The 266,878-nt window shown below is 34.1% G+C and overlaps 14 protein-coding genes across 18 annotated transcripts; 5 read left to right on the top strand and 9 right to left on the bottom strand.

Moving 5' to 3' along the window:
• The first annotated feature begins 28,819 nt into the window (after window positions 1-28,819).
• LOC126773030 (putative carbonic anhydrase 5) lies at window positions 28,820-37,415 on the top strand. The gene is made up of 8 exons (XM_050493651.1): window positions 28,820-29,048; window positions 33,335-33,367; window positions 33,857-34,024; window positions 34,567-34,690; window positions 34,953-35,055; window positions 35,372-35,481; window positions 35,698-35,821; window positions 36,509-37,415. Exons 1-8 carry the CDS (start codon window positions 29,012-29,014, stop codon window positions 36,761-36,763), a joined length of 954 nt encoding a protein of 317 aa, XP_050349608.1. The 5' UTR covers window positions 28,820-29,011; the 3' UTR covers window positions 36,764-37,415.
• A 6,656-nt stretch (window positions 37,416-44,071) lies between these two features.
• On the top strand, window positions 44,072-52,634 carry LOC126772980 (putative carbonic anhydrase 3). Its single transcript, XM_050493581.1, has 8 exons — window positions 44,072-44,177; window positions 45,670-45,717; window positions 48,036-48,212; window positions 48,800-48,926; window positions 49,399-49,501; window positions 50,153-50,265; window positions 51,151-51,274; window positions 52,440-52,634. The coding sequence occupies exons 1-8, from the start codon at window positions 44,135-44,137 to the stop codon at window positions 52,632-52,634; spliced, it is 930 nt and encodes a 309-aa protein (XP_050349538.1). The 5' UTR covers window positions 44,072-44,134.
• Window positions 52,635-52,913: 279 nt separating this feature from the next.
• Window positions 52,914-64,289, bottom strand: LOC126773006 (FAST kinase domain-containing protein 4). Of its 2 annotated transcripts, none has more exons than XM_050493619.1 (11): window positions 64,186-64,289; window positions 63,808-63,976; window positions 63,200-63,387; window positions 62,743-62,970; window positions 62,081-62,253; window positions 61,542-61,767; window positions 60,431-60,581; window positions 59,249-59,479; window positions 57,598-57,664; window positions 57,218-57,323; window positions 52,914-56,626 (listed from the first exon to the last, which is right to left on the bottom strand). In XM_050493619.1, the coding sequence occupies exons 2-11, from the start codon at window positions 63,974-63,976 to the stop codon at window positions 56,507-56,509; spliced, it is 1,659 nt and encodes a 552-aa protein (XP_050349576.1). In that variant the 5' UTR covers window positions 64,186-64,289; the 3' UTR covers window positions 52,914-56,506. The 2 variants fall into 2 exon arrangements, with proteins under 2 accessions (XP_050349576.1, XP_050349577.1); XM_050493620.1 differs by lacking the exon at window positions 64,186-64,289 and adding an exon at window positions 64,065-64,180.
• A 246-nt stretch (window positions 64,290-64,535) lies between these two features.
• LOC126772990 (adenomatous polyposis coli protein-like) lies at window positions 64,536-126,003 on the top strand. 3 transcript variants are annotated; one of them, XM_050493592.1, is made up of 15 exons: window positions 64,536-64,640; window positions 68,802-68,869; window positions 69,046-69,121; window positions 111,832-113,241; window positions 113,333-115,292; window positions 115,424-115,616; window positions 116,404-116,525; window positions 117,308-117,429; window positions 117,680-117,780; window positions 118,110-118,159; window positions 118,331-118,404; window positions 119,198-119,269; window positions 119,809-119,888; window positions 119,974-120,071; window positions 120,287-126,003. In XM_050493592.1, the coding sequence occupies exons 4-15, from the start codon at window positions 111,847-111,849 to the stop codon at window positions 124,519-124,521; spliced, it is 8,502 nt and encodes a 2,833-aa protein (XP_050349549.1). In that variant the 5' UTR covers window positions 64,536-64,640; window positions 68,802-68,869; window positions 69,046-69,121; window positions 111,832-111,846; the 3' UTR covers window positions 124,522-126,003. The 3 variants fall into 3 exon arrangements, with proteins under 3 accessions (XP_050349549.1, XP_050349548.1, XP_050349547.1); XM_050493591.1 differs by lacking the exons at window positions 64,536-64,640; window positions 68,802-68,869; window positions 69,046-69,121 and adding exons at window positions 88,592-88,854; window positions 110,207-110,580 and having other exon boundaries at window positions 119,977-120,071; XM_050493590.1 differs by lacking the exons at window positions 64,536-64,640; window positions 68,802-68,869; window positions 69,046-69,121 and adding exons at window positions 88,592-88,854; window positions 110,207-110,580.
• Window positions 126,004-127,233: 1,230 nt separating this feature from the next.
• Window positions 127,234-140,089, bottom strand: LOC126773028 (mitochondrial protein C2orf69 homolog). The gene is made up of 10 exons (XM_050493649.1): window positions 139,921-140,089; window positions 137,647-137,797; window positions 137,131-137,258; window positions 136,065-136,169; window positions 135,454-135,562; window positions 133,485-133,522; window positions 131,655-131,810; window positions 130,720-130,826; window positions 129,873-129,985; window positions 127,234-129,399 (listed from the first exon to the last, which is right to left on the bottom strand). The coding sequence occupies exons 2-10, from the start codon at window positions 137,770-137,772 to the stop codon at window positions 129,265-129,267; spliced, it is 1,017 nt and encodes a 338-aa protein (XP_050349606.1). The 5' UTR covers window positions 137,773-137,797; window positions 139,921-140,089; the 3' UTR covers window positions 127,234-129,264.
• Window positions 138,396-139,869, bottom strand: LOC126773027 (TWiK family of potassium channels protein 7). The gene has a single exon (XM_050493647.1). The coding sequence runs from the start codon at window positions 139,651-139,653 to the stop codon at window positions 138,580-138,582; it is 1,074 nt and encodes a 357-aa protein (XP_050349604.1). The 5' UTR covers window positions 139,654-139,869; the 3' UTR covers window positions 138,396-138,579.
• A 566-nt stretch (window positions 140,090-140,655) lies between the features above and the next one.
• Window positions 140,656-148,373, top strand: LOC126772998 (zinc finger protein 808-like). The gene is made up of 6 exons (XM_050493604.1): window positions 140,656-140,803; window positions 141,362-141,789; window positions 142,105-142,200; window positions 142,279-142,752; window positions 142,863-143,072; window positions 143,203-148,373. The coding sequence occupies exons 2-6, from the start codon at window positions 141,515-141,517 to the stop codon at window positions 144,266-144,268; spliced, it is 2,121 nt and encodes a 706-aa protein (XP_050349561.1). The 5' UTR covers window positions 140,656-140,803; window positions 141,362-141,514; the 3' UTR covers window positions 144,269-148,373.
• Window positions 148,374-150,921: 2,548 nt separating this feature from the next.
• Window positions 150,922-160,810, bottom strand: LOC126773022 (FK506-binding protein 59). Its single transcript, XM_050493641.1, has 7 exons — window positions 160,413-160,810; window positions 157,228-157,370; window positions 156,721-156,841; window positions 154,421-154,813; window positions 153,809-154,080; window positions 153,050-153,160; window positions 150,922-152,214 (listed from the first exon to the last, which is right to left on the bottom strand). Exons 1-7 carry the CDS (start codon window positions 160,612-160,614, stop codon window positions 152,038-152,040), a joined length of 1,419 nt encoding a protein of 472 aa, XP_050349598.1. The 5' UTR covers window positions 160,615-160,810; the 3' UTR covers window positions 150,922-152,037.
• A 1,931-nt stretch (window positions 160,811-162,741) lies between these two features.
• Window positions 162,742-163,498, bottom strand: LOC126773036 (uncharacterized). The gene has a single exon (XM_050493659.1). The coding sequence runs from the start codon at window positions 163,386-163,388 to the stop codon at window positions 162,819-162,821; it is 570 nt and encodes a 189-aa protein (XP_050349616.1). The 5' UTR covers window positions 163,389-163,498; the 3' UTR covers window positions 162,742-162,818.
• Window positions 163,499-163,806: 308 nt separating this feature from the next.
• Window positions 163,807-180,328, top strand: LOC126773011 (BTB/POZ domain-containing protein 17). Its single transcript, XM_050493625.1, has 13 exons — window positions 163,807-164,047; window positions 165,777-165,917; window positions 166,047-166,226; window positions 173,553-173,672; window positions 173,985-174,118; window positions 174,403-174,519; window positions 174,975-175,087; window positions 175,410-175,684; window positions 175,870-175,986; window positions 176,963-177,051; window positions 178,390-178,470; window positions 178,871-178,949; window positions 179,256-180,328. Exons 1-13 carry the CDS (start codon window positions 163,967-163,969, stop codon window positions 179,319-179,321), a joined length of 1,593 nt encoding a protein of 530 aa, XP_050349582.1. The 5' UTR covers window positions 163,807-163,966; the 3' UTR covers window positions 179,322-180,328.
• A 643-nt stretch (window positions 180,329-180,971) lies between these two features.
• LOC126773024 (uncharacterized) lies at window positions 180,972-192,913 on the bottom strand. Its single transcript, XM_050493643.1, has 7 exons — window positions 192,817-192,913; window positions 192,469-192,642; window positions 188,641-188,846; window positions 186,041-186,194; window positions 185,128-185,396; window positions 184,726-184,938; window positions 180,972-183,972 (listed from the first exon to the last, which is right to left on the bottom strand). Exons 1-7 carry the CDS (start codon window positions 192,866-192,868, stop codon window positions 183,919-183,921), a joined length of 1,122 nt encoding a protein of 373 aa, XP_050349600.1. The 5' UTR covers window positions 192,869-192,913; the 3' UTR covers window positions 180,972-183,918.
• Window positions 192,914-198,790: 5,877 nt separating this feature from the next.
• On the bottom strand, window positions 198,791-205,382 carry LOC126773014 (uncharacterized). The gene is made up of 10 exons (XM_050493629.1): window positions 205,206-205,382; window positions 204,544-204,705; window positions 203,566-203,728; window positions 203,027-203,148; window positions 202,266-202,510; window positions 201,187-201,341; window positions 200,035-200,155; window positions 199,536-199,825; window positions 199,027-199,154; window positions 198,791-198,947 (listed from the first exon to the last, which is right to left on the bottom strand). Exons 1-10 carry the CDS (start codon window positions 205,273-205,275, stop codon window positions 198,835-198,837), a joined length of 1,569 nt encoding a protein of 522 aa, XP_050349586.1. The 5' UTR covers window positions 205,276-205,382; the 3' UTR covers window positions 198,791-198,834.
• An 11,889-nt stretch (window positions 205,383-217,271) lies between these two features.
• On the bottom strand, window positions 217,272-225,163 carry LOC126773010 (putative transporter svop-1). The gene is made up of 10 exons (XM_050493624.1): window positions 225,055-225,163; window positions 223,649-223,810; window positions 222,730-222,892; window positions 221,227-221,348; window positions 220,065-220,309; window positions 219,705-219,859; window positions 219,417-219,546; window positions 218,525-218,823; window positions 218,137-218,264; window positions 217,272-217,849 (listed from the first exon to the last, which is right to left on the bottom strand). The coding sequence occupies exons 1-10, from the start codon at window positions 225,113-225,115 to the stop codon at window positions 217,713-217,715; spliced, it is 1,602 nt and encodes a 533-aa protein (XP_050349581.1). The 5' UTR covers window positions 225,116-225,163; the 3' UTR covers window positions 217,272-217,712.
• Window positions 225,164-237,271: 12,108 nt separating this feature from the next.
• LOC126773008 (synaptic vesicle glycoprotein 2A-like) lies at window positions 237,272-264,906 on the bottom strand. Of its 2 annotated transcripts, none has more exons than XM_050493623.1 (11): window positions 264,775-264,906; window positions 258,290-258,380; window positions 246,078-246,239; window positions 244,501-244,663; window positions 244,083-244,204; window positions 243,024-243,271; window positions 242,016-242,179; window positions 241,244-241,370; window positions 239,753-240,036; window positions 239,221-239,348; window positions 237,272-238,337 (listed from the first exon to the last, which is right to left on the bottom strand). In XM_050493623.1, the coding sequence occupies exons 2-11, from the start codon at window positions 258,369-258,371 to the stop codon at window positions 238,234-238,236; spliced, it is 1,584 nt and encodes a 527-aa protein (XP_050349580.1). In that variant the 5' UTR covers window positions 258,372-258,380; window positions 264,775-264,906; the 3' UTR covers window positions 237,272-238,233. The 2 variants fall into 2 exon arrangements, with proteins under 2 accessions (XP_050349580.1, XP_050349579.1); XM_050493622.1 differs by lacking the exon at window positions 264,775-264,906 and adding an exon at window positions 258,690-258,793.
• Between the last annotated feature and the right edge of the window lie 1,972 nt (window positions 264,907-266,878).

The raw sequence follows: 266,878 nt of genomic DNA, 5'->3' as shown, positions 1-266,878 counted from the left end.
TGAGAAATTATTAAATCATACTCATGGGTAGTTAACCGAGCCGGTTAGCGTGGTTGGTAGATACTTGCCTTTCACACCGAAGGTTGTGGGTTCGACTCCCACCAAGGACAGACATTGTGTGCATTAACATGTCTGTTTGTCCTGAGTCTGGGTGTAATTATCTATATAAGTATGTATTTACAAAATAAAAGTAGTGTATGTAGTATATCAGTTTTCTGGTTTACATAGTACAAGTTTTGCTTAATCAGATGGCCGTGTGTATAATGTCCCAGGATATTGTTATTATTATTAAACACAAATATACTAACTAGAAATAAACATATTTATCAATATGATAACTTTTACTACTTTAAGAAATAGAGAATCAATCAATCAAAATTATTAATATAAATTATTTCTTAATTTTTATGAAATCTAAATAATGAAGTACAAATGATTGCAAACTAATAAATTTATGAGAAAATATAAAATGAAAGGTCTAATAAATCTACGACAAAATTATTATTTATATTAGTAAAGTTTTATTTTAATATAAGAGGTGAATGATAGAGATTTTAATATTAATTTATTTTTTGTTTCACATCAATATTATATATTCTCCTTTGATGGAACGGAAAAAATTATACCGTAACAGCCTGTGAATGTCCCACTGCTGGGCTAAAGGCCTCCTCTCCTCTTTTTGAGGAGAAGGTTTGGAGCTTATTCCACCATGCTGCTCCAATGCGGGTTGGTGGAAAAAATTAAACAATTGGTTATATTTTTGTACAAATTATACAAAAGCAGGCATAACATCTCAAGGCATTCTGCAATAAAAATCATATGGAATGTTTTAAGTATTATATAAAAGGAGGTCCTGGGTTCAATTCCTAGGTCGGACAAATAAAAAGTTATTGGGGTTTTCTCTTAGAAAACTCGCAGCAGCAACCCGGCGTCTGGAAGTTGGTAGTACACTCCCGTGCCTCGGAGAGCACGTAAAGCCGTTGATCCTGCGCCTGAACTCTTTCCGTTCGTGTCGGATTGCCGTCCCATCGGATCATGAGAGCTAGGTAAAAAAAAGTGCACCTGTATTTGCGTACACACTTGTGCACTATAATATCACCTGCGAAAGCGGTCTGGAGGTCATTATTATAATATATATATATATATTCTTTATATATATATATATATATATATAAAGAAACCGATCACCTCGTTGGTACTAAATTTTAGCCGAATCCGACCAACTTATCGTCGTCATTCATTATTTACACTTTACACAATTACAGCCAATTAAAGACAATTAAAGCCAGTTACATTTTATAATTGTAGACATGAGTTGTTGAAGTCACAAATTTGTAATCTCATAAAAATGAGCATCAAAGTTTCAAGTTTATTTTACGAATATTTCAAGTTGTGTGTGATCTTGAGATACAAATACAACATTATTTGAAAGATAGTGTTAAAGTTTTTTTTATATTATCTGTGAAAAAATGTATAAACTTACTTACAAAAATGATTTATTGATAAAGAACAGGAACATAACTTATTCCGTAAATATAATCATTAAATGTACGAATAGAACATTACTTACACTAATACAGTCGTAAGCAAAGACGTATTTTGCCTATATGTTTGTTACTGGTGGTAGAGTTTTGTGCAAGCTCGTCTGGGTAGGTACCACCCACTCATCAGATATTCTACCGTAAAACAGCAGTACTTGGTATTGTTGTGTTCCGGTTTGAAGGGTGAGTGAGCCAGTGTAATTACAGGCACAAGGGACACAACTTCTTAGTTCCCAAGGTTGGTAGCGCATTGGTGATGTAAGCGATGGTTAACATTCCTTACAATGCCTATGTCTAAGGGCGTTGGTGACCACTTACCATCAGGTGGCCATATGTTCATCCGCCTTCCTATTCTATAAAAAAAGTTGTTTGTGAAATAAAATCAAGTAAATACTCCGATATATATATGAACTATATTTAATAACAATCTAAATTTAAGAATACACGTATGTTCGAGGCGAATTTCAGAATTACAGAGACTCTTCAGCGCCTTAGCATGCAGGGAACATTATACAAACAAATCAAAAATGCTAACGTGCAATAAAAAATGTATATAGTATAGGTAGGCACAATATAACCTTCAATTATGACATTAAACATAATAAAAAAAAATATCACCGTTATCCACTCACCTTCAATTACAAACTAATTTCCGCCCGTATTAATTTCCCTATAGTTTTGTTTTAATTTCCATTAACCTACTTCCAAATAAAAATTTTGAATGTTATCTGAAAACACAAGCCGATTTTAGTAAAATAACACATTATCAACATGTAAATAATAATATTAAATAAGTAATTTTTCATCCTTTTGAATTTACGACGTTGTTATGATATAAGAAGACACATGCTGGTAGGGTTTTGTGCAAGCCCGTCTGGATAAGTACCACGCACTCATCAGATATTCTACCGCTAAATAACAATGCTTAGTATTGTTGTGATCCGGTTTGACAGCTGAGTGAGCCAATGTAACTACAGGCACAAGAGATAACATCTTAGTTCCCAATGTTGGTGGCGCATTGGCGATGTAAGGAATGACCAATTCTTCCGCCTGCCTACTTTATAAAAAAAAATTAACACACAAGACGGCACTATTAATAAATAAACTAAGAGTAGGTACTTGTGACGTAATTAGTACAGTAAATGAAAAATTAAGTAATAAGGATTTGAACCAGAGACGTGGAACAAAAGTGATTTAAACAGAGTAAATATTTAAAAAAGAATACTTGTTTTCACAATATCTTATTGCAATTACATTAGATATAACTTTATGTCATCGTAGTCAGGTATCCTATTATAAGATACGAATTAATACCTCTTTACATCTGGGGACACCTTTAAGGCCGGCAACGCAACTGAACGCTTTCCGGTGTTGATGTCCACGGGGTGTGGTAGTCACTTTCCAACAGATAAGCCTCCTACGAGTTTGGCCCCGTCTAACGTAAAAACAATACAGAAACAGTCAAAGTAGGATTGGAATTGAATCGGGAACGTATCGTAATCGTTGTACATTAGTAGAATGGTTCCCTGGCCCATGAGATGTTGCGGCTACGTCGCGTGAGTAGCCGCAGCCCATATAACTGTTTCAAATTAATTATTCATTATTAAATCTTCAAAACAAACGAACGAAATAGGCAAATGATAGTCAAACCAGCAGAACATATTATATTATTAATATATACATAGTAATTGAAGTTTGATTAATTAATAGGTAGACTTAGAAATCACGCGGTGGGATTTCCTACTATCGGTTTTAAACAATAAAATTGATAATAACTTGAACAGTCACGATTCGACGTATTGCATTATTGTTAACTATATTCTCTTTACATTGCATAAATATACAGCAGCTATGATTTGTTTATTATAAGACTAACTACAAATCGCGGAACAAACTTAATTTTATCTTTTTGAATATAAATACTGAACTATTAAATATGCAAATATTACGAGCACTGTGATGCACCTGATTAATTAATTCATTATTATGTTTTTCTAGCACCTGATCTATTTATTATCAAAACATAGATAGTAGAATTTGCTATTATAAAAAGTAAGGAGCATACATTTCATACATTAAAATAAGTGGCAATTAAAAAAAACTGTAATGCAGTTTCTCAAAGTTTATAATCAGTATAGCGTAAATATAAGTCAAATTTTAACAAAAACTAATTAAAAAAATGTTCTATCGGTCAATATAAAAGTCTTGAGGCGCAGATTATATCAAATGCTTGATTTGTTTGGATCATGAGTGGATTTATTCAAATCAAATCTATAAATCTTTATTCAAGTAGACTCATAAAATCACTTTGAAATCGCCACGTTACCGTATTGATTTAAATGGAAAGCTAACATTGGTTCAGAATGTAAATGCTGCCGAATAGAACAGCCAAAAAAAACAGTATTATCCTGCATGCAAACCAACAAATACGAATTATACATTGTTTTTTTTAGTTAAAGCACAAAATAATAAAATTTAAAACAACGTTTTAAAGAATAAACTTGCAACTGTAAAAATAGGAGTATGTTATGTTTTAAGAAATTAAATAGCAAAAACACATAAAAGATATATTGCAGGTGCGTTTTAAAAATATATTCGATATAAAATCCAAATTAATTAATGTTTTAACGCTGACGGCGTTTGATTTGGAAGTTTTTTGAAATACACTAATCTTTTACCATGGGCTGTAATTCTGGTTCGACTAACAAGGATCAAAATTGATTTAGCAATATACTTCCATTCCTACGAAAGCACGTACTTATTGTACGCCCCTCCCTGGTCGTGTCGGATTGCGGTCCCATCGAATTAAGAGAGTGCCAGGAAATGCACAGACCTATGCTACGCTAAATAGTGGTCCACAATAATAACTCCTACGCTACCCGAACTGCTTGGCTAGCCCTACCGAATCACAGCCGTTATCAACATTCTGCCTTAATACTTACCTTATTATTTTATAAGATACATTCTGCCTTATTATTTTATAAGATACCGTTTATAATTTTCGACACTTTGTGTCTTCTGTAGGCTTGACTAGTGACTGTCTAATGCTGATCCAATCGATAGAGCGTTTCGCACCCCTGGGGCTTTATTCTACTAATTTATAACGATTACGAAACGTTCCCGATCCTTGCCGATCCAACTTTTGATCATTTGTATTTATTCGAATTGAAACCGAACCGATATGATGTTAATATATACCGTTGAGTCAAAACCAAACTCAAGTCTTAACTCATATAATAGTCGATAATTAAATTAAATTATAGGAAAACGGAAAAACGGCAACGATCACGCTTCGATTTGATTGCGATAAAGTGACAATTTATCAATAGAATTGGCCCCTGGTCACGTCATTAAAAGTCTATTGGGTTTTCCTGTCGAGGCCTGACTATATTCAAAAAATAATACTAGCAATGCTCGTTTTAAGGGAATTACTAACATTCCTATTTACCGTTACAATTAAGCGTACAGCTTGAGTTAGGACGACAACAATCCAAGAGGTCAGGTTCACGAACCTGTGACTTTAAGATCGCTAGGCAGCTACTGACGCTTTATGTTTATACTCCTGTGTTTCGGAGATTACGTAATGCTGTTGGTCTTGCATCTGAACTCTTTCCGGTCGTGTCGAGAGTGAAGGGAAAGAGATATTTGTACAAATGTGTTTGTGCACGATTTTATTTACTGTAATTTATACCACTTAGAGTTAGCTAAGTTTGCCGCTCTTGCCGAATCTTTGCCGAATATATTTAGTTTTCACAATTTGGTATCAAGTATAATTTACCTTTTAATGATTTATTTATACAGTTTTGAGCCTATATAAGCTATTTTTTATCTGTACATGTATCCCTCGCTTTAGTTGGCATGTCTAAATGTCAATATTGGTTGTTATATAACACAAATAAAGACAGTACTGTCTAAACTAATCCTGTGATCGCAAACCGAATATAATTTATAGAAAGATAAGTTTATAATTTAGATCTTATCGAAATATAATTAATTTGACAAGAAATAAATATTCATTATTAAGATTCAAATAAAGATAGATAGATTGTTTTTTGATGTTCGTCTGTTTTATATTTTAATGCGTCATAATTAAACTATCTTGTTTTATTAAAATTTATATTAATACATAATATATAAGCTTGTTAAAGAATTTGTTTACTATTGTTTGAACGCGCAAATCATTTTTGCATTTTATAGCGCAATCCTTTAGTAAAGTTGTTGGCTTACCATCACGCTACAGTCAATGGATGCAGAGCTGACGCGGAACGTTTAACGCGAGTAACACCGCGTGGAAGCTGGTAGCTTATATTGTATTTCTATATCGTACTAATACAGGATATTCCCGTGCGCCCCACACGGGAAATATGATATTATATAAAAAGTCAGATTTTACAACAAAAAGAAGATGGAACGTTCGGAATACTAGTGCGGAGACCTAAGCAAATACAAAATCAAAAGTAGATATAAGTATAAGACGTTTATTTATACCGTCTTGTGTTCAAATATCCTAACAACTGTTCCTAAAAGATTAAAAATAATGAAAGATTACCTTTCGGTGAACGAAAGCCGGTATTGTCAGGTGACATTGAATTTTTTTCCTTTAAAGTAGGTTAATAGAAATTAGAACAAAACTATATGAAAATGAATACGGACGGAAATTAGTTTGTAATTATAAAAAATTAACATAGTGCATTTTAAAATGACGACAATACGTTAAGTCGGTCGGCTCCGGTTAAAACTTAGCTGTTGGTGTTCCTTATTTGAAATTCAATATTTGGTTACCGTTTTTTTATATACAAGTCAGATAGATTCGTTTTTAATGTAGCTTTATCAACTTTATCGCAATGAATGTAGCTTTATTATACGTGAAAATGTAAATTATAATAATTGCAAGCTTCTCTTCTGTTTTTGTATACAATATTTCACTCATTTATAAAGTTACGTTATTTGAGGCACTATACTGTCCGCCTTAACCATATCAAAGTAAAAAATGGGAAACTGTAAAATTAAATTAATAATTAAAACTGTTTATTATTTATCTTGATATACATTTGATGTAGTATTCCACGGAATTAATTAATCAGTCAGTCACACGCGATAATCAACAAAGCGATAAATTTTAATAAGTTATAATCAGACAAATATTTTAGTATTCAATTTAAAAAAAAAAAGAAATAATTGCCATATAATAAAAAACGGCACACACTAATATACGTCTTTCTCCAAAGCTGTCACGCACACATAGCTCAATATGGACCTCAATTTATTTTTTCTAAACGCTCGATTTGCCTTTGTTATAAAATAAAATATGAGTTTGTTTAATGTAAAATTTAATAATACTTTAGTGTATTGATAAAATATCTGTCTATTGATGAAAATCATAAGGTTTTCACCAATGAACGGAGTAATTCATGAAAAAGATTTAGATGTGTAATTCATTACGGTTTTGTGTAAATAGGCTGAAATATATCAATGGGACTGGAATCTTTACTGGCGTGGCATGTAAACTAAGGTTCACCGTCATCGCTGGTTTTACATATTTGCTTCAGTGGATATAATGATACTGGTCGTGTACTTTTTTTCTCACAGACAGATTGACAAATTTACGGTTTACGGTATGCTATAGTTAAGTCGACATTTGCTATAAATTCCCAGCCCAACTAATTTCTCTGAAACATTTACTTTTGTCTTTTTTGTTAAGGGTTTTTTTTATCCTTGCGGCATGTCAAACCCATCGTATCTTAAGCTATGTTACATATCAAATTTTATCTTATAGGTTTTATATATAATTACTTTACATATTGACAAACAGACATCATACTGCATATTGCTTTGGCCACTGTAAAACTGAGATTTGATAAAGCACCTTGCATAACTCCGACATTTAATCGACATAGCTGAAATCTATTTATCAATGCTTCCCTTGGGTCTCTATATTTATAACATTCTTATAAAATATGGTTTATATCATTTATCTTACCACAATCATTACAAATACGACAATCAGCCTTTTTCATTTCTCTGAAATATCTGATATTCATATATATGTCATACAAGACCCGTAAATGTACCACATCTAAGCCACGTAGTTTCGCCAGTATATGTTGGATACATATATAGTAGAATTTAATCAAACAAATGTGGATTCGTTTACGGTGCCATACAATACCGAGTACGATGAATAAAAATTGTGCACGACAGATCAGTAATCTCTCACGTGAACTATCTTGTATAGATATTATGAATTTATGAAATATAATAAACTAGTTTTCGCCCGTGGTTTCCACTGCGTGTTAGGTAGGGGAGGTATTAGGTATATTATATGTCCTTCCTTGGGGCTTAAATTTGAGTCGTAACCAGTTCAATATCTAAGCCGTTAAAGCGTGTTACGCTACCCTGAAATGCTACGACTTTCTAACTCGTCGCTCCTATTACGTCTGTACATAAGACATATGTATAAAACATTTTGTGTATATACCGACTAAAACATATAAGGCAATTATATATACCTGAGATACGACCCTTTTAAAACATTACCATCTATAAAAAAACTAATTTCAGTGCAGGGGTAGGCGTTTATATTATATGAGATTGGTTGATTAATTAAGACGTAAAAGCGTAATAAAAAAAACAAACAAACATTCGCATTTATAAGATTAATATTAATAAATAACAGAAATTCATACAAGCTAATAACCGCTATTTTTTCCTTTATTTCTAAATATCTTTCTTTTTTCGTACTGGCTACAGTTTCATCTCGGTGATGATAATATGTTGCCAAAGTTTATATTATTCGTTTTTATATATATATTGACATACATAGATTTTGTTTGTAATATGATAATGAATTGCTTAAATTATTTTGATAAAATTTATAAACTTAAGATATTATATCGTTTATCATAAAGTTTTATTGTATAATACTATTATGAATATTGACAATAATTTATGAAAATATGACCATGTATGTATTTTGCATTGTTATATAAGTTAATATTATATAAATTAATTGTCACGTCCACAACAATATACAAATGTATATATAACAGCTAAAAATAAGTCCATGCTAATATTGTAAATAATTCTATGTTTGTCTGATTATTTGACCCCTACATAATATTTATCTTTTGTCCGATAAAATATATTTTACGTGTAGTTATAATATATATACCTATGTACTTTACTAATGTTAACGGAGTATATACGTAATAAGGCGTTGTATATGGAATGTGAGTCGAAACAAAACATTATGTAAAAAGCTTAATAACAATTTGAGAAATTAGACACGATTTAATAAATTTTCAATAGAAGATATTCTGTATTTAATTGTGTTAATTTGACTAAAGCTTTAGCATAATACATTCAGGTGCTTCTATAGGTAACGTGGCTCCCGAACAATGCAATTTTAATTAACCCTATCTCCTTTGAAACTCGATAATGATACAGAAATATTTATTCTTTGAATTAATTACAATGCTTATTTTAACAAACGATTCCGAACTGACGTCAGAAGCGCATTTATTAAATGATTAAAATCAAAATTAATTACAATTCCGATAAGGATTACTTAATTATATTATGTCGAAGATCTAATATTTTATTTATTATCACAATTCGTTTGTATCCATTTACGATATCTTATTAATCTTGACAGCTACTGTCGGATAGAAAACGCAAAATCGATGGGTATGGGTGGGTCAAAGCAGGTTTGCAGACATGCTCCTCTGACATTCTCATTAAATGTGCGACGAAAAAGCTACATTTGCACGACAGCGTATACGCAGTGTTTGCAATAACGCGTCCCACAAAGCTCTGTGAATTCACCTAAACAGTGATGACGTGGCGAGGAAACTCGTGAATAGGGTACAGATTGCAACTACATAGTCATCCTGAACATCCTGAACTATAACCTAAGAATACCATAGCAAATCTCAAGCCATAATAATTGGCAGCCGGAAACAATTATCAAAAGTTGACTGGTCTTCCTTGCCATCAATAATGTTTGACAATATTGTCATCCCTTATTGCGATTGTGTTAAAAACTTGGGAGTTTTTCTTGATAATACTCTTAGCTGGACTCGCCATGAAAATGAGATCAGCAGGAAGGTGTTTGTTGCGCTGAGGTCTTTGCGTTGTCTTCGACATTTTCTTCCAATTCCTACTAAAATTATGCTCGCACAGACTCTACTCCTTCCTATCCTTGATTATGCTGACGCAAGCTTTGTTGACTTAACCGAAGACCAATTAACTAAGCTTGAGAGAATTCAAAATACATTTATTCTGTTTATATTTGGATTACGCAAATATGACCACATTTCACATTTTCGTTCTCGTCTTAATTGTTTACCCATTCGACTTCGCCGGAATATGCACATCCTGTCTATTCTGTACTGCGTATTGTTTCACCCTTATACTCCCCCTTAATTATATATAAAGGAGAAATTTTTATTTTTAAGAAACCCTGAAGAAGTAGTTTGTTCTGTGAAGAGATGTATTTTAAAGGTGCCCGAACATAAATCATCATTTTATAATAATTCTTTTACAATTCAGGCTATTAAACTCTGGAACCTTATAAATATTCGGGAGGCCAAATCAATAAATATTTTTAAAAAACTTGTGAAAGATCACTGTCTCAAATGCCTTATCACCAATAATTTCTTTTATTTCAGTATTTCTTGTATTATTCATTTGCTTTTCTTTTTTTTCTTTTTTGTTATGTTTGAGGACTTATCGTTTTATTCGTTGTTGCTGTATATAGTATGTATTTATAACATATACTTATAATTTTGTATGTACTGATAATATAATTTATTTATGGATATATGTATAGTATGTGTATTTTATATTATATATATAAATTGTTTTATATTATATATGTATGTATAATATGTGTATTTTATATTTACATTTAATAATTGGTTTTGTTTTAGTTAAATATTAATATTATTTTATTCGTACCACCACCTACCCCATATCCTATCTGTAATTACTTACACTCGGTTGCCTGGAAGAGATCGCTGTGTAGCGATAAGGTCGGCATAATTGTACATTTATTTAGGCAATATACATGTTTTGTATTTTTCTCTTTGTGGTGTGATGTACAATAAAGTATTAAAGTACCATAATAGAGACTACCCCATCACTGAGACTGGCCAGCCTAGGCCAGTAGAATCCAGAATGCCAAAATTTTTTTTATTGTGACGCTGTCTGGAAATAAAATATGCAGGGACGTAAAATATCAAACAATAAACCGATAGGAATACCAAAGGCTCGGACAAAAGTTTGGCGACCCCAAGAAAATAAATAAAGGAGAGTCTAGAGACTAAAACCAAAAAATTATAATGATATGGTTGACTTGATTATGGACATACTGATCAAATAACAAACAGATCGACTAAGGAATTCAGAATGCCATGAAGAAAAATAATACCCTTTCAAGGAAGATAACTGACACACTAAGAATACTATATTGTCGTCAACAGACTGCATCGTAATTTTAATTATAATAAAACTGTATTATTAAAATTATAGGTATATGTAATAAAAACATTAAAATAACGCTCAGCCAAATTATAGATAAGATACAACAAAGGCACGGACAACACGTGTATCTCCACGATACAATACAAAATAATAAATAATCCGACGAAATTAAGGTGAGAATCTTTGACTGAAAATCCCAATAATGTTTGATGGCCCGACCCGAATTTGAATCCAGAACGTCATGTTTTTTGTTATCGAGCCTTAACTTCTAGACCAATAAGTCAATATATCCTTTATACAGCGCAGATGAAAATTACAAAAGGTTTTTTTACTTGGTGACCCTTTAAATGGAGCGTGAAAGTTCGTCAAAGGAAAAAATAAGGAAATTGATCTTTAGGCTTGATTTATATAAAATTATTTATCAACAACCACAAGTGTATCAACGTTTTGGAAATGATCTTGAAAAGAGGGTTAAAATTTGACGAAAAATTATCCCTATATTGTTCTTGAATCCTGTCAATCGTCTAATGAGAACAACTATGAAATACATCCATAAAAAAATTGCAGCGTTTTCAGAGAAGAGGGTAGCTATCGAATATACTAGAACGTTCTACGATATTTTCATTCTATTCTATTTTTAAATAAAACTTACTTTAATGTCTTACAATTTAATACTGAAAGAGTTTATTTTCGTATAGTTGAATGTGTTAAAACTGCAACAAATTGATAAAAGAAGACGGACAGACACTTGTACGATACAAAATGGCTTTAAGACATTTATTATTCAAATAAAAATCTAGAATACATGTCAATCTAACTGTCAGAATGCATTAACTTTATAGGCTGCTTACATACGCAAAACGTCGCGTTCGTCTCCAAAATTAAAAAGGCCTAAATCGAGTAGGTTCTTATTTATAGTAATAATTTGAATGTAAACTATCGCCGGTTGAGTATGTAAATTCTACCGAGAAGAACTGTATAGAAACTCTGTAATCTATATGTAACATGTAAATTTAAAAAAATATTCTGTAGAAATGGATATAGTTCTTTTAACTTTAATATGATAGTTTATACAAGGCGTTGTTATTTTTTTCTAAGTATTTCTGTTGGCATTAGAATATATGATGAGTGGGTGGTATCTATCCAAACGGGATTGCACACCATCAAGTAAAGTCATCACAGATGCCGCGGAGAGATTTTCCCCTTCGCATGTTAACAGCCTTATTATTAAAGAATAGGAAGTTGTTGAAAGCAATTCGAACATACTAACGTTATCTATACATAAAATAAACGTACACATGGACAGTGCCATACATTAAAAAAACTTGGAAACATTTTCATTGCATACAAATGATTAGTTTTTCGGGAACATTCTTTTTGTTTTTTAAGCCTATAGCTATTTTAAATACTGCAATGCTTATATTTGCACTTTAAAAACTGTTATTGTTATTTACTAGTCAAGTTAATATTTTTATGAAATTGTAATCGGCGCAAGAACACTACGCATGCAGTGTTTGCTTTCAAATGGTTGTGCATAAAATGTTTCTAGATTTAGTACATGATATATTAAGATATAGTTAATGTAACATCCGCTAGCAAACCTTTAATAAATAAATTAAAACAAAACATATATTTAAAGTAGAGCAACAAGCTACTAACTACCTAAATTAGATTTATTTCTATATAAAATAAAAATATGTTGGAGGACTGGCAAGTTGGGCATCTGATGGTAAATGGTATCCACCGCCCATAGACATTGGCGCTGTAAGAAATATCAACTGTTGCTTACATTGCCAATGCGTCACCAACATTGGGAACTATGATGTTATGTCCTTATGTCAGTAGTTTCACTCATTCAATCACACTTCAAACCGCAACACAACGATATTATTTATTGCTGTTTTGCAGTAGAATTTGTGATGAGTTTGTGGTACCTAACCAAGTGGGCTTGCACAAAGCCCTACCACCGAGTAGGTGTAGGTGTAAACAGTTCTAATTTTACAGTTTTTATTGGAAGCTGTGTGTGTGTTCTTTCTATAAGGCCTCTCCCATTACCCTGGCATTTTCTCATGGGCAATTTGATTGCCGCGTCCTTAATCGTGGCCTAAACATGATATTTAATGGTACATAGTTAGGTTTCCTCCATGTTTTTTTAAACATTGAGTTCACGATGAATTTTAAACACAGATGAACATTAATAGTCAATGTTGCCTGGAATTGAACCTGTGATCTTCGATTATTATGACTGACGTGTTCCATTCACAGAACAATCTCGGCACAGTATGAATGTACATAGTAATATATATCAATAAAACGATAAAAGCGGATAAGAAACTAATATCCAGATCGATTAACATAGACCTAAGTCTATTTTTAGACTTGCCATAAAGATAAAATGTTTTGTTTGATTATATACTAATTTTGAGATAAAGTTTTTATCATTATTAAGAACTTTATCAATTAGTATATTTATATGTGGTAATAAATTATAGCTTATTTTATGAAGATCTGACCATCATGTGATGATGGTGGAGTGAAAGATAATGGCAGACATTGAGAGTCGCTACACTTTGTCTATATCTATAGTCTATAAATGAATTTGATACTATCCTCTGCTCAGTTACTGTATTCAAAAAACGACGTGTTTTGCTTACAAATAGTATAATTGCCTACGAGGCGTATCTACTGCAAACAAATCGATGTGATTGTCCTGGAAATCATGACGCTAGCCGTCTCTGCAGTCTGAGATATAGTAACAACAAACAATATGCATCGACTTTCTAAAAAATACAATTCGCGAATCATTTAGATTGTTGATAATTTCCAAAACGTTTTGCTTAGTCGGATTATAGTGATAATTTCGGAATAATTCTAAAAGCACAGATCATATATAGTTTATTTCGCGAGTTTGATAATTTCTCGTTCCATCATCACATTTTGAGCTGTTAAAATAGATACGTATTGCGCCCTAGTCGTCTTGATAATGAAAATACATACGTAAATACACGTACTATATAACTATCGGCGATTACGGCCTTATTGAGTTGCAGTTCTTAAACTCTTCACATTAACGTTAACATTATCATTTGACACTGTATTTATTTAAGGAACAACGCGGGCTATGTTTGTTTACGCCTGGAAACTGAGCTTACTTCAACTCTTACTATTGGTGTTTTTTTATAACAAAACCAAAATTACGGCGTAGATTAGAAGTCGTCTTTATAAATTAAATAAATTACACCATTTTTACGAATGATTATGAAAACTTGGAGTAATATCTATCACATTTCAATATAAATAAATGTAAAAAGTTTTTTTTGTTATTTCGATTTCGAAACATGGTACGTCTGCTTTCATGTAAAGATCTTTTTGAAGCAGTTCCACTCCTTGATGTTTCCAATATTCCCTTACTGAACAAACTAAGACGCGGAACTATTGGCAGTATATTCTGAAGAAGCCATCCTCACGAAATTTGTCCCAGTGAATCAGTCAGAGTTGTAGACCTTTGACTCGAATCTTGACTAAAGCTTTTACGCTACGCTTGGCCTCATAGTTCCAAGACAAAACTAATAATGAGTCATTTTTAGTTTACCTCAAAGTACAAGATTTTCAAAATTTTTACAAAATTTTCCTAGACCAGATTTAATTATGTTGTCAAGATTTAGTTGACGATGCGTGAGAACAAAGTTATCATATATATATATATATATATATATATATATATATATATATATATATATATATATATATATATATGATAGCTTTGTATTATAATACAAATACCGACAGCGAATTCAACAACTTCTCTGTCTGAATTATGAAATTGTTTGCAAGCACTTAGTACTGAATCCTGATCTTTTTTTATTAACATTAATATATATATTAAGACAACACAAACTAATTGGTGAATTTTAATAAACTTGTAAAATGTTGATTTACTTATAATTCAAAATTGAATTAAATATATTATGCATTTATTATACTGCCTCGTTAGTTCAGTGGCTTGATGTAAGGCCGCAGATCCGGAGGTCCTGGGTTCAATAAAAAGTTATTGGGTTTTTCTGTCAAAAAATTCTCAGCAGCAGCCCGAAGTCTGGAAGTTGGAAGTGTATACAGTCCAGTGCCTCAGAAAGTACGTAAAGCCGTTGGTTCTGAGCCTGAACTCTTTCCGGTCGGATTGCCGTCCCATCGGATTATGAGTACAGTAACAATTATTCTACAGTAAAAATATTTATTGAATTCCAGATTGAAGGGTGAGCCAGCGTAATTATAGGTAGAAGAAACATAAGATCTTTCTACATTCCGAAACGGTGGTAGATTTATGTTAAAATTAAAATTGTAAATGACGATAAAAGTGCTTGTAATAGATTATAATTAAAATATACTTTTGTTCGTTTATTATTCTTTAAATATTCACTTTTAAAGGGTTTATTGCTATGATTGGTAAATATTTTTTAAGGAATGCCAACAATTATCAGTGTATAATTTAAACTACAAATGGGTTCGACAGTAGCCGAAGCGGCCAGGATTGAAGATGCGATTTTTACATCGCTACCGGCCCGTAAGCCATTGCACTATTTTTTGTCGTTGGCATAGCTAGTTAAGCGTTTATCATCATTAATTGTAAGTTGCTGTCACAGCTGCTGTCAATAGGGACTGATTGCAAGCACATGATAGTTCTATCATCTCATTCGGTAAACGTGATTTTGTTTATATCCTCTAACATTATTCATTTCGATTATTAATTTTTTTTTCGCACTGAGATTTCGTAAGACACTGTATTATGTTGAGATATCCTATTATCGCGATTGATTGTAATTTTCAGTCATAATAAATATAAATAAACAAATATATTTCTAGTATGTATTAAATATTGGTTATGATTATTTACTGTAGGTAGAGCTTTGTGCAAGCTACCGCAAAACAGCAGTACTTGATGTTGTTTTGTTCCGATTTCAAGGGTGAGTAAGTAAGTAAGTCAGTGTAATTACAGGCACAAGGGACATAACATCTTAGTTCCCAAGGTTGGTGGCGCATTGGTGATGTAAGCGATGGTTAACATTCCTTACAATGCCAATGTCTATAGGCGTTGGTGACCACTTACCATCAGGTGGCCCATATGCTCGTCCGCCTTCCTATTCTATAAAAAAATATATATTAATGTTGTAACATGAAGTCTTAAAAGTAACTTATATGAGCCTGCTTATATAAAAACATTTTGATTGTTGTTTGTCTGTTATATTTCTATATATTTTTTACGTGTTCACATTTATTTTATCGCAGCACATATTGTTTGTAATGTGAGTTGATTCAAATCAACTTTTCTATTTATATGTGGAAATTATGTTACATAACCTTTTACTATAATGTTTATTAATGTGACAACAGTAAGCAAAAACTGTTATATATAAATAGGCACCCACGATACATGAATCTATGTATTCATATGTTACACACATCGGTTAAGTGTGAAACTTGTAAAATGGAGTATTTTGTAAATATTGTTTATTTTTTCTTTTTTTCATTTTTAAATATGTTTTTTAAATATTCATGATGTTTTTGTTACCTAAACCTACGTAATGATACCTAAGACATACAACGTACTTCTTATATTATATTCGATCCGAGTTGATTATGATAATATGGCACGAGAGGTATTACAAAAAGTCTGATAAACTATACGCATTTGATAAAATTTATGTAATTATGATTATCGATAATTATATTTTATTTTTAGCTGTTTTTTAAAACTGTTATCAAATTTTAAAGCAAAGTGACATGCTTACCATTTCTGAATAATTGATTATATTTCGACTACAAAGCCGAATCAGAACAATATGATATGATTCATATACACTGATGGAAGTGATCACCAACGCCCATAGACATTGTCATTGCAAGAAATGTTAACCATCGCTTACATTGCCAATGCGCTACCACCCTTGGGAACTAAGATATTATGTCCCTTGTGCCTGTAATTACACTGGCTCATTCACCCTTCAAACCAGAACACAACAATACAAAATACTGCTGTAGAATATCTGATGAGTGGGTGGTACCCACCCGTAATTAATATATATCTATATTAATATTATAAATGCGAACATAACTCTGCCTATCTGTACACAATCACGACTAAACTAGCTGATTATGACAAAACTCTGTATAAAGCAAGATTAAGCCTTAGGGAAATACATAGGCTACTTTTTTATACTTCCAAGGGGACGGCCCTTACTCGAGCGAAGCCGCAGGCAAAATTTAGTTATAAAATATGAATAAAAATAAAAATATGTATAAAAATGTGTAGAATAATAAAACTGGTATTAAAAACAATATCGGGGACGATTTAAAAACCCGACTTCATCCCGCCATACGTACAGTTAACAATAATGTCAAGAGAAAGTGAGTGATTTTAATGAAAACCTCGAATTGGTCTTTTTAATAATAGAACACCAAATCATACACATCGGTGAAAATTCCTCACTCAATACCCTTAAAAATCCTAATAAAACATTTGAATACATTCAACAAATCACAAGCCAATAATTAATTATTTTACCTTTTTGTCCACCAACAAAATGGCGGTTTTAAATTAACGCGAGTCCTTTTTTCAACAACAAATTGTATAGATCAAGGGATCTCCTAACTCTATATATATAAATACATATCTGTGTCTCATTGAAATTAATTTTAATTCTATTTTCAGCTTAAGGAAAACATGGCTCATATTTATGTAATGCATTTCCTACACATATTTATCAATGCACTTCCGATAAATGGATTTAATTGTTGTTTTTTGCAAGGATTATGTTAACGCAAAAGTATTATAATTCTTTTATTATCTTTATATTCAGCAAAACTAAATCCAACCTTTCCGCTGTCATGGTTTTTAAGACCTTATTAGAAGAAAATTCAGTCATACGTTTACCAAATAAAATTAATAATTAATAAATAATTAAAAAAGATATAATCTTGACAAAATTATATAAATGAAATAAACTGTTTTTTTTTTGTAATATAAGTAGGCGGACGGGAAGATGGGTCATCTGATGGTGGCGCCAACACAAATATATTCATAACCATTTCTTAGACCAATGCACCACTAACCCTGGAAACTGAGATGTTATGTCCCTAGCACACATGAATACAAAAATACTAACAATTGTTGTTTGGTAGTAGAGTATCTAATTAGTGGGTGGTACCTACTAATACGGGCTAGTACAAAGTGGTACCACCAAGTTAAAGCAAAATAAAATCTAAAATATTAACATTATGAAATGACTTTATATGTATATTTAAGTATAATATAAACTGAATAAAAAACGATTGTACAATAATATAACAACCACGTTATTTACATTAAATTCTTAAATAAATAAAAATAGTTACTGTACAAATCGTGACCGCGTAGTGGTGGCAAGAATGCTAGCAGCATTTCACCTTTGAATCGCAATTCGGATTCTCTGGGCGAAAATTGAATCAGCCCTCCACCACAGGCAATAAGATGGGGTGTAATATTTTTGAGGAAACATTTTTGCACCTTGGAGTAATACCAAGGTTCAAGCGTTTCATTTGTAAACGGAACAAAAATATAATTTGGAATACGAAACGAATATTTGTAATGTTTGTTCGCTTCAGCTTTTAATAATAATGTAACAATATATATATAATATATACAATCAATTTATTAATAATATAACATTCCCAATCAATCAATTTATGTAGAGTGCCCTTTTCTGTCAATCTACTGATAAACTATTATCATTTTGCAAGACCTTCGGAAACAGTAGTTAATAGGATAAAAGTCATTGACTGACGTCCGCACTGTAATATATAGGACAGAGAACAATAAACTACTAATACATTAATTAATATTATATATTAAGTTCTGCGTTAATTTTTTTAGTATTTCATAATGTTACTCTTATTCAAAGATATTCTATTTTTACATTGTTATTTATTTTTATGATCCATAGTATCCATATCCTATCGTCATATCCATACATATCCATGATCCAGACTAGCAAGTAAAAGTTTATCTTTTTACATAATGCATAAGCAGTTGCACATATGTATATAATACATAAACTCTATCACTATATATAATACATAAACTCTATCACTATATAACTCTTTCACTGGTGGTAGGGCTTTGTGCAAGCTCGTCTGGGTAGGTACCACCCACTCATCAGATATTCTACCGCAAAACAGCAATACTTGGTATTGTTGTGTTCCGGTTTGAAGGGTGAGTGAGCCAGTGTAATTACAGGCACAAGGGACATAAAATCTTAGTTCCCAAGGTTGGTGGCGCATTGGATATGTAAGCGATGGTTGACATTTCTTACAATGCTAATGTCTAAGAGCGTTGGTGACCACTTACCATCAGGTGGCCCATATGCTCGTCCGCCTTCCTATTCTATAAAAAAAAAAAAAAAAACTATACCTTAAATTATATTTGTTTGGCTACTTGCGACTTTACTCGCTTTACACGAATCAAATTAATCTAAAGCATGTGATTGATTGTATACAAACAAACGATGGTTGTAAATCGTATATGTAAAATGTCGTTTGTAAAATGTTTATAATTAACAATATGTTATTTAAAAAATATTTTTTATTTTTTTAGGGTTATCAAATTTATGCTTTTTTAATTCATATCCTTTAACATCGCTTATGATGGATTCTAACTTAGTATTTTTTTGGTAACGTATCTTGAAGTCGATGATGTATTCGTTATGGATTTAGAAATTAATAGCAGTTCATAATGAAAATAAGCAGTTAACAAGTTGACAGTATTCACTTCTCTTCCATGTATGTTGTAGATTTTTTTATTTCACTGGAAAAACACATGCATTTCACAAATGTGTTTTTTTTTTATATATTTGCCGGGAAAGCAAATGAATACTCCACCTGATGGTAAGTGGTAGTAGAGTACAAACGCGACGACGCCAAGTACAGTCGGAAAGAATGTTCTGCACTAGCCGGCCCCGACTTGCCGGCCCGCATGATGACTCTGCACGCCTCGTTTGAAGGTCTGTCAGTATGTGGGACTTACTGGCATCTAGTGCGCCGGAATAGCCACTAAAAAACCATTCCATCACTTCGTTGGTCGCACTAAATCCCTTGCGCATGGAACCGTGACGCTCCGACGGTTAAATATGTTGTAGTCTTCCCGAAGATATAAAAAGCCTTTCCAAGGCCAAGGAAAATTCTAATTGGGTAGTTTTTTTATATATTCCGAGGTTGCGACATTACCGAAAACCAGTTTTAAGAATATTTTCTCCCAATAAAAACACAGGTCAAAAATTATAGAAAATCAAATAAATTGCATCTTTTATAAGACATATTTTTCAATCAGATCAATAGCTCAAGGAATAACTACATTTTTACCGAAAATTTAGGCAAATAATTAATGACCGATTCTTTAATTTCTACTTACTGTTTTTTACTTATTTCAATTGGTATTGAACTTTATTGATACAATTTAATCTCATATAGTAAATATTTTAAATGTATTATACATGATTTATTTACACAGTGGCTAAGACCTTGTCTCCATTTGAAGATAAGGTTGTTAACCATATTCCACCACACTGCTCTAATGAGGGTTATTGGATACACAAGTGGCAGATTTTCATCCGACACATGCAGGTTTTCTCACTATATTTGCAGGTTACTCACGCCGAGCACAAGATGAATTATAAGAACAAATTAATCACATGAAAATTCATTGGTGGTGGAGAATGAAGGTGTATTATAACTGTACACTTCCTCGTCTCTTTATTATATTAAGTAATGTCGTAATATATCCATTAGCTGTCAGTAAGTAGAATTTTTGTATTTACCATATAATATATTAAATAGAGTTATTAGAAACAAATAAATTTTCGTGCATAAAAAGTATGTTTAACAAATTAAAAAAATATTTTTGTATATTAATTTTATTTAAAAGGTGATTTCATAATTCCCATAGCTTATGTATTGTGAAAAACAAAAAATATGAATCGGTAAAAATTTATCACAAATATGGTTATTTCACAATAGTTTTTCTTAGTAGTTGGTATGTGACACAAATATTGCAACAAAATTTTAATCAAATCGATCTGGGCTGAACTTTTTGTGCTGATGACAAAACAGATTAAATAAAATTAGAGAGAACGGATATAAATTTATGTCTAATATCATAGACAAATAAGCAGGGACAAAACAGTTCAATAACTTTTCTCCTCTGTTTATTAACAGACTTTCTGTTTTTTTTTTTTAGTAAGTATGAGGAGTTTCTCTTATCAAAAATAAAAAGTAGAAGAAATAGCTCAAACCATGCAAATTGATATATGTTTGCCTGAAATATTCAATAATGATTTTGTTCGATTTTATACCATTGGTTAAACACTAAAAGATAACTTCACAAAATCCATTGTTTTGATAAAAGTCGTTATTCAAATGTGCCGGTAAATATTTTTAGGCAAAACATTATTTACCAGTTGTTACTTTCGTCCTTAATGTGAAAAATATAGACCACTCACACACCGTCAATGCATCACCAACCACGATCTATTTTATATCACCGGTGGCAGTAATTGTGAAGGGTCACCCTTTTGAAACACAGGACCCAGAACAGCAACATTAAGTAGTAGTACTACTACACGTGTTACTAGTGGTATAAATTAAACATTAACGGGCTGACGTTGTCCAGAGGGTGGATCTACCAGTTATCTGTCCGATAGCTGGTTGGAATCACTACGGGTACGCGACCCCGGCCTGCTCTAGCTACTAGTGTCACATTCCTGTATCTTCCGTGATCACAGTATCCTCCCCCCTCTCCTTGATACGTTGTTTCCCAAAATTATCCCAGCGTCACGCCAAAGAAGAAGGAAAACTAATATTAAACCCGGAGCGGTGCCTCCGTTTAGGCGTAAGCCAGTCACCTGCGGCCAAACCAGCACCACACGTATTGACTTGTCATTCCTGCGGATCCTGCTGGGGAGGAGGAGAGGGTGGCATGGGTACTGGGCAAGCCCGTGTTGCCATAAAGTCGCCTGGCCCAGGCGTAGCAGCATCCACGGAGAGGACACTTCGCTCACTTTCAGTCATGAACGCAAGTGCCTTCGCGATGCCGCTTAAATCATCTGTCAAAGATGCAGAGGCCTATATAACGGGCTGACGGCATATGATTTTGGTGCCGGTAGATGGTACAAATTTACAAATTATAATTAGCCTAAGGCCTACCTAGGCTAGTAATGAGGTAAAAGTTTTTTTTTAATGATTTTAAGTGATTAATTTGTTATAGATTATGTGTGAACGACAGATCTTTTCTATTTCTAAATAACGTGCCGTAAATTAATTTCAATTGCATTCATTAGAAATATATTCATTCTCAGGACATCGATATATTAATTCTTTTGTTAAATAAAGTTAATACTGACACATTAACGTTTTTAAAGATATCCAAGATTTCTGGCAGATCTGGAGACTAGATAGTCAGTCACCGCTTTAAATTATGTTGATAATAAAAACGTCATCCATTCAGCCTCCACCGGAAGTAGCAAGGAACTATCGTGGGTCGGCATATATTGTATTAAGGTCAAGTTTGTTGACCGCTTCCTTATCTAGTTAAACTTCAACAGCTGGTCCGGATACTTACCTGTATAATTTCCTTTTATTTCTGACAATTTTCTATAATTATTCGAAAATAGTTCAGTATTTGTATTACATTTTATGTCTAAATCGCTGGACCAAATAAAATAAAATTTAGTACTGATATTGTTTAACACCTAGGCAAGCATATAAGTTCAAATGTTTCCTTTTAATGGAGATTAAATAACGATTACAGAAGATTATTTACGCGTAATTGTATACGTTGTAATTAATAATTATAATTAAAAAAATGTGAACGAAACAGCTGGTAAGATGGATACTCTGTACAATATATACATATACATCTCGTATATAAAAAAGTATATTTGTGTATCCCTTGAATTCACAGTGTGTGTGTGTGTGTGTCGTAACACTGTTTGACAAATCACCATAAAAGCTGACACATTTTTTTTCCATTTTTTTATATGTATATATTTTTGTCAAATATTTAACTTGAGAAAATAGCATAGCTTAGCTTATCGTTAATTTATATTCGAAACTCATTATGCTGCTAAAACCTTGGCCTACACACTGAACACTTCACTATAGTAGCTTTAATCAAAAGCCGTTATGTCACGGTCAATGTTATTCAAGCAATTCTATTGATTGAATATTTATAAATTCGTTCATTCATTCATAAATCAAATTACTGGTTTTTGAATTTGTATCAAGTCCTGCTGTATCAAGCTGCCTTTCCCGACTTTGTACGACTCAAAATTATCCCTCTCCCTTAAAGTTAAAGTATCCAAAAAATATTTCTTTCTCAGCTCACTTTATAAAAAAACAAAATCTTTCAAAATCTCAGCCTTCTAAACTAAGCATCTCTCACTTCATTAAACCAGGATTTTATAAGTATAAATTGACTTAGTTTAAAATACAAAATAACTTTATTTATCAATACACTACAATACAGATAAGGCAAAAATTAAAATTAAAAGAAGCCGAGATCCGATGATCGTGGGTTCAAACCCGGGCAAGCACCACTGTATTTTCATGTGCTTAATTTGTGATTATAATTCATCTCGTGCTTAACGGTGAAGGAAAACATCGTGAGGAAACCTGCATGTGTCTAATTTCATTGAAATTCTGCCACATGTGTATTCTACCAACCCGCATTGGAGCAGCGTGGTGGAATAAGCTCTACAACCTTCTCCTCAAAAGGGAGAGGAGGCCTTAGCCCAGCAGTGGGACATTAACAGGCTGTTACGTTTACTTTTTTACTTTTGAAAGAAATAATTAATAAATAAACAATAGTAAAATTAATATAAGGTCCAAACCGATTTCGGCCACGGCGGCCAATCTCAAGATAGATTAGACAACTGCGCAGGAGATATTATATGCACAACAGGACCAACGGCTTTACGTGCTTTCCGAGGCACGGGAGTGTGGGGCACAATTCCTGCCCCCGGGCTGCTACTAAAAATTTTCTGACAGAACAACCCAATAACCCTTTTATTGGCCCGACCTGGGGATTGAACCCATCACCTCCGGGTCAGCGGCCTTATAACCAGCCACTAAGCCAACGAGGTAGTCATTAAATTAATATAGATTAGTAGTGAAGTACCTACACTTGGCAAATGCAGTGAACCGTGAAAAATACACGGTTATGTTTTTGCGTCTTACGTCGACAGATAATAAAAAGGTTTCATGTAAATCGATATAGTTTTGTACATACAAGTTAAATACGTGCGAGGTGATTATTATTGTGTTAGGGAAAAACTAAATCCTTCGAAAGTGTAGGTGTGTGTCTATAGGAGTATGCAGACTTTACAACATAAATAAGTTATGATTTTTGCAATTTTAATTAATTAATTTAAGAAATTAAATTATTGAAGTCGACAATGTACATAATTGTTATGTATATAAATAAATATTGATAATCTTGCCCTCTATCGTACAGATATATTAATATATTTGCATTTCTATCTCAGGGGAATAGTGTATCAGGTCTGGAGATATTAGGAGTACCTCGTTGGTCCCCTAGCTTTCAGATCCCGAGTTCCCGAGTTCAAATCCCGGAAATTGGCAGTATGTACTTGTACACTCTCATCCTTCAGAGAGCGCATATTAAAGCCGTTGGTCTTGCGTCTGATCTCTTTCCGGTCGTATAGATGCCTTCCCATCGAATTAGAATAACAAAGGAACAGAGAGCGCAACCGTGTGCACACTGATACTTGTGCACTATATTTCCCGTGCAATTGGCTAAATCTCTGTTGAGAAAAGCCGCCTTGGCGCATCAGAAGACGATACACAGCAGTGAATTGATTGGCTAAAAATGAATTAATGAAATTAATAATTTATAAAAGATTATTTCTAATCGTTTTAAAAAAACCTACCTATGTAGATGATTATCATTCCAACAAATAATCCTTAAGGTTGTAGAAATTGGACAGTTGTCAATAAAATATTATTTAAGATCGACCAATATATTTCCAGCCTAATCTCTTGCACAGAATAAAAAGTTAGGATGATAAATCAAATTTGTCAATAACAAAATAACAGCTTTGACTGGAGACAATATCGTTTTCTGATTATTTAACACTAATATTTGTAAACAAACTTGTTTTGGAATGGGAATATAGGTTATCTAGAATTTAAGATGTTAAAAGATATGCCCTCACTCATTTCTGTAATCTAATAGGGTATTGATAACGCGTGTATCTTTCTCGATAACTATATGCAATCTGCATAAAAGTCGATGGTATTTTCCACAAAAAAAAAATCAAAAAAAAAATCAATTTTCTTTATGGTCAAGACATCTAAGAAGACGGTAACCCAACACTAGAAATATAAATCAAAAATATTTATATATAGTTTTTTTTGTTTAATTTGTATATAAAGACTGTATTGTATTATTTATTTTAGTTTGATTTGTATTGTATATTTTTTAAATTATGGAACTAAATTATCCGATATAGAAGTATTACACTTGCTTATTGATTGTCCAAAATCTATAACCAGTTCTCGCATCCGACCCGCACAAACCGAAAGAAACTCAGCAGACTTATTCCTAAGTACAGACTTACACTGGGTCACTCACCCTTTAAACCGGAACATAGTAACACTAAATATTGGGCTGGTGGGAATGTACGTGATGAGAGGGTACTTAGATATTATTGTTTTGCTTGATGTATATTATTGATAAAAATAGTGAGCGCGACTTGGCGCCAGGATACTGATAATGATAGTTATGAAAATGACCACGTCTAAATCTAGAACACATGCATTTTAGAATGACCAGATATCGTAAGATAAACACAAATAATGATATTTGTTATTAAGGCAAAACAAAAAATAAATTTGTGAATAAAAATGATAAGTATTTTCGCATTTTAATAAAAACTTTAAGCAGCTTATACATATAACTATAACTGAAATGGTACATCTGAAATACAAAATTTTATATAAGAAAAAAAAAGCACCGTACTAAACATGGGCAAGGCAAGTAATAATCTATTTATCGTGTCCACACGGTGTAACGATACACCGTAACATTTTCTATTGATATAAAAGTGGAGAGGAGGCCTTTAGCCCAGCAGTGGGACATTCACAGGCTGTTACGGATTACGGAAATCATATTTTCTCTTTTTAAAACATATATATATATTATTTTTCTTTTTCTGGCGTGTATCTACGCTAGTTGAGCGCAAAATATTCTGCCAATGTCACATATAAAAGAGATGACACATATGTTATTACTTGGTTTCAAATGAAGCGTTAAATATATGAATATCTTTGAAATATAAAATACTTTTACAAAATATAAACTTTCGTTACTATGGAAACAATACTACAAAGAAGTAATCAAATGTTAATGTCCACTATTTATATACATCTTAACATACGACCTTTACTTTAATATTATTTACAATCATCACCTAGAAGCCCGTAATAATAGCTGTATTTGTCATAAACAGCTTATGTACAACTGGGCGTGTTGCTTGTACGACAAAGCAGGATGTCTTATAGAATTATCCTAGATACCTTGAATACCCGGTCGTAACCTCGTACGACAATTAGAAAGTGGAAAAGCTCGGAGATCAGACACGATAAGACAATATATGTAGGTCACACTTTATAATCATAATTTATAATGACGCTAGCTATCGGTCCCGATTTCGCACGGCTAGAATAAGATTCTACATACACAGAAACAGCCTGTAAATGTCCCACTGCTGGGCTAAGGCCTCCTCTCCCTTTTGAGGAGAAGGTTTGGAGCTTATTCCACCTCGCTGCTCCAATGCGGGTTGGTGGAATACACATGTGGCAGAATTTCGATGAAATTAGACACATGCAGGTTTCCTCACGACGTTTTCCTTCACCGAAAAGCACGAGAAAAATCCATTCGGTAGCTTTTGAGTTTCTCGTTTATACAGACAGATGCGGTGAGGTACTTTGTTTCATAATATGTTGTGATTAGTTTTTAAATTCTAGTGATAATCATAGATTATTCATGATCTCAACCAATGACATCGCGACAATTCGATGTCAAACGTTGATTATTGGTCTTTACTACTCCAGCGTTTGGGATATTCTTTAAAAACACACTTGAAATTCATCGCAGTACACGGTCGTGACATGTCAGAAAGTAATAAGCGATATTGTCTAATAAAATTAATCATTAAAGCACTAAAGATACACGCATCAAAATAGCGAATCACCGTGAGTCAGTTTTCATTTCACGAGTACGTACAGCTTATGTAAATTCGGTATGTATTTAATACGGCTTGAACCTAGAATCGGGATCCGTAGCCTTAAGCTAACTACATAACGTTGTTGTCAAAAGACAAAAAGTATTCAATTGCAATAAAAATAGTGCAATGAAAACTAACTTATCAAGTTTCTGACCGAATGCTCATAAAATATATTTCATTTTATTTAACTAAATTTAAAAAAAAACGCACACTATCTAGTTTGAACCCATGTATTCGCTAAGTATGAAGGTAAAGAGAAGGCCGAGTTTACTAAAATAGATTAAATTTAACTAATCGTAAGACATTACAAGAATCGTCCACAATGGCAATGTTTCAAATAAGAAAAATTTGGTTTAAAAATAATAAATTATGTAAACATTTAACTTCAAAATCTCATATGTCATATAAAACGTACTTATTTATTTTAAATTTCTACAATATTTCAATATATATATTATGAATTTACGGTCTTGTTTTAATAATCAATAACTAAATTTATTTAAAATATTAAATTACAAATTATTATAATTGTTCGTAAAGAGCGATTCATGATTTTTATTAAAATTTGTATATAATATTTGAATATATTTCAAGTCGATCTATTTCAGTAAATAATGATAGAGCAATTTGTATAGATTGCGGTCTTCACCGGCACAGCTTCCACAGAGCGATTTTTATTAGTAAATTAGGTGACCTGCGCACAAACACTCACCGAAACTGACACACGGACGATTAGAGGAAGGAATAAATAAAATTAATATAAAGATTGTTGATAATAAACATAACATCTCTTGTAATATCGATAAATTATTTTAGTTGCCGTAAAAACAAGTACTGACTTATTTGCAGGTTCTTTATTTCGAATATATATTCCAATCCGTTGGTAAGCTTACGTTTTATTTATAATTTAAGGTATTTTTTTTTCAGTAAATAAACATTGTAAAGGTTTTACAAAACAAGTGTCATTTAAATATTTTTTACATTCTACCGTAAATTTTTACTCATTGCCTACATATATTTAAGTCAAAGTCAAAATCTTTATTTAATGTAGCAACGTTGCTCGTGCTTATTGACTGTCAAAAATCTGCCTCCGGTTCGGAAATACTTCAAGAACTTAATGTTATAGATTCTCAACCACAAACATAAATATACATATACAACAAATATGCTATATCTAAAATTATAGTACAACATTTAATTTATCGCCACGTAATTAATTTAAATTTTCTTTCAATCGAATGAACTTAAAAAATGTCTTTGATATTGTTTTATTATATTACAAAAAAAAAATTAAATATCATCTATATAAAATCATCATATCATCTATCATATATATAAAATCTTATATTTAATCAAGATTTACATATTCGATTGTAGATTATTTATTTTATCCTACATCGTTTAATACAGTGAGTCTCGGGGAGTTATCACCGAGCTAGACGAGACGAGGAGTGCAGTATCGGCTCAACCATACGTGGTGCTAATTCTAATAAAAAAAAATAACCAAAAATGTATAAAACCTATCTATCTTTTCACGAAACATCAGTTGTTTTCGATATTCGCAACAGTGCACATACTCGAATATATTAATTAAAATTAATAAATCGGATAATATTTATTAATATATTTCATTTATAATTAATCATTAAAAAAAAAATGTGGATTATTGCAGTGAATCTGTTGGCTGTTGCGGGTAAGTTCTTTATTTTTTAAATATAAATTACAGTTAATGTACTAAGTGACGGAAGAGTATTTTGATTAATTTCTATTTTTTTTTTTCAATAAATTAATCAACTTAAATATTGAGCATACATGTTAAAACAAGTTAAAGCATTTTATTGTTTGTTTATTAAAAAATAATGAATAAAGTGGCCATGGATACATGTGTATTTGAACTTGTAAACAAATCCAATAAAAACACTACACCAGTACACCCACCATACAAACACGAATGGGAGTGTGATTCAATCAGTTTTTTTTGCTTGCCCTATTACGTATATAATATTAAAAATATTTGTTTTAAAAAAAATGTTATTTTAATACCAAACAGTTTTAAATACAGTCATGAAGTAAACATTAAAATGAAATATAAAGAACAAATAAAAAAGACAACAGTAGTTAGTAACACCAATCTGTTTCCATTAGATAATCATGTAATTATTTATTTAAATATCTTCGTAAGTTTTTTTTGTAACCGACAGTTTCAGAAATAGATTATAATGACAATTTTAGTGCAATTTTCGTTTGTATTGTTATACAGGTTTATTTTTCTAGCTTCACAATGAGTGTTGTAAAAGTTATTAAAATTTAGTTCCTTTGTCGTAAAAAGGTTCTTTGTAAAAAGGTTCTGCACGTTTTTTTATTTGACAGATTATAAAACGTTTATGAGTACAAATACATCAATACACATCTAAATCAATATTAACACATTCGGGAAACACGTATATTACTTTCGTTACTCTTGATACGTTTTAATTTAAAAAAAAATCATATTTAAAATGTAAAAAATAATTTATTTTAACATTTTGGATTACCAATAAGGAAATAAATAATTTTTTTTTTTTTTTTTTATAGAATAGGTAGGCGGACGAGCATATGGGCCACCTGATGGTAAGTGGTCACCAACGCTCTTAGACATTAGCATTGTAAGAAATGTCAACCATCACTTACATATCCAATGCGCCACCAACCTTGGGAACTAAGATTTTATGTCCCTTGTGCCTGTAATTACACTGGCTCACTCACCCTTCAAACCGGAACACAACAATATCAAGTATTGCTGTTTTGCGGTAGAATATCTGATGAGTGGGTGGTACCTACCCAGACGAGCTTGCACAAAGCCCTACCACCAGTGAAATACTGACAACAGGATATTTAGGAACAAAAACAAAAATTAAAAAAAAGAAAGGATTTCTATATTTAAAACACAGTGATGTTTTTCTCGGATAATAATCTATTTCTATACTTATCGAATTTATATATATTTTTAAATCTTATACGACTGTATACTACTAATGACTGAATGCCATACCGTACACAATACGAAAACTATTTATGTATCCTGTACTATATGGTTTCTCAAATTAAATATGTACGTCATTCTATTACAAAATATATTGTATATTTCATACAATGAATGATCAACCGTCAACAAAGTATACAAATAAACGTTTCGGATTGATGTGAACTAAACACAGTTATAAAAATTGCAAGAATTCGATTATAATAAATAAAAAGTATATAAATATGGTTATCCTAATATTGGACTTGATATTATAGTTATACCTCATGTACTGTTGTTTCCCTAAAAGAAATAATTTAATAAATTAAATTAATTTGCACCATTACATATAGGATAGATCAAGACACAAGCCAATCTTTTACAATAATTATAATTACATTATCATCATAATAAATATATTTTTAGTTTCAATAAATAGTAAAACAAAGTGTTTTGTTAGTGAATCGGCGACTTAACGCTTAATTAGTTAAGCGTTAAGTCGCCGACGACGAATAATTTAACGCCTTTCAGCTACTGAAATATTAATTGTTTAATATTTCTCTTTCGAGATAAATATTGCGTACGACAGTCTCTCCTCGGTCTTCGGTTTTTCGCTGACATTATTCACAAGAAGACGGTATTATTATATATGTAAATTAATTAAAATAAACTATATATATTCAAGTAGGCTCTTATGAACCTATCAATAATTATTATTATTTACCCAAGTAGTCTCTTATCTTGTAAGCAATTTTAATTGTCAGCCGTACAGTTAAATAAATTTATATAAATCGGTGCTACCACTTTGTAACATAGATTCAACTCTGGAATAAGCTAAGTAATTCTTTTGTGATGAATGATCATCTTTATTTTTGTGACCACTGCTGGGCATAGGCGTTTTTCAATGTGTCACTATGTATTCTTGTATATAAGAGGAGTCTTATTTAGCTGTTAAAAGAATCGCCTTTCATTTCGATTGCCGTAATCTCCACTTAAGAAAGTCTCTGTTCCAACGACCGTCAATTCTTTAGTAGAAGAGCACCTCGTTGGTATAGTAGCTACATTTCACAGCAGATCCCAAGGTCATGAGCTCGAATCATGAATGACTAAAAGTTAATAAATTTTCAGCGGGGTTAGAGTGTAACGCGCTTAACTTGGCTCTTTCGTTAAGGAAGACACACTGATTTGAAGTTTATCGGCATTGTATTATGTAGGAATTCTTATATAATAATAATAATAATAATAATAATAATAATAATAATATCCTGGGACATTTTCACATACGGCCATCTGATCCCAAATTAAGCTTGTACAAAGCTTGTTCTATGGAAACCAGACAACTGATATACTACATATACTACTTTTTTTTGTAAATACATACTTATATAGATAATTACACCCAGACTAAGGACAAAGAGACATGTTCATGCACACAAATGTCTGTCCTGGGTGGAAATCGAACCCACAACCTTTGGCGTGAAAGGCAAGTGTTCTACCAACCACGCCAACCGGCTCGTCAAATTATACTGCTCCAAAATGTTTTCGCTAAGAATTCGTTTCAAAAAAGCATATTTCCGTAAAATTTCGATTGACCCGCGTTAAGCGATCCTATTAAATAGCCAAAATTTTTTATCAAATTCGACTCGTAATAACAGACAACTAAGCACATTCAAGCAAAAAAGAAAATAAATTCTTCAGCTTACTTATACTAACTAAAGACTTTAGATTTCATAAAAACAAACCAAATATGAAGAAGATTCTTGAAATATAGAATTTAAGTATCAATCATACTTGATTAATAATGAATATATATATGTATATATATAATAATGTATATTAAATTATAGACTTAATACACATGTAATGTGTCACTCACACAGGCTAAATGTTTTAAATGTTTATAACTTTATTTACTGGTGGTAGGGCTTTGTGCAAGCCCGTCTGGGTAGGTACCACCCACTCATCAGATATTCTACCGCAAAACAGCAATACTTGATATTGTTGTGTTCCGGTTTGAAGGGTGAGTGAGCCAGTGTAATTACAGGCACAAGGGACATAAAATCTTAGTTCCCAAGGTTGGTGGCGCATTGGCTATAAGCGATGGTTGACATTTCTTGCAATGCCAATGTCTAAGGGCGTTTGGTGACCACTTATCATCAGGTGGCCCATATGCTCGTCCACCTTCCTATTCTATAAAAAAAAAAAAAAAAAAAAAAAACAAACGTAAAACAAATGAAGGCTCGACAGATATAATCTCTCGACACATTTACACGGTTCTTTGAAAAATTCCATTAACACCTATTTGAACCTGAGCAATAAAAACGCGTTTGTTTTTGTTAATTGCAAAATTATATTTAAAAACGTAATTGCGAAGGAATGCGTTCGGAAACAGATACAGATATCGAGTACTGCGTTTATATAACCAATATATACGCGATTAATACAAATACAATTCATTATATACGCGAAAGTCTGCGTTTGTGTTTTTGTTACTCGATCACGCTAGGCCAAATGGATGCATTTCTGTCAAATATAGACATCGATAATATTGATCACGTAAAACTTTTAAAAAGGTCAACTGATCTGATCTGATGAACTGATCATCATGAATTTTTGCATTCATGTTGTCAGAGGTACAGACATGTTCATAGGGGACCTAACAGCTACATACCACGGGCGAAGCTGGGGGTGGAAACTAATTCTAATATAAATGAATAAATCCCGCATTCATTTCCCAGGAGAAGACGACCGAACATGTTGTTCATATTATATTCTGACTAACCCAAAGTACGGCGTGATAAACACATATAAAATCATGTATCATATGTAATTTATGATAATAGACGTCAGGTTATCCGATGAAAAAATTCATCGTCTTTTAACCAACATATATATATTTATACTTCTAGATTTATACTTTTCATTTACATCCATTTCTTTACAATTGTATAACAATAATTATAATATTATTGTTTCAGGTATCATCAATGGAGCCGATTGGTCATATGATTGTAAGTTATAACTTTCTATGTTGCTTACCCAAATTATTCTAAAAGTCTGAGCTTTTCTAATTCTGTCAAGTGTTGTTAAGTTAACAAGGCTTTTACTATGCTTACATTTATGTCAATTGGTTAACAAATATTTGACATTTTAGTAGTTTTTGTGCCCTTCTGGGTAGGTACCACCCACTCGTCAGATATTTTACCGCAAAACAGTAGTACTTGATATTGTTGTTTTCTGGTTTGAAGAGTGAATGAACCAGTGTAATTACAGACACAAGGGACATAAGATCTCAGTTCCCAAGATTGGTGGCACATTGGCGATGTAACTATAATGTCATATATAAATATAATGTAAGAACACAGCTCCAATATCCATGGGTTGTGGTGACAATACCAATACGAATTATATACAAATCTATTTATGGTATACATAAATAATTCATCTAAAAACAAAACACATTTATGAGTTCCATTTATAACATTTCTGCTTTACTCCAGTTGAAACGCAATGGCCAGGCGTTTGTACAACAGGGAGCCAGCAGTCTCCAATCAACATAATGTCCCGGGACGCGGTAGTGGACAGACAGGAGGCACATATCAAAGGCCCGCTGGCCTTCAGAGGGTACAGCAATGTGAATGCAACTGCTGAAAACAATGGACATACTGGTGAGCATAATACATGAAAATTCGAGTACCGATAGAAAACTTATTCAAAACTTATTATTATTTTACGTAGTTTAAAATGCACAGCCATCAACTGATTGTTATATGACAAGATATTTTGCCAATTATTCCTCTTATTGTTTATTAATTAATTATAATAATTAATCGATTTTTCATAATTGAGGTCCGCAATGTTTATATAGCATGGCTTTTCTTGAGCTTTTGTTTTTGTTTTCCTTTTTTTTTTTACTTGTATTTGTCTTGTTTTTTTTCCTTGTGAGTGTGCAATAAAGTTGTTTAATAATAATAATACATGATTATATAAAATGCTGATGAGATAAATAGATTTTGACATCCTTTAATCACTATTAAGTTAACACATAAATGTATTTTGTCATAAAAAATATTATATCTTCATTATTTTAACTCGCCACAAAATAGCGCTGCAGCAGATAAATCTCACTGATACATACACAAAGGCAGGACGAGCCGAGTTTTGCTAGTATTCTCCCAAAAAAAAACCATTAAGATCTTTTTTCTAACAGTGAAATGGACTATCGTGGAAGACGAACCAATGCCCGTACTATCTGGAGGTCCACTACGAGGAAACTACAGCTTCATACAGTTCCATATCCACTGGCTATCGGAACACGCTATTGATGGCATGAAGTTAGCATTTTTTAATTCTATAACAATATATATAAGTTTTATTTTAATCAATGTTACCGTGTACTTTTGGGACTTTCTAGAAAAAAGTTCAAACTCTTTTTTAGATAAGGATTATTTTTTCATTATAAAAAAAACGATTGATTTATAAACAAAGAAAAAAGATTTATAAGACAATACCCCGACTTTGTTATTGGAATAAGAATAGCTTAGATTAATACGACTTGTCCGTTGTGCTGTTTAATTTTTACGTATTTTTATATAGATACCCAATGGAAATACACTTCGTTCACGTTAAAACGGGTTTGACTGTCGAAGAAGCTCTAAAACGCCCAGACGGTCTCGCCGTTGTTGGGGTTATATGCCAGGTAAATATTGACTGAACATTATTAAAAAGAAAACCTACATGATCAGCTTTGATTAAAACATACGTAAAGTATATTGTATTTCTTAAATTTCACAATAGATTAAATTACAGCTGCGTTTAGTTAACGACCATTTTTCGCCTAAAGAAAAGCTTTAATGTTACTTTTGGGAAAACAAAGAAATATAACTCCATTTTCTTGTTTATCACGGTGATATATGTACATAGGCTCTTACAGCTCTTCCTTAATTTTGAAAAATTAATTCGACATTAAAATAATGTAATTTGTAAAAAAATGTTACGAGATGAATTGTGCGCAGGTTCATAGCGGAGAAGAGAATGAGTTCGCGTTGGGAGAATTGGCACCAGTGCTCCCTAGTCTTATAGACAAAGTATCGGGCCCCTTACCAGCTTCCGTCATTGATCTCACGTACGTATTTAAACTAATACCGTCTAGTGGAGAACTTAATAAATGACGAATCCCGGGGTCCTGGGCTTAAGCTCTCAGTGGGACTATTAAAAGTATATTGTATTTCTGTAGAGAAATTCTCAGTAGCAACCCAGAATTTGAAGGTTAGCAGTTTTATCTTTAAATATCGAAGATAATGCAAGCAACATAATTATAAAATTGATGTTTTCCTAACAGGCGTCTCTTGAGTCCAAACGTGCAGTCTTTTTACACGTACCACGGCTCTCTGACTACCCCGCAATGTCAAGAAGTAGTCACCTGGATCGTTATGGATACTCCTCTCATTATATCTGATACTCAGGTAAGCATTTAAGTAAGAAAAAATGGTTCTTCTAATTATTTTCTTTCCTAAGCCAGTAGTTTTTCATAGTCTACTAATAATTTATTAAGCTGACTTATGATAATGTAAAATAAATAAGTATGAATTTGAATAATATACATTTGTAAAATTTAGACGTGAACTGAAATTAGATAAGGTTGGATAGTTTAGTCTTTCAATTAGCTTTACAATTGGGCGTTACGCAAAATCCTGCTATAAGGGTAATATTTGTCAAACTTTTCAGTAAACAGAAAAAAAATAGTGACTATAATTATGATCAATATCGAGAATAAAATATTATCAAACTATAAGACACTAAAATAACGTGATCATCACGTGCGCAATAAAATACTAAATCATGTAATATTATCAAAACCATAAATTATTTTATTGATGCCTCAATTTTGAATAAGTTATTTATCGGTTAAACAACTTGGGATTAAACTAGTCTAATGATAGAAATATATTTCTATTGATGTCAGACAAACTCCTGTTGGTATCAGCTGATAAAACATAATTTTAGACATTTTCATTCGTGCAACTTTATAATTTTCAACTTGACTTGTGTATCTCAATAGAGTTTCATTGAGAAAATTTCAATGAGAAACATACAAATGAATTGTAGCATAACCTCTTTGAAACCACCTAAACTATCTTAACTATCCACAGTACAAACTCTTCAGCAAAATCGATGTTGGTGGCATAGACAACTACCGAAGCTTGCAGCCTGTCAACCGAGTCGTCTACCGAAGCCTTGCTTCCTGTGCTTCCTTGACCTTACCAAGCTCTCTTGGCATCCTGGCAGCTCTTCTTAATCTCTCATCTACCATGTCAAGTATCGTGGGCAAAGGAATCTGCACAATTGTTAATATGAAGAAAAAGTTCTGGGGCAATAAAACTCAAGAATGTATCAAAAGTGATTGAACAACGCGAACATTTAAATTATTGGTTTGAATTACATATCATTTTCGTAAATAGGACATTTAAGGAAAATCCATATGGATAATGGATGATTTTTGACATCAATATGAGCATAAAATTTAGATTTAAATGCATTTCTAAACTGCATCCAGAATAGCATTTAGTTATAAAAATACTGTTAATGTGTATGTTAGATATTTCCAAATATTGTGATAGGCTGTACTTTAGTGAATAGCTCTTGGGGTCAATAAAACAATTAACATTTTCCATGTGTAACACCTCGGCTCCAGATGTGCGGTATTTAGTGGAACTAATTACCGGAAATAGGCATAAATCCGCTATTCCATCCTGACTAATATTACAAATGCGAAAGCGATCCTTAACGTAATTTCGCGAAATTATCAGATCTAAAAACTTATCGGCGGATGTTATATTATTCGATTTAAGATTTGAAGTAAATTATCCTAGATAACGAATGCATTTATAATTATAATTGATCGCATTTTATCTTCGTGAAATATTGATAAATTAATTTAACTAGTTATAACGAGTTCTTATCAAGAGATCTGTCTGAATAAGCCGAACTGATAAAGCAAAAAAAACAAAAGAAAAAACAAAAGTTTCTTTTTATAAATATAAGCAATATATACATATATCGTGTACGTTTATATTATTCGAACATTTTTTAGAAAACAATAGTTATAAATGTTGAAAGTACAAAAATAATAATAGTGTTATCGTAATTACATTTATTATATATCTATTTGCTCTTATCAAAAATCAAAGCGTTTCATTTTTTAATCTGTAGTAATTATACAGTATATTTGTGAATGTATATTATATATATCTAAAGATTAAACTATAAGGTATATAGTATTATTATGAGAAAAGATAATACGTTTAAATTAGATATTAAATTATAAGATATTAGTACACTAAAATGGCATTTACAAAAGAAAAAAATAGATTGTTATCAAATATGTTCATGTACGTCATTTCTTCGTTCATCGTTTCGTTTACGCTCGTTTGTCTAAATATTAAGTAAAATACATATAAGTGAACATTACATATAACATTATATATTATAAATAATAATGTTTTCATATACGTATAATATATAGTATATATTTTATGTATATGAAAACATTTTTATAATTTACCACTAACTGACAAAACTAGTCTAATTTATATTTAAAGTTATTGATTAATTTTGATTACTGTTGGTAGAGCTTCGTGCAAGCTCGTCTGGGTAGGTACCACCCACTAATCAGATATTCTACCGCAAAACAGCAGTACTTGATATTGTTGTGTTCCGGATTGAAGGGTGAGTGAACCAGTGTAATTATAGGCACAAGGGACATAAAACCTTAGTTCCCAAGGTTGGTGGCGCATTGGCTATGAAAGCGATGGTTGACATTTCTTGCAATGCCAATGTCTAAGGGCGTTTGGTGACCACTTACCATCAGGTGGCCCATATGCTCGTCCGCCTTCCTATTCTATAAAAAAAAATTAAATCAATAGATTAAGATTATTGCCACATGATAAAAAAGATTTCATTTTGTTTATAATCGTTTATGCACCTGAAAAGTAATTGATTGTAAAATAAAGACAAAATAAAAATTAGAAATAGCACAAAATAAATGAATATACATACGTATTACTAAGTCGATCGCATTTAATAAATTATCAATACAGATAAAACAACATAGCTTACTTTTATTTATTGCACATAATAAATAATTTAAGCATATTATTATGTCATCAAAAGTTTTATTACGTATTATTATTTGTTTATATACCGTATCGTTACTTCATAAAAGCATATTTAAATCTGTCTATGACGTCAGACGGAATTTGATTGCTCTGTATAAATACTATAGAATAAATATACAGCAGAAATTTATTTGTCATAGTGATAATCCAATATAAATATTCTTATAATAAATAGTTTTATTCAAAATTCGATTTTCGATGTTATAAAGATCTCAAATATGATATTCTATAAAGGATACATCGTATTATGTATTAATATATTATATAGAATATTTATTTGAAAGTTGTAAAATAATGACTGTTTATTCGTTACGTTTATTGTACACTAAGCATATAGAATATGTATATACCTACTCCGTTTTAAAATCTTAAAGTTTAAAAAAATAACGAGTTATATAAACAAAAAATATATATAAATATACTCTATGTAAAGCTATCAGCAAAAAACTTTAATTTTTTTTTTACAGATATTATATATTTTATACTTATTTAATTCGTATCGATTATACGTTTATTGTCTGTGTGTAGAGAGACGCGTTGTTCTATTTTGTCTATAATTTATTGTGATCGTTCTTGTTATAATAATAATTATTCATTAGGCTGTGAAATCGAAAAGATATTAAAATTATATTCATTTTAAGTTCTGAAATATTTTTACAATGTTCAAATTTACCTATTGTAGTTAAATGTAATTTTAATCCTTTAAGTTATATTGTATTGTTCTGTTAAAGGTTGTGTTCTGTGTTCGATATATTTTAAGTCAATATAAAATTTATTTTAAAATATATATTTCATTTTATTCAAACACTGAGATACTTAAGGTTAGAAGGATGTGAATCTTTAACGACAATTGCAAGTTTCATAGACAAGTTTTTCTGACTTATATCTTAGAGATTTAATTATTTTTTTTTACCAATCCATTTGTTAACTTTGATATATAACAGAACTTAAATAAAAACCAAATTTATTAAACAATTAGGTAAGTGGTAAAATAACATAAAACAAAAACTTTTAATAAAAAATTACAAAACATTGTGCTTATAATTTACCTCGTACGCGGCGGTGAAGGAAAACATTAACGGCTAACCAAACCCCTTCAAAATGGAAAATCCTTTGCTCACTAATGCAATAATTAGAGGCTGTTATACTAAAAGTAAACTAAAAGTAACAATTATTATGAGAGATTTGCAACCACAGAGTATGCATAAAAACATGCTCATCATGCATTAAACATTTCAGGGTAAGATAAATCTGGTTCCTTCCACTTAAAAAAAAAAATAACAAAAATAACTATGTACTTCTTCATAGATATAAATGAAGCAAATTTAGAATATTATTTTAAATTCCAACAAAGAAATTAACTGAATTAATACATTTGCACGCGCTTTTTATTTCTTTCACAGAATGACAAAATGTTGTGACAGTTAACTTACGCTATTTGTAATACATATAAAAATAATTATTATTATTATAACTTTCACGCAAAAACAAGTCTGCAAAGAAACTAAATTCTTACTCCTTTATAGTGATTTCAATAGATTATTTAATATATAGATTTTGCTTCGTCAAAGTTTAACTACATAGACATGGAATAATTATCAATTAATTTGTTAATCGCAAGTAAAACAGAAGATGGGCCAGGAATAGCGAAAGAAGTGTTGTGTTGTTATAAACAATATTTATTAAATAGGCAGAGTAACTACCCTTTCATTTAATTAAAAACGCGTTACGCGTTTCCCCCACGGGAACAGTGGGGGGGTATGTGGAGCTCGCCGGTATCCAAGGCGCCGAGTGCGCCACGAACATCAGAATACCCACTAAAAAACCAGCGGTAACCTTTCCGTCTTAACGAGGAGCGCCACGGGGTGGCTTTCGCATGCTACCGTGACGCTCCGATAGAGTAACCACCCTGCTCAAGTTCAACAATTGTTATGATCGTTCATTGTAAATACATCGCTATTTATACAAAAGTTAAATCATTTTAAAGTTGGTAGTTGTAAAAATCATATCACGAAATTAAATAAAAATATTTAAGCAAAATTTATAATCAACTTAAAAAAATATTAGGCTATTCTAAATTATATATGCGTTGATTGTAGCTTTGAGTTTAACACAAGTTATTCAGGCAATAGCTGTAAAATAACAATATAAATAAATACTTAAGATAATAACAATTATTATTGTTATTACTAAAAATGTTCGAGATAAAAAACATAGATAATAATTTACTTGATAGTGTTATCTAGTTACAAAATTATGTAATAATATATTAAATGTTTTGGAATTTTCATATTATTATGGTAATGCATAAAACAATTTTTCAAACCTACTCAAAATTTCTTTATTGAGGTAGAAGCATTATACTTCAATCAACAATCAACAGCCAATCGTTGTCCACTGCTGAACATAGGCCTCTCCCAAGGTGCGCCAAAGCTCCCTGTCCTCCGCCTTCCGCATCCAGTTGGTGCCCACCACCTTCTTAAAGTCGTCGGTCCACCCGGCTGGAGGGCACCCTACGCTGCGCTTGCCGATTCGCGGTCTCCACTCTAGGACTCGTCTGCTCCAACGGCCATCGGTCCTACGACATACGTGACCTGCCCACTGCCACTTCAGCCTGCTAATTTTGCAAGCTATGTCGGTGACTCCGGTTCTTTTCCGGATAATCTCATTTCTGATCTTATCCTTCAAAGATACTCCGAGTATAGCTCGCTCCATAGCACGTTGAGCGACTTTGAATTTGTGGACTAGTCCCGCTGTTAGTGTCCACGTTTCGGCACCGTATGTCATGGCAGGTAAGACGCATTGGTTGAAGACTTTCGTCTTCAAACATTGCGGTATAGACGACTTGAGGACTTGACGAAGGTTGCCAAATCCCAAGCGAATTCTTCGATCGGCTTCCTTCTCGAAGTTGTTCCTACCGACTTGTATTATCTGTCCTAGGTAGGTATATTCACTAACAACTTCGAGAGGTTTCCCCTCGACGTATATCGGTCCCAGCACGATATGCCTATTGAACATGACCTTGGTCTTGTCCAAGTTTATACCGAGACCGACACACCGGGAAGATTCGCCTAGGCTACGCAGCATTTCGGTGAGTTGTTCCAGCGACTCTGCTATGATGACGATATCGTCGGCAAATCGAAGGTGTGAGATGTACTCGCCGTTTACATTGCCTTTTTTTGGGCGCATTTGCCATTAAGAAGGGTTTGCCCATACTCGCCGCGCTGGGCAGGCGTGTTGGCGAGCGCAGTAGGGGGGTAAGATGTTTATGGGGGGGGACGCTGCTGCCCATCCCCCCTTTTCCCCGTCCCTCAGTCGCCTCTTACTTACTTATTGACAATCAAAGCGAAACTACTGATGGTTCGGAAAATGCGATATCTTGTCTTGGGATGACCTGCTGAAATAAAATCATCGAGTTATTGTTTATGATTTTTAATATAATGAAGTGGGGAAAACGTTTTATCATATTATATACATTATAAGTGTTTTATTATCTATAAATTCAATAATTGTATAATAACGTATTCCATACAAATTTTATCAGTCAGTTTGAGTGTTTTTTTTCCTTTTTTAAAGCCGTGCCCCATAAAACAGTTACTGAGTCAAAGCAGCTTAGCAACAGAAATTGTACGTTGCAGCACTTGAAAATGCACAAATTAAGTGATTTGCTTTACTTCGTGATATCCCAGTTGTTAAAACATTTGAATGTTAACTGAAGCTGTAAGGTGTGTGGGTGATGTGGGTTCAAACTCAGGCAAGCACTATAGAAATTTCGTGCACTTTATTAATGTTTATAAAACGTTCATGTTTTAAATTTTGAAGGAACACATCGTGAGTAAATGTGTCGTGAGGAAACTCACATTGGAATAACTGGGAGGGTAGGCTTAGTGGTAGTGGGACATTTACATGGTCATTTACTTAAAAAATAATTATATTAAAGTAGGAATTCGTGACAGTCAAAATAGATTCAGATCTAATTGAAATAACATTGTTAAAAATCCAACCATCTTGACCTATTTTAATATGATAGCTCGAGCTAACCGGAGACTGGTCTCTCGTTATAAAATACCAAGCAGTTATTACCGCTTGCTGGTATCTAGATTTATCAACGCGTCCTGCGGTCTAGATTCTAAATATACCGACTTGGGGTTTCAGATAACGTTATTATCTCGTTACGACCAGGATACAGTAGATCTTATTAATATTGTAGACGTTTTACAATTTAAAATATGTGCATTATCATCGTTATCTGTGATGCGTGTTTCCCAACGTATGGTATCCCGTAAGGGTAAGGACAGTTAACGGCATCGAGTCGCTTGCATCATTATTGTGTTTCACAGCTTTATTTATATTTTTTTCTTCTATATATATATAAAAGTTCGCGTTGACTTTCAACGGAAACAATTGAAACCGCGTTTTCAATAAGGTTTTCTCTACTGAGTTATATGAACATTTACAGTACAAAAAATTAGTCTTTTTAAAAAACAATAAAAGTATATTTTAAGTACTTAATATAAATAATATATGAAGAGTTTAGTTTGTTTTTTCGGGGATTAACATAACTACTGATCCGGTTGATATTGAACATTTATATAACTTTAGTTTACAGTTTCCGGTCGGACATAGACTTTAGCCAAAGATATTTACAAAATTTTCATTGCCTGCCTTACATAAATTTATTAAATTAGAGAAAAATAAAAATTATTTAAAATGTTCTTTATTGAAATATCTCAAAGAAAAGGTCCGCAACACCTACATACAAATATGTAGGTATTGTATTTCGATTAACTCGCTACAATAAAACTAAATGTATAAAAATACAGGTAGTAAAATTTCTGTTACTTTGAATTTCTATACATAATAATGTAACCTTATACTCCTAAAGTTTTTTTTTACAATTATTTTTCAAACGCTTTAAATTGCCGAGCCCTTTGAGACAGTAATTAACTAATTAAAAACGGTCGAATTTTAATTACCTCTGACTAATTCAGATCAGATAATCTCAATAGTAGCCTGGAGTTTGGAAGTTGGCTGTATAAAACACTCGTGCCTGGTGTGCCTAGGAGAGCACAGGAAGCAGTTGCTCTACGATTCTGAACTCTTTTCCGTTGTGTCGGTTTTGTAATCCCATCGGATTAAGCGATCGACCTTTATTCCATCAGTGAACCTGTCCTATAAGTCCTGCCAAAAAAAACAACACGATGTAACATAAATTCGGAAGAACACATCTCATGCACACGTACCATGACATCGTCGATGTCCATCTGATCTGATTGATTTCAGCACCAGCGGCCCTTCTTACGGCAGACAAGGGAGCCATCAGCGCGGATATATTATAGCGCATATGTGTGACAGATACGTCCAATCTTTTATATCTCATGTTCCGCAGGTCGATAAATACTTAGTGCCCTGTGCAAGTTCGGCGCTAAACTGAACGACCTTGGTTGTTATGTTTACTCTCCCCAAAGAGTATTTACAATTGAAAATTTTAAAACAACGCAATGCACAATGATGTTTTCGTAAACAAGTATTTCTGTTAATAACAGTGAAAGAATTTTTATATCATTTGAAAGGTGATCATATTCATGTTCATATCGAGTTATGTTTGTGGAGAAAGTGTACATAATTGTAGTCATGTATATAGGTAAGTACATTACATTACCTTACATACCATAACCTTACATATATAAAAGATAAGATTCATACAATATTATTTATTCAAGAACTCATAAAAGCACTTTTATAGGCATTTATGAATATATTTTATATAATATTCTTTAGTTACTTATTTCAAAACTAAATTTTAATTTATTATCATTAATATAGGGAATATATAATTAAAGGAATTTAACAAATACTATTAAATATTTTGGTATGATCTACTATATTAAAAAAAACCTTATAAAGTTTTGAATGATTAATTTGATACACAAAACAATTAATCAAATTAAATACGGATAAAAAGTAAATTCATAAGTACATTTAATCATCAAAACGTTTGTCATTCAAACAATTTTTTATCTACAAAACTTTTGTTTGATCATCTTTCGATAGAGATATATTTATATTATAGAATAGGAAGGCGGACGAGCATATGGACCACCTGATGGTAAATGGTCACCAACGCCCTTAGACATTGGCATTGTAAGAAATGTCAACCATCGCTTACATATCCAAAGCGCCACCAACCTTGGGAACTAAGATTTTATGTCCCTTGTGCCTGTAATTACACTGGCCTCACTCACCCTTCAAACCGGAACACGACAATACCAAGTACTGCTGTTTTGCGGTAGAATATCTGATGAGTGGGTGGTACCTACCAAGACGAGCTTGCACAAAGCCCTACCACCAGTTGGACATTACCAAAATACTGCAAAATTACAAACACCAAGCTTAAGACCCAGGGCCTTATATCTGTAGCCTTTTAAACCCACAAGACCAACAAGGCACGAAAATACCGTTGACATATATTTCATCTTCATAACAGGGTTATAAGCAAAATTGTTGTATTTTTTTTTGAAACAACGTCATTTTCATAAACTTTCTTTGCCTGCAATTAAAAGAAGTGCTCTCTTTTAGAAAACTAGGTCGAGTATATGTTCGAGCTGAGTTTGTTATGTTAACTTTGATATGTTAGAGCTAAGCGTTCAGATTTCTACCGACTTCAAAAGAGGAAGGTTGTCTTTTCTCGTCGCATCTTTACGATTTTTACAAAAAAAACGCACGTAATTTTATGTTATCGTTTCAATGACATAATCTATACTCACTGGAAATTTCTAATATATAAAATAGGTACTTACTTTCATTGTGTAGATCTTACGCGTAGAATCTATGCTAAGAAGCACTATAATTAAATATTAAGCGTCTCTGAGTCTGGCAGTTAGACATCATCTAAAGGCTTTCGTCCAGCAGTGGACGTCGATAAGTTGAAAAAAAAGAGTTCATAGAAATACATAGAAATTGAAACAGATTGTAATTTCAGGAACTAAACAATTAATTTAAATATAACATATGAATAATAAATCAATTAAATATTAATAAAATATATTTTGTGAAATAAATATCTAATTATTTTATTTAAAAATAAATTTAACTATATATATTATATCTAAAATAATATTTACATTATTTTGCAGATTTATTTTTGTGTATTTCATTCTACGGACCGATTTGGAGTTATGACGGTACGTTTTCTTTAGTATGAAATTTGTTTATTGTTATAATATCAACAACATATTAAAATTAAATCATAATAGTTTGTACAATTATTACTATGATCGTTCATTTACATAGAGGGCTTGATTCAATTGATGAAACATCAATCAAAATTAACAAAAGCCATTTTACTAATTATGACTGCGTGGCAAGAATAATGGCAGCATTTGAATCGTTATTTAAAAACCAGCCTATCCATTACTAGAGGCAATTAAATGAGGTCTTATATATACATAGGAAATGTTCTTGCATTACTGCTCTAAGGTTCAAGTATTTCAACTTTAACCAACAAGAAATTGATGGAATTAAAGAGGAATCTTTGCACGGCTTATTCGCGTACATGTTAAAATGTATTCGGCATTAGTATCTATTATAAAACAAGCATCAACTTGTAACTTGTGTTGTTGTATGTGAAAACTGAGGTTGCAAACATTCCTATATGTTTAATTTTCGGTATATAGGGCGGGCTTGCCTGAACGGTCATTTAAAAAATAATATCGTGGTCTGATCTGTGTAATAATGATTTAAACTTTCTCTCTCTTCGGGAAGTGTGCCGGAGGCTTGGAGAAGAGCTAATGTGCAAGCGGTTCCCAAAAAAGGGGATCGGTCTGACCCGGCAAATTATCGGCCAATAGCTATCACCTCAGTACTTTGTAAGGTGATGGAACGGATTTTAAACAACCAACTGATCCATTACCTAGAAGATCACTGTCTAATTAATGATCGTCAGTACGGTTTTCGACCAAAACGGTCCACAGGTGATCTTCTAGCGTACGTAACACACCTCTGGGGTGAAGCTATCGACAAGCATGGAGAATCGTTGGCTGTCAGCCTCGATATCTCCAAGGCTTTCGACAGGGTCTGGCACAGAAGTCTTCTCTCCAAGCTACCGGCATATGGTCTGCCTGCTCAGCTATGCACCTGGATTGCCAGCTTCCTACACAAGCGTAGCCTTCGTGTTTTAGTAGATGGTTGTGCTTCACAATTCTATGTAGTGAATGCTGGGGTCCCCCAGGGATCTGTGCTATCTCCCACACTCTTTCTTTTGCATATCAATGATATGCTCTCCCTTGGGAACATACATTGCTATGCAGATGATAGTACAGTGCATGGTGGATACCACGGACGCGCAGTGGCTGGGCGGGCGGAAACTGAGGAGAGGCGGGAGAATCTTGTCATTGAACTCGATAGGACGTTAGATCTCATCGCCAAATGGGGCTCTGATAATCTTGTTGAGTTTAATGCCAAGAAAACACAGGTATGCGCTCTCACGGCGAAAAAGTCAACATTTTCCCCTCTTCCCTCCCTCTGTGGTACTCCGCTGGTGATGCAAAGCAAAATCGCCATGCTGGGGATTGACGTTCGCTGCGACCTTAGTCCAAGGGATTACATCGAGGCTGTTATAAAAACAGCTTCACGGAAACTCGGAGTTCTGAACAAGGTGCGGCGCTTTTTCACGCCACAACAACTGTGCCTGCTGTACAAAACACAGGTACGGTCTTGCGTGGAATATTGCTCGCACCTTTGGGATGGCTCCGCTAAGTACCTACTTGAGGCCTTGGACCGGTTGCAGCGACGTGCCGTACGCATTATTGGCGACGTAAAGGTCACAAACACCCTTGAACCTTTACAATTGCGTCGTGAGATAGCAGCACTGAGCGCTTTCTATCGACTGTATCACGGCGAGTGCTCTGAGGAATTATTCTCTCTAATTCCTGCTTCCCCCTTCCTTCTTAAGTCCACGCGGGCTGGTTCTCGATGTCACCGCCTAACTGTGACATCAATTCCATCGCGAACAAAGAAATTTGGCAACTCCTTTCTTTGTCGCACTTCCAAAAAATGGAATTCCTTACCAGCTCACGTATTCCCCTCCTCTTACAACCCGGGTTCCTTCAAACGAGGCGTGAAGAGGCATCTTGCGGGCCGGCAAGGCGAAGGCGGCTAGTGCAGAACGTTTTTCCCGTCTGTACTGGCCGTCGTCGCGTTTGGACTCTACTACCACTTACCATCAGGTGGAGTAGAGTCATTTGCCCTCCCGGCGATATAAAAAAAATAATAATAATAATTATATTTAACGACTTACGATGCAAGCAAGTTTTGTTATTGATTTATATTTTTTAATAAATTATCTTAAGTTCAAGAGATACGTCTAAAGATTTAGAAGATTAATTTCTGTAAGAAGCTTGCGTTTCTGCTTACCACCGATGCGCCAAATTTTACAAAACCATACAAATTCGTTCATTTATGGAAATCTAATATAATAAAATCTAATCAAAAATGTTACCAGATGAAAGTGCATGGCCAGGGGGATTTTGTAAAAAAGGGGGTAAAAGACAGTCTCCCATTAATATCCAAACGAACAATGTCATCAAAGACTTTGATAGGCAGTTCATCAAACATGGCAGTCTCAAGTTTATCGGTTATGAGAACGTCCTCTCATCAGGGCTCAATAATGGCCACACAAGTAAGTATGAAATTAGTACAACTAGACTATACTTTTTTTTTTTTTTTTTATAGAATAGGAAGGCGGACGAGCATATGGGCCACCTGATGGTAAGTGGTCACCAACGCTCTTAGACATTGGCATTGTAAGAAATGTCAACCATCGCTTACATATCCAATGCGCCACCAACCTTGGGAACTAAGATTTTATGTCCCTTGTGCCTGTAATTACACTGGCTCACTCACCCTTCAAACCGGAACACAACAATATCAAGTATTGCTGTTTTGCGGTAGAATATCTGATGAGTGGGTGGTACCTACCCAGTCGAGCTTGCACAAAGCTCTACCACCAGTAACTCTAACTAATAAGTACACTATACTATGTATATATATATAATAAGCTCCAAACCTTCTCCTCAAAAAGAGGAGAGGAGGCCTTTAGCCCAGCAGTGGGACATTCACAGGCTGTTACGGCGGATATATATAAGAAATTAAAATCATTATCATCTCGTGTTCTGCAGATATATAAGCTAGCTGGCCAATACGAAATCGTAACACAACAATAATAATAACAATAATCAATAATACGTAATTATCTATACGTTGTAGTTCAGTTTAGTACTGAAGGTTATACCGACATGCATCCAACGATAACTGGTGGCCCTTTGAAGTATACATACCGCCTCGAACAACTACACTTCCATTGGCTTTCAGAACACTCTATAGATGGAGTTAAGTAAGTTTATACAAAATTATTTTATAGATAATATTCTTATATAAAAAAGGCCAAATGGCACAGTGGTTAGAACGCGTGAATCTTAACCGATGATCGTGGATTCAAATCCGGGCAAGCACCACTGACGTTTCATGTGCTTAATTTGTATTTATAATTCATCTCGTGCTCGATGGTGAAGAAAAACAGCGTGAGGAAGCCTACATGTGTAATTTCACTGAAATTCTGCCACATATGTATTCCACCAACCCGCATTGGTGCACCGTGGTGGAATAAGCTCCAAACTTTCTCCTCAAGGCCTTAACCCAGCAGTGGGACATTCATAGGCTGTTACTAAGTTACTAAAAAAACTTACCAACCAAGTTTTGCTACCCCTTACATTTTGCCGATCTAGGCCCGGGCCAACTCGGCCCAGGGAACTACTGTCTTTTTGACGATATCTGTTGAGTTCACAACAATATTATGATGTTCACAGGTTTCCTATGGAAATTCATTTCGTTCACGTGCGGAAGGATCTCAATATTTCAGAGGCATTGAATAAAAGAGATGGACTGGCAATACTAGCCGTATTTTGTAATGTAAATAATATATTATTAAATTTAGATTTATATATAGCCCTGTGGCTATATATAAATTGTGAAAAATACGAGTTTTAATCATAGAAAGCACCAATAATGTTTGCATTTGTTGAATTAGGCCTACTGATTCGTTTCGTAATCGATGCTAAAGCAAGATATTGTGAAAAAAACTACATGTATTGAGCAGCGTGATGGAATAAACTCCAAACTGCCTCAAGATGAGGACAGGTCTTTGTTTGGTTTAATCATTTTAAATACGTTTATGGTTTTTGTGCCTTTTTGAAGTAATTATTTTGTATTGTTATATGAGGATGGCTTTATTACATTTGTACCTATTTTAAATTAATTTGTACATGTACATAATTACATAACAATCGAACCACCATCAGCAAGAAAATTATTATGACGATAATAGAAGTTTATCTATATTTTTTATTATATTACATAGATTTCAATTTTTTAAAATCAAGTATACAGTACTTGATTTTAAAAAATAAAGGCAATCATTTTGCAGCTCGGTAAACATGATTGTTTATAGTGTAAGCTAAATAAATAGAAACAGAGAATTAAGTAATTCTACTTAATTCGCTCGTTCTAATAAAATCTATTTCGATATAAGCGCATAATGCCTTATATTTTTTTCACTCCAAGGTCCAACCAGATCTTAACGAGAACCAGCGAGAGGCATCTGACGAGATCATGCAACACATACCGCTATTAATGAGGACTGGACGCAGATTCAGCGGAGCTATTTTAAACTTAAGGTAAAAAAAATAATGACTTGCTTTAGAATGTACATAATTCCATCGAAAGTTAAAAATGATAGGGGTGCGGTTGCAATGCGAAATGTTTTTTTTAATCCCAAAAACAACAAATACATATTTGACTTAATGTAACTTTTAAGAACAATGACACTGAACGGTTAATTCGATTTGAAGTTGAAGATAGCAGGGAAAACCGCTCCTTTAAAACCAAAATTAGGCAACGTTTCTTTTGTTAGAGGAGGCAAACGAGCCGGAGGCTCACCTGATGGAAAGTGACTACCACCGACCATGGACACCTGCAACACCCGAGGGCTTGCAGGTGCGTTGCCGGCCTTTTAGTTTAATGCCGTCTGTGTTTTACAGTTTAGGCTTTGGGCTAAGTCATTAAACACCTAGTTATTTATTATATGATATTGTTAAAATAAATAGTCTCAAATGTATCCAAATACGCCGCTTTATTAAATAATTGAAAATTGATCGACAATTTTGTTTCATTACCAATTTTATGCCGGAACTTATACAAGATCAAAGGCATATAAGCGCTTATTAAACTCAATAAGGCAACTCGTTACAATTATCATTAGTTGTATTTTTAGTTAAGTATTCACCTGTTTTAAAATAAATGTGATTATAAATTTAACTCTCATGAATATATTCAATAGTTAGCAACTTAAACAAAAACCAAAAGCATAATGTCCCATAAATCATATCGTTTGTGTGTGTGAAGTGACACAATCCGCCGAACCCAAGTAAATGGGCAAGCGACTAGCTTTAATCAATGAAGTTTATATTACCAAGAAATAGTGATAATAATTTTATTTTCTATAGCTTAATAATACCTACTTCAAGCTTATTAATTACATTATTTAAATAAATTTGTTTTAGAAAGCTTCTAAGTCCGAAGAAAAATTCCTACTTCTCTTATCTCGGATCTCTCACGTCACCAGAGTGCAACGAAGTGGTTGTCTGGATTATTTTTGACAATCCCATATACATTTCTGATGATCTTGTAAGTATTACCTAAATGTAAGCAATGTAAAAAAATAATCATATTTAAATACAATCGAGAATCAAAGTTAAAAGAATAATTAGCAGTGTCCTCAATTATAAATTTTCTGAGAGACGATAAATATAATAAAATGAACTACTTCTTCAATAGTTTAAACGTTAAAACTCACATTAGAGCAATACCGGAGTGTTGGTAGCCTTGACATATCTATAAATCAATAATTCGTCCTTTGATTACGAAACCACGCAGTTACAGACATTAAAGGTACACATACCTTAAATAAATGTGTCAAAACAATAAACTTTACTTAGTTTTTTTCTCACATTCCTGTGTTATCATAGCTTTAATAGTTCCAATACTTAGGAATATAAGAAATGCAGAAATATTTTATTTAGTCGTGTTTTAAATAGTAAAAAGTAAAAAAAAAACATCAAAATTACTACTCCAAATGTAAAAATTTAAATATTGTAACGTGAGACAATATCAACTTGTACGTTATATCCAATTGTTTTTTTTTAATTAATAATCTTTAACTCACTCTTCTTACATTTCTTTGGTAAGCAGGACACTCTTTGTCATTCGGTTGCCTCGATTGCTAAATAAACCAGCGAATGATGTTCCGAAATGAGCGGATTAGGTTATTTAATTCATCCCACTTGACAGTCGGATGTGACGTCACTAATGGTCGCAGACGGGCTTGGCAGACTTCGCTTTGGCATATCTCGGCACGTAGCGTAGCGTTACAATTAGAAAGAATATACTCTTAAATGGCGAAGCGTTAGACCTAGATATTAAAGAATTCTTTGTTATTCAAGAAACGTTAAATTACAATTTGGTTATAAGGGATATTGATAAGATAGCAGAATCCTGCCTGATCGCCTGATGTGAAAAAATTACATAAACTCACCGCAGGATACAGTCGTAAAATGTTAGAAATTGATATGCAACATTGCCTTCAATAATCATAACATTTCAAGAATAAATGCATCAAAACTATTTATCAACAGTAGTCATTTGTTAACATTTTACTTGTGAGCAATGAAGTGAGTTCTTACAGAAACGCATTGAACCGGTTTTCCGATAAGGAAACTACTACTTTATATGCAAGTTTACTTAATGAATAAAGGTTTTGTATCACTAATTGTTTTATTGCTCTTATGCTTAGTACCGCCTTTTCGGTAAGGTCGGCATCGGTCGTCACAACTTCAGGAGTCAACAGAAGATAAAGCATCACCAGGTATATCAGCCTCCAGATGCATTCATCACCACACCGAAAGCTGTGATCGTAGTCAAAGATGTTTACAAACATGTTACACAGTTTTTTCAGAACATTACCAGGCAAGTTCGATCAACGAGTTAATTGAAATTAAAAAACATCTATTTTTTTATTTCGCACATGGTAACAAAAATATAAATTATTATCAAAAATTTTAAGAACACTAAAACCAATTTAATTTTTAGTTATATTTTTCAGATTCATAGTAAGAGGATTTAAATCAAGAAATTAAACAATCAAAAATCATGGCCGTCATAACAATATATCAGCATTTTCATGTGGTACTTGTAGTATAATATATTAGGATAGCTATATTAAAAAAAAAAAATATTAAATTTATTCGTTAATGAAAATAAAACACTATTTCATTTAATCTATTTATTTTTCTATAATATTAACAACCACTATTTTACACGCCCTCGCATCTAAACAGGATAAACCAAACAAGGGAGTTTGATTTTTACATCAATGTTCTAGAGACTAAATTAGCGTGAATAAATTATAATTAAGTAGACACCATTCACACGTACAAATATATACCAAATTAAACAATACATTTAGGTAATTGAATTGTTTCTATATACAGGATATTAATCCAGAAATAAATGTACAAAAATAAGTTTCATAAATAAATATTACGTGTGTATGTTGCTTATGATAAAAATTCAATTAAATTCTTTGCTTAATTGCTTTTAATTGAGAGAAATATGTCATAAATGTGTGATGGAAAAAACACGAAATACAATTATCGGTACGGTCGAATTATTAAATTAGTTATCCGTAAGTAATTTGTCGTTGGTCGGTGTGAAAAAGCCGACGACCAATGAGCGTTCAGATTTTTGGTAGTGGAATACATTAGCCGTAATTTGATTTAATTATGTTACTTATTATGCCATTTATATTAATAGTTTTGTTTCACCCCACAAGTTTTATGATAAACGAATCAGACAAATAGCTGAAAGCTTTTGGTCGCTTATCGCGTCATAGGTTGCACCGTACCAATGACCAATGAATCAGATTAAAGTAAAATAAATCAATCTCACTTTGATTATCGTTGCAAAAAATTATATGTTAGAAATTTTTGCTACTAAGAGTTCGTACCAAAATTGTTTTCATTCAATCGCGGCAAAACACATAACATTTAAATATGTATTATGCATGTTATATGAAAGCCAGCAAATATCGCATTGCTGGACAATAACCTTCTCTATATACATGTGACAATGTCATGCATGACGTGAACGTCTCCTCACTACGTTATCACGTTCAACGCAAACACGTTAAAACTTAACGTTGAACACGTAAATATCGGTAAGATCCGCGTGTTCTCGTCTTGACTCATCGTAAGAGTGGGTTTGTGTTCAATGGCTGCGTTACTAGGGCATCCAACATTGAATCACTGAAAGCGACCTACAACAACAACTTCAAGTCCTGTAAAAAGGCCTACACAAGAGCGGATGCACAGCGCATTGTGCAGATTGGGCATGACCTTATTTCGCATCCGACGAGCTCCCGTAGCTTTCGGCGTCTGACCAAGTCTGTGCAAAACAATTTCTGCCAACATTCACTGCCACCGCTCAGGAATCCGGGCGGATCTCTAGCTCACACTCCGCAGGGGAAAGCCGATCTTCTGGCAAAACTCTTTGCGGATAACTCTGTGATTGATAATGATTGTGTGGCCACACAATGCCTGACATTAAAATCAGGCATCTAATAAAAAATATATACATATTTAAAACATGAGCCATATAATCATGTGTCGATGTAATTACAAAAAACGCAAAGAACGCGTAACTTGAGGATAAACTAGTAATTAATATATTGTATTAAATTATTAATTTACGCGATTTGGCGAGACACAGGAAGGAAGAGTCGCATAACCTCATTGAGATTTACATATTCTATCCTTCGTAACTCCAACACATAAACAAGGAACGAATACATATAAAATATATAAGTATTATACATATGTGTTGAATAGCGTATCATTTTAATAGAACATTGACATATTTTACAACGGATAAAAATGAGTATGTATGTATATATGCGTGTTTATGTGTGTGTGTGTATAAAAGGTAAATGTTTTAAATATACATATAAATATTTTTACATGTACTAGTTGTATGCTACTTTGATATCTTAACATTGCAATATATTAAGCATTGCTACGTTAACAAGTACGGTTTTTCAACACGAGAATAGATGGAAAACCCAGGATAATAATGTTAAGTGTTCATTTACAAGGGACATAAAATCTTAGTTCCCAAGGTTGGTGGCGCATTGGCTATGAAAGCGATGGTTGACATTTCTTACAATGCCAATATCTAAGGGCGTTTGGTGACCACTTACCATCAGGTGGCACATATGCTCGTCCGCCTTCCTATTCTATAAAAAAAAAAAAAAAAAATTCAAAGCGGACACTTGAATGGAGTTTTATTTTCAGACCGTCGGAAGTATTCGTAGGATACGTAAAACAAAATCTAGCAACTTGAATTTTTGCAACAATCCGACATCGTCTACTAGTGATATAATTTTCTGCTAAATGATATAAAATACAAACACACATTATATTATCTATAATCACCAATCGTTTATCGTGTCAACAAAACATTTGACTAACACTATAATTAACTTATAACAGTTCAATAATTGTACAGACAGAAAAAAAGGTAACTTGAATTTTACTTGAGAAATAATAGAACATGATTATATAAAATTATTAATCTCTTCATATGTTTAAGTATAACGTGATACATAAAAAAATAAAACGAATGTTAATTAATTATTTTTTTCCGTTTAATAGTTACGAGAAACATCATTGTTACATGTTTTGTCAACTGTATTATATGTGTAGTCTATGTGTATATGATCGTAACTTCTCTTTTGTCACATCATCACGCTATCATCGCTAGTGATGAATAACGAACTCCTTGATTCGTCAATTTAAGTCATCAATTTATGAATGGAGTGTAGTGGTAATATTTTTCTCATCAAAGAAAGTGTCTGTAAAATGGCGTAGAAAAAGCTCCAAATATAAAACAATGTTCATATTTATTACTCCATTAAAGACAGGTAGCGACATCTTGAGTCAAGAAGCATAACTAAATGCTAGGTCATACGTTTAGTCGGCCGCGATTGGTTAAGTTAAAAATATTGTTTTGAACCCCTCTCCTTGATTTCTGTACATTTTTCCTAAATTCCATTACATACAATTTTAATTGTGAGCCTAACGCATCTGTTTTTACACGTTCAAAATTCATCACCTGTCTGCTGTCACGCACTGTCGCTACAAAAAAAGAGCCTACAGCCATACAGTTTGCAAACGAAGTCGCGAATGTTACCGAGTACAATCCGCGCGATCAGAATGGGACCCGCCCTTGTGTCTGAGACACGGGCCGCAGGTTCGCGTCGATGCGAGACGAGACCTTATTACTTATTGGTTAGAGAATATTTTTGCTTGCGATTTGTTACTGCACCATATTATAGATTTATGATTGTTTTATTATTATAGTGCTTAGATTAATAAGTGGTTGTTTCCATTAAATAGATGCGATGTTATTACAGTCATACATACATACAAACACACCAACATACATATCTATATAAAACATAACCTGCTAAAATCATAACCGGCACATCGGCTTTGCCAGAGTCGGATAATTATTTATCATAACTTTTTTGCTAACGCTACTTCTCTTGTGAACTATATTTTTTGAATGTTCTATACCATTCTGATATCGCACAATTATATTTATAATATGTAATAAATATTTTTTATTATTATTGTAATTACTTTAGATGCAATGTTTCGACTGATATCCTGAGTCCACAAATAATACAATACAAAAAAAGGTCCGCGATTTTCTTACGGGGATTGGTATTCGCTATACAACGGGTCTTTAATATGTTCCATAGTCTGTATCCAAATTTTATGTCCCTAATTAGTATTTCTATACCTAACTCGTCTTGGTCGATGTAATAATTTCCTTCAGCCGATTTTCGATGTACTGAACCCTTATGACCAGCTTCTCTTTAGGATTGAACTCCGTGTATGGAATCTCTAAGACTTTGAATCCCTGTGTAAAGAAAAAAATATATTAATATTTCTTCATTTTAACTGCCTCGTTGGTTTAGTGGCTTGATGTAAGGCCGCAGACCCGGAGGTCCTGGGTTCAATTCCCAGTTCGGGCCAGTAAAAAGTTATTGGGTTTTTCTGTCAGAAAATTCTCAGTAGCAGCCCGGAGTCTGGAAGTTGCAAGTGTGTACACTCCCGTGCCTCGGAAAACACGTAAAGCCGTTGGTCCTACGCCTGAACTTTTTTCGGCCGTGTCGGATTGCCGTTCCATCAGATTATGAAAGTTAGGGAATAGAGAGTGCACCTGTGTTTGCGCACACACTTGTGCACTATAATATCTCCTGCGCAGTTGGCTAATTTCCCTTGATATTGGCTGCCGTGGCCAAAATCGGTTTGGAGGAGATTATTATTTCTTCATTTTAACAAAGAAAGAGACACAATGTTATTAATAATAGAATCCGTTAATTATTACTAGAAATATGTCACATAACATTATTATTAAAAAAAATTGAAACAATTACCTTGTCTTTATAATGTTATTGATTTTGTGGAGTTGAAAACTTGGTATTACAAATATAATAAAATAACTCACTTTAAGTTGCAATAGCCGGCTGTATAACTTGTTAACCCCGAGAGGAACAGGCTCCTTCCTCGTGAGGTCGTGATAATCCAAACCTAATACTGCTATCCTATGTACACTGAAAAGGACAAAATACATTATATATTTCTTTAACAAACATTATCAATATTATTATATTTGTATAATTTTCATCATATATATAATAATATTATAAATGCGAATTTGTTTTTTTCTCTCTCAGACTCAGTTTGAGCTTGAACATGATATGTGTATCTGCTGGAATGTCGAGCAAATAAAAAAAAAAAATTAAAAGCGGAATTAAAGCCTAATATGTAATACATATATATAAGAGATATTATGGATGGCGAAAGTCTAAAGTGCGCAATACTTACTCCTTTCTGTTAGCCGCTTTATCTAAAGATACCGGATGGCATTTTGAATCCACAACGAACTCTGCATCTGGAATGAAAAAATATTATTTTTAATAGAATATAGAACAGCCCTACTGAACATGACCGCGTAATGTCAGAAAGTGAGATGCGTTTTTTTTTTTTTTACTATTAATAGGCCAGCGTTTGACCGTTGACTTGCCTGATGTTAAGCATCGACACGGTCTAAGATGTAGTACGCTTGCCTATAAGAAACCTGTTCACTCCGGATTTGAAGACACCAACATTGTACCTATCGGGAAATACGGACTCAGGCAAAGCATTCCAAAGTTTCGCAGTGCGAATGATGAATGTAGACTCAAAGCGCTTCGTACGGCGGGGAATTTCCACTGTGTACTTATGGCGCTTTGGTCGCGTTTGCCTGGCCGTTCGATAGTAAAAAGGGGCTGGAGGAATCAGTTTGTGTAATTCCTGAGCACATTCTCCGAAATGTATCCGATAGAAGACCGAGAGTGATTTTTTTTTTTTATAGAATAGGAAGGCGGACGAGCATATGGGCCACCTGATGGGAAGTGATCACCAAACGCCCTTAGACATTGGCATTGTAAGAAATGTCAACCATCGCTTATACAGCCAATGCGCCACCAACCTTGGGAACTAAGATTTTATGTCCCTTGTGCCTGTAATTACACTGGCTCACTCACCCTTCAAACCGGAACACAACAGTAACAAGTACTGCTGTTTTGCGGTAGAATATCTGATGAGTGGGTGGTACCTACCCAGACGAGCTTGCACAAAGCTCTACCACCAGTTGCAACCGCACGTCGATGTTCAAGACTTTGGAGCCTAGACTCGACCAATGCGTCGTCTCCTATCAACCTTCTGGCACACCTCTCAATCAACTCTAGAGCCTGAAGGTGGTGGTTATTACATACGATATTGACGATAATAATTATAACATTACAGTAACAGCCTGTTAATGTCCCACTGCTGGGCTAAGGCCTCCTGTTCCTTTTGAGGAGAAGGTTTGCAGCTTATTCATCGTCAAGCACGAGATGAATTACAAACACGAATTAAGCACATGAAAGTTCAGTGCCCGTGTTTGAACCCACGATCATCGGTTAAGATTCACGCGTTCTAACCACTAGACCATCTCGACTATTACCATTTAATAGAATAAAAGCATAAAATAGATTCATTTCTAAAATGCAATTTATATGCACCAAAAAAGGGCAAAAGGCTCCTTCTTCTCTAAATAAGGTATTGAAGTACCCAATATTTTACACAAATAAACATTAATTTCTTTATACATTTGAATCGAAACAGTTCAGTGGCAAGAGCACGTGAATCTTAACCGAGCCTTGCCGGTTCAAACTCGGGTGAACACAACTAAATTTTCAAGTGCTTAATTTGTGTTTATAATGCATCTCGTACTCGGTGGAAAACAAATTCTTGAATGAAAATCTTTTACATATGTATCCAGCCTGCATAGAAGTAGCACGGTGAAGTACTAAGTTCTTTAGAAATAAAGCAGAAACCTTAGTGACCAGTTGGCACATTTAGAGGTGTTTTTACCTTTACATAAATATTTTCTAGAATGTTTCATTAATTGAATATTTTTTTTATTAATAACATTGTAAATATTTCATCTCACCATAAAGAAATCCCATTCCCGATTGACACTCCTTCCTTAAAAACGTTTCTGCTGAAACTAGACTCCTGAACGTGTCCATGATGTTCTGGACATAGAGCGCTTTTTCCTTTGTATAAACTATCGGGACACCGACTGCTATGTCTTCCGCTAGTCGTATAGATGTGGATGGGAATTTGAGACCTACGTACGCGTCTATCGCCATCAGCTTGCGTCGAGATGGGATGGGTATTTCTGAAATGTTAAAATAAAATCAATAATAAAAATTTAAACAAGTAGGCCCTTACAAGCACTTTTAAATCGTCATATCTTCTGGTGGTAGAGCTTTGTACAAGCTCGTCTGGGTAGGTACCACCCACTCATCAGATATTCTACCGAATCACAGCAGTATTTGGTAATGTTGTGTTCCGGTTTGAAGGGTGAGTGAGCCAGTGTAATTACAGGCGCAAGGGACATAACATCTTAGATACCAAGGTTGGTGGAGCATTGGCTATGTAAGCGATGGTTAACATTTCTTACAATGCCAATGTCTATGGGCGTTGGTGACCACTTACCATCAGGTGGCCCATATGCTCGTCCGCCTTCCTATTCTATATAAATATATAAATAAAATAATAAAAAATACCAGAAGTTCGGAGTATAAATTCTACTGCCAAGAATCTTAGCAGTTGCTTGTTGCCATCAATTAAATAACATTTATATATAAATTAAATATAATAAAACCCGTATATCTTCCACGAAATTATGGCACTCATTATAATAATAAATATAGATAATATTTATATCATCCTCGGTCGACTGGAATGGGCATCAAACGGCGGAGCACGACTAGCTTACATTATAAAGTTCTAGACCCACTTGCATGATTATTTTTGCCTAACATAGTTCGTCTTTTCAGTGCCAATAATAGAACGCTGCAACCCCGAGAAGGAAACAGTAAGTATTCAAATCTTCATCATCAAAATTAGCGTTAAACGTAGACAAAGTGATGTCATCATACGTTTAAGAAAAAATTTTAAATTTTTTAACAAATATTAATCATAATTCATTATTTTAATATCAATATTTGAATAATTATGTGTTTTCTTCTATAATGATTTCGATATTAATCTAGTTTACATATTGCAAAATAGTTAAATTGAAAATGAACACTATTTCAATTGTATAAAGTCTATTTTCACTCACCACCCGCAGAAAGTAGTTTATCAATAAATTCAGGCTTGAGTGTAGAGACGAGGTGATGTTCCTGCGCTTTGTCCAAGATTAGCAGAGAGAACACGAGGTCGAGCCACGACGAAGCTTTTGTCATTTCGTCCTCTTTTAGTGATAATGCTTCCTGATAACAAACATTGAATATTAAAAAGTAGACGTTATAGCCTATAAAAGAAAATTCGTTCTTTCCATATGTCTACTGTATACTAAAGGGGTAGGTTCTTTTTAAATTACATAGACTTAAATTCTACATATATAAAGGTTATATTAATGTTTATTTATACAATGTTTTTTTTATAGAATAGGAAGGCGGACCTGATGGTAAGTGGTCACTAACGCCCTTAGACATTGGCACTGTAAGAAAAGTTGGCCATTGCTTAAATTGCCAATGCGCCTCCAACCTTGGGACCTAAGATGTTATGTCCCTTGTGCCTGTAATTACACTGGCTCACTCACCCTTCTAACCGGAACACAACAGTAACAAGTACTGCTGTTTTGCGGTAGAATATCTGGTGATGGGTGGTACCTACCCAGACGAGCTTGCACAAAGCTCTACCACCAGTAAAATGTTTGGATAATTTCACTCAATCACGCAAAAACTTAAGAAGAATTTTTGGAAAAAATTTAGACGAATGATTCCCCATCACCCGCAGCGAAGCCACGCCCGGAAGCTAGTTGCATATAAAAATATTTATGGAATAATTGCAATGCATACCGGACATTAGCTAGTTTTGTATAAAAAAAAAATCATCAAGAGTTTTTTTTGCAAGCATTCATTTGAATTTATAAAGTACGAAAATGATACAACTGTAATGGAGTTACCATTTAACAAATACGAAATGGTTTTGATACAGTACATAAATCAGTTTTCAGCTTAATTTGATATAAATGGTTTAATCGCAATACAAAAATAAAATAAGGTGCAATATTGATCGATAAACTATCCTAAAGCTTTTATGCACAATTCCATAAACATATCCAAAATATATTTTAGTATTATATGATTTAATTTTAAAAATGAATTAAATTCATTTAGATTATAGAGATGTACTCATTACAAGCAAAGACAGAGCAATGTATTTACCTCTATCAGAGAATCCAGTTGAGCTGGCATGTAGTCAACAGTAGCCAGCGTGATGATTGCTGATGCTATGTCACCTGGTCTACAGATTTTTCTATATTTTTGTATCCACTTCGTTAAGGCTAGTAAGACTGTCTCATGACGATATTTGAGCAAACCGAGTGATACTAAAATGGAGTTTACAACAGCTGGTTTATCCGTGTTCTCTGGTAGAATGTCTATAACATCACTGAAAATTGAAAAATAAAAATGTTTATAATCATGATGCACAGTAATTTTACCATGCCTGGGGAAGGCTGTACAACTGTTGGTCTTGTGCATGAACTCTGCCCTGTCATAACAGATTGCTGTTCCATCTAATTATGAGTGAGGGTATAGAGAGTGCACTATTATATGTCCTGCGCACTTGGCTCATTTGTCTTGAGATTGGTCACTGTGACCCTAAATTGGTCAGGATAACATGATATCTAAGCCTATTGATTATACACACATTGATCTAGTATCATTTTCAACTATACACTAGAAATTGACTGACGATTTACCTGCATATTCTATCCATCAATACTGGATCAGGGAAATTCAGAGCAGCCATAGAGAAAAGAAGATCAGCTGATTTTTTCAAGTCAATTTTTTCTGGTTGTTTAGTTATGTTGTAAGATAAGGCGCGTAGAAGTGGTGTGCTTCGTCGACCTTTCACCTGAAGAGCTTTCATCACCTAAAAACACATAGCATTAAACACCATACAAAAAAATATTTCACAACTATACACACACCTAATTAAATACTACAGTATACCCAATAAGTTTATTAGAAACATAATGCATAATAAAATTGTACACTATAAATTAATTTAATGTGTCATTTAAAATTATAAATATATTTTGATTATATTTAGATTTACAAGGTATAGTACATACAGATAACAGATTATAATTTTTCATAATTTAAAGTCATTTCTAAAAAACAAAAGGTAAATATAATCAAATGTAAGCTATTCCTTAATCACATTTATTTTATAAGCACATTATGCTGTATACATATACATATTATGTAATAATAATATCCTGGGACATTATTCACACACAGCCATCTGATCCCAAATTAAGCAGAGGTTGTGCTATGGAAACCAGACAACTGATATATTACTTTTTTTTTTTTTAAATACATACTCGTAATATATATTAAAGTATGTAAATGGAATTACCTTGATCATTTGCGACAATGAAAGATTAGCTATAAGCCTAGCTGCTTCATCATCACCAGTGATACCAAGTACTGTGCTTAGATCTTCAGCCATTGTGAGCGAGCTCATAGCCTGGCTAGTAGGTGTCCTGGCTAAGATACGACATAACTTAAGGAAGCGTGGATCCTTTTCAAAGTCAGATAACTTAACCTTGTTATTACTGGACCATTCCGATAATACTGATACCATCTGCAATAACGTATGTTTAAATTATTTTCAAGCATAACATTTAAAGTAAAGTTCATCAACTTACTGTGAGTGCCTAAATTGTAATCAATTAAATTATAAGTTGTTCAATATAGGTTTCATAAGAGATAATAAATACTTTGTGTATGAGTTTAATGTTAGACTATAAATACAAAAACATTTAATTTATACTGCACTACTTTTAATGTAATAGTGTAAACCAATAATTTACCTTAAGTGCATGCCTCCTAGATATGACGGGGTTTTCAGCAGCTAATAGCAAGGAATCCACATCTGTTGCTCTAATGATTTGGCTGTCTAGTTGCTGGGTACGGCTTTGTTTCACAGATTTAACACTTGGCTTTTTATTATCATCCTGCTCTGAAGAATTGAGAGAAGCAAAAGCAGCTGCAACTAAACCTAAAAATATTATTAATAAATACATAATATATATAATAGTACGAAGATAATAAAACTGAGATGGGAACAGGGATTGAAAACATTAATAGTGGTTAGACATTACAATTATGCATACACAATTTATTAACCCAATCGGAATATTTATCATTGTAACTGTATATTAAAATGTAAGATGTGCATTTCATTTAAATAAATAAAAATAATAAAAAGTAATTTAAATTCTGACAATATTTCAATTAATAATAAAGGAATAATTCAATTAATAATATGGTCAAACAAAACCTGAATTTTAATGTTAAGAATACTTTTTTATATTATTTCAAATACATAATATTATATAACTGTCAATTTTTTATAACAACAAGTATGATCATTCTATGATTTAATGTAAATTTTGATTTGACCTATGTACTAACTTACTTGAACCGTCTTTTAATCCCAGAGAATTACCCTCGATATTTCTGTCAGTAACATTTGTTGACGAGTCTGTTTTATGTGCTTTGAACACTGTCGCACCTGAAGATGAATATTTTCTCAAAGAACTTCGAGAACCTAACCTCCAAATAACTAACCCGCTAAATTTCAACATCTATAACAAACATAAAAATATACTATTTATAAAACGTACATTTATACAAAAAACTAGCTTAAAATAATTGTTGCGGTCGAGATATAACCTTCAAATAGTAAATATTAGTGAATAATTGTCTTCTTACATCACGCCTGTATATGTTTTTATTTTAATATATAATAATAATTAGGGTATTGTGATACAAGGATAATTAAGTTATAATGTACCTTAATGTATAAATTATTAAATATTTTTCGAAGTAAATATTTTTCAAGACATTTACAATTTGTAAAAAAATTATAAATCTAATCAAAATCAACTTGACAGTTCCGTCATTGATTTGAAGTTGTAGCAAAAATAAAAGGAAAGCACAGTTAATTTACAATAATTTAATTAAAATAAATTATAAAACTATTTCATTTTCATTACAACAAATTCAACAATTTTATAATTAAATTTAAATGTAGAAATCATACTATATCCTGTTAAAAAAAGTATAAAGAGATTTTATATAGGGCAAGTATCTGTTATCCTTTTAGCCTCGATTTTATATATAATCTGTGATTTTGTGCTTTCCGAAGAAATTGCAAGCGGCCGTCGGTGGGAGATTTGTTGTGATTTTCGAATTATTTAATCAAGCTTTGAAAAAAAGGTGCAATCAATATATAAAAACGTTAAAATGGTGAGTATAATAAACCTTTTAAGTATGCAATAAATATTTAAGACTGATTGATAAACATTCTTGTATATGAATGATGGTTAATTTTAACGAAGTTTTTTTATGAACTTCTTGAATAATTACGATAAAAATCTTATATGAGTAATTTATACATAAAAAACATGTATAAAATATTACAAACGTCAATCGTTAAGATCATTTTTATGAGCGAATGCTGCTCTCCAAGCCTCTATACGTATAAATAACAATCTACCTGCATCTTATTGATAAACCATCTTTACTAGACTACGCGCTACTTTTATTTTTTTTCCATTCGCCTTGATATTAATGTACTCCTGTTTTCTCCTGTTGCAATTATGAAAAGCACTACTCTAATCTTTATACATCTTTATGTTGAACGTTTACAGACATTGTAGGAAAAATTTAGTTATAATATTTATACATTACCTCACATCAACTTGAGATATACTTATAGAGTTCAGATAAACATGTGTAGAAGAACAAAATCCAATAACACTCCATTTAATTGGTTTGATATGATATAAAATAAAAGTTACATCATAAGTACTACTATGAGAATAATTCATTCGTAAGTAAATTAAATTTATGTATTACAGTAAAAGCTGGTAAATGTCCCAGTGCTGGGCGTGAGCCACTCTTATTAACAATAAATTATATATATCTTAATATCGAGACAATGTTTCATAGATAGTTATTTAGTTTTATTGATTATAATTTTTCTCAATCTATAATAATCTGTGTAAGGTTATATGTTAATCTAATAGACACCATGTTATTGGATTAACATTTACAGTTTCTGTTCGAGTTAATACTGGTTTGTACTTGTTAACATTATTTGTTATCATTTCAACTTCATCATTTTTATCATTATTCAAAATGAAATACTAATATAAATAGTTATAAAAACTTATAGTTAAATGTTTTATCACTATTTAATTTTTTGTTTAATATACTTAATCATTTTTTTTTTAATTGAAAAAAGCAACTTTTGAAGTGTCGCTTTACAAGAATAAATCAAAATGAATATTTAGTTGACCACCATTTTGGAATGTAGATTCTACTTGGAATACTGGCAAGTTACTACTATATTTCAACAATTAAATTACATTGACATGATAATTAAACTATTATTAATCCTTCATGCAAATGAACAAATCTTACCTACTACTTTAATGTATATAATAAATTGTTTTTGTATAATAAGATTATTATTTAGTTTAACCGTAACTTCATCGGTCATTAGATGTTAGGCAAGATTTCGTCTTACACCTAAATTTCAATCAATTGGACTATGGTTATATATATATATATAGTAATTGGTAAATATATGTATATATAATTCTTGTTTTTTTTTAAACTATTACACAAAAATAGATGTGCCCCCATAAGTAGTTGACGTATCTAAGACACATACAAAACGATTTGCTTCCTCGTTTCTGATACGCACTGCTCAGGTCTGGAATACTCTCCCGACCTCTGTTTACCCCACCACCTACAATATGGGTACTTTCAAGTCGAGTGAATAGGCATCTTTTAAGCAAGCACGCTCCACTTTAGACTGTATCTTCACTTTCAATCAGGTATGATAACAGTCAAGCACTAGCCTATATACTTAAAAAAAAAGATGCTTAAAATGAGAATAAATACATTTTTTATATTATAAATACAAGGGATAAGAAAATGTAGGCCAGGATTAACAGAGATTGATGATGGAACACAAAGGCTTAAATTGTAGTCCTATTAAACCTAATTTTATAATTAGCTACTTTTAGTATTATAATTGGTATTGATAAACAAATATTAAATTTATACTGATATTATAATAAAGCTGAATATTTATGCTACTCTCTGAAACTGATGTAGGGCTTTGTGCAAGTCTGGGTAAGTACCACCCACTCATCAGTTATTCTACCGCTAAACAGCTTATAATACTTAGTATTGTTGCATTCCCGTTTGAAGCATGAGTGAGCCAGTGTAACTACAGGCACAAGGGATATAACATCTTCGTTCCCAAGGTTGGTTGACTATAGGCGATTAACCAATGGCTGTGGGTGGTAGTGACAACATAACATCATGGGCTACCTGCCCATATGCACGTCCGCCTACCTATAACATAAAAAAAAACTACCGGTTGGATGCGAAAAAATACGCCTCACGACTATAAATCTAATTTTTCGTCTTAATACCCATGAGTTACAATAGCCGAACACCACTTTGAATCTTGTACAAGAATTTAAAAATAACCAATTTTTTCAACCGCACCAGTAAAACTATGTTGTCATTAGTTATGGCTCATCATTCCTGAGGACGGAAATACGACGTTGCCTTGTTTTTCTCATGTTAATTTATTTATGGAACACCATGACGAACGACATGGCGAAACTGTTTCTTGGATAGGGTTACCAGGGCTTTGAAAATAAATATGTCTTACTATTAAATGTCCAATTCAGATATTAATTATCTATAGATTTTAATGAAATAATATCAAGAACTCAGTTGTAATAATATTTTAATAAACTATTTACTTGAATAACATTCCGATTAAAGGTATTTTATTTATGTAGCATAATTTTCTGCCCGTGACTTTGTCCGCGTATGAGGAGGGAGGCTGTTAGGTATCATGTGTCCATGCCATCCTCTTGACAACGTGTATGCAAATATGATTGAGTAGTTCAGACAGTCTAAGCGTAACAAACCAACAAATACCTTTACTTTCGCATTTATTATATTAGTAAGGAGTATAACAGCATATAAAGCCCATTTACGGATCTAAGGCGTTCTCTCCTTTTTAGTAGATAGCTTGGAGCATATTTTACCACAGATAAAGTACTCTTGTGGGAAAAAAAAGAGTATTACTCCACTCCAATTGACGCTGTTATGAGTTTTAAATTGGAAATGAGAATGTTTCAATAATAAGATATGTTTAAAACACTCGTCTCCAATAATCATATTGAAGAGTCAACCGTCTTTTTCAAGCTAAGTAGGTACGTTAATGACAAATGTCATTAAATTATTTTTAGTGAAATAAAATATGATGCCGCCTCTTAGTAATATATACTTAATTGAAGTAGAAAACAAAAAAAAAACCTAATTTTATCGTATTTATAATGCTTAAGTTAGTGGATTTCGGTTTGAAAAAAGCATTTCATGAATATATTCTGAAACAGAAGGTGAGCCAGGATAGCGAAAGAAGTGTTGTGTTGTTATAAACAATATTTATTAAACAGGCAGAGTAACCACCCTGCTCAAGTTCAACAATAATTATGATCGTTCATTGTAAATACATCGCTATTTATACAAAAGTCAAATAATTCATTCATTCAACAAGTCATTTTAATGTTGGTCGTTGTAAAAATCATATCACGAAATTGAATAAAAACATTTAAAAAAATTATAATCAAATTAACTTAAATAAATATTAGGTTATTCTAAATTATATACGCGTTGACCGTAGCGTTGAGTTTAACAATTCACATCATACATTTTTTTAAAGTCTCGAAATTTTATAAGATTAAATTAAAATGTAAAACTACACTAATTTCCTAATACAGATTCTATCAAGAAGAAAATAATTTATACAATAGAAGACGTGAATCCCAAATTCTTAACCGATGATTCCTAGTTCAAACCTGGGCAAGCATCGCTGGTTTCCATGTGCTTTACTTGTGTTATAATTCATGGATGAAAATTTGCCACACATGTTGAGGAGACTTTAGCCCAGCTGTGGGATAATTACAGGCTGCTACTTTAATAGAAAAGATAAGATTAAGTTATTAATCCCCCAACCGATTGTAGCCTGGACAACAGAGTTGCTCCAATGAATAGAAACACCGCCAGTCTTAACCTAAAATTGCATGTTCAAATGAGAACAAACACTTGCACTAAGTTATTCTGCACTTAATTCGTGTCGTATCATTCATCTCGTGCGCACTGAAGAAAAACACCACGAGAAAACTTGCATGCTCGGAAGATATAAGGTCACAAAGTCATCATGGTAGAATCAACTATAAGACTGTTAAAAGGACACTAGAAGTTGCCCAGCTGATATAATAACGGACTATTACTTTACTAATCCTTAGTTTATATAAATTAATTTTTTATAATTTATATGTAACGTGTGTTTAATTACGGTATATTTTACAGGCGGGGGCAAATGGCGTTGGTGCGACTCACTGAGCGCGCCCGCTCCGCGCCCCCTCCCGATTAAACAGGTAATGTATTTTCTAATGTCATACCAATTAAAACCGGAATATCAATGCATCTTCCGAAAAAAAAAAGAAACTACTAAATCAAACATAATTTTTTTTCCTAATCCGATTTTACTGAATTTATTTGATAAATACATTTCTGGCTACGTCACGTCCCTTAAAACTTATAAAATTTGCAGGTCGCAGGCATTTACGAAGAAGTAAATTTGAAGCTAACCGAGTTCTAATGGCTTACCTAACGACTTGTACCAAAAGGTATGTCAATTATATAAATTAGTATAAAATTTAATATATGTATATTATTTAGTATGAGTACAAATATAGGTAAATGCTCTCATTCCGAGGATTCGACAGTCTAAAACATTAATGGTAAAATAACATTAATGCTGATATGTTTGTCTTTTTATATTAAGTACTAAGTAATTGTACATTTGTATTTTGCCCACGAAAGGTCCGATGACTTCTTTAATCTCGTCCTAGGGCCAGTCTCGCAAAATTAATTCAAGTCTGTCATAATATGCCTTTACCGTTACGAACTATTGTGAAGTGAATAATTAATACATTATTTCTAATTGTATTACTTTAAAAGTTTCTTTTATTGTTTTTGCCTTTAAAAAATAAACTATTGTTTTTATTGAAATAATAATTGATAAATAATTATAACAATTAAATTTATAAATAGTATTATGGTTATTAATTGGTGGGCTGAGGCACTCAAATGAATTTCATGGGCTAGCGGACAATTTTCGACATCCTAAGAACAATGAAAATAGATTCATCAGTCCAATGAAATTCGATATATTTAATCTAAGTTTCCAGTATATACATATAATATATAAACTAAGCACATATACATATTTTCTATGAAATAAAAGTTTTTTACTAGTATATAAAAAATCAAAACAAAAAATATACTTTATTCATGTCTTTCGAGCACTTTTGAATCGTCTTTTTACAAAATTAAATTAAAAGCTACCACCGGTTCTGAATATAGATTCTACCTAGAACAACCGACAAGAAACTCTGTAGTTATTTTCGAAATTAAAGTTTAAGAAATAATTAAATTTAATTAAATAAATATTATAATATAATAAAGCCGAGATGGCCTAGTGGTAAGAACGCGTGAATCTTAACCGATGATCGTGGGTTCAAACCCGGGCAAGCACCACTGAATTTTCATGTGCTTAATTTGTGTTTATAATTCATCTCGTGCTTAACGGTGAAGGAAAACATCGTGAGGAAACCTGCATGTGTCCAATTTCATTGAAATTCTGCCACATGTGTATTCTACCAACCTGCATTGGAGCAGCGTGGTGGAATAAGCTCCAAACCTTCTCCTCAAAAGGGAGAGGAGGCCTTAGCCCAGCAGTGGGACATTAACAGGCTGTTACTATACTACTACTATTACTAAATAATTATTTATCCTAACAAATATTTTAATTGCGTAGTAAGGTTATAATTAGGGATACATTATTATGTGAAATTGCAAACATTGGGTTCAGTAGATTCTCGCATTACTCTCAATTAAAACTAACCGCACGGTGGTTTCACACAGTCAGATTGATAATTCAATTGATACCGTCCGCCATATTGAATTTCTAATGACGTCGAATGATGCTTATGCGTTTCCATAATCGTTTTTGTCTCTTTCGCGATTATTTTTACGGTTAATAAATGAGTATGAATAAATACATTTGATTATCTTAAAATAATGTAAATCGATGCGTTAACTTTTACCAAAAATTTAAATTAAAAAAATATATATAAACAAACTTTTATTTAGCTTTATCTGTGCGTGTATGTGTCAATCCTCAAATCTTGTATTGATAATAGAATTATAAAGCAGTTCCGACCGATTCTGATTATAGCAATTTTTCCATCCAAACGACGTGCCAAGCAATTTTTATTTACTAGTATAATTAAATGACAGGACTGGCGATACATTATTTTATTTTCATGGCTCGTTGCCGGGTCGCGACCCACCATGTGAGAGACACTTATGACACTCGATACACTCCCGTGATCATATTACTTCAGATTAGTGGTTTATGCTCTAGACGTTGTAATACAGGGAGTACTTGTGATATCCAACACTGCAACATGGAAGCTTTTCCCTATTTTACCTGTTAGATAGTTTATACAGCCTATTTTCTTCACCAATTTTACTGGTGGTAGAGCTTTGTGCAAGCTCGTCTGGATAGTTACCACCTACTCATCAGATATTCTACCGCAAAACAGCAGTAACTGGTAATGTTGTGACAGTGAGCTAGTGTAATTACAAGCACAAGAGACATAACATCTTAGTTCCCAAAGTTGGTGGCGCATTGGTGATGTAAGCGATGGATAACATTTTTTACAATGCCAATGTCTAAGGGCGTTTGGTGACTACTTACCATTAGGTGGCCCAAATGTTCATCCGCCTTCCTATTTTATTAAAAAAAACCAACTTAGCGTTAAGCTTGTGCCACAAATGAAAGACAATAGTGCAAGGGGTCATATACCGTTATGCTATTAAGGCTTAAGTAAATGACAAGAACATTTTAATAACAAATAAATGAACATTATATATCCTTAAGGTTTAAGATAGTTGGCTAAAAATATGTACACCGCTCTTGGGAATTTGTGCGCAATACGGGGGAAGGTAAATCTAATCTCCATGTCGTAATTGGTAATATCCCGGCTGCCCCATTTCGTGTTGAGGAATTTAGGGGTCGCATATTGGGGATGTTCAAGAAATCGATGCCATTTTAGATTTATGTGTTCGTCTTAAACTTGAATCCAAATATATACAACAAAACTTTATCAAATCCATCCATCAAAACATTATTTATTTATTAAGATTATAGAATTAAATTGGATTAAGAAGTCTGTTATTTTTATTAGTATACAATATGTATATGGTTTAATATAACCTAATAAATAATAGATTAAATATATAAATAAATCAAATGGAAAGTATCTTTCTTTGAGCTTTGTGCAAGCTCGTCTGGGTAGGTACCACCCACTCATCAGATATTCTACCGCAAAACAGCAGTACTTGGTATTGTTGTGTTCCGGTTTGAAGGGTGAGTGAACCAGTGTAATTACACGCACAAGGGACATAACATCTTAGTTCCCAAGGTTGGTGGCGCATTGGTGATGTAAGCGATGGTTAACATTTCTTACAATGCTAATGTCTATGAGTGTTGGTGATCACTTACCATCAGGTGGCTCATATGCTCGTCCGCCTTCCTATTCCTATAAAAAAAACACTGATTCGTGATATTAAATCTAGCTGCAAGAACTGGTAAGAAACTCAGTAGTAAATTCTTTTTCTACAAACACATAAATAGAATTAAATTTGTATATCCTGCCTTAAAATAAACATTAATTGCACTCATTTTTATCCTCTATATAATGTTATATTGAGTTGAACCTTAATTTATACAGGTTTTTATATGGTTTATATTTATTGGCATAGTTAAGATTATACATTAAAATATAGTAATTAATTTTATTATAAATATTTAACATTAATTTACATACTAATCTATGTCATAAAGATTAAGAGCCCTTAAATGGTCCACTTCTAGATTTTTGTATTTCATCAGATATTTTTGATAATTTTCATTTCTTTCCTATAGCGCGAAGCACGATTATTATATACATATAATAACCTAAATAATATATGAATTTATTAATTGTAAAAAATAAAATCGTGTACAGTTTACAAATTAAAGTCATCAAATATAATTATGATCGCTAAATTAGGGATATAGAATCTATTGTCAGTCTCCCCTTCGAAATGTGACTTCCAGGTCACGTGGCCAAGGGTTCCTGTGTCGAGCGAACACGGTGTCCGACTCACGTGCACAATATCGACTTACAATATTTATATTTGGATTATATATTATCAACATAATATATACACAGAACATTATCATTTGATTAATGAAACTATTTAATTAATTAATTAATAGTAACAACAATTTAAAAATTGCAAAGTTATATGTAGAGAAAGCTCATGTTAGCAACTCGATGTGGATATTTAAATTATAACACATCGATTTAAAGCGTTATTTGTTATAAATATGAACAAATGCGCCGTGGAACACTTTATGGTACGTAGTTACCACCGCGTGGCTTGTCCTACCTCCTTGTAATATTTCATGGAGCAACTTCATGTACAAGTATACGTACGCTCTAACTCGCTACTAGATGGCGCCGCAATACATCAACTTATATACTTTTCAATATATGCGATTTACATTTTGGCACGGATATTTTTGCGGGATCAGAATAGTTTTGCAAATAAATAAAATAATATATTTATTAAAATAGCTTTATTGCATTTATAATAATTAACATTTCACGAATAATTTAGACATATATATTTTATTTATTTATTTAATAAGGCAGACGAGCATGTCTGATAATAATTTAGCACTATTTTCACCAATAGCCATAACAATAATAATAAAAAACTCCTTAAAACATAAAAGATAAAAATGATACGACGTAATCATTAGCATAACAGTCATGAGTGATCCTAAAACTTTAATTGTGATTTTTTTATAGAGTAAGCACTACAAATGGTTATTTGATTAATATATCTTTATTTTTAATATAACACTATTCCATTTAATCACATATATTAACTTTAATTTAACTTTCAAAGTTCCGATAACAAATTCGCCGACATATAAAACAGCATTTTTTCATAAATGCAAAATTTAAGATCGCGTCCATTCAAGGTGAACATTGTTTAATTGTCTTCACGAGGAGTGAATGGAATAGGCTATATTATATAGGCTATATATATTTAGAGCTAGAGTGGATGGTTATCTTTCGTCTTAGACCTGTGAATAAATTTGTCAAAAAAAGAAAATACTTATGTTTTTCACGTTTATTCTATTTCTGTATCAGATGTTTACATTTTAAATAAAAGGATTTGCTATCAAAATTTTCATATGCACTTAGTTGTAAGAAGAACATAAAGTTCACGATTGTCACGTCAATAGTCTTAATCGAATGCAGGTCGAAACTGCAAAGTGCAGCTACTTATATAGCAATATTTTAAATGAACGCACTGAATCTTCTGGTGTGTGTTATGTATTGGGTTAGTAGTTTTTCAATTAAGCATTGCAAAAGACTTAATTTTTTTTGGTAAAAATATGCGTATATATTGTCATATTTAGCTTTTCTCCAAGCTTTTATCTAATAATAGATACCTGTCCTTTGTCGTGTGAAGGTAGCGATCGATGTGACCGTACCACGTCGCAGGACGCTGCACGCGTCACATAACGTGTAATATATACATTGTGCTCATCCAGCCGTGTTGTTATATAAACCCTATCTTCGATTACACTTGATTGTTTACGATATTGTTATGTTTTAATTGAAACTTAGCTGTATGTGACATGATTAGATTACCGTTTAATAAGCCATTGTATTTTTTTGTTCGAAAACCGAAACTTAACTGTGAAGTGTCGATTGACATTTGTTTTAGTTAAACTGAAATAAAACATTACCAAGACTGTTTTTAAAATTAATTATTATACTTAAAAAGACGAAAGCTCGAAGTTATTAGTTGATGACCTTCTTTAATGACCTTCTCAGTGACCGACAGTACATCCGTACTGTCGGTACTTCTGACGTTTATCACACACATCTAGAGTGAGTCCATCGAGGGGAGGCACTTGCTGTTTCCTTGGATATGGACTTGCTGAGAAATCGATCGTTACGAAATGTATTTGATGGCCACTCGTTGGACCAAATGGTTGAGCGCCTGAGCGTGACCCATAAGATAGTGTCCGATTGGGGCGATGCCAATTTGGTCATCTTCAATGCAACCAAGACGAAGACGTGTTTGTTTTCCGCCAAAAAGGGAGAATTCCAGCTATCTCCCTCTTTCCGAAACCGAAACCTTGAACTTCTTGGCGTTACTCTCACGTCAACTCTAAACTTTGGCTCTTTTATTGAATCCAAAGCCCAAATAGCCGGTCGAAAGCTTGGTATCGTCCCCAAGGTTACTTTACTCCAGAACAACTGCTCAGCTTATACAAAGCACAAGTGAGGTCATTTATGGAGTACTGCTCTAACCTTTAGGACCGCTCTGCTAAGTACCACCTTCAGGCTCTAGAGTTGATCAAGTTGCGCGCCCGGAGGCTGATAAGAGACGACACATTGGTCAAGTCAAGACTCCAAAGTTTTGAACATCGACGTATAGTTGCGTCACTTTCCGTTTTCTATCGAATACATTTCGGAGAACGTACTCAGAAATTACACGAGTTAATTGAGCTCGTTTTACTATCGAACGGCCAGGCAAACGCAACCAAAGTGCCAAAGGTACACAGTGGAAATTCCCCGCCTACGTACGAAGCACTTCGAATACACATTTATCATTCGCACTGAAAAACTGTGAAATACTTTGCCTGAGTCTGTATTTCCTGATACAACGTTGGTGTCTTTAAATCTAGAGTAAACATATTTCTTCTAGACAAGCATGCTACATCCTAGTACGTGTCGATGCTTAACATCAACGGTCAAGCACTGGCCTATTAATGATAAAAAAAATGCATAATTTCATGCGGCTGATGGTGTAGTTAAGACTTGAAAGCTTAACAATTAAACAAACAAACTCACTATCGCATTTATAATATTACTAAGGATATTATTTATTAAGAAAAGATATTTTTTCTGTTGTGGTAAAATCATTATAATCCTAAATATGTGTAGACAAAAAAAATATTCATTCATAATATAAAAATATATTCATACGAGTAAGTAAATTAAAGCTTTATGTATATGTAACAACTGTATGTACTTCGTTCATCTAAAAATGCATCACGTTAAATAAAGTTTTCTATTACTGAAGGTAACTCGCGGCATTAACTGAAACAAAAGAAAAAGTAATCAAGTTTTACGTGTTCTCGTGTTCTTTGAAGTCGCTTTAAATTATTAAAACTGTTTTATATTCACATAAAGTGAAATAATACAGGTACAAAAATATAGGTACACGATTTCTAGTTAATTTTTATCATATGTCCTATGTTCTCTCATGTAAAAAGACGTGTTCTACGGCAGACAGAAATACTTAGTACAGCTGTGTTTCGGTTTGAAGGCTGAGAAAGCCAGTGTTCATGGGAGTTCATGGGTCCAGAGTTCATGGGACTCAGTTCCCGAGGTTGGTCGCGTATTGGCGATGTAAGGGATGGTTAATATTTCTTACAGCGCCATGTCTTTAAGGAGTGTTGACAACTTACTATCATGTGGCACATTTGCCAAAAAAAGAAATGGGCCAGTGGCTACAACACGTAAATCATATCCGGAGATTGCAGTTTCAAACAATATTAATATAAACTTATATTAATAATTCATTATGGAGCTCATTACTGAAGGAAACCAACTTGAGAAAAACTGTATATCTCAGTGCAACGTATGTATCCACAAATCCGCATCAGAGCACCGTTGTGGTAAGAGCTCCAAAAGTCTTCAAGACTAATGGAGTCTTTTTAAATATGTCCAACACTTCAATCATATTCTTCCTTACTTTAAAATATAATAACAATTTTGTATTCTATTAACGCAGTTTCCTCTGATGTTACGTGCTGCGAATCTGTTCCGACTAATTTAGTAAGTGACTAATAATGTCGATACAAACTATTGACACGCCAATGGTTTTGTGTGTGCGATTTTTATATGTATTCTAAAATACAGATAAAAAAAATACAATCAGAGGTTAAATATAAACAGTTAAATTATTTTTATTTACGGTACTACTATAACTTGATAATTTTTTAATAACTAACAAGCATTTATTTATATTTAACCGTAAGTCAATTAGCGGTTTTGTTTTTTACAAGAATCGTTAAGTATTTTCCTAAAATTAAAAAATATAAATAAATAATTGTGCAACGGCCATTAGTTCAGCACTTTATTAAATTACAAATTAATTAAATTCGTAAAATGTTTTACGTCAAGCTTCGAAATGATCTAACTGAAGGTCGGCAGAAGAGTAACAGGGTAACAGCAGATGAGCCGAACACTGCATCGTATCGATTGAACCGCATACGATTCACCGACTCCGCCGCCCACGTGGCGTCTCGTCTGCAATGCTAGACCGTTGCGGGCTTACTCATTGCTTTTTTAGGTACAGTACGTTCACTTCCTATTAGCTATATTCATAATGTAAACTATTTTCCTTGCAAATAATTGTTTTGGAACGGTAAATGTTAATGGTAACAAGTAACTATAATATAGAGTATAAAAATGTCTCGCTTTGACGGTTTTCGTAAGAAATTATGTATAAAGAAAAGAGAAAGATAAATCGAGACTTATGAAGATCAAACAGCTGTACGAATTTCGTATATTGACGTTCAACAAAGTGCTTTTAAGAAGCGCCCGGTAACAGACCGCTATATCAAACAACGCCCTCTGTCGCTAAAACAACCATTCAACACACCGACCTCGCCTCATCCCTAAATTTCCACAATAACCTCGATCATACACAATAATAAACTTTAATACCTATGTATTAAGTTTGAGTGTAATAAGCAGCCGTGTGACATATACCTTTCTAGCATAAAGTAAAAATCGATTGACGGAATGTATTTTAACGATGGAAATAGTACCGTATATTGCAGGTATGAAGTAGGTTTTTGCTTGCGCGGCATGCGCAAATACGCAGCCTCCCCCAGGGTAGCGTTCGATCCTACCAGTCGCCTCGTCGGCATGGCCCGGACGCGTACCCGGAAAGAAAACCGAATTCAGGAAAAAAAGTATAAAACAAATCCACACTTGCCTTCTGAATGAAGGGAAGGAGCTGGAAGCGAGCTAAAAGATAATTTCACGTTATTAGCATTGTAGTTAACTGCGGTGAGAAGATTCTTTTTAAATTTTTTTCGAAAACAAAAATTCTTATCAGGCTTTGTGTGAAACAGTGAGAGTGAAGTGATATTTTGATAAGGAAATTTATCATATATATATTTTTAACGCAGTGATTTCGCGAAACATACGCATTACGATAAGCTTAGTCTTCCAAGCCTAGTTGTTTCAGAATATTTTGGACGTCGTTTCGAGGTATACGTTTGGTTATTATCATGTGTTGGGTATGGTCGTGTAGCTTGTAGTTAGGGCCGCAAAATCGAACCGCTTCCGTCTTTGTGAGACAAAAGGCTTGATGCAGCTGAGTTTTCTTGCAACATGCAGAACTGTGTGCGTTGATGATATAATACGATAAGTTAAGGAATGCACCGATTGGCTAAAGTTTGGTATTGTAGGGACGAGTATTATTTGTTAGTCTTTAGATTATTAGCGGTAGTCGCAGTATACGATTATGATTAGGCAACTTACTTTTATTTCCCTTTTATCAAGGATGTAAGTTATGTCATACGCGATAAATTTACAGAACACCGAAAATATGTTATATTCTTTTAATGTTACATTTTATAATGTTGCAAAACCGATACAAAATATGAAAGTACCAAATTAATTGAGACATTGCGTGATAATTTTGAGTTCACTGCACAAAACCGTAGCGAATTTGTTTTATCGATTAAATAATTAGTCCGTTTGATACTATCGTTACCGTTCTAATTGTGGTTTATAAAATCATTGTTTCTACTATAAATCACTAAATATTATTAATCAGAATCTCTGTTTGACTGACGCGATGCCTTTCAAACCGGAACACAACAATACTGAGTATTTCTGTTTGACACTAGAATATGCTGGTGGTGGTTACTGGTGGTAGAGCTTTGTGCAAGCTCGTCTGGGTAGGTACCACCAACTCATCAGATATTCTACCGCAAAACAGCAGTACTTGGTATTGTTGTGTTCCGGTTTGAAGGGTGAGTGAGCCAGTGTAATTACAGGCGCAAGGGACATAACATCTTAGATACCAAGGTTGGTGGCGCATTGGTGATCTAAGCGATGGTTAACATTTCTTACAATGCCAATGTCTAAGGGCGTTTGGTGACCACTTACCATCAGGTGGCCCATATGCTCGTCCGCCTTCCTATTCTATAAAAAAAAAATGCTTTGAGAGAGTCTACCCAAAAGGGCACTAAGCCCTATCAAGAAACTTGTAACTACTTGTAGTGTGTCTCTGTACTTTAGTTAATTTTTATAATATAAGGTTTTATTTACTACTAGCTGTTGGTGTGGTTCAAACCGCTTCTAACCGATCGAATGAGCTGGATTTATACACACACAATACGTATTACATTAGTTTAACTTAAATTTAACTTATTACGAATTAGACTTGATTAAGTTTTGAAGCAAAATGTTTTCATTGAATGTGATGATGTAAGTCCATTAGCGTTGTAATAAATAACTGCAATTCGTATGACATCACACGCTTCTTAGTCAACACTATGTAGACCAAGCTGATTGATATTAACAGTATGCACCCTTAACCCGTGTCTAATAATACTTCTTTAATAAATATGCTTGCAAATAGTCGTATTTCATGTACATATCAAACATCCACAACGAAATCACCAATGAATATCTCGAAAGTCTTAAGTTTTCGTGTATATTATGCCTTAACATACCTTTTTATAGGGTATTGGAATTAAAAAATTTATATATTATAATTTTTTATTACGCCACGTTTTCATAAATTATATTATAAAATAGCTTTATTTTTGTTAATTAATGCTTATCCTGTGACGTCATAATGTTAACGCTCTCTAAAATATTTAACTGTCACAGACTCAATATTGATATTGTGATGTCACATGCGCTCGGAAACCGTCAATGCGTCATCTGTAGATTATGTTTTTAAACGGATATAGGTTTCTTTATACTAGGGATGAAAAAAAAATCGCTACACAATTCAATAAAAATATAATATTAATAATTATATTATAAAACAAATATAAATTTAATTCTTTCAGACGCAGTGGTAATTTTTTGACAATAAATAAACTAGTATATATAATAACAGCCTGTTAATGTCCCACTGCTGGGTTAAGGCCTCCTCTCCCTTTTTGAGGAGAAGGTTTGGAGCTTATTCCGCCACGCTGCTCCAATGCGGGTTGGTAGAATACACATGTGGCAGAATTTCAATGAAATTAGACACATGCAGGTTTCCTCACGATGTTTACCTTCATCGTCAAGCACAATATGAATTATAAACACAAATTAAGAACATGAAAATTCAGTGGTGCTTGCACTGGTTTGAACACACGATCATCGGTTAAGATTCACGCGTTCTAACCACTAGGCCATCTCGGCTGCTAGTATATGTGTCTATGTTTATTAAAGATTTTAAAATGTCTTTGTCTCGGCTAGGTTACAGTTACATAAAAAGTCCTTGTGAATTCGATTCCCGTTACGATATACATCGTGAAATGTCCAAGTAATTAAGCCAACGGCTCTGTTGTCACGGAACGAACACATTCTCTATTAAAAACATTTAATATCGGACCTTCGGCTTCAATGCGTGCGTAATGCGTTATTTCATCAGGTCGAAGTTTTGAAAGCAATTTCCTTTCAATAACGCGTTTAAAATTTCCACTTCGTTTGATTCTCTTCATAAATCATTTATGCAACGATAGAGATTACTTTTTTAAACATTTCTTTTTTCTTTTGGAAAGCAATTTGAATATGGAATTTCCCAAATGTGCTTTATTGATTACTGACAAATGACCGGTTTGCGTTGCATGACTTTTTGTTTTTTTTTTATGTAACATCCAGTATCCTTTTGTACGTTGATGGTACTGTAACAGAAACGTACGTTCCAGTAACAATATCTGGACTAAGTTACAAGTCATTCCGATAAACACAAGAACGTATATGATACGAACTAAAACAAGCATTTAAATATATAAGATATATACATACATATACTTTACTGGTGGTAGGGCTTTGTGCAAGCTCGTCTGGGTAGGTACCACCCACTCATCAGATATTCTACCGCAAAACAGCAATACTTGATATTGTTGTGTTCCGGTTTGAAGGGTGAGTGAGCCAGTGTAATTACAGGCACAATGGACATAAAATCTTAGTTCCCAAGGTTGGTGGCGCATTGGCTATAAGCGATGGTTGACATTTCTTACAATGCCAATGTCTAAGGGCGTTTGGTGACCACTTACTATCAGGTGGCCCATATGCTCGTCCACCTTCCTATTCTATAAAAAAAAATATATCTTTTCTGTATTGAACATTTTTAATTTTATGTTTAAAATTATAAGGTAATGTATGGATATTTATATTCGACAGGTTAATTAACTACACACGTAAAATAATAAAAATATCGTCTGTACGCAGAGTTAAAAGGATAACACTCCAATGCAAATATATAGCGTGTTTTGAATTTGAGGGTTTGAGTTATTCATAAATTATATCGTAGCATTATTTCTATTTGAAATACCTAAATAAATTACAGTTAGTACAATACAGTTATAAAGTCTAAATAAATGGTTGGCTACTAAAAGAAACGTACGCAGTTCACGTCTCGTAATCAGAATGAGTATCGAAACACAGTCGTGAATATGATCGTTTGACAATTAGTCAACAATGTGTCTGGACCCTAGATAAATGTCGATTGATAAATTCGTTTGTTGAATTCATTTGTAGAGAAGATTAACGTAGTCACGTGATCGGAGATTGACGAAAGAAAGAGTAGGAAATACTTCAATGCTAATCATATGCATTTGTCTAAGATTGGTGCTCTAGGACCTTTTGTGACGTAGTAATTCTAGTCACGTGAAGTTTAAGAGGAGATAGGGTTCAATCCTGTTATTGTTCTTGTTTGTGATATTTGCTCGTACATTCAATAAACTGGAAACATTCTTCCAAACGAAAAAATCCAGCAACATTTAAAAGCTGCTAATATAATAAAGCTGACGAAATTGTTTGTTTAAAATGATCTTTGAAATAACCAATCGGATTTGATTTTTTTTTTACATTTAATAAATCAAGGAACACAATAGTGATTAAATATCATGTCTCTTAGTCAAACATAACATTAAATAGAACTTTAAAAAATATATACAAGCACTGACGTTTGCAGACATTTTGTCATATTTTACACGAAGTTCTGAGTCTTGTAACAATTAGTTCATCGACCTATTACGGGTGAGGCATATTTAATGAAACAAACATTTTACACGAAGGTTGTTTAATTAAATATCCATTGTTCGTAGTAACCATAGAGAAATTAACGTGGACCCTTACTTTTTACTAAATAAAAGTTTGTAATTATTTTACTGTTATTTTAATAGTTTATATTTATATAAGTAGGATGTTAAACTTTCGAGAAGTGTAATATATTTTTATATACCGTATATTATATCATATAACCTAAATTAGTTATTTATATAAGAATTATAATAAAAACTTATGTGACGGCGCAAGGAGATGGTATGCGAATTACTTGGCTTATATAGTTAATAGCAACTGTACCACGCGTAATGAAACACTGAATTTTAAAATGGTAGCTGGCCGGCTTAATATCGAAATTCAAAGGACGCGGGAAAATGACCTTCGAGATTGTCATTGATTCGCAAAAATACTAATAATATTTAGTAACATTTTTTTTTTCTTTAGTATATAATTTAAAAGTGGATTTTTTGTTATAATTTGTATTCACATCAAGAGACTTCGCTCGTGGCCTATAAATCCTGATTAATACGGAAGCTTCTGGCAAACAGCCTGATGCATATTTTTTTCGTATTACGTTGTTTATCCTATTAAGATATTGTTGGCACTTACGCGAAGGTTTCTGGCGTATAAACTTAAAATGTAGCGAGTAAGCAGTTCGTATCGGATATAAAAAAAATATAAACATTATATATAATATTATTTTTCAATATTTATTTTTTATAATCTTATAACACGGAATAACTATTTTCTGGAATGAAAATTTAAGCTGTATTTTGAAAACATTAGGTATAATAGGTATGTAATGTATAATATCTTTGTAAACATCGTGTAACTAGGTCTTGCATGCATTGTGTAATAATTAAGGTTAGGAATCACACAAATAGCAGCGCCATCTTTATAAGGCATCACGATTCGTTCTAACTTCCTGTTAACGGTATCTGTGCTAATGTGGTGTCATTTCGAATTGATGTATTAAGATATTAAGTTTACCACATATTTCAACTGTAGAGCTATATATCTACCTCGTTTGTATAGTTCGTTTCTCACGCTGAAAATGCAGAGGTCTAGGTTTCTAATCCCGATTCGGATAAATGGAGTTATTGAGTTTTGCATTCATTCTCAGTAACAACCAGGAATTACCAAGGAAGTGGACGATATGTAAGATCCCTATTCATTAAAATCGAATGAAAATGATGACCCTCTTCGGCACGAATTATGAAGGTTACGAGATTCTTATACGATTAGAACTCATTGATTAAAAAGTAGTAATTTCTCTTAGTCTCCGAAGTGACTAGTCTTTACCTCATCGTCTAATTAAATATTTAAAACACGTTAATGTAGCGCCGACTTTCTTTTCTTATGCTGATGACTATGTAACAATATGTACATGCATATAATAACGAGTTACATCTGTGCGAAAACAAGTATATGTTTGTAAGGAATAGTTGACTTTATTACATGAGTAACCAGCTGTTACCAGCGAGCGTTGCTATTCGATTCTAAAAAAAATACATTCCTGTTTAAATAAAAAATATTAGGTATTCATTTGTCCTATTCCCTAAAATTATCATCTTTTATACTAAATTTAATTAAAATCTGCCACAACATAGAAATTATGTAGGTACATATGTAGGTCTATTGCTAATGCAATATCAATAACTTTTTTTTATTAAAGACGATGACGGAAGGTTGTACGGACAAATGGGTCACCTGATGTTAAGTGATCACTACCGCCCATAAGCATTGGCGCTGTAAGAAATCCGTTCCTCACATCGTCAATGCGCCAGTAATCTTGGGAAATAAGATGCTAAGTTATTTGTGCCTGTAGTCACACTAGCTCACTCATCCTTCAAACCGAAACACAACCGCTGCTTGGCGGTAAAGTATCTGATAAGTGGGTGGCATCTACCCCGGCGGGCTTGCTTTGACAAACCCAAATGATTACGAAACTAATAACGAATGTATAACTTGTTATCTAAAGACCAGCTAAGACAGCTCAGCCATAAATAGTTCTTCAACAATGGAACTCAATGTTTTAATTCAGACCGATCATCACTGGCAATATATATGTACTTAAAATATACCGTAAGTGATATATGGATAATAGTACAATCGGTATCTAAGTCTATAACGAAATAATATGAACATATTGCTTGATATGTATTTGATATTATAAATGGAAGCAAATTTAATTTGAATTAAACAATACTCATGCGAAGATTTTTCTGACATTGAATTATAAGAATAGATAATTACGAAGGTGAATAATGTAAACATATGATGTGTAATATTTATTTGTTTGTAAGCATATAATATTTATCCACCGTGTGAAAGAGTTTGTCCGCGCTTGTATGTGTGTGACTGAGAAAATGCTAAAATACTTATAAAAATAAATAAATAAAAACATAATTTATCGCAAAAAATATTTTATGTGTTGCCAAGTTGACACTCACATTTTTCCCTCCGTAGTGCAATAATATTAGGGGAATAAGATTCTGGGCGAGGTGTCAGGTTTGTAATTTGTACATCGATACCAAAGGGGCTTAGACAGGCAATATCTGCATTTAAATTGTGTGTAATATACTTATAAATAATGAATGGAAATGTGCGTGTACTTGAAATTAATTTTTCCTACCCTTTGAAGATTATTGTGAACACTACGTTTTAAGTAACTCGTGCGTGCGTGTTTACGTGTGTGCTTGTTTGCCGGCGTGCGTTCGTATTTGCATGTGTGTGTATTCGTATGTCTTTCTTTTTATCAGCGCGCTTGATAATGCTTAAAAATAACTGATGGTTTTATGCAAATTGTATACGGGTAGAGTTTGTGTATAATATATATAACATCTTAAATTTTATAGGTCGCGCGAGGAGCGCATTTGAGGTAATATTTTGTACTTACAGTGCCAATACAAATGAACAACTTTGAGCTCATCGGCTTGACCATTTGTATTCCTACTTGCTAAGTTCTGTTTTGAATAATACAAGGCATACTAGTGAATTTAGTAGTTATCATTAACTAGGTATATTCTAGTTTCCTATCATGACTGCCTCGTCTGCCGGTCGGTCTAGGTGCTAACGTATAAAGGCCGTGGCTTAAGTCTGTCAGAAATATTTTTACTATTAAATTAAAAAGAATTAAGGTTTCGTTAAAACAAATATAGCGATCGTGTTATAAAAATTAATGTGACTTATTTAATTGCTTACTCAATTTTCATTACATATGTATGTATTAATTTAACAAGTGACTTTATTTTGTAATATAAATGGTGACATAATCTAGTATATTATGTTTCACAACAATATTTTATATATAATTATTTTGTACGTGCGTATTTTACTGAACTTCTTACGGCTGGATCGATTTTGATGAATAAGTTGTTTGCTAGATTGGGTGGATAGGTGGCGCTGCGATTGGGTTTCATGAATTTATTTTAACCAATTATTATTTATACCTATTTTATTCATACGAATTCGGGATGGACAACAAGTACATAAATAAAATATAATATTTTATCAACAAATTTACATTCACGGCCTCACTAAGAATATCTTTAGTAATTTGACATTCGAAAGAAGAAGACAGCATTATGCTACTGTCTCCACTAATATTATAATTGCGAAAGTAACTCTGTCTATCTGTTACGCTATCATGGCTAAACCACTGAGCCTATTTTAACGAAATAGTATTTTTATTAAGGATGATTATTATAAATGTGTGATGCGAGTGTGAGTGTAGCCTAGAAAATATAGTGAATTTTTATTTTCCAATATATATCTTTACAGACAGGCGAAGCCCGGTGGAACTAGTTTTAGAATAAATGTAATTATAGTTATGTAATTTATTTATTGTAACAAAACAAGTTTACAAATGTGATTGTTAACATCTAAGCTAGTCATAGACTGTGTCGCAGTACTGACAAATAATTGGGAGTATAAATAAACAGGACAACACAGGTCTCGTAGAAAGCATATTTACGGTACAGTAGTAAATAAATACGTGGTGGTGATGATAAATAATAATAATATCCTGGGATATTTTTCACACACGGCCATCTGATACCAAATTAAGCTTGAACAAAGCTTGTGCTATGGAAACCAGACAACTGATATACTACATATACTACTTTTCTTTTGTAAATACATACTTATTTATTTATTTATTTATTTATTAGGGAAACATACAGCATATCGTATATTACAACTTAATATAATAATCATATTTTAACACTTATGCCAGTTAAGTTTCCACTACTGTTTTAACAGGGAAGTGGACTAATTTTGATGTTACATAAAATATAACTATTTATGACAAAGTAAAATTTTAACGTAAATATGGTTATGGTTAATTACTAATAAGTATTTTTCACAAGATTATAAAATTTACTTAAACTATTTTTAAACAGATCAATGTGGTTGTATTTTCTATTATGACTATTACAAGATCTTAGAATAAAAGAATTTTTGAAATAATTAGTTTTATAAATGGGTATTGAAAAAGTATCCTGAGAGCGAGCGTTAAAACGAGGACACTTAAATAAAATCTCACTGAGCAGATATGGAGAATCAATTAAATTATTTAATATTTTGTAAAGAAACATTTGGTCTCTTTGTTCTCTACGTTCTTCAAGTGGCATAAAAACAGAGTCAGGAAAAGTAAATTTGTATCGCAACCTCCTGATAAATTTGTTTTGTATATTTTCAATTAAGTTGACATATTTTGCATATTGTGGATTCCAAACAGTTGACGCATACTCTAAATGTGATCTAACGAAAGCATTGTACAAAATTACAAAGGTATGAATATTTTTAAAGTCTGCCCCTTGCCGAAAGATAAATCCAAGCATTTTATACGACTTCATCACTATTTCCTCAATATGCTTATCGAATATAAGTTTGTTGTCTAGTTGTACCCCAAGGTCTCTCACCTCGGTTACCCTTTTTAATTTAGTATTAAATATGGAATAGTCAAAAATTATTTGTTCTTTTTTTCTCGAAAATGTAATTACACAGCACTTGTCAACATTAAGCTGCAAATTATTAGCAATGCAATATCGTCCTAATTTATTTAAATCCTCTTGTAAATGAAAACAGTCTTGATTATTTTTTATTATCTTAAAAATTTTAGTGTCATCAGCGTATAATAAAACTTGAGAATTTTTGAAACAATTAGTTACGTCATTAATAAAAATGTTAAAAAGTAAAGGGCATATATAGATAATTCGCCCAGACTCAGGACTAACAGACATGTTCATGCACTTAAATGTCTGTCCTGGGTGGGAATCGAACCCACAACCTTCGAAAGGCAAGTATCTACCAACCACGCTAACCGGCTCGTCAAATGATGATAAATAATCTAAATACCACAGTCGATGCCGCAAGATATAACTAGTTAATTTTACGATGGTTAATAATTGAATACACAAGTAACAAATGATCGCCCATCGATGCATAATGTATGTAAATAATAATTCCAACGAACTGACGTCGTATGCGCTTTCTTACGTGATTCCAGATTAAATGCTCTGTTAATGATAGACTATTGGCCTTTTGCTAATTGATGTATGAACGTTATACATGGTGGTCACATAGCATCGTTTAATTTTTTTATATCGCGAATAACTGGACCTTAGTTTCGTGATAAGTTTGAAAAAAAAAATTTAAAGAAATTTATTCTCAATCATATAATATAATGTTGAGGATTTGTATTGAGCCTGACACATCAGAGATTTTTTAATATACATTATATATAATAATACATAGTTCATGCCATTAGTTTATTTACTTACGAAGAAGAACTCACACCCACCCAACACTGGCTTATTTAGTTCGTTAAGGTCAGATATTGCGTTAGATGTATTTTGAATGTCTTATCTATGTTAATTATGTTTATAGTTTGACTAGCTTCACCGCGCGGTATCATTCGCTTTAAACGTTGCCGCTTCGCCCCCGTAAGACGTATAAGTAACGTTAAGCGGCAAAATATAGGACTGATGTTTATAAAATTATCAATTAACCGTTTCGCATTATCATGCGAATATTTAAAAAGTGGTATTATTTGTTTTATTTTGAAACGAGTAACTTTCGGCTCTTATTAAAATCCACTTAGATGCTACTTTCTATTTTTAATTCTTGACACACGAATCAACTATACAGAAACTTTGTCGTAGTGCTCTGTATTGATAATAATGAGCCTCACAGCAATATTTCTTTCAGCCCACGACACTTTGTGAGAGACAGCACGTAGCGCCGCTCGCGTGTACGATGTAACTGATAAAACGTTCAATTTAACTGGTTTACTTAAGATAATACGTTTAGTAAATCATAATTTATCGAATAGTTCGTAGTGTTGTTCTTTCCTCAACAAACAACAAGTTTTTAATTTAAATTAATAACATATGATAAATATATAACTATATAGATACACTAATGCAGTACTGTGTATTAACTGATTGTACTAAAACATATTGTTTATATACGCGGCGACGTACTCATTTACTCGAACATAGTACGTGAAACTACATCCCCCTGTTCGCGGTGCACGCACATCGCCGACCCAGTCAGTCGGTCTCGCGGCACGCGGCCACTGCGCGCGCATCGACCGCCTTCTCCGATACATTTTAATTTTACGAATGCGTTCCGTGTCTAATTGATTTTTTATTGTGAATTTGAAATTTCACTTTTTTTTTTTTTCTTTAATTTGAAGTGAATATCGCTCAGTGATAAAGTGTTGTGTGTTCGGGTCAATCGATGTGCGTTATCGGAATGCGTAGAAATCGTCACGCACGAACAGTTCCGAACAGCATGGAGAAGTAACCACCGGGTTGATAGTACTTGGACAATTTCAGGCACCGCTGCCTCCCGTAGCAGTTGCGTTGATTGCCGTACCGTTATGGCTGGTATTATTATTACACTTACATTAAATTGCACTAAAAGAAAGTGTTCTCGTCTCGAAATTTAAATAACGCTTCCCCAACAAGGTATTCTTTCCAACAAGAAAAGGCACTCTGTGAAATTAATACCACATAAGTTTAACTACCGGATGTTTTCATAGGAATGTGTTTAACGAATTTTCATACTTATTTCAACTAAATAGACTCCTCATTTCTTTGTTTAGAGGATTGTTCCATAGTTCTAAATTCGTAGTTTCGGGGTAGTCTCCGACCAGATTGTCGGTTCCTCGACTTAATCTTTATAGTTTGTTTAGGGCTAATGATCTTTGATGCGTGTGGTATGCTGAAGACAGATTAGGCGATGACATTTATACTATTCTTAATTATCGATCGCGGAGATACCCTCGATCACAGTCCATATCCTTCTTTATCTTTCAAGTCTAAGTTCAAACGAATAATATCTTCAGCGATTCACGAATATTTTTTTTTTTATACGTAAAAGTAATTGACTAGAACCATTGAATTATCGTTATAATCTTAACTATACATTTTATCATATGTTTCAAAGACATGTACAAATATAGTTATTTGAGTAATTTACAATACATGATACGCGATTGACATTTGATATTGTTTTCTGTGCTATGCAATACGAGTGACGAGTTAAAACCAGTTCTCAAAATATATTTACTAAATATTATACAATAAGTTAAAAAAATTTGTAAAAAGTGTAAAATAAATATATATAAAAATTACTTAATATTACTTAGTTAAGTTTCAACCAAAAGAGAAGCAAATACAAATAAACAACTGTGATATTCAATTGACGCGTTATAATTGGTCTACATCTTAAAATTATCTATGATATGAAAATATTTTATTACGGATTCGCGAAGACGTCTTGAATGTCTGAAAAACTGTTATAGATATATAAAAGTAGTTCTGTGGAACGGTGTTGTATTATAAATAAATATATATTATTCAAGAACTATTTTTAGTACATAAGATAGCAGAGCTATTAACAAATCGCATAGAATAAGTAAATCTATGGTTTGTTCTTCCTTCTTCGAATGGATTTTCTACATGGCGATAACATGGCGTCAATAAAATTATAGTATTTTTTTAATAATTAAGAATTATATTACATTCTTTTCTTTAACATAATCAACTTCTATAGTTAATTTCATTATAAGTAGAACGAGTGGACGGTTGTTCAAGCGTAATTGAATAAAAAACAAAGTATTGCATTTACGATATTAGTACAAATTGTAATAGTTTTATAGAGTGCAATTCAGAACGTAATTGCAGGAAACGGCGTAATAATTAATATTACGCTTCCGACCCTTTCACTTATGTATGTGTTACATAAATATCCATAAATACTGATCTTGACCTACGCCGACGAAAATACAGTAATTACCTAACATCGTCGGAGTAATGGCCGTGCCAATTTATTTAAATATACATGCTAAACTTGTTTAAAGAAATTTATCCGCAAAATGTAATCTGTTTTTTCGAGTCGAGATAGGCATATGTTTCTAACACATGAATTTTAACCACATATCGGCTGGTTCAAACCCGGAGAAGCTCCATAAAAATTGTTGAATTTATGTTTATAAGTCATTGAGAAAGCCTGCATGTGTTGGATAAAAAACTGCTACATGTGTATCTCTCCACCTGCATGGAGCTTTGTTTGGTTGGTGGTATGCGTTCTCATCATGAGTAGAACGTTTGGAGAGCTCAGCGGTGAGATATTTGTAGGCTTATTTGTGTTGTAGGTATTGAGATTTTTTGCAGACCCGTATAATTAAGGGATCATCCACTCGCCATTTATTCCACCGCCATCGTCAAAACAAAGTAAAGTTGTTGTAGCGTAAGTCAGCGTAATTATAGGCACAAGAGACATAAAATTTATGGTTAGCGGCGCAATGTCGCTGTGTAAATTGGTTTATACTTACAGTCCCAATGTCTATGGAGAAAGGAGAAACACATAAACAAATTTAGTGGTCCTGTTGCTCGTCTGTCTCCCTGAAATATATTCTTAAAAATAAATAATTTAAACTTGTTATACAAATAAAGCTTTTCTACGAGAACTTAAAAAACTTAATTATATAACATGCTAAAATCAATACATAAAAAATATCTCGACAATATTAATTTATGATTGTTTAAAAAATGCTTTGTCTTCTTCTTTCGAATGTCAAATCAATAATGACAAAAAGAGAGTAATCAATTTCTAACTTAACAGCTGCTAAGCAAGATTTATTAGCTTGCTAGCTATTTAATATAAAATGAGTTATACGAAAAAAAGAATGTTGAAATAATCTTATTTTTTATTTCTCATTGTATTTATTGATTTAATCGATAGTATTACTTATAAGCCTATATATATATATAACCTACTTTTTAAATAAATATATAATGTGACAGGTGTTTAACAATTGATCCGGTGACAGTACTGGGCGCGAGTGAGTCATACACCAGAATAGCGTGGCGCTTGAAATTAAACAGGTCACAGTTATAAGCAATCATAACTCTTAGCTTGGATGGTGTTGTGAAAAACACACTAACCACTCTAAATATGGAACGTGAATTATTGCTAATTAATCTGACTGTACAATAGGTACAGAATTTCCGAAGGAAATTTGTGGTGCAAGTAAACTTTTCATTTGAAGAAGGAAGTGAACTAAAGCAAAAAGTTTAGTTACTTCTTATTGTATGTACTTTTATGTTGAAATAAAAGGGGCAACAAAGAAGCGGCCGTGTTATGAACTGAGTTTTCTAGCTGCGTTTCAGAAACTAAGAATCGTACACTGAAAATGTTTTATTTTTTTATTTTATAAATAGTATAGGAAGGCGGACGAGCATATGGGCCACCTGATGGTAAGTGGTCATCAACGCCCATAGACATAGGCATTGTAAGAAATGTTAGCCCTCGTCCACATAGCCAATGCGCCACCAACCTAATAAGAACTATATTATACCTATACTTTGCTCAATATCGGTAACCTCCTTATAATATGAAGATAGTATACGCAAGTTGCATCTCTTGTATTTCTGCGATTTTTTGTACACAATGAAATATTGAAACATACTTATTCGAACTTTTCCTCTTAAATTGTTCCTATAATAATAGACGAAAGATAGTTTTTTAATAAAATTGTAAAGAATAATAGGTTGTGTAAGTTCGTAACATATCGTTGTAACGGACAGCATTATATTGCATGTCCTACGTGAATTTATAACGTATAAAATTCATCTGGAGAATGTTCTGGAAGAATCTAGGGCAAGTATGTCTTGGTTTATGTTTGTTTGCTCAAAAGTATTTCAACACTCGATATTATAACAGATGTTTAAGCGCTGTTCTATGATTTTATAGTCAACGTATCGTGGCCTCGTAGATTTTAGTGTTACGGAGTCCTCTATTCGTATCCATCTGGTACTATTGATAAGTGATTTTATTGTTATGTCATCGACTCCCGTTGTAACTCGTATTACTCCCGTCGTGAGATAATATACATTGTTTCAATTTATTGGTAAGCTTATAAAAAATTTCGACAAAGTCGGTCACATAATTTTTATTTCTATAACAATTGCTCTTTGCCCGCAGCTTTGCACGCGTCAAAATTCGGAATTGCGAAATACCAATTCTCATAGCTATTTCATCAAAACTGAAGGATTTTCATACAAAATTTCAAATATCATCACTATGTTAAGGTTTTTTATTTAAATCCTTTCTTATTGCTAACTTCTGTGTAAAAGGAAACCGTATGCAAATTTTTATGGTGCTCGTCCGAGTAGTATGGGCTGTGCGTTAATATGTCAGTCGGTCATTTATTCTTTTTTGTTAATCATAATACAATATAATGTGTATATAGCTTAGATATTCGCATATTTATAACATTATTATGTATTTGAAATTAGAATTGTATAAAAATTTCATGCTCAGTTCGAAAGTTTAAACTACATAGTAACGAACTGGTTTGAAATTATTCATACAATAATGATAAGGCTATAAGTGTACAGTTAAAATATTTAACATTCTTTACATTACCGACAGTTACTAGTCACCGGATATAAGTTATTTTCTTTTTTTTTTTTTGTAATTACAAAAGTGTACGCATAATTATTATAGCGTTGATAGCTTTTACAATTACACATATTTAGATACTGTTCTGTTAAATGAATTACAATTACAAACAACGCACACTTGCCTATCATTTTTCCTCATTTCGTGCGTAGTTATTTTGTTATAATATTTAATAAGTTAATAGATTTAATTTATATATAATACACAAGATAATTCTTAGCCGTACATTTTATCCGTAAACTTTATTTTAAATATTATATTGTTAAGTTTAAAAATGAGTAAATACAAAGTTTCTTACCGGTCTAGCTCCTTTACAATCTATTGCTATTAACGCTTGACGTTACAAAAATGGCCGAGATGGCCTAGTGGTTAGAACGCGTGAATCTTAACCGATGATCGTGGGTTCAAACCCGGGCAAGCACCACTGAATTTTCATGTGCTTAATTTGTGTTTATAATTCATCTCATGCTTGACGGTGAAGGAAAACATCGTGAGGAAACCTGCATGTGTCTAATTTCATTGAAATTATGCCACATGTGTATTCTACCAACCCGCATTGGAGCAGCGTGGTGGAATAAGCTCCAAACCTTCTCCTCAAAAAGGGAGAGGAGGCCTTAGCCCAGCAGTGGAACATTAACAGGCTGTTACTGTTACAAAAATACTCGGTAAATAATATATTAAATGTCTATTTGAATAAAAATATTTTGTCATGGTTTAATTAAATAAATCTATTTACAAATAGTTCGTGTAAAGTTAAGATAATTTCATTTTAAATGTTACCTAGTCTCAGCTCTTCTATAGTAAATTTACTTTTAACAACTTCGCTTCGACACTGTACGGCGAGGACAATTATTGAATATAAACTCGGTATGAAAAGTTATGCAACATATGCCAATGTTATTTCATCCCACAATTGATGAATAACGGCGTCAGTAAGGTTTCTGACAATATTTTATAACAATAACTCACGGGTTCAATGTTTTTGTTTTAGAATAACACAAACTCATGTTTGTATAAAAAAAAGTTTTTATAAAGGTATTAAAGATAAAACCGAAACTGATACTTTACAAAAAAAAAACTGAATGTTCCCATTCGTCGTTTATTCATCAACTAATATCATCATGCGCAGACGCACCGCTCACCTGTGTGACTCATGCGTTAGAGAGCTTAATTTATTTTAGTGTGAAGGTTACCTACCGCACGCAATTAATGACCAGATATATAATCATTAGTAATTCCTATGGGAAAGTATACTCTGCGAGCAAATGTTACGTTGCCTTTTTGGTTTCATATATAACTGAACTTAATTATCGGTCTGAAGTTAGACGCAATGTAATACTGATAATGACTGGTGGTAGAGCTTTGTGGAAGCTCGTCTGGGTAGGTACCACCCACTCATCAGATATTCTACCGCAAAACAGCAGTACTTGGTATTGTTGTGTTCCAGTTTGAAGGGTGAGTGAGGCAGTGTAATTACAGGCACAAAGGACATAACATCTCAGTTCCCAAGGTTGGTGGCGCATCGGTGATGTAAGCGATGCTTAGCATTTCTTACAATGCCCATGTCTATGGGCGTTGGCGACCACTTACCATCAGGTGGCCCATATGCTCGTCCGTCTAAATATTAAAAAAAAACCACATATTTAGCCTAAGTTATTGCCCGCATATCAAACATTTGTCTGTAAAAACTAAATCTGCGCAGCGACGTGAAACTAATTTCTGACCGGCCAACTTAACGTAATTAAAGTTTTATTTCTTACTGTACCTTTTTTATATTAAAGTGAAATTTCTTTGGGCGCTATCCGTGTTGAGAGAATGATTTCAAGGTCGAATTTACGTGTCGAATGGCCGTGTGAGTGATTTTTAAAATCCTAAAGACTCGATAATGTTATTTTTTATTATAGGAGATAATAAATTTTAAGATGTTTTGAATTGACAAAAAAATGTTACATGAAATATGCTTAAAACAAAGTGTACTAGAAATCTACTGCCGCTAAACTAAGCACATGTGATGCCTGTATTTCTGTAAGCTCCTCAGAGCCCTTAAGAAAATACGTTAAAAAATCAAAGCTTTAGTACATATTTCAAAATAAGTTCAATCAAATGCATAATAATGTCTTACATTCTATTATTATATATTTATTTAGAATAACACGATTAAGCTTCCAATCGTAGATAATTTATTGTTATTACCAAACTATAGGAAGCGTTTTACATTATAGTAAAAATTGTATTTGTTATGTCAGTATAAAGCACGGCTTCTTCAAGTAGATATACATGCAACAATGTTATTCTTTCACACAAACTTTTTGTCGCCACATATGTAATGAGTTACAGTTGTGGAAAAAGGTTAATACGGAACCTATTTCTATTAATAATCGCGCAATAACATAACCATAAGAAACAAATAAATTATAATGATTGATTATAAACTAAATGTACATTTTTCGTCTTACTAGCAGATTTAAATCGTCATTACAGCAGTGATATTCTACAAGAACACACTTTCTTACTCAACCGTTAAATGGTGACAACCGACTTATGGTGATATACTATTTTGATGAGTGTTCTTTGAAATGTTATAATTATCATGGTCAATTTCGCATATTACTTACTGACATTTCACGATGTGTATATACTTGTCCTTTTTCGTGTTTAGTAAGTATTAATTCGACTGACTATGAGCTTATACTTTGTACAGATGTTCATCATTCTTTTTTTTAACGCTGGAAAAATTCGTTACGAGTTTCCCCCACGGGAACAGTGTTTATGTGGGGCTCGCCTCTATCCAAGGCGCCGAGTGCGCCCCGAATATCGGAATACCCACTAAAACACCAGCGGTAGCCTTTCCGTCTTAACAAGGCGCACCACGGGATCGCTTTCGCATACTACCGTGACGGGATGTCCATCCATCTCGAGTGATGTATCTTGAATAGTAACGGTTTCTTCTAGACAAGCATGCTATATACTAGACCGTGTCGATGCTTAACATCAGGCAAGTCAACGTTTAAACGCTGGCCTATTAAAGGTAAAAAAAGTAATGCGATTTTACACTTAGTGGTGTGTATCATTTACAAGTTGCTAATATTTAAAAAAAGCAATGCATGTCGATTGTTAGCGATTTATCGGTATAACATACAATGAAGCAAATTGATTTAATTTTATAATTAAAACTTAACGAATTACATATGTATGTAAAGCTTAAATACTTGTCAGTTACATAACAGACGTCAAGTGACTCAGTGGCCGAATCGAACCGGTCGCAACAAAAACACACGAACTGCTCCTTATTTGTAAGTTGCACGTCGATTTGGTTAAATGTATTATTGAATGCGAGAAACGATTTACGAATGCAATCGAAACTTTTTATTGAATTTTATTTTCATTTCGTCTCGTCTATAATGGTACGATTAAATCTTAATTTCATTAGATAATTATGGCTTATCAATTATTTTATATAGCGAATACATTCATTTAAAATAATTTCTTTCCGTATTTAATTAAACTTTTGTATAAAGTTTTATAATTATACAATGTTTTAAGAAAACATAATTATATATAAATATAAAGAACCCTTATAAACATTTTAAGTGGAAATGTGCTTAGAGGTGACCCGATATATATTTACACTCGCCGTTCAAACGGGAACGTTTCAATACTTTTTTTGAAAGAATAGCGTAAAGTACCTACATAAGCTGGCATAGACAATTACCTAACATTCGGAGAAAATATATATATTCTATCTATTATGTTATATTGTGATAATGTTGTGGGATCTTCTGTGTTTATGCTTCTTGAACGTACCAAGGAGGTTACTGGCTTAGAATTTTTTTTTTGTATATTACTCCTTCAATGTAAGTGTTTTATATAAAACGTTATTTTATAGGTATGTTAGTTATTTATAAATCATATTCATGTTAAGAAAACTATTTAAAGATATCAAACATTTGAAATAAAATCGCATTACAGTACGCGTATCGAATCTACGTTTAATTTAAATAAATAAAAAAAATGAACTTTGTACAATTGAATTTAACACAAAAGAAATCAAGCGAAAGTATACCGGCTAAGCAGTACTTCAATTACAAAAGATATTACTCTAGGTAAATTATTTCCAAGGCAATTTTTATTTGCTTAACGAATACTTTATATTTTGTCTGTCCGTCAAAGATTGTATCTGTATCAAGTTCCAATCTTCATTCCTAATATAATACATCTAACTTTCACTCGATTTAACAGAATCGATTATAATTAATCTTGCACTTTTCGTTTAGATGAAAAATTCGTGATCATTATAAACATTAATGATTGTAAAGATAATATCAAATCACTTTCATTTTTTATATGAATTATGTAAATATTAGTTTGAATAATTGAACTATCACGGAATATAAATATCGATTTGTATCTAGATATTGTATAATTAAATAGCAACTGTTGTGAAATATTATTAAATTCCGGTTTGAAGGGTGAGTGAGCCAGTGTAACTACAGGTACAAGGGGCATAATATCTTATATACCAAGGTTGGTGCCGCATTGGCGATGTAAGCGATGGTTAATATTTCTTACAATGCCAATGTCTATGGGCGGCGGTGACCACTTACCACCAGGAGGCCCATTAGCTCGTTCACCTACCTTTTTTTAACGCTGGAAAAACGCATTATGCGTTTTTTCCGCAGAAACAGTGGGGGGTTATGTGGGGCTCGCCGGTGTCCAAGGCCCCGAGTACGCCCCGGACATCGGAATACCCACTGAAAAACCTGCATTACCGTTTCCGTCTTAACGAGGAGCGCCACGGGATCGCTTGTGCATGCCGCCGTGACGAGCTCGTCCGCCTACCTATTCTATATATAAAAAAAGGAAAATTTGTAATTAATAACCTACAAATCCATATTTGTTTATCCTAATCAATCGAACTGATAAAACTACTAAGCAACAAGCATTCGAGCATTCAAAACAATGTGATTCACAAGTGTGATACAAATATTGTGATCGTTATCGTAGCAAATGTTTATTTACCAGGTTATGACCTATTTCGCTTACATTTATCACACACTACAAACAAACTAAAGGTTACCTTCGTATGTCCAACCTGTCGCCTACAACGGCGACGTTGCGACGCTTGTCAGTAAATTATATACGTACAATAACGAACTACGATATCTTTATACGCCTGAAGGTTAAAAAGAAAGCGCTATATTTTTTATATAACCTGCAATATCTGTCCTTTTCTTTTATACGTTTGAAATGAACACATCGTGTGGTTCGTGTATTCTGTTAGCAATATCCTGATCTTCCTACGCTCCTCATTTATATGCACCATTCAAACCGTCAGGTCCGTATTCGGTGACTAAGTAACTATGTGAATTGTTATTTCAATAATAGAAGTCTTTGTATGCCTAATGCCTTCGATTTAATATGAATCTTTTGGACGTCTTTAAATATATATGAACTTGTACAAACGAAAGACACTTACATTACAATGCTCAACTCATAGCAATTCAAAAAGAGACTTACCTTTGATTTTCTATGTACATATTTTTTGCATATTTGCAGACATTTTGCAGACATATTTGTAATAAAACTGTAGTATGAAACGTATTTTCATATATCTTAATATATGTTATAAAATTAATAATAACATAAAATTAAATATAACTGACGCTTAAAATATATGTCAAACTGTACGTCAATACATGTAACAAAATTTACTAGTAAAATGAAATTAATATAACTATAAAATATTTGGCATACCAAATAATGAATGATGAAATATGATAAAATGCCAAAATATAAAAACAAAACGCCTTGTTATAATAATAAAATATTAAAAAACCGAATTACATATAAATTCAGTCTCGTTTATACGAAGAAGCCATCCAACTATGGCGGCAGGGTCGTCGAGTTTTCTTGCGTAACCTCTTTTGTTCTTTCACATCTTTAAATTGAATTTTAAACATGAGTAATCATTAAATTGATTATAAAAAACGCCTTATCTATAATATGTATAAAGCGTTTTTAGTAATTACGTAATTAATAATATAATTAGGATTTCATCAATGTAAATAGAATAAGTTACAACTATAACAAAATTGTAACAGGTGCTTTTTTACATTTGAAATTATTAGAAAATTTGAATCTTAACAGAAAATTGCGGGCTAAAAACATAGGCTGGTACCACTGAATTTTCGTGATTATTATTCGTCTACATATGTAGACGAATAAACCACCGATCAGCATAGGAGCAGTGTAGTGGAATAATCTTCAAAACCCTCATTATCTTTACATACTAATAAAAATTTACTTACGAAATATTAATCTGATAATATATATTTGATACTGAAATACCATAAACTTAATATTCCTTTGAAAAGATCACTCCCGGCGTCTCCATACCAAAAAGGAATCCTTTTAACTATTAAAAAAAAAATTATTCAATTAACGTTATTCCTATTTACAACATAAAATATATCGTTATTTCTTAAACATATTATTAAAAACTATTAAATTAATGTAAAACGTCTATCAATAGGCTGAAATTCAGGCCGTTACTTCCTCGGTACGTTCACGCTTCGTTATTTAAGATGTCGACACCATACTTGACCTCATCCGGTAGGAAATTACGAAGTTGTTCCGTTTTACGGGAACTAACCAACATAAAAACCTTTTAAGGTTGCCTTTGTACTCAATAGGATTATTTTTAGATATTTAGTACGGTTAAATGAGTAATAGTGTTCATTTCAAACAACAGTAACACTCTGTGAATATCCCACTGCTGGGCTAAGGCCGCCTCTCCCTTTTTGAGGAGAAGGTTTTGGAGCTTATTCCACCACGCTGCTCCAATGCGGGTTGGTTAAACACACAATCTATCTTATTTTCATCGTACGCTCTCGAGAGATAGCAGTCGTATATGTTAGCGTGATATACGAATATATACTTACATATGTACAATAGCTTTTCAGTTAATTGCCATCGGTTCTACCGGTTAATTGACATTGTCATTATACAATGAAAATAATTCTTCGTTATTAAAATTGGTTTTCATATTTTAATTATATTAAAACTGTTCATAGATTAATGCTACATATCATAACGCTTTAAAATTGCACTGTTACATTAAAAAAATATATATCTATACAAATATTATAAATGCGAATTTAAGTCTGTCAACCGTTGAATCGAATTTGATGAAATTTGGTATGAAGCAAGCTTGAACCCTAAGAAACGACATAGGTTGCTACTTTTTACAGGTACGGCTTTGTGCAAGTTCCTCTGGGTAGGTACCAGCCACTCATCAAATATTTTACCGCAAAACAGCAGTACTTGTTATTGTTGTGTTCCGGTTTGAAGGGTGAGCCAGTATGATTACAAGCACAAGGGACATAGCATCTTAATTCCCAAAGTTGGTGGCGCATTAGCGATGTAAGCGATGGTTAACATTTCTTACAATGCCAATGTCTATGGGCTTTGGTGATTACTTACCATAACAATAAAAAATAAGAATAAAAGCCTCCCCTCCAAACACGCGATGCCGCGGGCGGCAGCTAGTACTTAAGAAAGTAATACTTCAATACAAGTATTCCAATACAAGCACATTTTAATCATAATTTTACAGGACTCTATTAAATTTAAAACTATCTTTAAAACATAAACAAGAAAGTTTAAATTAAGCACAAAATTCACATGCTTAGATGTAACGTAAATTTTTGCTGTTTCACATTCAAGTGACTATAGAATTTCATTAAAAGTAAAAGTAACGCGTAATGTTGTATGATGGTGAAGAGAAACAGCTAATGTGCTTAGCAAACGCAATGTGAAAATAATTTCATAATGTGAATGAAAATAATACAATGATCGGAATCATTTCATATATCATGAGTGATATTAAATGTTAGCTCTGATAAGAGTAAAATGGCAACGTAACATAAGAAAGCAACGAATATATGTTAAATTTGTCTTATTTTTATCTACTTAGACTTTTTACTGCAGTCGTCCACTGCTGACTATAGACCTGTGCGCCGTAGCAATCCGTATCCAATCGGGTCACGCCACTTTCTTCCGGTCGTATTTATTACATATGTGTATTCTTATAACTCAATTTTTAATTATAATAGAAGATACACCCCGACGAACACAATTTATTAAACAAGCTGCATATTAACCGTGTTATAAGCAATCACTTTCGTTTCGACGCTACCTCGTCTATAATATAATTGATTTAAAGAACTTAATTTATTTCATACGTTTGACTAGAATCTGCATTTTTTTTCCTCATCATGTTTATTTGTATCTTTAATCATTACTCGATCTTATAATTATAATAACGTCGGTACGACGACCTCAATTTGTTTTATCTTTTTAGAGTTCACGCGGTAATTACCATAAGTTTCAGAAACGATGATCGTATTAAAATTAACTAATTTTACTTAAGTCTCATCTGTAACTGGTTGATGGCAAACGATGGCGTAATAGGCGTTCAACACTAATACTATACGGATAACCGAATCATCGTCAATTGTGTTTTTTAATTAATTTGCGTGACTCTGAAGGACGAAATCTAAATTATTGGTGTCAATTCACTTAGAGTTCTAATTTCAATTGCTTACATAACTCACAAAACTAAAACAAAAGATGAAACCGATGAAGGCGAGTTAAAAAAATTTGTTAATCTTTTCAAACGATGTATCATCAAGCACGAAAAGTATTACAAGCACAAATGAAGCATACGAAAGTTGGTGATCGGCCTAGCTCGTCAGCCTTCGATCTACGATTAAGATCCACGAGTTCTTACCACTGAGTCATCAAGAATCAAAAACATTATTTCAAAATATTTTACAATTTAATAACAGTTTATTAAAATTCAACATTGTCCTTCACTTTCTCATTACTTTCCAGAATTTGATCCTTATTAATGAAACTATCGAATATTGTAATAATAGTCTGTGTTTTTTTTTTTCAAAATGAACAGGTTTGATTTTTGGCTAGGAAATATAATTTTCATTAATCAAATTCGGACTCAAGTATCCTGTTTTTTCGCTATTCCTCATAGTTTAGATTTAACAATCCACGGCGCAATTGAAAAATTCATCCTATATACAAATTAACTTTAAGTATATATAGAATTGCTTTATAACGTGCCAGATACATATTTCCTGACCTATGTACATATTTCCTCGGCTTTTGCTTTCCATCCGTGTTACATGAGCTTATTGTTTTAATTATAACTTTTTATCATGTTTATTCTCACATATTATGTCGTAATGTTTATGTGAATTATTTATTACCTTACTTTATATAACTTCGAATTATTGTTTTCTTGGTGATTTTTTTACTTTTGTAGAGCTATTCTGTATGAACAAATTCGAAAGTCGCAGCAGAACACAATCGTGAATTATCAAAATGTGATATGCGACATTGGTTGTAATGATGCTATTAATATTGGCGAATTTTCCTCGATTTCCATGGTATAACCTTATCACATTCTTATCTTACCTTACCGGACTCGGTGAAAACGGGACCATCTTACAAAAATAATTTTGAAAATTGTTTCTATTGGCGGGGAATACAGTGATACATATGTGATAATATATACATAAACAAAATATGTACAAATTCGGACAGTTACAATAATCAGGTCATCTCTATCACGGATCGCCATTTTTAGATTGTAATTTGGAATCTCCTTAGTAGTCGCCATTTGTTCACCAGTGTTACCAACGCGTATTCCCTGTGGTCTTTATAAAAAAAAAAAAAAAACGAAGTTTATCGTCTGACGCGATATTGCAACCACATGGTATACGCTATCGTACAAGTGTCGCATTCTCGTACACTGTCCACGTCCCTGTCTCATGTATTGGCAATGGAGAAGGATCCAATACCCTCATATTGGATCCTTCTAAATTGCCGTACCCTTAGACCTATATGGATTATTTTTGCTAAGATATATTTCAGTTAAAACGTTACGCGTGCCAGTGTAATTACTTTTACCATAAAATAAATCATGTACATAGAATAACAATAATAGAAACGTTGTACTTTATTGCTTCTAATTAACATTTTTTATACGAGTGTTCTCCATCTATTGACACTTCTTACTAATATGTGCGATAATCGTAAATCACTTTCAAAGTTTCTCTTTTATTACCTTCCGATTTCAAAACGACTTAATTTTCTTCAGCACATATTGTGTAACATATATCTGGCTGATTGATTGAATTAACTTCTAAAATGTTACGAGTAAAACTTAAAGTAGTGTTATTGCTACACCACTGAGCTAAGGCCTCCTCTCCTTGTTAGTTGAAGGCGTAGATCTTATTCCACCACGCTGCGTTAGTTTTAAAATACTTGCAGCTGCAGTTAGTATACATAAAAATGCGTTTTATTATAAACTCTTGTTTCTAAAAATGAACCTGCTATACCGTAAGTAGCAGCTATTGTTCTCAGGCTCACAATGTATTCTCAAGATGCTAATCACGTGGTCCTCGCTGTAGTCATTTCGTTTCGTCGGTTAAGAATGTTAGATAATGTTACGTCTGTTAGTAATTAGCTCTAGAATCGATTGAATATATAATAAATAAACAATAATGTAGTTTTCTATCAAATAAAGAAATTAAATGTAGTAATCGTATAAATTTTTTTATTCAAAATATTTAGGCAAATGACTATTAGGTAGAGAAATCAGATTAAATAATAAATAAATATTCTGGGCCATTATTCACACACGGCCATCTGATCCCAAATTAAGCAGAGCTTGTACTATGGAAACCAGACAACTGGTATATAATATACTACTTATCTTTTGTAAATACATACTTATATAGATATATTATATAGGAATAAGCTCCAAACCTTCTCCTCAAAAAGGGAGAGGAGGCCTTAGTCCAGCAGTGGGACATTCACAGGCTGTTACTGTTACTGTACTTATATAGATAAATTAATATTAATTACATATTAATCGTTTTGATTGAAAGTCGAATAAACTATATATTATAAGTAATTATCTCATTAATAATTTAAATAAAAAGTTGTCAAACTACAACTATAAAATACTGATTCGTATATGCTACAATACAATAGTGATTATATTAATATTTATTACTTTACAAATTTTATTGCCACCGCTACAGACAAACACAAGCTGGTTAATTCTATTATGTTACTAATACTACTTTATATTCTTGTGAATTCCGGTTGATTCAGTTAGTTTAATTATGGCTGATATTATATTGAAAACTGTATAAGTAAATAATGTTTCTGAACGTTTCAATGTGCGGTATGTGCGGATGAGAACTTACCATTTGCTCGTTTGCTTTCGAACAATAAATAAAAAAAAAAAACAAATATTTCTTCATACATTTTATATTTTTTTTATTATATTAATAATCATTCATCATATCATAATCATCGTGATATATCTACATTTATTACTAGTTATTAATCTAGATATATCACGTAATACTATATGTTGATGCAATTACTTGTCAAACGTGAAAGAGCGAGATAAGTACAGCGGGTCATTGCATTTAGTGCACTGCAATGCGGCGACGCACTGTTTCCTTATTTCAAAATTATTGACATATGATTAAGAGTGTTATGTCTTGATCTCACCCTACACTTTCAGACTTCGTATAGTGTTTAGTAATTATAATAATAATAATATCCTGGTACATTAATTATTCACGACCATCTGATCTCAAACTAAGCAGAGCTTGTACTATGGAAACCAGACAATTGATATACTATATATACTTTTGTGCTTTTGTAAATACATGCTTATATTTTGCATTTAACTGAAATGATATTGTTCAATTATTAAACACTCATTTTAAATATAATCAGTTTTGATCTAGCCCACTATCCGCGTGTATTCTGCCTGTACTACACACATAAATCTTATCATACATGTACATATCAGTCATTTGCAATTTGAACAATATGAAATTGTAAACGACTTTCCGTACGAAAAAGGAATACAATTATGTATTATGTTAATATATACTATTATACCGTATGTCCATCCTGAGGATATCAATTCCATCGCGCACAAAGAAATTGGGCAACTCCTTTCTTTGTCGCACTTCCAAAAAATGGAATTCCTTACCAGCTCACGTGTTCCCCTCCTCCTTACGTTTCGTTCCCAACCCAACCCGGGTTCCTTCAAACGAAGCGTGAAGAGGCATCTTGCAGGTCGGCGGGGACGGCTAGTACAGAACATTCTTCCCGACTGTATTGGCCGACGTCGCGTTTGGACTCTACTACCACTTACCATACCAGGTGGAGTAGAGTCATTTGCCATCCCGGCGCATATAAAAAAATGCTATTCATAATAATGTAAAAATTCCATATATAGCAGATAAGTTTTTGGGTTACTCCGGACAAGTGAACAATCCGTCAAAACTTCCCTGTATATGATAATATTAGTATGTTTAATATTTTATTAATTAAAACAATTTGAGAACAAAATTTAACTATGTGTTAATAATTATAAAAACCTAAAGCATTTACATCATCTACAAGTTTATTTTAAATACGCAGGTGAAAAGAAATGCATTTCGAATGAATAGAGAATTACATGTGGATTGTGTTTATAGCATTTGTTTTTAAATGAATTAAAACTTAAACAATAAACGAGGTTGAAGGAAACAGAGCAAATAAACAAAGTTAACGTTATTCGTAACGACATGACATGATATATCGTGCGAAATGAACTTTTTCTTCGCCGTTTCGTCACTGTTCCCCAGCCGAGGTAACAGCGTATTGTTCGCGTTTCAATCGATCTTTCGATCGGATCCAATGATTGTCTTAATGTATTTTACTTTCACTTGCAGTCTTTACGTTTTTGTTTAACATTCTATGTGATATACGTAATATTTTTTCGCTATTGTTACTTATTATCAACCAGAGAGCATTATATTTTAAATTTAAACTGAAAATAATTTGAATTCAAATTGGATGAATTTCAAATTTTGATGCGACCAAACTGAAAACACGCTGTATATTTTTATATTGTTAATGTATGTTAAATAATACAACGATTGATACAGTTATATTTGCTTCTCGTAAGTCCCCACTTAACTTTGAAACCTTAGGGTTGAGCATGAACCCATATCACGCTTGCGCCATACCGTAGACGCGTTTCACTCCAATTACCATAATAGTTGGGTGGATCGCAAAATTCCATAACATCACTTTCACCGTTTTCTGTAAGTGGTCGGTTGCTTTCATGTATCTAATGGCTGGCTTTGTGTGATGAATGAATTACTTTTGTTCGCATTATATTCTTACTATCGACGATTTCGTTTTTACATTTATGTATATAAATAGATCGAGCTGAAATATTTCAACTATCAAAGACTGTCAGTCTCGAGCGTGTGACCTTCGTTTTGTATTCGCATGTCCGATACCGAAATCTTTGATTCATTGTTAATTATTTATTCTTGTTAACTTAGTAATACGCATTTACCAGTCCAATTCTTTGCGGACCAGAATACGATTAAATACGTTTAAGTCCGTCGACTACTGTTACTGTAAGTCTGTCGAATCCATTTTTGATTGATCTCATATTTTATTCTACTGCGAAATATCGATACTTTGGCATTGTTCCCAGTTGAAGGATGAGTGAGCCAGTGTAATTACAATCACAAGCAACACTGTATTTTAGTTACCTTTAGTGTGCGGTGCTTTTCCGCTCGGTGTAATGAATAAAAACATGACTCGCAAAAAACTTGTAGTGCCATCATCTATACTCGATGGTGACCAAAAATAAAACGAATGTATTTATAATGATAAAAGTAATGCTTCCATCTATATATTTATTATAAACATTATATATACATATTAACATATAAATTATTAAAATTAGGGCTAAGTATATACAAATATAAATTAAACACAATTGTACAATTATTCATAATATATATTCTGTATTGAATAAGGGACTTCGAATTTACCACAAGTAACCTATTTATTTGCCCGACTGTCCTCTAATAAACAGAAATGTTTTATTGTATGTTTGTGTTCATTTTAAATAATAAAACCTTTTTTTATACTTATCAGTAGGTATACCTAAATATATTCGTGTACTCGGTTTCAAATCTTCTAAATATAACTCTTTAACTTCCTACTTTGTGTATTTTTTTTCAACACTCCCGTTCATTCATTCGTGTGTGTTTTTGTTTGTTTTATTTCATTGTATTTTTGTTGAAAGTTAACCTAAAATGAATTTTATGTTAAAATTTAGAATAATGATTGATTTGCGTTCGAAAGCTTTTTAAAAAAAAAATTCAAACGTCTAATCTAAGTCCAACTGTGTGATGTGTTACAATTATTTGAACGGAACTGTCTATTACTTATTACTTTGCTAAGGTTTCTTTTTTATCACTAAACCAGTTAATAGTTATAAATTAGTACATAGTTACAAAATAAAACGTAAGTGTTCTTTATTCGCACGTTACGTAACGAAAGCGTATAATTTTAGTGAAATGAATAGCTTCTCCTTAGCTGACCTGCACTTAACTTAATTGAATGCGATCACTAGAATCAACGACCTTTAGTTTCACTGTCTATTATATAAGTAAGTTCGTTGACCTCGCTATGTGTGACAGAAGCTTTTACTATTATTATTACATCGGCAAGCTGCGGTTTTATTGATTTTAATTAAGTAATAAACATAATATATTCATAATCTAATAGGTGAATGAGTGGAATAGAAATATGTAATAGAAAGAGACAGCTCGTGTCAAAAAAGGATACTATTTATTATTTTCTTTATATTATCTTTCTAAACGGCGCCACTAATTTTCTTTTATAATATAAGAAAGGTAATTATTTAAAATGTCTAGTCCACGTGTATATTATGTAAGAATACATAAGAACAGAGATCTGAAGCCACTTAAAAATCTAAGAAAGTTTAAGGGCCATCGAATTATCGCAGAACGTCGGATTCAGGTCAAGGGATCTTGTAATAACTGAGTTCGCGGCGCTACGGAAATGTTACCCACCGGCCGTGAATAAAAGAATACATATTGGTATATATGTTGTGATGAAACGCAGTTACATACGATGAAAACTAAAAAATTATAAAGATTCGACTTGCTAATTACTTTTATAATCCCAGAGAACTGAAATACAGGTACCAATAAGAGCTTGGTTAAGGTTTTTCTTCTTTAATACACTTATTTTAAAGCACAATTTATGTACCATTTATTTACGTAAAATAAAAACGATTAAATTTAATTTTCTCCTGATATACATACATCAAAATATATTTTTCATATATTTACTGAAGTTTTATAATAATACACTTATACTTGGCGCTTGATGCTGAATTTAGATCATGGAAGATAAATTTTCCCGACAATAAATAATAGAACCTTGAACAACGTTCCATCGTAAACCGCCAACAGTGGATAGTTTTTCGGAGTTACGTCGAATTTTGATGTATTTTTGTCCATCTGTCCGCCTCGCCGTTAATGTGTGTAACATGTGGTCGGAACGATAGTATAATTATTATGTGAATGCATGCAGCTTTGAATGATTTTAAACAATCGGCGGATGCACTTCCTTGTATTGAACGATTCTGGTTATTAGAAAAAAATATACCCTTTGAGAAATCGTCGATTGTATGGCCTCCGCAAATATTCTGTCTTATATCGTTCGATACAGATTTTTTTTGTGAAGCTGAATTACTATTTCATTATTAAGATGATATGGTATATATAAATCATAAAATAAAAATTATCGTCGATAGAATTAAATATTTATCAGTTAATGCTTACATTCCAAACAATGTAATTCATGGCTAGGGGTGGAAACACGTTTTTTAATTTCATCGAAAAGATGCAGGTTTATTCACCTTATTCCCTGAACGCAAAACACTAAACCTGCAAATAAATTACGTTTCCGTTATATTAATCTTATCACCTAACGTCACTCAACTGTATAAACAATTTAGATGAGATCATAAGCTTGTAACGAGTGAAACTCATTCATAATATTTGATAAACACGAATTTTGTCCTCTCGTCAGGCCTATAACATAAAAATCTACATTGCTTATTCCTATATATTTTTTTTAATTTTAATCTATTTGCTATTAATTACTTTGTGCAAGCTCGCCTGGGTAGGTACCACCCACTCGTCAGATATTCTACCGCAAAACAGCAGTACTTTTACTTTTTACTGTTGTGTTCCGGTTTGAAGGGTGAGTAAGCCAGTGTAATTACAGGCACAAGGCACATAACATCTTAGTTCCTAAGGTTGGTGGCGCGTTGGCGATGTAAGCGATGGTTAACATTTCTTACAATGCTAATGCTTATGGGCGTTGGTGACCACTTACCATTAAGTGGCCCATATGCTCGTCTGCCTGCCTATTCCCTGCCTAAAATAATAATATTAATAATTTATTTGCTAGCTTTTTCTCATTGGTACAATATTTTCCTGAAAATCCCGTAATTATCTGCGTATAGATAACATCCAGATCCCAGGCACTTTTATCAACGCACAATTCTCCTTTACACAACAAATATACATACAGTTTACATAAACTTTCTCATTTATAATATTAATATTAGACCAAATAAAATGAGAAACTAACCTAGACATGATTGAATTATCTTTTGGAATGAAAATAAACCAAGCTGTTATAGATAGTGCTTTAAATAAATCTAGTGAAATTGGGGCGACTAAGTAACCTAAACGAAGTTTCACTTACAAAATATGATAAATATCTATGACCCTATTTCTAAACGAGTATAAACTATAGCAATCAGATGTTTATTATTGTTACGGAGGCAGAGAGTAATGATCTCTTTACAATATTAGCTCAAAGGCCTGTTCAAATATTAGAGTCATAGTGCTCTGGAGTATCTCAACTATTTTCGGATATCTTATTCAAATCAATACAATGCCATGCCAAATTGTTCTGCCAGTCCGCTTCGGGCCGATATATTGTTTTGTATATTTTAATGCTAAATTGTTTTAACTGGAACAGTTTTAATATCAAAAACTTATAAGGAACCGATAATCATGATGTTACGATACCAATTATAATAAAATGACCAAATGTAATAACATGATCAAGTAAAAAAAAAATTTTCGTCGTAGCCTGTGTGAAAGACGTTGTCATTATTTTGATATCAAACTAATTTTACATGCGTTTGATAACCGTGCCAAGTTTACTACGGCCGTACCCAATATATCATTCATGTTATACCGGTATTCGACGCAACTGCTTTAAAATTATTCGTAACTCGTTAAAAATATCGAACAGGCAATACAAATAATTAACAATGAAAAGCAGATTTAACGGAAAAGTAATTTAAAATTAGAAGAACTTTAAATAATAGTGAAACAATGAATCGTGATTACTATAAAGTGATGTTTACTAATAAGAACGCCAATCGTTCTAATGCTGTGGACAGTCAGGACATTTTAGACAACGACACTGAATTCAATGCTAACCAATACAAATTGTACGACGATTTCACGACAGACCTTCGTTTCAACTTCAATTCTCTGAGGAACTTTCATGACATTGTCAGAAATGAAGTTGTTAGACGCAGAGGTGATCCAAACGATTCTGGTGTGGATGTAGAAAATGGGAACCCATTGGATGACGCGACCACGTCTAATGATAGCGATTTGGTAAGTTTGTAGTTAGCGTCACGATTATCGTGTAAACATTCTCTAAACATTGGAATCATTTCCGTTCGATGATATCCTTTCTTACGAAACGTGTTTCATTTCTTAAATAATGTATTATAGTATTTTAAGTCAAAGGTTAATGTTATTATCTTTTTATATTAGTTTTATTATTACTTTTTAAATCATTTAAAGGAATTAATACATTATATATTTATGGGAGAATTAAATTAACAATTTAAGATTTCTTGTATTATTTCTGCAATGCGTTATATATAAATACAAAGGAAAAAGCACCTTATCCGAACCTGGATCCAATTAGTCAGTTTCCCGACACCATTCGTCGGCGCCGGGCCATTGTGTTGGAAACGGAACATTAGCATGCCTCGTTTATTGTCCATTCGTCCGCCACTGTCCATTGTCTCTTACAAAAGCATATAAGTAATATTATTATTAACTCACGTTATATAGAGATATAATAGTTTTCCTCATACTTAATAACCGCATGACACAAAAATAATATTTTATTTAATAAAGTCGAAATTAGAAATTGATTTCAAATATAGTAAATTCATTGTCTAGAAACATTCGTCTCTAATTCGTTGCGCGTACATGTGTTTTATTTTAATTAAAAATTACACTTAAAGCAATGCTTGCTTGCTAGCACACTCTACTTTCTCCATTAAAGACGTCAGCCTTAATGATTGTATGGACATTACAGTTTTCTTGTCTCTTCAGCAATAAAGCATTAGTCATCATTACTTCAATTTACTCTTGAGTGGCAATATTAACCCGTTAAGCTTAAAAGCAAACCGCTTTCAACGTATGTACTTTACGTTAGCATTTTGTCTTTCTATGGGCTTTAAAGAGAATGATTCACTTTCTTGTAAACACGATTCCGAATAAAAATGCAATATAATATGTTTATTGTATGAAAGTTGATGCCATTTAAAATATGATGCATCGCGACTGTTCGCTCTTGTAAAATAAATTAAATAACAGGTTTCTTATATTTTTTAATGCTTATAATAATTTTAATCGTTGATTTGATAGTTGTGTAAATGACAAAAAAATAATTTGTAAATCATATACTTGTATGTATGTATTTAAGTAAGTGCGTGAGTTTTCTGTGCCGCGGCCTTGCTGACCTTGACCGGTTAACAGTTATTTATTATTTCGGCTGCATTTTTCTTAAGCCGATTACCTTACAGGATTAAAATTTTACTTTAATTGACTGACGTATATTTGTTGCAGTTGGAGAACGAAGTTATGGTAGATCCTTGGAGCAGTATGGACTCTTCAAATTCGCCATTAACTGACTCTGGGCCATCCGCCAGTGAAGACTGCACCCCATCTACTTCTAGTGAACCTCGGAGACCTTTAAATGCTTCTTCTCCAATTTCACCGGATGCGCGCCGCTTACCGAACCCAAAAGATACCAAACCCAGATATTCTAAACACCTTACTCCGAAACCGATCGACAAAGTGCGCAACCGTGATCTTACTCTCGACCTAGATAATCTTGATACTGATTCTCTCTCACGCCGGCCGCATTTTCTTGACGATGATTATCACCTACCGTCAAAATCTAATATCGAATGTCGAATTCCTAAACCACACTTTCTGGATCATTCACCATCACCGGATGAATTCGACGAGCGAACTGATATTACCAACCCCAATTTCCTAGATGATGAGGTGGAGGGTGATGACAATCAAGCACAAAAGAAAGCTGGTGCTCTTCCAAAAAGAACAACAAAAGCCCAATCTTCCAACTATACTTCACAAGAAGATCGACCGCACAGAACAAATTACAGAAGTACTTTGCATTATGGCTTGGAAAATGCAGCTAGATCAAGTGAACGCGATAAAAGAGCCTCACAACTATATAGAGGGACGTGGCCTGGAGAACGGGATGTTTGGACAGGTCATGATTCATCAAGCGTACGAAGTTTCTCTAGTAATGGATCAGACGGTCAACGCTCTTCATCGAACTTAGAAAATAAAATGGAATGTGTATGCTCACTTATCTCCTTGCTAAGTTTATCGCCTGAAAATAACGCTGATTTAAGTGGACCTCTTCTAGACATGAGTAGATCTGTTGAAAGTTGTATTGCAATGAGACAAGCAGGTTGTATACCTTTATTGGTTCAGTTAATTCACTCAAAAGTAGCAAGAGAAACTAGAGATCGTGCTGCAAAAGCTCTCCGAAATATTATTCACACGCAAACTGATGATAAAGCTGGTAGAAGAGAAGCAAGAGTATGGAGATTGCTAGAACAAGTAAGAGAATATTGTTATGTACTAGAAGATTTGGTGGAAGCTAGAAAAGAAGGAAAGGAAGCCATTGAAGACGATGTAACTAAACATCCTAGCCAAAGTGTAGCTGCTTTAATGAAATTATCTTTTGACGAGGAACATCGTCATGTAGTTTGTCAATTAGGAGGACTGCAAGCTCTAGCAGCATTGGTGAGTGGAGATCAAGCAGCACATGGAAGCAGAACTGATGATAATACGTGCTTGACAATGAGAAAATACGCCGGTATGACGTTAACTAACTTGACTTTTGGAGACGGCAACAATAAATCTTTACTATGTTCCTTTAAAGACTTCATGTTAGCGCTGGTCGAACAGTTGGAGTCACCTAACGATGACATGCGACAGGTTAGTGTAAACCGTAAGAAAACTATTTATAAAGTATATATTACATCCCACGCTCGTTTAATACGTTTTCATATTAATTTTTACATTTCAGGTCACTGCAGCTGTACTCAGAAACCTTTCTTGGAGAGCAGACACAAACAGCAAACAAGTTTTACGAGAAGTAGGTGCTGTTAAAGGACTAACAAAAGCGGCTATGACATGCCAAAAAGAGGCAACACTAAAATCCGTTCTCTCTGCTCTTTGGAATCTTACAGCTCATTGCTCTATGAATAAAGTTGCCCTATGCTCAGTCGATGGAGCGTTGGGATTTCTTGTAGATATGCTAAGCTATAACTCCCCTACAAAAACTTTGGCAATCGTGGAGAATGCTGGTGGTATAATGCGAAACGTATCAAGTCACATCGCAGTGCGTGAAGATTACAGGCAAATTCTCCGTGAGAGAAATTGTTTAAGTGTCTTGCTCCAGCACCTTAAATCTCCAAGTCTAACAGTAGTAAGCAATTCGTGCGGTACTCTGTGGAATCTGTCAGCGAGGTGCCCACAAGATCAACAATTTTTGTGGGACCATGGAGCGGTACCGATGCTTCGAAGTTTAATTCATTCAAAACACAAAATGATTGCTATGGGATCGAGCGCTGCTCTCAAAAATTTATTGAATTCTAAACCCGGAAAGACACATATAATATCATTAGATACAACAGCAAGAAGTATGAATTTGCCTGCACTGCCGACTCTCGGTGCAAGAAAGCAAAAAGCTCTAGAACAAGAATTAGACCAAAACTTGGCTGAAACTTGTGATAACATTGAGCCCGCTACTTCGCCTACCACTAGCAACAGAGAAGAAAAAAATCTCTTTACAGCTACAGAAAGACAGATAGCAATGAACCTAGAAAGACATCGAATGACATCCAGTTCGCCACTTATGGGTTCTCTGACGTCACAGATATCGCTCAGTCATAGTGCACACCTGGCTAGTTATCTTAGCTGTAGTAACACTTTATTAAAAGGAGCGCTCGTATCGCGCTCATCTGAAGGAAGTTCCAACAATGTGAACAGATCAGAAAGCAAAGATTCTGTTACCAGCACACATTCTGATTCGGTTTTCGAAAGGGGCATTCGCACAGGTAAAGTTCCAGTACCAACACCAAGAAACAAAGATTTAATGAAAATGGACACCGGAAGCGATTCATTTAAAGGTTCCAAACCACCGGTAGCGAAAGATTCTAGTTACCTCCGATACACAGGACAACCACCAATTCCACCCCCAAGAAGCTCAACAGATATGAGAACAAATTACACAGAATCTGGTTACGACGTTGACCAAGATTCTTGTGACCAACCAATAGATTTTAGTAGAAAGTACTCAGAAACTAAGACAGAGTCTGAACCGGTCGAGAAACCTAAATCTGAAAGCAAAAAGTACTCTAAAAAAGAAAATCCAAATACGTTTGGAGACTACCAAGAAACTGATTTGGATCAACCGACCGACTACTCTTTGCGTTATGCGGAGCTTCAGTCGGAGAACGGTTCGGACGTATCCGAACCTCCAGTTCCGTCAGTCCACGAAGACACAATTAAACACTTCGCCACGGAAGGCACGCCTTACGAAACCCCCATAATATTTTCGACAGCGACTTCAATGTCAGATCTCCGTATAATTGGCAGAGACGGTAAACCTAAAACATCTAGCGTGAAAGAACATCCGGAAGTGATGACCCACTCGGATGAAAAGGACACTTGCTCTATTGAGGATCCCCCGCGGCATGACAACGATATTGCCATTTCTACGCCACCAACTGCATCGGTGTCCGAACCGGAGAAGCGAGGTGTTTTCGACACAAAGTTCAGTTCGGGAATGATCAGCCCCGAGAAACCCGTAAACTACTGCGACGAAGGAACGCCGGGTTATTTCTCTAGAGTTAGTTCTCTGAGTAGCTTAGGGGAGCCGACCGAAGAAGACAGCTTGGCTAAAAAGAATGCTCAAGCGTCGATAAACGTCGAACTAAGTCCACAGGAGCAAAGCACCAGCAGCTCCGGAAAGGACAAAGAAGGTATTCTTTTTATACATATAATTCTGTATTCCGTAATAATAATAACCCTCGATTTAAACAACACACTCATTTAAGAATGTTTAATTTATGATGAAGTAGAAGTTCTAAACAAATTGTGCTTTACATTGCAGGTTTGAAAGCCGTAACATTCGCTACGGATCCAGTGTCGATGCCGCAGGATGTGTCGGGTGCGGCGTCGGCGCGGACGTCCTCGCCGCGCTTCATAGAGGACACTCCGCTGATGTTCTCGCGGTCGAGCTCATTGGGCTCGTTGCCGGAGTGCTCGCAGCAAGATGACCAGGGTTCTGTAGTTTCGGAAGTCAGGTAAAGATATAATAACTTTTTTCATTCTTCGAATTATATTTCTGAATACCCAAATCCTCTGAATCGTGAAAATTTGAATGGTGATATCGTAATTGAGATAATATATTTAATTATATTATTGTCATAATTAAGTTAAAGTTATAATACTAAACCGTACCGTACCGTACGTCTGTAAATGTTCCACTGCTTGGCTAAAGGCCTCCTCTACCTTTTTTGAGGAGAAGGCTTGGAGCTTATTCCACCACGCTGCTATATGAATACTACACAGTAGTTTTATATTTAATATTGGTAGTTGTATGTTTATACAAACCTAAGTATAAATTTAAATTAAAATACTTATATTTGCCAATGACTCCCAAAAGTTTGTGATTATAATTATACATTAGTGATAGCGCAATCATATCAAACGGTCAGGTCCTGATGCTGTCTGAAATAGACGCTTAGGCACGCGCTATTCCTCACTGGCGTCCCTAGAGTATTCGCCTGGGGCTGTGCCATTTAAGTTTCGATCACGTACATCATTCCTACCTATCGTGGCCAAATTCTTAATGCGACGTTGCTATTCGGTTGAATGTGTCGAACCGACTTTTTAGAGCCCTTATATTATTTGGACGAAATCCTGCCCTACTGTATAGCCGTGTATCGTATTCGAAGTTTGAATCGGTCTCCGAGTGACACGCACAAGTAAAGTAACATCCTAGCTCGAGAGCCCTGGGTGGCTTGCGGCTCTACAAGTGTCGTGGGCTCCGGGGTAAATAAGCAATAAGAGGAGTTGTGTCGGTTGCAGCCGGCTGACGTCGGGCTGCATCTCCCCCAGCGAGATCCCCGACTCGCCCGGCCACAGCGCGCCGCCGTCCCCGCGCGCGCGCCACGCGCCGCCGTCGCCGCCCGCGCACTCGCCGCCCGCCGGTACTCCCCGACGTTCATTACAGTAGAAATTACTCACACGGTTTATTTTTTTTGTTCTATCTACCTGCAAATGAAAGATAAGATTTAAATCTCCAATGTTCATATACTCGTATATGAACATTAATTTTGAATTTAAAAATTTGTTAATTGTTTCTTGGTAAATAAAGGTTTTTATTTATTTATTGTTTATAACCGTGCAGTTTTATGAGCATAAATAAGTTGATGTTGAAAAGAAATCCTTTTCAAAATAAGTTGGTATTTAATTCATATATTCACTTACTAAAAGAATGCACACAGATTTTTTTCTGCTCAACGATTTGTTTACTTACCAAAATTAACCCAAAGCTTGTAAACAAAATTCGTACAATACAACAACGATAATATTTGGCTTTGGATATTGTTTTTTGTGTTCCTAGAATTTAATATAGTATTATATGGTGAATTCGATAGTAACACTTGTAATATTATAACATAAAACTAAACGACCAGAATACCTACTCATACTACTTCTATCAGCTAAGTCATTCGATTCGTGTTATACTAAGTAATCCAATTTAATACCCTACTTACAGAATCGTATCTTATAAAGGCGATCGTACACAGTTGCAACATTATCATTTATTCAAAGTAGAATAAATATTAACGACGACTCATATATTAACATTCAATTATAGCCTTTGTCATCGATTATGCGGTTTTTTTTAAAAAAAGCTTTTTTCTGTATGGTAAAATTTGTTTGCAATTTATTTATGATAAAATTGATGGTATGATGGCTATTCCAGTGGAGCCCCGCAACATATCTGTGTTCGAGGAGCGCACGTCGCAGTTCGTGGTGGAGCACACGCCGGCGCAGTTCTCCGCCAACACCAGCCTCTCCAGCCTCACCATCAACGACGAACCCAGGGTAACTGGAGACAACTCGATACCATTATAGTAACATTTCTGTGTAAAACTTTTCTGATGTGATTAAGTTTTACTTCGCTCATATGTATTGAGTTGGACGCTTTTTGAAAACAAATTCTTAATCTTGTATGTTTTGTTATTTCTCCTAAATAATTAATAAATATTTAATCAATTTTGATTGATATTTACGCTAATATAATATATGAATGTTTTTTTAAATGTTCATAATAACGTTATAATATATTTTCCAGCTGCCGCTGCTACTCGAAGACATAAATCAAGAATCAAACCCTGATCTCGACATTTCCCCGCCTGAAAATGAACCTTTATGTTCTGAAATGCTTGATGACGGGTATGTATTTCATTATTCTAGCAGAATTCATTCATTAGCGCACACAACAGTTTCATAAAACTATTCGTTCCGTCAAATCAATGGAATAGACGACGAAATAGTTGTTGACTATACCTTGCCGAGTTAAAAATCTTATAACGTAAATATGATTTTAATAACGACTTATATAAAAAGTATCTGTCATTCATAGAAGCTGAAACGTTACTTTTGGTACTAAAGCTAATTCCACTGACCATTGTACGCATGAATCGAATTTTATTATAACTTATTAAGTTAATGGGAATTAGTAATTAATGGGAAATGTAATTATTGTCATTCGTATTTTCCAGCTTACCGGCGGAAGAACCAGCGACGAACTCTAACGATGATATTAATCTAGGTAAGACAAAAATAAAGTGTTGAATAAAACAAAAGCAATTATAAAAACAGTAACTAGTAAAAAAAAAATTCCCTTCAAAATTTTAAATCACATATATTTTGGAGTACTTTTGAAATTAGTATTAATTCGTATGTGCGCGTGCGTAAGTGTGACGTAACGTTTGTGCCGCAGGTGCGCCGTCCACCGACAGCGACGCCAGCGACCAGGACCTGCTCAACGAGTGCATACAGAAGGGCATCGCGCAGGTACGCAGCAAGCTCAGCTATCGCGCGGGTGACGAGGGGACACCGCGCCGAGCGGGCCGGTAGGGCCTGTGTCCAGCAGTGGACGAACACGGGATGATCATGCTATATAGGATGTATTTGACGTGCGGTTCCTACTCAATGGAATTGAACCGACTCACCCCAACACATACGTGTATAAAAACCGACAAGGGAACATCTTTGTTAAGCTATCCCATCAATGGCATAAATGCTTCATCTACATTTGTAGTGATAGTGAAGCAAGGTGGCGTGAAACTTATTCTATATAAATAGCAATTCCAAAAAGGCAAGCGATGGATCAAATAAATTGTATAAGGTAAAGCGAATAATGATATGACAAGATTGGTCGAATTACTTGGTTTTGCAGAATCAACAAGTAAATGTACATACATATTAACTTATGGATTTTAAATGTTCATTAATTATATTTTTTTATGTGAGAAGTCGTTTATTCGCCTTACATACGTACTAGGTAATTATCCCGGGAGGCAAAATGTAGGGTAGGATTTGCCTAAAATCCGTTCTCAGTGAGCGTCTACTTTGAGGAAGCAGTAACTGTGACAAATTTCAAGTCACTCGGGCGGATTGCTTAGAAGCTTATCTTATAGCTTATCTCGATGAGTGGTATTTCACTTATATATAATGCCTAAATATTACTCGACTTATTGCAGTAAGTTGCAATTACTATTTTTATTATAAGATGATATACAATATGAGCACAAACATAGCAAGTGAAATTTTTAATATTAAAACAAATAAAATAATATATTTACAGGTCGTAAAGATCAAAGGACCACCATCTGATGTGTCTTCCGTTAACCACTACCCGCTGAGGGATGACGTTTATGTAAGTGCACAATATGATAAATACGATTTTTTTTTTACATAGAATAGCAAAGCGGACGAGCATATGGGCCACCTGATGAAATGTTAACCATCGCTTACATCGCCAAAGCGCCACCAACCTTGGGAACTAAGATGTTATATCCCTTGTGCCTATAATTACACTGGCTCACTCACACTTCAAACCGGAACACAACCAAGTACTGCTATTTTACGGTAGAATATCACGATATTTCTTATAGGATTTAATAAAGTACAAATAGGATTCCCTCTCTACATGGCGTAAGCAGGTTTATGTAAATTATAAAATTCACGTCATCTTTTCTTCTCGTGATCTTGAACAACCAGATATCTAAGTTCAGTTTAACAAACTACCTAAATTACACGTTTTACTTTAGTGGAAAACACTTTTATAAAACTTAAATGAAACGATTTCAAATTGCAACTCATTTAAAATATATTCCTGTTTGACAACAGCCAGTGCACATAAGAGGCTGAAAGATATTTTTAAATATATATTAATAAAATCTTACATCTTTTCAGCGTTCATTGCCGCCATACTTGCGATCGTCCACGGAGACTATCATGATGTCACACGATTTCGGGAGGAACATCCGCGATTGGTAAGATAAACTATGTATTTTTATCACGAAATTATTATTATTATAAATGACAAATGTACATAACATAATAATATTTATATTTTAGCAGTCCGCATCAGAGTCCACCGCCTTTACCTCCAAAAGTACGACACCCTGAAGCTCCACCTAGACCACCTCCTCTTGAAGATCATCAACTTATTGAAGGTAATGATACTTTTTTTTATTGGTGAGTCTTAATACAAAGGCCAAGTTAGTTTTGAAAATATTGTCTGCCTTTATACACACACAAAACACAAATAACTTTTAATGCTTTGTTTAAATAACAATTCTAAAGATGAACTTTAATATTCAGTAAATTAAAAATGTCCTTAAGGATAAGCCAAGCATTTTTCATGTGATCAAATAATTACTTTTTCCAGGTATTACAGGACGAATACATGAAAGTCGTCAGCTAGAGAAAACGCAACGGGACAAACCGAGACTAGCGGTCACTCAGACCTTGGCGCGAAACGATTCGCTTAGCTCTCTTAGCCTGGACTCCTTCGGTTCGACAGACAGAGAGATATTCGAGGAGACAGTTAAAGCGGGTCTCTCCAGCGTTAACCCTCGGGCTAAATTCGCTTTAGAAAGCGACATAGGTAAGGCACATTCCGTCGAAAGAAAACCCGAGGCCACTAAGCACAGCCGAAATCACAAATCACTAGACAGAAGCGATAAAATATCAAATCGAGGACACAAAGTACGAGATCCTGAATTTGAAAAGAATCTTGCATCTGGCGCCTATAACATCAAATCTTCGAGCAAAGTAAAGAAGTTAGAACAGGACTTCGCTAACTTGAACGTAACTAGGTCACCGTATTCATACCACGGGGAGACATCCGGCGCTCATCACTCGAGGTTCAGAGGCCACTCGCGATTTTACGACGACGGACCACCGAGTCTGCCGGCTAGGATCGACGACCCGAGACGGCTAGACAGGAGCAATTCTCTCAGCTCCCTGAGCAACGACTCCTTCGGGTCGACCGACAAGGAGGTGTTCGAGCGCTCCGTGCGAATGGGCATGTCGAAACCGCAACCCAAGAAACGGGACGAGGGCAAGTTGAGGGTACGGAGCGACGACCGACTGGAAGTCAGAGAGTCGCACCGACGCCGACGCAAGGAGACGAAGCCGCACCAGGGGGCGCTGGACAAGATGGTCGGCGACGAGTACTCCAAGGAGCGCGCCATCCTGGAGGAGGTGATCGCGCGCGGGGCGGGCGAGGGGCGCGGCGGGGGCGGCGGGGGCGGCTCGCAGCCAAAAAACGTGCCGGCGCCGTCTGCGGTACTCGCGGCCGCAGGCGCGCGCGCCGCCCCCGCGCGAGGCAGCACTGGCTCTGAGCACGACTCGGCGCTCGGGACCACGCTCGGCTCCACCGAGCTGCCCACCGTCGACTCCGCCGACACCACGCTGGACTCGGACTGCAACGACATGGAGCACTCCAACGAGTGCCTCGCGCCCGAGCCCGGCAACACCACCGTGGAGTCGGAGCGGGACGAGCTGAACCGCTCCAACGAGTCCTACGCCGACGTGCCGGACGGCTCGTGGAGCGACGACGAGGACGGGCCCAAATGTTACGACGCCGCCACTCTCACGAGGAAGAGTAAACACAAGCTGGAGTGGACCGATATCAAGTGTACCGATGGTCAAATTCCTTTCGACGACGTGTCCAAGAGGAGTAACGATACGTGGAACGAAAACACGTGTCCCGATGACGTCACTTTTCCCACTATAAGTGGTTCGGTCCATATGGTTTCATCTATGAGGAGTGAAATAGTAGATGCCGCTATGGCTTTACCTGATTTGTTGGAAAAAAGTGAAATGCCAATTTTATTCTCGAGACCAGATTTAATGGATAAACTCGACGGAAATATAGGAGACACCGACGAGGGTAAATTAGATGATAGAATTTTACTTGAAAATATACCTGAACCAAGTTTTACTTCGTTAGTCGACGATGGAGAGCCGAAATTTGATTCAATCGTATCTTCCGCTATCGAGCAAGAAGCCGCACGGTTGGCTGCTCAGTTGAAAATCTCCCAATACGTCATGGAAAATAGTATGACTTCCTTAACATCAATAGACTTAGACAATGTTAAACCACCTTCTAACTTGGGCAGCTTACTATCGCTTAGCGCTTCAGGCCATTTCGACGATTCATCTGCCCAAACGTCGAAAAAAAGTCAAAGAAGTCGTAAAAAGTCATTACCAGTTGCATTAATGGTTAAAAGAGCGCTCAGCAACTCCATTCATCAAGGAAGCTCGGAACATCTGGACAGTATACCACTCAGTTTCTTAGACAACGTAAAACCACCCTCGGAAATGGAACATCTTGATATGGACGGAAGCATGATATCCGTTTCGAGTATTGCATCCGAAGTAGCTGAAGTAAAAGATAATAAAACTCCAATCATATTTGATTTTAAACAGCCGATACAAGATTTTCCTCTTTGTACCACGTTCACTCATGTCTTCCATGATCTAGACAAAGTTAATCCTCCATCTCTATTTGACGAAATGGCAGAATCGACATTAGAAGTAGAACCTACAACGGCCCATGAAGTTTACGACGATTGCGTTTCCAATACTCTGAATGTAATAACTGATCTACCTTCTGGTTCTGAAAATTGCACACCTCTACCGTCAGACATAAGTAGTGTTGAATCTACTCCAAAAAGACAACGTGAAACTAAATATTTAACTCCGAAAGAGAAACGAAGCGCGGCAAAATATCGCTATCAAACATACACTATTACTGACACCGTATCAGAAAATGATATCGTATTAAAAGCCGAATCGGAAGAATTCGTCACTTGGACAAAATCTGAAAGTGACAGATCTGATGACTACGTCACAGCGACATCTGAACCTAAATCTAAACGAAGGGTAAGCGCAAAGCAGAGAAGACAAGAGGATCGTGCGAGATATCAAACTCAAACAGTCGACATTCATAACATTTTATCATCTTCTCAAGAAGCATCACAATCTAAGGATGAACCTAACCCGCATATAGAAAGCTTAAAACAGCGATTAGCTGCAAAAAAAACATTAAAACAGAGACGATTAGAAGACGCTGAAAGATTTAGAACTCGAACATTAAGCGAGGATATCCCTCCATCTCCAACTTTTGTCACTAAAGATGCAAATTTCGAGAACGTTGAGACTACCACTGGCTACGATAGCTTGTCTTCTAACGAACTGAACCATCAACAGCTACTCGACGATAGACAAAGCGACGACGTTTTCAGAGACGCCGACAGCGGACACAACGAAGATGACTTTGAATTAAATTCAACACAGTTAAAAACATATACACAAAGTTTTCGAAACTATTTACCAGTTATCGAAAGCCCTGCGTCAGTCGACATGTGCGTGGTGAATAACTTAAAAAACATCGAGATGACCGCGTCCTATAGACGTACATTACCAAATGACAAAAATCAAAATCCATGTACTAGTGATTTCGCCAGCTACGAAGGTGACAGTAATTCAGAAGATAAAGCGCATTCAGAATCGGACTCCGAAACGCCTTCGTCGAGACCTAAGCCGAAAATACTTAAACCTGATCGAAGAGACGAGAGTTTAGACTCGAACGACTCTGGTGACAAAGAACATGAAGCACCAAAAGCTGTGCGAGGTAGAAAAAAGGCAATGTACGTCTCACCGTACAGACGAAACGTGCCGAGTCCAAAGAAGACTGTAACGCCACCTGTTAAAAGTTCCCCTAAGGTAACCACCACAGCGAAGGTAGCGCCAAGCTCCGTCAAAGCTCAAACCAGTGCCAAAACGCCTAGCAGGGCGTCCAATGCATCTAAAACAGTAACGACTTCTCCCAAAAAAACTGTACCGAATAAATCACCGTCTAAGCTAGTTCAAAAACCTATTACTATTCCACCGACTCCGAGTAAACCCATACCATTGGTACGACAAGGCACATTTACAAAAGAAGAAAGTTCTGTGCCTGCTAAAGATCTTCCAGTTCCTGATAAAAAAGCGACCGGATCGCGTGCAGGAACCGCCAATTCTCCCACGAAACAACCAGCCAATACATCTCCATCACGACTACCTCAGTTTAACCGTTCTCGACCTTCCGTGGGCAAAACAACTAAGCAGTCGAAGCCAAGTACATCTGCAAAGCGTAATTCGGAGCCAGCAATGAAAAATTCACCCTCCAATCACAGCTTACAAAGTAACGATAGTGGAAGAACCATTGTGTTAGCTCGCGGTTCCAGGCAAGGGAGCACGTCTAGTGTTAATTCGGGGACATCGTCGAAAACGAAAGACGTGGAAAGCAAGATAGCTAATCTATGGAAGAAAGTCGAACAAACAAAGAAATTACCGGCAAAGAGTGATAAAAGAGTATGGATAGAGAGCGACAAGACTGAAACACCGAAGCTGATAAGAAGTTCAACCTTCGAAGGTCACCCGAAACAGAGTCAGGTCTCCACAGCGACCAAACAAAAGTCGGCGATCGGGATACGAGTGTCGCAGATTCCAAGCTTGAGACCAAAATCGACACCGAATAAGACTACGAGCCAAACCAACGTCAACAAGAAACCGGCGGCCACGAGACCATTCCTACGTAAAGGAGGTGGCCAAGTCGCATCGTGTTCGTGAACGGAACCTTAAATTATACTCGTAACCGTCCCAAATTTGCGTTTGGGTTATTTTTTAATTCGTGCTATTTATAATATTAAAACCTTTGGAAATACGACAAACATGATCACGCAACTTTATAAATTAACAATAAAACACTCGTCATTGATTAAACAGCAATAATCAACACAGAATATAATAAAGTTTTATAAATAATTTAATTTAATCGAATTGATTTACGTTGATTCGTATAATTCAATGAATATGATTTGTGAATGTTTTTGGGCAAATCTCGCACGTATCAATATTTGCCCTAGTATTGTGCACGGTTTTGTCCAAGTATTTATATTGTTTATGGGGATCTGTATTCGTTTTATTTTTTTGTTTTATTTTACTATTTACTCTGTATATCTGTTGCATTTATTTACCGTGGGGACGAAAATATTTAATAATAATAAAAAAAAAACAAAATCTTGTTGTAAGTATCACACGATGATTAAACGTCACAATTTTATAAATGAACAGGCATATTCATTTATTACAATATATTTAGATGAAATATTGTTTTAGAAGCAAAATTCGCTCCGTTTTCTCAATAACAAAATAATATCTACCAGAGAATTTATGGAACGAAAACATGAGCTTTTCTACTATACTATTTCTTATGGTATTTTATCATTGTAAATATTCCTCTATGACCTATTTAAGGTTACCATACGCATATTTGTATATTTTTCATAATATTATAGTTATAAAGGATCACATCGCTTCGGAGTAAAAATGATGGCATAGTGTGTTATGTCGTTACTTTTTATGTCTAGTCAGTTTTAATGTTATATAAGCAAAGTAGTGGATTCGGCTTGCGATATTTAGCATGGAAAGCTTCGCATTAAGCGTAATATTTTGCTCCGAAAAATAAACTGGCTTCTCAAATTTTTTAAGTAAATTTAGGCATTCTTAGCGTTATTTACATAAGTCATCATTAATTTCTAACAATTGTTCTAATGAACTTTTATTTTCCATTTCATAACCTGTTCCTTATTGAATAAACATGTCAATTGAACAATGTACATCAGACTGATAAAATATATATTTTCTCGCTTATATTTTTGGATCATCTTTGTCTAAAATATTGCCAAGAATTTAGTTAAGATATATTTGGAAGTAAAATTATCAATTGAACATTGAAAGAAGGAACAAGTTTGTTTCTGCTGAACGACATAATGCGCGCGCAGTACGTTTGAGTTGATAGGGGATTTGTTTAATCTTGTAGTTCTAATTAATAATAAAACAACTCGATAGAAAATACCATTAGCTTCGATAAAACTGTTTATTCCATTGATTTAGCGTCAAGTTATCCTAGTGTTAAAACAAATAGATAAATATTCGGTTGTATTAACCCCTTAGTACTAGTTCTGACAAGCCAGTTTTAGCTAAATGATTATTATGATTAGTTTTTAAGTGCGTAATTCGATGGTAATAAATGGAACTTACCTTACCGCATTGAATGTTTTATTTCTAAATGTCCTAAACCAAGATAAATAAATGACTTGTTTCGTGTAAGAGGGGAGGCAGGTGTTATCAAAAATGTCCTATGTCCTAGCCCAGCGGTACTCTACCTTTTCTTTATAAGGGCCACAAACACGTGTTAGTCATGGTGTCGCGGGCCGCAAACAAAAATATTTAGGTAATGATTTCTTAGGTTTCAGGATTGGTACAAATTTAATAAAACGACTAAACACTTAACTCATAATAATGTCCTCCAGATCGATTTCGGCCACGGCGGCCAATCTCAAGAGAGGTTAGCCAACTGCGCAGGAGTTATTATAGTGCACAAGTGTGTGCGTAAACACAAATGCACTCTCTATTCCCACACTCATAATCCGATGGGACGGCAATCCGACACGACCGGAAAGAGTTCAGGCGCAGGACCAACGGCTTTACGTGCTTTCCGAGGCACGGGAGAGTGTACACACTTGCAACTTCTAGACTCCGGGCTGCTACTAAGAATTTTCCGATAGAAAAACCCAATAACTTTTTACTGGCCCGACATGGGAATCGAACCCAGGACCTCCGGGTCTGCGGCTTTACATCATGCCACAAGACCAAAAAGGCAGTCATTAACATTTTAAAATATACGCGATAAATCCGTTTAGTTGTGTTTTTCATTACGTGACGTTTCAAACACTTGCAGTGTCCGTGGCAACAAACTGTTGTTTAATTCAAATTATTTAGGTGTTAATAAAAACCTTTGAAATTTAAAATAGTTCAAAACAAAGTAACATCAAGCGGGCCAACCACAAAAGCCCGGCGGGACGCAGTTTGAGTACAGCTTGTAGCCCATGGCCTTCCTTGGGGTTTAAGCTTACTTCGTACTAGATATAATAAAAACGGTATGGTTTAGCCGTGAAAACATAACAGACATTTCCTTTGGCATTTATAATATTAGAATAAATAAATATGGAAGGGTAATACAAATATATATCCTGGTACACGTAATTATTGCTACTTTTTGTGAACTTTATAGTGATAATAAGTTACATATTAACGCCACACAAGCGTTTGCAAATATAAAAACCAACTGACCGACTCGCAAGATACGACTACTCAAGCCAAGTCAAACGCTCGAATGACATAAAACGAATTGGAATCTGCGCTGATCGAGACATAAGCAACATAAACGATAGATAACGAAGCACTGATTAGGGTTATAGAAATATTAAAACTACAATATTACATTGAAAATAGGATTTAATTTTCGAATATTTAGTTTGTTTAAATAGAATATTTGTTTCTTATTACATACAGACTATAAATACTGATACACTGAAATTTTGTACACGATCATCGAAACTTTATGTAGACTTATTTACATAAATATGATGCCGGTATACATCAAATATTTTATTATAAAGCCCTCTATTAAAAATAAAATTTAAGCCGTTTACTGCTGGCCAGCAAATCTAATATATATTTTTTTTATATTTGCCGGGAGGGCAAATGCCTCTACTCCACCTGATGGTAAGTGGTAGTAGAGTCCAAACGCGACGACGGCCAGTACAGTCGGGAAGAATGTTCTGCACTAGACGAGGCCTAGGGCCTCGCCGGCCCTACCTTATTACCTCTGCCTCACAATACAACTACTTGTACTTATGTATATACATTACTACACATATCAATTTGTCCATTGTTTGAATCTAATTAATGATCATTATATAGGGTAATGTCATTAGTCCATCTCGTTAGAAGTTGTACAAAATCTAAATAAAACCAATTCAAAGGTGTGGCTTAAAGAATAAAATGAGTACTTCATACAATATTATATTCCTTTTATATATATACAACAATTAATAGTTTCTTAGTAAAACTAGAATCATCAGATATTATATTTTTTTTAAAGGCTTTTCATATTCGTGTAGATTTATTAACGTTTTGTACAAGTTAAAATAAAATGGAATGTACACGAATAAGTTAAAATATGTCATTTCAAAAATATTATTTACTAAAAAGTTACTCTTGTTACACGAATCTTTCGATAAATATATATATATATAGTAAGTTTCGAGTGATTTTATTTTTGTGATTAAAAAGATATATCATAATAACTTTATTAATTAAAAATAACCATGTTAAGTATTTATTACAGTAAAATATAAATTATTTAGTTAAGACTAAGATCACACAAATACAACCATCAATAAAAGTAGTTAGTAGTTTCATGTAGAGTAAACTAGAAAATATTAATATTAGAACATTTGAGAGTAATTAAAATTTGTACAATTTACGAATCGGCAAATTAGAAAAACATTATCTATATGGCATTTTTTAAATGATAAATACATAATAAATCTGTCGAAAGTCATAAAATTTTCAAGTAAAAATATTTTTTAAAAATTCCCATACTTTATTATCTCCTTTTCGTCTCAAGAGTTTTTAACATCAAAAACTATGTATTGAGCTTTTTTAAAACATTATACAATTGTAAAAATAAAAATCATGGCTAATCCATCGTAGATTTCAATATACATCTATATACTAACTAAAACTTTTAATAATACTTAGTCATTAGAAATTTTGTTAAATCTCACTGGCTACAATATAATTTGTCTTTGTATCTAAACACAATTTTTTTAACTAATTAATATATCTCTGATATATATTTATAAGATAATCTGATTGAATATTAATTCTAAAGCCACATCTGTTGATTAAAAAGTTTCACATTAGAAATTTTTTTTATGCAAAGATCTTGTATTCAATATTATTTTAATTATAGAACAGTGAGTACAACACGGCACAGACTATAAGTTATAATAAAACGGTCAGTTTTATTTAATTTATTTGTAAATCAAAATTTGAAAAACCCATTTTAATTTTTAATTTATAATTTACATACATTTTTATAAAATACAAAATTAAAATAAAAAGAACAAAATACACATTACAAATTTAATGCAAAAACACGCCGTCTAAAAGATTGTCCTGTGGCATTGTACCCAAGACGCTGGTACTATTGCCTCTCTGCACCGCTAGACTCAGCCTTCGGGCTAAATAAGCTCTTGGGTCACCAGAAGTGTGGACCAGTTTCTTAGAAATATCTCTTATTTTTCTCAGTTTACATACAAATAAAATTTTAAAACACATATGCAAGATCTGTTTTCGTAATTATTGAAAGGTACATAATACTATTATATGGATATATAATATTACTTTCCACTATACTCACTGTTCCATGGACTACAATAGTGATATAGCCACAGTTACTTAGGGATCTTCATCTGACGTGTCGGGCAGGTTGCTCGGCGCGGTGTCCTGAACGTTTTTGAAATTGGCGAGCACTTCAAAGTGCATGTGCAGGGAGTGAGGCGTGCCCGGTTGCTCGTGAAGATACCTGCTGACCTGTCCCAAAAAAAAACATACTTTTTTTCATTGTTTAGGAAGGCGGACGAGGATATGGACCACCTAATGATAAATGGTCACCAACGCAAAAAGACATTGGCATTGTAAAAAATGTGAACTAAGATGTTATGTCCCTTGTGCCTGTAATTACACTGGTACACTCACCCTTCTAACCGGAACACAACAATACCAATTACTGCTGTTTTGCGGTAGAATATCTGATGAGTGGGTGGTACCTACCCAGACGAGCTTGCACAAAGCTATACCACCAGTGAACAAAAACTGAACTTAAAACTATGAAAATTCTTAATCCATCCGAATGAACTGTTTTCATAATTTCCAAGATAAGTACCAAATTTTACGCCTAATGTTGACCATAGTGGTCCTAAATGTGGTAGTGAGTAACGTCAACTCAAATACCCATGTTGACAACGTATCCGTTTCGTGCGCACACCACTCACCACTGAACTCACCTTAGCACCCAGTTTCTTCAATAGACTGGTGAATGTTTTCTCTTCTCGCCCAATCCAGGGTCGGCTCTCGTCTTGCACCTGGTACGGGCTCACGTGAATAAACACGTTCACGTCTGTCAATTACACGAATACTTTTTTTAAATATACGACTTCCATATTTTTACTTTAAATGCAGAATGGTGTATAATAAATGTGAATGAGTCCTAACCGATTCGGGAAACGGTGACAAATCTCAGGGACTAAATATAGATGCAATATTATCGTGTTCAAGTGTGAGCGAAAACACAGTTGTTTTTTTTCTATTTAAGCGTTAGTCCAGCGACTGGTCATTCTTAGTTGTGTGCTTTTGGACACTGACTGAATAGATATAACACAGTCCTGTGTTACAACTTGTGAATTTTAAGTCAGTAATTTTTTCATATTAAAAGTAAAGTAAGTAACAGCCTGTAAATGTCCCACTGCTGAGCTAAGGCCTCCTCTCCCTTTTTGAGAAGAAGGTTTGGAGCTTATTCCACCACGCTGCTCCAATGCGGGTTGGTAGAATACACATGTGGCAGAATTTCAATGAAATTAGACACATGCAGGTTTCCTCACGATGTTTTCCTTCACCGTCAAGCACGAGATGAATTATAAACAGTAATTAAGCACATGAAAATTCAGAGGTGCTTGCCCGGGTTTGAACCCACGTTCATCGGTTAAGATTCACGCGTTCTTACCACTGGGCCATCTCGACTTTCATATTGCATCGATATATTTATACATCAATAAATGGAAGAACAATAGCATTTTCTTTAAACTGAATTCTGAAACGAGCACAGTTTTATGGCAGAACAAGTGCAAGTCTCACTGAGCCTGGTGAGCGTCTCCAGCAGGCTGCGCGACGTGATCCAGGTGTTCTTCCCGCCCGCGTGTCCGCCGTCCAGCCAATACATGCTGTCCACGCGACCCATGAACCTGCACCACGCGTTTACTTGTCTAAAGTAAGCGAATATACCATGCCAAGGGCATCCTCTTCCATAAGTTAATAGAAAATATAATACTGAGACAAACATATTCGCTCACAACAATCAAACATAAATACATGAGTGAACACGACGGCGTACATAGATACATACATACAGTTTAATCAGCTTGGAGACGTTTTTACGTTTGTAGTAGTGTCATACACACGGTGACTAAAACCGAAAGAAACCAGTTTGGACTAGCTACCTCGTGCCTCGAATTCTCGCATGAATAACGTTAAAAGTGTAATTGTATCTATATTTATTTTTCTACTAATTCGTTCATAATATTTATTTTATATTATATGAAAATTTACGTCGCAAAAGTGCCATCAATATGAATGCTTCAATAAGATTAGGTGAGGAAAATTTTTATGTCGTAACTGTAGAGAAATTAAGAAATGTTTTTTTTATATATTTAAAATATTAAAGAGGAAAAGTAATTTCATGATTGAGACGAGGCCTTAGATACAATAACAGAGCGAATTATTGTTAAGATGCTTGGTTTATGGGGTGAAAGCGAGGATGAGGTTGAGTACGAAGAGTTTGGAGTTGAAGAAATTCATAAAAAAAACAAGTATTTGTTTATTTATTTATCTGCTGACGGTCCACAACGCAAGCGCAAAAATGCCTTCAAGCTGATTTGACTACATACGTAACACGTTCTCCACTATGGGCTTATTTTGTTGAGCAACTTATTTCGAAATTGTCATTTTTTGACTACAATTATTTGGCTTGGTATTCTTAAAATAAAGAATGAAAGCGAATAAAACCCAAGTACTTCATCATGTGCGCATCGCCCGGCGTCAAGGTCTTCGTGTAATGGAACTCGTAGATGATTTGGTTGAGGACGACACAACCCTTGCTGAACCCAACCAGCGTGAGACTGCTTTCATCCAGCGCCAACTTCTCCCGCCACCACAGCGGATCGATATCTCTGAGACATCAAAACGAATAAACATCAGCGTAATGATAAAGTATTTATCAAATATGATTTCGAACGTTCGATTCGAAAGTTTGTAGAAGAACAATACAAATGAATCTACAAATTGGTTTGAAAACATTATTATAAATTAATAAAAACAAATGAACACATTTATTATTCGGAATACAAAGTCTATTTCGCAAATAAATTACAACGAATTACAAATAATGAAAACTAAATGATTAATATGCTTTTGTCAGATTGCTTTTAAAATGCAAACTTAATTATTTTATTATAACAGATAAATACACTGCATTCAATATGTCCCATAACCGCTATTTACTTTATAAAAAATTAAGAAGTATATAAAGATCAGCATTTTTTTTTTAGATTAAAATGCAACAGATTAAAAAATAAGCATAAAACAATATATTAAGAAAGAAGCAGTAAATATTTTAAGTCATATTGAAGCCACAATTAGACAAATAAATTAACGTTAATGTATTTTACTTGCACACATAACTAAAGTTTCAATGCAAAATGTAATATATTATATACATTGAGCTCTATCATGAACGACTATATAACATGATATAAATATTTATGTATACAACTATAGTCCATTTCAATGGCAAGAGAAAAAAGATACCAACCAATTTATTTATATTTATATTTATTGATTTCTTGACTCTTTACGCTGTTATAAAAAATAATGAAATTTGACTGCCTCGTTGGTCTAGTGGCTAGGTGTAAGGCCGTAGATCCGGAGGTCCTGGATTCAAATTCCAGGTAGGGCCCATAAAAAGTTATTGGGTTTTTCTGTCGAAAATTCTCAATAGCGGCCCGGAGTCTGGAAGTTGGAAGTGTGTACACTCCCGTGCCCCGGATAGCGCATAAATCCGTTGGTCCTGCGCCTGAACTCTTTCCGGTCGTGTCGGAATGCCGTCCCATCGGATTATGATATTTCCAGAGTGCACTATAATATCTCTGGCGCAGTTGGCTAATTTCTGTTTTAATTTAAAAAATATATCCCTACTGTTACTTTGAAAAACATTACTTTTACATAATCACAGTCCAGGATCCAGGGTCCAGAGAATAGGTTAAGCAAACAATTCAGTATTTTAATTATAGTCAAAGTTGTTTTTATCTTTTTTCCACCTTCAATTGGAATGAACTATATATATATATCGGCTAAAGTTATGAGCATCAGTCACTCTGGGGGAGGGCTTAGAGTAAACACACGGAATGTATATCACCAAATTAAATTACTCTATTTTAATTAAAAAGTTTTGTGAGCCATATAGAAACGCAAGACATAAAGACTTAGATTCCATGGTTCGCAGCGCATTTGCAATTTTTATGGTCACATAAACACTATCAGATCCTTTACTAACAAATCTGTATTCCAAACAATAAAGCCTACGTGGGTTAAGCCGAGTTCGCGAGCGGTATCAATTTGACCCACGGTAGTAGTCTAAAGAGGCCCACTTTCGATACGAGAGTAACGCGTTTAGGTAATAACTAATGTGTTAGTATGACCATTTATCAAGATCGTTGTATTTTGAATCAAGCAAAGACCGATACTACTAATACGCTGCCACCAGAGACCCAATTTATTAAGAGGTGGCGTGCTTACAGGCCCGCCCCCAGACGGCTGGTCGTGCGTGTGGAACTAGACCTACTCACTCGCTCGCTGCGGACCCGCGCGGTGCTCGCCGCACTCTCTGCACACACCACACGCTACTGGATTACACCTACTCACTCACTCACTCTACACTCTCCCGTATGATAGCGGTATCGAGGTTCCACACCGTCACCATCAGGTGACCCATTGGTGCGTTTACTTTTCTACTATGACTAGGATCCATATATCGCTAATATCTGGGCAAAAGCTCCTTTGTGTTTACATTATCTTCCAAATTAAAATTCATAAAGTCGTGTATTGTATTTCATTATTTAATAACAGAACAGAACAGAACAGAACAGAACAGGACCTACCAGTTCGATTTGGCGAAAAATCTTTTTGTGTTAAATAGCCCAATTATAATATTGAGAAAGGTTATAAATAATCTTACTACTATAATAATAATACATAAAGAAATAATCCGTTATTTTGCTCTGCTGTAAAGTTCCGATAATTTTACATACGACCTTTTGCACTTACGATAAAATAACGATATGTGAATCGTAGACAATTATCCAATACCACCAACATATCGAACAGTGTAAAATCAGTTTAAGATGGCGTGTTGCACATAGCATTGTTCGCGGAAGCGCAATGTGGACTTAAACATTATATATACGCTAATATAATTATATCGAATGCAACGTTGCATCGTTGACGATGTTACTACCACAGATTATATCTCTCAAGTGCCCAGAATTTACCAAAACAATTTATCAACGCCGGTAAAAATAAATAGTTTATCAAACATAATTACGAATTCCCACAGAATTGGATCTGGCATGTGGACGGAGCCTTATAAACATGGCCGATATATTGAATTAGTTAAAAAAAAAACAATGTTTACGAAAAATATATTATAATTTGCAAATTTTGTTTGCAAAATTAATAAACTAACAATTAAATTTGAAAAAATAAAACTTTGAACTTTATCTGAACATTCTGAAGATTACCCCTCAATCAAATGGATGTTAGTTGTAAATAGCGACTTTTGAAAAAGCAGTAATCATGAAATCACGGATAGACACAAATTTTATTTTCAATACTATAGTAACAAAAAGAACCGTAAACTAAAAATACTTTATATTTCGGCCACCAAATGCCGTAATTCCATATGTCAGAAATACAGACTATATCCAATAAAAAAACTAACGAAAAAAGTTCCCACTACCATAATAATTATTATAATACAGCATATTTATGTCGCAATAATTATAACCGACCGAATTACAGACGAGCCAGTTGGCGTGGTTGGTGATACTTGCCTTTCATGCCGAAAGTTGTGGGTTCGATTCCCACCCAGGACAGATATTTGTGTGCATGAACATGTCTGTTTGTCCCGAGTCTGGATGTAATTATCTGTTTAAGTATGTATTTAAAAAAGAAAAATAGTATATGTAGTATATCAGTTGTCTGGTTTCCATAGTACAAGCTTTATACAAGCTTAATTTGGGATCAGACGGCCGTGTGTGAAAAATGTCCCAGGATATTGTTCTATATATTTTTGTATTATTTATAGCAAATATGTAATAACCGTGATACATAATAAAATTCTTGTTAATTAAAATATAAGCTTCGTTCGTGATATTGGTAAACAATTTAAAGGTCAAATTTTAGTACAACGTTAGTAACGTTATGTAACGTTACTAAATGAAACGTTTCCGATCTGAACTTTCATTTCTGTCAGGTGGACTGAGTTTTTATGTGTGCATGTGCACACACAGTATGTGTGGTTTTTATGAACGCCATAATGTATACTTGTATAATTTAAGCGTAGAACCACTTGTTCAAAAAAGAGTTTTTACTAGTAAACTGTTTTTGTAATAAAATCTCATTTGGAATATACAATAAGTATAATGGTAAATGGAAACACCTTTCGTTAGTTAATCATTTATACATAAATGTTTATCGATACTTATTTTGACAACTACTATAACAAAAAACTAACCAAATGCAAATGGCAACACTCACATGTAACTCCTCAATGTCGATTTCTTCCGGTATCACCACCGAAGTCACCGCTTCCAATAGTTCCGGCGTCGGAAAAGATTTCAATCTATTCGTGACGTTTTGGAGTAATCTGCAAAAAACAAGTAAACGTAGGTTTATATGATTAGCTCAGGGGTCAACTACATTACCGATTGTAAAGTCGCTCGAGAACATCTGCGTGAGTTGAATGAAAAACTGTAAAATCGGTAAAAGAAGGTAGGGATTTGTGTAAACTCGTCTGAGTAGGTACCAGCCACTCATCTATTATAGTATTCTACCGGAAAGGAACAGTATTAGCCAGTTTAAATGGCACAAGAGACATAACATCTTAGTTCCCACGATTGGTGGCGCATTGGTGGTGGTGGTGGATGGGTCATATTTCTTAAAATGCCTATGTGTCTATGGGCGGTGGTGACCACTTCCCATCATGGTAGTGGCCCATTTGCACATTCGCCTACCTTTTCTATGAAAAAATATGTATATATATTCGTGTATCTTTTAAAGATTTCCCTTACGGCCAAAAATAAAGAGCCACTCTTTATTTTATCCATTCTACTTTTCCAAAACCAACCAGATAGCTGATGCGCTTATACCTCTCCAGATGGTGCAGTGCGTTGTGCGTCGGCGTGTGGTCGGGTACTCCCGCGTTGTTGCTGGGCACGAAGTTGTCATAGCAACTGAAACTCTTGAACTCTATCCTGAAACAAGATATTTAAATTTGAAAAAAATGACAAATATACGACCTATTTTTATATAAGTATATATATTATAATAGTTTGAAAACGCGGTTAATGGCTAGTTTCATACATTTAACAAAATGCAGCCATTTGTCTGAATTATATATGTATTTTTTTATAGAATAGGAAGGCGGACGAGCATATGGGCCACCTGATGGTAAGTGGTCACCAAACGCCCTTAGACATTGGCATTGTAAAAAATGTTAACCATCGCTTACATCACCAATGCGCCACCAACCTTGGGAACTAAGATGTTATGTCTCTTGTGTCTGTAATTACACTGGCTCACTCACCCTTCAAACCGGAACACAACAATACCAAGTACTACTGTTTTGCAGTAGAATATCTGATGAGTGGGTGGTACCTACCCAGACGAGCTTGCACAAAGCTCTACCACCAGTTAAGTTTTATGTTTTCTTGTAGTCTCCATGTTCGTGCTTTTGTTGTATCGTCCTGCCGGTTTTTATTTTGGTATTGTATGTGCCTGTATGTTTTCATTTCCAGGCAGTGTCACAATCAACATTTATGGGTAACTTTTCCGATTCTGATCTGAATGGTGTTAGACCTGCCTGTATAATTTAAATAAAAAAAGTACAAAGAAGTATAAAATTAGGGAATAATTGTAGAACTTCTGTGAATACTTTTTGATATACTTTTGGATGATTAAGAAGATGCATTTGTGTTACAAACAGTGACCTAAAATGAAGAGGCAATCTGACACGTCTGAAAATAGTTTAGACGCAGTAGTAATAGCTTTACGTGCTTTCTGAGGTAAGGAAAAAAACCCACAGCCAACTTCCGACAACGGATTACCACCCAGAACTGCAGCCTTTTACCAAGCCATCCACTAGGGAGACTTAACTAGCTTTAGCTAGCGTCAAAAATTAAACAGTTTATTCATAGTTTATCCCACTAAACATACCTGGCTGGTCGCACAACCAGTATGTGCTTGGTGGGGTAGTTGTTAGCAAGTAGACGTGCTGTATGCTCCAGGTTCCATTTTACGTAGTTTCTGTTGTCGCGATGCGCTTGCATCACTTCTGGATAGTCCTGTTTTAGAAAATGAAATAAAAAATATACAATTTCTATTGATACATTTATTTTTTGTTAATTTTATTCTTTGCAAGCCAGTCTTCGTAACCAGCACTTTCGGTTTTTTTTTGCGTTTGGTATGCTAATTTAGTTTCTAATAAAATAGCCGGTGTTGTCATAGACAAACGAGAGTTTAAATCTCATAGGTAAATGGGTGGGTCCATTATTTATGTGTGGGCAGCGCATTCTCAGGCTAGTGTTTATACAAAGTTGCCAGTAAAAGTATCTCTTTTGACTTTAATTTCAATGCAATTCTCACCAAAAAAAAGTATTTAAAATATTGTTATAATTAAAATAAAGTGCTTTTTCAATAATAAATCCTATACGTTATATTATAAATAGTAACCTGCACATCTCCTCCGAAGAACACAAGCGTTTGCGGTTCGAGCGGCGGTCTCACGGCTGGAACGAAGAGGATGTCGTTAGCGCGACCGTCGTGGCCGGTCACGCGCCGCAGACGGAGCGGCAGCATCGCCGCGCTCACTCTCGATACATACCTACGTAATTTAGTATAATAATTAGGAGGAACCTACGGTAACTCTCCACACTGTGCGTCAGCTGATTAAGGAAAAGATTTGATGGTTAATCCACCACTATGCTCCAGCATAGTTGGTACACATATGACAGGAATACATTTGGAATTTTCTAGTTTCTTTAATTTTGAAGACAACATGAATTATAAAAACAAAGTAAACTTGTACAATTGAATACTCTTACACTTGTCCAGATTCTAACCGGCAATCAAGTTGAGCACAATCCACCTATTCTATTAATTGGGCCATAACTGCACATATGGGGTGCTATACTGCACCTTAATTTGTTATATTATTATGTAAGAATTATTTACATTAAGGACTTTATAACATATATAAAAATATTTACCAACATTAAAAATATAAAATTGTCTCTTGAATATATTTCTTAAAAAAGATATGTTTCCAATATAATATAATATTAATTTATGTATATAAGCGAAATACCACTGAGATATGTATGATTTGTAAATAAAAATACATCAAAATAATAGTTTAAGAAAGAAAATTTATTTCCACAAAGTAATTAAGAAAGAAAATATACCTTTAAAGTAATATAAAAAAAATACTGAAATATTTGTAATGATCACAACCAAATATATTACTTTTTAAAACTACCGCCTAACAGATCACCATTATAAAAAACTAGAACATCTTTGGTTTAGCTGTCTATTTTATAAATACAAATCCAAAAAACACTAATGAACTATAGCAAAGAACATAAAATATTTGTGTATCTGTTTCAATCATTTTATATTTCTAGTCTGTCTCTGGTGATAATATTTTGTATCATTCATGCAAACAGTTATTTTTAGAGTAATATCATCTAAACAATTCTTTAAATCTTCTCTCAGCTCTCGCACTTTAACCCTAACATCTTCACACATTAGATTATAACACATGGCTACTAATCCCATACCGAGCAAAACATATATAAAATTTATTACAAGCTTCAAGTGAGAACCTTCAGCAGAATCAGCTATATTCGCTCCAGGTACAAAGTCACCAAAACCAATCTTACATAAACTAATCACACAGAAATATGTCGAGTCTAGATAGTTCCATTTCTCCCAAGCACCAAACATAATTGTCCCGGTCAATATGTAAAATGAAATCACCCAGAGACAAGCTGTCGATGGGACAGTTATCTTCTTCTTAATGGGTTGTATTTCTCCATCCTCAAGCAACGGATCTTCTCTTCGACTACATTCATGAGCTGTGATATATAACCATTTGAAAGTCTTAGCCAGGACTTTACCCATGTTACAGAAATAAAGTACATAAATCGGAATTCCAAAACAAGCATATGCAATGGTTACTATCTTTCCCCAAACAGTTTTAGGTACAACATTGCCATACCCAATCATAGTGAACACTGACAGTGAGTACATAAGTGCTGCTGGAAATGACCATATATCTTCTGAAGAACGGCCGTTATATCCCAAATGTATTGCACTTGTGATGTTGTTTTGAAAGTCTTTTAAAACTCGGTTACTATTAGACATCCAAGCTGTGTAGTTTAAGACATTGTATTTATTTGTGATGTTCCACAGCTGCTCTACACAATTTTGCCTCCACTGAATAACATTTTCCAGCTGTTCATCTGGACTGTCTTTCTCAATGTGCATGAAACTTGCAGCACCTAATATCGCATAGCACACGACAAGGGCGCCAACACCCACTTGAGTAAACATAAATGCTATAAATTTTCGAAGACAATCTTTGATTTTTTCTCGCGGATCACTTTCAACCGTTGAGGAAGAGTCCTTACTCCTGAAGGAGCCATGGATGCTGGAATGCAGGTTATGCTGCCGCTCCATTTATCATATGTACAATATAAAATGCGGTTTTACGTGATTTTTATATAAACGTCGGACGCGATTCACACGGTTTATTTCTGGAATACATTGGCGCGATGCCAGGTCGTTTTGATTACAAAACATTTAAACTAGCTTTGCCCTTTCAACTCCCTATTCAGAAATCATATAAACTTGCATGACCAAAAAATATTTAACCAAAATTTTCTAAAATTGTTATGAATTGTCTCAGTATAGATAAGGAAATATTTTTAACGGTGTTTTACTTACCGAACGATATTAAAGCTAAGTGAAATTGCCACTGTTGAAATTTTCAATAATCATTGCACTTTACATTATAAGCTACGCTAATTCACTAACAATTTGGTTTCGAAATTATTTATACTTTGTTAAATATAAATCCAGATGCGAAGACGCAAAAATCTTGTTTATCCCCAAAATGTCATTTTGACACATAAAAGTTATAAACAAAAAAAGCCGACAAGTGTGCAGATATAAAAATTAGAAACAATATTTTCTTAACTAAATATTAAAATAAATATCCTTTTTTATTATCAATTAAAAAAAGTACCTTGTTTACACGAGAGTTAAGACTACTACAGACTATGCGATATTATAGTCTCAATTTTCTAAAATAATCAACGTCGATAATCACGTTTATATAAAACCTTTAACTAAAATACTTTCTATTAATACTTCATCATCAAAACAAAATTTAGTTTATTTGTCAAGACTAACCATTTGATATTGGATTAATATATATTTAAAACCGTAATGTGTGAATAATCTTTCTTGAAATAACATATCCTCGCAAATATTTCTAATATTCTTAGAAATAAAATGCTATTTTTTTCTGTTTTTAAAATACGTCAGAAAAACAATGGTAATTTTAAAAATCCCGAGTCAAAATGTCTACAATCTATATAAAACAACAATGTGAAACCAGCGTTATCCAATTTGAATATTGATTTTTTTTTTCTATAGCTATAGATGCTCCACAGATGTCAAAAATCAAAATTCACACGTTTTCTTGGCGTTGTTTGTCGTCCGGCGTTACATTTTTTATCGTTTAAGTTTTATTTCGGCTGTTGTAATGTAAAATGTAAAGTGGGACTCACGTCCAATGCAAATTTATAAGTTTTTATCCGATTTTGTAAGTATAAATTCATGTTTTATATCTTAATGCGATACATGAGCCGGACATCGGCCTACAAATTTACTGATGACTAGATGTTTTAAGGAATTTCAGTATAATTTAGCAAAACTTAATATAAAATAGGTGCAAAATAAAAAATTGGTGCATTAATGATAATTTTATACTTAGATTCATAATAGTAGTTTTTTTTTGTATAATTCTGATTTAGTCAAGGTCGCGAGGTGGACGGAAATTCGTACAGCTCTCTACTTATACATGTATTTTTAATGAATTATGATTTGAATTGAATTTAATATTTTTCCACTATCGTTTCTTAACGTATTCTAAGCGTATCATTAAAATATTTCGAGAAAAACATGACTGATAATCCTTTGACCTCAGAACTTGTGATAACATTGTTTACACACTAATATTTCCTTACACTGAAATTTAAAATTTATATTATCTAAGAAGTTAGACAAAAACCTACTACTTAATGTGTCCTTCAAGATAATGCAAGTATATTTAATTAATTTCTATTAAGTGTAAAATTAATTATTTTTGATCATATTTAAGGTCGAAAGCAACATCCAAAACATGTAGGTGCAAAAAAATGTCAAAAAAAAATATTACCCATAGCAGTCATGGAACCCCTCGTTTGACAGACATAGATGCTTAATAAATGGATAGCACTCAGCAAAAAGATAGCACTCAGCAAAAAGATCTAAAATGGCTTCACTCACCCATATGGATCCGGAGAGCTCAAGCTCAGCTTTATACCGGAGCCCTAAACCCACTACAATTGATTTAGTCGGAGGTATATACTGCCACATATGTCATATAATATATGCTAACAAAAAAGAGTATGATTCACATTATATTAAACATGAAACTGGAAGTAAAGATATAGTGTACACTTGTGTGGTATGCCATAAGGAGATAGCTGGCTATCCGAGTTTCCGCGGCCACTGTTACACAAGCCATGTCATAAAAGATAGATTCAAGTGAGTTCAATTATAATTACCAATATATTGTCTTTCATTGATATGTTATAAAAATTGAAGAAGTTGATTTAATTGAATGTAACTTAGCGGCTGTTTAGTTAAATACTGAATTCGCTGTTTCTGTCATTATTGAATTGATATTTCAAAAATTAAGAGACAGTATTTTTTAAGTAATCACTCGCTATAAAATGTTTATAAGTAAGGTTTTAGTTGTTAAATATTTAATATAAAGATAAAATATAACAAAGTATAATTTCAAAACAAACCTTTATGATAGTACTATCTTATGAAATTGTAAGAAAATTTTTCTTTCAGGTGTGAACATTGTTCAAAATTATTTTCAAAGTCTTTATCCCTCAAGGAACATATCAAAGTAATGCACAGATTTAAATGCTCATCATGTAATAAAGAGTAAGTTTTAATTATAAATTTTAATTAAAGGTGTTAATATTGGGAAAAGTAAGTGAAAGTTTTCATATAATTTTTCAGATTTACAACAAAAAAAGAGCTTCAATTGCATCAAATAATTCATAACAATACTGATATGCCTCCATTCAAATGCCAAGCTTGCGATAATCAAATTGATTCACTCGAAGGCTGTAAAGAACATATAGATTTGCACTCTGCTTCTATATACTTTTGTCCAGTTTGTAATGAGAATATATCAAGTCGAGATAATGCTAAGGAGCATTTGAAAAAACATTTTGGTGATGACAACGAAGATCAACCAATAATACATAAAAATTTTGATAAAGAAGAAAGTTATATAGAACAGTTGGGCGGTATTTCGTGTAAATACTGTCCGCTTATTTACAAGGATAGAGTAGAGTTTGATGCTCATTTTTCTTGCGAACATGGTAATGAAGATATAGTCTATACATGTAACGTCTGTGGAAAACATTTTGAAAAGTACTCAGTGTTCAGCGACCATTCCTATAACCATTTCATGAAGGATAGATTCTGGTGAGTGTATGTACAAAGAAAAATTATAAAACGAAAAAAAAAGATTTAAAAACAATCAATTCATAATATAATAAAATTAAAGTTAAATAAATTAAAATTATAACTTACAGCTGTGACATTTGTCATAAAACATTCAACCGCCTCTCCCTGCTGGTGACACACATGTCCGCCTGCCAAGCAAATATTGACGCCAATGGGAAGCCATTTGGGTGCTTTCAGTGCGGACATCGCTACGCCACCGAGATGCGTCTCCGTGAACATCTCCGAGACGCTCACGCTATCCATTGCATTATGTGTCCAGAGGAAGGCTGCCAAAAAATGTAAGATAATATTTTAATCAAAGTTCTGGACTAAATGTAAATAACTTTTGTGTATTTAAAGTAAGAAGGCCATTTTTTATAATATTCCCAAAAAGCTAGCAGCGGTCTAATTAAATGTTTTCTTTTATAGATTTTCCACACCAAAAGATTTGATAACCCATCAACGTGAGCACCGTGCGCAGCAGAACTGGTGTCGGCAGTGCGGTTTACTGTTTCCTACTTTGAAATCATGTGAACGACACTTGGACGTTCACAAAAAGAAGCTCTATATCTGTCCAGTCTGCAATCGAAATTACAGTGAGAAATACCTTATCCTGAAACATGTCCCGCAGCACTTTGAAACAGTTTTGCACCTCTGCAAAGTATGTGGAAAGGTCTACAACGCCAAGAATCGCCTCATAGAACACATAAAAACTCATTCTGAAAGCAAAAACCATAAATGCACCTACTGTGGAAAGGGTTTCGTGAAAATAGGTCAGTTACAGCAGCACCTGAACGTCCACACTGGATCCAAGCCGTACAAGTGTCCCATATGTTCGAAAACGTTCGCCAGCTATCCAAACTGGCACAAACATTTGCGCAGAATGCACAAAGTCGACGGTAAAAAGTACAAAAAGTGTACAGAAAACGTTCCGAATATAATCGACGAGTCGGAATCGGACAGCACGGAGACCCTGGACGAGGAGGAGTCGCCTGCAGAAATCGACATCAACGAAATTAATATGAATCAATCGATCATAGGAGTCGCTCCGGAACTGGACGGGAACTTGACAAACGCTCGCCTGCACGTCGACATCTCCGAGACGTACACGTTCCAGGAACCGGAGGACAGCACTATGGAGCCGGACGACATTGATCGGATCATCATCGAGAAAGAGCTGGAAATCTTCGAGGACACGGCGAATTTAAAAAACATTGTAGAATTCATTAACGTGTTGCCGGCCGACATCGGCGGGTGCGGCCCGACGCCGGCGGCCGGTCCGGTCGCGCCGATGGGCCCGGCGGCGCCGGTGGCTCCGGTCGTGCCGGCCGAGTACGGGCCGGAGTTCGCGGAGACGGACGAGCACATGCTGCACATCGACCCGCTGCTGACCATCAAGCACGCGGGCCCGGGCTGGGAGCCGCTGCTGACGCGCGTGTTCCCCGACGTGCTGGAGTCTAGTCGTTTCTCGATGATGAACACCGATATATTTTGAAGTGTCAATGTGACAAACATATTTTTGTATCTACACCTTTCGGCCGGCCGGTCCCGGGCCGGGAGCGCCGGCCGGCCCCGCAGCTACCTCAGACGGAAACGATGATGTACCTCACTTATACAATAGGCTCTATTTTAATGTTGATATGATATACATTTTTAACATATATCCCACCAAACATTAGACGGTTAATGTTATCATAATTCATAGTAACGCTACCTCATTTAGTTAAGTTTTGTCTTATATTCGCTTACACTGTAATGTTCGAAATACGTATATGTCGTCTCATTGAGTTTGTGTTGTATCTCGTGTATGAAATTTACTTGCATGAGAGGTTGGAGTGACTGCTTCGCGCACTTTCTCTTCATTTCTAAGGTATTTTAAATTTGCGCCGATTGTCGATTCAATTCGATGGTTAATTGACGAACTTCAAAATTGTATATAATTTGATAAATTTGTAACCCTGATCCCTACGATAAACATACGTCTGTCTCTGTCTACCGAACATAATTCAGACTTTTCTGTATTAATGAGTATTTCTTCAACAGTTATGTTTATCGTAGTCGACGTTGAAAACAATCGTTTCGAATGATTTCCAAAGGTTTAGGCTTAAGATGTTTCGGTAAAATCGGCTTTTTGTAAATATTTTGGTACATTTTGCGGCACATTGTAATTTGCATTTTATTATGCTTGATCCTGTAGCCACCGCCCACTTCACCAACATTGGCTCTCCTAGTTTTACACGGAAACAAATATTAATCAAGAGCTAGGAGAGAATGTCGGGAGGGGGGGCCTGGAACATCCCAGACCCTCGCGGTAAGAGTAAACGAGACAGCGGTGGCATTTTCATGCATTTCAATTTCGATTCCTTTTTTTAATTATTTTATTCAAAGTCGCGAACGCAAAGCGTCGTGATTTTAGTGTAAGTGAATCGATAGTGCTGTGATATTTTTATGTATATTTAGATGTAAGTCTAGCGAGTGTAACGTAACAGCAAGTACAAAGATACATTATTTATGATAGACAAACAGCCACGCGTCCTCGTTCTTATTATATTACGATTAGATTGCAAGGAGTTCGATAATCACGAGACCGATACCATTCCTACCTTGTAATGTTGTGTGTTTGTCTCGCGCTTGTCAAACGCCTCGTGCACGCAGATTATCGTATCAACGAATTCTACGTCGTTATATTAGATAGGGACGCTATCATATAACCCACACCCTTACCCATATGGACGAACACTGACAATTATCCGAAAATCGTATAACCACATTAACGTAACGATTGCTGACTATTGGTTTTGATATAACCCTTAAATCTCTTTAAGGGATTCGAAAGTACCATAGCCATGTCCATATGCGGTCAAAGTTCGTGAACGTTCTCACGTTAAAATGACAGGAGAAAACGAATCGATCGCAGGTTACTGCATGACAAAATGTAGTATTAAAAAAAAAATGAATGGTAAATGTATGCTAAGAAATGAACTCCGAAATATATTTTCGAGAGAGTAAACTATTTACAATTTCGCGGCGAAGGGGTCTTAGTGATAAAAGTATCCAAAGACTGTAATGTATTTATAAGTTCAATGAACTTAATAATGTAATGGAGGTAAATCCGGGAAAAAAGTCAGATGTGAATATAAAAAAAAAATTATGAAATAGCTGTTTAGCTTTTGATTAAAAATTGGGCTTCGACGGAAATAGACACGCGGAACGGCCGCACCCGTAGTGGTGCCGGACGACAAATACCAATCTGGTTTTGAAACCGATTATAGTGACAAAGGCATTAGCAAGTCAACCGACGACATGCTTGAGAAATTACAAAATTAGTGCATTAAAGTTGAAGGGGAAGTTACTTCACTAATTGTTCTCGTTCGAAAACGAACTTTGAAAAGCTATCGATAGCGAAATTATCTGCTACGGCGGACTATATATAAAGTACTTCCCCTGTCGAAATTTCATTAATTCTCGTTTGGTGTAACTGCGCTGTAGTTTTAGTTTTAATATGTGTTTCGTCAATGTATAAGTATAACCCACTCTCGAGTAAATGAATTTCAGTATATTTTCGTGTAAATAAAACTGTGCTGTGGGATAGTGTGGATGGTTGATTAATGTTCCAAATTTTCCGACTACAGCGCAGCGTAACTGTCAATAAACGTTAGCTTTGCTGCAAAATACACTGCGACAATCTCAACGATGATATAACTTTAATGTTTTACGAAGATTTACCGACGGAATAATACTTGTAGCATAAATTGTTTGTATTTCTTACTAAAATTCGTCTCGTCTCTAAAACGTTCGTCGTCGCAGTGCATTTTGTTCCGTTACGACAGTAAATAGCATATAAATATTTGGTGGTGTTACATAGTCTTATATAAACCTCATCGTTCAATGTCATAGTACTTATGCAAAACTTCTATATTCATAATAAAATGATAACAGTTTCTATGTGTATTTCGTCGCAAAGGTAGCAATAATGTATAGATTTTCACGACTTCTTTGAGATTAATAATATTTGTGGTAAATAAAGTAGCGTCTCAAAAGACGCTATAGATTGTACCTGATACGAATCGTCTCTATCCTGACATCTATTTGAACTCGTTTAAGTACATTTTATGTATTAAGACAGATTATTTTAAATTTAAGAATCGTATATGAATCAAATTTTCATTAATATTTACTATTTTTACAAACGTACATTTTTTACTAAATTTTATTTTTGATAAAAGAAAATTTTCATAATTGTAGCCTTTGCGATCTTATTGTCCCTAGCTTTAGGTTATTAGGTTATAATCGAGCACAGGGTATTGTGGTTCTATTTTACGGATGCGTTATATTGATAGCTCGATAAGTAAGCGAAACAGCCTCCGATTGTGATGGTTACACAATACTACCTCAATACCCGATATGTGTACAAAATAGATTCCATCTAAATCTGTCTTAAAATGTAAGCTTTTGGACCGGGTTTATAATTAATCACTTCACGAGTACATCTCGCTCGATATCGCTTAGTATAATATCGTAATATTTTTTTTTGAATGTGAAAATTAAACCTAAGCCCGGTCTATTATACGCGTAGTAAGCAAAATTGCGTTTCAATTATTCTTTTAGTGCTTCTAAAGTATTGCATAATAGATCATCGATAGAATTTTTTTTTTTTTACTCTTGTGTCGAATCTAATTTGTCGATGTATTTTGATATATGGAAATGTTTAAGTAAGATTTTTCTTGTCGCGTAAGATATGGTAATAGAACAACAAACAAAAACCTCAACCTCGTTACAGCAATATTATATGATAGACAGGTATCAATTGTTCCTATAACATATACATTCAATAGTTAAAATCGCCATGAATCGTGAAACATTATTATAATCAGTGCGTATTTTGTGCGACAAGATTATAATTGTAAATAGAAATTGCTGTTCTCTATGTATTCAATTCCTAAATGGATTCTTTTATAAGATAGCTCGTATTGCTTGTAAGACGATAAACTGTAAAGCTTGATCAAAGTTAACTTTTTTTTTTCTTTTTTAGAATGTAATGAAACGCGCCCAGACAGCATAATTACATTTATATTATATAATTTTCTTGGATTTTAATCCTATGTTACTTACATCCTAAACAATGGCATAATTGCATAATTTTAAAAGGTTAAAAGATCGATTTTTATTATAACATGCATAATATATTTTTATTTTTTTTATTTGCAATTGGATATATCCAATTATTTGCCTTTATATGCATTTTGTGTTTTTTGTTTTAATATTTAAAAATATTAGTTTTTTTTTTGTTTCCGCTGTAACGCCATCTAGGGGTTGTTTGTCTGATCCGGCTTTACAGTAATGTTATAATGTACCGAACTACCTCTGCATATGCATGCCTCCATAAATACAGTAATTATAGTTTTTGTTATTAATATTTTTGTACGTTATATAAAACAGATATACATAATTATAGGGTAAATAGGTTTTACGTGATTAATGTGCTATTTCAGAAAAGTAAATATAAAATAATGTAAGCATGTTTTCAGTTAAGTAGATGGGACACTCCAATCGGAATTGTATTGAACCATATTTGAAATAATAAACAATCTGACTAGTAAGGCCATTTTATTTATTTGTACAAACGACCGTGCACTCAAGAGTATTGACCCGTCAGATATTTATTTTACTTAAATTGAAATCAACTTTATTATGAGGTACGTGCGGGTATTATGGGAGATTTGAAATAAATCAAAAACTTAATCGAAATCAACTAATTTTAATGTTTTATAAAATTGTAGATCTACTACAAATAAATAAAAAAGGAAAATTCTGCCGTAAATAAGAAAAAAATTTAACATTTTTAAAAACCTTGTTAGTTATTTTACTATGGTAGGGTAATAAGCCTAAAATATTTACATGCCAAAATAATCAAAATATACTTGGTACATTTGGTAAATGAGATCAATAATAATAGGATACACTAATTACGCTTTAAGCCTTGAGAATAATGAAAAAAATCTTTGGTTAACAGCCATAGGGGCACTTAAAATCATCTGTATCAGACGGTGACAAGCACTCCTCATGATACCACATCATTTGATGATGTCAAATCATTTTCAGACCGCGATGCTCGTTTGGGAGGCATCTTGGCTGTCACTTAAATAAATAATAAACCAAATAGCACGCAGTTATAATATAATAAGGACATTCTTTACACAAGGCTATCTGATCCTAAACTAAGCAGAGCTCGTTCTATGGAAATCAAACAACTGATATACTAATTTTCTTTTGTAAATACATACTTATATAGATAATTACCCTGGGTGGGAGTCGAACCTACGACCTGCGGCGCGAAAAGCAAATATCTACCAATCACGCCAACTGGCTCGTCAAATTTATAATTATGAGAGATAGCAGCGCTGAGCGTTTTCTATCGACTGTATCACGGCGAGTGCTCTGAGGAGTTATTCTCTCTAATTCCTGCTTCCCCCTTCCTTCATAGATCTACGCGAGCTGGCTCTCGATGTCACCGCCTAACTGTGACATCAATTCCATCGCGCACAAAGAAATTTGGCAACTCCTTTCTTTGTCGCACTTCCAAAAAATGGAATTCCTTACCAGCTCACGTGGTCCCCTCCTCCTACAACCCGGGTTCCTTCAAACGAGGCGTGAAGAGGCATCTTGCAGGCCGGCAAGGCGAAGGCGGCTAGTGCAGAACATTCTTCCCGTCCGTACTGGCCGTCGTCGCGTTTGGACTCTACTACCACTTCCCATCAGGTGGAGTAGAGTCATTTGCCCTCTCGGCGAATATAAAAAAAAAATTACTTGTATACATTTCTAACATTCTAAAAACAAATGAAATAAACTGTTAAAACAGACAAATGTTTGTACAAAAAAAGGTTGTACGAATAAATTCGGTAGGTCTTAATACCCTAATAATAATGTACAAATAAAGATTAAATAAATCATTATTAGATTCATGATACATTTTTTAAACATCAAGTTCTTACAAAGAAAGAATAAAAGAAAACTAAAGGGTAAATATTTATAATATAAGTATAACATTAAAAAAAATACTTACGATTGATTCGAATGAATTCTTATTATTCGAGTCGCGCAACAGCTCCTCACGATGAATTACGTAACATTCGTGGCAGAGAGCAAGCGAACACGTATTCACTGGTTTGAAGCGACATATATGAGAGTTAACTACCTACAAGGCTGACATCGAGCGAATACGATCATTTTAAATACCATTTATGTTATTAGGCCTTATTAATCGATAGGCCTCATTACCCGCACCTTCCATACTTAAAAGTTTCTGATTATAATCTTAATTATATGTATAGGAATTGTAAATCTCAGTAGAAATCTCACAAAAGAAAATTTGTTTCTTCTTCTTTGAGTGCCACTCTGAGTAGTAAAGGTTGGCAGTCAGTTTTGAATACTCCTTCTCGTTCTTAGCTAGGCGAAAGAGTTCGGCAGCACAGCCAAGACTTTTTCCACGACCAACAGCTCTCCTTCCGGCAACTTTTCCTATCATAATGAGTTGCAAAAGTTCATTCCTAAGCACGTGTCCGAGATATGCAACTTTTCTATTCTTGAGTCTCCAAAAGTTGCCGTTTCTGGTTGACGCGTCGCAGAACTTCTAATAAAATTTATTTAATATTTATCAAAATATTAAATTTTGTTAATAACATTAAATACAAAAAACATTTGCCTCTTCAAATATCTTCCTCTATTATTCGATATTATTATTTCATTTAATATATTCATTTTATTAATTTAAATTATATTGACTTGTAAAGCAAAGAGTTTAGTATTATATTTAAAAATAAGTATATTATATATTTGTGATAAGCAGACAAAACTGACGTGACTAAACAATGTGGTTTGATTAGGACAGTCTCCCTTTCTAGCTACGTATCACTGTTTAGTCTCCTAAAATTAAAAACGAAAGCAATATTTTGCAGCTATTGAAAACACAGAGAGCCACCTAAGCTGTTGAAAATGAATCATTAAACAATCAATTCCATAAACGCATTTCATTTATACAACTATCTATCTTATTTATAAGTCTCTGGACTTTAAAAAAAATAAATGGCACTGATCATTTATTTTTTTAGGTTAAGGACACTAAGGAGCTTGTTATAAAGAAAAAAAACATAAGTTCTCATAACAATTTATTTGTAAATTCATTGTTTCACATACAGAAAAGTCAAACTATGATGAACACACTTATATACACAAATTACTACCTCGAAGTACCTGACAAAATGTTTCATAGTTAGATGACAATAATTATGGAAGTTTATTTAATAATCTATGTTAAAAACAGTAATTACCTCAAAAACAACAGCAGAATGTAAGTATATAAAGGCTTATAAACTATTTTAGTACTTGATATAAACTAATCAGGTAAATTTTAAAACCAGAATCAACCGGAAGATTATTTCTTTGAATACAGATAAACTGAATCTAAATACCGGCATTTCTCAAGTTTATTAGAACCTGAATATTATTGAAAAACGATTCGTTTTGCTTTCGGATAGTAGAATTGTCAATAAAGATACAATATATACAGAGTTAGTACAGAAAATTCAGTTCTCATCACGGAGGAATGAAAAAAAAATCATCTTTTTTCCATTCGCTAATGTGCATGGTCAGCACGCATCTAACTATATCTATAAATGTTCCTACATTTACCCTGCTATCCGTTATTTGCATCCTTCTGATCTGTAAGTAGGATCTGTATAACGCCTCGTTAGCCAAACGAATCGTTTCTTGAATAATAAATGGACTTAAAAGTAACTAGATTAACAATTATTTCAAAGATTCCTAATTTGTAAAAACTATTGTTACCACAACGGTTATTAATTCTCAATTAAAACGAAATATTCCAGAACCGATCCAGCCAAGCTATAATGATACATACCTACAAATATTGTAGAAACAAATTAACTTACATCGTAAATTACATTTTGGTGCGGAGATCTACATTCAACTTGCGTGAGGTACTTGACCAAACGAGATTTGCATTTATAATAATATGGTAATGTTTTCTTTATAGTGGACTTTGGTGACATTTGAATAAACATAAACACACACTTTATATACCTACATGCACACATAAGATCGATAATGTGTTTTAAATATTGTTAAAGCTGTATTCAATGTAATTCAAACTGCTCAAATTTAAGACAAATTATTTTTGTTAAAATCGAGCATAACGTTAAACTAGTAAGCAAATCTGTTTGATCGGTACATTTACGATTTAGAAGATCACATGTTCTCAAACTGTCCGTCCTTATCCAACAAGAGAATGTTGGGATTCTCCTTTTCAAACTCTGTTGGTTTCCTGTCTCTCTGCTCGTCGGTCCACTCGCCTTCTCCTTTACCCCACTCGCCTACTTTCTCACCGATGATATCGATTTCCGCCTTAGCTCTTTGTTTCTCCGCCTGGAAAACATTAACATATACCTAAATTTAGTATAACTATGCTCTAAGGGGTTTTAAATATATCCTATTCCAACATAAAATGTTAAATAACTTAGTTACTTTGACATTGAATTGACGGGATATCATTGGTCTCGACCATTACCTCGACCCTGACTAATTTTTGGTGTTCATTATGGCTTGATGAAGAAATTAGCGTTTTAATATATATATATATATATATATATATATATATATATATATATATATATATACATATAATAGGGAGGCGGACGAGCATATGGGCCACCTGATGGTAAGTGGTCACCAACGCCCTTAGACATTGGCATTGTAAGAAATGTTAACCATCGTTTACTTCGCCAATGCGCCACCAATCTTGGAACTAACCAATCTTGGAAACTAAGTAGTTATGTCCCTTGTGCCTGTAATTACACTGGCTCACTCACCCTTCAAACCGGAACACAACAATACCAAGTACTGCTGTTTTGCGGTAGAATATCTGATGGGTGGGTGGTATCTACCCAGACGAGCTTGCACAAAGCTCTACCACCAGTATATCGGCTATGTCGTCGTCGGAACAGTGAAAGTACAATTAAAGTGGATATGAGTGTTGTATTATAAAGATATATTAATAAATAACCGTTTTTTTATCTATTCCTTCTTCGACTGGAATAGGCTATAGATATGTTCTAGAAAAGTGGTTCCCGATTCAGTTTCCTCAAGTTACTACAAAGCATATTAATTTTCCTTTGTTTTCCGAATCCTTTAATCGATATAGGTTGACGTCCCTTGTGCCAGGACTCACGGTACATAGTAAGTAGAAGTGCGGACACGTTACCTGCGTGTCTCTGATGGCGAACTTGTCGAACATGTTGGCATAGAGCTGCATCTCGCGTTTCTTCTGCAGCGCGATTTCGTTCCGACACACGATCAGCTGATTTGCCGCAGCCTGTACAAAATCAATCACCATTACATATCAGCTATATAAATATTATCACAGAAGGACGCAGTCAAGAGAGTCGCCATGTTAGAACAATGGTAGCTTCAACTAGGTTCCGGAAGCAAGTTCTATTAAACATATGTGCCTACTGGATGTGTTATTTTATACTGATTTTTATTTACTTACATATATGCATCCTTAAATATATAATTACGTATACTGTTAAGCAATTTACATTTTTGTCATAAGAAACATTCATAGTTTTTAATTTAAAAAATGTATTGTTTTTACTTACAAAAATGTAACTATGTATTATTTCATTTACTCATGGTGTATATTAAATGAATAAACACAGTCCTGACTTAAGATTGAAGGTTAAAATCCGGGCAAGCATGTGTGAATATTAATTAGCTTATGCTTAAAATTCTTCTTTTGCTCGGCTTAAAGGAAAACATCATGAAGAAACTTGTCTGTCTGTTGTGCATGTATCCAGCAACCTACTATTGCGCAGCATGGCGGAATAATCTCTACATTTTCCTGAAGTCCTCGTCAAGAGGTGAGGAGAATGGTTACACCATTTGTAAAGAACTTATTACATATAAGATATTATGTACAACAAAAATTGTATTATTTATGCTTTATGCCCTCCTTTTCTACCTTGTTCTGTGGCTCAAGCTCGATAACTTTCTGGAACTTCTCTATTGCCTGTTCCACTTCCCCCAGACCCAGAAGCGCTTGTCCGAGCCGGAACAGACCCTTCACGTTTTGTGGGTCGAATTGAACAGCCTTCGCTGCATGTTCCCGCGCCTTGTAATGGTGGGCCGGGGTCACCTTGAGGTATACCAGAGCTAAGTTCAAGTGAGCAGAGAGCAGCAATTGTTTAGCTTGCTCTCTGTGCTCATCAGATTCGTTTGCATCTTCAGGCAGGTCTGGGGATATTAAAACAAATGTAAAGTAAGTATTTTAGTAAAATATTAATATCATAAAAAATAATGATAGTTAATACCATTTTGATAAAAGTTTGAATATTTCATATCAAATATATACTCCATAGAATGTAATATATTTATTCGGGTTATGCAACAACATTTATCTATACTAACTGGTATCTTTACTTATAAATGCTGTGTCTTCTTTCAAATGTCAAATCAATAATGACAGAAAGAGAGAAACCAGTGTTCAACTAAGCAGTCGCTAAGCAACGTTTATAAGAAAGGCCAAAAGGATATATAAAATTTCGAAAAAAAAATAGAAGTACAAGACACTCACCTCCCAACAGGGTAACAACCTTTTTATACTTCTTGATAGCGAGCTGGTATTTGCTAGCTTTGAAATAGTCCGTTCCTTTCTCCTTCCATATGCTGGACTGCTGCAACTTCTCTTCGGCATCCATCGACCACGACTCCTTGGCCCTCTCGAAGCTCACTAACTTCACTGTGTATTCAACTACCGAGTTCGGAGGTACGCCCATTTCAGTATTCCCCTCTGCTTTATACGCATACTTAGGTTGCAAGGTTAATCGTGACTTCTCTCCGAGTGTGAACCTTTCCAGAGCTCTCTCGACGCCCTCGCAGATATTGCTCTCGCTGCCCTCGCCGAGGCTGAACGACACGGTGCGCGTGTCGAATACCTTGCCGTCTTGAAGCTTCCCTTCGAGTTCCACTACAATAGTACATTAAAACATTAGCATGTTTTTTAATTCCATTTGTATTTTTAAACTAGCCTATTGTTATTCTTTATAATTCATTACTTATTAACTCTTTAACGTTCTCCTCGAAAGGAGATTAGCACAGCAGTGGGACATTTACTACTTTTTTATGTGTCTCCCTGACCGATTTCGACGACCATGGGTCGCAATTCTCAGGGGAGACTAGCCAATTATGTAGGAAATATTACAGTGCATAAGTGTGTGCGCAAATAAGTATATTATCTATCCCCCCACTACTATAATCCGGTGAGAAAGAAATACCCAACCACCGCCAACTTCCTCTCGGCTGCTACTGAAAATTTGTCGACGAAAAAAACTCAACTTTTGGCCGAACCCGGGGTACTAAACTAAACACTAGATCAACGAGGCAGAACTATTTTAGTAAACAAAGCTGACTACTAACTACAATTATACAGTCAACAATGACACACAGTAATACATTTAACCGCTGTCTTCTCGATGTGGACATCACATGCGTGTATGAAGGCTAAAAAAACAAAAAAAAAGTTAACATTAGTTAGTAACTACAGCGTAATTACTAACAACTTTATTAGAGAAACTTTTTTTTTGTTTATTTATAATAACTAATAATTATCCTATCAATGCACCACCAACCATGTGGGTGGTTTAAGCCTACCATCGGTAAAACTTAAACTTTTATTATATATATTGTTATAAATCGTTGTGAATAATATTTTAAACGAAACCATACAATGGAATGCTAGCATAGTGCGTCGTTACGCGATGTGTATCGTGTGACACAATTGGATTAATTAACAATTACATAAAGACTTGTCTGCCTCGTTGGTCTAGTGGCTTGATGTAAGGCCGCAGACTCGGAGGTCCTGGGTTCGATTCCCAGGACGGGCTAATAAAAAGTTATTGGGTTTTTCTGTCATAAAATTCTCAGTAGCAGCCCGGAGTCTGGAAGTTGGAAGTGTGTTCACTGCCGTGCCTCGGAAAGCACGTAAAGCCGTTGGTCCTGCGCCTGAACTCTTTCCAGTCGTGTCGGATTGCCGTCCCATCGGATTATGAGAGTTGGGGAATAGAGAGTGCACCTATGTTTGCGCACACACTTGTGATCTATAATATCTCCTGCGTAGTTGGCTAAACTTTCTTAAGATTAGCCGCCGTGGCCGAAATCGGTCTGGAGGACATTATTATTATATTATTACATGAAGAGAGCCGCGAGCCAGATACAAAGCAAAAAAAAAAAACTTTTCGCCAACGAAATCAATATGAAGACCTAATATGATAAGCAATTCTACGGTTCGTTTGTTCCAAATGTAAATAAATAATCCTTAATTTATTACTAATATTATAAATGCGAAAACGAGTTTGTTTATTTTTTTACGCTTTCACATCTTAGCTACTCAGCCGACGATCATGAAATTTTGTATACATCAGGGGTACAGAAAAGTATATAGAAATATAGAGTACCTAACATACGCGGCCGGAAACTTGTTTGGAATAAATGATGAAAATTCAACGTCTGCTTACGTAATCTGACCCAAAGTGCTACATATAAACGATACTGCTTACTGACTGAATTCGGAGACTGCGATTAATTGTCTTCCACAACTCGCGACTCTGAGATCAAATCACATCGCGATATTAATTCGCTTTACATTTGAACTAATCTTGATATATTTGAAATGTTTTTTGAATTTAAATATATTAAGAATCCGTTGTTATGTTAATAATTAGTTGGAATACAATCCATATCGAGCATAACGTACTGAACCCTTTTTTTCACACAGTTCCGCCTTTAGAAAGATACCCGGCTCGCTTAACCGGGTTATGTGCGATTCTTACAACGTAAAACCCTAATGTAACGTGTACATATGTACAAGTAACTCACCTGTGACCTGAGCGCCATCGTTGGGGTTGTCGTTACCGGATCCCTGTTCGATGATGTGCCGAAGGATACCTTTGTTCTTGTTTGGACTTAAATCTTCCGCTTTCCATTCTATCATTTCGATCTGAAATTATTAAACTTCGTTAATTTTGGATTAAATTAAATTATAACACTAAATGTAAAGTAAATGTAAAAGTAAGTAGCGGCCTGTAAATATCTTCAGCTGGACTAAGGCCTATGCCTAACGCCACATGCAGGTTATCCTTCACCGCCGAGCAAAAGATGAATTATAAATACAAATAAATTAAAATGAAATAAAAATTGTACAGTATGGAAATGTTGCAGGTTCGATCCTGACACCTTGGGCTAGTGTCGTCACCACTCCTAACACAAGCTAACTTAACCACTCTTAGAACTTACTTGGAGAGATAAATATTAGTAATTCTTTAAAACCGGGATTGCTAATAATCTTAAAAAAAAAAAGATGATAAAAGGTACACAAAAACCTACCTCAAATTGCAACGTCGCATTTGGGGGTATTTTAGGAGAGCTGCCAGTCGAGCCGTAAGCATACTCTGGTGCGCAGGTCAGCACACACACTTCTCCCTTCTTCATCGTTGCCACGCCGATTTCCCATGCCTTTATCACGGAATCTATGGATGGAAGACATCTTGTTAATTAACACGTTAAATACTGCAAATGTTTTAAACATAACTTAAGAATGCCGCCTACATTTTCTGTGAGCCGGCTAGGCGGGGTACCACCATTGTCAATTTGAATTAATGCATTTTTAATATTTGGGCCCCACTGCTGGCTGGGGCCTGATGAAATGATTCTGATGAAGTGGTTTTTTTAAATACCACATATTTTAATCAATTTTGCAAAAATCATAGAACAATCAGGCATTTAATAATCATTTTAAGAAACTACTGGACTGGCATTTAATGTGTTAATTAAATCTAGACAATATTTGTTTAGCTAATAGAATTAACAATGGAAGGACCATAGTTAATTCTATTATATTATTAATTATAAAAAAGGACCTAAAATAGAAACGAAATAACTCTTAGGTATTTTTCTTTTAAAATAATTAAAATGGTTAAGGAAAGGTATACAAAATTACTTTATTTTGGTTTGGCTTTGGTTTTAAGAATCATAATGGACTACGTAAGTGACATTTTTTATTTTAAGGTTAATATTTACCCATTAATAAATTTAATAATGAGTTTTATTATACAAAATGATAATTTTTGTGGGCATATTGATAAAATAAAAAAAATATATATAATATTTATACAAATAATATTTGCTTATCGCAAAAAACCACATTCAAGATATCGTGTGGTTAGTTGTAATATTTTGACACTTTTTTATAATGGAAAAACGCTTTACACGTTTCCCCCAAGGGAATATCGGAATACCTACTAAAAAACCAGCCAGGTACCCTTTCCGTCTTAACGAGGAGCGCCACGGGATCGCTTTCGCATTCTACCGTGACGAAATATTTTGACCCTAAGTTCACCCGATAAAAAACCTAAGACCTGTCACAAATAGGTATTTATACCTTCTTGGTATTTTTTCCAATAAGAAAATGTAATTAATATAATATTTTCATTTTTTTTCATATATTTCATAAATTACAATAACATTATTTTATAAATTACTTTGTTAGCTGTGATGAAACAAGTCAGACATCAACATAATCTATGCTAATATTATAGATGCGTAAGTAACTGCTCAAGAAGAAGAGGAGGCCTTAGCCCAGCAGTGGGACATTAGGAGGCTGTTACTGATACTAACTCGAGGAAAGACATACACTACTTTTTTACAAAATCCCCACCTTATCTAACATGCGGGCGAAACGTGGAACGATCTCCAGTATACTGTATATTCTATATGTGGTTAGTAAACTTGGTGCAAAATTATATTCAAACACGATTGACATCAGGATTGATTCAGGTGAACAAATGTGATTGGCTGGTTGGCTGTGGCGATTGATTGCCAGAAATTTACCATGCAGTTTATTCATATGACTAGATGTCAAGTTATGACCTGAACTAAATTAACAGAACAAGTTTCAATGTTTTATTTTATACATTATCTACATTGGAGTTAAATGTATATAAAATTAGTTTTTTATACATTTTTGTCATCATTTCATGTAAATAAATTCATTGGTTGCTCAAATCATCGATAATAAACTTCACAATATCTATGTAACATAATTATAGTTTCAATTTAAAAATGATTGTTTAACATAAAATTGGATTTCAAACATAATTTACCTTAAAATAACACAATATACTCATATGACAGATCATATGACTGAATCAAATCAAATTTGACTTTCGATCCATTCTGGAAACATCTATAATGCATAAAAAACTCTTTAAGCCATACTTCCTCAAATTAATATTATAAATAAATATTATTCTAAATCTCAGTATAATTAAATAACTATGTATATTTAAATTAAATGACTATCTTAAAATAAACATCAAGTCTCTGCAGAGAAGTGGAATATTTATAAGCTGTTATTGTATATTACATGCTCAATATATATTAAATAAGGACAAGAATAAAGGTTAGGGGAGTTCAGGGACTTCATATACAAAGTTACATATGTAAATAAATTTAAATACATTACCTTAATATTGAAAGATTAGTTGATAAATTGTTATTACAGCATTACTTGGCTTTAAGTCTACTACTTTGGGCTTATACTTTTGTTATAATAATAGAAAGAAAAAAAATTAGCAATATATAATATTAAAATAAGAAAATGTGTGAAGCATTGTCTATTTAAATTAACATAGCTAAAAAAATCATTAAATGCTGGAAAGAATAGTATTTCTATCTATATTTTGTAAATAATGTATTTCATAAATAAATTAAAAATTGTAAATGTATATAGAATATTGATATTCACTTTTCCTTGTTTGATAAATTGTAAAGAATTAAATAATTTTTTATACCAGACATATAGATTTAATTGTATGTCATAATTACATGTGCCTATATGATTAAAGTACTATTAGTACTGTCTGTGTGTAATACTTTTACATATACAGACATTATTGTATCTCTTATTTTATTATTTTGATGAATAACTACTGAGTTTCTTGCCAGTTTATTTTTATAAAATAGGTATGTTGGGCATTGTAAGAAATATTAACTCTCGCTTATGTACCGATGCCCCATCAACCTTGGAAACTAAGATGTTATGACATGATATTGTGCCTGTAGTTAAAATGGCTCACTCACCCTTCAAACTAGAACACAACAAAGTATTGCTATTTGGCAGTAGAATTAAGATGAGTGGGCGGTACATACTCGGATGAGCTTACACAAAGCCCAAGATATTGCACCAAGATATAAGTAGAATTTACATTCCATCCCACTGGTAATTTTTTATTTAATTTATGTTGTAGAATGATAATTGTAAAGTGCTTGTAAAAGCCTATATGAAAGTATATTAACAGTTTTTATTATTTTGATTGGAATTAATGCAATGCAGTAGATAAATAACCAATTTAGAAGACTAAGCAAAAATAAATACAAGGTATAATTTGTACAATGTGCAACTAGGAGAATCCGGCCTACACAACCTTAATGTTACAGACAGTTTTAATGATCTCCAGGAATTACTTTTACATGTAAGGATAAAATTTAGTATAATAAAACAGCATTCTTACCTTTCCCCAGAACAAATTCGAACGGTTCGTTTCTATCTTTGCTTGAATCGAATTTTGTGCCATCTAAGAGCGTTCCAGTGTAATGTACAGTGACCTGACAACCGGCGCTAGGAGTGTCTGATCCTTCGCCCTCATTGATAATTCGTTTAAGGACACCCCGATCGCCAGCCTTGGTTATATCAATTCCTTCGTCCACTGTCATTATTGTGGTTTTGAAATTCCTATTAGTATATTTATATTTTCAGGTAAATTAGGTTTAAAATTAGCACGTCAAAAAGCCAACAAGACGCAATAAATAATAATAAGACTTTCTGGAAACTTATTACACGAGGAGCACCGGCAATTAGTAACAAAATTTGAATGAATCGAAATGACGAAGATGAAAGATTGAGAGATGCGAATATAGTATAGTAAGAACTGAAGGAATGAATGAAAAGGCTAATTTGATCGAATGAGTAGAATTTTCTAGACAATAAAATCGAATACTCATACAAGAAAAAATTAAATTAATTATATTAAAATCAGCGCCACTTCATTGTTGTAGCAACTTGCTAGCAAGTAAAGTAACAATGTTTTTTTCTTTTTAATAAGTGCTGTTGGCTCTACCGAGAAACTATAATATTCCATCCAATAGCCCCGGCTTCGCTTGGCAATTGGCAATAATGAATCTGTGGTATCCTTATAAACATGATAATCAACTAATAATATGGTATAATAAATATCAAGCCCAGATATAAATCTTATAACATGCCCGTCTTCTTTTTTTCATCGATTTATCAAATATCTCAAACTACTGATCCAAATTACAAAACGTGAATGGCAAAATGGAATGGGGAATATAATATTAAATTTACAAAATTAAAAATATTCCGGTTTATTTTGATATGCATTGTTATTCCTTATTAACAAATAAATTGAAATAAATACAATTTGTTGACTGGTGAACTTTATACGTTAATTAATTATATGTCGTTTCGAATTTTTCTGTAGATTTACATTTTATGATTTAGCTAGCAAAGAGCAATTACTACGTTTTAGTTTGATTTTCAACAGAAAAACTCAATAACTTTTTATTGGCCCGACCTGGGCTTTGAACCCAAGACCTCCGGGTCTGCGGCCTTACACGTAGCCACTAGACCAATGAGGCAGTCAACTATACTAATCTATACTAATATTATAAATAGGAATGTCTATCTGTTACGCTTTCATGGTTAAGCCACTGAACTGATTTTGATGAAATTTGATATGAAGGAAGCTTGAACATAGAGTCAGGACACGGCGATAACTAGTATAATTTAAATTTTTTTTTTGTTTGGTAGCTTTTGACGAGTTTTCGTGTTACTTATAAAAAATGTTAACAAGACTAGTTAAAAAATCTTCGAAACATGCCAATTCATGTTTTCTTAAAATTTCAATAATGATTAATAGGTCGAATTTTGACCAGTAGGCGTACACTAGTATTGGTTAGTCCAAGAAATTATTAATTTATCCAAAAAGTATTAAAACAATATAATTAGAAAAAATTATTATATATGCACATATGACAGATACCATCTCTTCATAGTTGTTGTTAGCATCGTTCCTGACAAGTAAGCATATAAGCCAAAGGTTGTAAATAAATTCAAAGCAGGATCTGGGTGACCAGGAATAGGTTTCAATTAAAAGTCCAGTAAAAATACTTAATCAAACAGGAATTTAAAAAATAATGTTTTTTCAAATTTACTTTTGATGGAATAAACAGATTGTATTTTATTTATAATAACTTTATTTAATTATTTTTTTTATCATGTGCAAATTCAAAATATATAATTGAAAGAACTAGATAGAAGGCTTATACATTTGGCACCCCAGGTCCAGACTACAGTCCACTAAATGCTCAACCCTCTTTTAAGCACTGCTATCCTACATGCAATTAATTAAATTTTGAAAGTTTAGGAAGGAAGTTTCTTGGGTGTATGTTTAGCTAGTTTCTAAAATCTTTCAATAAATTGGTTGTCTAGTGATGTTAATAAGTGATGGATTTTTATGATATTTTAAGAAAGAAATTAAAAATATAAATATGCAAAGAGTAACTGGTTTCGTTTTCAGAGGATAATTTGAGGTAAATGGCATGATAATAAAGGTTTATATACATAGCACACATATGAGACAATGTTAATCTTTATTATTCATGTACTGGCACATCGAGGCTAGGAAAAAAAGAGAGTTATGGTACTAAATAATAGTATTAGCAGGAGTTACTAGTTGCTATTAACAAAATATTTGATTATAAATATCCATAGATAATTTAATTTACAATTTGTTTCTTCTCACCTAAAAGTAGTATTTATACAATCTTTAGTATTATATACTATTTACAAATATTTACAACCTTCTTCATTGATTTGTGCTAAATTCACTAATCACTTATTTGTTACAGTTATTAGGGCACTTAGCTACATAAAATCTATAATGTTTGGGTGAACTTTGACTAAGAAGTTTATCACTATTACTGTGCATCCACTCGTCAGAACCATCGCAACAGTCACATATACCATCATTTACTTTACTAGATGGTATCGATAAAGATTGTTTCCTTGGGCTTTGTGTATCACAGTAGAATATTCCGTCAGGACAGGCAGTAGTGCTTGGTTCGTCCGTGCCGTCTTCACAGTCACAAAAGTCATCATTCAATCGTTCAAATGGAATTTTTTGATGCGATGTTTTGCACTTAAATTCTTTATTTGAGTCCGGCCGGTAGTTCTTGAGGTCAGCGTAATATATACCACGTATCATACCGTGTTCATTTATGTATTTGTCATCTTCTGAACGCAAGTGTAGTAAATTTACAACACTTTTATAATCCAGTACAGGCACCACTATATTATTGTTAGCTTCTGATGTTATGGTTAAGAAGAAATACAGCTGATACAAAATAAAACAAGCAACCATACAACATGACAGGATAATAACATTTTTCTTTTTCTTAAGGCCCATTCTTGCAGTTTAGTATCAAACCACCTCTAGTGTTTTAGAATTTTATATACATTTATTATATTTTTTTTCTTTTTATACGAATGTTATCGTTTTTGACATAAAAAGTCAAACCAAAAAACCAATAACTTTTGTAAATACAATTTATCCATAGAGTCAAAAGACCACGTATTCTTTAAGTATTTTAAGCATTTCAGTTTTGAAATGGTTATGTCATACAGAAAAGCTTTATGACTATTTATGTAAGAATACGATTTTCACCATATTTCAACATTTATAACTATAAGTTTGATGAATAATACCATTAAAGTATATTTTATATTATATTGATTGATAAATAAAATAATATTATACTATCTGGTGCATTTAATGTCAAATGTCAATGTAAACAAATTACCATCTGTCAGACTATCGTGGAATAAAAAAAAATTGACAAATAATAGTAAATTTTTATTATTTGTTGTAGCTGTCGTTATTACTTATTCGATAATGTACATATTTTATACAAATTAAGTGTTTGAAAAATATATATACTCGCACTATGATATTGTTACTCTGATACGTTGTTTATTTTAGATAAAATGAATTATTTAACAGTTGATTCCGCAACAACATCGACCTGCCCTGACAAAAATGAAGCAACTAATAATGAAGATCTTGAAGTAATTATGCTAATTTTAATTTTAATTTATTTAACAATAAAATTATTATACACACCACAAATTATATACAAACACATTTGTGTCAAACGAGAAATAAGTATAATTAGAAATCTCTTCAAAGAATAATATTTAAATATATGCTTTTGTATAAAAATATGTGAGAAGGAATAAATATAGCGTTAAAAAATATGTAAACACGTACATTCGTAAGTAAAAATTTTGAATATAACCTATATTGGATTTATATTTAATCTTTGATATACATGTTACATACATAATATACAAACACATTTTATCATATAAATAGATAGTAACAGCTCACCCAAAAGCTCAATGCAATGTTTTGTTAGAATTTACTCGAAAATGGTAAGTAAAAAATAAAGCAAACAAGACTTTAATTCTAAATTGTTTTTTTAGAAAAAAAGAAAAAAGCTTAGTTGTATATGAAGTCGAGATGGCCCAGTGGTAAGAACGCATGAATCTTAACCGATGAACGTGGGTTCAAACCCGGGCAAGCACCTCTGAATTTTCATGTGCTTAATTTCTGTTTATAATTCATCTCGTGCTTTTCGGTGAAGGAAAACATCGTGAGGAAACCTGCATGTGTCTAATTTCATCGAAATTCTGCCACATGTGTATTCCACCAACCCGCATTGAAGCAGCGTGGTGGAATAAGCTCCAAACCTTCTCCTGAAATAGCAGTGGGACATTTACAGGCTGTTACTTTACTTTTTTAGTTGTATATATTATGCCAGTCACCTCTTAATCTTTCTATTTGATAATTCTTCACAATGAGGTTGGCCTAGAGAAACTCCATGTTAGCAGTAAAATAAATATTTGTACAAATCAAAGATTGGATATTTTTGACACCACATTTTTTATTTAGTGTAAAATATTTTTTTTATTATTATAAGTATATATAGTTATTTATTTGTATAAGTCTTGTTTTATAAACAAGTACCTAGAAAATTGAGCTTAGTTTGGCTTATTTTCTTGTATTTCTTGTGAAAAATTGAAGGTTTTCAGTAAACAAACCAAAATAGTTTAACTTAAAAATGCCAAATGATTAGAACTGTTTCCGAGATACATAAATAAAAGTAAATCCAAGAATTAAACATCATTTTATATTATAACACACACTATGGCCCAGTGGTAAGAACGCGTGAATCTTAACCGATGATCGTGGGTTCAAACCCGGCAAGCATCACTGAATTTTCATGTGCTTAATTTGTGATTATAATTCATCTCGTGTTTGACGGTGAAGGAAAACATTGTGAGGAAACCTGCATGTGTCTAATTTCACTAAAATTTTGCCACGTGTGTTCCACCAACCCACATTGGAGCAGTGTGGCGGAATAAGCTCCAAACCTCCTCAAAAAGGGAGAGGAGGCCTTAGCCCAGCAGTGGGACATTAACACGCTGTTACTGTATAATGAAAACTAGTATTAGATTATAGTTTAAGAGAGCTAGGCTAGGGAAGAGCTAAATAAAAAGACAGAGTGTGGTTACAATGACAGATATATTCTTTTTTTTTATTGACAGTGACACTAACGAGGTTTAGCATCATTAAGTTTGGACTACATTCATATTTTAAATACTGTATATTCAAAAAATTCTTTTTTTTTAATTATAGTGATATATTTGAATGATTATATAATGTTGTAAATAAAATAAAATGTTTGCTAATACAAGTCTTAGATAAACTTACTAAAAATATTTCTGTATTTAGGTGGACAACTCGCAAAGTGTTTTGCTCAAGATAGCAACTCTGTATGCAGAGCAGCTGATGAGTGATTTGATCCTGGAGGTGGGAGGGGTTGGTTATCCCGCCCACAGGCTCATATTGTGTGCCAGCAGTGAAGTATTCCAGGTGAAAATGTATTACTATAAGAAATAAAATATTTTAATTCATTAAAAATGTGACATATAAAAATTCTTATTAATTATATCAATCAACAATTAAATATAAAAAAAATTAATGATTGTTCTTTTGTTGTAGGTTATGTTAATGAATCGTGAATGGAGTGAGTGGCGTGAAAGCCGTATAATATTGCAGGAAACGCCCACCGGTGCATCTGTCTTCCCTCACTTCCTGAAGTATTTTTATACCGGCCAAATTAGAATATCGCATCAAACTGTGCTTCCCGTGCTGTCTCTTGCTGATAAATACAATGTTAAGGTAATCAATGACTTCCTTGATTACACGGCGAGTGAACTTAGATGAGGTGATAGAGAAGATGTAAGATCTGTATTTGACTAGTTATTTTAATGTCAAAAAGTAGATGAGTGAATGTGTTTGTGTTACAAATACGTGTGTGTCGCTAGTGCAAGGTGTTGCAAGAGCGTGTGTACTGTGAGTGCGTGTGTATTGCGAGTGTGTGTGTAGTGTAAGTGCGCGTGTATTACGAGTATGTGTGTAGTGTAAGTGCGCGTGTATTGCGAGTGTGTGTGTAGTGTAAGTGCGCGTGTATTGCGAGTGTGTGTGTAGTGTAAGTGCGCGTGTATTGCGAGTATGTGTGTAGTGTAAGTGCGCGTGTATTGCGAGTGTGTGTGTAGTGTAAGTGCGCGTGTATTGCGAGTGTGTGTGTAGTGTAAGTGCGCGTGTATTGCGAGTGTGTGTGTAGTGTAAGTGCGCGTGTATTGCGAGTATGTGTGTAGTGTAAGTGCGCGTGTATTGCGAGTGTGTGTGTAGTGTAAGTGCGCGTGTATTGCGAGTATATGTGTAGTGTAAGTGCGCGTGTATTGCGAGTATGTGTGTAGTGTAAGTGCGCGTGTATTGCGAGTGTGTGTGTAGTGTAAGTGCGCGTGTATTGCGAGTGTGTGTGTAGTGTAAGTGCGCGTGTATTGCGAGTATATGTGTAGTGTAAGTGCGCGTGTATTGCGAGTATGTGTGTAGTGTAAGTGCGCGTGTATTGCGAGTGTGTGTGTAGTGTAAGTGCGCGTGTATTGCGAGTATATGTGTAGTGTAAGTGCGCGTGTATTGCGAGTATGTGTGTAGTGTAAGTGCGCGTGTATTGCGAGTGTGTGTGTAGTGTAAGTGCGCGTGTATTGCGAGTATATGTGTAGTGTAAGTGCGCGTGTATTGCGAGTATGCGTGTAGTGTAAGTGCGCGTGTATTGCGAGTATATGTGTAGTGTAAGTGCGCGTGTATTGCGAGTATGTGTGTAGTGTAAGTGCGCGTGTATTGCGAGTGTGTGTGTAGTGTAAGTGCGCGTGTATTGCGAGTGTGTGTGTAGTGTAAGTGCGCGTGTATTGCGAGTATATGTGTAGTGTAAGTGCGCGTGTATTGCGAGTGTGTGTGTAGTGTAAGTGCGCGTGTATTGCGAGTATATGTGTAGTGTAAGTGCGCGTGTATTGCGAGTATGTGTGTAGTGTAAGTGCGCGTGTATTGCGAGTGTGTGTGTAGTGTAAGTGCGCGTGTATTGCGAGTGTGTGTGTAGTGTAAGTGCGCGTGTATTGCGAGTGTGTGTGTAGTGTAAGTGCGCGTGTATTGCGAGTGTGTGTGTAGTGTAAGTGCGCGTGTATTGCGAGTATATGTGTAGTGTAAGTGCGCGTGTATTGCGAGTGTGTGTGTAGTGTAAGTGCGCGTGTATTGCGAGTATATGTGTAGTGTAAGTGCGCGTGTATTGCGAGTATGTGTGTAGTGTAAGTGCGCGTGTATTGCGAGTGTGTGTGTAGTGTAAGTGCGCGTGTATTGCGAGTGTGTGTGTAGTGTAAGTGCGCGTGTATTGCGAGTGTGTGTGTAGTGTAAGTGCGCGTGTATTGCGAGTGTGTGTGTAGTGTAAGTGCGCGTGTATTGCGAGTATATGTGTAGTGTAAGTGCGCGTGTATTGCGAGTATGTGTGTAGTGTAAGTGCGCGTGTATTGCGAGTGTGTGTGTAGTGTAAGTGCGCGTGTATTGCGAGTATATGTGTAGTGTAAGTGCGCGTGTATTGCGAGTATGTGTGTAGTGTAAGTGCGCGTGTATTGCGAGTGTGTGTGTAGTGTAAGTGCGCGTGTATTGCGAGTGTGTGTGTAGTGTAAGTGCGCGTGTATTGCGAGTATATGTGTAGTGTAAGTGCGCGTGTATTGCGAGTATGTGTGTAGTGTAAGTGCGCGTGTATTGCGAGTGTGTGTGTAGTGTAAGTGCGCGTGTATTGCGAGTATGTGTGTAGTGTAAGTGCGCGTGTATTGCGAGTGTGTGTGTAGTGTAAGTGCGCGTGTATTGCGAGTATATGTGTAGTGTAAGTGCGCGTGTATTGCGAGTATGTGTGTAGTGTAAGTGCGCGTGTATTGCGAATGTGTGTGTAGTGTAAGTGCGCGTGTATTGCGAGTATATGTGTAGTGTAAGTGCGCGTGTATTGCGAGTATGTGTGTAGTGTAAGTGCGCGTGTATTGCGAGTGTGTGTGTAGTGTAAGTGCGCGTGTATTGCGAGTATATGTGTAGTGTAAGTGCGCGTGTATTGCGAGTATATGTGTAGTGTAAGTGCGCGTGTATTGCGAGTGTGTGTGTAGTGTAAGTGCGCGTGTATTGCGAGTATATGTGTAGTGTAAGTGCGCGTGTATTGCGAGTATGTGTGTAGTGTAAGTGCGCGTGTATTGCGAGTATATGTGTAGTGTAAGTGCGCGTGTATTGCGAGTATGTGTGTAGTGTAAGTGCGCGTGTATTGCGAGTATGTGTGTAGTGTAAGTGCGCGTGTATTGCGAGTGTGTGTGTAGTGTAAGTGCGCGTGTATTGCGAGTATATGTGTAGTGTAAGTGCGCGTGTATTGCGAGTATGTGTGTAGTGTAAGTGCGCGTGTATTGCGAGTATGTGTGTAGTGTAAGTGCGCGTGTATTGCGAGTGTGTGTGTAGTGTAAGTGCGCGTGTATTGCGAGTGTGTGTGTAGTGTAAGTGCGCGTGTATTGCGAGTATGTGTGTAGTGTAAGTGCGCGTGTATTGCGAGTGTGTGTGTAGTGTAAGTGCGCGTGTATTGCGAGTATGTGTGTAGTGTAAGTGCGCGTGTATTGCGAGTATATGTGTAGTGTAAGTGCGCGTGTATTGCGAGTATGTGTGTAGTGTAAGTGCGCGTGTATTGCGAGTATGTGTGTAGTGTAAGTGCGCGTGTATTGCGAGTGTGTGTGTAGTGTAAGTGCGCGTGTATTGCGAGTGTGTGTGTAGTGTAAGTGCGCGTGTATTGCGAGTATATGTGTAGTGTAAGTGCGCGTGTATTGCGAGTATGTGTGTAGTGTAAGTGCGCGTGTATTGCGAGTGTGTGTGTAGTGTAAGTGCGCGTGTATTGCGAGTGTGTGTGTAGTGTAAGTGCGCGTGTATTGCGAGTATATGTGTAGTGTAAGTGCGCGTGTATTGCGAGTATGTGTGTAGTGTAAGTGCGCGTGTATTGCGAGTGTGTGTGTAGTGTAAGTGCGCGTGTATTGCGAGTGTGTGTGTAGTGTAAGTGCGCGTGTATTGCGAGTGTGTGTGTAGTGTAAGTGCGCGTGTATTGCGAGTGTGTGTGTAGTGTAAGTGCGCGTGTATTGCGAGTGTGTGTGTAGTGTAAGTGCGCGTGTATTGCGAGTGTGTGTGTAGTGTAAGTGCGCGTGTATTGCGAGTGTGTGTGTAGTGTAAGTGCGCGTGTATTGCGAGTGTGTGTGTAGTGTAAGTGCGCGTGTATTGCGAGTGTGTGTGTAGTGTAAGTGCGCGTGTATTGCGAGTGTGTGTGTAGTGTAAGTGCGCGTGTATTGCGAGTATGTGTGTAGTGTAAGTGCGCGTGTATTGCGAGTGTGTGTGTAGTGTAAGTGCGCGTGTATTGCGAGTGTGTGTGTAGTGTAAGTGCGCGTGTATTGCGAGTATGTGTGTAGTGTAAGTGCGCGTGTATTGCGAGTGTGTGTGTAGTGTAAGTGCGCATGTATTGCGAGTATATGTGTAGTGTAAGTGCGCGTGTATTGCGAGTATGTGTGTAGTGTAAGTGCGCGTGTATTGCGAGTGTGTGTGTAGTGTAAGTGCGCGTGTATTGCGAGTGTGTGTGTAGTGTAAGTGCGCGTGTATTGCGAGTGTGTGTGTAGTGTAAGTGCGCGTGTATTGCGAGTATATGTGTAGTGTAAGTGCGCGTGTATTGCGAGTATGTGTGTAGTGTAAGTGCGCGTGTATTGCGAGTGTGTGTGTAGTGTAAGTGCGCGTGTATTGCGAGTGTGTGTGTAGTGTAAGTGCGCGTGTATTGCGAGTATATGTGTAGTGTAAGTGCGCGTGTATTGCGAGTGTGTGTGTAGTGTAAGTGCGCGTGTATTGCGAGTATATGTGTAGTGTAAGTGCGCGTGTATTGCGAGTATGTGTGTAGTGTAAGTGCGCGTGTATTGCGAGTGTGTGTGTAGTGTAAGTGCGCGTGTATTGCGAGTGTGTGTGTAGTGTAAGTGCGCGTGTATTGCGAGTGTGTGTGTAGTGTAAGTGCGCGTGTATTGCGAGTGTGTGTGTAGTGTAAGTGCGCGTGTATTGCGAGTATATGTGTAGTGTAAGTGCGCGTGTATTGCGAGTATGTGTGTAGTGTAAGTGCGCGTGTATTGCGAGTGTGTGTGTAGTGTAAGTGCGCGTGTATTGCGAGTATATGTGTAGTGTAAGTGCGCGTGTATTGCGAGTATGTGTGTAGTGTAAGTGCGCGTGTATTGCGAGTGTGTGTGTAGTGTAAGTGCGCGTGTATTGCGAGTGTGTGTGTAGTGTAAGTGCGCGTGTATTGCGAGTATGTGTGTAGTGTAAGTGCGCGTGTATTGCGAGTGTGTGTGTAGTGTAAGTGCGCGTGTATTGCGAGTGTGTGTGTAGTGTAAGTGCGCGTGTATTGCGAGTGTGTGTGTAGTGTAAGTGCGCGTGTATTGCGAGTATATGTGTAGTGTAAGTGCGCGTGTATTGCGAGTATGTGTGTAGTGTAAGTGCGCGTGTATTGCGAGTGTGTGTGTAGTGTAAGTGCGCGTGTATTGCGAGTATATGTGTAGTGTAAGTGCGCGTGTATTGCGAGTATGTGTGTAGTGTAAGTGCGCGTGTATTGCGAGTGTGTGTGTAGTGTAAGTGCGCGTGTATTGCGAGTGTGTGTGTAGTGTAAGTGCGCGTGTATTGCGAGTATATGTGTAGTGTAAGTGCGCGTGTATTGCGAGTATGTGTGTAGTGTAAGTGCGCGTGTATTGCGAGTGTGTGTGTAGTGTAAGTGCGCGTGTATTGCGAGTATGTGTGTAGTGTAAGTGCGCGTGTATTGCGAGTGTGTGTGTAGTGTAAGTGCGCGTGTATTGCGAGTATATGTGTAGTGTAAGTGCGCGTGTATTGCGAGTATGTGTGTAGTGTAAGTGCGCGTGTATTGCGAATGTGTGTGTAGTGTAAGTGCGCGTGTATTGCGAGTATATGTGTAGTGTAAGTGCGCGTGTATTGCGAGTATGTGTGTAGTGTAAGTGCGCGTGTATTGCGAGTGTGTGTGTAGTGTAAGTGCGCGTGTATTGCGAGTATATGTGTAGTGTAAGTGCGCGTGTATTGCGAGTATATGTGTAGTGTAAGTGCGCGTGTATTGCGAGTGTGTGTGTAGTGTAAGTGCGCGTGTATTGCGAGTATGTGTGTAGTGTAAGTGCGCGTGTATTGCGAGTATATGTGTAGTGTAAGTGCGCGTGTATTGCGAGTATGTGTGTAGTGTAAGTGCGCGTGTATTGCGAGTATGTGTGTAGTGTAAGTGCGCGTGTATTGCGAGTGTGTGTGTAGTGTAAGTGCGCGTGTATTGCGAGTGTGTGTGTAGTGTAAGTGCGCGTGTATTGCGAGTATATGTGTAGTGTAAGTGCGCGTGTATTGCGAGTATGTGTGTAGTGTAAGTGCGCGTGTATTGCGAGTGTGTGTGTAGTGTAAGTGCGCGTGTATTGCGAGTATATGTGTAGTGTAAGTGCGCGTGTATTGCGAGTATGTGTGTAGTGTAAGTGCGCGTGTATTGCGAGTGTGTGTGTAGTGTAAGTGCGCGTGTATTGCGAGTGTGTGTGTAGTGTAAGTGCGCGTGTATTGCGAGTGTGTGTGTAGTGTAAGTGCGCGTGTATTGCGAGTGTGTGTGTAGTGTAAGTGCGCGTGTATTGCGAGTATATGTGTAGTGTAAGTGCGCGTGTATTGCGAGTATGTGTGTAGTGTAAGTGCGCGTGTATTGCGAGTGTGTGTGTAGTGTAAGTGCGCGTGTATTGCGAGTATATGTGTAGTGTAAGTGCGCGTGTATTGCGAGTATGTGTGTAGTGTAAGTGCGCGTGTATTGCGAGTGTGTGTGTAGTGTAAGTGCGCGTGTATTGCGAGTGTGTGTGTAGTGTAAGTGCGCGTGTATTGCGAGTGTGTGTGTAGTGTAAGTGCGCGTGTATTGCGAGTATGTGTGTAGTGTAAGTGCGCGTGTATTGCGAGTGTGTGTGTAGTGTAAGTGCGCGTGTATTGCGAGTATATGTGTAGTGTAAGTGCGCGTGTATTGCGAGTATGTGTGTAGTGTAAGTGCGCGTGTATTGCGAGTGTGTGTGTAGTGTAAGTGCGCGTGTATTGCGAGTATATGTGTAGTGTAAGTGCGCGTGTATTGCGAGTGTGTGTGTAGTGTAAGTGCGCGTGTATTGCGAGTATATGTGTAGTGTAAGTGCGCGTGTATTGCGAGTATGTGTGTAGTGTAAGTGCGCGTGTATTGCGAGTGTGTGTGTAGTGTAAGTGCGCGTGTATTGCGAGTGTGTGTGTAGTGTAAGTGCGCGTGTATTGCGAGTATATGTGTAGTGTAAGTGCGCGTGTATTGCGAGTATGTGTGTAGTGTAAGTGCGCGTGTATTGCGAGTGTGTGTGTAGTGTAAGTGCGCGTGTATTGCGAGTGTGTGTGTAGTGTAAGTGCGCGTGTATTGCGAGTGTGTGTGTAGTGTAAGTGCGCGTGTATTGCGAGTGTGTGTGTAGTGTAAGTGCGCGTGTATTGCGAGTATATGTGTAGTGTAAGTGCGCGTGTATTGCGAGTATGTGTGTAGTGTAAGTGCGCGTGTATTGCGAGTGTGTGTGTAGTGTAAGTGCGCGTGTATTGCGAGTATATGTGTAGTGTAAGTGCGCGTGTATTGCGAGTATATGTGTAGTGTAAGTGCGCGTGTATTGCGAGTATGTGTGTAGTGTAAGTGCGCGTGTATTGCGAGTGTGTGTGTAGTGTAAGTGCGCGTGTATTGCGAGTATATGTGTAGTGTAAGTGCGCGTGTATTGCGAGTATGTGTGTAGTGTAAGTGCGCGTGTATTGCGAGTGTGTGTGTAGTGTAAGTGCGCGTGTATTGCGAGTGTGTGTGTAGTGTAAGTGCGCGTGTATTGCGAGTGTGTGTGTAGTGTAAGTGCGCGTGTATTGCGAGTATGTGTGTAGTGTAAGTGCGCGTGTAATTCGAGTATGTTTGTGCAAGTGCGTGTTTATTGTGAGTGTGTTTGCATTGAAAGTTTGTGTATGTATTGGATCTCTACATACAAGCAGACGTGTGTGTAGATGTGTTATGTAATTAGGCGTTTTCAGCGTTATTAGTGACCTTACCTGTTTACATTTTTCATACAGGACCTGGTTACCCTCTGTCTGAGTTACATGTCGCAGCACATAGCGCAGGCGGCAAAACGAGGAAAACTTATCGCCTGGATGCAGTACACCATGGCGTGTGGCCATAACGATGTTGCCAAGGTAATTGAAATAATAAAAACAAGAATAGATTGAAAATGCAATTGTATTAATAAGTTCATCTTTTCGTGAATTTTGTCAAAATACATCAATGGACAGCATTGACAATAAATCTAATTAAATAATGCGACTATAGAAATATGTCAATTATTTCTAAATTTATTATAATTGGAATGTTTTGAAATTTTTGTTTAACATAAAACGCATTGAATTTATTTTTTAATAAATTATTAATATAAAAAAAAATATTTTATAAATATTCATGTTCGTGTGTATTTTTATTATTTTATAAATATAAATGTTGTTTCATTGCAGGCTTGCCAGAACTTCGTCAAGTGGAACATGGAGTGGTTGGTAGACAGCGAGCTGGCGGAGCTAGAGGATGACACGCTGCTGCTGCTGCTGCAGCACAGCGACCTCGTGCTGCACAACGAGATGACACTCTACCAGTTAGTTAACTCCTCAAACTATGTCGATTGCATTTTTAACACTTATGTTATATTTTTGATGTGTAAATATCTTAGCCCTCGGTACACGGTAGGTGCTAACTGAGACTTTGAGCTTCAGACGATTAAACGTAAGATTTCGACCGTCAGATGACGTCAGCGTAAGATTTCGATCATCAGGTGACATAAGCGAAAGATTTGTTATTGTAAGTGCGTTAATGTGTGTGTGAGATCGGTACATCAATTCTCATGAGTACATGGCACTCACACCACTTTTTTATTTATAGATTTGTGGTGCGTTGGTTGAATAAACAGAAAGAAAGGTTGAACACGAGCGACCTCTCTGAGAGCGAGTTGAAAGCGCACTGGGACTCCCTCGTCACTACCGTCTTCTCACATGTCCGGTTAGTATTCAACACAATTTAGGATTCTCTCCATAATAGCATGTTTTTAATACAATTAAGGAGTATAAGTAATTAAATCATTTTTTTTATACATCAGATTTGTAGATGTCTACAAATATTTATTTACTGGTGGTAGAGTTTTGTGGAAGCTCGTCTGGGTAGGTACCACCCACTCATCAGATACTCTACCGCAAAACAGCAGTACTTGGTATTGTTGTGTTCCGGTTTGAAGGGTGAGTGAGCCAGTGTAATTACACGCACAAAGGACATAACATCTTAGTTCTCAAGGTTGGTGCCGCATTGGTGATGTAAGCGTGGTTAGCATTTCTTACAATGCCAATGTCTAAGGGCGTCGGTGACCACTTACCACCAGGTGGCCTATATGCTCGTCCGCCTTCCTATTCTATATTTTTTTTAAAATTGCATTAATGAGGATATTAATTTCGTTATTCCAGATTTCCTATGATGTGTCCGAATCAATTGGCGAAGTTGTTGCTCTGTCCGTTGACGCAGGAACACAAAGAATTCTTTATGGAACGAATGGCGATTGCAATGAGTTATCAATCAGGTATGTCGGACAGATTAGTTAAACTGTCGCCCCTTATGACATTTATGTTTTGATGTGTGGTGTCTATAATTTACTTTGTGGTAGGGTTTTGTCATTCGCATCAATACATATTCTACTGACAAGCATTAATTTTGTTTGAAGAATGATTTTATTACGCATTGGTGATTTAAGAATTGGTTTATATTTCTTAGAGGTCCATTGTTTATGTGGTGACCACGTATACTCAGGTGGAATATTAAAAAAAAAAACTTAATCTGACGGAAGCCACGCAACGTGTCTTTAAATTTAATTGATAATTATAACCTTTGTTAATATATTCCAGGTCAATATGAAAGAATAGCAGAAGTACAAGAGACGGAATCCGGACGAATGCTTTTCACGCCCCGTCTGTACACCGAGGACACTTGGGGATTGGTCCTCGCTGTTGATAATTTCCACTCCTTGCCATGTTATCATACAAGGACATTTATATTCTCAACCAGACCCTCGATAGCTGACGTGGCCGCTGACAAGCTTACGGAGTGGACAGTGGATCTTTATCCCAAAGGGGTCTGGTTCAGGAAGAGCATGCTCATTGTATGGGCTGTGACGTATGATGTAAGTATTATTGACTTTCGTTAATTTTCTTTTATTTCATCACGACAAAGTTTTAATAAAAAATTTGATATTATTAAAACCTAAATAAAATTATACTTTTCGTGCAGTCACTTTAAAAAAAATATTTTTTATAACATTTGAATTATTGAACATTTTGTGCAAATAAGTTTTAATTGTGTCCCCAGGTGCCGGAAGTGGTCCTGCGTACGGTGCGTATCTCAATCACGTGCCAAAATTGTCCGGAACAGCAAGATAACAACTACGAGTACTGCGAGTACAACGAGCCCGATGTCAGAGTAAAGGTATGCTTTTATTTTATATCATATGTAAGTTGACACGCAAATGGGCCGTCTGATGGTAAGTGATCACCACCGCCCCTAGACATTGGCAACGTAAGAAATACTAATCTCCAATGCGCCACCAACCCTGGGATCTAAGATGATATGTCCCTTGTGCCTGTTGTTACACTGGCTCACTCACTATTCCAACGGAAACACAATAATACTATGTACTGTCGTTTGGCGGTAGAATATCTGATGAATGGGTTTCCGGCTTCAAATGTACGTTTTATCTTATAAAAAAAACAAAAATAGTTTATTTACAGCAAAATATAAATAAAAACATTACACACTTGATACAATAGCTGGGTTGTTTGCCGAATCAAAATTTTTTTTTAATGTAAATAATAAAAGTAATGTCCTCCAGACCGCTTTCGGCTCCGGCGGCCAATCTCAATTGAGATTAGCCAACTACGCAGGGATATTATAGTGTACAAGTGTGTGCGCAAACACAAGTGCACTCTCTATTCCCTCACTCTCATAATCCGATGGGACGGCAATCCGACACGACCGGAAAGAGTTCAGGACAGTTTACGTGCTGTCCGAGGCACGGGAGTGTATACACTTCCAACTTCCAGACTCCGAGCTGCTACTGAGAATTTTCTGACAGAAAACCCCAATAACTTTTTATTGGCCCGACCTGAGAATGGAACCCAGGACCTCCGGGTCTGCGGTCTTACATTAAGTAACTTGACCAACGAGGCAGTTACATTAAAAGTAGTCTATGCGACAATAATAATGTAGTAAATATATAAGTAATATTAAATATATATATAATAATATATATATATATATATATATATATAATGTAAATTACATTATATTTATGCAAAATATGTTTGATTTGTAATAGAGTTTGGGTTTTATATTTTATAGCCCATCAACTCGTAACACTGCCCCGAAATCGGTAATGATATTTTCACATATATATTTCTTTCAGATAGGTATCCTAGTATGGGGGGTACAAAATGGCGTCGAACACGTGGCGTCCGTCGTCGAGAGAGTGCACAGATTTTCTGCTCAAAATAGGTAAGGATAGCTCGGTACTTAAAGTTTAGCGGTTAGACTATTTGCTATGATAATACTATTTGTTGAATACTCGCTTACTAGACCTACACGCAAATTACGTTTACGATAGCCGGGGGATTTGAGATAAAACCAAGGTTTCTATTAACACTTTAATTAATTACTAAATATTATATTTAATTTAATCCTAAGAAAAAATACTGATCGTTACTGGATATTGAATGATACATATAATTATTCCGTCCTAATGTATAGTGCTAAAAATGCTGATCTATTAGTTTAATTTTGGCACGTGCAGAGCTGATCGCGGCGGCGACTTCGCGGCTAGGTGTTTTTAGGCACCGTACGTGACAAATGTGTAAATTGTTTAAGTACTGACTTCGCGGCAATGTGCTGCGTCAGCGATCCTCCCTGAGGTGCTGTATGTAACACGCATATATACACAATGTATTATATTGTACCGAGACTGATAAACTGCACCGCGGGTACCACTTCCAGGTTTATATTATTACGGCAGCTCAGCCTATTCTCTAATATAATGACCGCGGACTAATGGCGTATACTTTTTTAATTAACTTATTTTTCTTTATAAAAGTTAAATTTAATTAAAGCGCTAATTTTTGATAGTTTAAACGTTATTATTCATTTCTGAGGTGCAAATGCAGTCTCAGTGGTCCTTCGGCAGTCTATGCTTAATTTTTTTATAATTAAAAATTTTAATAAAAATTTATATATGTAGCAATTTCTAATAATGTAGCAGGTGATATAACATTCCGATTAGTTCAATTTTGAAATATTTGTTCAATAAAATTTTTACCGATTTAGACCTAGGGCTTAGCTAATACTCTATTTTTATTTTTTATATATATGTATATTTTACTGGTGGTAGAGCTTTGTGGAAGCTCGTCTGGGTAGGTACCACCCACTCATCAGATATTCTACCGCAAAACATTGGTGATGTAAGCGATGGTTAACATTTCTTACAATGCCATTGTCTATGGGCGTTGGTGACCAATTACAATCAGGTGGCCCATATGTTCGTCCGCCATCCTATTCTATATACAAAAAAAAGTATATATATGTAGTATATATATAAGTATATATATATATACTTTTTTTTGTATTGTCATAGGGCATAATACAGAGTTTTTAGTCGGTTCTACGTTGTTGGAAGTATTTATAGGAGCTAGTTATATTCCGAATTTGTGGTAGATTTTCGTTAAATATAATTTTGTGAAATGTCTAATTCATAAAGTATATCGTGATAACGAATGTACTTCGTGTGACAGTCTGCGTAGATTTCGCTGTTCACGTATTAACTCACGGTCGCGTCGCCCGCAGAGTGCTGAACATCGACGGCGCGCTGGACTTCGACGAGCTCAACACGCCGCTCTACTCGCCCGCCGGCCCCGCGCCGTACGGGTAGGGCCACGGGACGGGACTACAGATAAACGAACCTTGGATTTATATTTTCTATAAGATCGGCTATTTTATGCGAATAAAATGAACAGTTCTTGATTTATACATCTTTATAATACAACTAACGACACTGTGCCGCTCATCTCAATACTTATATTCATTTTATCTTCTAGCAACTTCGCCGACATTCAGTACGCAATCATTCATTCATTCATTCATTTATTCATTTGCGAATCCATAATGAATATCATAGATTATTTCAAATTTCGACCAATATATATTCACTATTATTGCCATTGGAATATGCTATAGTTAAATTATATCGGTCACGTGTGGTTTCTCCATTTACTCAAACCACGAGATGGAAACAGAAACTATTTAAGTCTTGTTTTGTTGTTCACAGACGTTGTCCAAAATGCTCGGACATCTGCGACCCGCCCGAACCCAAACACCTGTTGGGTCCCAACAGAGACCAGCTGAGGGTAAGTTGTAATCAGTGTTACCATTCGACCATTTAGCAAGTTTAGTTCAGTTTATTAAACAAGTGACGACGAGTGAGGAAAGATGTCTCCTGTTGAAATTTGGAGCTTATGCCACCACGCCGATTCATAGTGGGCTTAAATACATATGTGATACAATTTTCTCCTACGTATATAGGTTTCCTCGCGATGTTAAATCCATTAAACAGCTTAGAGATTCTTCTGCGTCCGGACGACACAGAAGCATCTCTTTTAATTTGAATTATAAATATCAACATTTGTTAAAATGTTTTGTATATTATTTTCTAGATACAAGTAGTGATAGTTCCTCTGACAGACTTCTGCCACGTGGGCGCGTCCGACACCAACGGATGACCGTCCGTCGCAACGCGGATGAGTGACAGTGTTGCCAACCTTTAAGAAGCATTTCTCCCCATTCATTGAAATAATACATTTATATTATGTTAAAAAAAAGCAAAGTAAGTACTGCAAGCAGCAATAAACATAAAATTAAGACAGAATTTCTCTAAAAAATATTTTTCCGGAAAAAACTAAAAAAATTGTTGCCCATAAAAATACCACATTTCGTCTGACTGACCCCAAATATAGGGGGAAAACCCCCCAAGTTAGCAACACTTCTGAGCGAATATTGTACAAGCTATAATTCGCTACATGTAAATATATGTGACGAATATTCGGGCGAATGTTGTAATTTATATTATTTAGTGTTGTATCGTGTGTGTGATGTTTTGCCGGTTTTTAAACGAATTAATGGATACATTTATTTTAGTTCAATGTAATTAAATAATAAATAACGGAGTTGTGATTATTGTACTATGTTATAGTGTAGCTTAAAGTACGCCTTAAGTCATTTAAGTATTACGTAAAAAATATTAGATAGAAAGCTTGAGGCATTTTTATTTATAAACTGATACCCATCTCTATTTTAATTTTCGAACTCAAAAGTTTTGATGTTTTTTTTTTTATTATTCTTTTAATTTTTATCCCTTCGACAGCAAAAAAGAAAAAAATATGTTTGCGTAGTACTTAAATGTCACTGCCGACACGTTTATTCGAATGTATTTGTTATTCAGTCAGTAGATAATAAATAAGTCAATGATTTACAGTAATTAAGAATTTTTATTGTGAAATAAATTGATTTAATTCTTTAATTAAAATAGTTTTTGAACGTTTTTCAATGTTATAATATCATTAAGTCAACTCAGCAATGTGACTTTCTATACAGCGCCATATTGTTTTGTTACTGTTGTTTGTCGTATTTTTATGATTTAAATTTTGTCTTCGGAAAGAAGCGCAATAATTTTAAGGTAATAAGACGTCATATTGTTATATTTGAGTATTAATTAAATGTATTAAATATTTGTTTGTATATTATTTAAATAAATAGAATAAATACTAGTACGGTTTCATTAGAGTTAAAATGTTCCTGCGCTGTTACTAAAGAATTCGGCTATGAAATGCACAAATATATTTTTCAAATCTTACAGTATTAACCAGTAGTATAAACAAATGTTCAGTTTTTGATATTTGTATAGATGTTGATGCATTTTCAAAGTCGGTAACGTCTGACCACTGGAGCGACATGTTACGACGACCTTAGTTCCTTATTGTTTTAACCACGGGCAAGTTTACTGCGATATTCCTTCGAGAATTTATAATTTAAATACTTCGCTCAACAAAAACATCGTAAATAAAGAACGAAGACATAAGTTTCATATATTTCGAGAGAAATAAATTTAAAGTTTGCGTCGCATCTCGTCACACACAGACTATTGATATTGTCGCGTCGCAAAGGACAATAGATAGGCGTAATACAAAAGTGTTCTTAAATAAAACGCTTCGTTAACGGAGGTACTTATAATATAAATATGAATTGATCTTTATCTTAATTAAAAAACACAGTGGATACCTATTTCATAAGTGAGTAACAACTGTTCGCTATGTAAGTGATTCTTGTGTATTACTCTTATTAAAAAAATAGATTGATGAAATAAAACGACAGTATATTACAATACGTTTATATTATGCAAATAATAACATAAGACCGAATACATGGTAGCTCGGTTATGAATTTAAATGCGAAATCATTAAAGGAAACTTTGTTTCGAAATGCATTTTATAATCAAGCGTTCTTAAAATACAAGCGAATAAAACACAAACTTTGACAATTGAGCGGTTTTTCGTTAACGAAAAAATATACCGTCAGCAAAAAGTTAACTTTTCTTTAGAATTTATTTGGAGTGTTTTAAAAACATTAAAAAACGCGTATTTTCTATTCACAATTGACATTTAGATTGAAATCAAATAGAAAATCTCCATTTGTAGTTAGTTTTTGCTGACCATACAACAAGCATACCTCAATTAAACACTGAAAATATATTCATTTAGATCCAGCCAATGTTTAGACAAAACAATGGTCTTCAAAGCTAAACAATAGTTTCGTATTCGAAAATTTTTACATAATATATAATACCTACATTATATTATATATTAAGTTTACAGTCCGTTCCGATTTTATTTCTAAAAGCAATCAGCTTAGCATATCGCAGTCAAGCTTAGTGATACATACGATACACAAAATTATAAAAAACAAAGTACATTGAAATAGATAAAAGAATCTTTCGGTGGTATCCGTGTTTATTTCAAATGCTTAATTTTCAAATCAAATGTATATAAATGATTGGATCCTGTGTGTATCCTGCCTATCCATATCATCATCGATTTAATTGAATTTTTGTACCGTTGTTGTTCCGTGTAGGTTTCTTATTATCGTATCGTATAATTGTTTTTTTTTTTTTTAAAGTACACAGCGCCGGCCCTTAATCAGTGTAGAGCGAAATTGTCTATCAGCGTCCTTTGGTCGACGCTTTAATTTTACATAAATTGCATTTCAGTTAATATTATTGAAATAATATTTACCACATATATAAAAATAAAACAACGCAACAAAATAAAACATATTTTTTTGAATTGCTACCTGGCGCCTCGATCCGTGCCCGGCCGTGTCCCATATAACTAAGTACCTATTATATACCCATAAGTCCGGGTTTATATACCGCGCCACGCCGCGCAGTACATATTTTAATTTCATCTAGTTTCTTGAGGTACGTTCTAGTTTGCGATTGTAAATATTATAATTTTATTTAAAAAAATGAAATTCGTTATGAATGAAATAAGCAAGTGTTCAATAAAAATACATTTTTCGATTAGTATATTTTATGTGAAAACCACCAACATTTATACAAAATTAAAATCAAATCTTCACAAATAGCACGCTTATAAAATCATTGCACCGTTCGTTCGTCACTGCGGCGTATTCGCGACTATTGTGTGCCGAGTGTATTGTTTAGGCACGCGTCCGATATATCAAAACGAATTAAAAATCTGATTTCAAACACAAATCGATTCGTATCGACTTCACGTAACTAAAAATCCGATTTCAAAAATCGACCTAACCGAACCAAACGCCAACGATCTAGAATCGACAAATAAAATCACTGGATATCACCAAACTAATTGTGTATGGTATCCAAACGCAAACTGATTGTTGCGTAATATGAAATTCGCTTTCTCTCTTTCTAACCAATTGGAATAAAGCGGAATAAAAAGGATAGTGTGAATTTTGCGATTCGGATTTCGATTCGTTGGTTCTGCTACGGAAATCTATTACACAATCATCGACCTTACTATTAAGTATTTAAAGACTATATTCGCCCGAGCGCAAGCGATTTGTTGAGGCGTTACCGAAATCGGATTTTGAAATCGATTTGTAAGTCTGAAATCGGATAAATATCAGTTTGCGTTAAAAACCAAAAACGCCCTTGACTAGTATAGTTGTATACCGAACTCGAGGCGCGTAGGTATGACTCGCGTTCCACCCGTTTGTATAAAGTTAGAATACTGTTTATATAACAATACTGCGCCTACAGCGATCGTTCCTCTCGCTCTATCCCAGGGCTGACGCTGAATACAAAACGTAGATCTATCAACGATCATTAATATATTCTTTTACATTGATTGATTTCTATTATTTATATTAATATATGATACAGATACCATTAAAATTTTTTTGAAGAAAAATATTATCAGTTAATTGAATTTTTGGCTGGATCTCAATTTTGACATACAATAGTTGTTATTTACTTCACTATTTATAAATATATATGTATTTTGTTCATAAGTATATAATATATAATAATATACCATAATTAAGGATGTTACCAATATTCATATAAAATAGTTCGTTACTTGAATAAAGTATTTTCTTAATTTCAATTTTTTCTTTCTTAAAATATACTTTAAAATTAAGTACTAAAATGAATAATAAAAATAATGGTAAGGTTACAAATTGTATTAAGTACAAAAAAATCATTTCTTGAAGTAATTCCTACGGATGGAATTTAGTTTTAAGATTTACGTGTTAAAATTTTGTTGAAAAAAAAAACATAGTGACGTGGTTTTTGGTATTGCCAGTCTTAATTTATTACGTCTATCATTAGTAGTGTTGTTATATTTCAAGTTATATACAAAATATTCCGACCAAACATTGGACAACTTCTATGCCCTTTTTAAATATTTTTTTATCACAGTATGGAAATCTTATTAATATAAATTCAAACCCTGGATAGTTTGGACCATTTGTCCTTTTTGTCAAATATTTTATAGCGTCATAAACTTACAATCGACAATGTAGTGAATTTATCATGTAATTAAAATTTGTTACAAGTTTTTAATAATTTCGATAAGGCAGCGCAGGTTGTCGCTATAATATACAATTACAATGTAAATGATTAAAATAATTTCGTTCAAAGTCTGTAATGTCTTTAGTTACGATAAGCTCAACTCCGCGGCAGCGGTCGCGTAAACGTTTAAAAAAGTCGCATATAATTTGGAGCGTTTTATAAAGTTCCATAAAAATATCTTCGAATCGAAGTCATTATTATTGCGGCAGTCATAGCAGGAGTTCCCTGGGGAAGAGATTCATGGAAGCGTAGTCTTGCAGTACCTGAAAATAATTATGCGAATTGTTTTATTTTGGAAATTCAACTGAGGTGTCTTAATTATTATCATACGATGATATTATTCTAACTTTATAAATACAATGATAATCGTGATAGGACAGTTCGGTAAACGACACTCGCTCGCACACTGCAGCTACCGACAGCAGCAGCGAACCGCATGACGCGACGGGCTAGAAGGGCTTTGCTGCGTGATGATGGTAATGATACTCTTACAATTCGCTTATAGGTTACCGAAATATTAACTATTAAAGACAACTATGCCGAAACCATAACTAAAGCTCGTTAACAAAATAATCAAATGGTAAGGACTAAAATCAACGATAAATATAGCAAAAGTAACCTGCTAGAGAGAGAGAGAGAGAGAGAGAGAGAGAGAGAAAGAAAGAAAGAAAGAGAGAGAGAACAGTAAAATACGTCATATCGTTGTACTATTGTAGTGAAATGGAACAGCTCGGAGGATCAATTCTTTATCGCAATATAATCGGAACGTAGTCGTCGTTTAACCCGTGATTATATTATTCATTTGTCCACTATTTACGTAAAAGTTAAAAATTAATTTTGGTTTTGACATTAAAGCAGTGTATATGGTAACATTATATCGGTTTGGCTGCGACTCGAATAGATATAGAATAGACAAAGTTGGATTGGAATTGAATCGGGAACGTATAGTCGTACTGTTATGAACTAGTAGAATTAGAGCTACCAGGGTGGCATGACATATATGAAACCATGCTCACCTCGAGCAGCGCGGCGCGGTCGGGCGCGGCGCGGGCGGGCGGCGCCAGCGCGCGCAGGGCGGAGCCGTCGAGGCACAGCTGCTTGTTGAGCAGCAGCTCGGCGCCCGCGCTGGGCTCGAGCGGCGAGTGCGCCAGCGCGTACTTGCGGCAGATGTCCGCCCACGCCGTCAGGTGCTTGTCGTTCGCCTCCTCCGCCACCGACGCGATGTCGTTCTAGGGAAACGTCGGTCAATACTATTTTTTATTCAGTGCAATTGCAAGTACGAGCTCCGACCGATTTTGAAAAAAAAAAGGATCGATTCGAATTTATTTCACAGTAGTTTACAATTTTTTTAAATAAATGCCTACCTAATTTAATAACAATTAAAACAAATCAAGTACGTGATCCCTGTGTCTCCACACCTTAGCTAGAGTAGATATAGCGGTTCCGTAGTAGTCGTGATTGATCTTGAATATCTCCGACACGAGCTCCGCGAGGCTCCCCTGGGTGCTGTCCGCGTCGTCCACGACGTTGAACGTCTTCCCGTTCGCTTCGGGATTGTTTCCGAGGATCCATATCGCGCGGCAGACGTCACTGACGTGGACCGTGTTCATCTTTAAGTCGGCCGTCCAGAGGAGCTTCATCGTTTCGCCCAGATGCTTATATATACCGCCATAGAGTAAGCGTGGAGCTGTGTACAATTGATATTTGATTATAACAATTGAAACCAAAAGAATTATATTTTTGACGCAGGTGTATTCAATGAATAACGAGACTTGCTTTAAAAGATGCATTCAATGGAAATAATCTATTTCGAAATTTGAATGTTTCCGCAATCTCCTAAAGTAATATAATTAATCACACTAAAAATATCGTTATTTCTTTTTCACGTGAGAATTTTAAAACAAGAGGAAGTTTTTAGGTACACCACCCGCCACCACAAGGTAATGCCCCATGACCTTATTACCCTGGTCTATTATTGCATTAGCACAACTTAATAGCCAATATTCGAATATCCGAACGCGACTAATCTTGATATTTGTATGTCTTGTCTTGTATGTATAATCTTGATTTGTATTCGTTAAAATACTCGTTGTGCATGTAACATGTTTATACTGAACAAAATATTCTTTATATATTAATAATTTTGTATTATTGTTAGTGTTCCTTAAAAAATTAATAAATACCAAAATGAAAAGGATATACAGTCCACATATAACGGATATCTACATTCATGTTAACATCACGCAAAAAGTAACTTCGATTTGTATCCTCGAGTTCTATCAACTGGTCTAACTAACTAAATAAACACTGGCTAAAGTACTCGATACTCACTCAAGCTTCTTCTATCTCCCACACCATAGACGATGGCCGGTCTGAGAATGGTGTAGTTCAATTCTGACTTCATGTTCTTGAGTTCCTGCTCGACGCGACTCTTCATACGACCTTCCACCGTCCACGGTTCCACGGGACAATCCTCTTTTTGTGGCTAGGAATTAAATTATCAACTAAATTTTATTGGTAGATGTTGAGATTAGCGCGTTCTAAGAAAACATACGGAACTTCATGAACTTCTTCGGAACTATATGAATACTACATATATAAGCAAATAGTATATAGACAAATCTCTGTCTTTATTTCATCTCTTCTTCGAATTTCGACTCGAAGGCTAGCCAATTAAAATTAGATATCTTTCTATATCTTGAAATATAATATCAAAACTGTCGGCATCAACACAGACAATATTCCTAGATTGGCAGTCGGGCTTGTGGCCAGTTCACAAGGCTGTAGATATCGAGGTGCCGTCCCATTATGAGATTGATGAAATAGAGAGTGCATCAGTGTTTGCTCATACACTCGAGCGCAATAACAACTCCTGCGCAGTCCGCTGTTCTCCGTTGAGAACGGCTGCCGTGATCGATATCGATCAAAAGGGGATAATCATCCATTTTACTGGTGATAGCGCTTTGTGCAAGCTCGTCTGGGTAGGTACTACCCACTCATCAGATATTCTACCGCAAAACAGCAGTACTTGTTATTGTTGTGTTCCGGTTTGAAGGGTGAGTGAGGTAGTGTAATTACAGGCACAAGGGACATAAAATCTTAGTTCACAAGGTTGGTGGCGCATTGGCTATGTAAGCGATGGTTGACATTTCTTACAATGCCAACGTCTAAGGGCGTTTGGTGACCACTTACCATCAGGTGGCCCATATGCTCGTCCGCCTTCCTATTCTATAAAAAAATAATCCTTCACTCTCTTATGAGACACTCACGTTAATTCATATAATTTTATTTTAATAATAAATTAAAATGAGTTAGTCGTATGTTTTACGTGCTTCCTTCAACTCCGGTCAGTCATTAAGAATTTCTGAGTAATAAAATTCCAGTAACTATTATTATCTTTTTCGGGATCCAAATCTCGGATTTCGGAATCTGCAACCGCTTAAACTATCGCTATCAACCATAAGCGACTCAATTATAAAAATATATATATCATTTGTGTTTATAATTGTTCTGCCTATTTAATAATTCTGCAGGAAGGAAAACAATTCTATAATACTAATTATAACAAATATCATTCCTTGGTATAATAACCTATTAGAAACAACAGTTTAAGAGTTACTTTGTATGTATCTTCTATTTGCGGAGAAATGCATATTGCATATATACATATATATATATGCATATACATATATATATATATATATATATAACTATTACTATATATAATAAAACAAAATCTTTCCACCGCGTCTGTCTGAACGCGATAAACTTAAAAAACTATCGAACCGATTTTCATACGGTTTTCACCAATAGACTAGTACTCCGTATTACATGAGAGGTTTAGGTGTGTGTGTTATATTTTTTGTCAAATCGTTTTAATAATTTAAAAAAAAAATAGTTTTCTTATTTATCAGTACACATACACACGTGAAATAAGATATAGGCTATATGATTACTTTAATATTTATACAGTAACAGCCTGTTAATGTCCCACTGATGGGCTAAGGCCTCCTCTCCCTTTTGAGCAAAAGGTTTAATGTATAATTTCAATGAAATTAGACATATGCAGGTTTCCTTACGAAGTTTTCTTTCACCGTCAAGCACGAGATGAATTATAGTAACAAATTAAGCACATGAAAATTCAGTGGTGCTTGCCCGGGTTTGAACCCGCGATCGTCGGTTAAGATTCACGCGTCCTAACGCGTTTAATATTTATACTAAAATTATAAACTGTAGGTAACCATCTGTCTGATGCTTTCACGGCTAAACCATTAAACGGATTTTTATGAAATTTGGTATGAAGCATGAACCCTAATGTCTTCATTGGGGCTCAAATATGCTTCATACCATACATGTACATACTTTTTACCCTTGCACCTTCGCAAACTAATCTTAAATAATTCAAAAATATAAAATTATAATAAAAACAAATTGACGCCGAGCGAAGTGGGCGCACGAACATGATACATAAAAATTGAGGTATTTAATGAAAAAGGTTCAAGTGAATACTGATAACTGCTCGCGTTCTGTGATACGAGAAACCTTACACCACCACACCGAATTAATTAAGGCTACGGTTCGATTTGACTAATGAATAAATACTCGCTACTTCGTCGTACCGCCTTTATACTTACATAATTTAACCTTTAGACAAACAATTCGAATGTTAACTCGATTACTCATATACAGCTTCAAAGATGTTACATAAATTCTAAATAATATTAAAAATGCGAAAGTGACTTTGTTTGTTAGACTTTTAATTCCTAACTACTGAACCGATCATCATAACATTTTTTATACTTGCCTCACACGTGGATGAAGCCGTGGGTGAAACCTAGTTCCATATTACGAGCGTTTTATATTGTACGAGATGAGGTCCAAAAAACAGCGGAATGAGATGACAAAAGCAGGCTAATAATAATGATAAATACCTTATCACTGCTATACATGTGCCCGCTGGATATTTCAACCAATCTCGGCACTTTCAAATTGGCGCACTGCTTGGCGACGTTCACGCTGAGCGTGTAGATGCCCTCCGTGTAGACAGCCTCCATCTGCCCCACGCGCGTCTCGCCCGCACAATTGGCTACTAGATCCCATTGTGAACCATCTGGCTCTAATGCTTTTGCACATGACGCTGAAATTATTTTTTAATTAATATATCGCAACATTAACAACTATAGGCCGAGTATTACGGTAAGTATTATAACGTACTAGTTGATCCACACACAGCGTTTACACTTGCAATGAACGTTTCGGATCCACGCCCTTGGGCTATAACGTATAAACTTTCTTTCAAATCTGACTGGTAGGTAGATAATCAAATAGCCTATAGCACTATTTCCAACACAAGCTTATAAGATATTTAAAAAAAAAATTAAATATCGATTGTATTTTATTATAAAAAAATAATTTTAAGGTGATATAAAAGATCAAAGTCTCCACAGGGGAGATTTATACATGAGGCATGACAGAAAAATATTGTTTTATGATTCTCGGTAAAACAAAGGTTATCTTGTGTGGAGACAATATCGGTCGCCTTATCCTATTTCTTTTTAGCGCACATTAAGCAAAACTATCTAATAAAAGAGAGATTAAAATAAAAATATACTACAAATCCTAAACCCACTATATTTAAAGTATGTCGACATAGTAAGAACTTATTTGTTCCATGCCTCTTCCGATGACACTTGTTCAAATCTCTTCGAAGGTGGGGACAGTTTTACCCAAAACCAAGTGGAAATACTACTAGTTATAATTAGCTAGCTATAATTAGTGTATACACTACAATAGTTGTACTTTTAGCAGCAAGAAAGTCAATGAATATTAAAAAACAACCTTTTTTTTAAATTCATTCCGTGGCAAAGGCACAGAATAAAAACTTGTCTATACTAAAGCTTGTTTTATATACTTTCAAGAAGTAGTCAATTATATCAGACAGCCAGCATGTTCATCAGTCACGGAGCATTAATGCTTTATAGTGGACGTTAGCTAGACCGAAAAACAATAATAAAATTTTATAAAAACCATTTCACACGTAGAAGCAGTTGTTTATGCATTGCTATTTTTTTAAGCCATCATTAAAAGTGCATACCCTCACGCCCGCAACATTAGGTGGCGCGGACATCGTTAATATATTCACACAATATCATTTTAACGACTATTGTGTAGGGCAGCCATTGTTAGCAGCTACACTTGAATACTAATTATTATTATTGTCTTTCTCATCACATTTTTTTGGATTAACTTCCTTCTTCGACGACAAGATCAATAGTTTTTTAACAGTATATTCGTTGTTTAAAATAGTTGTTTATTGTTTATTTATTTTTTGTTTCATCATCCCGAAATGTTTAACCGATTTTGATTCAAAATGATGGTTACTTTTATAAAGACCATTCCAAAACTATTGTTCGGGATTCTAATTTTTAGATTAACGTATGTAAACGTATTAACCACAAACATTAATATATTACAAGGCGTTACAATTAATTAGAATTATAGCAAAAGTAGTTTATTTTAGGTACAGAGGCATGAGTATTATTGGCCAAACATATGGATCGATGTTGTCCATGGACATTTGCTTTGTAAGGACGACAAAACCAAATTATTGTGCCCTTTGTGCCTGTGATGTAACTGACATTTATCCGGAGGCCTATTAATAACATTCGCAGTTATAAGACATAATAGAGTTTAAAACAACATCCCAAACCAGTTGAACTCAATACAAAAAGTGACCAAATTTATTTTTGAACAAAACTATTATAAAATGAAATGTTAAAAAAAAAAAACGTTTGCATTAGATAAGATCGACTTTACGACGGAAGTAAAAAAAAACCGGACATGCATGTGAGTTTTTTTTTGTAAAAGAATTACCTTATCACTTTTGATAAGAATGATTGACGATCATATTCGAATATTTTACTACATAATTAATAAACATCGTCAACGTTAATTTTGATTAGCGATCGAATTACGCTAATTTTGCAGTGTTTAAAATGACCATTTGAAATACGAGTCAGACATTACATACAGATATTATTATTTCTAAATCTTTGTTTTATAGGTCATGTATAAAGAAAAATAGTCGGCAAAGAATGTGCGAGAAAATTAATTCAAGACATACATCTTTCCAAAACTCGGGAAAAATAATAAGCTCACTGTATCTGTATCAGACCTTAAATTGACATCGAATAAAATAGGCTAGCTATATAGAAATCAAATTAATGTTCATATTTTCTATTTGATAAATATATTATGAAAAATATAGATACTCTATTAAAAAGATAAAAGTTTGCAAAGGCTATATAAACTGGATCATAGATAGATATCTTGCAGATAGATTTATAAAACCTTTACTTTTCAGAATATATATGGTAGTCTTCAAAATGAAATAAAATAATAAAGGCTAGAAACATAGTACTAATTAAGGCATAAAACATTAAAAATGATATGTTTTTTATAGCTTAAGCAAAGATTTAAAACAACCCCCACTCCCAAACTATAAACATGAACTGATCTAGTTTTAGGGATTACATTATACTTCATAATTGCAATGCAGTTTCCCATTTTCGTTGAGTAAAAAAGAACCAACTGCATCTCATTTCAATGTATAGGTTTTGTAAGAGACAACAAAGGGCAATGTTGATGGTGGCGGCATGGTGTTAACACTATAATAACTTGGTGATTGGTGCCTTTGTGCAAGCCTTTATCTACCAGCATCTGGGTAAATGACATCCACACATAGATTCTATGTCCAAACAGCAACACTTCATTTTGTATTGAATGGAGAGATATCTTAGTTCCAAACATGGTGGTAGGGTTTTGTGCAATCTCGTCTGGGTAGGTACCACCCACCCATTAGATATTCTACCGCAAAACAGCAGTAGTTAGTATTGTATTGTTCCAGTTTGAAGGGTGAGTGAGCCAGTGTAATTACAGGCACAAAGGACATAACATCTTAGTTCCCAAGTGTGGTGGCGCATTGGTGATGTAAGCGATGGTAAACACTTCTTACAATGCCAATGATTATGGGCGTTGGTGTCCACTTACTGTTAGGTGGCCTATATGGTCTAAGTGGTTACAGTGACCACTTTCCACCAGGACTCCCATTTGACTATCAATATTACATTTAATAAAAAACTTTAGAGATCTGAGATATCATGTCTGGTTGCGTTAATAATAACATTCACCAACAGCTTTGTGTCTTACAGTTATTAATTACAATAAAAGTTCTATGCATTTAAGAATTCCAAATAGGATAGGTATCTAAATATAATTTTGTTTTAATTAATAATATGTCCGTATTACAATTAATGCATGTTGTGTGGTCAACAGTAGCAGTATATAATTAAAATGATTCATTCTCTGATAAGCTATCATAATGAATGTCAATGACACATTAATGCTTTGGTTTATATTAAAGGGCATTATTAACCCTAATGTATTTTTTTTTATGTAATACAATCGGATAGTAATATTAATAAAAACAAAATCATTATAAATACTACAATTAAAGAATCTCTAACTATATAATGAAAATAATATGAGACAGGTGCTTACATAATATTTCATTGAGAAATATATAATTGTTTTATTTGTAATTTTTTTTCAAAATTAGAAGAATCTTACATATCAACATTTAAAAATGGAACCTCATTTTATATTTTGAACTGCTTGTATATGTATCATAATTTTTATATAAAAATTAATTTATTGGTAAAGTGATAAGATATTTAATTATAAAAATCGATGTTACTTACTTGGATTAATAAGATTTGCACTTTTATATTCAACGCGGGGGTCTTCAAAAGCCTTAGTGTGCGCCGAGTTTAAAAAAGCCAGCTGCGGTGGAGTCTTATCCACCACACGTAACCAACTCACCAAATCATTTGTTATCAAATATTCAACCAGGTTCCGACCAATGAAGCCGCACCCTGAAGCAAACAGCACGATCAGACAATAAAAAAACACTTAGGTCACCCGATGACTAAGGCTTTCCAAAACCGTTACAGAATTCAAAAAGTCTATATTATATACTCGTCAAATATGACTCAAACTATATACAAGTTTTCTTTCAACGTCTTAAAATATATGACAGCGTTATCTACCTCCTAAAACTACTACTCGAGGTTTTGAATTATCGCCGGCGGAATCGGACATTTCGCTTGCCGTTTCACACAACTGAATGACAGTTTGACACTTGTAGCGCGTGTGACGTTCTGAGCATAATGTTGCTATTATATAAATGACGTACGTATAAGTAACGTACGATTGGATTAATAAATAAATGTACATAAGTAATTAGTGTTGTTATTAATTGACTGTATTGTGTTACATATAAAACAAATAAATATGTTTATATGTCTATATATATATATTAGTTTAAATTCATACGAACATTTAATAAATTATCATACTTCACTAACTACTTATAATTATAAAAAATACCAATGTAACTCTGAAATAAGTAACGTAAATATAACCGACAAGGAAAAACTGTCGCAAGTAAAGACCCTAAATATTGATAAAGGTGTAGTTCCTGACAATATACCGCCAATATTCGTTAAGCGGTGTGCTTAGTGGTTGTACTTTAGTGATACCACTTTCAATAATTTATCATGAATCATGAGCTCTCGGAAAGTTTCCAAGTCTTTGGAAGAAAGCATGAGTAGTTGCTATATTTAAAAGTGGTGACAAAAAGGATATAAGAAACTATAACTAACTATATATAACTAACTAGACCAATTTCCATCTTATCGGTGTTCTCAAAGATTTTCAAAACATTAATATGCCCTTTTCTCACTTGAAAAGTTAAATCACATATATAAAAAATCAGCATGGTTTTATTAAAAATAATTAAAATCTATAATGTCAAACTTAGCAGTTTTTGTTAATGATATTTTGAATTCATTGGATAATAATACACACATTTACGCCGATCTAGCATAAGCATTTGACCTCGTTGATCATAAGGTTCTGATGAGTAAACTTTTTAACTATGGGTTCAATGGTATTTATTTTCTTAAACTTTTAGATAACTACTTACAAAATAGAGAAATAAATGTTGTTATGGGGGATTTGAGTAAGAGACGTTTTTGGCAACATCTGGAGTTCCACAGGGCTTTTGTTAGGGTCCAGTATTGTTTGTTATTTTCATTAACGACGCAGCTAATTGTTTTAAATATAGTAAATTTAGTTTTTATGCGGATGAGTTGAAAATTTATATGAATATAAATACAATCCAAGATTCTAAATGTTTACAAAGTGATCTAAATAAATTTACGAAATGGTGTAATGATAATCGCATGAAACTAAATGAAATAAAATGTCACAGTATTACGTTTAGTAGAAAAAAATATCATATGCAATTATTTATGTTATAACCATAAATTAATTATGATTATAACATAAATATTTGCATTCTAAAGAAAACAAACCAAATAAAAGATTTAGGAATAATAATTGATTCAAAAATGAATTTTATCGTCATATTGATCACATTATAAGTCATTGATTGCGCTAGGATTTATTAAAAGAAACACAAAAAAAATTAAGAAATCAAACTCAATGGTTACGTTGTATAATTCATTCGTAAGAAGTAAGTTAGAATACTGCTCTGTTGCATGGAATCCTTTTTATCAAATTCATAAGGACAAATTTGAAAGAGTACAGATTTTTTTTTTAAATTTTGTCTTATAAGGGCAAAAATAAAAATTATTTGAACAAAATACTCTGATATGTTAAAACATTACAACATAAGTACACTGGCAAGTCACAGAGATGTGATTTTTTTTTTTTTATATGGCCCGGGATGGCAAATGACTCTACTCCACCTGATGGTAAGTGGTAGTAGAGTCCAAACGCGACGACAGCCAGTACAGTCGGGAAGAATGTTCTGTACTAGCCGTCCCCGCCTTGCCGGCCCGCAAGATGCCTCTTCACGCCTCGTTTGAAGGAACCCGGGTTGTAAGAGGAGGGGAACACGTGAGCTGGTAAGGAATTCCATTTTTTGGAAGTGCGACAAAGAAAGGAGTTGCCAAATTTCTTTGTGCGCGATGGAATTGATGTCACAGTTAGGCGCTGACATCGAGAACCAGCTCGCGCGGACTTAAGAAGGAAGGGGGAAGCAGGAATTAGAGAGAATAATTCCTCAGAGCACTCGCCGTGATACAGTCGATAGAAAGCGCTCAGTGCTGCTATCTCGCGACACAATTGTAAAGGTTCAAGGGTGTTTGTGACCTTTACGTTGCCAATAATGCGTACTGCACGTCGCTGTAACCGGTCCAAGGCTACAGTAGGTCCTCCAGTAGATACTTAGCGGAGCCATCCCAAAGGTGCGAGCAATATTCAACGCAAGACCGTACCTGTATTTTGTATAACAGGCACAGTTGTTGTGGCGTGAAAAAACGCCGCAACTTGTTCAGAACTCCGAGTTTTCGTGAAGCTGTTTTTATAATAGCCTCGATGTAATCCCTTGGACTAAGGTCGCAGCGAACGTCCATCCCCAGCATGGCGATTTTGCTTTGTATCATCAGCGGTATGCCACAGAGGGAGGGATGAGGGTAAAATGGTGACTTTTTCGCTGTGAGAGCGCATAACTGTGTTTTCTTGGCATTAAACTCAACAAGATTATTAGAACCCCATTTGGCAATGAGCTCTAACGTCCTATCGAGTTCAATGACAAGATTCTCCCGCCTCTCCTCAGTTTCCGCCCGCCCAGCCACTGCGCGTCCGTGGTATCCACCATGCACTGTACTATCATCTGCATAGCAATGTATGTTCCCAAGGGAGAGCATATCATTGATATGCAAAAGAAAGAGTGTGGGAGATAGCACAGATCCCTGGGGGACCCCAGCATTCACTACATAGAATTGTGAAGCGCAACCATCTACTAAAACACGAAGGCTACGCTTGTGTAGGAAGCTGGCAATCCAGGTGCATAGCTGAGCAGGCAGACCATATGCCGGTATCTTGGAGAGAAGACTTCTGTGCCAGACCCTGTCGAAAGCCTTGGAGATATCGAGGCTGACAGCCAACGATTCTCCATGCTTGTCGATAGCTTCACCCCAGAGGTGTGTTACGTACGCTAGAAGATCACCTGTGGACCGTTTTGGTCGAAACCCGTACTGACGATCATTAATTAGACAGTGATCTTCTAGGTAACGGATCAGTTGGTTGTTTAGAATCCGTTCCATCACCTTACAAAGTACTGAGGTGATAGCTATTGGTCGATAATTTGCCGGGTCAGACCGATCCCCTTTTTTGGGAACCGCTTGTACATTAGCTCTTCTCCAAGCCTCCGGCACACATCCCGAAGAGAGAGAAAGTTGGAACAGGCGCGTTAACACAGGAGACAGCTCCGCCGCGCACTTCTTCAGCACAATGGCTGGTATTCCATCAGGACCGCTAGCTTTCCGTATATCAAGTGATTGCAGCTCCGCACGCACATCACGTTGCCTGATTTTGATGTCAGGCATCGTGTGGCCACATGAAGGTATTGTTGGTGGCTGCGCACTGCAATCATCGATCACAGAGTTGTCGGCAAAGAGTTTAGCCAGGAGGTCGGCTTTCTCCTGCGGACTGTGAGATAGCGATCCGTCCGGATTTCTGAGCGGTGGCAGCGAAGGTTGGCAGAAATTGTTTTGCACAGACTTGGTCAGACGCCAGAAGCTACGGGAGCCCCTAGGATGCGAAATAAGGTCATGACCAATCTGTACAATGCGCTGTGCATCCGCTCTCGTGTGCGCCTTCCTACAGGACTTGGAATTTTTATTGTAGTTTGCTTTCAGTGAGTCAATGTTAGATGCCCCGCTAATGCAGCCGTTGATCCACGTGCAATATGCCGCCTGCTTAGATGATACAGCGTCGGCACATTCACGAGTGAACCAACGGTTACGCGGTTATGAGGCATAACAGAAAAATATTGTTTTATGATTCTTGGTAAAACAAAGGTTATCTTGTATGGAGACAATATCGGTCGCCTTATCTTATTTCTTTTTAGCGCACATTAATTTTTTTTTTTTTTTATATGTCCGGGATGGCATATGACTCTACTCCACCTGATGGTAAGTGGTAGTAGAGTCCAAACGCGACGACGGCCAGTACAGTCGGGAAGAATGTTCTGTACTAGCCGTCACCGCCTTGCCGGCCCGCAAGATGCCTCTTCACGCCTCGTTTGAAGGAACCCGGGTTGTAAGAGGAGGGGAACACGTGAGCTGGTAAGGAATTCCATTTTTTGGTAGTGCGACAAAGAAAGGAGTTGCCAAATTTCTTTGTGCGCGATGGAATTGATGTCACAGTTAGGCGGTGACATCGAGAACCAGCTCGCGTGGACTTAAGAAGGAAGGGGGAAGCAGGAATTAGAGAGAATAATTCCTCAGAGCACTCGCCGTGATACAGTCGATAGAAAGCGCTCAGTGCTGCTATCTCGCGACGCAATTGTAAAGGTTCAAGGGTGTTTGTGACCTTTACGTCGCCAATAATGCGTACTGCACGTCGCTGCAACCGGTCCAAGGCCTCCAGTAGGTAGGTGGTATCCACCATGCACTGTACTATCATCTGCATAGCAATGTATGTTCCCAAGAGAGAGCATATCATTGATATGCAAAAGAAAGAGTGTGAGAGATAGCACAGATCCCTGGGGGATGGATTTGTGTTTTCTACATAAAATCATATCAGGCAAAATAGACTGCCCCGATCTTCTCAGTAAAATAAAATTAGTTATACCGAGACAGAGTTCAAGATTTGTGAACATACCGACTTTTAAACGTCGGTTTTCACGAACAAATATAGGTATAACAGCGCCTTTAAAACGTATAATAATGTTTATAAAGAGGCGGATTTAGATTTGTTTGGTGATGGTTGTTTGGAGCATACAAATTTAAAATAAAAGAATAGTATGACAGATTGCATATTTAAATGTCAAAGTATTGTTAAACGAATGGTTTATTAATTTACTCTTTATTTTTTTTTTCGTTTAATTTTTTTTATCATAATATGTCAGTTCAAATTTTTTATTTTTCATACTTATATATATATATATATATATATATATAAAATTATAATTATAATAAAAATTTATAATTATATATAAAAATTATAATTATAATAAAAAAAATATATATTTCTTTATTCTTCCTTAATTTATTTGTATACATGTTGTTTTCCTTACGCGATATCTTTAAAAATGTTACGTTGGAGTGAACGAAGCTGAAAATGTGAAATTGCATTATGAGTTAGCCTATAATTGCGATGTATAGTGTTAATAAGTGTCATTATTTGGAATTGTTATTTTCTGGGACAGATATGTAAAAACATTGTACATTGTGTTGGCTTCCTATAAAAAATAAAAAAAATAAAAATTGAAACGAATTTTGAATTGAATTGGAACGAGTACACAAAGTCTAGTCTGGTCTAGGGCGCGACCCTGGCGCCGTGGACGCGTGTGGTTAGTGGTGGCGAGTAATAATCCCACAAGACGCGGCTCTTACATAGGTCTGCAGGTACCTTGCTGGAGATTACCACTGCGTGAATAAAAAGTGGCTAGCTAATGGCCTTAACAGACATTGAAGTCCTGAGTTCAAAACGCGAAAAATGGATTTAAGAATGTTTTAGATGGCTAGTCTAGTTTGGACTGGCATCACAGTTGCCAGACCTCCTAACCTAATTGTGACTATTATCATATTATGCTTGGTCCATATTCAAGAAAAGATTTTTTGTGTTAATGTTTGATAATTTGTAATTGTGTACAATACGATAACGGTACGATTAAGATTGTTATTTAAAAGCGTTCCTATAAAAAATCGTTACTTTAAAAGTCTTATCATTACACTTAAATTGACAATGAAAAAAAAACATTGAACTAAAATTTGTATATTAACGGCTGTACCTTAATCAGTCGTTCATTAAATTTTAATAAATAAGACAACATGAATTTTGGGATTTTGGGAATTTATAATGTTTAAATAAACACCACATAAAACTTTCAGATAGTTTTTCAATTATTTTAATTTATTTTGTTTTGTTTTTTTTTAGAATTACATTAGTTTTTTACAATAAAGTTAATGACTTATACATAATATATTTACAATATTATTAAAACTAAATTATTTAAAATACTAATAATGCTATAATTCAGTTCTTTCTATGTTAATTTTCTTGTTTAATGATTTATTATTTTCAATCATATCCTCTTTAGATGATTTATCCGGTGGTAGGAAGAATGATACGACTAATCCAGCTGAAAGAGGAATTGTTTTGAGTACTTTTTGAAATAAAATTAAGAAAAAAAATATCACCATAAAACACAATTTACTTACAAACAATAAGTGCAATGTATCCAGAGATCATCGGTGTGCAATAATTAGCGAGTAAGCTTGCAATTAATTGGACGCTAATAAATCCGAATCCACGTGCAACTACAACGGACAAACATGTTGCCATACCCCTGAAATATAAGCACTTTTTGTCATACGGTACCTAACAGCAACAACTTTTACCTAACTGTCTTACGATATGAATGTTAGTTTCATCCTCCTCAAGTAGGTTTTCTCAAGATGTTGAACAAAAAAATATGCAAGTGAGAAATCAGTGGTTGCTCCGGATTTGAATACACTCTTCGGTTCGGTTAAGATCCACTTATTCCGTTCACTGGGCTGGGCCGTCTCAGCCTTTTAATACGTTATGATTTTTACACTATTTCATATGATAACTATTAGATATTTTTTTTAATTTTTGATTTCAAGGCAATGAATTATTTTTAGAATTTTATTCAAAATATAGATAAATAGAAATAATAAGTTATTTTATTATTTAGATAAAGACTTACCTCAAATACGTAGGATTAAGTTCTACTATGTAAGTGTTCACGTTGCCCAAAATAAGTGCCACGTACAAAAAGAAATAGAACAAAACGATACTCATAATTGGAATCTTGATAAAAAGAAGGACAAATCCACAGATTATAGCGACGGAGAAGACGAGTATCGTCGTCCTTTTCTTGCCAAGAGGTCCAACCACGAATGTAAGTACGATGTTCAAAGAGCCGGATATACCAGAGTAGCACATGACCGCATAGAGGGTCATGGGTTTTATAACATTATCACAATCGGTTGTAGTCTGTAAATAGAGAAATAGATATAAAGGTTATTTTTTTAGACTATCAAAATTGTTACCAAATTTGTAATGGGTCATGGGATCTTTATTCCATTGTAATCTACCTCTCACTCTAAACCGGAAAATAAGTTTAGTGTTTTCTTTAAAAGTAAAGTGTAAAGATTTTCTAAAGAAATAACAATGATATTCATATGCTGTTAGATTAGTATTACAGTGGTATTTGAAGAAGTGGCGGCTGTGCTTGCAACTTCACAGAATGTTTTGCCCTCACTATCTTCTCCATTGAAGAAAGCATTTGTCACTGTTGGCACCCACATCGTGTAGCCCGTTGAACTGAAAATTATTCAAAACCTTATATATATTACGAAAATCTTAACTTATAATTTTAAATGCAATATCACTCATATTTTAAAAAAAATTAAAAATCACTTTAAATAATGACAATCAATCATGTAGCAACATAATAGATACGGATTTTTGTATTTCTTGCTTGTATATGACGTTAAAAAATGGTTTCCGCGGCACACGAAAACACGAGCCTGTAGATACCGACTATTTGGGATCCGACAAACTAATTCGCGCCAGCACGAGTGGAGAGCCAGCTTAACGTCAACATTCTGAATGATTTGTTCCCATGATGTGCAACCATCATTTACTCTGATATTTTTAAACATAACAGAGTCATATAAAGAAATTAAATCTGGTTTGTAATTCATTTTGTCATGGAATAGAACATACTATAAATTTGTTTTGACATATAGACAATAGGAGGGAATTAACAAATTAAATGATAATATATATATATATATATATTATCAAGAATAATTTGAAATTGTCATCATGGTTAAAGATGTAACTGATATTACGTTGATAGATTAACGGCGTCCGATTATTTCCAGACATATTTTATCACTAAAAACTTCAAAATTTGAAACCGATTAATCTTTTACGTGCATCTGTATTATACGTAATCGTGACTGAATATTTTGGGCATTGTACTGTTTATATAAGATAATATTATATTATCATAAATAATAAGTAGCTAGCTTAAAATTATATAAACAATTATTATTGATATTAATTAATAATAAATTAAATCCGATTATTCCACATATTGTTATAACATCATATCAAAGTACTTTATTAAATGTAAAGTAATACTAGAAACATTACACTTACTTATCGATTGTCAAATTAGAAACTACTACCGGTTCGGAAAAGAAATACCTGAGAAGAAACGGCTGAAGGAATTCAGTAGTATATATTTGTTATATAGTATTGTATATATTTTTGTATTTTAATTCTGGAGTTTAGGAGTTAATTACTTATATATTTAAAATATTACAATAAATATTAGTACTTACGTCATATAAGCACAAAGTAGAATGTAGTATAGTTTCAGAGAGTTTTTAAGAAGAGGTGGCTTAAAAAGTGGCGCCGTTTGATTCCACATTTTACGCAGAAATGACGCATTTGCATTATTTGGTGTCTCAAATTCTTCTAGGAAAATTGATTTGACCTAAAATCATAATATGAAGTATATAGTTTGTCAACACCAATAACTAGTACAACTGAATATACATTATTAAATCAAGAGTCGAAGACAACTGTCGAAGAACAGATATTCCAAAATTTAGTCGACGTCCTTAATAATAAATAGAGATATTATAAAATTAACAATAACAAGATCTTATCTAGAAATTGATCTTTTGTTAATTAATTAGAAGTAGGTTAAATTATTATTTTTTTTTTATATGCGCCGGGATGGCAAATGACTCTACTCCACCTGATGGTAAGTGGTAGTAGAGTCCAATCGCGACGACGGCCAGTACAGTCGGGAAGAATGTTCTGTACTAGCCGTCCCCGCCTTGCCGGCCCGCAAGATGCCTCTTCACGCCTCGTTTAAATTTAATATTTAAAATTTAATTTAAATTGACGTTACAATAGAATATTAATTTAGGTGCATTATTATTAAGTTTGAATTACTCATGTAGTGAATACAGCTCATTTATCGGATTTCGAATCACAAAATTTAAATAATTATTAAACATATACCGTAACAGCCTGTGAATGTCCCACTGCTGGGCTAAAGGCCTCCGCACCTCTTTTTGAGGAGAAGGTTTGGAGCTTATTCCACCACGCTGCTCCAATGCGGGTTGGTGGAATACACATGTGGTAGAATTTCAGTGAAATTAGACACATGCAGGTTTCCTCACGATGTTTTCCTTCACCGTCAAGCACGAGATGAATTATAATCACAAATTAAGCACATGAAAATTCAGTAGTGCTTGCCCGGGTTTGAACCCACAATCATCGGTTAAGATTCACGCGTTCTTACCACTAGGCCATCTCGACTTATTAATTATTATCTCGGCTTATTATTATTATATTAAACATATAAGAATATGCAAAGTAATATAATTAATTATACTTTAAAACTTACTGGGAAACTCTCTTTGTTTAATCCTTTATTCCATCTAAATATATTTTTTAAAGCATCAATAGCTGCTTCTTCCTTTCCTTTACTAAGTAAAAATTTCGGACTTTCCTGAAGAAATATAATTCCAACAACTCCAATGATGCCCGGCAAGCTGATGACTTGCAGTAGCATTCTCCAAGGTCGGTAGGTCATTGATAACCAAGATACATCAATCATGAACGAAGTCTGTGTTATGGGTAGAGCGATAACTAGAAAAATAAAATAAGCAATTTTTTTTCTACGTGTAGTAAAATTTTCAGTTTACGAAGTGTCAAGTTATAAGGAAATGAGATAAATTATCTGACATGTATGTTATATTTTACAACGACTTGTTGATCTAGTGCAGATTTCGAGGTCTTTGGTTTAAGCCCAATTCAGGGGTCAAACCATTAAAAAAATTGAAGTTTTAACTTGGTTTTGGCAACGCTCCAATGCCTCGAAAGTACGTAAAGCTGTCAGTTATGCATCTGAGTCTCTCCGGCTGTGTCAAATTGCCGTCCCATCGTCTTATGAAGGAATGGGTGTAGTTTATGCGAATGTGCTAGTGATAGCTACTTGACACCGTAATATTCCCCTGTGCAGGCCAAGGCAGCGAGACCAAAACCTATCAGGAGGACATTACCATCATTATATGTCTCATGCCTGTATTTAATTTTTTTTTATTGAAACTCATTTAGTAAAACGTGTCATATCATTCAAACTTTGGACATATGAAAATAGCTTACCACATATAACAAATTGCACATACATGGTGGCACTCGCCATTAAGAACATGAATCGACCTCTGTATCGAGCTGGAATACTTTCCCCCAGCAAAACAAACGCAGCAGCATTGGCTGAAGACGTACTGAAATATAAACGTGAAAAAGTACAAATAAATATGCTATCACTAAATAAATTGGCAGTTATATTCTATTTTAAAGTGCGTTACTTCTGGAATAGTTGTCATTAAATACGTTGTGAGTTAAATGCCTATTATTAAATGGAGACAGTTTGAAGCGTATTTCAATGCGGGTTTTTGGATACACATTTGGCACAATTTCATCATTGGTAGTTTGTAGTGCATAATATAGTAGAGCTATTTGTAAATCATGTGAAATACGTGCACCTAATATTTGTTTATCTTTTTCTGGAATATCCTACTATACAAACAACTATGGTACTGATAAATATTGCGGAGTAGTTATTCCACTTGATATGGATTAGTTTGAACAGCACACTGAAGACAACTAATGCCTTGCTTTATTATTCAAGTAGTACTTACAAACCAGCTGAGAAAAACTTGAGTATAGCCAAAGATATATAGTTTGGAGCTATACTAGCAGCCAAGTTGAGGAGCATTCCAATCGGCATAGCTATAAGTAATGTTGTACGTCGGCCAATAGTGTCAGCGCCGAGACCCCATGCGTACGATGATACCATTACACCTAGACATTCGAGTGCATTACAGGACAATTCTATTATTTTATAAAGGTAAGTTAGGATAATATATACGTCGCTGCTACTATTCGGATCCAGCTTCGACCGAAATTCAACTGGATCTTTGTTTTAGTAGAATAGGAAAACGTTTAAACTACAATAATTAAATTTCGATGCGATTGCAATAAATTGACAATTTGTTAGCTGAATTGGTCCCCAGTATTTACTTAAAATCTTTTAACATAGTTTAGAAACTGGACTTTTTATGTGTTCATTGGCATGTAACATTTTCAAAGGGATTATTCTGGTATCTTGGTCGTCTAATTGAAAATATGGGCTAGGGGAGTTTATGACCTACATTATGCGTAAGCAATTAGCAAGAGAAATAGAGCGTTGAGTGGCTGTGATCTTGTTGTAACCTTATTATATTCAACTGTACATATGAAGATATTGGGGATTCGTGATCGTAAGTTTCGTAAGCTATTTTGTATATTTAATCAGTTAAAATCAATGAAAATGTGTTGAAGTTCTCATACTAAAAATTTATTTACATGACAAATAGAACAGCATACTTTTACTTAAAAAAACTAAAGAAATAGCTTCTTGGTGTCTCGCTGGGTCAAGCCTTTATCATAACGCTGCTTCAATGCGGTTTTTTGCGGTGCTTACACATATGTTAGCATTATTATTCTGATGAATTATTATACAAATTATACAGAAAAATTAAGCTAACATCATAAGTCAGTGGCGCTAGGCAGCTTTAAACCAACAATCCGGATCACGTCCAACCACTAGGCCATTACTGTCAATAGTAAAAATTTACCAATTAAAGGCACAGCAGAAAGCAGGCCCTGTTCGGAAGTCGTGAGCTCCATGTCACACGCAACACTGGGCAGCACCACGGAGAACCCGAATATGTCAATGTACATGGCTAAGATCAGTAGGCAGCATACCAGCAATAGAGTAAAGTTGTATTTTCCAAAACCTGCAGAGATATTTGTTTAATATTCAAATGAGCTCTTACAGGAACATTATTAATCAGCGCTGTCTCATTTGAGTAGCGCGTTAACAAAGTGCTAGTGTGAAGTTTCTTCAAAGCATTTTTGATTTCGTTAAAAAGGTTAATTTTATTTTTAAGCTACCAACGGTTCGAAAGTACCTAGTTCGAAAAAAAAACGATAAAAATCGGCTGATTTTTCATCAATAATGTACAATTTTATTTAATCGTTATTAACTTAAGTAAAGACCTTTTGATATACATAAATAATAATCTTGGATCATTTATATAGAAATCTTAGTAGAGAAAGCGTACAATTTGGGTCACTTGATCTGCAAGAAATATAATAAACCATTTACACCGTAACAACATCATTATGTCGCGAAGCATGGCATCAAAGATGTTATAGCCCTTATGTACCATCTGAATAAACTGATATGATTATTGATATTATATAAAGTATACATTTTAGAATAAGTAAAACTTACCTGTTATATTAAGCGCGTCTTCGAAACTGCATTTTTTCGGGATATTTTTATAATTTTCTTTAATTTCCATGGTTTTTTTTAAATATATTTATTTAAATAAATACAAGTTATTTTGGTCACTAATACCGTTATGTTTACCTTTACTTGCAATACATTTGAAATAATTTATTAAAGTAAAGTAACATGTTTATGGCAACATCTAAAAGTAAATGAGGCATTTAATAAAATTTCTCTAATAGTTATTGATTTCAAGTAGCTGTTCAGACTGAAGTTTATCACGGGTTTTATCGAATAATTTTCAAGTGCGCAGAGTAATTTCTTACAGAGTAAATATTATTTAATTTATTTAATATGTATGTTTTTTTCATATGTTTTTATTGAATCTCGGTAGAGCTTAAGTCCGTGCCCTTTTTTACATTAAATAATTTTTTATTGCTTTACAACTAGATAAAGAAAGAAACTCAAAAAAAATCTCACTCGTTATGGCCGACTTCGCTTTTTTGGTGAACAAAGCACTACTAAGGTTTACCTCTTCTAGTTTTAATGATGAATTAGCTTTATTCACACCTGATATTTGAATCATAATGGCTTCAAAATGGTTCAAGATTGGTTTGTCAACGATTATTTTATTGTACTTCTTTTTCTTACTTCAAAGGTATCTGGTGCGGCAACTTTCCCTGCGATTATCTTCGGCATATTAAGCAATAGCTCAAAACTACACAACATTTTAACACAATAATAAAGATGGTTACGAACTGTTGCAAATAAATATAATAAAAAGCTTTCCCTGCATTAGGTTATTATTATACAATTAATTAATAGTGAAAGCACACCTTGCGAATGATCGCCTCATGTCAATTTCTTTATTATTTTGAAAATTGTAATTTAGTACTTTTGTGTTCCAGTTTGAACGTTTTTTTATAGAATAAGAAGGCGGACGAGCATATGGGCCACCTGATGGGAAGTGGTCACCAACGCCCATAGACAATGGCGTTGTAAGAAATGTTAATCATCGCTTACATCAACAATGCGCCACCAACCTTGGGAACTAAGATGTTATGTCCCTTGTGCCTGTAATTACACTGGCTCACTCACCCTTCAAACCGGAACACAACAATACCAAGTACTGCTGTTTTGCGGTAGAACATCTGATGAGTGGGTGGTACCTACCCAGACGAGCTTGCACAAAGCTCTACCACCAGTGAACGTTCAGAATGAGAATATTTCTTACAGGACCAATGTATGGGCAGTGCTGACCACTTACCAAAACGTGACCACTTAGCCAGTCTGCCTGCCTACTTTAAGTAAATTAATACAAAAATGTTGACGAAATTTCTGAAAAATATAATTTTGGTATTTGTCGTTTTATAAGACGTGATACTTTTACCCTCTTAATGTCTTAATATTATTTTATTTTCATGACCGTTTAATGTATGATCAATCTATATACGTTATTTGTACTCTTAATCGTCATACACGGAAGATAATATAATATTTTATGTTAAGATCTCTATCTTAAGATAAAAAATGGAAAATCCAAAATTGCTCACATCATTCACTTATGTTATAGTAAAATATATATTTTTATAATTTTATGCAAACAGCACTGTCTAGATGAACTAGCCGTGTCATGGGGTTTCGTCTTCATTTACATATGTCTGCTTATTTATTTTTATAAGCTTGCTTGATATCATATTTCATCATAATCGGCTGTGAAAGCGTAATAACCAGACAGATAAAGTAACTTGCGCATTTATAATATTAATCATGGTAAGAAAATGACTATTTACCATTTATTATTTAATTTAAGCTTATATCAATAAACTAACAGTCTAACATAAGAATTATTTAACTTATACAAGTGTCTAGTATTTATATAGCACGTTTGAACACCAAACATTTCGGTTTTATGCAATCAAAGATATAGACACCGACATAGATGCAGGCACAAGCGAACACGTAGGTTTAGTTTGGTGGTAGGGCCTTGTAGAAGCTCGTCTGGGTAGATGTACTCCTTAGATATTCTACCGCCAAATAGCAATAAGTATTGATGTATTCCGGTTTGAAGGGCGAGTGGGCCAGTGTAGCTACAGACACGATGGGCATAACATCTTAGTTCCTGAGCTTACTAATAATCATTAGCAACGTAAAGAGTGGTTAATATTTCTCCGCCTTTCTATATAATAAAAAAGGCGCTGATGAAGACGCAGGTGCAGACGCAAGCGCAGACTTAACAAATATATATAGATTGCCTATTCAGATTATGTCACTGTTCACTGTCGTTTTACAATTTACGACATTTTAATAGTCAATTTGTTACCTACTTGACTACATGTTTCTCCAAGTAGGTAAGAAAAATATATAGACAAAGATAGCTGAACACTTTTTACAGTGTTCTCTGTCTGATATCATTAACAAATCCGTACCGATATTGTCAAATTATCATGACTTAGGGTTTTTATGTCATTGTAATTAAACGAACTGATTTTTATAATGATTTCCGTTTTATTTAATCAAAATGATTGAAACTATTAAAAATAAATAAAGCAATCGATAAGATGTTATCTAAAGAAAAATTGTGTTCGGTTTTTTCGGACCAAAATTTCCAGAAACGGTATCTTTTGACATTGCAAGTTGAATAAGATGAAAAGATATTTTATTGTGTGTATGTATCATACAGTTTCTATTGAAATATTTTATCTAAAGTGTTTTACTAAAATCAGACGCTCTTTGGCCTTCACTTTTACAAACTTGGTGGTGGCTTTGTATCCGTCTGGGTAAGTACCCATCACATATTCTACCGCCATACAGTAATACTTATTGTGTTCTGGTTTAAAGGGTGAGCTCTGGTGAGGTTGGCTTCATTTAAACCCTGTAATATAAATTATATATATTTAGTAAATTAAACTTATTATAAGTTGATAAAACGACGTTTTTCCATAATTACCAATACTGCTTTACCTAAATGTTAAATAAAAGTTTCCACTAGAAGTAAATTTACATTTACACTTCAAAATGAAAGTCAATAGGCATATTTTAGTCAAGCGCGCACCAACCTAGACCTTATCATTGTCTTTTAGACAAGAATGTCAAAATTAAGCTTGCAGTTCAATAAAAAAAAACTCATACCGTCAACATTGATATCGAGCTGAGTGGTAGATTAATTTTTTGCTTCATGCCCTTTAAATTTTTGTTTTATTACTGTGTTATTCTTTAAGTTTAAATTAACTTTTAAGCTTAATTTGTATTGTTATGGTATTCTTTTCTTATTCTTTAATTAAATTTTTATTGAAATTTTTTAACATAATCTGACGTACAACAAATAAATACATTTAATTCGTTCATGCATTCATACTCTACACACATGGATAGAAAAACAAGAGATTTCCCCAGCACTTGAATGTACCAGAATAGATGTGAAATGATTGTAGTCATCGTTACCGATGTAACGGAAATATTAATTATTATAAATAATAATAATAATAATATCCTGGGACATTATTCACACACGGCCATCTGATCCCAAACTAAGCAGAGCTTGTACTAAGGAAACCAGACAACTGATATACTACATACACTACTTTTATTTTTTGTAAATACATAATTACATAGATAATTACACCCAGACTCAGGACAAACAGACATGTTCATGCACACAAATATCTGTCCTGGGTGGGAATAGAACCCCTCGGCGTAAAGGCAAGTATCTACCAACCACGCCAACCGGCAAGTCAAAAATGAGTTACAGCCGCCAGTTACAATCGCAATAAAATATTTTAAGCACTAATTATAATTAAACTTTAATCAAAACTATTTAATTCATAACAAATTTATCAAACTACCTCTCGATGCTCTAACGTCGAACGTCTCATATATATTGCCAAATACCATGCTAGAAATAAATATCCATGCATTGTCGATGACAACCGTACAGTTTTCAACTTAATCGAATGAATCACTTAGAAATATATATACAAAACGAACAAAGAAATCTTCCTCCTTAACCAACTTAAACAAGTCCTTTACGTTATTCGTTTGAAGCGTATGTTTTTATGTGTCTTCTCCGATAGTAATCGGCCATGAAAGGGCTAGACCGATTAAACGATTTCAACTTTATTATGTATATACAATTTTTATTTGTCAACTCTGTGTGCTTTTCGTAGATTTTGTTTTATTGAACAAAAAATGACTGACGACACGACTGTATCGTGACAGAGATTTGGGAGAAATCATGTATTTATTTTCAGTGTAATCAGCTTAATAGTTTCCTGGTTAGATAGCATAGCAGTACATCAACTTCTATCTGACGGTCGCCCACTTCTCAATCACTTTGAGTCAAATTATTTGACACTCAGTAATAATCCGTTTCGACATGAATACAGTATTTATTTTCATTCATTCAAATAAATCCGATTACACTACAATTTGGACTATTTATTTCGGAAAATGTACTTAAATTTTAATTTAGCACAGGTATGGACGGATAGGTCATTATGATTGGTTTTTAAGTTATTTAATTGGTTGTATATAACAAAGTGCAATGCCTATTCTCTCTATTAGGTTCTCCGACTATATCTGATAATAAATAACAATAATACTATATTATATATATTATATATATTAAATATGATAAGAATTCTTATGAAGTTGAAATAGTTTAGAGTATAGAGATGAAGACAAAATTCTTCTTAGAGATACAGATAGAAATAAAAGAGTTCCATCGTCATCGCGCGCGCACTAAGCATAGGTTTTTCAAAGCTCCGTAAATAATAATTGTTTTAGATATAAAATAAAAAGTGTAATTAAAGACAGTTATTAACTTCGTGTAGGATAAGTGGTGAAGAAAGTGTTTATCAAACGTCTACAATATCTGGCGGGACTTTGGGGAGGCGGCCCGCCTGGCCGAAGTTGGAACAACTTTGACCGTGGACCGAATGGAAATGCTGGGCCTGAGAGTCTCCATATCCAAAACGGAGGCTCTCCTTTTCCACGGTTCACGGAGAGGCCCCCCTCGGGGGGCGAGTATCACCGTCCACGGGACGGTGATCAAGGTGCAGGCCCAGATGAAGTATCTGGGCTTGATCCTGGACGGGCGATGGAGCTTCAGACAGCACTTGGTGTAACTTGGCCCGAAGCTCATCAACACAGCTGCCGCCTTGGGTCACCTCCTACCCAACGTAGGAGGACCGGGATCGCTATGTCGGCGCCTCTATGCCGGGGTAGTGTGGTCGATGGCACTGTACGGTGCCCCGATATGGATCGATGCTCACAAACGGGCCCTTCTGCGGAGGCCGCAGAGGGTCATAGCGGTAAGAGCGAATAGAGGGTATTGTACGGTGTCTTGGACAGCGGCGACGCTCCTCGCGGACGATCCGCCCTGGTAACTCCAGGCGGAGGTGCTCGTAGAGGTGTACCGCTTCCGGGCCGAGGCAAGAGATCGCGGCGACCGTCCGGGGCGGCGGATGTCGGGCGGATCAGGGCTCTAGCCCAGCAAGCCCTGATAGCCCGATAGGAGGAAGATCTGGGGTCCCCCACAGTGGGCCTGGCGACAGTGGAGGCGGTACGTCCCCACTTGAGTCGCTGGGTAAAAAGAAAATGAGGCACGCTCTCGTTTAGGTTGACGCAGGTACTTACCGGACACGGCTGCTTCGGTAAGTACCTGTATAAGATAGGATGGCGGGAAATGTCACCTTCCTGCCACGAGTGTGCGTGTGAGTGTGAGTGTGTGAGTGTGTGGGTGCGCCAATCGACACGGCGCAACACACCCTGACGGAGTGTGCCGCGTGGGGGCCTCAGAGGCTTTCTCTGGCGGCAATTGTCGGCGGAGACCTCTCCTTGCCGAGCATCATCAACGCGATGCTCGGAAGCGATGAGTGCTGGTCGGAAATGGTCTCCTTCTGTGAAAATGTAGTGTCGCAGAAGGAGGCCGCGGAGCGGGAGCGGGAAGAGGACGCCGCTGCAAACCTGCTCCGTCGAAGAAGACTGGGGAGAAGAATGAGGCGTTATGCGCACCTTCTCTTTCCGGCGCAATAGGCGTCGCCGGGACTAGGGGGTTCTCAGTACCCTGGTAATCCCCCTAGACAATCCCTCCCGTCAGAGCGTCGCGGTAGCATGCGCAAGCGATCCCGTGGCGCTCCTCGTTATGATGGTAAGGGTACCGCTGGTTTTTTAGTGGGTATTCCGTTGATCGGGGCCACTCGGCGCCTCGGACATCGGCGAGCCCCACATACCCCCCCACTGTTCCCGTGGGGGAAACGCGTAATGAGTTTTTCCAGCATAAAAAAAAAAACGTCTACAATATCTGTGAACATATCTCATTGCAAAAATGGGATTTACAATAAATATGAACATTCAACGTTATTTCTAACAGTCGCAGAAGTATTGCGGCCGGTCATTGACCTCGCTGACCCGCTTGCCGGTACCTGTACGCATTGTTTTATAATTTCGGTCTTGCTTGTCGTAAATTGCTTCGTCTTATCAATAGATACAATCGTTGCACATGCTTAATTTTAAACACTGCTTACCGCGTCTAATCTTATCACTATTTTGTATATAGCTATAATTTTATAATGCCTACTAATTGTGCCGGCGGTAATACTAAGATAATTAACAAAGATTACTTAAAATGCCATCAATGTACGTCAAACTATGACCTACTCTTTGCGAATGTTTCTCGGAAACGTTACACTATCTTATCTAAAGACCAAAAAAACAGCTAGAAATGTCCGCCTTGTCGTAATAAGCAACCCAAATCCGATAACACCAATACACTAGTATGACATTACATTGTTGCATCTCACTCGTACGCGGAAGATATTCAAGCAACTGAGACTACTCTCGATTACGTTTCTCAACGTACTAGCCAACGGAAACCTGGTACCATTCATGAGAGACCTCAATTTTATGATGATATAAATTTACGTAGTTTGATTCGACAAGAAGTAACAAAAGCCATAACGAGTTACGCTGAGACCAATATTGTTGAACCTCTTCGTATGATACAAAATATTAAAGATGAACTTTATGAAATAAGACTAGAATTAAGATTTTGCCAGGATGTCATGTCTTTTTTCAATTAAAAATTTGAAAATCTTCAACTGGAATGTGCCACGAAATTCGGGGACATTAATAAAATTTCAGCAGAGGATGTAATTCTTCGTTCAAACATTCGCAATCTAACGGAGAAGATTAATAAGATTGATCAGTTGACACGTGCAAATAATATAGAAATACAGTGTGTTCCTGAATCAAAATCAGAACATATTTTAAAGATAATCGAACAACTTGGTCAAACCGTAGAATGCCCACTGAACGCATATGATATTCACTATTGTTCTCGTATAGCAAAAATGAACTCCGATAACCCCTGCCCGCGATCTATCCTGGTTAAATTTAGTAGTCCCTGAATACGTGACACTCTTCTCGCAGCAGTTATGAAATGTAATAAAAATCACCCCGATAAAAAACTTCAAACTCGAGACCTTGGCATTGGAGGAACGAAATCAATACATATCTATGTTACGGAACATCTTACCTCTGAACAAAAGGAACTTCATGCGGCATCCAGAAAGAGAAGTAAGGATCTTAAGTACAGATATGTGTGGGTACGAAACGGAAATATATTTGTGCGTAAGAATGAAACTTCTTCTTATGTTTATATTCGTGACCTAGATGCTCTCAGTAAACTTACTTAATCTGTTGTATAACTGCAAATTAATTGTTTTTACTTTTCATATATATATATATTAACTCCAAAAATTATATAGCTATAGTTGGTGATTTTTATAATGTTAAGTTCGATTCAGTAAACATATATTATCAGAACGTAAGAAGCTTAAATACTAAAACAACAGATATTTATTTGAAAATGATTAATAGTAACTATGATATAGTATATCTGACTGAAACATGGCTTAAAGTCTTCGGTCTTTAGCAGCGAGCTATTTGATGTTATATATGTTATATATTATATGTTGTTTATAGGCGTGACCGCGAAACTTGTAATTTCTCTAATAATAAGGTTGGCGGTGGAGTATTGTTGGCAGTATCGAATAAACTTATCTCTAGACGCTTGTGCGAACTTGATAGTGATTGCGAAGACATCTGGATTAGTTTAGTCATTAAAACATCAGACAACCTACAGGATAAATTGTATATTTTCTGTGTTTACCTTCCTCCACCAGTAACAAGCCCATATACTAAAACACTTTATAGATAACTTTAACGAGATTTTGGAAAAAGGCAGTAATGTCATTATTGTTGGCGACTTTAATTTGAATTGCATACTTTGGTGTAAAATTGACAATCATGCGGAGATATCTAAATTAAACCCATTGGCAAATGAGCTGTTGAATTTCATGCTTAACAACTTTCAACAATATAATGAAGTTCTAAACCCCAGAGGGAGTATTCTTGATCTTGTGCTTAGTAATGTTGAACAACTTTCTACAGAATCCTCCGTTAAATAATCAATGAAGAAACCCCCACGACAAAACCACGGTCGTTTCGTTATCCTGTATGGTTTAGTAATAACTTAAAAAAAATACTTGGTGAGAAGAATAAGTATCGTATTAGATTCAAAAAAATATAAAAACCCACTAGATAGCTTAAGTTTCGATATTTTAAAAAATCGTTGCGATATGTTAATCAGAACTTGTTATAAAACTACTTGGTTAATGTTGAACGGAACATAAAATTTAACACCAAAATTTTACACTCTTTGTTAAGTTGAAGTCTCTACTTAAACTGGACCCCAATAAAGGTGCTGGGTCAGAGGGAATCTCGTCGCTTTTTGCAAAAAGAAGCGCAAAGGATCTGTCATATCCTCTAACTATAATATTAAACAGATCCCTTGATACGGGCACATTTTCAATGTTATGGAAAAAAGCACTCATCTTACTGATTCCAAAATCAGGCAAACTAGATCTAATAAATAATTACCGACCTATCTCGCTACTTCCCATTTTTGGTAAATCGTTTGAATCTATGATATGTTCTATTCTTGTTCCGCAGGTAAAACAAAATATCCCCAATAATCAACACGGTTTTATGACATCAAGATCTTTTTTTTTTTTCTCGCAGTGTAAACCTTCAGAAAGGTACCCGGGTCCTATGGGGGTGGAACCGTTATGTGGGTTTCTAACCCACTAAAACGGGATCGGGAGCTGCGGGATCGTGTTGATATAACGCATCCGTGGCCTCTCCCGTGCTTTGCTCCACTCGTGGCTCGGCGGAGCTCAGCATCAGGGGGCGAATCTAGCCCCCCCGCACTCCTCGCTAGTGCGTACGGCAGTTCGAAGCCATCACGGCTGCAGTCCTCCACAGGGCCATCTGAAATAGGACACGTGAGGCCCCCACCTCACGCATCCACGGCGCCTGGGTTACGCCATATCTTTTAAGCCCCGGGCGTCTGGGCTATGGGAGGGCCGAGACGACGCCGTCGTCGTCTCCGCCGAGCAGGATCGACCCTTTCCCGTTCCCGCTCCGCCGTCTCCTTCTGAACCATGACGGTCTCACAGAAGAAGGTTAGGGCCCTCCACGCCGATTCCCTGCGAAGCATAGCCGACACGATTGCTCGCAGGGACAGGTCTTGTCCGACTTCACGGACCAGGATCTCCCTCTCCGCACTCCACGCGGGGCACACCTCCAACGTATGCTGAGCGGTGTCCCGGTCCGCGCCACAGTGGTGACACATCGCCGTCGATTCGCGTCCGATCTTACACAGGTATACTCCAAAACAACCGTGACCTGTGTAAGTCGCAAGGTGACTCGTCGCTTTCGTCACATCCAGGCTTCAAAGGCTGGCAGGATCGCTCCAACGACGCGTTTGCGTGCGTACCGTTCTTCACAGAGACGGTCGCGCCACGTCGCAAGAGCCCTTCGGTGTTCCTGCCGCTTCAACGCCTCGAGCGCACTCGAAGTGGGCGCGCTTTCACTGTTCTGGCAGAGGATGCGGGTCTGTTGGTAGACCCTCGCATCTATATCCGCCAGAATATCCAAGGGCGGAAAGCGCGCTAGGACGGTTGCCGCCTCGTAGGACATGACATCGAGATCTACTGTAACAAACCTCCTAACATTCCAAACAAATTTAATAAATGCTGTTGATTCTCGTATTCCAGTAAACGTTATTTATACAGACTTTTGGTTAGCGTTTGATACAGTTGATCAAAACATCCTATTGCATAAACTATCATTGCTTGGCATATCTGGTGGATTGTTGTGTTAGTTTCATACTTACTTAAAAAAATCGCTCCTCAACAGTGATTGCTAACGGTTTTTGTCTCCCTTTGCTGTAATTCCGGCGTACTTCAAGGACCACATTTAGGGTATATTGTTTAATATATTTATAAATGACATCCGTAATTGCTTTAGACATTCCGAATTTTTTCTCTTCGCTGATGATTTAAAAATATTAAAACCTATTACATGCCAATTGGACACTACGCTTCTGCAAGACGATTTAACCGTCTGTCTGAGTGGTGCAAAAGTAATCGTATAAAACTTAACACTGATAAATGCTTTTATATCCAATATACGCGAAATTATACATGTTTGCCAAGTGAGTACAAAATAGATAACTCACCTTGAATATTGTAGTATTATCTGGAACCCCCATTATAAAATTTACAAGAAAAAACATTGAACGAATCCAGAAGAGATGTCTCTGGCATCTTTGCTACAGTGAAAAACTTATTAAGCAACTACCGAGCTATTATGACCGTTTAAAGTACTACAAATTTGATACATTGACGATACGGAGAAGTTTATTGGATATGTCTTTTCTTCATGGTGTGGTTAACGCTAAAATCGATTGCTAACAATTAATTTCTACATTAAGAATAAACGTCCCATTACAGTCATCTCGAGTTGATAAGTACATTCCTTTTTACACTTACAAGTCAAGACTTGGGTTTGTGGGGAATATAATTACATTACATTAATAAATTAATCAGACTGTATAACTCATTACATAATAAGTCAAAAGTCGATATATTTTCAAATAAGCTTGTAAAATTTAACTCTTATGTTGAACTATTTAAGGTGTTGTTGGCTAATAACTATTAATCTAATGTTGGTCTTTATTTTGTTAATATATAGTCTTTAGTAGTATTGTAATATTAATGCAACTTGTATTTCGTTTTGTACTTACAAATTGTGTGAAATTTATTTTTACTTTATTTATCTTTTCTTATATTATTATTTAAGATGCTTATGTCATTTTTGCATGTCGTGGTTACCTATAAATATGGCAACTTTTACTCTTAGACCTATTAGTTTGTAAACTTTTAAATTGTTATTATTACTGTACGCCATGTTGGTGATCCTAAATAAATAAATAAAGTAAGCGGATTTATATTGACTGCGGTTGCGTCGGGTAAAATTTCAATAATTTAAAAATAAATCAATTTGATTTTTATAATGTCAACTCAAACATGATATGGGAACTCTAGAAACAGTATTCTAGCAGGTAGGCTTACCCTGGTGTGGTAGAAAAATAAGTATTATAAAAAATTTAAGCAAAAGTTACAAATACTTAATTTTCTTATTGAAAGTTGCAGTCATCAGTTATCATGAATGATTAAATAAAGTTAAATTATAATTTAAAACTTTAAATTATTTCCTATTGACATTTCTAAGTTTTCGGAACCTAATTTAATGTCACACTACCTCTATAATTGACATACTCTTAAATCACATGTTATAACATTTTACAGACAATTAAGGCAGCGTGTTCGCGAATTAGTATTAACTGTCCAAACACGACATCGTTTTACGGAACTATTTGATTGTTTGATTTATTTGGACAATGATAAAAACATGAGTTTCATTTTATTTATTAATATGAGAAGCGCCATCAGCATATTTACAAAATATTAAATTTATGACCATACTGGGCAGTATAGTCTGACATACCATTTCACTCACAAGATACAACAATAGGGTCCACGTGCATGCATTCATACGTAACAAAACAATTATCACTTCACTTATCACTTATATTTGGAATCGGTCCAAGCACGGGAATCATGCAGACGTTTGGTTAACGTTTCGTTGCTCACCAAATTTAAGAACATATTTTGTTATGAAAACTTTTTAAAATTTTCGTTCTCTATTAATCATTACGCGATGAATATGTTTAATAAGTAGTTGTATGTTTTTCGTTTGAAACTTTTTCATCTAACCAATTAGTGTAGCGCCGGCACAAGGGCATTTTCATTAGCGTTAGTAGATTGACGATACGAAGTACTCACTTCTGCTCATTTGGTAATGTTCCATTGACAGTTTTTTTCAGTGCTTAGTCACAATATCATATCTGTGATGTGTTCCTACATAGTAACGAATGCTCAGTATTCACTCGATAAGTATTCTACCGTTAAAAAGTAAGATTCTTTTAAGATTCGCTCGTGTTCTTCACAGTTTCACCACCTCCAAGCTAAGCAACTGTATACGTTGCTTTTAGTCTTTTTTATTATTTGAATTACAAAAAAAACAGTAATTGATTAAGAATCAATGTCTTTCTTTTCTTTGACCAATCGAATTTAAACTTTCATTGCTGCCTAACATCACTTCGTTTTGCGTTGTCGGTAAAGTTTCTGTAGTCGCTTTCGTGTCTGGAGGCAAGAAGCACGCTGTAGCTAGTCCGACTGTAACAATAATTGAAATCAATATTCAAATTCATAATGTATAATATGAATTACGATAATAAACTACTCAATAATATATAAATGAATATATATGGACAGTGAGTTTATGTAACCTATGTACCTCTAGAATCGTATCGATTTTTTTTACTTTGGTAGGGATATAGAGGATAGTTAATGTTTCTTACATTTCCAACGGCGATGCGTGGTAGGGAACCACTTACCACCTGGCGGCCAGTTTGCCAGTCTTAAAAAAAGCTGTACCAGAATAAATAAATGCAAAGACTTACTGAGCACTAGCACGATGTACCCAGACATCATGGGCGTGCAGTGATCAATGAGCAGCGTAGCGATAAGCTGCACACTAACGAAGCCGAACCCGCGCGCCACCACCACCGACAGGCACGTCGCCATGCCTCTGTAACGTAATCATTACCATGTCGCTGTATAAAATGTAACAAAACCAAGACTACGACTACATACATAACATAACACAGAACTAATTTCTACAACAAAAACAAATTCCGAAGATGCACTATCTTCAGATTATTTCAATTGAATTTATAAGTTTTTTTTTGTATGACTATAGTATAATATTTATTGTTAAGAATATTATAAGACTGAAATGAAAATAAATTTTATACAAGGTGTATACGAAACATAAAAAGTTTCACGTACCTTAAGTAAGTGGGATTCAGCTCAACCAAGTAAGTGTTTATGTTTCCCAAGATCAAAGCGACGTACGGGAACATGTAGAACAGGAATATGCTAAGCATTGGTATTCTCACGAAGAGGAGGAATATCCCACAAGTAACCGTGACTATGAACACCAGCAGGGTGGTTTTCTTTTTACCGAGATAACCCACGATAAAAGTGAGAACAAGGTTCAAGAGTCCACAGAGTCCTGAATATACCATGACGGCGTATAGTGTCATCGGCTTGAATACATTATCACAATCGATGGTGATGTTGGATGTCTGTGGAATGTAAAATAAATTTGAGTTTTACAGTAAAACTAAATATAACTTATATAACGTAAGTATTGTATATCATATTCCACATCATAATCATAAACTTAATAAAAGAATGAATTAGTCTCTTTTAAATTATCTGCAGTGCTATCTGTAAGAAATTCTCATTTGTAGAATTTCGCCAAACCTACTTACGTTGATACGCCATTTTCATACATACATCCTTTCAATGTTATAATTATTATAGTTAATTCTTAACACATCATCATTAATCATTAATTGCCAGAACAATTAATGATCGTTTTTTCAGTGATTTTCGATTTGTTTTTACAGAGTAGCTTTAGAGTTTTTAAGTAAACTTTGTTTTATCTAGTTGTTTGTAGATAAATACTGTGATTTTTTTTTGCAGGCCGTAAAGCTTAAGATTCTACCTCCTTGGACAATCGCCAAGAGAAGGAGGAGTAGATATATTAATAATAAAGATTGGATAAAAACCAGACTTTTTAGTCTTGCGTTACTACTCCTTTATGGATTTTTTGTGTACTTGTACTTTTTACTTACTTAATGTTATGGTTAAGTAAATAAATTTCAATACTTACAACATGAGCATACTGTGAAGAGCGCCGAGCGGCTGCGCTGGCGACTTCGCAGAAGGTTTTGCCCGTGACGTCATCACCGTTGAAGTAAGCATTCGTCATAGTTGGTACCCACATTGTGAAACCGGTAGATCTGATGAATTAAAGAACCATATTTATATTATTTCGTATTGTGTTTTTGATTCTAAATATATTGCTATTCTTAAGTACAAAATTGATTGTGTATTTTTTGTAATTTAAAGTAATAAATTAATTATATGTATAAAAATATAATTTGTGTAATAATCTTACGTCATATAAGCGCAGAGTAGAATGCAATACAGCTTCAAGGAGTTCTTTAGTAGCGGTGGTTTGAACAACGGCGCCGTCTGATTCCACATTCGTCGCAGGAACGAAGAATCAGTGGAACATTTCATTTCAGAATTGTCTAGACATACTGACTTCACCTAAAATTATGATTTTGTTGACGCTTCGATGCTATTCGATGTATTCAATAATATTATATATTTACGTGACACATTATTACATTGATACGATAATCTTGACGTAACAAATAGTTATTTGGCTTACAACCCAAAAATTTGACAAATACATAATAAGCTATTTGATTTCATTGGATGTTTAGAAAAGTATTTTTAATATAATATTTACCGGGTAGTTATCATTGTCCAATCCTGTGTTATAATTGTACATTTTTTTCAATACGTCTATCGCTTGATCCTCGAAGCCCTTGCTGAGGAGGAATTTGGGGCTTTCGTAAAGGAAATACATGCCAGCGATGCCAATCAATCCCGGAATGCTGAGGATCTGCATCAGTAGCCGCCAAGGTCGGTACTCCATGGCTAACGCGGGTACTTCAATGTGGAATTTCAGTTGGAAGACTGGAAGAGCTGGAACTGTAGAAAATTAAACTTTATAGCTATTGATTTGTGATATAAACGCTTAAAAAAGGTATTTCTAGGGTATAAAAATTACGAAGGATTAAGGACAAATCTTGATAACTATCATTATATTATATTTCAACTGGGTTTGATAACACTATTACCCTGTATCACTATGACTCGGTTTGACTAAATCTGCGGTTCGTAAGTAAATATTACATTATGTATAATGTATATATAATATGAAATTCACGTTTGTCAAATCAGTAGTCTAAATTGAAATCGGGTGAAACTGCCAAGCTCATCTAGTTATACAGTAACATTATTACTTTAGGTTAATTGGTTTAGCACTTGTTTCAGTTATGTATTAAAAAAAATACATCCCCTCATTTATTACACAAAGACTAGGATTTTATAGTTATTTTAATAATATCGAAAAAAAATTATATTAAAGGAAATTCTCCCGTTAGCAAAATCGACATTATATTCAATATATTATATAAAACAATTTATTATGTGACCGTAAAACGGATACGTATATAATATTATGTATGACGTCACACATAAATTGCAATCAGAGTCTCATAAATCAGCCTCGTGTTTATTAATGAAAGGCAACATGATACTGAGACGTTTGATTGATACGCAATGCTTTCAGTTAATTCATTGATGTCAGTTAGCCATAACAAAGTCTGTTTATATTCGTAAGTTATGTGTACTGTATTTATTTTTATAATGTAAAATAATTTAATAACATATGTTATATTATATAATCAGAAGTTACTTGTCGGTTCTTCTACATTACGAAACTTTTTGTTTTGTTATAATATTGTATTTGACGCTAAATCCTTTCTATGTAACACATTTACATATATTTTGCTGTATTCCGGGCGAGAGAGATAATCGAGGCTGTTAAAAAATAAGACACTCACGGCAGATAGCAAGTTGTCCGACCATAGTGGCACTCGCCATGAGAAACATGAACCGACTTCTGTGAACTCTTGGAATGGTTTCTCCGAGTAGGACGAAAGCCGCAGCGTTTGCTGATGATGAACTGAAACAAACCCTCAATTATTTAACTGTATTTGACAATAACATTGTATTCGTTTGACTAAGACAATATAAATAAAATTTGTAAATTGTTTAATCGTTTATTTCACAAAATAACATTAATTCTACGGCAAAATAGAAACATTATAATAATAATAATATCCTGGGACATTTTTCACACACAGCCATCTGATCCCAAATTAAGCTTGTACAAAGCTTGTGCTATGGAAACCAGACAACTGATATACTACATATACTACTTTTCTTTTGTAAATACATACTTATATAGATAATTACACCCAGATTCAGGACAAACAGGCATGTTTATGCACACAAATGTCTGTCCTGGGTGGGAATCGAACCCACAACCTTCGGCGTGAAAGGCAAGTGTTCTACCAACCACGCCAACCGGCTTTTTGATAGTATTTACTTTTAAACTTTCGGAGGCTATTAAATACTGATTTCTCTCGTTTTGTCGTTATTGATTTGAAATTCGTTGAATAAGATGAAGATTGTTTTAGGAATCATCCCCAAAACAACATTTATCAGTAAACCCACCCATCCTTCACCCAACTTTCTGTTTACCGGATGAAAATATTTTTTCTTAAATTTTACAATTAAATAAACATGTCATGATTAGGTTGCCTCATAAAATATGGTCATGACTATCTTCAATTAATTATTCTTTTCTAGTTTTTTTTTTATTCTTCACCCACGTGCCTACTACACGAGACTTACACCAATCGAAAATATAAAATATAATAATAATGATAATAATAAATAACTTTATTCACCAAAAAGAAACAAAGACAAAAAAATTAAGGTACATAACCATAAAAAAAAGAGTTAACAATATCATAATTTGGTGAAAAGGTCATAGTCTCAGCTAGGCTGCTTTTCAGTCTACGCCTTGTACATACGCTGCCAACACAAACGCTACATTCAGTGCAGTAAAAAGGAAAATATTTCTTATTGAATAAAAAATAAAAATAAAATAGTAATAAAATATTTAAAATGTTTAAACAAATAATACTGATATAATATTTTAATATAAGGAATATACACATAGATTGTCCACCTTTTTCCTGTCACCACTACCTGCTTGCCATGTGTAAACAGGTGAGTTTTTTTAGCAATTAGTACTAGTTTTCAATATCTTTTTCGCAGAATAATTTTTTATGAACATGCGATATTTCGCTTCATTTACTTTGTCGCAAAACTTAACGCCGGTAAGCAGATGGGTGAAGATCAACTATAATTCGGATCTCGTACTATTTTAAAATGTAATATTTGACATGACACTAAACAAATACTATATTTTCCATTTGATTTGAAATAATTCTATAGCTTATTTATTTATATACATTTAATATAAATAAACTTACAATCCCGCTGACAAAAACTTCAGTATGCAAAGTGAGGTAAAATTAGGAGCGATACTGGCTACCAAGTTGAAGAGGGCACCAATGGGCATTGCAATTAATAGGGTTTTTCGTCTACCCATTGTATCTGCACACAGACCCCAGGCATACGAAGAAACCATAATACCTAAAAAAATAATTAAGACCGTTTTTTTTTCAGAGAAATAAATCTGGAAGAAGCTGATAATCTTATCGCGAGAAGAGTACCCTCTCATGGATAAAAGTCATTATGTATAGTGTACGTAATAATAATAATAATAAATCTATATTTGAAACTAACTATAAATTATTTCTTATCAATTTATATTTTTGAGTGTATAGAAGAAAAAAATAATTAATAAAGACTATACCCTGAGGACTATACCCTGAATCCTGTATTTCAAGCACTAGTAAATATTTTTTTGATGTAAAAACTAGATAAAGGTTGTTTTTTCCCGTATTATTTTATATTACTTAAATGTATTAAATTATCATAAGTAACCCATTTTATGACATAATAAACATCTACACCCAATTTCATTAGAATCTGTCAAGTCTTTCGAGTAACTGAGTACCACCAGACCATCAGCTTAACGTGTTATCCGAGGTGAACTCCGGCCTCTTATATTACTGGCCTCCGGTCCAACCAAGGTATTGAACACTAGACGAGGTAGTTTAAGCACGTAAAGCCGTTGGTTTCTGTCCTCTTTTAAATTTATTTTATTGGAGAGCAATAAATTATATTTACAAAATAACGAGGTTACATGAAATTACTTAATTTATTAGTAATTTAATGGTTTTGCTTACCTTGTACATATATCTATGTTTACAAATAAATACTTTTTAGCTATTTATGTTTAGGTTAGTAGTGATTCATATGGCTGATTAGTATATCGCCTCTTACCTATCAAAGGAACAGCTGATATTAATCCTTGTTGGGCAGTCGAGAGGCTCATGTCGCAGGATACACTGGGCAATAATACCGAGAACCCGAAGATATCGATGTACATCGCCAATATTAATAGACAACAGAGTATAAGCATACTGTAGTTGTATTTGCCAAATCCTGAAATTATTTTTTTAATTGATTACAACAATGGGATAAAAGGTATGCATTTTATCAATGCAATTTTTTGATGTATTTAATACTACTAGTGCTCAGTTACCAAAATTCGTCCATAATCTTTATAAAATTTGACAAAAATATTTATGAATACGTATATTTCGACCATTTTTTTATACTATTAAATCCAATCGTTCATTATCATTTTTTTGATACTTTTATTTCCATTTTTTTATTGATAATACCAAATTTGCTTAATAGCTATCACACAAAAAAAGAAAAAAAATTACAAACAGAGAAGAAAAAATCAATGAACTGTTTTGTTTTTGCCGATTGACTAAGGATGCAGACCCCGTGGTCCTGGTTTTAAACTGGTTTCTATGTCAAGACATTCTCAGAAGCCACTCGAAGTTTGAAGATTAACAGTGTTAACAATGCCGTGCTTCGGAAAGCACATGTAGCCATTAGGATTGCGTTTGAAGTATTATGAAAGTGAAGGAATAGCGAGAGTGAGCACATACTCAGTGGACCCATTAAATGCCGCCGTGACCGATATCGGTCAGGAGGCCGTCATAAAAAAAACATCATTTGAATAAAAAACCCGTTTCTAAACTTGTTTAAATAAAAAACACGGAAAACATTTCGCGTGATTTATTTTCGATGAATGAAGTCTTGTGAAATTGTTTAATTTTACTTATAAAAGTTTTGGCAGAATTGCTGTACAAGTATTTGTTTAAACCAAGCTTGCAATTAAAAAAACATCAATTTTTTTTAAATTACAATTAGATTTATTGCCATTAAACTTTTGACTTCATATTTTTTCTATACAAGTTTATTAAAAAAAATCCTTTTCAACGGTTCAAAAATTAATATTTACTTTTTCATTAATTCTATTGTCAACCATAGTTTATTTGTAAACTGTGTTTGCAATAAAAGAAAAAAAAAACTTTAACCGTCGTTCTCCTGTGTTCAACATGACTATTTTGTGAGAACAAATTCGAAGAACACGATCGCGTAGTGTCAGAAAGTTGTATACGACATGGACTAAAAATACCAAAATAAAAATACTGAAATAGCTTTTCACCGTTAGTCAGTTTTCAACATTACAAGCGTGAGATACGAAGTGAGTTTTTATAGAATAGAACTGCGGTTCTCTAGTTCGTTATTTGAAAATACAAATAACAAGCAATCCCGGTAATATATTCATACAAGTCAAGTTTAATTCATGTAAAATTTAAAATTCATACCACTAATGTCTAAAGCGTCTTCAAAACTACATTTTCCACGTTTATCTTTATTTAGCTCCATACTTTTGACTGTAACGTGTGATGAAACGATGAAACACGAGTACGCTATACGATGTCTAGACACTTCTGGCGTAATATATAAGATATCGTTCATGCTTATTCCTTCGTTCTTTAAATAGATACAATATTTAACTAATATTCAAGGTAATGATTTTTAAGTATTCAAGGATGGAATTAAGCTGTACTTTTATAAAGCAGCTGCTTTAAATATTATCTTAAAGTCTTACACTTGACTTGTTATTTTATTAGATTATAGGTTATTTTCAGGTTCTAAGCCACATGGTGCAAAGGCGAATGTGGAACGTGTTTGTTTAAACATTATTCATTATATATATTTTTAATTTATTTTACAACCATTTTAAAAACAAATTAATAAGTTTCGCTTGAATCATTAGATATTTCGCTTGAATTAATTAATTTGTTATTTTACCTTTTTTTACTGACATAAGCCCGATTTGTTATTGTTATTTTGTTATTAAGCCTCCATATTTAATAAATAAACTATTATAATATTAATAAAACTATACCAGGAAAGCGCCCGAATTATATATGCTATCAACGCGTTATCACAAAAAACAGGAGTTCCAAGGCCGGATTTAGTGGACCGGTTACGTTGATGGATGTATCCTTGAGTTCTAATTTAGAATTTCGGTTGCAATTGCAAATATGCACTATGTTTTAAAAAAGCCTTTTTTATAATTTATCGTTATTGTCATAGATTACGTATATATACTTGGCTATGTATGAAAAACTTTCATTACAGGTTAAAAAAAGTAACTGATTGAAAAAAAAAGTATCGAAAAATAAATAAAAATCGCAACGAAAGATATTGTATAAAGCAACTTAGGTATTACTTATATCTGACAACTGCTGAAAGAGAAAAGCGTGGATACGACTTTGCCTTAACAAGAGAGGAAGATTCCCAAGCATTTAGATTTATACTGTTTGTCGTGAATTAATTATATCTTTACCATTAATTTAATTACTTCCTTCCTTAATAATATTTCAGAATTTCATTCCACGCATGCACGCATGTAAGCCGAGATGGCCCTGTGGTAAGAACGCGTGAATCTTAACCGATGATCGTGGGTTCAAACCCAGGCAAGCACCACTGAATTTTCATGTGCTTAATTTGTGGTTATAATTCATCTCGTGCTTTACGGTGAAGGAAAACATCGTGAGGAAACCTGCATGTGTCTAATTTCACTGAAATTCTGCCATATGTGAATTCTACCAACCCGCATTGGAGCAGCGTGGTGGAATAAGCTCCAAACCTTCTCCTCAAAAAGACGAGAGGAGGCCTTTACCCCAGCAGTGGGACATTCACAGGCTGTTACATGCAGGTTAGCTGACGATGTTATCGTTGACCGCCAAATGAAGCACAATAAAACTTTTGTACTAGCCTTTCCGGGTTTGAACCCCCAATATTCGGTTAATGTTTACGTATTCGAACCATTGGGCCATCAGGACTCAATATTTAAATTATGTTATGTGATGTATATATTTGTTTATCTACTAAATAATATGACGAATCATTGTCTTTATCGTCAATGTTCACGAATATTTATGAACAGCGTATTGACGTAACCGTACTGGTTATACGATAAATAGCTGTTCCGCGCATTGAATATATAATGTGAAGTCAAATAGCCTCCAGAATTGGGCTATCAAATGCAAAAGGAATTTTTCCAACCCGACTAGAAGTTTCAGGAATTACAGATAAATAAACTTCAACTTTATTACATTAGTATATATAATTTTCTTTTTATAATTAATATAACTGAATATTATTATTAATAAATTCGAAATCGAAGAAATTCTCTAAGTTTTAAATATATATATATATATATATATATATTACACCTGATATATATATATATATATATCAGGTGTAACTACAAAATATGTAGTATTTTTATATTTACTTATATGATTAACGTGTAATTCTCATATTAAGTGAATTGTATTCTTTTTTGAGAAATATATGTCTTAAACCAGGAATTTTGGTAGACGATATATGACGCGAATGGCGTTCAATGTTATATTCGGTTAACAACGTCACAATATGATGTAATCGTATTTCAAGGACTTTGAACAAAGTTGCTCCGTCATCGTGTTTTAATATTGACTCTCTACTGAAGCTAAAAATCATCTCATAATGAGATCTTATCACTAAAATAAATAATTGAACAGATAGCGGTTATGAATTCATTGTTTTTTCATCGTTTAATTATGAAACAATTTAGCAAATCATTATAGATAATGTTTTTTTATAATTATCGTTATTTATTTTTTTATATTTTATGTTTGTCTAGTGACTCGAATATTTGTGGCTCACTGGCTCATACACTCTTCCAAACGGAACAGGCTTGCATAACCTACCACCATGTTAATTTTCTTGGTATTTGTTTGAAAAAAAATTATTAGTCTATCAAATTTGTACTTAAGCTTATGTAGCAAATAATTGAAACATTGAGAAACGAATAAAAATTTATTTAAACGTTTATTTATGCCAGAAATTATTCTAATGCGAGTATATGTACATGGCTGGGTGGAATTGCTTGTATATGTAATACGTTGATAATTTAACTTTGAAATACACGTAAATATTTGTTATTTGTATTTCAATTACTTCCTAAAACATAATTTGTATTTGAGAAGTAAAATGTAATCTGTATTTATTTACACTGAAGTACTTTATTATATATAGTATTTCTAATTTTTTAATCTATTAATTAAATATTTTATATGATATTATTAATTTATATTATATATTATTATTTATTGTTTTAAAATACATTTTCACATAAATAAAACATTTTTAAAAGCAAACTTTCATATTGATCATCATTTATCATTATATATTTCATATATATATTTTTATTTTTACATATTGCTGAAATTGTTCTGAAAAGGAAATAATAAACTTAGAAGTAAATAAAACCTATCAGTTTTAAATGATATTAAAGCTTATCGCAAAAATACGCAAGTTATAGTTATATATTTTTTTAAATCTTTCCTCAAGGAGCTAACGCTGTGTGCACCCAGACCATGGTTGACTATAGCACGGGCCATGGCCTGGGTGTAGAATCATGCTTATCATAAAAGTGTATTCTCATCGGAACTGAAATAACATGTGAAATTTGAACTTCGTGAGGTAAGAGGAAGTTGTTCTAATTCCGCTTGTAAGATTTGACATAAGCAAGCAAACATATATTGCTAGTTAAATAAATCATAACCTGATTCTAACATAAACTAAAAACACAAGTGTCCAGAGCACAAATTTAAAAATCTAATGCTCATGATCACAAAAGGACATTCTTCTTTTACCGTATGCTAGGCTGTGCTGGATTTGTTCTATTTATTTTATATAGGACTCTAGGTCTAATCTGTAAGAACAAACTCGAAAATCACCGCAGAAAACGGTCACTTTTGGATCTTGTACCACAAAACTATACAACACATAATTGTAGAAATTAGAAAAAGTTATTCAATTTTCTATAGAAAAAAATGTGGCCTTCAATGAACATGCACCCGCACCATGCAGTACCACATCTGTAAAACATCGAAATTTATATGATAGTTTTTATAATAAATAAAGATAATAAACAAATTAATATATAATTCAATAAATTAAAACAGAGGTTTGTTAAGAAAATATACATACATATTTGACTTAATATTATATTAAAATAATGGCAACTAAGTATGCGCGCCACAAACAGGAGGGAGCAGCGGATGGCGTTGGAGGTGGGCGAGACGGCATAAAAGAGCGTCATACCGTTTGCCTCTAAATATTGGGGGTTTGTTAACCAAATCGTCAATTTTGTTGAAGTAGTTCTCGAACATTGTACTTGTACCGTTTTTCAAATTTACATACGTTCCGGTTGAAAGGCCAAAGGGACATGAGTTCCCAAGGTTGGCGACGCATTGGAAATATAAGGGGTGATTAGTATTTCTTACAACACCAATGTCTATGGGCGGTGGTAACCACTTACCAGCACATGGCCCATTTGACCGTCCGCCTATCTATAATTTAACAAAATACTTGCAATATTTTGTTGGATATTGGACTATAAATGATGTTATGAAGGTGGCCTATTCCCATCAATGGATGAAGGCTACGGATGACAATGTGGATGAAGCCTTTAAGTCTAAATTTTTTATAAACTGACGATTATTTAATAAATATTATACTATATATTAAGGGATGCGACGCATCCTTGCGAGCGAACGATTGTGTTGTTCGTGTTGGGAAGTAAAAGAAAATTCGATCACTCCTTTCGAATTCTGTGTTCCTGGTAGTTTCTGCTAAAATGGCGGATTGATCATAAGCGAACGTCGCTCTTTGCATGCGATCATACAATGTGTTTTTGAAATGTAATTTTAATTAATTAAATTTATAAAATAAAATAGCATGAAGATATTTAAAATTAATATAAGATAGTGTTCGTCCATAAATGTATAAATTATTTTAATAATGAATATCAAATTTCAGGAGGTTCTTTCTACAAGCATTTAAGAGTCGTTTATAAGAAAATAAAAAAAAATCTAAAAAGTGGGTTAAAATTCTACTGGTTCATAATGCAATATGACTTGTTTTTAATATTATCAGATTACATTTACATCGATTTTTATATATTTTTGCTATATAATTATAGTATTATTTATTATAACATATATTAATGTAGGTTTTTTACTATGATTTTAACTCTCATTCGATAAGTCACTTCTTTTGGAAGAATAAAATTGTTTCGACAAATTTTCTATAAAAATCTTAAAACTAATTGTTGAAAAATATTTTTAAAATAAAAATAACATAAGAAATATTTACACTGATGACTTATAAAGCGTATAATTTTTTTCTAAATTATGGAATAATATAAATATATCGATGTTAAGATAATTTTATGAAATAATAATTAAAGATATATTAAATGGTTGTTGGAAAATATATTTTTTGACAAATGCTGTATGGCCTAATATGGATAGCAGCAGCAAAGCAGCACAAAATAAATTTTCACTTTTCCGAACTTAGCGAACAATTTTTCGCGAAATCCGCAGTACTAGGGCGACATAATAACGTAGCAACTATATTTAGAACAGCAAAGGAACATGAAATGAAGAAAATTAGTAATGGAGTTTATTTTGTTTTTTTACCATTAGATCGGCGTAAGAAAGTAACCCTGCAACAAATACGTGGAGTATATTTACGGATAGAGAACTGGAGAATTCCGGCTTATGACTTTTTCATGTTTGAGGTCGATAAATACATGATAAAATAAAAATAAGAGCATTCAACATTTAGTCTAGTCCATTAAGTTTCTGGTACAATAATTACTATTAATTAGGTGCAAATCATCTATTTAAATTAAAAAATAATGTTTGTACATTTGTCTTGTATGCGTTCCTAAGCCATTGTAATTGTAATGAAATTTTGGTGAGTTGTACGTACACAAGAAAAAGTTTCCTAAAAAACAAGAACTTTTCTTTGTATATTTGTCCCTCGATATAAACGTTATATGTAGAACCTTATTTTACCCGTCATACTCGTGCGTAGCCGGGACGGTTAGCTGGAGTAGAATAATTGTTTTATTATCGAATACTTATTTCATGGTAGAATAACACGCCTCATTTTAACATTCGCCATTAAATAAACTTGAATATAAGTTTGTATATTATTGAATGTAAGAATGCCGAAATTAGCTACATAATACTTTAATTTGAATACCGTCATAAATATAATTTATAAAACTCATTTTATTTAAAAATAACTGTTATCGTTTAAATGTGCCAAGTCCATTCTTTCTTTCACCACGGGTACGTTTACTAGCAGGGGTGCGAAAATCGATATTTTAACGCATGCGTACAACTTTGTAGCTGTTTTGCAAGACTTAACCTCCTATATTCTTTGGGATCCTGGTACTGCCGCCCACAACTCAGACATTTTCCTGCCCTCCTCCAGGTTTTCCCGGAAGTTAAAGACCCTCAACTTCCGTTCTGTAGGGCGGATAAGACGAAAACTTCAGCTTTGGAAAATTTTCCAACAGGAAAATAATATTTAGTAGGCTCCTTATGATAAATAAAGCCTATCGACATGATGTGGCATTTCTTTCGCGCATGTTTTTCGCGCAATAGACTTGTTGATTCTTCCAACAAGTTATTTTATCGTTAAGTAAATAAAATTGCCACTGGTTATTTTTAAGTAATGTAATTTTTTCTTGTTTTGTTTATTTCTTATTGAATGAAATTAGTAAAATATAAGTATAGGTATCATTTAATTAGTGATGATTTTTTAATAAATAATAATAATAATTTATTTATTCAAGTAACAAGACTTATACACAAAATTACAAAAAAATAAAATAAACACTACTATCTACTACTTATACAATTTACTGGTCTAGCTGAAACTTTACAACAGCGGTTTATATACAGTCTAGTCTGTTAGCAACCATGATTAGAATTTTGTTTAAGCTGGCCCGCACCCTGTGAACCAAGGATGCACACTTTTTTCGCATTAATGCGTAAAAACTGTCTATATTCGCTTCAGCGAACGTCCCTGAAGAAGCAGCACTACAGAAGCGAGGCAACCCCATTAGCAATCTAAAGGCGTTATTGTACTGGACACGAAGAGCATTGTATGATTTTAATGTATAATTAGCCCACAAACTACATGTATAAAAAGAGGTACAGTAAGCGCGGAATAATGTTTTTTTACAGCCCTTGACGCACGCACAAATCTTTTGACAATCATGTTAGCTTTTATTGACAATAAGTTTATTGTTTAGATTATTTAAGTATTTTCAAAAAGTGTGAAAGTCTTTGTTGGAATTATGTGAAGCTAAAATATCCTTACAATAGCTTCACACATTTGTTAATATAAACGACCCGCAACAGGCTTTCCACTATTTATTCATAGCAAGAATTGTTTCCGGGCTTCACAAAGCGCGTCGCTTACGTGTCTATTCCAGCCAATAACTTTTTTATGTTTTTTAAGTGTTTTTCTTTCCCGACATTGAATGATCGACTCACTTATAGAACTAATAAAATCATTGTACATTTTATCTATGACTAGTCTATGGTTTAATTTATTACATTCATAATCACTACAAATTCTAAAGTCATCTGGGAAATCTATAAGACGTAATTTTTCATGACATTTGTTTTTGTAAGCACGAACTTGTTCCGAAGACATTTCACTCCAAATTACTGGACTATTGCATTTGACATTTTGTTTTTTAATGTTATTAATATAATCTAGATTGCATTGAATTACTAATGGAAAATGATCAGACCATAATACATCATATCTAACATAAGTATTAACTACTGAGTTCTCAGCTGTTTTAGTTACTATACAATGATCTAACCATCTCCTTGACCCGTGTACATCACTAATAAACGTATAAGTATCTGCTTGAAACCCTAATAATTTCATATCTATACATGTCCATTGTAAATCGTCACAAACTGATAACAATTTATTACAAAATCTCTCTAATGGATGAGCGTTAAAGTCGCCTTATATATAACAACACTCAACTATCAATTATCGCATTTACTGAATCAAGACAGTCTAGATCTACTATTTACTATTATTTTTACAGCACAAATTCGGGGATTATCGCATTGAATGAGTGACACATTATCAAACATGCTTTTCCGCCAAAGCAGTGCGACACCACCGTAGGGCCATCCACGCACCATTCCTGCTGTTGTATCTATTGCAGATGGGCCTGTACTACTAAACTCATTACTATGTCTAGAACGAGAACAACCATGTTTCTTGAAGTGCGATTATATCCGCATTTAAACATAATTGCCTGACACTATCAATCCATCGCTTGACATTTTTACAATTAAAAGTTACTAATATGCATGGTTTGTTTTCCATTAGTTGTTTATTATTGAGCCGCAAGATTTTGACTTTTGACTTAATTTTGACTTAATTTTGACTTTTGACTTTTGACTTAAAATTAATAAAACGTCGAAAAATTATACCTTAAGGCCACAGATTGTTATCTAAAAACACTTTGAGTTTTGATTGAGATACCCAGAATTTATATGCATTGTGTGAGCCTTGTTTTTTAATCGAAATCTTCTGTAATGTTATTTTTTCTTGCGTTTTTTCTGTGTATATAATTAACAATATCAGTTTCCAGTGTATCCTTGTGTACATTGCTTATAAAAATATTTACTTGCCGATCGAAACTTGTCACCTGTACTATTTGCACTACCCATTTTTCCTGCCAGGCGCTGTTTATTGTTACTAGTAGTTTTTCTTCTCTGTACTAAGATCCAACTGTTTTTATCTTCATTTGTATTATCTATTTCTGTTCCTATAATATCAACCATTTTTCGTTTTTGTTCACTGCCAACTTGATCTACTTGCTGCTGTCCTAGAGTCAAATGCGATATCATCACACCACTAGTCTCATCTGACACAGTCTATTTATTTGCTACAATACAGCTATTGTTACTTTCTTGTCTTTTGGAAGATGAACCTGAAGTATATTATTTTGGCGAAGATATCAATTTTGGACACATATCAATTGACCAAAATTCCGTTGTATCACTGTGTGATATATTCACAGCACAACTGTCCGTGTATGCACCTCGCCTTGTGTTTACATTATTAATGTGGTGGTGAGTAAACAGATTTTGAAACCTGAAAGTTTCTTTTATATTCTTCTAATTGAGTTGCTGTACACATATGTTACAGCTATGCTTTGATATCCTTAATTTCAAACAGTAGTAATTGAAGTTTCTTTAGAAGTTCAGAAACATCTAAATGACCGAAATTTATAGGAGGTAATTTTTCTAGATCTCTTGCCACAAAAACAGGTGCTACCTCACTATCTACTGTTTTCAATATATTAATTTTATCATATATTGTACGATTATCTTTTCCACTCCCTTTACGCGTTGGAATTCGTTTTTCAATAGCTATATATTCGAATAATAACGACTTTGACTTTTGTATTTGTTCGCTGTCAAATGCCGAGACACATATTCTGACTAAACTTTCTTCATCAATTATTGATAATTTATTTTGAATATACGACAATAATTCATCAATCACAATATTACATCTATTAAATTTCACTATATTAGACGTTATAGCATAATAAAGCAAATTTTGCTCCGTTATCGAACTACATTATGAAGTTACATTGATATTTTTCAATGAAGTGAGTTTAAATTAACTCTTTCTCATAAACTTTTATTTACAATTTATTCATTTCTATATGAGATCCAGCAGTCATTCGTGTGTTTTTTCATAATAAAAACAATCGGATAAAAATCTAAAACAGAGTAATAGTATAATAATTATTAGTAATCAGGCTTCACTAATGGTTTTCAGCTTAGCTGTATCAGCTGACTGTATATATAATTTTCTTAAGGAATGAGGGAATATCGGAAAACTAAATTATAAATAATCCGAATGAGTTTTTTTACGAAACCTTATGACATACCTTGCAAATAACTTTCCTTATAGTATAACCGCGGAGCTGACCTTACCTGCTATTAATGAAAGGTAGGCGCTCTTCTAAATGCTGGATCCAAGAAAACTTCCTAGTATTTGGTTGAGTTAACAATTTAAAGATATATTTTATTCATTTTTAATTATAAACATTTTTTTTTATAGAATAGGAAGGCGAACGAGCATATGGGCCACCTGATGGGAAGTGGTCACCAAACGTCCTTAGTAGTAACAGCCTGTTAATGTTCCACTACTGGGCTAAGGCCTCCTCTCCCTTTTGAGGAGAAGGTTTGGAGCTTATTCCACCACGCTGCTCCAATGCGGGTTCCAAACTCCTGTGGCGAGTGCACAATGCGTCTAAACGCAGCACAAACATCACCTGATCAACTACGTCATGGATCAGGTGATGTTGCAGTGGTCTGATGTATGTCGTCACACGTATGGATACGCCCCTTCGGCAATATGGTCGCATGCGCATCTATTGTCCTCGCAGCGACGTCACACGCTTGACCACACCCCCAGCAAGATGGCCGCATGCATCGCTTTTGTTTTCGCCTAGGAGGAGGTCCCAAAAGTGGCAAGCACGCGTGGTGGTCATCGTGAGAGGGGAATGCCTATATAAGCGCTGTTGTTGTTGTTTATTTTTAATAAATTAATTATTTCAACTATTTTTACTGTGCGCTCTAATGTAAACATTGTTGACTTGTCACAATAAATAATTCTTAAAGTCTGCCGGAGTTTTTAATTGTGGTTAAGCTGCGATCCTCCTCACTGGTGACCCCGACGTTTGAAGAACGAAGAAGAAGAAGACCTTTCAAGATGTCAATGCCGGACGCTCCATTATCACGTGACGCCACAGCTGATCCTCCTCACTCCCTTAGACATTGGCATTGTAAGAAATGTCAACCATCGCTTATATAGCGCCAATGCGCCGCCAACCTTGGGAACTAAGATTTTATGTCCCTTGTGCCTGTAATTACACAGGCTCACTCACCCTTCAAACCGGAACATAACAATAACAAGTACTGCTCTTTTTCGGTAGAATATCTGATGAGTGGGTGGTAATATACATAAGGCATTGTAAATTTTACACATTTATATGTATTATGTTTTTTTAGCGTTAAGAACTGAATTGTTAACAGTAATATTGTTCCTTTGATATTTTTTTATTGAATTCTCCATCGTTTTTAGCAATTTTTAAAGAATAATTACGTACGAGATAACTTAAAACGACATATTTTGTAACTTAAAATTTCCATACGAAGAATTCTTTGCATCTACATAACGGAACCTACCAAAATTAAATCATACTCGCCGCGCTGGGCAGGCGTGTTGGCGAGCGCAGTAGGGGGGTAAGATGTTTATGGGAGGGGGGGACGCTGTTCCAGGTGGACCGACGACCTTAAGAAGGTGGCGGGCACCAACTGGATGCGGAAGGCGGAGGACAGGGAGCTTTGGTGCACCTTGGGAGAGGCCTATGTTCAGCAGTGGACAACGATTGGCTGTTGATTGAATATATGTTATTTCAGTAGACTTTTACAAAGGATTAAATTTAATGTAGAGTTAGTACTTGTTTGAAAATTAAATTCTATTGGAAAGCAGCGGCAAAGCGTAGTAGTTTGTTTTTATTTTAATCAATAGGAAGGTGGACAGGTAAATGGGCCATCTCATGGTAAGTAGTGACCATCGTTTATAGACATTGGCGCTGTAAGAAATATTAACCGTTCCTTTCATCCACCAAGCTTAGGAACTAAGATGTTAAATCCCTAGTTACATCGGGATCCATAGTTATACTGGCTCAAATGGCTCATTCACGCTTCAAACCGAATCACAACAATATTAAGTATTGCTTTTTTGGCGGTAGTATATTTGATGAGTATCTATGAGCGTTACTCACACAGACAGGCTTGCGCAAAGCATTTCCAACAAGTTAGTTACTCTACTACTTCTTCATCAGTTCTATACATGTAATAATTATATTATGTATATATATATATATATATATATATATATATTCATATATGATTGAATTTATATATCTTGTATGCAATTCAACATTAATCAATAATTTAGTTAGTAGTTTTTCATAAGCATTATTATTATATTTTATATTTTATCATTTCTATGTTTACAATTCATGCTAATAAATAAAATTTTCTTAAATGGTGACCAATCGTGCCATCTCACTCGCACACAAATCGCAAACTCACATTATATACACATATATATTGTTGGAAAAAATGTTATGCAATGTACTACGTACCCATCTGAGATGAAATTTTACATAAAAGGATCAATCAATAGAAAAATTTGTCGTATTCAGGTGAAATAATTAGAATTGTCATCGAAACGTAGGAAATTCAGTAAGCCAATATTCAAAGTATTCCAGTATTCAATACCAAGTTTGCTAAAATAACAGTAAAATATGGAAAGGATATCAAAATATGGAGCTGTTTCTCTAGCCATGGCATTGCGGTTGTGTGGACGAAGCGATTCTTAAGCGTGCCTTACGCTTGATCGATATCTACATAGAAACAATATTTCATACTAAGGATTTTTTATTTAAAGGATTTGTTATTATTATAAAAAAAAAGTCGGCGCATACAAATAAATATCTTGCATAAGGGCAAAGGTCGTTCAATGAAAATTCAACAAAAACATTTTGTGCAAAACCATTTATTTGTAATAATTAAAATAAGAATTAATTAAATATAAAATATTTTACAACTTATTATTAACACAAGTATATCACAGTTTCTGTAACCTATAATAAATAATATGAAAGCAAAAGATAGTGTTGTTCGAGTGAGTCTTCGGCGTTCGAGAAACAAATTCGATATAAATTTAAATTAATTTAATTCGATTAAATGAAAAAATTGAATATTGTACTTGTTCCTTTAATGTCGAAAACAATAATGGCGATAAATTAGTAATAATAATAAATTAAAAGTTAAAACCTAAATTACTTTTAAATTTCTAAAATATGTTAATGAATATAATGAGTGCCCTAAAATATTTATATTTTTTTTTTCATTGTAGTCTTCGAGCATACATATTTGTTTTACTGCCTCGTTGGTCTAGTGGCTAGATGTAAGGCCGTAGACCCCGAGCACCCAATATGTTTTTACTGGCCCGACCTGACCAGTAAAAACATATTGGGTTTTTCTGTCAGAAAATTCTCAGAAGCAGCCCGGACTCTAGAAGTTGGACGTGTGTACACTTCCGTGCCTCGGAAAGCACGGAAAGCCGTTGATCCTACGCCTGAACTTTTCTGATCGTGTCGGATTGTCGTCCCATCGGGTTATGAGAGTTAGGGAATAGAGCGTGCACATGTATTTGCAACTATAATACTTGTGCACTATAATATCTCCTCCACAATTGGCTAATCTCACTTGAGATTGGCTACTGTGGCCGAAATCGGTCTGGAAGATATTATTATAATTTATTATATTTGTTTTAATTACTTTAACCAAGTAAAATAATATTTTCATTAATAAAACATTATTACTTCTAAACTAAAATATTTGTGCATGAGTTTGTTATAATAAATGAAATTGTTATTTAAACACAGCCTCTGTACCAGGATATTCAAATTGAAAATTAATTTCAAAATAGAAACTTCATTTGTGACTTCATACAGGTTCTTGAGTTTCATTTTGAGTTGCCTCTAACTTAGGTTTGGTTTGAATTGGACCTTTGTTTTTACCCGGCAGAGTGAAGCAGAATAACGCGCACACTGAAAAAAAAAGACAGCTTAAATTATATATATAATCTGTAGTCACTATTGATAAATTATAACGTATTATAGCGTTTTCTTTGCAACTAAAATAATAAAAAAAATAATTTTAGTTTGATGCAAATTCTTCTCTTGTTGTATTCAAAAGAATATATGAACAAATTATTACTGTGTTCTGAAGTTATTTAAAGGCGGTCGTAATTAAATACAATGCTAATCAGAAAACCTATGTAAATATATTTAATCCAATATATGAGCGATTTACTATAATAATATTCGGTTTTATGAATAGTACGCCGAATGGTCCTGTGGCGTGTATATTATGGATTAAGTCCAAGCAAGCAGCACTGAATATTTATGTGCTTAATTTGTGTTTATAATGTATTTCGTGTACAGGGTAAAGGAAAACATCGTGAGGAAATTTGCATCTGACTTTTTTTTTTTTTATAGAATAGGAAGGTGGACGAGCATATGGGCCACCTGATGGTAAGTGGTCACCAAACGCCCTTAGACATTGGCATTGTAAGAAATGTCAACCATCGCTTATAGTCAATGCGCCACCAACCTTGGGAACTAAAATTTTATGTCCCTTGTGCCTGTAATTACACTGGCTCACTCACCCTTCAAACCGGAACACAACAATATCAAGTATTGCTGTTTTGCGGTAGAATATCTGATGAGTGGGTGGTACCTACCCAGACGGGCTTGCACAAAGCCCTACCACCAGTCTGTCAGTGACTGAATAAATTTCTATTCAACGGAAACAGCGTGGTGGCATATGTTCTAAGCCTTCTCCTCGAGAGGAGAGATGGCCGTTGCCCGGCTATGGGACATATACAGAATGTTGCTTATAACTTTTGTATTTTAATGAAAATGCTCTCACCCATGATAACTCCTGCGAAGAGGTAGAAACTGACGCTACAATTGGTCTCCAGGAACAGGCCGATGAGATTGGTGCCCGCCATAGAACCGACGCGACCCATCATCATGGACAGACACACTGCCATCGCTCTGCCAGATACGAAATGTTATTTTTAAAAAACAAATCTTCACTTATAGCCATTTTAAAAAATTAATAAGTATGCCTATTTTGGTTTCCGGAAATCTTATAAATAATTTGCTATTTTTTTTTAACTATAAATAAAACTGTGTGAAAAGCTTATAGAAAATATGATTATTTCTTTCAATATCTTGTAAATAAAATGTTAATGTTTAATTACATTAACATAACATAACATAACAAGCTATATCTCATGAAATATACAATATGTAAACATACTATATAATCTGGCCGAACTGAAATATTAACCTATCATTATGTTAAAGTTTCATAACAATCGGGTTAGAAAGAAAAAAACTAAATGTTTTTTTCTTATTTGTTGTCTTTATATGAGTTTTATATAACAAAAATTTACCTGTATTTAGTTGGGAATAATTCCACAGTTACAGCATTTATGAGTCCGATACAAGCTCCGCACATCTGGAATACCGCGAAGAGCGCTACGGCGATCGTCTGGTGGTAGACGTGAGGGGCCCCCAATCCGCACATTCCAGTAGCGGCCAGCAGTACCACGAGGATTACTTTTTTCCCCAAAAAGTCCACCAGAAAGCCAACGATGATGTACATAGAGCAGAACACTAGTCCGACGTAGACGGACATCTCGAAGGTGGCCGTATTTATATTATCGTCGCATTCAACCTAATGAAGAATAATTTGCTTAAATTTTCGATGCAATAAAGATTTTAAGAGCAATTGCTATGTTTAGACGTATCTTAGATTTAAGTAAACAGTTACAACAAACTCAAGGTTCACACAGGGACACACCCTCGGAGGTACACGCTTTGCAAACCCACCGTCTACATTGGAACACAGGCACAAACAATTTAATTACTGGTTGTAGGGCTTTGTGCAAGCTCGTCTACCGCATTCTACCGCAAAACTGCAATACTCGCTATTGTTTTGTTCCGGTTTGAAGGGTGAGTGAGCCAGTATAATTACAGGCACAAGGGACATAGCATCTTAGTTCATAAGGTTGTTAGCGCATTGGCGATGTAAGCGATGGTTAATATTTCTTACAATGCCAATGTCTATGGGCGTTGGAAACCACTTCCATCAGGTGGCCCATATCCTATAAAAAAATTTAAAAACAGTTGCACTTAATGAAGATATACCTCCACAGATTACGAACTGCGCTTCTAAATTAATACACAAAGTTCCGAACACTAAATGATTACATTACACACTCATAAATCACTATTTAGTGCGAAAAACTCATCAGAGGCCCTCATGGCCGCCTATATTAATGTAAGATGAAATGAGCTTAAACACAATAAAAATGAAAAATAAAGATTACCGCTTTAAATACCATACATTAAAATGTAAGGAAGTTGAGACAAAATAAAATATTACATGTCTCCTGCTATATTTTATATAGCAATAAATTTGGAACGAGAGATGATAGTTTTGCTATTTTATTATATATGTATAATGTTATTCGGTAATTTTAATTAAAAATATTAAAGGAATTCTAAATTAACATATATTTTGTGGTTTAAACACTTCTCAAATTTCAATTAATAATACCTTATACAATATTAGAAAATCCAAGACCGTCATCAATGTTTTATGTATTTTATTAATATAACATTATATATAAGAATGTACACTTTAAATATAGGTACATTATTATTTAGTCAATCCACACATATAAAAAAATATTGGTAATAGTCAAAGATTCGAAGTGTCAATATTTTTAAACCTTCTTTTTTGGTGAAAGCTGAGGTGAAGTTGAAAGGTTAGTACATTATACACACTACTAAACTAAATCAAAATAATAAAAAGATACATGTGTGACGTGTGTTAATTTTAAAAGAAAAAAAAACAATATTTAAATATATAGTATTACCTCAGTGCTATTAAGACCAGACGGAATGCGAGCGGAGTCTAAGACATCGCAAATTCTCGTTTGAGAGCCTTCGTGGTTCACGAGAGCATTCAGGATCGTCGGGAACCACACGTAGAAGCCATTTGTACTGAAATTGGTAGGTTTTGTTAAATGGGACGCATGGTACTCTGGTAAGCAAGACCCTAATTAGAAATCATTTATTTGAGACATTTCTTTATTGTGAAACCTTTTTAAAGTATCATTTGTAACTTTAGTTATGTTTTGTAAGTTTTATCCTATACTAGACGCGTGCAACCTATTGTACTTTAAAAGTCAAAAACCGTCAAACAAGTTCTTTTGTGAGAACTGGCACAGAGTTTGAAAGAAACATTTATTTTGATATTTAGAGAAAAACATAAGATTAAAATGTAATCTAAAAATATTTTATATGTAAAAAATATGAGTTAAATTTAAAGTATTCAGTATTTATTTTATATATTTAGAGTTTTTTTTTATCTTCACCTACTTATTGCATCCGTGAATTTTAGGTTTCTTTTTATGTTATACGTTTTGAATATTTGTGGCTTCTTAAGGTTTAGATAACATATACGAATTTAATGATGAACGGCTGTTATGTTGAATTTAATGATGAACGGTTATTATATGTTTGAGCATGTAATAGAGAAAAATGGAGTATATCAGTAAATGAATCAGATATAAGGGCATAAAGAATTTCAGATAGGAAGTCGAAAGTGATCAAAATAAATCGCACTATTTTTTGATATAAACTTACGTTGCAAATATACCAAATTGTACAAAGCAAGTTAGGCAAGTCCATGGCAGGAACGGCGGCTTGAACAACGGAACAGTCTGCTCCTTCATGGAAGATAGAATTGCGGATATACCAGAGTTCTCTTCCTGTTTTACATTGTTTCCCTCGGATATTAAAGTTTTAACCTGAAAACCATGGTTCATGTAATTCAATATGTTTAATGTACATAATATACAAACCAATCTTAAATATGTTGTGTTTATTCTATAGATTCTGGGTGTAATTATCTATATAAGTATGTATTTACAAAAGAAAAGTAGTATATGTAGTATATCAGTTGTCTGGTTTCCATAGCACAAGCTTTGTACAAGCTTAAATTGGGATCAGATGGCCGTGTGTGAAAAATGTCCCAGGATTATTATTATTATTATGGCCATTGTGATTATAATATTTTTGTTATCTATTAATAATACGAAACTTAATATAGAATATTAAGCAGTGTATATATTACTTTGCAAATTTCGTACATTTTTTAGTATTTATAATAAAATCAATTATATCATTCGAAAGACTCATCGTCAGTCATGATTCTGTTAAATTATTATAATATTATTTTTTAAACTGTGCAAGTATTGCTAACTACCTTTACGTTTCTTAGATATAAAAAACTATTATAAACATATTTAGCCAATTAATATTTCTATCAATTTCTTGCGGCTGAATATTGAAACGTGCCTCAAATCAACCACTTTAGTTGAGCGCCACCTAACTATGAGCAGCTTCTAAATTCAAATGGAGTTCTCAAACGTCACTCATACGTTTTTAGGGGCGTGATTAGATTTTTGAGTGTGTTTAAATGTTGATTTATTGTCAATGACATTTTTATATGCAACATTATCGGTCTCGAAATTTTTTTAATTAAAAACGCAAATGTCTGACTTTTTTTGTCTCTATAACTGACTATATAAAGATAGATCTAACATAAGTCTATATATTTTAAAGGTTTCATATGCTACAATTTATACTCACGGGGTAGGTGTCTTCAGGCATTCTTCTATTTATTGAATACATTTTCCTCAGGACAACCAAACACTCTTCAGTTTTTCCGGAAGAGCTGAGAAACTTAGGGCTCTCAGGTGCTATGAATAGCAGCAACACGATGCTGATGATGAAAGGCAGAACGCACGCCACAACCAGGAGCCTCCAGGGTCGGTACGCAATATTCAGGAGTGGTAGCGGATAAGAAAACTCCATAGGTAATATTGCCCAAGCCATGGCTGGAATTGAAGTATATTTTTGGGTAATCGTTGGTTATTTGTTATCTTGGGAATAAATATAGTGTTTATAGATTATATATATTTAATTATAGAATAGGAAGGCGGACAAGCATATGGGCCACCTGATGGTAAGTGGTCACCAACGCCCATAGTCATTGGCATTGTAAGAAATGTTAACCATCGCTTACATCACCAATGCGCCACCAACCATGGGAACTAAGATGTTATGTCCCTTGTGCCTATAATCACACTGGCTCACTTACGCTTTAAACCGAAACACAACAATACCAAGTACTGCTGTTTTGCGGTAGAATAGGTATCTAATGAGTGGGTGGTACCTACCAAGACGAGCTTGCACAAAACTCTACCACCAGTAAATATTTGAAATATATTTGATATGCATTTGAAAGCCAACGGTACATAATGTTTTTATGGTTACTTATGGATGATTCGAATCGTCAAAGCAAAATAGTGAGACGAAATTACAATGTTTTACGTCAGAATAAATACGAGTAGAGTGTGTATAAGTACGATAATATTAATACAATCATATTTTTTTAAATACGAGGGAGGGCAAATTAGAGCCTTTTCCCCCCCGGCTCCACCTGACGGTAAGTGGTTTGGTTTCAAACGATTTTCTTTTTCTCTCAGATTGGTAAATATGGATGAGTAATAGTTTTATCATAAATATTATTCTCAAAATATTTTTATTTTGTATTTTTAAGGGCTTTATAGCATCCTCAAATTATTAATAACGATTATGTTCGAAATTTGACCAGTGGGCGAACTCTAATCTTGTTAAAACGCTCACCTGGTATTATAACAGTTCCGATGCCTACAAACGCAGAACCAAACGTGACGATCTTGTCTCTATGACGTATATTTGTGAACTCGCCCAAGTACGTGTATACAACAGCAGATGAGCCCGACATGCTGAAAAACACAATTTATTATTATTCAAAGTTTTAAAAACAAGATTTTATGTAAAATACAACAATTCTATTCTGCGTCTATATTTTTAACTGTTGAGGGGCTTCTTCATCTGGAGCCAATCCTGGGTGAAGAATGCCATGCTCACGACAAAAATGCATTGTCATTGAAATTAACCTGACATGTAAAACTTCAACTCTGTAGCATAAGAGAAAATTGTTCTTATTCAGCTACCTCTAACTAAATAAACAAACTAACAAACATTACAAGTTAAATAAAACTTGTAATAATATACTTACAATATAGACGATATAAAGGCTAAAACAGCGAAGGAGATAACTTCAGGCGCAAAACTGGCGAATCCAATGAAGACAGTCGAGACGATCATAGATATAAGCATGACTAGCCGACGGCCGCGGGTGTCAGCCAGCCAGCCCCAGAAGTACGATGTGAGGATAATAGCTGGAGGAACGGAAATATATTAGCTAATTACAAAATATTTAAGAATATTATATATACATAGGCGACAAGAATGCGTTGAGTTCGTATTCGTTAATGATTAATTTTATGTCGTTGAATATCGTTTTTGGGTAGAATCTACTTTCAGAATTAAAAACAGTTTTACATTTAATTCTGTAAAATTATGATCAGAAGTATCAGTCTATCTGAGTAGGTACAACCTACTCCTGAGGTATTGTACCGCTTAACAGATTTAGTCAATTGTTGTGTTCCGGTGTGAAGGGTGAATATAAGCGCCATAAAATTTTAGGTGCAAGATTGGTGGCGCATTATAGCGATATACGAAATATAGAAGATATACATAGAAGCGATATACGAAATGGTGACTGGGCTGGGCCAATGTCTATAGCGGTGGTAACCACTTAATGTAAGGTGGCCAATTTACCAGTCTGCCTTATTAAATGATATAATATATATAATTACATGTTTAAAAAACTGTTTTTCAAGTACAAGTGCTCATTGATTGAAATGAGCATTCATGAATCGGCGATTACTAATTTGCTTTCCTACTATCTACTAGTATATAAAAGTAATTAACATCACTGTTAAATGACTACCACTTATAGTCAAGTGTTTACATTCCTATTTAACGAATAATAAAATTAAACGAATAATAACGTCCATATATTTTACGGTTTAAGTGAGTCATATTAACATTCTTAACTGCCTCTTCACACACACCTTTTACACTTCCAAGTTTGGTCTTGTGCCTGAGATATCTCCGGTCAGACTAGATATTTCGAACGGATTATCAGAGTGTGGTAATAGATCTTTTGTGTTTGCGCTTAAGTAATATTGAATGATCCGTAATCCCCCCAAAAACAGTCAGGTGATCGGAAGAGAGAAACAGACCTTCATCAGTAAAAACATATATTGTAAAATATGATGCAGTTGTTTGTATGAAGATGGCTTGTATGAAGATAGTAATAAACGGCATTAGAACTACGTTCCCGATAAGAGTAATAATTATTTGATATGCTATTGTTTTGATGACAACTTTATATGATAAATTTCAAAAGAATAAAATCCTGCGGTTTAGCCAAAATCGAATAGAATCACCTCGTATTAAGCGTTGTCGTAAAAATAGTTTAAACATCTTTAATCATGTAATCTTCAAAATCTTCTTCTCCAAGTATAAAGCCAAGGGACTAAGCCATCATCAAAAGCATTTCCAAAGAGGGCAGGTAATGCTGTCCGTACAAATTTGGCAAATGTTATATTCATATACACGAGCAGCGATGACCTCAAATTAATGAGATAAAACCCAGCTTACAAACAGAAAACCAATTTAAACTGGATATATCAATGTCATCGATTCTAGGATCAAGAGGACAATAATTATTATTGTTATAATTACCCAAGAAAGGAATAGCAGATATCCATCCTCTCTGCTGTAGACTGAGATTCAGATCACACTGCGCAGCCGGCATCACGTAGCTCATGGCCAAGCTTTGCATAATCACACCCAAGAGGATCAATCCACTTAGGAGCATATGAGCGATGTTGTAGATACCAAACCCTGAAAATAAAATATAGATAAGATTTATATAAATTACAAGTGACGACGAAGTCCTCGGCGTGTAAACAATTATCCAATTTTTGCGCCACTCTCAATATTACATCCTTGCATTTAACCATAGACATCAAGAGTATTCCATAGACAATGACTAGGTTTTTTTTACTTAATTAGGACTGTTGTGTGTATTAAAAACAAACAACAGTCCTAATTTTAATTTTATTCAAGCAAATATGTTTCAAATAAGATCAGTTATATCTCATCATAAAGGTATACGTCATTCCCACTTGAATTACACATAGAAAATAATCCTATATATGATTTTGAACTATCACAACATAAATATATGTTAGATAGCAAAGTAATATACTATCGTGATATTTATGGAAAGTTTAATATGATTGAGGGCATTTTAGATATTTTTACAGTCATTATTCATTAAAATATATTCAAAGACTCTTGCAAGTGTGGTGCACTAAGATACAGATAAACTATTTAAAAGATATATATAAAAAAATGATACGCAGATTGTAAATGAATTTAATTTTAATATATTGTGTTTAGATTTTTTTTGTTTTCTAATTCGTAAAGAGAATTGAGCCACCTATTTGGACAACACTTTCATTATTTATAGACATATATATAGTAAAATATATTAAGGTCAATGTCCTAACCAATTAAATTTTAAAGCATACAATAAACTTTAATAAGGAAATATAGAGATTATAAATTTAGAGAAAACCTTTATATTGTCACGTAAAGGCGAAACGAGAAAAGCTTGTACGACAATTTGATTTTTCGATTGTCGTTGCACCCGCCTGCATTAAGACATTAGATATGGTACTTAATATTAGTTTATAGTAGAGTTACGTGTCAAGCGGAATACACACTTTTTTTGTAATGATGAAGAACATTGTAAATACTATTTATAGATCTTACGAAATTTATCGATCTTCTATTCAAGAAAAGGATTGAAGCTTATTTCATTACGGTGCTCGAGATATAGTATAAAAATATTAAAGCACAAAAAATTTGAACCCACTACCTTCGGAATGGTCCATGTGTTCTATTCAAATTTTTATCTTCATACTTTGGAAATAAACTTTTTCTATCTATTGGGCTATTTCAGCTCTGTTTTTATTTAAAGTAAGGAATGATTTATATTCCTTACAGCGCCAATGTCTATGGACAAATTTGCTCGGACACCTCCCATTTTATAAAAAAAAAATGAGCCTGGCAAAGATATGATATTTTAAAACTTCGTGTTATTTTAAAACAGTCATCGAAACAGATTTATGTCTAGTAAAACTTATCTGTCAAGAGGGAGATACGAAGCAGATCATTAAGGTAAATCGCTACGCAAAATAATAATCAATGACGCATTTAATAAAAATGTTGTATCTTATATTCATACACGAGAAATGAGTTTATTTTTCTACACGTGTACGTATACTTAAGTTAATACTAAGCATTACTTGTTGTAAGAACTTATTATGTTACAGAACAAGAAAAAATAGCAATAACAGAAAGATCACTTGAAGCATAATTTTTATGATAAAGATTATACACAGCCTACCTTATTTCAAAACGTCTTCGTCTGTAGATATTAAAAAAAAAGCTTCCTTCTTGACAGTTTTTTGGATTAATTTATTTATAATTACTTGTCTTTAAAAACGTATTTCTCCTAATTAAGTCTGTAATTTATTAATTAATTTGTTTGAGGTTTTTATTTATTAAATACGATTAAAATTACAATGTTAAATGTATTTTGTTTGCGTTGTTGAAAAATTGATAAACCTAAATAAAATTTGATGCATCTTAAAATTGCGATTGCAGTTAAAATTATTTTAATTAAAACAGTAAAAATATAACTATAGCTACAAAACATATTAAAACTATATGTAAGATCTCTAATGTAATCGAAGTAACTTCAAAAAATGGGTAATTGACCAACATTCGCTTTAATTCAATTTCGTTAGGTAAATATTGTATTGCATGATAATTTTACATTTATACATAATCAATACACCAGTACAAGTAATAAATTTTATTATTTGTTAATTTTAATATCTTTAATATAATAAGATTATGAGATTTTTATAATTTTTTTTTTTTTTTTTTTTTATAGAATAGGAAGGCGGACGAGCATATGGGCCACCTGATGCTAAGTGGTCACCAAACGCCCTTAGACATTGGCATTGTAAGAAATGTTAACCATCGCTTACATCACCAATGCGCCACCAACCTTGGGAACTAAGATATTATGTCCCTTGTGCCTGTAATTACACTGGCTCACTCACCCTTCAAACCGGAACACAACAATACCAAGTACTGCTGTTTTGCGGTAGAATATCTGATGAGTGGGTGGTACCTACCCAGACGAGCTTGCACAAAGCTCTACCACCAGTAAAATTTAATTTAATCGTTTAGTTCTCTTTTTTTTATAAAAGCGCAACCACTAAAATATACAATAAAAAATATATTTAAAATTAAAGGTTTGCGCAAAACTATATATATAACAAAAATGAACATAAATATAGCATTAGATAAACCAAAAATATGATAAACTAAACCAAGTACTATTTAGGACGTGATAATGGAACACGATTAGCATCATATTATAATTTTGGCACCATAAAATTACTTCTAAACTGTTGTTAACCATTTGAAAAAAAATCAATATATACATAGATAAAAAATATATACATAGTTCAAGCTATTCAATAACATGTTATTTTTTTTGGAAAGCATGTGAACCTAGTAACCTGCCTAATCAACCATGGAATTTAAGTGTCCTTTGCTCTATTTAGGTTAAATACGAACACATACAGTTTGAGATAGTGTTGTTGAAAAGCCGAGATGGCCCGGTGGTAAGAACGCGTGAATCTTAACCGATGATCGTGGGTTCAAACCCGGGCAGGCACCACTGAATTTTCATGTGCTTAATTTGTGATTATAATTCATCTCGTGCTTTACGGTGAAGGAAAACATCGTGAGGAAACCTGCATGTGTCTAATTTCTCTGAAATTCTGCCACATGTGAATTCTACCAACCCGCATTGGAGCAGCGTGGTGGAATAAGCTCCAAACCTTCTCCGCAAAAAGAGGAGAGGAGGCCTTTAGCCCAGCAGTGGGACATTCACAGACTGTTACGGTTGCTCTATTTACTACCAAACAAAACCCACAGCTTATATAAAAGGTAATAAATAATAATAAAATGTTTTATAAAACTTGAAATTTCATTATTAAGTCGTAAATTATTATGGAGTTCGATTTGCCGTCTCTATTCATCTTAACTCTAAGCCTTTTAAAGTTAATAATAATCATATATGATATAATAAACATGTTTTCTGAACGAGTCGTGTTGAAAGTGTAATAAAAAGTATTATTAGTATCTTTTGAGAAGTTATTTTACGTTATAAAACTGTTTACCAACATTAAGAATTTTATAATACCCTGGGAAAAACCCTAAAAGCAAAAATAAATAGAGGGAAATCTAGTTAAGATCACAGCGATATTAATTAAATACGTTCCTTAAATTTGTCGCCTATAATAATCTTCGCTTAATTTACTACGTTTAATTTATATTAGGTTGTCGGAATTTCGGTAAAATAGAAAATTGTAAATAATACTAGTCTCAATTGAATACGCCTCACACTTATGCCTCAGCGGTTGACGTGATATAATAAACGCACATACATGCGTAACAATAACAACAATAAAAATATGACGTCAGAGACGCGAATGTATATATGTATTTCAAAGATATGTCACAGTAGAAAAATGCGTTAGATCTATTAACCAGCGCGGAAACGAGACAGCTAGTTAGTGTTTAATATAATTAGTAACTGGACCGAGCTCCGCTCGGCTCTAATGTTGTTAGTTATAAATCTTGTATGAAAAATTATATTTTTTTAAGGAAATACATATTATGTGTACATAATTTTAAAAAGCAAAACCTTACCTAAATTCAAAATGTGAGACAAATCGTTAAAACAGTTTTCGATATACACAAAATATATACATGCATATACATATATACAAGAATTGGTCATTTAATATTATAAGATGTCAGTCAGTTGTATAGATCTTATAACTTTTTTTTGCAAAATATTATTTATATAATATAAAGTGCAATATAACAAATATGCTAAATATTAGTTCAAGACGCAATATATGCACGAACGAGAAATACCTAACGGAATACCTACTCAGAGTCGTTTAAATTGTGCAAATTGTACTTTATAATTTGAATATAAAGTATACGTTTATGTGCCTGCTGTTTTTATTTCCAGGCAGCTTCACAATCAAAGTTTTTTGAACTGCAAAGCTTTTTTTTTATTAGGATTCTGGATTATTATGCTGATATGGTTGGTATTCAGCAAGTCTGTCCACGATGAGGTCGTCTCTATTATGGATCGCCATTCTATCTAATTAATATAATTTAAATAACAACAATATTGTTATAAGAATATGGAGTACTTTAATATGTATGTTAATAAATGAGGAAACGTTTTTTTGGACTGCCTAACTGAAAAAATAAACATAAACTTATACTAGAAGATGCAATTTTGGAGAACATTTTAGTATATAATCATATTACAAAAGTAGCTGTGCTTCGCAGTTTCAACCCATTTAAATTTAGACTATTTACGCGACAAGTGTGAATTTCATGTTATTAAATATAATTCTTATGTCAAGACGAATATATATAAGTTAAACTGAATTGACAACATGCTTAGGTCAAATATTGTGCCAAATTATTATCTTACAATAACGTATTATGTGATATGATATGATCTAATTACTTTATTTAATTTAATGCAAACTTTATCGTAACTATTAGACAAATGATAAATAGTCATATATATATATATATATATATATATATATATATATATATATATATAGTCATGTATATATATATATATATATATATACAAAAAAAATGAGCAACTGACATTAAATTGACGCGGTATAATTAATCGAAAACTTGAAAAATCAATCATTACGGATTCGCGGATAAAATCTATTTTTGAATGTCAGCGAAGTTTCTATCGAAATTTTGGAAGTTATATTAAAATGGATATAAATTGTTAAGAGAAATAATGTAATAAATAAAGATATATTATTCATAAACGATTTGTAGTTCATGATATAGCAGAGCGATATATGTAAATCTATGGTTACGTTACGTTCCTTTTTTTGAATTCTTCTAATCTTGTATAGAATAGGTTATAGAAGTATTACATCATTGTTTTCACGTGTGAAGTCAAGAGGTGATCGTGAAAACTCTAGGGGGGCGTGATAAAATCCTGATTGCGTAAATTATTATTAATAACATAATTAGTGATTACGCTATCTCGGGTCACCGTAATGATATATATTAATGTCTTTGATTAAATATATTTTACACACAATTTAATGTACGCATTCACAATTTGTTTTTGTTCATTTATTTTGTACCAGTTCTCGTCTCCGTGTGTGGAAGTGTGTGCAGGGTGAGGATGTTAGGAATAAAAAGTAGCCTATTATCCTTTCATCCATTCAAGCTTTCTTCATAACAAATATCATCAAAATCGGATTAATGACTTAGCAGTGAATGTATAACAGTCAGACAGAGCCACTTTCACATTTATAGTATTAGTATAGACTGCCTCGCTGGTCTAGTGGCTTGATGTAAGGCCGCAGACCCGGAGGTCCTGGGTTCAATTCCCAGGTCGGGCCATTAAACAGTTGTTTTTCTGTCAGAAATTTCTCAGTAGCAGCCCGGAGTCTGGAAGTTGGGAGTGTGTACACTTCCGTGCCTCGGAAAGCACGTAAAGCCGTTGGTCCTGCGCCTGAACTCATTCCGGTCGTGTCAAATTGCCGTCCCATCGGATTATGAGAGTTGGGGAATAGATAGTGCACCTGTGTTTGCGCACACACTTGTGCACTATAATATCCCTGCGTAGTTGGCTAATCTCTCTTGACATTGGATCGCCGTGGCCGATATCGGTCTGGAGGACATTACTATTATTATAAGTATAGTTTAAAAATATTAATCGACTACTTTTCTAAGACTTTCGTTGTACATAATAGATATTACAATAAATTATCGATCTGAGATCGCCCAGTGGATAAAATACATAAATCGTAACAAGGTTGTGGATTCAAGCCCGGGCAAGCTGCATTATTCAGACATCTAAAAATTATGGTGGAAGGGATTAATGGTGGCAGTCGTATAAAAATCACGATAATTTAGAATATATTTTTAAAGTATACATATTTAACAGGCAGAAAGGTTCAAATTTTGATCATAAAATGATTATAAATTAGATAGGATTTAGTGTAAGTCTGCCCGGGATATCGCTTGCATTGTAGCACTACACTGGCTAGATATAGATAGGCTAGATTTTTAGCTTAGCTCCGTTTTCCCCACCAACTACAATATGGGTACCTTCAAGTTAAGAGTGAATAGGCAAGCACGCTCCACCTTAGACTGCATCTTCACTTTCCATCAGGTGTGATAACAGTCAAGCGCTAGCCTATATCTTTAAAAAAAAATAGACTGGCTATGTCGTTCTCAGGGATACAACCTTTAGGGAGGCGCACTTTGCAGACTCACAGCCTGTAGGCCGCTCGGACACAGGTACACACAGTCAAAACATGATGACAACGCAAATACATAGAATAAACTTTCACTTAATAAGAAGCCTTTGAACAAACTCTAAATTATTTTAACGTATTTAACAATTATAATTATATGATTACTAATTTATATATAATTACTAATTACTAATTTATATATAATTATAGATATTTTGTTACTTACTTTTTTTTTTTTTTTTACCAAAACTGTGTTGCTACTTCTGTTTACGATATTAAGTTTGCATAACTCAATGGAAAACAGTAATTGGCTCTATTTTTTGTATTTTTTTATTTTTAATGCTTGTATTTTGTATTATATGCTGTTGTTTTCCTTAAATAAATAAATAAATTACAAGGAATTCCTTAACAAAACTTAATTGGCTTAAACATTGAATCATAAAATACTAAAATAATATCAAATACACTCAATACATGTTCTGCGCTGTTGTAAATAAAACTTTAAAATATTAAGCTTTCATATCCTTAGGTATTCTTTATCCCCATAAAATTGTCTTGTTATTTATGTTAATTGTTAAAAATAAACATTTACGGTCTCAGCTATACCGTTGCTTAGCGACTCTTATCGTTAATTAAACACTTATTTTTCTCGTTCTGTCATTATTGATTTAGCATTCGAAAGAAAGATATAAATTGTTTAACTAATCTCTCGTGAAATAAAGTTTATAAGTAAAGCCGTTACTTTATAAGTTTTGCATTCGTATACTTATATATGTTTGGCCCTTTGCATAAAATTTGCCTGTAATTAATCACTGGTACTGCGATAACAACTGATATTCACCTCTTTCCGGTTTGCACACTCCGATTTTATTATGTACCTATATAATATGTTATGTTACTTGGAGTGCAATAAATGATAATTAGTAATAAACCGAATTAACCATTGGGTCATCGGTTCTAGCCAATACAGGTGTGTTTATTTTCCGCGACGAATTTGTAGCTTTAATTATTTTATTAAAAAACAGAATACATCTTTTTTTTTGTTACTTCCCCAGAGGGTCGTAGTCTGATGTTACAGTTTTTGTACATAAAAGGTCTATCTAACATCAATATGTTTTCAAATGGGACTGGCAGAGTGAAACTCACGCGATTTGTTGTGTAATTATTGAATATTTACAAAAAAGTTCATGTTAAGGTCGGGTGTTTATGCGTAAACATAACAACACATTCGAAACAACACAAATTTGAACGAAAACTAGAATTAATTTTTAAATAAAACCGATCGAGATGGTACCTGTACAATACCCGTTTGTGCAGTAGGTGACATCATTACATTTTATGAAGCAATGTCGCTTCTCTCTTCTGTCTTAACGCGGTAAATTAAAAAAAAAAACTACCATTGTGTGTTGCATGCTTAAGTGAATAATTCATTAGGATTTTTTTTTGTTGGCGATGTCCAAACAAGTTATGTCGACTGAGATCTTTACTGGAGTTATATGTGTCACGATTTAAACGTTATATGGCCCTTATTATTTTACCCGTGCGACGCCGGGTTGGGTAGCTAGTGTGTTTGTAATTTTTTACCATTATAAGTGTAATGTTCTACTGATTTTTAATAATTATTTTGAGATTTTTAGAATATAATGGTAATATTTTAACTAAATTAACACTGGTTGGAAATTATTGAGCGAAAAAAAACTACGCGATATATAAAAAAAAGAAACGAAGCACGGAAAAATTGACTCGTTCGGTTGCCATGGTGATTGGAAGAATTGCAAATAAAATTGTAATAGAATTGTAAAATATTAATTAGTAATAAATTATATAACAAGATACGTGTAAAACGTTAAAGGTAAATGAGAAGGATTGTTTTACTAGGGTATTCTTACATAAGGGTGACTACTTTCGTTTATACATTTTAAAGTAATTGTTTGTACTGATATTGTATCCGACCTAGAACACGATGTGACCTATATATTACCACTTTAAATCAATGTGATTGATGAAGGCCACCGATACTTTAACAACAATATTATATACATAATACTGTCGGTATTGATATCCAATTACCGCGATTATCAAGTAAATAAAAATAATTTGACAACATTTCATTTAAAAAAAAAGTTATGTCTGTGTCGACTCTATTACATTCTCAAATATCAAAGACGGCTGCTCAGTGGTTAGGACGTGTGGGTTTTTACAAAGGCACAGACAACTGTGTGCGAGGAAATTCTCGACAAAGGAATTACTGACACGGCTTCGTAAATTTGCTTATATATAGATTTTCGTTTTTCTTAACAGATAAGGCCCTGTTCATGTGTGGTATATTTACTGATTATTACTGTTGCTATACATAAATATTATTTAAAGTAAAGTTATAACTACGATAGGAATGGGATTAAGAAGATAAGATAATTATTTATTATTATAAAATTATGATAACAGAGAAAAAAGTAAGCAACCATGTAAACAAGCTGAATAGAAGGAAAATAGGAATTTTCCTTTATTATTATTTATGGTCTGATTATAAAAAAGTGATAATACCTATGAAGTATTTTGGATAATCCTATTAATCCTATATACTTTACATTTATTCTTGAGTTATGTTATAAAATTTAAACAGTAATTTGCGCGTTTGTGGGTAAGGCATGACACTCTCTTACTCATGTCTTATCATGTTAATATTAAAAAGAGGTAGATATTGTGTTTAATCTAATCGATTTAAAACTTTCATTTTATAAGAGATTATAGTTGCCCGGTAATCTGTTTTACATATATATACATATATATATATGCGTATATATATATATATATATGCGTATATATATATATACATATATGTATATATATATATATATATATATATATATATATATATATATATACATGTAATACATGTACATGTATTTATTTTACCACTTTAAACACCAATGATGTAATAATTACGTTTAAGTTAGATACTAGCTTCCCGTCCCGGCTTCGCACGAGTAGACTAAGGGTCTAAAAAAATCGCCGGAGCGTCACGGTAGCATGCGCAAGCGATCCCGTGGTGATCCTCGTATCCGCCCCCCCTGTTCCCGTAGGGGAAACGCGTGATGCGTTTTTCCCGGGTAAAAAGGATGTATATAAAACGTTTATAAATTTAAAAACATAGAAAGATTAAAAATGTGTCTTTTACTGCCCTGCATAGAACACCTCATCAAAGATTAATAATAAAATGTTATAATATATGGATAAGAAAACGACATCGTATATATTTACTGTAACCTTTTTTATATTTGAATAATTAAATGTTAAATAAAAAATAAAGGATATTTATTTAAGTAACTAATAAAAAACTCATCTCATAAAAGCTGCGAAGTTGGTAGCGTTCGAAATGTGCGTGTTCGCGTACGGAATAGCACTGTGTTACCGAGAATAGGAAAAGTTACTCAGATACTTAAACTAGAGTATTTTGAGTGCATAATGCGTAACATCAAAAATATGAAGTCCGTCAACTAATAGCGCAGGGGAAGTTGGCAGGCTGGAGAACGCCAGGCCGCAAAAGTATCATGGCTTAAAAACTTGCGGCAGTGGCTTGGGAAGAGCACGACATTTCTATTTAAACGGTGGTCTTGAAAGATTTAATCGCCGCAATGATTGCCTCGATCACAAATCTTAGATAAAGATCTTTAAATTCAAATAATATCGTTATTTTTTTTTAGAGCGGCTATGATTAAATATTCTATTGCAATATTTATAGATAGCATATTTATATATTACAATTTGACTATGGTATGATGTTAATGTTTGATAATACGAAATTTGGACTATAGTAGACAATCAGTCCAATGTTATCTTTCATTTAAAATAAATAAGTTTAAAAATATAATATTAGTTCCTTTGACCACAAGTAATCTAGAAAAAATAAAAGTAATAAAATTGCAAACGTATCATACCTATGTAATTGATGAGAAACAGATTGAAGAGCTTTAGAATGAAAGTGTACAAACTTTTTCTAATTAGTATTTATTCGAAGTTAGTTAAAACATGTAGTCTGTAATTTCGTTACATATAAAAATCACAATCAAGAATACACGCGACGAAAAAAACGACATACGTGTTTATTAATCGTGAAACTGTTAGAGTCACCGGTACATAGAATATCTTTGAATATTGATAGCAAACTTTTAAAATCTGAACCGAAAGTTGCTTAAGTTTTTTGAAAAATATTCGCTAAGGGACAAAAAAGACTTTTATTTTCCGTGCAACCGTTGTTAAGCCATTGAAAAAAAATGTAGGGCAATGTGGTTGAAAGTTTATTTTAACATATTAAACACCAATCATGTAATAATTATGTTTAAGTTAGAATACTAGTTTCCCGTCCCGGCTTCGCACGAGAGACTAAGGGTCTAAAAAAAATCGTCGGAGCGTCACGGTAGCATGCGCAAACGATCCCATGGCGCTCCTCGTTAAGAAGAAAAGGGTACCGTTGGTTTTCCGTTTTCCGTTGGGTATCCGCCCCACCCTGTTCCCGTGGGGGACGCGTGTACGCGTGATGCGTTTTTCCAGGGTAAAAAAGGATGTATATAAAACGTTTATAAATTTAATAACATAGAAAGATAAAAAAATGTGTCTTTTACTGCCCTGCGTAGAACACCTCATCAAAGATTAATAATAATTGATGACAAGTTGAATAGTGTAGAATCACATAGAGGACAAAGATAAACATTCATTTTAATTTATTAAGAATTAAGAAGATTGATAATCTGTGGGGTATTTACGTAAAGCTTATTAATTCAATAACTGATGTAATTGCCTCGTATCTTACAACAATATTTAATAATCGTATTCAACGTGGTATATTTATTGACAATTGACACTATAATAGATATCCTTAGTAGCCTGTCTGATCCGAAGTCTTTAGCTCATGAAAATTTTCCCGGGAAATTACGGTAATGTGAAATTAGAAAATGTGTGCGTGATCTTTTAATTTCTGATCTTAACAATAGAAAGGGTTAGACACGATATTTACTCAACATCTAACATAAGAATCGATTTGAAGGATTGCGAATTATCGGATGAATGAAAATAAGTTTATAATATATGAGAGTAGGTAATTTTTTCTTTATAGCTTTTTTGTTAATGGCTAATCACTACATTGGGATTTTTAACTAATCTGAGCCCAACTCATTATCTCTGTCGCATGTCGCAGGTTCAAATCGATTCAAATTTTCTTACTTTAAATTAAAAGTCAAGAACAGAACAGACTATTTGTAATTTAAAAATGAATAGTTCTAACAATTTTAGTAAAAAATTCGTAATTTATTGTTATCATATTTTATATAAGCACTTTTTATGTTAAGTGGACACTCAATGTTAAACACGTGTAATGAAGTATTATTAATACGCTTGAACGTGTCAATTACATAAATATATATATAATACATAAACACAATTCTTTATAAAGTTTTAAAAAAAACTTACCAGTAAGTAGCATAGCCTCATCCAGCGTTGCTATGGGCGAATCACTTTTGGCGCCTTTTTCGATCTTTTCACTCACTGCCATATTTACTGTCTTTAAACAAATAACAAAGTTTCATGTTTTTATTTATATATTAATTATATAATTTGATGATTAAATAACATTAACACCGTTCTATTATAATATTTTGACAATTTTACGCTTATTTCACGATATTCATCCGGTATTTTTAAAATAAAAAAAATTAATGACTAATGCTTTATTAAGTAAATATTTATATTAATTAATTTAAAAAATAATATAACTAAATATAAAATTATCAATTTTCGACATAAACTAAGTTAAGAGTAAATATATAAGTCCTATAAACGATTTCAAGAATTTTGATAATTTAAAACTTACATATAATTTCATTATATATATATTTTTTAATTCACTAATTGATTAAAAATCCTTCTAAGACGTGGATACACGAGCGTCGCCAATAAGTATCCGTAACGAAATGCAATCAACGATTAAGCTAACCGGGAAAATTGCAATTAAACAGTATCGTTCCGTTGCTAGAAAATAATCTTCACTGTGACTAACAATCTATCGTGTCTTTGTTTTAAAAAAAATGGATTAAGAACTTAATTATTTATTATTTATAACCATTAATAACATATGACTCGACGAACAAGTCCAACTTACACTTGATATCGGTATTTACTTATTATACGAAACGATTTATTTTTAATACATTCTACATATTTGAATAAGGCATATTACTAAAAAACAAGATTATATAAATGATAAAAAAGCGTGGAGCTAGTATTTGTTCATTTACAAGCAGGATATGAATAGATTTAAATGTATTTCGTTGACTCTGTATTTAAATCGATGAAAAAGAGTAACTACTTGAGTTTCTTGCCGGTTTTAAGAAGAAAACGGGGGTAGCTTTACATTTTATTCAATACAAATGACGTTTTAAAAAGAGCCATGACAAGCTTTACTTACTTAATACTAGAATAAAGATCTTTTTGATTAATTGATTGAATAGATACACAATGACAAGATCGCTTAATGGATAGAACACGAGAATCATAAACGATGATTGTGGGTTCAAATCCGACAGGGAAATGGATGAAATTTGGTCACATTTGTATTGTTATATGTATATACGGGTTGCATGAGCATAGTGTCAAAATCTATTACTTAATAGGAGAGGAGGACTTTGTCCAGCAGTGGGACATTTAAAGGATTTTATATTATTTACTTTTAGGTAACAAACACACTTTTCTTTAGTTTTATTTGGGAAAAAATAGATTATCTATAACGAGTTAGTGTAAATTTATGCGTCATTATGTTACAATATTAACATTTCATTATATAATGGGAAACACTGAATAACTTTATAATGCCTAATATTATTGAATAAATGATTCAAGGTTAGTTTTTAGGCCGTGTTTGATACGATTACTTAGATGAAAATATTATGGAATTAATTTTTATATGAAACAGTTCAGTATCATACTCTTCTCTATTTTTCAAACGACTTTCTTTTGATTGTTATATACTGGTGCTAGGTAGCCTATGTGTATTTCTGTACAACGTGTATGACAACATGCATGAAAAATTTCATGATGATTAATTTATTTAGATTAGTTAAGACGTGAAAGCGCAAAAAATAAACAAGCTCACTTTCGCATTTATAATATTAGTAACGTGTTTCAATGTTGTCAATAAAAAAAAATTAAAATAAGGGTAAAAAGAATGTTCGAGACATGCAAATTTATATATGTTACCGTTCTAAATAAATAACGATTACGTAGAATTTCCGATCCACGGTTCAAGACAACTGTATTTTGTTGTTATTTTGATATTTACATATTTTTACTTGATTAAGGACAATAATCAAATCAAAAAAATAGGCTTAATTTTTCGTAGTTCATATTTATATTACAGCTAGGTTCAGTAGTTAGTTTTCATATACTAATAAAAACTTTAAATAACTATCATACTGTACTATAATATACAATCCGATCTTTTGGAACTGTGACGCGCGGTATATAAAGGGCGGGAATTCTGATGGCATTGTCACACTTGGCATGTAATACTTATATTTTGAAAATGTTTATATTTAAATTAATAATGTAAATCTCTCGGCGAAGCATGAGAAATCATCCGATGGGTTTCAACACTTTCTACTAAGTGCTGTCTCTATTAATATGTATGTCGCAGAATCAAAGATGGGACGCCATAATTTAAGTAGAACGCCGTCTATAAGCGGTTCTAGGAAACGTCAAGTACGCTTGAGTAAGGTCGATACAGGAATTCAGAGTGCCCACTTGACAGTTAATGAATAATGAGTTGTTAATGATTTGACATCGGACTTGAGGTTTGCTGAACGCTCTCTAGGGGACTTGGGAAAGGGACTCCGGGGCGAACGGTCGTCTGCTTGTATCGAACTTGCTGCGTTTCCAACCACTTTAATCGGCGTAAGCGAACAAATAAACAACAGTTGTACGAGACTGAACTTTTACTTTGCACCTACAACATGTCTGATAACGGCTCCGTCAACGAATTGCCCCACGTGATCAATACCACCCTGTCATGTATATATATACATATATACCTCACATCGCGGGCGCAAACCTTCTACTCAAACAGATATTAACAGGCTGTTGACTTACTTTTTAATGCCTACTACCCATTTTGTCACAGATCAAAATGTTGAACACTTAATGAAAATTAAGCTGCCAGACATAGTTAATATTATTTGCGGAATTCTACATAAGATTAGTAATTAAGATGTGTTTTGATGTATTCATATGTTTTATATACTAACATATATTTACAATATGACGCAATATGAATACTCGGAAATGTCTGCCAATTAAACGTCCAGCTTCAAATAAGTTAGAAAGGGAATGACATTATTAAAAGGGTCAGAATCAACCAGAAGGCTCTTAAAGCTTTAATTAACTTGTATTTTTTTTATTCAGGTGGGGACGATGTTGACGTTGTCTCGGCTCTCCCACAGCCCCGGCGGCCGAGGCTTAAAAGATAGGCCCTACCTATAACCCTGGGACCGTGGATGTGTGAGTTGAGGATGGCACACGTCCTATTTCAGAAGGCCCTGAGTGGCATTCCGACGGCCGGAATGGCCTTTCGCTGCCTTACGCAGTATCGAGGAGTGCGGGGGGGGGCCGAGATTACCTACGTCCCTTGTGGAGAGCTCCGTTAAGCCACGAGCGGAGCACAGCACGTAAGGGGCCGTGGATGCGTTATATCAACACGATCCCGCAGCCTCTCCGATCCGTACCGAGGTTGGCCATCGCATTGGCTTTAGCGGATAATCCCATATAGCCCCATTTCCTCTCCCCAAGGGAGCCGGGTAGCCTTTCGTAAGATTTCCACTAACCAAATTAAGCATTTACATGACCCCTTGTTAAAACACAATGTAAACGAATTAATCTTTATTAAAATTGATAAGATCACGGAACTTTATTAGACGTAAATACGTACCGGTCTACGCGAGTCATAAATTTGTATAAAAATTAATTTGGTAGGTTTTTTATAGGTAGGTATGTAATTTAATATAACGAGTTTTTTTTGTAACATAAATACATTAAACATAACCTAAAACTGATTAAGCTACTCTAACGTGAAATTCTTTATAAATCTTCAAATTTACGAATATGTTTTTTTTAAATATTGGATTCCTTGAAGAAGGGGTAGTAACATGCTTTAATTTACTAAAAATTATTAAAATATCTAATATGTATTGTATTCGTAATTAGGTTATCGTATAACCTTACGATAAAATATAAGTAATTCTAATATTATTAAAATTATATACATTTTGATAACTTACTTAAATTGAATAATCACTTATTTTCATATGTAGTGTATATATACGATTATTATTTTGTTACCTTATTTTTTACGGGACTAGAGGGGTTCTATGTACCCTGGATAGGGGGCGTTCCTAGGAATTGGAGTCCCACATAGATGGGAAGACCGTTCTGGCGTCACGATATCACGCGCAAAAGATTCCATGACGCCCCCGTGAAAAGACGGATATGGTACCGCTGATTCTTTAGTACCAAACCCACTACCCGTACTCATAATTCCACATACCCGCACTACATGCGAGGGAACGCGTAAAACAGTTTTCACAGCGAAAACAAAAAAAAAAACTGTACATAATTATATTCTGTAAAAATGAATTATTGAAATCGTAACGTAATCTGATATTCAATGTCACTTGGTTACTAATTTATAGATTATTGTTAATTTTTAAGGAAACCAGTTTTCTATTGTTATTGCAAGAAAGTACCATATTATTTGATAATAAAGTTAGTTATCCTTTTAAAAAATCTTCGATACTTAACTAAGAGTAACTATTTTTAATTCAAATATTCAACACTTATTACAAAAATATTTCTTATGACTAACAAACAACGAAAACCTTGACTATAGCCGTGTACAAAAACATAAGGTACATTCATATTGATAAAGAAGAAGACTAAAATTCAAATTTTTATGTATAACGATGAATTTCAACGACACAAAACATTTTTATATTCAAATTTGTAAGAATTACTTCAAATTTAGCTGATTAATTTAGGTTCTGGGTAAATGGAACTGCTACTATCACTTGTTATTTAATTAAATTCATCCATTATGATTATTATGCACACTATTGACCCGAATATAAAGAAACCTATGAGCTGCAGTAGACTATTGTCTCTTAAAATACGAGAATTACTGAATTAAAAGATTTCGGCTTAAACTATGTGAGGTAAACTCGGGTTGAAAGAGATTCTACTACACGTGCAACCGATCAGCATTGGATCAGTATGGTCGAAAAAGTATTAAGCACTCTTTTCTATAGGGGAAAAGATTTTAGCCCAGCAATGGCAAATTGGGATTTTCAATGGGACTTATGCAAAATATTTAAAAATAAAAAAAGTCTCCTCGAGAGAAGATGCCTTTGTACATATATTTAAAGAACATTACAAGCAAATTACAGAAGGTTAAATTATATAAAGAATTATTATTACTTTAACCATCATAAAAATTTTCATACACGTTGTCAACCCACACACGAAAAGACCAACCATCACATGCGATCGACACCGCGGGTCGATCTCCAAGAACATAAATCACAACTATATACTACACAAGTATATAAAATACATATACTACATACGCTAAATGACGCTTTTATGTTATTGTTCTTATACGATGTTTTGTGTTGCTTAACGGATAAAATATATTCATTTCAAAATGCATTTATGTATTGTTAATGTAAACGAAAATAACAAAATTATAAATGTAACGATGTTGTTATTTGGTATATATTCACTTTTTGCTTATATATTTTATTAGTTTATAATTATCAGATGAATAATCTTAAGAATTTTAATCACTTCTCGGAATTATTTCATTTTTACTGGTTTGTGTGGAGAAACCACTTACGTGTTAACAGTCTTCGTTATCGTTAGGGACTTCTTACGCAAACAATTTTGGCAGTAATAATAACGCTTAGTGTAACAGTAATATTGGGTATCTAGTCAGTTTTATATAATTGTTATTTCATTGTATCGCAGAAAAAATAATGGCATATTTATATGTTTGTCGAATTGAAGCTATAGATATAAATAAATTTAGTTAATTTAATATAACAAGCAGCTATTAAAATATTTAAACAAAAAAAAACAGTTTTATTTTTTTTATAATCGAAGCGGTATACAATACGTTGCTCGTTGCAATACGATAGCGGCTCGGCGGAGCTCTCTTCAGCCGTCGACACCTAACTAACTCGGTAGATATATATTTAAAAAAAAACTTTATATTTTTTTTTAGTTGTACAATATATGAATAAAAATGACTTTTTAAATATAAATTATATAAATTTGTCATTATCTTAAAGTTGGTTTTGTTTCTAAGTAATTATTTCAACTATTTCGGCTACTTAGGGTTGATGTGAAACGCACAATTAAGTGGAACTATTAAATTATAGATAGGAATAATTATTATAAAAATGATAAAATTGTGCGTAAAATTTTTCGCTTAAATTAAAAATTAATTTATGCTACATAAATTATGTTGCGTTAACATTAAATTAGCATAATAATACATTTAAATATTTGCTTCGAATTTATTATCAGGTCCACAAATATTGGTATGTTTATCCAGATGTAACAAGCGAAATGAGACAAACTAAGGTTTTATTAGTAAAGTTCTTAAATAATATTTTTTTTTGTAATACCTAACCGAAAAAAAAAATACATAAAACTTATACGGGAAGATTTAACCGAAAAAAAAAATACATAAAACTTATACGGGATTATTATATAAGTAGATGCGCTCCGCTTTAAATAAACACTGTTGACTTGATTAAGGTAAATTTCATATTCTTGTAATAAATAATATAATAGTATAATAAATATAAGCTAATTATTATTATTTTATGACTAAAAAGCAAAACAAAATTTACCTTACAATAATTCCATACGATTGAACAAAAAGACGATTTTAGTATCACTTATTTAATTTTTTTTGCACGAGATCTTGATTGGCTAATCTATGTCCGGCTTTAAAGATCTTATCAAACAAAAAAGACTATAACGCATACGGAGAAAACACAGCGGCAACTGATTCGTGTAAGCCGGCTACTCTTATTATATGTAAAGTTTACTGCTTGTAATTAAATAATATTTAGTGTATGTTTGTGATAAGAAGCCGTGGGAGTGAGTCAATCATAGATCGACAGGTCGTCTCGATAAGCTTCCTCGGTAATCTTAAATCAAGAAAATTACAGCTTTACATATAAACGATGTTTAGCGGGTGACCAGATAATACAGTACAGTAACAGCCTGTTAATGTCCCACTGCTAGGCTAAGGCCCCTCCCCTTTTAAGGAGAAGGTTTGGAGCTTATTTCACCACGCTGCTCCAATGCGGGTTTATAGAATACACATGTGGCAGAATTTCAATGAAATTAGACAGATGCAGGTTTCCTCACGATGTTTTCCTTCACCGTCAAGCACGAGATGAATTATAAACACAATTTAAGCACATGAAAATTCAGTGGTGCTTGCCCGGGTTTGAACCCACGATCATCGGTTAAGATTCACGCGTTCTAACCACTAGGCCATCTCGTATTACTAGGCCATCTCGTCTATATAATACTGTTTATATCTTGAAGTCATTATTGATATTACATTTGAAAGAATAATAGCATTATTTAGCTGATCACCACTTAATTTTTTTTTAATTTATAGAATAGGTAGGTGGACGAGCATATGGGCCACCTGATCGTAAGTGATCACCAACGCCCATAGACGTTGTAAGAAATATAAACATTGTAAGAAATATAAGCATTGTAAGAAATATAAACCATCCCTCACATCGCCAATGCGCCACTAACCGTGGGCAAAACTAAGATGTCGTATGTGGGGCTCGCCGGTGTCCAAGCCGCCGAATGCGCTCCGAACATCGGAATACCCACGATAACGAGGAGCGCCACTAGATCGCTTTGGCATGCTACCGTGACGCTCTGACATGAGTGGGTGGTACCTACCCAGATGAGCTTAATAACTTTTTAATCACGTAATACGTATGTAATATGTTTAAATAATTGTAAATAATCTTGTTCGAACACGATACACTTATGAAAATTGTTGTATTTTTTAACATTTTTAGTAGTTATATTAGATAGTCTGTAAATGTCTCAATGCTGGATAAAGACGTTTCCTATTGAGAAGACTTGGATCTCATTTTACCACCAGCTGATTGATTATAAATGGATAAACAATATAACATGTTTTTATGGAAATTACAACGCTCCTTCACCTGGAGGAAGATCATTCCACAACTGCACGTGCGCGCAAGGAATTAACTTGACGCGCTTACCGTACACGTGTACATGCGTCATAGTCATTTACGGGATGCATAGTAATTAAACACAAGTATTATTTAAATATATTATAAATAAATATGTTATATTATATGAGATTATGACATACAACCAAAGCATTTTTCGTTTCGTTACCAAACGACACGGCATCTTCTTGACCGTTAATTGGAAAGTTAATTTTAATCTCGTTCTATAATAATTAAATTCCTTATTTATTTTAACGTATTCAAGTATTATATATATATATATATATAATATTAGTCTAGATAGTATATATATATATATATATATATATAATATTAGTCTAGATAGTAAATTTGGTAAAATACAGTAGCTTTGCCAAAATGTTAAAAATGACATTGATGGTAATGAAAAAAAACAATCGTTCTCTGTGTGCTTTTTACGCTGAATTTTTTATTGTGTTATAATTACTGTTTCAAATTGGCGACGATTTTTATTTTTGCAATTTGTTGTTACGGACAGGTTCGATCTCGCCCACTCGCTGATTTCGTGCTATTTATTAAAGATTTTGATTATTATTTGCGATTTAATTAATGATGTTGAGGTGCATTAATTGTCGCCTGCCCATTATCACGACGCTAAGAGATATTGTTCGTTACAATATTCGATGCAAACTGTTATCGCAAAATGTAAAGCTTTGTAACATATTAAAGAACTTGATCT

Source organism: Nymphalis io, chromosome 13 (genome assembly GCF_905147045.1).
Source record: "Nymphalis io chromosome 13, ilAglIoxx1.1, whole genome shotgun sequence".
NCBI lineage: Eukaryota > Metazoa > Arthropoda > Insecta > Lepidoptera > Nymphalidae > Nymphalis > Nymphalis io.
This window is presented reverse-complemented; position numbering and strand designations above follow the sequence as displayed.

What these genes read in the sequence shown, in the direction of transcription:
- LOC126773030 (XM_050493651.1), top strand. Translation starts at nt 29,012, where the DNA reads ATGTGGATTATTGCAGTGAATCTGTTGGCTGTTGCGG. An exon ending in GAATCTGTTGGCTGTTGCGG is followed by an intron (nt 29,049 to 33,334) that starts GTAAGTTCTTTA and finishes TTATTGTTTCAG; the next exon opens with GTATCATCAATGGAGCCGAT. An exon ending in TGAAAACAATGGACATACTG is followed by an intron (nt 34,025 to 34,566) that starts GTGAGCATAATA and finishes TTTTTCTAACAG; the next exon opens with TGAAATGGACTATCGTGGAA.
- LOC126772980 (XM_050493581.1), top strand. Translation starts at nt 44,135, where the DNA reads ATGTTTGTGGAGAAAGTGTACATAATTGTAGTCATGTATATAG. An exon ending in AATTGTAGTCATGTATATAG is followed by an intron (nt 44,178 to 45,669) that starts GTAAGTACATTA and finishes ATTATTTTGCAG; the next exon opens with ATTTATTTTTGTGTATTTCA. An exon ending in TACTAGCCGTATTTTGTAAT is followed by an intron (nt 49,502 to 50,152) that starts GTAAATAATATA and finishes TTTCACTCCAAG; the next exon opens with GTCCAACCAGATCTTAACGA.
- LOC126773006 (XM_050493619.1), bottom strand. Translation starts at nt 63,976, where the DNA reads ATGTTGAAATTTAGCGGGTTAGTTATTTGGAGGTTAGGTTCTCGAAGT. An exon ending in GGGATTAAAAGACGGTTCAA is followed by an intron (nt 63,388 to 63,807) that starts GTAAGTTAGTAC and finishes TAATATTTTTAG; the next exon opens with GTTTAGTTGCAGCTGCTTTT. An exon ending in GCCGGCTATTGCAACTTAAA is followed by an intron (nt 56,627 to 57,217) that starts GTGAGTTATTTT and finishes TTCTTTACACAG; the next exon opens with GGATTCAAAGTCTTAGAGAT.
- LOC126772990 (XM_050493590.1), top strand. Translation starts at nt 110,290, where the DNA reads ATGAATCGTGATTACTATAAAGTGATGTTTACTAATAAGAACGCCAAT. An exon ending in CTAACGATGACATGCGACAG is followed by an intron (nt 113,242 to 113,332) that starts GTTAGTGTAAAC and finishes TTTACATTTCAG; the next exon opens with GTCACTGCAGCTGTACTCAG. An exon ending in CGCTGAGGGATGACGTTTAT is followed by an intron (nt 119,270 to 119,808) that starts GTAAGTGCACAA and finishes ACATCTTTTCAG; the next exon opens with CGTTCATTGCCGCCATACTT.
- LOC126773028 (XM_050493649.1), bottom strand. Translation starts at nt 137,772, where the DNA reads ATGCTGCCGCTCCGTCTGCGGCGCGTGACCGGCCACGACGGTCGCGCT. An exon ending in GCACTGCACCATCTGGAGAG is followed by an intron (nt 135,563 to 136,064) that starts GTATAAGCGCAT and finishes TGTTTTTTGCAG; the next exon opens with ATTACTCCAAAACGTCACGA. An exon ending in TCGACATTGAGGAGTTACAT is followed by an intron (nt 133,523 to 135,453) that starts GTGAGTGTTGCC and finishes TGGTGTGTGCAG; the next exon opens with AGAGTGCGGCGAGCACCGCG.
- LOC126773027 (XM_050493647.1), bottom strand. Translation starts at nt 139,653, where the DNA reads ATGGAGCGGCAGCATAACCTGCATTCCAGCATCCATGGCTCCTTCAGG.
- LOC126772998 (XM_050493604.1), top strand. Translation starts at nt 141,515, where the DNA reads ATGGCTTCACTCACCCATATGGATCCGGAGAGCTCAAGCTCAGCTTTA. An exon ending in TGCTCATCATGTAATAAAGA is followed by an intron (nt 142,201 to 142,278) that starts GTAAGTTTTAAT and finishes ATAATTTTTCAG; the next exon opens with ATTTACAACAAAAAAAGAGC. An exon ending in TTCATGAAGGATAGATTCTG is followed by an intron (nt 142,753 to 142,862) that starts GTGAGTGTATGT and finishes TATAACTTACAG; the next exon opens with CTGTGACATTTGTCATAAAA.
- LOC126773022 (XM_050493641.1), bottom strand. Translation starts at nt 160,614, where the DNA reads ATGACAGTGGACGAAGGAATTGATATAACCAAGGCTGGCGATCGGGGT. An exon ending in GGTTGTTACCCTGTTGGGAG is followed by an intron (nt 154,081 to 154,420) that starts GTGAGTGTCTTG and finishes TAATATCCCCAG; the next exon opens with ACCTGCCTGAAGATGCAAAC. An exon ending in TCGCCATCAGAGACACGCAG is followed by an intron (nt 152,215 to 153,049) that starts GTAACGTGTCCG and finishes AATGTTTTCCAG; the next exon opens with GCGGAGAAACAAAGAGCTAA.
- LOC126773036 (XM_050493659.1), bottom strand. Translation starts at nt 163,388, where the DNA reads ATGGGCCTTAAGAAAAAGAAAAATGTTATTATCCTGTCATGTTGTATG.
- LOC126773011 (XM_050493625.1), top strand. Translation starts at nt 163,967, where the DNA reads ATGAATTATTTAACAGTTGATTCCGCAACAACATCGACCTGCCCTGAC. An exon ending in AGATTTTCTGCTCAAAATAG is followed by an intron (nt 177,052 to 178,389) that starts GTAAGGATAGCT and finishes CGTCGCCCGCAG; the next exon opens with AGTGCTGAACATCGACGGCG. An exon ending in CCAACAGAGACCAGCTGAGG is followed by an intron (nt 178,950 to 179,255) that starts GTAAGTTGTAAT and finishes ATTATTTTCTAG; the next exon opens with ATACAAGTAGTGATAGTTCC.
- LOC126773024 (XM_050493643.1), bottom strand. Translation starts at nt 192,868, where the DNA reads ATGTCCGATTCCGCCGGCGATAATTCAAAACCTCGAGTAGTAGTTTTA. An exon ending in ACATGTATAGCAGTGATAAG is followed by an intron (nt 186,195 to 188,640) that starts GTATTTATCATT and finishes TTTAATTCCTAG; the next exon opens with CCACAAAAAGAGGATTGTCC. An exon ending in GGGAGATAGAAGAAGCTTGA is followed by an intron (nt 185,397 to 186,040) that starts GTGAGTATCGAG and finishes AATTGTACACAG; the next exon opens with CTCCACGCTTACTCTATGGC.
- LOC126773014 (XM_050493629.1), bottom strand. Translation starts at nt 205,275, where the DNA reads ATGGAAATTAAAGAAAATTATAAAAATATCCCGAAAAAATGCAGTTTC. An exon ending in AGACGCGCTTAATATAACAG is followed by an intron (nt 204,706 to 205,205) that starts GTAAGTTTTACT and finishes ATATCTCTGCAG; the next exon opens with GTTTTGGAAAATACAACTTT. An exon ending in TGTGCAATTTGTTATATGTG is followed by an intron (nt 202,511 to 203,026) that starts GTAAGCTATTTT and finishes TTATTTTTCTAG; the next exon opens with TTATCGCTCTACCCATAACA.
- LOC126773010 (XM_050493624.1), bottom strand. Translation starts at nt 225,115, where the DNA reads ATGGAGCTAAATAAAGATAAACGTGGAAAATGTAGTTTTGAAGACGCT. An exon ending in AAGTTTTTGTCAGCGGGATT is followed by an intron (nt 221,349 to 222,729) that starts GTAAGTTTATTT and finishes GGTTTGTTTCAG; the next exon opens with TTCATCATCAGCAAACGCTG. An exon ending in CGGACAACTTGCTATCTGCC is followed by an intron (nt 220,310 to 221,226) that starts GTGAGTGTCTTA and finishes AATTTTCTACAG; the next exon opens with TTCCAGCTCTTCCAGTCTTC.
- LOC126773008 (XM_050493622.1), bottom strand. An exon ending in TGAGGCTATGCTACTTACTG is followed by an intron (nt 246,240 to 258,289) that starts GTAAGTTTTTTT and finishes TTTTATTTTCAG; the next exon opens with GGTTTGGTATCTACAACATC. An exon ending in CAATTTGGTATATTTGCAAC is followed by an intron (nt 241,371 to 242,015) that starts GTAAGTTTATAT and finishes TACCAATTTCAG; the next exon opens with TACAAATGGCTTCTACGTGT.